Consider the following 288,358-nt stretch of genomic DNA (forward strand, 5'->3'; position numbering starts at 1 on the left):
TTTTCAATTTGGGTTTTGCTTATATCACTTGCTTCATTACCCGTCTTTTGGCCCCTATTCTTGCATGCCATTTTTGCCATACCTATGCTTGCTGTTTGGCCATGTTTATAACTGTGAAAGTGCATCTTTTGGGACTGTCTAGCTTCTGTCTTTGCATTGCATGTCCATATTTTGCATGTTTGGCATAGCTATAGGCCATTTGGGGTGCCTAAATTCGCCTTTCGGGACAATTCCATGCATTTCATGTCATTTCGCCTCATTTCGGGACTGTTTTCCCCCATATTTTACTGCTGAAATTCCATTAGAATGATTGCTATCCATTCCATGTCATTTCATCGCATTCCGTCATTGCCTCGGTTTGCGTGCCCGTGTGCACGCATTTCGAGGCACTTCATTTTCATCAACCAGCATCTTATGTGAGTGCGGCTGAGGCTCTCTCATGTTAGTATAAGTCCATACTTCATTTTCCATGTCATTTGCATTGCGTATGCATTACCTCGGTTTGCGTGCCCGTGTGCACGCATTTCGAGGCACTTCATTTTCTGCCATCGGCATCCTATGTGAGTGCGGCTGAGGCTCTCTCATGTTAGTATAAGTCCATACTTCATTTTCCATGTCATTTGCATTGCGTATGCATTACCTCAGTTTGCGTGCCCGTGTGCACGCATTTCGAGGCACTTCATTTTCTGCCATCGGCATCTTATGTGAGTGCGGCTGAGGCTCTCTCATGTTAGTATAAGTCCATACTTCATTTTCCATGTCATTTGCATTGCGTATGCATTACCTCGGTTTGCGTGCCCATGTGCACGCATTTCGAGGCACTTCATTTTCTGCCATCGGCATCTTATGTGAGTGCGGCTGAGGCTCTCTCATGTTAGTATAAGTCCATACTTCATTTTCCATATCATTTGCATTATGCATTACCTCGGTTTGCGTGCCCGTGTGCACGCATTTCGAGGCACTTCATTTTCTGCCATCGGCATCTTATGTGAGTGCGGCTGAGGCTCTCTCATGTTAGTATAAGTCCATACTTCATTTTCCATGTCATTTGCATTGCGTATGCATTACCTCGGTTTGCGTGCCCGTGTGCACGCATTTCGAGGCACTTCATTTTCTGCCATCGACATCTTATGTGAGTGCGGCTGAGGCTCTCTCATGTTAGTATAAGTCCATACTTCATTTTCCATATCATTTGCATTATGCATTACCTCGGTTTGCGTGCCCGTGTGCACGCATTTCGAGGCACTTCATTTTCTGCCATCGGCATCTTATGTGAGTGCGGCTGAGGCTCTCTCATGTTAGTATAAGTCCATACTTCATTTTCCATGTCATTTGCATTGCGTATGCCATCGCCTCGGTTTGCGTGCCCGTGTGCACGCATTTCGAGGCACTTCATTTTCATCAACCAGCTTCTTATGTGAGTGTGGCTGAGGCTCTCTCATGTTAGCATAAGTCCATGTTACATTTTCCATGCCATTTTAGCTATATTGCATTGCATTTTACTATTGCCTCGGTTTGCGTGCCCGTGTGCACGCAATTCGAGGCATCTCATTTTCATTGCATTTTATCATCGCCTCGATTTGCGTGCCCGTGTGCACGCAATTCGAGGCATCTCATTTTCATTGCATTCTATCATCGCCTCGATTTGCGTGCCCGTGTGCACGCAATTCGAGGCATCTCATTTTCATTGCATTCTACTATTGCCTCAGTTTGCGTGCCCGCGTGCACGTATTTCGAGACACATATCATCACCTCGGTTTGCGTGCCCGCATGCACGTATTTCGAGACACATATCATCGCCTCGGTTTGCGTGCCCGCGTGCACGTATTTCGAGACGCATATCATCGTCTCGGTTTGCGTGTCCGCGTGCATGTATTTCGAGACACATATCATTTTCTCGGTTCGCATGCCCGTGTGCACGCATTTCGAGGCATCTCATTTTCGTTACATCATATCTTGCCATTGCCTCGGTTCGCGTGCCCGCGTGCACGCATTTCGAGGCATCTCATTTTCATAGCATTGTGTATGTTAGGATTGCATCTTAGTTGCATTTCATGCATATCATGCATATTGCATCGTGTCCGGAATAGGAGTTAGCCCGGGCACGGGAAACGAGGTACATTTCGTACTCCGAGTGACGGAATGTGTCTCAATTTCTAGTCACCGACACTCCGGATTATCCATGATGGAGTTAGGTTTTAGCTGTAGTTTCACGTGCATTCATCCTATATTGAGTTGTGCATTTCGACTTCTCGGCCATCATGCCTCGGTATGCGTGATTGGTGGCACGAGGATTGAGACATGCATATATCTGTGCAAATACATTGCTATGCCCCTTTCCTGCTCTCTGTTGCAGCAAAACGAAGAATCAGCAACCTTTTGGGGCTTGGCACGCATTTCAAGAACAGGTGTAAACAGAGGCTAATTGGGGCATTCCGGTGGATTTCTGCGCAAGACAACCCGGACATGCATCATCCATCAGAAGCAAGACAGTCCCTGGCTTGCACGCCAGTTTTATTTGCTTTCTTAATTAATTCATTAATTAATTAGGGTTTTGTAATATTTCGGACTGTAATATTCTTTTATTCGGGACTGTAATATTTGGACTGTATATTTATTCGGACCCTCTGAGTGAGGGCACAACTGTAATAAGTGTGGGTGAGTGTGATGTATGTCTTCCAACCCCACGTCTTTCTTCCCTTTTATTTATCCGCTTATGATGGTTAGATTAGGGCATATTTAATTTAGCATATAGTATGACAGCATGTTTGCATCATTTATCTGTATTGCATGCACCGGGCTCGGCGCATCATACTAACTGCATTGTACTTTCAATTTCAAAGTTGAATACATGATAGTTGTAACATCTCATATGCCATCCTAGAATAGCCGAGCCTGTTAAAATTGCATTTTGCATGTGTTGCATTAGACATTTCTGTATACTTAGGATTCATGCATGATTTCTAACAAGTGTCTATTTTTTTGGCTGGGAGTACTCGGTAAGTTTTTTTTTATGCTTTAGCATCCTTGCATGCGTGTGAGTGTTGCCATGATAGCATGCTGACCATGAGGCTATGTGCTTATGTGATATAACTGCCTGAATGCCTGTGGGTGAAGGTTGGGTTATTTGAATTGGAATAATTCATCAAATGTGTGTTTTAAGCCCACTAGATAGTGGCGAAATCATATTTTTCTAAGCCCACCTGAGGGTGGCAAATCCACGTCTTAGCCTGCTTGCGGGTAGCACCATCAAACCACTTTCAAATAAACAAGCATGAAATGTTTTGTTCCAATTCGGACGACCCAGTCTATATTTATATGCTGCGAGCATCACATAGTAACCTAGGCTAATAACCGGAATAAGAACATACAATGTTTTCAAAAATTGATATCATGGTTAGTAGAGGCCGGTCTATGACCGGGCGAGCGGGGGTGCTCACGAAGTGACCTTCCCCAATCGTACCCAAGTTCCCGAGCCGAGGCAACTTTGGTGATGACGGACACGTGGCCTTTTGGCACCGAGTCAGGGTTTCCTAAATTTCCCAAAATAAAATATTTAGGTGGCGACTCTGTATCTGGCAAAGCAGCCCATGTTTGGCACTTCTTTCAAAAATCTGTTTTCTCAAAACGATTTGCCGGATTTGGACTCTTTGGTTCAGACTTAGAACCGTGACTGCGAAAGTCGAGTCCGAGCTGTAGCGAGGTCCCTCGCGGGCTTGTTACAACGACATCCTTATCTATTCCCCTTCAGAGGAGGAGCACGAGGGACACTTGAGAGTGGTGCTTGAGTTGCTTAGAACCCATAGGCTGTATGCCAAGTTTGGGAAGTGTGAGTTCTGGCTGAGGGAAGTTAAATTCTTAGGCCACGTGGTATCCGGGGAAGGGGTGTCTGTTGATACATCCAAGGTTGAGGCAGTGCAAGATTGGGCACAGCCTAAGAGCGTGTTCGAGATCCGCAGTTTTCTGGGATTAGCTGGGTATTACCGTCGGTTTGTGAAAGAGTTCTCCAGGCTAGTGTCACCGTTGACTAGACTGACTCGGAAGGGAGTTAAGTTTGTGTGGAGTGAGACTTGTGAAAAGTCGTTCCAAGAGCTGAAAGTTAGATTGACCACCGCTCCGGTGTTGATTATTCCGGAGAGAGGGTTGGGTTATGCGGTTTATTGTGATGCCTCACGAGAGGGTTTCGGTTGTGTGTTGATGCAAGAGGGGAAAGTGGTAGCTTATGGCTCACGTCAGTTGAAAATACACGAAAAGAATTACCCCACACACGACCTAGAGTTAGCAGCCGTAATCTTTGCCTTGAAAATCTGGAGGCACTACCTTTATGGTGAGAAGTTCGAGGTGTTCTCGGACCATAAGAGTTTGAACTATCTGTTTACACAGAAAGACTTGAATCTGAGGTAGAGGAGATGGATGGAGTTCATCGAAGATTATGATTTTGAGTTGCATTATCATCCGGGAAAGGCCAATGTTGTGGCCGATGCCCTTAGTAGGAAATCCATTAGTGGTGTAGCTAGTATAGCCATCCGGGAATGGGAGATGTTGGGAGCACTTGGTGAGTTTGATTTGCTACTGGGCGAATCTGTTGAGGCTGCGGCCTTGTTTTCTGTTGTTGCACAGCCTACGCTTGTGATTAGAGTGTTAGAGGCACAAAGAGGTGACCTTGAGGTAGGATCCCTCCGAGAGAAGATCTCCAGTGGGAAGGGTGAAAAGGGTTTGTCGGTGTATCCTGACCTGAGTGTGAGATACCGAGACCGTTTGTTTGTACCGGAGTCTTGCCGAGAGGAGGTACTCCGAGAGTTTCACCATTCGCGCCTTGCAGTGCATCCGGGAGGTACTGAAATGTATTAGGATTTGGTTCGCCAGTTTTGGTGGCGGGGTATGAAGAGTGATGTGGCGGTTTTCGTATCGAAGTGCCTTACTTGCCAGCAGGTGAAGGCCGAGCATCAGAGGCCAGCGGGTTTGTTGCAACCCTTGCCTATTGCCGAGTGGAAGTGGGAGCATATCACTATGGACTTCGTTGTGGGTCTTCCGAGGACGCACCGGGGTAGTGATGCTATTTGGGTGGTTGTAGACCGGTTGACAAAGTCGGCGCATTTCATTCCTATGCGCGTGAGAGATTCGGTGGATCATCTTGCCGAATTATATGTTCGGGACGTAGTGAGATTGCACGGGGTCCCAGTGACGATTGTGTCAGATAGAGATCCTCGTTTTACTGCTAGGTTGTGGCAGAGTTTGCAGAGTGCCTTGGGCACTAAGTTGACCTTTAGTACGGCTTATCATCCTCAGACTGATGGGCAGTCCGAGCGTACTATTCAGATCCTCGAGGATATGCTTCGGGGTTGTGTCCTGGACTTCAGTGGGACGTGGGAGAGGCACTTACCCTTGGTAGAGTTTGCCTACAACAACAGTTTTCAGTCTAGCATCGGTATGGCACCGTTTGAGGCCTTGTATGGCCGACCGTGTAGGTCTCCAGTTTGTTGGGCCGAGGTGGGTGATGCACCTTTGTTGGGTCCGGAGTTGGTAAGGGAGACGACGGAGAAAGTTGAGCTTATCCGTAGGAGGCTTGTTACAGCCCAGAGTCGGCAGAAATCTTATGCTGACCGTAAGAGGAGGCCTTTGGCGTTTGAGGTAGGTGATCATGTCTTTCTGAAGATATCACCTAGGCGAGGTTTGATGAGATTTGGGAAGAGTGAGAAGTTATCCCCTCGGTTTATTGGTCCTTTTGAAATCCTTGAGAGGATTGGTGAGGTTGCTTATCGGTTAGCCTTACCGCCGCAATTGTCCGGGGTGCATGACGTGTTTCATGTGAGTATGCTTTGGAAGTATGAGCCAAATCCATCACATGTGTTGGATTGGACAGATTTAGAGGTAGATGAGGATGCCTCATATGAGGAGAGACCGGTTCGGGTCTTGGACAGGCGGGATCAGGTCCTGCGTGGCAAGACCATTCCTTTGGTGAAAGTCTTGTGGAAACATCACGGAGTGGAGGAAGCCACTTGGGAACGTGAGTTGGAAGTTCGAGAGAAATATCCGAACTTGTTTGTTGATATGTGATCTTGTATTTAAATTTTGCATTTTGTTGAACTTAAGAGCTTTTATATATGTCTTAAGTTGTGAAACATTAAAAATGTTTGGTTTATTGGAAGTATGTTTTGGGAACTTGCCTCATATGGAAGTTGATTGTAACATGGTATATGTTGAATATATTGTTGAAATTGGGGATATAATGCATAATGTGGATGCATGTTGAAAGTACATATGTTGTTTACATATTGTGAAATGTCTCTTGTTGAAGGGATGGGGTAACCGGTAATGGGTCGAATTGTTGAATGTTAAAATGTAACATTGTTTAAAACGAAGGAAAAACTTGTTTTGGAAACTTGTGCTTAATTTCGGGGACGAAATTCTTTAAGGGGGGGAGGTTATAGCGATCCCGGGTTTACCCTTGTTGTACCATGATCCGGACATGTGTCCGTGGATGTTGGTAGTTGTTTATTATCTTGTTTGCATCCTCTTTACTTCATACTTGAGTTATGAGATGTGTTGGGCGGGTTTGTTTCAGGTTGGTTGAGTTTAGAAGCCAAAACTAGTTGCCCAGATTTTTTTGGCCTGTCCGCTCGAGCGGAGGTGTTGGCGCTCGAGCGGGGAATACACCCATCCAGTATTTGTTGTGCAGTGTTGTACGCTCGAGCGTAGGGTTGGGAGCTCGAGCGGAGGTCTGGTTCTGCAAAAGTGCTGAGCGAGTGCATTCTGCGCTCGAGCGGGAGGTTGGCCGCTCGAGCGTAAGTCTGTGAGTGGCCGGTCGAGCGGGGTGTTTTACGCTCGAGCGTATACCTGGGTTAAAGTCCCGAATTTGTGCCTTTTCAAATCACTTTTTGCTTTCTCTTCTCTCTCTTACTTTTCCAAAATCACCATTGTTGAGCCTCTCACTCTAGACTCTACCTTCTCTCTAGGTTTTGATCTAGTAGGAGTGATTTGCTCATCTTTGGCCTTTACAAAAAAGTTGTTGATCGTCGAGGGCTTCCTTTTGATTTGAAAATTTCGAGATTTGGAGCATTTTGGTTTTGGTCTTCATCTCCTTTGAGGCTCCGGGTTTGAGGTAGGAATATCCTACTCCTCTCTATGGATTTTGTCTTTATATTTTGGTATTTTGAGATGTTGGGGTTGGTTTGGTTATTTTGTGAAAGTTTGGGGCTTTTGTGCAATTTTACAAAAGTTGGGGTTTTACTAATAATAAACCTAGATGCATGTTTGGCATGAAGAAATGGGATGAATGTTGAATTATTGATGAAAATGGGACCTAAGGGTTGAGATGTTAATTATGGGAATTGACCTAATTACATTGTTTAATTAATTGGGATAATTAATTGTGAGAAGTGAGGAAATGAAATGTTGATTGAATATCCATTTGTGCATTTATTTTCTGTTTAGAAATAACTGCTTTGGGCTATCGGTGGAGGATAGTCGTGATTGTTGTAGACAATGCATGATGATTAGGCAAATTGAAACTAATCAGAGAAGTGTGTCATGGAACTTGACGGTTGATAGAATACATTAACTACATGTATTGAGTGATTGTATATAGAACCAATGTGTTTGTATACGTTATGTGTAGAGGAGGAGATGGGGGATGTACTCCGCGGTTTAGGGGAAGATAGAGGATGTACCTCTAAACCGGATAGTGTTGGGAGAAGATAGGGGATGAACTCCGTAGATACAGCTCATATGCTTGTCTAGAGAAGTGAAGATAGAGCTCATATGCTTATCTTTGTGAAGTGTGGATATAGCTTATATGCATATCTGTGGATATTGTTGTTATACATATCTGTTGTAGAATGTGGATATAGCTTATATGCATATCTGTGGATATTGTTCTTATACATATCTGTTGTAGAATGTGGATATAGCTTATATGCTTATCTGAATGTGGGACATAGTTTTTATACATATCTGTGGAAATGATGATAGAACTAGCATGCTTGTCTATTGAAAAAGGGAAAATGAAAAGTGACTTGGACTCATTAGTCGGTTGACATAAATGTGTGATTTATGTGAATGCATCAGTGTTGACCATCTATCAATTGCTAATATTTTAGTCATTGTTCATGGTTGGTTTAGTGTATTTCTACTGGGCTGTGGCTCACCCTATATGGGAATATCATTTTCAGGTGCAGGAAGCATGCCATCTCCAAGGACATAGCTTGGGAGGCTTGAGGCGGACATAATGATGTCGTTTTACTTTTTGATGTATTATATGTAAATACAAGCCAAGGGCTTAATGTGTATGAGTTAGTACTCTTTTGTTGTAACCAAGTGTTAACTTGGAAAGCTGTAAGCCCGTAGGGCATTTTGCTTTTATTGTTAACATGTAATACTTTTGGTAGTGAAACACTGATGAATGGAAGAATGTGGTTATTTCATATGTTAATGAATGTGTTATTTGATGGGTTTATTGTTATTATTTTGAGGGCGTTACAATGGTTCACAAGAGACGCCGAAAAGATATGTTCAACATGTTCCATTACATAACTTCAATGTTTATACAAAAGTAATCTCACATGCAATTATACATTCATTGAAAACTAGTACATGAATCTATAGCATGTAAAATCATTTAACCAAAATGAATAAAGGCCCTCAAGGGCTTACAAGTTCCAAGGCATAGCCCGGTTACACAAAATGGTCCCTCGGACCCATACATGTTTAGCCCTTGGCTTTACAAAAATTTACAACCTCAACAAAGAGCCTTGTGCTCTCAAAACACATTCCCACGCCCTAATTTGGCGGGTTCACCACGTCCTTTCTGCACCAAAACCCATAGGGGTGAGCATAAAGCCCAGTAGAGAACCCTTAACAAAGTATATACATTTATGCAAGATTTCCAATATTAAATGCAAATGCAAATGCAAATGCCATGCAATGCCATTTTAAAGAAAAATTTCATTTCATACTCTTCTTGAAAATCACCATGTTTCAACAACAGTTTGCAATCTCAACAAATTTCAAAACTTCCAATTTTAAACAATAGGGGCGGTAAATACGAACAGGTAATCCCTAGGTTGGTGCCTGCAAGTAGGCTCAACGAGCACTACCAATAACCCCACTTTACCGGTTGCTAATCGAGAGGGAAGTGGTACCTCCTCCGCGCGTGTTTTCGGTCTTTCACCCCAGACACTCAGGCCAACTTATCAAATTCATCTACACCTCCTAACCAGACTTACCAACGTATTTACCCCATAACATTTCCATAATTTCAATCACAATGATTCATTCTCAATGAAAATTCCATTTCTCAAACCAATTTTTCATGACATGCAAGGTTAGAAATGCCAATGCAACAATTATCCATACAACTTTGTGTTTCTTTATGTTGATCATAACTACAACAAATTTTCCACAAAGGTTCAAAATCTTCGTTTTCTCCTTTCCATGCTATTCCATCAAATAGCCAAAAGTTACCATCATTTCCCATTTATAACAATGTAACCATAACTCATACACTTTCAACATTTTAATCATTTCAAAGCTATAGCATTATGTTGATATCAACTTCCAATCTCAATGATTTTCATATGTTAATAAATTCTCCATCAACGTATATACAAAACATTTGTATAAAACAAAACATTTCCCGTTCTCTTTACCTACCATGGCACACAACAATATACAGATATAAAAAGAAAAACTATATATATGTATACACACATGTAATCATCAAACATGTGCCCTCATCTTTCCCCCCCACCCCATTTTTTGTAGGGAAAATCCCCAAATTCTAGGTTTTTTCACAAATCCTAACATCTCCTCATTTTCTTTTCAACCCCTCACTTTATACCTCAATCTCAACCCATATGGCTCAACAATTCAAGAAAAGTCTTTAAAAGAAACAAGGATAAATCCCTTCTACAAAACCAATAATTTTTTGAGCCATAAAACCCATTTTTTCGAAATAGACAAAGATGAGCTCAGAAAATCAATCAAAACTCGCAAATATATATATATAACTCAAAGGAAACCCTACCTCAAGTTCTTTGTTGAAGAGGTGAGATCAAAACTCTAGAGTCAAAGGTGAGAAATTTTTGATCTTCACCACACAATGGGATGTTCTAGCTTAGATCTCCAAGGCTTGAGATAAATGATGGATCTAGACCCAATGGATTGCAAGAATCAAAGATTTTTAGTGTGTGATGAGGGTTTTTAGAGAGAAGGGGGAGTAAAAGTGTTTTTAGAGAGAGAGGGATGTAAGAAAAATGAGATACATTCAGCCCCAAAAGGAAAAAAAAAAAAAAAAAACAGAGCTCTCGGACTACTCAGATTGCCGCACGTGCAGCGCTCCCCTCCCGCACTTGAGGAGCACCTCCCCCGCACATGCGGCGTGCCTTCCCCGCACGTGCAGCCTTCACCCCCGTACGTGCGGCTTTCACCCCTGTACGTGCGATGGTCCTCTCCTGCCCTTCACTCTGCACTTGCCTTTTAGGCAGTGTGCAGCCCTCTGAACTCAACCCTCCTCGCACGTACGGCCGCATCCCCCGCACGTGCGGCCCTGACCCAGCAGCCCATAATTTTCTAGTTTGACCCTCGGGCAATCCGGACCTGACCTTGCACTCTCCGAAACAAGTGGAAATCAATCACCGAAGAAACAAGGATAGGAATTCATTAGAGAGGTACCCCCGGACACCACAAACCCAGACAATTAACAAACTCTAAACTAACCCGACACCTCGGCAAGATCACCCAGGATTAAACTAAGGAGAAACGAAACTAATGCCACACCTGGTCATCACAACCTCCCCACCATTAGAAATTTCGTCCGTGAAATTTAAACAAACCAACCAAACAAAAGGGCTTCAATTTGGACACAAGAACGACCTAAAACGGAGTCCGGATGGGAGAGTTATAACCGTTTGAAGTTTTAGTATCTGTGTTGGAAGCTACTATGATCGACCGGGAAAAGAGACGCTCGAGCAGACTGCGCGAATTCAACAACTTAAAAAGTGATTTTCTAGAACATTATCTCCACTTTTCTGTTCTCTCTTCCTTCCCCTCATCCTAGGTCCGAAAAACCCCGGATTTTTTACCCAAATACCTTCCATTCCCCAAAGTTTTGGCTAAGATCTCTTACCAAAAAGTGAAGAATGCTTTGAGTCATATATGGCCGATCAGTCCTCTGGATGAAGGAAACATATGAGTAATAACTAACCTCCATTGGTTCTATACTGTTATTTTAATTGGTTCATTAGAATTAAGTGGAATGGACTGATTATTCCATCAAAATACTCATTGCAACGTTTGGTTCACTAAATAAAATGATAGGAAATGCATAGCAAATGAAATCATCATTCACCATTATAAGGGAATGATCATTTCATACAAAAGCTTAAGGAATGAGAATTCCATTCCATTATCACCTACTGACAAGTCTATCTCCATATTGACAAGATCCATATCAGCAGTACCAGTGTGCACAATGGCACACACCAATACACTATCGCAAGAACCCACATCAACACAACTATACTTCCATGGTTCATCTAATAGACAAAAAATTTCATCAACAACATCATAAACAGAACATACAACTAAACCCTGAAAGTTTTTAATACTTCAAACCCATGCAAAATATAGAGATCATCACAGCTTATTGCATAAGAGACATTGATCTTGTTGACAAACAAAATTTTTGAAGATGTGAACGGAGTTAATTAAATAGTTGGTCTCTCATTATTAAGAAATGTAACAATAGTAATATCAATTTTCATATCAATCCACACAGAACTAGCAACATGGATTTGTTTGTATCTCAACCTCCAAATTACATAGCCCCCTTCCAATTTACCAGTTGGAAAATAAAGTTTTTCTCAGTTGTCAAGTGATACATCCAGAAGATACTTTCCAAACTACATAATAAACCATTAAATAATTTGCATTCGATTTTTTGGAGAATAATTTAGAAATATTTCATGGTTTTATTATGTAGCTTGGAAAGTTTCTTAGATTCACTGTTAGCATGAACCAATCAAGCAACCTGTTGCTGACCTTAAAGCATGTGATAAAGGAATTGGTTAACAAATTTGTTATGGTTTGAAGATTGAAGGACATGAAACTAAGCATAAAATGTTTCTGTGTTTCATTGGTTTCCTTTCTGATGAAATGAGCAAAAGAATTTGTATTGATTGTTAGCAAGACATAGATGCTTCCATTAAATTCATAATGGCCCAACACACATTCTCTATCTTAAAGGTTTAAGATTTTTGTATTCAATTAAGTGTTTGTGTCATCCAGATTGAAGAACAATTGTATCAAATGGTTGGCAGGAGATAGAAAAAAAAAAAAAAAAAAAAAAAAAACTTCAAAAGGCCTTGTAGTAGTAATGATAAGGTGTTCCAAGCAATATATTTTTTTTATAGTATAACTTGTAAAAGTAAAGTTAATTACAAGTAATATCAAAATGTACATTTCTCATTCTATGATTTTGATAATGACACTAAAATTTTATTCAAGGATAGAATAAGTAAAAAAAGAATATAACGAAGGACAAGAAATCCACAGAAAACAAAAATAAAAAATAACATATCACACACGGTTTGCCAATCTCTATAAATAAAAAACAAATGGATCCCTGTAAAAGGAGATGATATTAAAGCCCAAAAAGAAGACACTAAAAAAATTTATCCCATAGTTCTTCTAAACCTTTAGATTTATCCTAAAAATTCCTAACATTTCTTTCCGACCAAATTACATACGCACCCCTTCCCCCCCCCCTCAAAAAAAAAAAAAAAAAAAAAAAAAAAAAAAAAAAACCCACATCCCAAATCGCTTGTGCTTTCTTCCTCAAACCAAAACCTCTATAATCAATCAAAATCATTTGATTACAAGTATATGGTGCTATCCAATCAATATCCACTAGCTACAGTAGCCTATACTATATAAACATAGCCATAGCCATAGGACACAGGGCCGGCCCTAGGGCCCCCAAAAATAGGGCCCCCAAATTTAGTAAAATGTTCTAGGCCCAAATTAATTTTTTTTTTTTTTTTTTTTGGTTTTAGGATCAATTTAAAGGGTTCCAAAATATTTTATTGGGCCCATGTATGGTTTAGCCCATATTTATTTATAAGTGTAGTTTGGCCCATATTTATTAAAATAGAAATATATATTAAAAAAAAGTGTTGGGTCCAAGAAGAACAATACATACAATATATGGGCCATATATATATATTTTTACCTTCTTTATCTATTAGATTTTAGTGGAATAAATAATTTTGCCCGAATTTTTTTAACTAGGTCTTTATTAGTTTTACTTGAATAATTTTTTCATAATTTTTTTGCTCTTATTTTGTTTCATTAAATTGTTTTGTTTACAATTTTAATGATTATATGTGCGAGTAAATTTTTTTATGACTACAAACAAATAAAAAAGTTGTAACTTATTGTTTTATCCATGATTTTTTTTTTTTCAATATAAGAGGAGCCTTCATTTCCGAAATTTGCCTTAGGCCCCTTAAATCTCAGGGCCAAAATATTTTATTTCGTCCATGTATGGTTTAGCCCATATTTATTTATAAGTGTAGTTTGGCTCATATTTATTAAAATGAAAATATATATTAAAAAAAAAGTGTTTGGGCCCAAGAAAAACAATACATACAATATATGGGCCCTAATTTTTATTTTTATTTTTTAACCTTCTTTATCTATTACATTTTAGTGGAATAAATAATTTTGCCCGAATTTTTTTACCTAGGTCTTTATCAATTTTAATTGAATAATTTTTTCCTAATTTTTTTGCTCTAATTTTGTTTCATTAAATTGTTTTGTTTATAATTTTAATGACTATATGTGCAAGTAAATTTTTTTGTGATTACAAACAAATAAAAAAGTTGTAACCTATCGTTTTATCCATGACTTCTTCTTTTTTTTTTTCAACGTAAGAGGGGCCTCCATTTCCAAAATTCGCCTTAGGCCCCCCTAAATCTCAGGGCCAGCCTTGATAGGACAATGCTAAAACAAATTACCTATGCTCTCCTCCTCTCTCCTACCCATAATACACCACTATGGAAGTAAATGACAATGATATCCCCTTTTTTGAAATGAAACATTAATATTGAGTTTCTTATGAGCCATAAACCATACAAATCTTTTACTTTTAAGAGGCACAATTGCATTCCAAATCATCTTTTGAAAAACAAAAAGTGATACATTAGGATTGTTAATAATCCTACAAAAGAAATAATAGCCAACAATCTTTTATCAATAACATTGGGCGTCAAAGGAACATCCTCAAGAATAGACAATAAAGAAGATAATTCAATAGCTTTCCAATTGTTAAGGTTTCTAAATAAATTAAAATTTCAAGAATTCATAGCTAAATAAAAAGAAGCCATAAGGAGTAATAGAAGAGTAATGAGAGCAAGAGAGACGATACAAACAAGGAAACAAAAGATCAAATGAGATTTCTCTTTTCCAAACATCCTCCCAAAGCTGGCTCATTTCCCCATTAGCCACAAATAACCAGGAAATCAAGACGAAAAAGAAAGACCTTGAGAAACGGACTGTAATAACCTGACCCTCGTACATGATTCTGGTATCTTTTCAATCCTCTATTCTGTGTTTTTGAATGCTTATTGTGAAATTCTATGTGAAACTACATTGAATTAAATGAAACTTGGAAATATGGATTCCTATCTGTTGAATAAGAAAATTATCAGTTGCACTTAAACTGTTTGAATCCGGAATTGGAAGCCTTAGAGACTTAATTTTCTAAAATTGATTTGACATTTGAAATTTGCATGATTTTTAAGCTATAATGGGATTTTCTACGGAATTTCAATTTGGGATGCTTAAACGATTGAATTTTTGTCTTATTCACCCTTATAGAAATATCTCTATATATCAAAGTTCTTGGATCATTTTGACTTAGAAGCTTATTGAAATATCTCCTGGAGGAAGAACTTAGTTGAGAGAAGGGTTGTGAGGAGTAGCTCATCAAAGAAGGTAGAGGCTTGTGAGATTGAAGGGAGATCTAGCTAGTGAAGTTCAAGGTAAGTCTAAGTTTCCCAAATTCAACCCTTTCTTTTTAATTTGGAGAAGGAATTGCTTGTTATGGTGTACCCTAGAGTTGTAATGAGGGTTTTGGATGTATTGATTTATTGGTAAGATGATTCTACTACTTGCTTGTGTCAACTTAATTTTGTTTCTTAAATTACCATGTTGGAACCCATATGTGTATATATATAGCTATATATGTATATATGTGTATGTAAGAGACATAGGTTGTGGTGATGATTAATTGATCTTCCATGATTCAAATGGTGGTGTGTTTGTACCCTTAATTACATGATCTTTGCACCATATTTTAGCATTTAAAGCATCTAATTTGGGCCTTGTTGTTGATCACCAAACATGGGGTTTTGTATGATTTTCGGACTGCCAAATAGGGGCCAGACCGCACGTGCGGAGGTCGTGGCCGCACGTGCGGAGAAGACAAAAAAAAATGGGAGAGCATACTGTTTTTGGCCGCTCGAGCGGTGGAGAGGGACCGCACGTGCGGTCCATGTCCGCACGTGCGGAGGGGTTGGCCGCACGTGCGGCCCAGGTCAAAAATCCCGTTCGCTCCGTTTTACATGCTTAACCCTTAGCTCTTTTCGGAATTTGTGTTTGATACTTTTTGATGATTGTACATGTAATTGAAATGTAATAATGCAAGAAATGGTTTAAAAGGAGAAAGAAACTAATGTGTTATCTACGTGTGTAGGACACACCACAAGAGGAACCACCGCTCCGCAACAATACTGTGAGTAACAGTACACCGAATGTACATTTATTTACTGTTAATATCTGCGATTAAGGTTCTATTTTCCGACAATTACGACATTAACATATGTGTTGATTGGAACTCAATGGAAATGTAATGTTAAAAGGATTATGTACATTTCTGTACATGTCTGGGCCGAAAGGCTGTTCAGTATATTTCTGGGCCGAAAGGCTGTTCTGTATACTTTTGGGCCAAAAGGCTGTTCTGTATTTCTGGGCCAGTAGGCCATTCTGTTATGACTAGGCCCAAGGCCGTTCTGGAAAATAAAACAACATCAGACTAACTACTTGGAATCCATTTTTGTGTATGCACTGTTCCATATTATGATTTAAATTGAATATTAAAGTGTTTACGTACTGTTATTCACTAAGCTTGTCTCACTCTGTAATTTTGTCTGATTCTGTAGGTAATCAACTTGAAGGTCAGTCCTAGCATCGATATCATCTATCTTTTGTCAACCTAAGGACAACCAGGCACTTGGAGAAGCCCTTTGTATGCTAGTGCAGTTTTGCTATACCTTGTCATTTTGTACAAATATTTTGTTGGCCAAAGTTAATTGTATCTAATGTTTTGTACGTGTCCAATTTCTGGGCTGAACTTGTAAACGTATGCGTATGTATGTACCTTATTTTAGATGTATGTTCCCTATACGTCTATTTGTGAGTCGTGATCCTGGCATATTTGTAGTGGCTCAATGGATGTGTTTGCATGTTATTCTATTATATTAACGCTTCCGTTAAGGCCCCGGATATTATATATAGCAGGGTAAGTGTCTGTTTCTGAGTAGGTCATGCCCGAAATTTTAGGGGCAAGTTTGGGGCGTGTCAAGTGGTATCAGAGCACGAGTTTCTATCTCACACACGGATCCATTGAGCTTTAGGATGTCTAGAAAGATGTAGGCATCATGTAGTAAAGGAAGAGTGATAGCAATGTTAAATGTTTTCTGCTAACGCTAATGATGATGATCAATGTCTATTGTAGTCTTTTGTGTATGTTGTAATTGGTTATTTTGTAGACTATGGTGATAACAAGGACCGAAGACCAGGAAGATGCTACCTCAGCACGGTTGGACAGGATGGAAAGAATGATTATGGAAATGGCAAAAACTCTACGACGACAACAACAACAACAACAGCCACAGCCGCCACCACCACCACCAGTACCCCCACCTGTAGTGCAAGATATTCACGCTGAGGACCGTACTATTACACTTACAAAGGAGTTTAAAAAGATGAAACCACCATCGTTTAAAGGAGGAATCGAACCAATGAAGGCTGAGGCATGGGTGTTAGGGATAGAAAAATTGTTCAAAGTTTTCCTTTGTACTGAAGTTCAAAAGGTGCAACTTGCTGCTTTCACTCTTGAAGATGAAGCACGGAGGTGGTGGATGCTTATAAGAACAATGCACCAGGGGTTGACATGGGACAGGTTCTTGGCGCTGTTTTATGATAAATATCTTCCCCAGAGTATACGAGACAAGAAGGTGACCGAATTCGAAACATTGAGACAAGGAAACAAAACTGTTGCCGAATATGAAGCTCAATTCGCAGAGCTAGCCTGGTTTGCACCTCACATGGTAGATACGGAATATAAGAAGGCGTGGAAATTCGAAGGAGGATTGCGGGGTACTATTCTGGACCGAGTTAATGTGTTGAAGTTTCCTACCTACGTTGATGTGTTAGAAAGGGCTGTTATAGCTGAAGGGAATATTGCTGCTCAGACTCGGATTTCTGAATGGAAACGAAAGAGGCAGAACAACCAATGGTTCAAGGGGTCAACTACTCCACCAAACAAGAAGCAAAATTCAGGGACCTCCAGCACCACTACTTCTCCTCAAAATTCAGCTCCTGTGTGTCCAGAATGTGGATGGAGGCATCGTGGGATTTGTCACCGATTGTCTGGTGCGTGCTTTCGATGTGGCAAAACGGGTCATTTGATAAAAGACTGTCCGCAAAAGAACCAACAAACTGGTAATAAGGCCGCCACAAGTTTAGCAGGGTCTACACCGGCTTCTAATGCTAAGTCAGCTGCTAAGCCTGCTAACAATAAGGACACTACGAGGAAAGGCAGGGTATTTGCGTTGGTTCCGGGAGATGTACAGAATGCAACAACAGTGGTGTCAGGTACATTTATTGTTCATGGTCATTCTGCTTACGTCTTATTTGATTATGGCTCTACCTGTTCCTTTGTGTCAAAATTATTTGCGAAAAAATTTGATAAACCTGGAGAAGAATTGACTTATGTGTTGTGTGTATCTTCACCTATGGGAAATTCCATGATCTGTACTTCTGTCTATTCTGCTTGTGAACTTCTCATTGGGGATATCCGTGTATATGCTAATCTATTACCACTTGATATGACTTCTTTTGATATTATTCTGGGAATGGATTGGTTGGGTGAATATAGTGCCACTATAGACTATTTGACAAAGCAAATCAAATTCCACCCTCCGGGGCAATCAGAATCTACTTTTCAAGGGCAGGGAGTAACTTCTCCACCGTATGTGATTTCTGCAGCAAGGGCTTGTAAATTAATTCAGAAAGGGTGTCAGGGGTACTTATGTAGTGTTTTGGAAGGGCCAATAATGAATGAGAATACTGATGCGATCCCAGTTGTCTGTGACTTTCCGGACATCTTTTCGAAAGAATTGCCAGGAGAATTAGTGGACCGTGAAATCGAGTTCACGATTGAAGTGCTACCGGGAATCCAACCCATTTCTAAAACCCCGTATCGAATGGCACTAGCTGAAATGAGGGAATTGAAGATTCAGTTGCAAGACCTACTGGATAAGGGGTTTATCCGCCCGAGTGTTTCTCCGTGGGGTGCACCAGTCCTGTTTGTGAAAAAGAAAGACGGAACATTCCGATTATGCATAGACTATCGGGAGCTTAATAAAGTAACAATCAAGAATAAGTACCCATTACCGCGGATCGACGATTTATTTGATCAATTACAAGGGGTATAGGTCTTTTCCAAAATTGATTTACGGTCCGGATACCACCAATTGAAAGTTAAAGCTGATGATGTTGAGAAGACAGCTTTCTAAACCCGATACGGTCATTATGAATTTCTAGTTATGCCCTTTGGAGTTAATAACGCACCAACAGCATTTATGGATCTGATGAACCGTGTCTTCAAACCTTATCTAGATGAGTTTGTAGCGGTCTTTATTGACGATATCCTCATTTACTCAGAGAATGCAGAAGCTCACGAGAATCATCTTCGTTCAATTCTTCAAACCCTCCGAGAAAAGAAGTTGTACGCAAAGCTAAAGAAGTGTGAATTTTGGCTACGTGAAGTGGCATTTTTGGGGCATATTATAACTAAGGAAGGAGTCTCTGTTGATACAAACAAAATTGAGGCGATTGTGAACTGGCCGACTCCGACTAATGTGACTGAAGTGCGTAGTTTTATGGGGTTAGCCGGATATTATAGGAGATTTGTTCAAGATTTTTCCAAAATTGCTGTACCACTCACACGGTTGACTAAAAAGGGAGTTGCATTTGAATGGTTAGAACCACGGGAATCTGCTTTCCAAGAATTAAAAATGAAGTTAACTACAGCTCCGGTCCTTGCACTACCATCTGGTAATGAGGGATTTGTGATTTACAGTGATGCTTCACATAAGGGACTTGGTTGTGTGCTTATGCAAAACGGAAGAGTTATCGCTTATGCCTCTCGACAGCTTAAACCTCATGAGAAGAATTATCCCACGCATGACCTTGAGCTAGCCGCAGTAGTTTTTGCTTTAAAGATTTGGCGGCATTATCTGTATGGGACTACTTGCGACATTTATACCGACCATAAAAGTCTCAAATACCTTTTTACCCAAAAAGAGTTAAATATGCGCCAGCGGCGGTGGTTGGGGCTTATTAAGGATTATGATTTGCAAATCCACTATCATCCTGGTAAAGCCAACACGGTGACAGACGCACTTAGTTGGAAAAATGTGGGAAATTTGGCAAATCTATTGACAGAAAAAAAGGAGTTGGTAAGTGAGCTGAATAAGATGGGAGTCGACTTGATGATACATGGTCAAGAAGCAACAGTGGCAACAATGATGGCCCAACCGACATTACTTGAAGAGATTAAATTACGCCAAATGGAAGATGGAGCTCTAAAGAAGATACGTGATGAAATGGAGACAAAACCGAAACTGGAGTTCACTTTGACGGATTCTGTGCTTAAATTTCAAAACCGAGTATGCGTCCCTAATGTGTTAGAACTTAAATGGAAATTGATGGAAGAAGCACATGCCTCAAGAGTTTCAATGCATCCAGGAAGTACTAAAATGTACCGAGATTTGAAGCAAAATTTTTGGTGGCCAAGTATGAAAAAAGAAATCGCAAAGTTTGTTTCTAAGTGTTTGCAATGTCAGCAGGTAAAAGCAGAGCATCAGAAACCCGCAGGATTATTACAACCCCTTCCAATCTCGGAGTGGAAATGGGAACATCTGACCATGGATTTTGTTGTAGGCTTACCACAGATACCACGAGGTATGAATTCTATATGGGTCATTGTCGACCGATTGACTAAGTCTGCCTACTTTTTGCCTGTGAAGACCCAGTATAATGCAGATAAACTTGTTGTGATCTATGCGAATGAAATTGTAAGGCTTCACAGTGTTCCGGTCTCAATTGTGTCAGATAGAGATCCAAAGTTTGTTTCAAGGTTCTGGCAAAGTCTACAGGATGCAATAGATACAGAATTAAAGTTTAGCACAGCCTTCCACCCTCAAACAGATGGACAATCCAAGAGGACGATTCAGACGCTAGAGGATATGCTTCGAATGTGTGTTCTGGATTTTCAGGAAAGTTGGGAAACTCATCTGCCGTTGGTCGAGTTTGCATATAATAACAGTTACCATTCGAGTATTGACATGGCACCCTATGAAGCTCTGTATGGAAGACCGTGTCGTTCTCCAGTGTGTTGGGCTGAGGTTGGAGATAGGCCATTGTTAGGGCCAGAGATTGTCCATTTGACAACTGAAAAAGTTAGAATTATTCGAGAAAGATTGAAAACTGCCCAAAGTAGACAGAAGAGTTATGCAGATAGCCGGCAAAGGAATTTGGAGTTTGACGTGGATAGTCATGTTTTTGTGAAAGTTACCCCAATCAAAGGACATCCAAGATTCGGAAAAAGGGGTAAGCTAACACCCCGATATGTTGGTCCCTTTCAGATCTTAGAAAAAGTGGGTCCAGTAGCCTACGAGTTGCCCTTCCACCACATATGAGTCAGATTCATAACGTGTTCCATGTTTCTATGCTTCGAGGATACCTTCCAGATTCGTCACATGTTATTGATTATCACCAAATTGTGTTGACTGACAAGTTAACGTACGAGGAAAAACCAATTCGAATTCTGGACCATCAAGTAAAATAGTTACGGAACCGAGAAATTCTAATGGTAAAAGTGGAATGGCAAGAGCACTATGGAACCGAGGCAACTTGGGAAAAGGAAGATGAAATGCAACACCAATATCCGCATCTATTTCCGTCCTAAGGTAAAACAAGTTTGGAGGACCAAACTTATTTAATGGGGGGAGAGTGTAATAACCCGACCCTCGTACATGATTCTGGTATCTTTTCAGTCCTCTATTCTGTGTTTTTGAATGCTTATTATGAAATTCTATGTGAAACTACATTGAATTAAATGAAACTTGGAAATATGGATTCCTATCTGTTGAATAAGAAAATTATCTGTCGCACTTAAACTGTTTGAATCCGGAATTGGAAGCCTTAGAGACTTAATTTTCTGAAATTGATTTGACATTTGAAATCTGCATGATTTTTAAGCTATAATGGGATTTTCTGTGGAATTTCAATTTAGGATGCTTAAACGATTGAATTTTTGTCTTATTTACCCTTATAGAAATATCTCTATATATCAAAGTTCTTGGATCATTTTGACTTAGAAGCTTATTGAAATATCTCCTGGAGGAAGGACTTAGTTGAGAGAAGGATTGGGATGAGTAGCTCATCAAAGAAGGTAGAGGCTTGTGAGATTGAAGGGAGATCTAGCTAGTGAAGTTCAAGGTAAGTCTAAGTTTCCCAAATTCAACCCTTTCTTTTTAATTTGGAGAAGGAATTGCTTGTTATGGTGTACCCTAGAGTTGTAATGAGGGTTTTGGATGTATTGATTTATTGGTAAGATGATTCTACTACTTGCTTGTGTCAACTTAATTTTGTTTCTTGAATTACCATGTTGGAACCCATATGTATATACATATAGCTATATATGTATATATGTGTATGTAAGAGACACAGGTTGTGGTGATGATTAATTGATCTTCCATGATTCAAATGGTGGTGTGTTTGTACCCTTAATTACATGATCTTTGCACCATATTTTAGCATTTAAAGCATCTAATTTGGGCCTTCTTGTTGATCACCAAACATAGGGTTTTGTATGATTTTCAGACTGCCAAATAGGGGCCAAACCGCACGTGCAGAGGTCGTGGTCGCACGTGCGGAGGTCGTGGCCACACGTGCAGAGGTCGTGGCCGCACGTGCAGAGCAGAGGAAAAAAAATGGGAGAGCATACTGTTTTTGGCTGCTCGAGCGGTGGAGAGGGACCGCACGTGTGGTCCATGTCCGCACGTGCGGAGGGGGTGGCCGCACGTGTGACCCAGGTCGAAAATCCCGTTCGCTCTGTTTTACGTGCTTAACCCTTAGCTCTTTTTGGAATTTCTGTTTGATACTTTTTGATGATTGTACATGTAATTGAAATGTAATAATGCAAGAAATGGTTTAAAAGGAGAAAGAAACTAATGCGTTATCTATGTGTGTAGGACACACCACAGGAGGAACCACCGCTCCGCAACAATACTTTGAGTAACAGTACACCGAATGTACATTTATTTACTGTTAATATCTGCGATTAAGGTTCTATTTTCCGACAGTTATGACATTAACATATGTGTTGATTGGAACTCGATGGAAATGTAATGTTAAAAGGATTATGTACATTTTTGTACATGTTTGGGCCAAAAGGCTGTTCAGTATATTTCTGGGCCGAAAGGCTGTTCTGTATTTCTGGGCCAGTAGGCCATTCTGTTATGACTAGGCCCAAGGCCGTTCTGGAAAATAAAACAGCATCAGACTAACTACTTGGAATCCATTTTTGTGTATGCACTGTTCCATATTATGATTTAAATTGAATATTAAACTGTTTACGTACTGTTATTCACTGAGCTTGTCTCACTCTGTAATTTTGTCTGATTCTGTAGGTAATCAACTTGAAGGTCAGTCCTAGCATCGATATCATCTATCTTTTGTCAACCTAAGGACAACCAGGCACTTGGAGCAGCCCTTTGCATGCTAGTGCAGTTTTGCTAGACCTTGTCATTTTGTACTAATATTTTGTTGGCCAAAGTTGATTGTATCTAATGTTTTGTATGTGCCCAATTTCTGGGCTGAACTTGTAAACGTATACATATGTATGTACCTTATTTCAGATGTATGTTCCCTATACGTCTATTTGTGAGTCGTGATCCTGGCATATTTGTAGTGGCTCAATGGATGTGTCTGCATGTTATTCTATTATATTAACGCTTCCGTTAGGGCCCCGGATATTATATATAGCAGGGTAAGTGTCTGTTTCTGAGTAAGTCATGCCCGAAATTTTAGGGGCAAGTTTGGGGCGTGACATGGACTTCCGTGGAGATCGCAAATTTCCCCAGTTAACTACATAAGAATCCCAATAATTAGCTTCAACCCCATTACTTCTTCTTAGTGACAGATTGCCATAAAAAACCACACTCCATAGAAATCTCTATAACAATTTTCTAATTCTATAATAACTAGTAGAATGAGCCATCATAATTTCTTGGGTACCCTCAGTAACTGACAATCAGAATTTAGTAACTTAGAAAAAATAAATAATTTAGTAGTAGTAATAGTAGTGGTGGTGTTGAACTAGTGATATTATCACCACCAGTCAAAAAGTCACCATAGTCTTCTCTTCATCACAAACACAGACCCAGAATTGAAGTGTTCAATCCGCCTCGGCTTCTTCGGGACCGGAGGGTAGCTTAGGCCTCGTTTGGGAACCCTCATTTTTAGCCAAAAAACCAAAAAGTTACTAAATTAGCCAAAAAGCCAACAACCCATACCAAAAAGTCAAAGATTCTCCTTTCTCTCTACTTTTTGCACATCTTTTCGTAAAAAGTCAAAAAGTTATTCCAAACATACTAGTTTTTTTTAACTCATATTTTAGCCAAATAGCCAAAAAGTTACTAAATTAGCCTGTTCCCAAACGAGGCCTTAGTATCACTGGAATCTTGTGCTCTGGAGATGTCGGGGTGCGGCATTCATCATCGGCGCAGTCGCTATTGCTGCCACTCTTCGGTGTCTGAATTGTGGGAGTTTCGTTGGTGGAGGGTTTGATTCTGATGGTGGGTAGTTGGAGTTGGGGCAAGCCTTGTTGGAATTCTGACATCTTGTAAATTGAGGTTGGTTTTTTGTTTTTTTTTTTTTTTTGGAGGGAGAGGAAGAGGTTGGGGAGGAGGACAAAAAATGAAGGAGAGGTGTGTGTATATATAGAATTAGAGAGAGAGAGAGAGAGAGAGAGAGAGAGAGAGAGAGAGAGAGAGTGTGTGTGTGTGTGTGTGTGTTTTGAAAATATCCCTTATTTTGAACCGTTTTGATACGAAGAATTAAAGTGATTTCAGTTTTGATACGGGAATCAAAGAAATCTCCGCATTGATTAAGCTCTCCCATAGTTTCTTCTGTGTTGAAGAAGAAGAACACTGAAACGTATGTTATGAATACCAATTATGAATGAATACTTCACGTATGTTAAACGTATACCAATTAGGAATGAATCTTAATTTTTGCATAGCAAATGAATCTTTGCTGCTGTTATCTTCGCTCTCTTAGTTGCCTTCACGTGGCTTTCCATATTAGAACAAACTCTCCTAAGCAATAGACCATATCTGACCATATCAGACAACAGCAACATTTTGAATATTAAATTATTTATTTTGTTTCATTTAACTAAACAATAAGCATTTTCTTGCATTTTTTGTCCTATTTTTTTTTTTAAAAAAAATTCAGACAAATTATTATTATTTTTTTGGATATAAATTTTTGAATATTTTAAAATTCACATAAATAAAATAATGGGACTGTTTGGTGTAATATTTAAAAATTCACATAAATAAAGCAATATGTCAAAAACTAAAATAATGACATAAATAAAATATATAAAATAAATAATGACAAATAATATTGAGATATTTTCAAAATAAAAATTATGTGTGTTTGGTCATAAATAATATTTAATTATGTGAATTTTTAAATATTTATGTCATTATATTTATGTCAATAATATCTATGTCATTATTTTACGTGAAGTATACATTTACTTTGGTAGGTATTTTTAACTAAACCCAAAATACCTTAAGAGAGCGAAGATAACAGCAGCAAAGATTCATTCATAATTGGTATACGTTTAACATACGTGAAGTATTCATTCATAATTGGTATTCATAGCATACATTAAGTGTTCTTCAACACAGAAGAAGTTATGGGAGAGCTTAATCAATGCGGAGATTTCTTTGATTCCTATCAAAACTGTCAAAAGCACTTTAATTCCATGTATCAAAACTGTTCAAAATCAAGGATATTTTCAAAACTCTCTCTCTCTATAGTTCTATATATACACACACAAACCCAATAACAAGAAGAAGATGAAGAAGGAAAGATCAGAAAAACAGAGAGAGATGTGATTGGTTGCAAAAGATTTTGTGAAGTGCTTTAATTTTTTAGATTTCAAAAAAGGTATATATCTAGGAGTTTTGGGACATGAACATTTTTTTAATTTGTAAATGTATGCATAGGAGCAGAGCTGTGGACCATTATATTGATTCAATCCATCCAAGGGCTAGAAATGATTGGTTGTGAAAATTTATTTGTTTGCATTGTAGAGTCATCATTTTTCCGTGTTGTAGAATCATAAAATTGGTAAATTTATAAATTGTGTGCATTGTAGAATCATAAAATGGGTAAATTTATAAATTTTCTTCGCAGGAATTGGAAATAATATTAAAATAAAATAAATTTCTTTGCAAAAAGGAAACTTCTATATAAGTGTGCATCGTAGAGTCATAATTTGTGCGTCATAGAATCATAGAATTTGTAAATTTTCTTTGCAGGGATTGGAAATAAAATTAAAATAAAATAAATTTCTTTGCAAACAGTAAACTTCTATATAGGTGTGCATCGTGGAGTCATAATTTGTGTGTCGTAGAATCATAGAATTTTTAAATTTTCTTTGCAGGGATTGGAAATAAAATTAAAATAAAATACCTTTACAAATTTACAAATACCTTTACAAATTTACAAATTTTCTTTGCAGGGATTGGAAATAAAATTAAAATAAAATAAATTTGTATAGAAGTTTCATTTTTGCAAAGAAATTTCTCCAACCAATCATTTCTACGACGCACAAATTATGACTCGACGATGCACACTTATATAGAAGTTTCCTTTTTGCAAAGAAATTTATTTTATTTTATTTTATTTTAATTTTATTTACAATCCTTGCAAAGAAAATTTACAAATTTACAAATTCTATGATTCTACGAACGCACAAAGTATGACTCTACGATGTACACTTATATAGAAGTTTCCTTTTTGTAAAGAAATTTATTTTATTTTAATTGTATTTCCGATCCTTGCAAAGAAAATTTACAAATTTACAAATTCTATGATTCTACGACGCACAAATTATGACTCTACGATGCACACTTATATAGAAGTTTCATTTTTGCAAAGAAATTTGTTTTATTTTAATTGCATTTCCAATCCCTGCAAAGAAAATTTACAAATTCTATGATTCTACGACGCACAAATTATGACTCTACGATGCACACTTATATAGAAGTTTCCTTTTTGCAAAGAAATTTATTTTATTTTTATTTTATTTCCAATTCTTGCAAAGAAAATTTATAAATTTACCCATTTTATGATTCTACAACGCACACAATTTATAAATTTACCAATTTTATGATTCTACAACATGCAAAAATGATGACTCTACGATGCAAACGAAGAAATTTTCACAACCAATCATTTCTAGCCCTTGGATGGATTGAATCAATATAATGGCCCACAGCTCTGCTCCTATGCATACATTTACAAATTAAAAAAATGTTCATGTGCCAAAACTCCTATATATATATATATACACCTTGTTTGAAATCTAAAAACTTAAAGCCCTTCCCAAAATCTTTTGCAACCAATCACATCTCTCTCTCTCTCTCTGTTTTTTTGATCTTTCCTTCTTCATCTTCTTCTTGTTTTTGGGTTTGTGTGTGTATATATAGAATTATAGGGAAAGAGTTTTGAAAATATCCCTGATTTTGAACAGTTTTGATACGAGGAATTAAAGTGATTTTGACAGTTTTGATAGGAATCAAAGAAATCTCCGCATTGATTAAGCTCTCCCATAACTTCTTCTGTGTTAAAGAAGAACACTTAAATGTATGTTATGAATACCAATTATGAATGAATACTTCACGTATGTTAAACGTATACCAATTATGAATGAATCTTTGTCGCTGTTATCTTCGCTCTCTTAAGGTATTTTGGGTTTAGTTAAAAATACCTACCAAAGTAAACGTATACTTCACATAAAATAATGACATAAATATTATTGACATAAAATAATGACATAAATATTTAAAAATTCACATAAATAAATATTATTTATGACCAAACACACATAATTTTTATTTTGAAAATATGTCAATATTATTTGTCATTATTTATTTTAAATATCTTATTTATGTCATTATTTTAGTTTTTGACATACTGCTTTATTTATGTGAAATTTTAAATATTCAAAACTTTACAAAAAAAAAAATTTGACTGAAAATTAAAAAAAAAAAAATAGGACAAAAAATGCAAGAAAATGCTTATTGTCTAGTTAAATGAAACAAAATAAATAATTTAATATTCTAAATGCTGCTATTGTCTGATATGGTCTGTTGCTGAGGAGAGTTTGTTCTTATTTGGAAAGGCAAATATGGAAAGCCATGTGAAGGCAACTAAGAGAGCGAAGATAACAGTAGCAAATATTCATTTGCTATGCAAAGATTAAGATTCATTCCTAATTGGTATACATTTAACATACGTGAAGTATTCATTCATAATTGGTATTGATAACATACGTTTTATTGTTCTTTTTCAACACAGAAGAAGCTATGGGAGAGCGCAATCAATGCGGAGATTTCTTTGTTTCCCGTATCAAAACTGAAATCACATTAATTCTTTGTATCAAAACAGTTCAAAATAAGGGATATTTTCAGAACACACACACACTCTCTCTCTCTCTCTCTCTCTCTCTCTCGTTCTCTCTATAATTCTATATATACACACACCTCTCCTTCATTTTTTCTCCTCCTCAACCTCTTCCTCTCCCTTAAAAAAAAAAAAAAAAAACCAACCTCAATTTACAAGATGTCAGAATTCCAACAAGGCTTGCCCCAACTCCGACTACCCACCATCAGCCAGCAAAAATGGAAAAACGGATGGTTTTCAAAAATGTTTTGGATGCCCACATCCTGTCGTAAAATAGCCGACAAATGTGGGGGATGGTTTTTAAAAAATTGAAAATGGTTTTTGGAAAAAGATATGATTTTTGAGAAAATAATTTTTGAGAGTTCACTTCCCGCCGTATAATAGCCGGCAAAAGGTGGAATGTGCTATGAATTAGGTGCCCGTTATCCCGCCGTATCAAGCCGGCAAAAGGTGGAATGTGTTGTGAAGTGTGTTGAGGTCAGTGATGATATATGTGATATATGTGACTTGTGATGAACTTGTGAAATTACCATGTGATGTGTAAATTGGTATGGAATGGAAATACACATAGAAATTATTTGAAAAGAATGGATAATGAAATGGTAATTGGATAACGGATTGGTGATAAAGAACTCACCGGGTTGTTTGTATCTATAAGGAAAAATTAAGAGTTTTGTTTTGTGATTAATTGAGAAATAGAATTAAAACGATTTATTATCCTTGGGATATGTTGAATTATGATTGATAACACACATGTGGATATGATGTAGTTGTGATATGTTGAATTATAGTTGATAATGCAAGTGTAGATGTGATGTAGTTGTTAGATAAGTAAGAGTTGAGTGTAGGATAACAATTATTAACTATAAAAGAGATTTGAATTTTTACATTGAGGAGTTATAGAAAATATGAATAGATTGGTGGGAATAGCATGTATGTGGGATGTTTTGGATTATAAAGGGAACTTGAACTTGAGGTTATGACGTTATAATAAATGTAACTAGAAAAATGAGAGAACATGAATAAAAAAGAGGAATGTTAAGATGAAATTAAATGAGGAATATTTTGGAATGGGGTAATAAATTTAAAATGATGTTGTTCCTTAAATATATTTGTTTTCAAAAAAGATTTTATGATTTTTTGATAAAAAGGGATAGTTTTGATAGTTGATGGTTTTCTTTACAATGTTCAAATAAACTTTGAGAAAACGGTACTCTACGTATAATATTTTGAAATTACAAAACATTAGTTTACTATATGGTATCACCCTGCATGCATGATCATTTCTATCAATAGGATGGTTATTGCTTTAGAACTATGAGATTCCTACTGGGTAATTGTGCTCACCCCTTGTTGTTTCCTTTTTTTTACAGGAAGAGAATTCGGATTGATTTGTTGAAGGATTAGGAAGTTCATGTAGATCCTGTGTGCAATCTCTTTGTACTTTGATGTTTGTAATTATTTATTTGTAACTCCGTAGCGAGAGCTTGGCATGTATTATTATTATTGTTGTTGTATTCATAATGAGAGAGAACATGTACTATCATGTTTCTATTACTCAAGGGTAATAGTTTTTTTTTTTTTTAAATGGACCTAAATTTCTGGTTCATGGTAATGTTTTCGAGTAAATAAAATTCGGGGTGTGACAATTTTGGTAGTGCTAGTTGAGCCTACTTGCAGACACCAACCTAGGGATTACCTGAGTCGTATTTGCCGCCCCTTATTGAACAAAATTGTAAGTTTCGGAATTGTTGATATTTCAATTGATGTTGAACATGGTGATTTTCAAGAAGAGCGTGTAAATGAAATTTTCATTAAATTGGCATTGCATAGCACTTGCATTCAATATTGGAAAATTTTGCATAACTGTATATACTTTGTAAGGATTCTCTATTGGGCTTCATGCTCACCCCTATGGGATTTTGGTGCAGGTAAAGATGTGGTGATCCTGCCGAGTTGAGGGTGTGGACATATTTTTGTGAAGAGTAGATGACTCTATTTGGTGTGAATTTAATTGTTAGCCAAGGGCTTTAAATGTATGGGTTCGTGAAACCATTTTTGTGTAACCGGGCTCAAGCCTTGGAAGATGTAAGCCCTAAAGGGCGTTTTATTTATTTTGGGATTGATGCTCTGCATGCTATAGATTCACGTGTTTTCATACCGTTGAATGCATAATTCGCATGTGGAACTTTTTGTATAAACCTTGTTGATTAATAATGTAAAGGTTGGAGAATCACTATTATTATTTAGTGGATGTTGGTAGATGTATTTAATTTATCTTGGATTATTTTGGGGCGTTACATTATTTGATACTACAACAAGAAGATGAGAGCATACGAGAGAAACGAAAATGGCAGAATCACTAGTCAAGATTTGGTGTGATTAATTAATTACTTGTTTGGTTTTGATTTTCAGAAAATATTTTTTAGAAAATTCTATTTTTTTTATTCACCGAATTTTTTTTCTCAACGAATTTTTTTAATATTTTAAGAATTTTTTTTTTTAATTTTTAGACACACCTAACATAAATACACTTAAAAATTATAATATTTGTGAATTTTTTTTTAAACAATTCATTAAATACTAAAAATACAAATATATATATATATATAAGCTCAATCCATTTTTTTTAATTTTTTTGTATTTATTAATTTTTTAAAATATTTTTTGACAAATATTTTAGTATTTACATACATCTAAGTAAGGTGAATCTAAAAAAGTAAAAAAAAAAAATTGTTTAAAATTTTAAAAATATTCATTAAAAACAAATAAATACAAAAAAAAATATTAATTTTTAATAAACTGAATTTAAAAAACTAAAATCAAATATAGTGATTATTATGATTTCTTTTTATATTAGTTTTTATTCACTCTATCCCATCATGATACATGATTATTATTGCATGTCAGTTTTATTGCATCCCACTTCCCTGTTCCTCAGTGCCTGCTTTTGCTTCACTACAAGAAGCAATAAGACTAGATATGATTAGATCAAAACCAAAGATGTGGGGTGTAGTTTGGGTAGTAAGACTACAAAATATTTTATTAATTCCAAATCCCACTAAATAAAATTTCATTTTCAAATGACAATTCCATCTGATCCCACTATTCCAAATATGTTACCATCACGTTTGTTTTGGTTTATTTTTATTTTTCCCTAAAATATTATATCATACTGCAAATTAATAACAATCACAATTCCAATAACAAAATTTCAATCAAACAAACTCAAGAAACTCTAACGTTGTGTAAAGATTGTTGCCAGTAACTAATGAAAGTGCAAGTGTGTGTTAATTTAATAGTGAATTTAGTGAATTTTTAAAAGATTTTTTTCACAAAAATTATAATTTTTAGATGTATTTATGTTAAGTGTGTCTAAAAATTAAAAAATTACATAAAATATTAAAAAAAATTAGTAAATAATAAAAAAATACGAAAAATAATAAAATAAAATTTTCTGAAAAATATTTTTGGAAAACTGAAAACGACGCGTCACATACATTCACTTATTGACTTTTGTTCCACAATCAAATCAACCAAATTCTGACACGTGGCCATTCATCTTTTTTCCACCTGGCTGATTATTTATTTCTACTAGAAATTACTTCTTCTTTTTTTAATTATTATTATTCTAAACGAAAAGAAAAAAAAAATCATTTTCTATTTAATTCGATCACACGTTCCTCACTAGCTATAAATTCTCTAAAGCTCTAATCTCGACACCAGCTTGACATACATACACACATATATACACATATTATCTACTACTATATATGCACAAACATAAATAATTGCATATTTATAGATTTTGAGATAGGAGGAGGGAGGGAGCAAGTGAGAGAGAGAGAGGCGTTGAAAAATAGAGATACTTTCGGCGAATAGCTCACCGGAAACAAAGAAACGTTGGGGGATTTTCGGTGAAAATGAAATGGAGAGGCTAGAACAGCGAAAAGCTCGGTGGTAATGGCGAAGAGAAGAGAGCTGGCCGAGTTGACTGGGGGCAAAACATGAAACAGGGATTCGAGAGGCGATTGGTGAAGTACTAGAGCTTGCCTGTGTACTTGAAGGACAACGAGTTCATATTGGACTATAACCCATGCTGAAGGAGACGCTGTTCAACATCTTCGCTTGGCACAACGAAACCCTAAACATCTGGACATCAGTCATTCGTGGTTGTTCGAATTGAATCAACTCAATCTCATGAATGAATTGTAAATCGAAATTGAAATCAATTTCTTTTTGAGTTTGAATTTGAATTTGAATTTTCACAGGCACTTAGGGGATTTTATTATATTTTTTGCGTTGACCGTGTTGAGGTCGTTGGAGAAGACCAATATTGAAAGCATGATCATAAGTTTCTTCATGTATCGTAATTTTTTAATGTTCTATTTCGTCCATTGAAAAATCATTTCTTAAGCTTATGTTTGGACATACACTAGACCTACGGTTCAAACACCGTGGATAATGATGATGATGGTGATGACAACAAAGACAGGAGCCAATGGCTCAGATTCTTTTTTTCCCGGTGAGTTTTCTTCCCTCTCTCCATTCTTCCTCCCTTCACACAATAAGACATGAAACGGGAAAATATATGGCAGTGTTGGGGCATAAATCAATAGATGTTAATTTAATTTTTCTTTTTATCAAGATTATCAAATATTAATTTATTAAAAAAATTAAATTACAACTTAAAGAGGTCGCCTTTCTGTCAACTTGACTACCTAACCTTTCGTTTAGTGACAGAACTTGAAAAATGGACAAACAGTCCGCTTTCTCTTCCGAATCTGACTCAATGTGATTTAGCATTACGTGCAAATCAGAGTGGGTTGAGTTGTTGGAGTGAATAGAAACACTCACAAATATAAGACCACTCCATTGATTTAAGGCCCATTTGTTTTCCTCTATCACAGTCCATTTCACAGTCTATTTCGGACTGTAACTCCCTCAAAATAAAGTATAAGACAACCATTCATATAATCCATAAACAAAGAAGAAATATCATACTTTCATTCATCAAAGTCTTCTTTACAAACGATTGTACATGTTAGCAACAAAATGAATGCCCTATGGGCTTACAGTTTCCCAAGAGATAACTTGGTTACAATAAAAGAGAGTTCTAACTCTATACATAGAAAGCCCTCGGCTTGGATTTACATTTACCATCAAAACAAAATATCAAAATGGAGTCTTCAACTCCAAAACCTCCCAAGCTAAGACCTTGGAGGCGGCATATCACTTGTACCTGAAAAATGGTGTCCCAAGTAGGGTGAGCCAAAGCCGAGTAGAGATATGCTAAACAGTATATGAGAATTAACTGAAACATTAGCATTCGATACATGTTTAACACTTACAGGCCATCTTACACCTTTTCCATAATCAATCAACATTGATTCCCCATCTATCCATTCACTTCCAATTATTTATCCAAGTTAATTCATTGACATAGTTCATTATCATTTTAACAATTCAAAATGAGACTACAACTCATTTATCAACACTTCAATTTTGACATCAATCCTACACTCCCATACATTTTCCATTTTACGGAACTGCGTCCGAGGGAACTGGCACCCATGTATATATATGCACAAGATTTCAAGAGTTGCCATTTTACGGAGTTTTCATTCGAGGGAACCGGCACCCATATATGCAAAGTTTCAAGAGTTGCCATTTTACGGAGTTTTCATCCGAGGGAACCGGCACCCATATATGGAAAGTTTCAAGAGTTGCCAAATTACGGAATTTTCATCCGAGGGAACTGGCACCCATATATGCAAAGTTTCGAGTCTTTCACCCTGGACACTCCAGCCAACTTAATTATAAATGGAGTCCATCCCCTATCTTCTCCCAAACAATGATACATATACAATGTATTCAAAAGCATGCCATATGCAATGACCAATTCAATCACATATACAATGTTTACATCCAACCATCATATTCAATGACATATTCCAATTGATTAGTTTTAATTTACCTAATCATCATGCATTTTCTACAACAATCATGGCTATCCTCCACCGATAGCCCAAAACAGTTATCTCTAAACAGATAAACAAATCTATCAAATAGATAAATTACCACATTTTCCATTAGTGAGTGATTCATCAATCTAACTACACCATTTAACTACAATTTCCTCCAATTTCATGATTCCCAAACCAATTTCATCTTCCCACCATGATCTCACCATTTAAATGAATAATTTGTATAACACAAATTAGGGCATTCTCCCCATTTTCTCAAACATTGCACCCAAGGCAAAATTTCACCCACTATAACCAAATATTCCCATTTTCAAGGTCTCACATACAAATAGAACCCCAAAATAAGAAACCCCTCTTTCAAATATGAAAACCCTAGCGTCAACTTTACCCTAAATCTTTCTCTCAAACCCATCATTTATACAAGATGACTAATACTTATATTAAAACTCATATAGGATAGTAGAATATCCCTACCTCAAGAAGAGAAGATGAGCCAAGCAAGAGATGAACTCCAAAGATGCCGAAACCCCACTCTATTTGGTTCAAAAGGTAGATCTTGAGATGCTCCTACTTTTTAATGAAGACACAAGGGTGTAAAGATCACTTGATCTAGGCCAAAGAGTAAAGAGAGAGAGAGTATTTTAGAGAGAGAGAGACTCTCAACCTAGGGTTTTGGAAAGTTTTTGAGAGAGAAATGACAGAAAAAGTGATTTAAAAAGTCACTTTCGCGATCTGATATATGCACAGTCCGCTCGAGCGGAGAGTTTGATGCTCGAGCGTTAAACACAAAAATTAGACCCGCTCGAGCACAATAAAGGCCGCTCGAGTGCCAAGACACAACAGCAAGGCACTACCCGCTTGAGCATAGAATACTCACGTCCAGTATTTTACTAACTTCAGACAACCGCTTGAGCGCCAGAGGGACCGCTCGAGCTCAAACCCACTCGAGCGACCGATCCAGTGTGAAAAGCACTTCCCCAGTATTATTTTTTTCTTTTTGCAGACACACAATTACTGAATGATTGCAAACCCCACTCGAGCGCAAGAAGGCTCGCTCGAGCGGAAGACCAAAATTCTGGGCGAAAAGGTTCTAGACCAAGAACCAACCAACTTGTTCTGAACACGCCCAAGACATTCCAAAACTCAAATTCAAAGGAAATAAGAGGGAAAGACATAAACAACAACCTTAAACCACAAGACCCGAGTCCGAAACACCATAAAGGTCGAGTTAGAAACCGGGATCGCTATACGGACTGTGAATGATGAATAGTGAAATGTCTCATATTTGTTTTGGTTTTGGAGTTTCGGATTTGTAGTCTCCTTCGGACTACGATAGGCCTTGACGAGGGTATTGTTAGTTTGGGTGAGGAGGTGGTATTACTGATTGTCCGGCTGATCAACCAATAAACTGCAATTTTTTATTTATTTATTTTTTTACATGTTGGACATTTTTTTTTTGAATATTAATGTTTAGATACCGTTTGGTAAATTTTACGTTTTTTAGTTTATGTTTATGAAAAAATTATAAACTAGTTTTTGTTTATTTTTGAAAAAATAAAAACAAAATATTTAAAAAAAAAATTAAAAACAAAAACTCAAAACATGTTTGTTAATTTTAATGCATGAAATTTTTATTTTGTTTTTTTAATTATTTATGACAACGAAAATCATTCAAATCATAAAATTATAATAAATATCCAAAATAATAATGTTATACATAAATACAAACCACAATTATATGCAGAGCAAATTGTTAATGATGGAGAACTGTTGATGAAGGAGAGAGAGGAAGAGAGAGAGGGCTGTGTTTTTTTACTGTTGTGAAAGATGATATTACACGTTGAATATGTGGTACCAAAATGTGTCTCCCTAGTTTTGAACACCAAACCATCTCTTGAGTACATCTTTTTTTTTTTTTTTTTTTTTTTCTTTCGTGTATTACACGTTGGGTATGTGGATGTTTGCGAAGTTACTATTTTAGTAAGCTATTTTAGTTTTTGACTATTTTAGGAGTCTAAAATTTTTGTGTTTGGAAAGATAGTTGGATTTTTTTGTAATTGGATGTGATGTTTGTGAGAAAAAAAAATGAAATGATTATGAGTTTGATGTGACATTTTGTTGTAACAATTAAAAAAACATAAAATCCCTAACCAAAATGTTAGTGAGAGAACCGTTTTTGTAGTGGTTGGTGGAGGAGATCGATTTGAATCGCTGAGAGATGAGAATCTACAAAAATGAGAGATACAGTTAAGAAGTATGAGACATTATTTTCTACTACGAACGAGGCACATAACAAAGAAAAAACATGAAATCTCTCACCGAAATGGTAGCGAGAGAGCAGCTTCTGAAGTGGTTGGTAGAGGTGATCAATCCGAACCACAGGAGACTTGTGACCCAACTAGCTACACTTGAAGCAAGTCATATCTCCCTGACCACCTCTCTTAGAACTCGAACTAAGCATTGGAAAAGTAGACCTCGAATGAACTCCCTAGCACTGTTGAGTGTTAGAACCCCTCTGCCTCTCACCATCCCCCTGACTGTCCTGACTCCTCCTAGAGCCCCTGTAGACACCCCATTTTTGACCGTCCTCAAGACTTGGACGTCACCGTTTGAACACTCGGTGATCATCCATGTTTGTGTTCGTTCGGAGTTCCCGGAAGCCTCGGCTCGCACGCCCTGCCTCAGGATCTCCGAACTTGACCGTTTGGTGTCTAGTTTTGCACCGAACACTTGTGTTTTGCCTTGGAGGGGCAGGGAATGCCTTATGAGACATCCCCACACACCACCGGCAGTGGCTGGAGGCCACCGGCTGGTCTTTTTCTGCCATCGACACTTTTGTTTGCCGGTCGGCACACTTTATTGCCGGTCGGCACTGTTTTTTGTCGAAATGACATTTTTGGACAGCCGACCACTGTTCATCCACTTTATGGAGATATTTTGTGCCAGCTGTGATAGCTGGCACCAACTCTTCCCCCCTCCATACACGTGTATGGAGGGATCTCCCTCTAAGCAAGCTTGTTGGATAAGCTTTGCAAGAAGGAGTCTTATAAGAGGAGGGCCTTCCTCTTTGATCTAGGTTAGACTCTTGCAACCAAAAACCAGACCTTAGAGATATAGATACATATTATCTCTATACCTCCCTCTCTCTCCTCCTTTGTGTGTGTTTCTTAGCTCAAAAGGTGTTTTTAACCTTACTTTTGCACCATTACACACACTATTACACCTTACTCCGAGATTGAGGGACTTGGGGGGTTGTTTCTTGAGTTTTTGGACTGGTTTTGATCAAAAGAAGGAGGCTAGACCATTTGTTCTTCAAAGGTTCTTCAAGGGTGAGCATCTTGATTTATATTCCCCAAACTTGCAATAGTTTTTTACCTATCTTTCTTGCTGTTTTAGCTCTTGTGTATAACATAAAAAGGGCTTGTATTTTCCTGCTTTAGCACTTTCATTAAGGTCATTTTGTGGTTTGAGTGCAAACTCACCCTTCTAGGCCTTGTTTGGTCCATTTTGGTGCCTCTTTGATAAGGCTTTGTTCACTTCAGCATTTTGATCTTTTCACCACTAAAAACCAGTTCATTTTTGGTGTTTAAAAAGATGGTTTGAAGTCTTGCATAGGGTAGGGACACCCCTCTCCCTTCTTGGTTTTATTTCCTTGCTTTTTGGGCTCAAAAGGGTAGCATGTGTGCTTGATGATTCTTGGCCTCATTTCAGAAGTTTTTTAGGTGTTTTAGGTCATATGTAACCTCTGTTTTTGGCTGGATTTGTGCCTCCTTGTATGCTTGTAGTACTTGCTTTGTATTGCTTCATTTTGCTTAGAAGTGCATCTCATGATTAAACCATGATCCTTGCGTGTGTTGGCTTAGTTCCATGAAGCTTTTAGTGTTGTTTTTCCATGCTTAAAGTCTGTTGGCTATCCGTTTGGTCATGCTTGACATGTTTGTTAGGGTTGCTTTGCATTTTGGCTTAAAAGCTTTGAGCATGTTGACCTCTAGCATGCATGGTTGTAATCATCCTCATGATTTGACATCATCTAGGATCACATTTTAGTCCAAGAATCATGTTTGTATGTGTGCATGCATGGCCTCTTTTATGCCTTGAGGGTGTACCCCCCTTATGCTTAGGAATGAGCCTTAGTGCATATGCCTCTTGGGAGTCGTCTTTAGCTGCCATACTAGGAGGTTTTTGAGGTCCCATTTTGCATAAAAAAATCTATCCTTACTTGTCTTAATCATGCCATAGCTTGGTCTTGTTGTTGGAAGTAAAGTGGCCCTTTTGGCGCCTTAGCCTCGGGTCTATTAGCTTGCATGTTGGCATGAGTTGTTTGTCCATCATTTTGAGCACTCTTGGTGCTGTTTTGAGGTGAATAAAGGTCTGCACCTTTATCACTTTGAGGCTCCCTTTGCATGCTTATCTCATGTTGGTTGCATGATTGTCCCATTAATGTGCTATTCCATGCTAACTTTATGGCCAAATTGGTCCATGTTTGCATCATATTTGTACCTAGTATGCTTGGCATTACACATTTGTCATGTTGATTGCATAGTGCTTCTTGTGCTTTACATCTTGGTATCATGTTGCATTCGAGCCTTATGAGCATAACATGCATTGCACTTACTTGGTTTGGGGTGTCAAACCAAGTGTGGGAATCAAGGACCATTCATACTTCAAGTGATGTAATGTGCCTCGATTCCCGGTCACCGGGGCCTTTGACTTCGACATGATAAGGTTTCGGATTTCATTGTGTTTGTTGCATGCATCCTTACATTAAGTGGCGAATTTGATCCCTTGAGTCATCATACACCATTGATGGCTCAAGGATCGAAGGTCATGCTTCTTTGAGTTCAAAACATGATAAGAAGCACAACCATGTCCACATGTACCTGAAAACCCCATGCCATGCACTGTCTGTTCTCTGTTTGCTGTCAAATTGTCTTCTGCAGGAAGTTTCTGCCGACCGGCAATCTCTGGAGTGCCGATGAATCCAATAAAATGCCGATGGAAATTGTGAAATGCCGGTGGGAATTCTGTCCGGCCGGTGGTGCTCTGCAAGATGTAAGGAACTTGCTCCAGTACTTTGGCAATTTTCAGAAAGACAAGGCAGTACAAACAGAGGCTGCAGGAGTACAATTCGGGTTTTCCGGGCGAGACGGATTCGAGCATGCATCATTCGCGCATCCCGAGGCAGAGGCTGCGGCTACCCTCTTCTTTCCTTTGCCTTTTTTTCTTTTAAATTAAATTAGAAATTTTGTAATAATTTTATTTGTTTATTATTTTGGGACTGTAATATTCATTTGGACCCTCTGAGTGAGGGTAAATATGTAATAAGTGTGGGTGAGTGTGTGTATGTCGTCCAATCCCCATTTCTTTCTTCCCTTTTATTTACCTGCTTATGATGGTAGATTAGGGCATTTTTTGAAATTAGCATACCTTATGCTGTGCATGCGTGCATTCATTAGTATTACATGCATTAGGCTCGGTACATCATGCTAACTGCATTCGTATTTTCAAAATTCCAAAATTGAATACATGGATTAATTGATCGCATTACACATGCCATGCTTAAGTTAATCGAGCCTATCTAAATTGCATCTTGTATGTGTTGCATTAGGCAAATTAACATGAACCAGGACATGCATATTCGCTAACTAGTTTACTGTTTTGGCACGGAGTACAATGTAAGTAGTTATGCTTTAGCATCCAGCATGCGTGTGAGTGTTGCCATGATAGTATGCTTGCCATGTGGCTAAGTTCTTATATGAGATAAACTGCTTGAATGCCTATGGAAGGAGGTCAAATTGCTTAAATTGGGATAATGCATTAAAACTATGAATTTTAAGCCCACTAGATAGTGGCAAAATCATCTTTTCCAAAAGCCCACTTGAGGGTGGCAAAACCTGCATTTTAGCCTACTTGCGAGTAGCAAACCATTTTCAAAACAAACATAAAATGCTTTGTTCCAATTTGGGCGGTTTGGTCTATACTTGTTTGCTGCGCGCTTAACATAGTAATTCTAGGTTAACAATTGGTTTAAGAACACATAAAGTTTTCAAAAACGGATATCACGGTTAGTAGAGGCCGGTCTTTGGACCGGGCGAAAGGGGGTGCTCATAGCTGACCTTCCCCGATCGTACCCAAGCTCCCGAGCCGAGACAACTCCGGTGATGACGGACATGTGGCCTTCGGCACCGAGTCAGGGTTTCCTAAATTCTCCCATAAAAAAATATTTAGGTGGCGACTCTGTATCTGGCAAAGCAGTCCATGTTTGGCACTACTTTTTCAAAAATCTGTTTCTCAAAACGATTTGCCAGATTTGGACTCTTTGGTTCAGATTAAGAACCGTGACACAAATCGAGTCCGAACTGTAGCATGAGGCCCACGGGCGCGTCTACAGTTTCTGGCGACTCTGCTGGGGACTTTTAGAGAGCTTGACTCAAACTCGTGATATCCCATTTTGATTTCATTTATGTGTCTCTTTGCATTGCATGTGCATTGGTGCGCCTAGGAACACAGTGTTTGCCATCTGCCATTTCTGAACGGTTTGCCGGAGGCTTGTCTTGTCAAAGCATGTCCATAAGGCTAACCGGTTATGGGCTTTGACAGCATGGGAACACAAACCCCGGTTTACCGGGGCACCCTTTTCGACCATTCGACCTAGTGCATATTCGGATCCATAGTGACCATTCCAAACTAAGACAGGTTGCTTACCCGATGTTAGGTTGTTTGAGAACTGCTGCGTGCATAGTGAAACCCTAGCTCCTGACAAAATAGGACAGGGAAACCCTGCCCCAATATAGGGGTGTTTTTGGCTCTCTTTACTTGCTATGTGCTTTTAGAGTGTTACTCTATAGGAAAGTACATATCAGTCTGCAAGTTTGAATATCAGGCCTGAGGGTATCAGTATCAGTTTAAGAGAATCAGTTATCTGCGGGTATCAGGGTTCAGTTTCGGGAACAGAGATTTTGGGGAACAGTGATCAGTGTCAAGAAATAGTGTGTTCGGCTTATCGATTATGTATTACGCATATCCAACTGTGTATTGTATGTTTATTTTATGCCGTTATGCTGTCCGGTTGTTAGTTTATTTACTGCTTTATTTATCTTTTTGCTAGGTAGTTTAGCATCATTGCTTCCAACCCGATAGACATTCCCCAAGCACTCTGGATCAGAGCTCGTCGGCTCCATCGATCTGAGTATCTGATAGAAGGACAACCGGTGTACCATTCTCTACCCCCGGTTACTAAACAGAAGGCAACTAGGCAGAGGACATCGGTTCAACAGTCGGCACAGAGGGCCTCATCTACCCCACCTGTGTACAGTAGGGATCAGGATCCTGTTTCACCCGCAGAAAGGGAACATACACCGACAACTCAGTCAGAACAGAGCAGCATGGCTAACTTAGAAGAGATGGTGCGCCAACTTCAAGAAAGCATGAAAATGATGCAGCAAGATGCTGTCCGACAGGCAGAATTCGCCAGACAACAAGCCACAGTTATGAGTGAGCAAGCAAAGTTAATCGGGAGACTGCAACAGCAAACTGGGGCATCACCTTCACAGCAAATCCCTCCGCCATTAAGGGTTCCAATACCCGAAGAGACGCCAAACGCCCGGAATGTCCAAGAAGATACGGACATCCCAACAGGGCCGGCTCCACCCCCGATTCCACCTCAACAATCCAAGGCACCCACCCCCATCAATCTATCGGATTCTCCCTTTGAGTCCGAGGTAGACCCCATGACGTTAAAAATGCACAAGCTTGAAAAGCTGTTCAAGAAATCTCAAGGTACGAAGTCCATTCCGGACATTGGAGACGGATATATCGACATAGCTGTGACGCTGCCAGATCGGTTTAAGATGCCACAAATTGATCGTTTTGACGGATCTGAGGATCCCATGGTGCACTTCCGACTATTCTCAGACGTCCTAAGGCCAATGGGCCTCACCAGATTGTAGAAGTTATCTTTGTTTGGTCGGACCCTGTCGGGTGTAGCAGCCGCATGGTATGCCAAGTTGGAGGACGACGTCAAGAGAAGTTGGGACAAAATGGCTGAGGCCTTCATCCTGCAGTACTCATATAACACACAAATCGAGATCACGACCCGGGATCTCGAGACAACGAGGCAAGAACCCAAGGAGAGCTTCTCAGAGTTTGTAACCAGATAGCGGGCTAAGGCTTCGATGATGACCTTAAGACCCACGGACAAAGACCAGATTCGGATGATTGTGCGCAATCTCCAGCCGAAGCTAATGCAAAAGATGATTGTAGTCCCCTTTCCTACCTTTGCTGATCTGCATGAAATGGGGGTACAGATCGAGGACGCCTTAAGACAAGGGTGGATTGATAATGACCGGGAGCAACCCCGCAGAAATTTCAATCGTAATACTAATGCAGGCCCGAGCGGCGCTACGATTACCAGGACCTCCGAAGTGAGTATGGTCACCACTAACCCTTCCCCAAAAAATGCGGCAGCCACACCATTCTCCGGTGCGTCCGGAAGCAACCCACAAACAACCAAATACCCTCCCAGAAATACCAGAACCTTCGCTCCACTTTATATGCCCCTGTCCAAAGCTTTGGGGGTTTTGATCAGAAAAGGGCATCTGAAGCCCCTAGAGCCGCGGCCCTTACCGGAAAGACTCCCCGCTGCCCACAATCCAGCCAAGTATTGTGCGTTCCATCAGCAACACGGTCACGATACCGACCTGTGTTTTCGATTGCGTCATGAGATCCAAGATCTCATTGATAATGGGGTGATTTTACCCCCTGAGAAACCCAATGTTACTACAAATCCTCTTCCCACACACAACCCAGTTCCACCACCCAAAAGAATCAATTTCATCCACACTGGGGCCGCATCCTACGACCCTAGTATCTATATCACACCCTCTTACCTGCCCAAGCCGGAAGTTTTCCTTCCTGATTGCACCGATTTGTGCATGATGGACATCGCTATAACCCAACCCAAGCCAGTGGTGGTGACCATCGAGAACAGGAAAGAGGTTGTCAAACCAGAGTCTGCGGAGTCTGGGAGTGATGTTGGGAACGCTTACAGTCCGAGTGACTACATTTCGCCAGTGGGCCAGAATAGACTAAACGTCGAATTTCCAGTCAGGGGAGAGCTGTGTGTAATCCGAGGGGACATACCAGAACAGGGAACGGATGATTTGGCAGTCGTAGAAGAAGGTCTCGCCCAGTTCCAATTTTATGATAACCAAGATCCAGAAGACTCGGCCATCAACTAGTTCGATTATGAAGAATCGGCGGAGGCCACGGGATGGTTGGACGATCAGCCAGATGTAGTAGGGGAGTTTCAGTCAGAACAAGGCCCGGCAGGGGCGGGAATGTCCACAATGGCCGGGAGTGCCGAAGAACAGAATATATCGCCGGAGAGCGCCGGTGTCGAGAGTTTCGCTCGGGAATGGAGCATTTTGAGTACAGGGATCAGTGAGCAATCTACTACGTGGACACAGTCAGAACAGGAGAGGTTCAAAGATTCTGAGAGGATCAGGAAAGCAAAAGGCCACGTGGGGGTCGAAACTGCCACAAGTACGGAAATGGAAAATGCTGCGAGCATAGGGATGAAAGGGACCGCAAATATCGGGACAGTTATAACAGAACCAGATAGATGCCTGTCAGCTGCAGATGGTATGTGGTGGGAAGACGACGATTTGTGTCTTGCCCACACGGACGAGGATTGGGAAGGTAACCAACCAGATGATACCTGGTATATTGGCGAAGTCGATCACATGACTAGGAGTGGACGGTATTTCAAGCCTCCACACCTAGATTAACCAGAGGCGTCTGGAAAAGATAATGAAGCAGAGAAACAAAAGGAGAAGCAACTCGAAGATGAGGCCGTGTTGAAACAATTGAAAAAGATACAAGCAGACATCTCCATCTGGGGACTGCTTATGGCTTCTCGAGTACGTAGGCAGGCTGTCCTTTCAGCCATGGACAAAGCCAAACTTTCCATAGACACCACGCCCGAGCAGCTGGTGGGCTTAGTCTTTTCGGGAGGAAGTTCCCCGGCTTTGAGTTTTTCTCACAAAGAACTGCCACCTGAGGGTGCGAACCATAACAAGCCGCTCTACATCTCTGTCGAGTGCAGAGATAAATGGATATCCGTGGTGCTTGTTGACACGGGGTCCGCCATCAACGTTTGTCCGGCAAGAACAGCTTATGCGATTGGTTTGAAAGTCGCTGATTTTGCGCTAACGGCCCAGGTGATTCGGGCATATGACAACACCAGCCGGGAAGTAATGGGGACAGTTAGGATTCAAACAAAGGTCGGGCCGGGACAGCACGAGATAGATTTCCACGTCTTGGAGGTTCCTGCAACGTTCAACCTGCTTTTGGGGCGGCCGTGGCTGCATCAGGTAAAGGCGGTCTCCTCTACCCTACATCAAGTGGTGAAATACCCCTATGGGAAGGGAGTAGCCATTGTTTTTGGAAACTCGTCAATTCATCCGCCACCGGAAGTGTCTACGCCCGTTCTAGAAATCGAACACGGTGCGGAAGATGTGTTCATATCGGGTTTTACCTTGGCTGAGGCTCGGGTCGTACAGAACATCATGGCAGCTAATGAAGGGATATATGTCAGTGCCCAAGCAATCTATCTCATGAACAAACTCCAGCACATCCCCGGGATGGGATTGGGCAAGAGCGGTCGGAAAGGCACCGCAGTATTGGCCGAAGTGCCACATAACCCACATACCTTTGGTTTGGGCTACCTACCCACCAAAGAGGATTGGATAAGGAAAGGAAAGGAAATGGCCGGAAGGGCCAGGGCAAAACAAATGGGGAAGCCCTTTGACTTAATGCACCAGCCCATTTGGGGTACCCTAAACGGACGCTTCGTCCGGGAAGGGGAGGACTTTCTGTTCTGTGGCTTCCCAGAGCCGTAGCTAAACGCGGAGAAGAAGCGCGTGCCAGGATTTGAGATCTTCTTTGATTTACAGTTACCCGAGGATGACATTGCCGAAGGGCATGCAAATCTATCGGCTGAGGCTGAGCAGAATAAGGAAGTACAGTCTGAGGACGCTGAAGATGAAATGGGGGCAGCGTTGGCGTGTCTGCTTTCAGATCCTCCGATCGAACAGAAGTGCTTGGGGGATGGCTCCTCGGTATGTGTGATTGGGAATGAAGCGGCTGCGGGCCAACCATCAGCTATTTTGGACGTGTCCATCGCACCTTCTCTCATCTGGCAATATGAAGAAGGCTTTTTATCTAGCAGCACCGGGTCAGGTAGTGAGCCGGAATCTGATCCTACTGAATCTTGTACGTCGGAATCAGATTCCAGCTCGACTGAGTCTGAGTCCGGTATTCCCGGGGGTGATAACCTGGATGCCACAGTCCTGTCTAGGTCATCTTTTTCATTTTCTTTTGAGTCTGTTGTAACAGAGGAATCCGACGGCTCGGAAGTATTTAATGAGAACGACGTGGATGTGGTTTCAGAGTATTTTTCCATGCCTTTGATTTATTGCTTAAATCAGGATTTTCAAAATTTTGATGAAAACGACGAGGAAGAAATTCCTCCGGTTTTGCAATGATTAATTGATCAAGAGCAAGAAAGGTTTGTTAAACCCTTAATGGATGAAATCACTACTGTGAATGTTGGTACTGAGAAGGACCCACGGCTAGTCCAGATCGGGTCGACGTTGTCTTCTGAGGAACGCGAGCGCTTAGTCGCTTTATTAAAAGATTTCAAAGATGTTTTCGCGTGGTCCTACGAAGACATGCCTGGAATTGATCCTGAGATTGTACAGCACCGGATCCCTCTCGATCCCGAGGCCCGACCTGTCAAGCAGAAGCTCAGAAGGATCCGCCCTGATTGGGCCATTAAGATCAAGGAAGAGGTAACCAAGCAGATCGACGCAGGCTTCCTGCTGGTATCTGAGTACCCGACCTGGTTGGCTAACATTGTTCCGGTGTCGAAGAAAGACGGCAGAATTCGGGTCTGTGTAGACTTCAGGGATTTGAACAGGGCCACTCCGAAGGACGACTTTCCCTTGCCGCACATTGATGAATTGATAGACTTCACGGCAGGACACGCCTTGCTTTCGTTTATGGATGGCTTTTCAGGCTATAATCAGATAGTAATGGCACCCGAAGACCGGGAGAAGACTGCGTTCACTACCCCGTGGGGTACATATTGTTATAGAGTGATGCCATTTGGGCTGAAAAATGCGGGAGCTACTTATCAACGAGCAACAACTACAATATTGCATGATATGATCCATAAAGAGGTCGAGGTGTATGTGGACGACATGATTGTCAAGTCCAAAGAAAGAGAGGGCCACTACACCGCCTTACAAAAATTCTTTCAGAGAATCAGAGAGTTCCGGCTGCGGCTGAATCCCCAGAAGTGTACTTTTGGTGTTACAGCAGGAAAGATGCTAGGGTTTCTGATTACGCAAAGGGGCATCGAGGTTGACCCTTCCAAAATCAAGGCCATCTTAGAAATGCCACCACCAAGGACTGAAAAGGAGGTGCGACGCTTTCTAGGTAAAGTGCAATTCATAAGACGGTTTATCTCTAAATTAACCTTGACTTGTGAACCACTTTTTGGTCTCCTGAAGAAAGGAAAGAAATTCCAATGGGACGCCCGATGTCAAGCAGCTTTTGAACAGATCAAAGGATATCTACAGAACCCGCCCGTGTTGTCACCACCAGAGCCGGGGACACCGTTGATATTGTATCTTTCGGTAACTAAGACTACCATGGGCTGCATGCTCGCACAGGAGTCAGAAGACAAAGTGGAAAGGGCTATCTACTATCTGAGCAAGAAGATGCTAGATTACGAGACCCGTTACACTCCGTTGGAGAAGGCTTGTTTGGCCTTAGTATGGGCTACCAGGAAGCTGCGGCACTACATGTTAGCTCACTCTGTAATGTTGGTTTCACGTTTGGATCCCATTAAATATCTTTTCGAGAAACCAGCACTTACGGGTAGGCTGGCTCGTTGGTTGCTATTGCTTTCCGAATTTGACTTGAAGTATGTAACACGCAAGTCGGTGAAAGGGAGAGCGGTAGCAGAGTTCCTTGCCGACCACCCGGTTGAGGGGGATGAAGCGGTTGAGTACCTATTCCCAGATGAAGCCATTCTGCACATCGAAGATGAAACTTGGACGATGTACTTTGACGGAGCGTCAAACCAGTATGGGTATGGGATAGGGGTGTTGCTGATAGCGCCCGACGATTCCCGTATCCCCTTAGCATTCAAGCTCCAGTTCAGAGTCTCGAACAATGAAGCAGAGTATGAGGCATGTATTGCTGGTCTGGAAGCAGCCCTGGAACTAGGGGTAAGACGATTGGACGTCATTGGGGACTCGAATCTTGTTGTGTCTCAAGCAAAAGGAGACTGGAAGGTCAAGGTGGAAAGGATGATAATTTACCACCAAACCTTGGATTTGTTAATTCCTCGGTTCGAGAAGCTAAATTTCACCCACCTCGTAAGAGAGAACAACAGGTTTGCAGATTCACTAGCAACTCTATCGTCCATGATAGACATCCCGTTCGGAGTCCGGATGCGTCCTGTCATCATTGATTAGAAGTTTGCACCAGCATACGAGTCGATTTCCGCCATAGATGAGGCTCAAGACGACAACCCCTGGTACTACGACATTTGGAACTTCTTGGAAAAGGAGACATATCCGCTAGGGGCAAATGCCAAGAATAAGAGGGCCATCAGAAGAATGGCTGTTCAGTTTATCATCTGCGGGGGTAAGCTGTACAAAAGGGGTCATTTGGGAATGCATAAGCTCTGTGTAGGAGATGAAGAGTCGAAGCGCCTGATGGAGGCCATCTACGGAGGGGAGTGCGGCGCACACGTGAATGGAGTAATGCTGGCCAGAAAGATCCTCAGATAGGGCTACTACTGGTCAACCATGGAGGAGGATTGTATCGGCTTTGTTCGGCGATGTCACAAATGCCAGATCCATGCAAACCGTATGAACATCCCACCGTCCAAACTGTACAACATGACTTCCCCATGGCCATTTTCCGTTTGGGGGATTGATGTGATCGGAGCTGTTACCCCGAAGGGGTCAAACGGACATGAGTATATCCTGGTAGCGATAGATTATTTCACAAAGTGGGTCGAGGCCCAATCATACGCGGTGTTGAAGGCGTCGCACGTCGCCAAGTTCATCAGAAACAACATCATTTGTCGCTACGGGGTGCCAAATGAGATCATCTCGGATAATGGATCCCACTTTAAGAAAGAAGTGGTCGACTTGTTGGAAAAGTATAACGTGGCTTTTCATAAGTCATCTACATACCGGCCGCAAACCAATGGAGCAGTTGAGGCCGCCAACAAGAACATCAAGCACATATTGTGGAAAATGGTGGAGACCTACCGAGATTGGCCAGATAAGTTGCCGTTTGCTCTGTGGGGCTACAGGACTTCAATTAGAACTTCTACCGGGGTGACTCCGTATTCTTTGGTCTATGGAATGGAGGCCGTTCTACCCATCGAAATTGAGGTTCCGTCCTTACGGGTATTGGTCGAGTGTCAGATAGCTAAGGCAGATTGGTAGCAGAGCAGGTTCGAGGAACTTATGCTCTTTGACGAGAGAAGGCTGAAAGCACTGTATCACGTTCAGAGTTATCAGCGCAGGATTGCTCGGGCTTTTAACAAGAAGGTTAAGTCCAGAAATCTGAAGGAATGGGATTTGGTGCGCAAAGATAACCGAGCTCCCATCCACGACCCGAGGGGCAAGTTCAGACCTAATTGGACTGGTCTCTACATCATCAAAGCTATTTGGTCAGGCGGAGCTGTGGTTCTGATGGACCTAGATGGCTTAGAATTCTCTCAACCGATCAACATGGACAAGTTGAAGAAATACTATCCTTGAGAGGCTCGCTAGGCCGAAAAACCCGAAAGGGCGACCTAGGCAAAAGTTAGAGCACAAAAAATTAGAAAATATAAAAACTGAGCTCGCAAGGTTGAAAACCCGCAAAGGGCGGCCTTGGCAAAAGTTAGAGCGCAAAAGGAGAGTGAAAATACTCGAGCGAACCTGAGCCGGAACTACGTGAGGCTTGATTCCCATGTTTGGGATACGTAGGCAGCTTCATCCTGAAGTTCAGCTATAACACTTCCCCGATCAACTTTGTCCATTTGATCATCTCAATCATCTTTGTCCATCAGCATCCGTTGGAATCTCCAGTGCAGTGCCACTCAGACTAGGGGCAACTTTCCGTTGCTATGCAGTGCTGCGGCGCTCTTCAGACTAGGGGCAACTTTCCAGTTGCAGGGATCTGGGGTTGTGCATCTTAGTGACAGATCTCAGGCGTGTCCAGTTCTGATCCATATCGAAAATATCTTTGAAAAGTTTTAATAAAAGCTGACTTTGTTCAAATAATCTTTTTACAACTTTGACCATTTTTGGACCAAAGCGGAAAATTTTCAGTACCACAACTTTCAATTTCATTGATTTGCAAACATAGTGCTCCTGCTCTTGTATACAATCGAAGTTGCTTTTTTTTTTTATTACATTCATAAAGAAAACTTGAAAAGTACTAATAAAGCAATAAATCTGGGGCATAGTCAAGTCAGGTGTTCCTGCGCCCCCTCCTAGAGCTGGTCGAAGCCTCTGATGCCAAGCTGGGCCTGATCTGTGCTTCTTCATTGAGCCAATCTATGCACTCGTCAGACAAAGTGCAACTGAAAGTAGGAGCGGGGGCCAGGAGTTCTCTCATCCTCCATGCGGTGGCCTGCCAAGCAAGCTGTGTGCCTCGGGCTGGGAATGCAGCAGGATACTCTATCCTCTCTGGCGGGTAGGTCTGATCATGGCCAAATTGGCGTCGAATCCGAAATGGGAAGTAGAATACACAGTGAGTAAGACCAACCAGTTGAATCCCAGTCTGCCGGGGCATGTTGTAACTCATCGCCGGAAGGTTCAGCCAAGGGCACCGCCAAGCAATACGGTCTGCGGACAAGCGACACATCCAAGTGAACCACCATTCCTCATCCAAGGCATTGACTAGACGATGCCGGAAGAAGTAGCCACGAGTTGAATATGCTAGACAGGAGTCCACTACCTGTAGTTTGTCCATCAACCATACCTGGGGAGGGATTGAAAAATGAGAGAGTAAAGAATAGAGAGATGTACGAGGAGAGAAAAGTGAGAATGGGGTTTTGTGAGAAAAAGATCGAGCTTGAGGGCCGAGTGATGTGAGCAATACATGAGTGCGAGGTTGGGTGGGAAACATTACCTGTAGTAGTAGTGGATTCCCCGTTAATCTAGTCGTCTCATGACGATAAAAGGCGTCTAAGCCCATTAGCGTCTCAGCCAGAGTCATGGCAATACAGCTCTTGCCCTCCTTCAAACCTTGGGCAACTTCAATAAGCCAGACGCTAGCCCCTCCAGAGCCTGAGACGAACAGAAAATGGGACAACATGCACAAGCAGAGGGCATGTCGCCGGAAGCCTTGCCAGTGATGGTTGTTGCGATCACCAGCATCAGAAAATCGATTGGCCAAACTCGGAATATCCAGCATCCCATCACAAATTAGGGACCGGGCATCGCGCATGCTGAGTCCACACATGCGCCCTAAGGATTGGGCATGGCCAAAATTAAGTTGGGGTAGGAGCTCCTCATCGCGCTCGGACTCCATTAAGGCTCGGAAATCTTCAAAAGTAGGACATATCTCTTGCCCAACGAAGCTGAAGACATGTGTCACCGAATTCCAAAATCTTGCCGTAGCATGAAGAAACGGGAGGTGCAACGGGGTACGACCCAAAGTGAATAGTGCATTTATGCCGAAACCCCGGAAATTCACTTTTTTCGAGCCATCCAAGCTAGCAATCCAAGCTGTGAGATTTTGAGCAAGAAACTCTTCCATTGGTGCAAATCAATGTGAAAATGAGGAAAACTACGAAGCTGGGATCTTTTGTAGGAGATAAGGTTGAGTGGGGGACAGGTGTCAACATTCTGCTGATCCCCTCATTTAGTGCCGACCGGCCAAACTTTGTGCCGACCGGCCATAATAGTTTGCCGACAAATAGATTTCATGGCCGGTATCCATTTCTTGCAGCCGGTGGTCTCTACTCCAAGCCGGTGGGCTTCCTTCTGGTTTCCTGAGCTGTTTTTGCTAAGAATTGGGGAACTCCACCACCTCCAACCCCTCCCTGGCGATCGGTTCTTGCGGTGCCATGCCTGTCTGCTTGTCGAGTTTTTGAACATTTGCTTATCGAGTTGTACTCCGCTCTCTTTGAGCTCTTGATTTGTTTATCGAGTTGTATTCACACTTGTTTGGTTACATCGTGTCCTTATTTTGCTTATCGAGTTGTAAGTCGATTCACTACCTGATTATTACGATGGCAAAATTCCAAAATGAGTTCAATTTCGTTCACATTGTGGTGTGACACCTTGCGATGCGATGCATAGGAAGTTTTCAAATACGGCATCTCTTTCGAATAAAATGATTTGTTTCATTCCCATCACGTGTTTTGCAAAATATGTAATTTTGAGAAGAAAATAACCTGTTTGAGGCAGTGCAATGTGCTTAAACTACTAGTAAAAAGGAAAATAAAACGTAGAATGGCAGGGTAGCCAAGTATCAGAATTGATACCAGCAAAACTCCCCTTGCGGTTAACGCACCTTCCGCACCTCCGTTCGGGTCAGCCACGTCATTGGACACCTTCACAATACGGGAAAGCACACCTTTGAAACGTGAACCTTCGAGTTGACCTCAGGCTACAACTTCTGCGAGCAATGCTCGATGCGTGCGAAGAATGTCCCGCCCCGTTTTTTTTTTTATGCTTTGTGAACTCCACAAATTGTTTCAATGGTACATCCTTACATTATCTGCGTAGACCGCATGTTTGTAATCCTTTCTTTACTTGCGTAGACCGCATGTTTGTAATCCTTTCTTTACCTGCGTAGACCGCATGTTTCGATTGCGTAGACCGCATGATTTAATTTCAACACCTGCGTAGACCGCATGTTTCGATTGCGTAGACCGCATGATTTAATTTCAATACCTGCGTAGACCGCATGTTTCGATTGCGTAGACCGCATGATTTATCAATTTCATTACCTGCGTAGACCGCATGTTTTGATTGCGTAGACCGCATATTCAATTTCATTACCTGCGTAGACCGCATGTTTCGATTGCGTAGACCGCATGATTCAATTTCATTACCTGCGTAGACCGCATGTTTTGCTTGCGTAGACCGCATGTTAATTTCATTACCTGCGTAGACCGCATGTTTCGATTGCGTAGACCGCATGATTTAATTTCAATACCTGCGTAGACTGCATGTTTTGATTGCGTAGACCGCATGATTCAATTTCATTACCTGCGTAGACCGCATGTTTTGCTTGCGTAAACCGCATGTTAATTTCATTACCTGCGTAGACCGCATGTTTCGATTGCATAGACCGCATGATTTAATTTCAATACCTGCGTAGACCGCATGTTTTGATTGCGTAGACCGCATGATTTAATTTCATTACCTGCGTAGACCGCATGTTTTGATTGCGTAGACCGCATGATTTAATTTCATTACCTGCGTAGACCGCATGTTTTGATTGCGTAGACCGCATATTCAATTTCATTACCTGCGTAGACCGCATGTTTTGATTGCGTAGACCGCATGTTAATTTCACTACCTGCGTAGACCGCATGTTTTGATTGCGTAGACCGCATATTTAATTTCATTACCTGCGTAGACCGCATGTTTTGATTGCGTAGACCGCATGATTTATCAATTTCATTACCTGCGTAGACCGCATGTTTTACTTGCGTAGACCGCATGTTAATTTCATTACCTGCGTAGACCGCATGTTTTGATTGCGTAGACCGCATGATTTAATTTCATTACCTGCGTAGACCGCATGTTTTGATTGCGTAGACCGCATATTCAATTTCATTACCTGCGTAGACCGCATGTTTTGATTGCGTAGACCGCATGTTAATTTCATTACCTGCGTAGACCGCATGTTTTGATTGCGTAGACTGCATATTTAATTTCATTACCTGCGTAGACCGCATGTTTTGATTGCGTAGACCGCATGATTTCTCAATTTCATTACCTGCGTAGACCGCATGTTTTGGTTGCGTAGACCGCATGTTAATTTCATTACCTGCGTAGACCGCATGTTTTTGATTGCGTAGATCGCATGCTAATTTCAATACCTGCGTAGACCGCATGTTTTGATTGCGTAGACCGCTTGTTAATTTCATTAACTGCGTAGACCGCATACTTATGATCAATTTCGTTGCCTGCGTAGACCGCTTACTCCACTTACCTGTTTGTATTTCCACAGCATTGTTATGCTCCCCACTTGCTTTGCGCTGTCAGGCATTTCGAGTATACTACTATGCATGTTGCTAACAATATTGTACCTGTTAAGTTTGTTTTCTTTTCGGGCGCGATATTGTATGTACGGTTCGTTTGAGGTTGGTGTAACCAAACGAGCCGCACAGGTATTGTATCCTCTGAGTGAGACGTATTGAGAATTACATAATTCTCTTACATCCTTTCTACATTGTAGTGTGGTTTGGTGTTTGCCATGCTTAAAACCGTCGCATGTATGCTTCGTTACAGCTTCCTTTGCATGATCATAAGTTATGTCCGGCTTTGTGCATTGTCTTACATTTTGCCCCTGCCTCCGGGCACATAATCTTATTTGTCTTGCATGCTTGTCTGAGTCTTCGGCCTTGTCAAAAATGGGTCGTCTCTAGGCTTTGACATTCACTCCCGTCATTGTTATGACTTTCGAGTTCTGTCAAAGAGGGGCAACTGTAGACACCCCATTTTTGACCGTCCTCAAGACTTGGACGTCACCGTTTGAACACTCGGTGATCATCCATGTTTGTGTTCGTTTGGAGTTCCCGGAAGCCTCGGCTCGCGCGCCCTGCCTCAGGATCTCTGAACTTGACCGTTTGGTGTCTAGTTTTGCACCGAACACTTGTGTTTTGCCTTGGAGGGGCAGGGAATGCCTTGTGAGACATCCCCACACACCACCGGCAGTGGCTGGAGGCCACCGGCTGGTCTTTTTCTGCCATCGGCACTTTTGTTTGCTGGTCGGCACACTTTATTGCCGGTCGGCATGCTTTGTTGCCGGTCGGCACTGTTTTTTGTCGAAATGACATTTTTGGGCAGCCGACCACTGTTCATCCACTTTATGGAGATATTTTGTGCCAGCTGTGATAGCTGGCACCAACTCTTCCCCCCTCCATACACGTGTATGGAGGGATCTCCCTCTAAGCAAGCTTGTTGTATAAGCTTTGCAAGAGGGAGTCTTATAAGAGGAGGGCCTTCCTCTTTGATCTAGGTTAGACTCTTGCAACCAAAAACCAGACCTTATAGATATAGATACATATTATCTCTATACCTCCCTCTCTCTCCTCCTTTGTGTGTGTTTCTTATCTCAAAAGGTGTTTTTTACCTTACTTTTGCACCATTACACACACTATTACACCTTACTCCGAGATTGAGGGACTTGGGGGGTTGTTTCTTGAGTTTTTGGACTGGTTTTGATCAAAAGAAGGAGGCTAGACCATTTGTTCTTCAAAGGTTCTTCAAGGGTGAGCATCTTGATTTATATTTCCCAAACTTGCAATAGTTTTTTACCTATCTTTCTTGCTGTTTTAGCTCTTGTGTATAACATAAAAAGGGCTTGTATTTTCCTGCTTTAGCACTTTCATTAAGGTCATTTTGTGGTTTGAGTGCAAACTCACCCTTCTAGGCCTTGTTTGGTCCATTTTGGTGCCTCTTTGATAAGGCTTTGTTCACTTCAGCATTTTGATCTTTTCACCACTAAAAACCGGTTCATTTTTGGTGTTTAAAAAGATGGTTTGAAGTCTTGCATAGGGGAGGGACACCCCTCTCCCTTCTTGGTTTTGTTTCCTTGCTTTTTGGGCTCAAAAGGGTAGCATGTGTGCTTGATGATTCTTGGCCTCATTTCAGAAGTTTTTTAGGTGTTTTAGGTCATATGTAACCTCTGTTTTTGGCTGGATTTGTGCCTCCTTGTATGCTTGTAGTACTTGCTTTGTATTGCTTCATTTTGCTTAGAAGTGCATCTCATGATTAGGCCATGATCCTTGTGTGTGTTGGCTTAGTTCCATGAAGCTTTTAGTGTTGTTTTTCCATGCTTAAAGTCTGTTGGCTATCCATTTGGTCATGCTTGACATGTTTGTTAGGGTTGCTTTGCATTTTGGCTTAAAAGCTTTGAGCATGTTGACCTCTAGTATGCATGGTTGTAATCATCCTCATGATTTGACATCATCTAGGATCACATTTTAGTCCAAGAATCATGTTTGTATGTGTGCATGCATGGCCTCTTTTATGCCTTGAGGGTGTACCCCCTCTTTTATGCCAAGGTCACTCTTAAACTCCTATCTTTGATGCCAAGCATCTCAAACGTCTTCACCATCTGTTCCAGCCACGAATCTGCTTTCAGTGGCTCCTTTGGGTCACCCAAAAACTCATCCGAATTCGACCGAAAGAACTTCCTCTTCAGAAAGGAAGGCCCTGCTTCAGCTACTAGGGCCTGGACTTGATTCTCAGCCCTGAGAATGTCCATCGATTCCCTCAATGCTCTGGTCATTTCGCGGGCTAAGGCGCCCATGGCCTGTTAACCTACCGGCTCTGCTACGTTGGCCTGACCAATTCCCTCCTCTGGTGCTAGAATGTCATCCGGTATAGGCATCTCGTGCCTACCACGTCTACCATGTCTACCATGTCTACCACCACCACATCCACGTCCTGACATCCTAATAAAGGTAACAAAAGAGATTAGCTCATTTACAATTGTGCCGACGCTAACTCACTCGTGTCCTAATACATTGGACAACAATAATTCACTCCGCATAAGCACATAATCACATAAACACATACGAATTTCATCTCCAGATAATGACCGTCCCGCGGCGTTGCTAGAGTTCAAATTAGAAACAGCAGTGATCAATTGCCTTTCTAACAAGACTCCTAGAAACCCGTAGACCCAGCCAATATCCAAGAAATTAAATCCCATACCCAAATAATCACATAAACATGTTGTCATATAAGCACATGCTATCTATACTTAAGTCTCTAGCAAGCGAGACGAACCCATTTTGGTACTAACCACTTCCCACATACTCAAAGTATTCAAACCCAGTACGCTCTGATACCAAGTTGGAACACCGCCAAAATACACAATAGATATAACCCAAAAGCATACATTGGTAATCGCATACATTAGGGTGAAAAGTCCTTTCATTACACGAAGTTAAAGATACAAAAGAGTTTAATATAAATAAATGCCCTATTGGCTTACACCTTTCCAAGTCTTAGCTTGGCTAGAACAAAAGTGAGCTTCGCTCTTTGTATATATAGCCTTAGGCTATACAAAATGAACAAAACATGAAGCTCTTGCTTCCCAAAGATCCTTCCAATGTTATTGCCTTGGTGGAGGCATACCATCATTACCTGAAAAGTTATTCCCAAGTAGGGTGAGCCACAACCCAGTAGAAATCATCTAACACAGTATATGAAATTTAGGAAAGATATAAGTACTAGTGCATAAACAATGCATGTGATGAAACGTTTCACAACTATAAATATATACTCATAAGACATCGATCTCAAGTTTTAATCCACTTCCTTTCAATTCACATTTCGTTCACTTACCTGTTCTCTATTCATGTGTCAATATCGTTATTTCACAAAAACCGAATTGGGGCTACAACTCAATAAATTTCACATTACAAAGCACGTATGCGTAAACACTTCAAATTTCTATTTCACGAAAATTTCGTCCGCGGGCAGCCATCAAATGGGACGCATGTAAACGTAGACTTTACAAGCACTACAATTGCCATTTTACGGATATTTCGTCTGCAGGCTAGGCACCCATGTATAATTTCGAGACTTTCACCCTAGACACTCCGGCCAACTTAATTATAATGGAGTCCACCATTTTCTCCTCCCAAACAAATATCCATATATATGCAATGTATTTAAACAGATAATCAAATGTGAAACACATCCCCTTTCCATTTCCAAACAAACATACATATATAATGTATATAACTACGGTCATATACAATGACAACCATCAAAAGATTAGTTTCAATTTACCTAATCCACATGCAATTTCTACAACAATCAAAGTTGTCCTCCACCGATAGCCCAATACAACTGTAAATAGATATTCAATCTCAGCAGATAGTTTTTTCAAAACTTCCAAAAGAATGAGTTAATACATAACCAATTCCACCATTTGTATCAATACCCTCTCAATTTCACATTTCCAATGCCAATCCCAATTTTTGTACAAAATAACAGTTTGACCCAATTTGGGCAATTTCTCAATTTTCCCAAATATGAGTCAAGTGCCAAAATCATCAAATTAGACATAACACATCATCATTTTCAAACCCCACAAACATTAATTTCATCTACACTCAAAACCCCTCTTTCATTTTTATGGCCATACCCTAGGTTTGTTTAAAACATCTCCAAGTTGCACCATTGTTACACAAGAGACAATAGCTAAGCTAAATAGCATATCAAGGTGTAGAAAAGATTCCTACCTCAAAGGAAGAAGATGAGTCCAACGAGAAAGAAACTCCAAGAACGACGAAACTCACTTTCAATTGGATTAAAACGAAGATCTTGACGAGCTTTACCTTTTTCTCAAAGGCACTAGGGTGGAAATCCCAATGGATCTAGATGAAATCAAAGAGAGAAGGTGAAATGTAGAGAGAGAAGCTCAAGAACAAGCTTTTTGGAAAGTTTTAGAGAGAGAGAGAATAAAAAGTGGTTCAAAATGTCATTTTTTCAGATTGAAATACACGCAATCTGCTCGAGTGTGGAAAGCCCCACTCGAGCGTGGAATGCACAATTCCAGAAGTTTTGCAGACGAAGGCCCCCACTCGAGCGTGGGACTGGACGCTCGAGCATCCAATGCACTTTTCAAAAATACTGAGAGTCGACAATTCCCGCTCAAGCGTAAAAATGCCTGCTCGAGCGGAGGAGCAAAATTTGTGAAGCCCGCTCGAGCGTGATAATGCCCGCTCAAGTGGAAAGGCAAAAATCTGGGCAACACATGTTTTGAAATACAAGCAACCAACCTGTTCCAAATGCACAATTGCAACCCGATAACCAAAATAAAGGGAAGACGAGGAAAATGAGATATGAATAACTATCCAAAGCCATACCAACCCAAGTCCGGAATACAATAAGTAATGGGTCAAAGCTAGAATCGCTATAATCTCCCTCCTTTAAAGAATTTCATCCCCGAAATTACAGATCAAGTTTCAAAAAAAATCGAGTTATACCATTCACAACAACGTTATTCCCACAAATTTAATACCGTGACCCATCCTTCGGTCATCCATTCTCACCGACTCAATGCACAAGTCCCACATTAAATGAAATTTACAAATTTCCAAAACATTTACAAGGTTAACCAATTCCACATTTTCAAAATTTATCTAGCACGTACAATGCCTCCAAAAGTGATACAACACTCAATATTTCATATTCTCACAACGTATGCAATGTTTATATAGAATCCATGTTTCCAAAATGCTCACATCATAAATCATGTTCTCATAATTTAAAACATATGCAATGTTTATACTTTTCATCATCATGATCAAAATCTCAACACAAACTCAAACATCGACAAATAAGTCCAGATATTTCTCTTGAACTTCCAATTCATGTTCCCAAGTCGCTTCCTCGACCCCATGATGCTTCCACAATACTTTTACTAAGGGAATTGTCTTGCCTCACAAAACTTGATCCCGTCTGTCCAAAACTCTCACCGGTCTCTCCTCATACGAGGCATGCTCATCTGCCTCTAAGTCAGTCCAATCCAACACCTACGATGGATCCGGCTCATACTTCGGAAGCATACTGTGGACGCGTGCCCGTGGGGCCTCGCCACTACAGTTCGGACCCGATTTGTGTCACGGTTCTTAATCTGAACCAAAGAGTCTAAATCTGGCAAATCGTTTTGAGAAAATAGATTTTTAGAAAAAGAAGTGCCAAACATGGACTGCTTTTCCAGATACAGAGTCACCACCGAAATATTTTATTTTGGGGGAATTTAGGAAACCCTGACTCGGTGCCAAAGGCCACGTGTCCGTCATCACCAAAGTTGTCTCGGCTCGGGAACTTGGGTACGATTGGGGAAGGTCAGCTATGGGCACCCCCTCTCGCCCGATCCGGAGATCGGCCTCTACTAACCGTGATATCCGCTTTTGAAAACGTTATGTGTTCTTATTCCCGTTATTAGCCTAGAATTACTATGTTATGCGCACAGCAAACAAGTATAGACTAGATTGCCTAATTTGGAAATAAGCATTGCATATCCGTTTGTTTTGGAAAAATGTTTTGGAATTTGCAACCCGCATGTAGGCTAAAACACGGATTTCAACGAGTTTTTCTAACTCAGACAATCCAACCTTCACCCACAGGCATTCAAGCAGTTTGTATCACCTAAGCAGCTAGCCTTATGGTAATCATGCTATCATGGCAACACTCATACGCATGCAAGGATGCTAAAGCATAAATACTTACATCGTACTCCGTGCCAAAACAATAAACTAGTTAGCCAACATGCATGGTCCTAGCTCATGCCAAATTGACTAATGCAACACATACAGGATGCAATTAGAGTAGGCTCGGCTAACCTAAACATGGCATGTGAAATGCAATCAATTGATGCACGTATTCAATCTGGAATTGAAGTACAAATGCAGTTAGCATGATGTACCGAGCCCGGTGCGTGCGAGACAAATGCATGGATGCACGCATGCGCAACATAAGGTATGCTAAATTAAACATGTCCTACTACTAACCATCAAAGCAGGTAAGTAAAAGGGAAGAAAGAAGTGGGGGTTAGAAGACATGCACACACACGCACCCACACTTATTACAGATTCACCCTCGCCCGGAGGGACCAAATAAATATTACAGATAATTAACCTACAAGCTAATTAAATATTACGGGCCATTTGATTAACTAAGCAAATTAACTAATCTAGGAAAAACAGATAAATTGCCTCGGGAAAAGAGCCCAATGCAATGCATGCTCGGTCCTGCTCGGAAGTACACTGCCATACATAAGCTGCCTCTGTTTTCCCTGCTATACTCCTCTGAAGACTGCCAAAGTCTCAGAATTGCTTCCCTGGACATTGAGAGACACCACCGGCTGAGTAGAATGGACACCGGCAGTATTGTGTGATCATCGGCTGTTATCGGCCACCAATGGATTGCCGGTTGGCACTGAACACTGCCGGTCGGCAAAGAGTGTCTATAGAATCTGCAATTGACAGCAGCAGAGGGCAAGGCATAGCATGGCAATGCAATTCAAGCAATGTATGCACCAATCCAATCCCTTATCATGTGTATGACTCAAAGGGACATGGTCCTTGGTTCTCGGACCATCAAGCGCGCATTTCAATGCGTGATGGCCCAAAGAAGCAAGTGTGCATTTTTGATATGGAATGCAATGCATATGAACAAACCAATGGGACTCAACCTCTATCACAAGCATTTCAAGAGGCCAAGCATGCGTGCAAATAGAATGCAATCCTAGGCATGTGAACTAAGGATGCGACATGTCAATGCAATGCATTCATGAATTATGCAAGCAAATAGGTGAGGCAAACATGCAAGCAAGCAAAGGGTGGACCTAAGCATGGTTTAGGCAGCCCTTACTAAGCCCAAAAACAGTGGCCAAAGTGCCCAAAATGAAGGACTAATGGCATGCAAGCATGCACGCAAATGATCTCCAACACTTCAAACATTAAAGGGCAATTCTCAAGCACACTTAAGAGGATGCAAACATGGACATATAGCATGTAAATTAAGCCTTGAAAATCATGCTATAGGAGGTGCCAAACCAACTTAAACAAGACAAACATAGCATGCAAACAAAGCCAAAAGCCCAAGACAAGCCAAGAGGCTTAAACCAAGCCTCACAAGGCTAAGAGGACTTAAAATAGGTCTAAGGCAGGCCTAGACAACACCCAAGGGACACCTAGATGGCATCTAAGTGGCTCAAATTCAAAAGCATGCACAATGACCAAAACATGGAGCATGCAAGACAAGCTTTCAAAGCTTCAAAGAGGCATCCAAGGCAAGCATACAAACATGTTAAAGGGACTGAAATAACATGGCAAATGGTCACAACCCACTAAATTAAGGCAAGGATGCATGCTATACATTCACACACTTAAGGCCAACAAACCAAAAATGCAAAGGGGCTATACTAAGCATGCCAAGGTCGACCCAAACAACCTAGGACAGACCTCAAACATGGCAAAATAAGCACAAAAGCTTCACAAAGCAAGGCCTAAAACATGCTAGAACAATGGCTTACAACCTAAGGCATGTTAAGTCCTAAACATGGCATTACAAGGTAGGTACGCTAAGCATGCATGGTGTACCAAAACCAACTAAAAAAAGAGGCATATTATGACATAATAAGCACAAAAAACAGCCAAGGCATGGTCAACAAGAAGCTTAGCTAGGTGCTCCCTCAAGAGGCCAAAAATGGTCCATTTCAAGGACAACAAGGAGATGGGGTGGCCCTCTCCTCCCTAGGACCTCAAGGCACCATCCTCACCTCTGAAATCCCTCAAGATTTTAGTGGTGAGGAGGCCCAAACACCAAGGTCCCGGAGCTCACTCAAAATAGCACAAAATGGAGCCTCTCAAGGCTTAGGAGGGGTCAAACACCTCCAAACCACAAAACACTCTAAACAAACTATTTAGAGGGCCTAAAAAAAGAACTTTTTTATATTATACACTAAGCTCAAAAACAGTTCTAAGATAGGTAAAAATAGTATGCAAAAATGAGGAATAAAGGTGTAAGATTGTTACCCTTGAAGACCCTCTTCACAAATGAAGCTCCAGCAGCTTCTTTGGGTTCAAAACAGCTCCCAAGCTTCAAGAACAAACCTCTGGCCCTTCAAGAATCAAGAAAAGGTGTAACACTACGTGTTTGTGTGCAATAGTAAGACACAAACACACTTATACACACACAAAGGCCAAATGAGAGAGAGGTATAGAGATAGAATATATATAAGCTCTAACCCTAGAACCAGAGCCTCTAACATTGTTTTTCTCTCTAAAGTGTCCATCCTAAAGCCAAGAGGGGAGGGCTCCTCTTATAGAGGAGCCAATCTTGTAAAGCTTACAAGTTAAGCTAACAAGAAGGCCATCCCTCCATACATGGAGGGGAACAAAATGCCATACAGCTGTATTAAAATATCTGCAAAAGCAGATGAACAGTAGTCGACTGCTCAAATTTGCCATTTTGACAAAATGTACTGCCGACCGGCAACAAAGAATGCCGACCGGCAATATACATTGCCGATGGCAACAAAACACTAGCCGGTGGCCTCTGGCCATGGCCGGTGATGTGTGGGGATGCCTCACATGGCATTCCCTGCCCCTCCAAGGCAAAACACAAGTTTTTGGTGCAAAACCAGACACTAAACAGTCGAGTTCGGAGATCCTGAGGCAAGGCGCGTAGCCGAGACCTCCGGGAACTCCGAACGAATACAAACATGGATAATCACCAAGTGTTCCAATGGTGACGTCCAAGTCTTGAGGACGTTCAAAAATGGGGTGTCTACAATTGCCCATCTTTGACAGAACTCGAAAGTCATAACAATGACGGGAGTGAATGTCAAGGCCCAGAGACAACCCATTTTTGACAAGGCCGAAGACTCAGACAAACATGCAAGACAGACAAGATATGCGACCGAAGGCAGGGGCAAAATGCAAGACAATGCACAGAGCCGGACATAACTTATGATCATGCAAAGAAAGCTATAACGAAGCATAACATGCGACAGTTTTAAGCTAGCATACACCAAACTACACTAAAATGCAGAAAGGATGTAAGAGAATTATGTAATTCTCAATACGTCTCACTCAGAGGATACAATACCTGTGCGGCTCGTCTGGTTGCACCAGCCTCAAATGAACCGTATATACAATATCGTGCCTGAAAAGAAAGCAAACTTAACAGGTACGATGTTATTAGCAACATGCATGACAATGCAAAAATGGATGCGAAATGATATGCAATATATACAAAACAATGTATAAATAATGCAAAAAAAAGATGCAATGTAATTGAAACAATGCAAACTATATGCAAAGCAATTGAATCATGATCCAATCATGAGCGGTTCGAAACCACACCTATGTCAAATAGATTGATGGAAGCAACAAGTCCGTCTACCATAGAACGGTCTACTGAACTATGAGTAATGTAGACAAACACGAGAACAAGTATTGGGGGGAAATGACATAAGTGGGGAAACGACCCGCTGGGGAAAGGACTACGATCCTAATGCTGGATGCAAAAATTACACTACAATACAATATATATATGGATATGCTGGGGAGATGGCAATGGACATGGCACACGGGCCAAACCAAATCTTACCTAGGCAAGGCATGTACGCATACAAGCCATGTTTAACATAGAACAGTCTACTGAACTATGCTCCGACATGAAAAGTATGGGCACATACCAAACCAAGCTCAACAGGGAAAGGCGCATGCCATAGATGGAAGGTGATGCAGTGAATGCATGCAAATAACAATGCAGTGGATATGGCACGCGGGCCAAACCAAATCTTGCCTAGGAAGGGCATGTACACGTACAAGCCGCGTCTAACATAGAACGGCCTACTGAACTATGCTTCGACGTGAAAAGCATGGGCACATACCAGACCAAGCTCAATCATGGAAAGGCACGAGCCATAGACGGAAGGTGATGCAGTGAATGCATGCGATCTACAATGCAGTGGATATGGCACGCGGGCCAAACCAAATCTTGCCTAGGAAAGGCATGTACACAAACAAGCTGCGGCTAACACAGAACGGTCTACTGAACTATGCTTTGACACGAGAAGTATGGGCACATACCAGACCAAGCTCAACAGGGAAAGGCGCAAGCCATAGATGGAAGGTGATGCAGTGAATGCATGCGATCTACAATGCAATATGCACTATGTTCTAATGATGCATGACAATGCAACTATTTACGATGATGCATGACAATGCATGTTTTTTTTTTGAAATGCAAATGATGTATAAAATGCATGTTGCATGGAATGCGCGACAACACGCAGCTTTTGAGACGCACGTGAACTTGAATATGTGACGACACGAGTCGCTTGAAATACATGTATAATGCAACTTATCGAAAGTCGTTCGGGCACGACAAACACCGAAGGACTTGCACCTTCCGAGGATTTAGGGTCTCCTAGACCGTCAAGCACGACAAACGTCGAAGGACTTGCACCTTCTGAGGATTTAGGGTCTCCTAGACCGTGAAATACCTGTGCGGCTCGTCTGGTTGAACCAGCCTTAAATGAATCATACATACAATATCGTGCCTGCAAAGAAAACAACTTAACAGGTACAATGTGATTAACAACATACATATTAATGTACCTGAAAATACGTGACAACGCAAAGCAAGTGGGAAGCATAACAATGCTCTGAAGGTACAGACATGCAAGTGGAGCACGCGGTCTGCGCAGGCAACGAATTTGATCATAAGCATGCAGTCTACGCAAGCAATGAAATTGGACATAAGAATGCGATCTCCGCAAGTAATGAAGTTGGTTTCAAGCATGCGGTCTACGCAAGCGAAATATGTGGTCTACGCAAGGAAAACATGCGGTCTACGCAAGTAAAACATGCGGTCTACGCAAGTAACAAACATGCGGTCTACACAAGCAAAACATGCGGTCTACGCAAGTAATGAAATGATTACGAACATGCAGTCTACGTAAGCAAAACATGCGGTCCACGCAGGTAATGAAATGATCACGAACATGCGGTCTACGCAAGCAAAACATGCGGTCTACGCAAGTAATGAAATTTGAACAAACATGCGGTCTACGCAAGCAAAACATGCGGTCTACGCAGGTAATGAAATTTGAACAAACATGCGGTCTACGCAAGCAAAACATGCGGTCTACGCAAGTAATGAAATTTGAACAAACATGCGGTCTATGCAAGCAAAACATGCGGTCTACGCAGGTGATGAAATTTGAACAAACATACGGTCTACGCAAGCAAAACATGCGGTCTACGCAAGTAACAAACATGCGGTCTACGCAAGCAAAACATGCAGTCTACGCAAGTAATGAAATGATTATGAACATGCGGTCTACGTAAGCAAAACATGCGGTCCACGCAGGTAATGAAATGATCACGAACATGCGGTCTACGCAAGCAAAACATGCGGTCTACGCAAGTAATGAAATTTGAACAAACATGCGGTCTACGCAAGTAATGAAATTTGAACAAACATGCGGTCTACGCAAGTAAAGAAATTTGAACAAACATGCGGTCTACGCAAGCAAAACATACGGTCTACGCAAGTAACGAAATTTGAACAAACATGCGGTCTACGCAAGCAGTGTAATTAACATGCGGTCTACGCAAGTAATGAATTTGAATGAATGCATGCAAAATGCAATGAGATGCGCAAAACTGCGTGATGCGTTCTAGACAACGCGAGCGCACAAGACAGTACGATTGATAGGCGATACGCATGGGGAAACTTTTGAGTTTTGTAAAAGCCAAAAGGATACGAAAAGGATACGCCTTGCATGAATTCGAGTGCCGCGCACAGAAGACACGACCCGAGGTCACAACGGTGGCCGGCTGAGCATCGGAGATGCACTGTTTTGCACTGTTTTGAGCAATGAAGGCCCTCAACCACAGATATAACCCAAACAAGGATGTAGGAGGATCAAAAACCATTGTAGGAGGCCATCGGATGCCCACCGGCCATCAGAATGCATCACCGACCGTCCATCGGCCTTCATAAAATTCTATCAGCACAATATGTTGCCAACCGGCAAAGATTGTGGTCGACCGGCAAAAACTCCCTGTTCAGGGCAGTTTTGACATTTCGGCCGTGGGTCTTTAAATATAGGGCCTCTAGCCCTATACTTCTCACATCCTCTTGCTCGAAAATTGCCTCTCTCTCTCTCTGGAGTGTTTTCGTCCTTCGATCTCCTCGTTTTCTTGCGTTCTAGCCTCGATTTCGTTGTTTGATTCGCATATATCTTCGCGTTTCGAACATTTTGAACCGAACGAAACTTTGTTTCGGTGTTTGTTTTTTGATTTCCGCCACTCGGGGCTTATTTCCCTCGAGTTTTCCTCGATACCTGTACCTTTTCCATACTCCGACTTTTCCGGCCTTTTTCGACCCTCTCGGGGTTTGACTTTTTGTTGACTTTTTGCCTTCTTGCCCGGTTTTTTGTCTTCCGGCCATTTTCACATTCTCTTCGAGATGGTGGACGATCTTCCACAGGGCGGGGCTCCTCCAGAGCTTGAGATGGATCCCGAGGCCGAGCCCTTGCCACTTCATATCCAGCCGTTCGATCCGGAGACCTATATGCCTACAGTTCATGTGATGCTCCCCGACGGACTACGCCAGTTTAGGAGCTTCGAGAGGCACGTGCCACCCGAGCTACTACTGCGTGAGCCTACCTCCCACCTGTCCTTCGGCACTTTCGAGGTAACTTTCTTTCTCTGCTTTACTTTCTGCAATGTAGGATACAAAACTGCCGTAGCTGGTTGTGCTCTTTAACTGCTTTAGCTCAGACACCTTGACGTATTGTAGTTGATTGTAAACAAACTTACAACTAATATCTGTTTAGGATTGACACATGCACACATACTGCACTGACCCCGAATCACCCGAACACATGGCGCGCATTGTATTTCACTACATACACACTAGTACCCGGTATCTGCTTGAGTCTGAAAGCATGCACGCATGCTACATTTGCACTGAACCATTCGAACACACTGACGCATCACACGTTGTAGTTCACTGTAAGCACACCGGCACCCGGTATTTGTTTGAATCTGTTAAAACTTGCACGCATGCTACATCTGCCATGAACCACCCGAACACGCTGACACACCACACGCTGTAGTTCACTGTATGCTTCTTAGAACTGCACTTTGAATATTGCCTCGCGATTGTTGTTTTTGATTATAGGGGAATTCCCATACCATCCGCGGGTATGGGAACACCGTTGCTCGGGACTGGTACGTAGAACTACCAGACGCGGTTCGTGACATCGTCGACGAGGCCGGTTTTGGCATCTTCTGCAGGGGGCTCTCTCGACTGACTACCTGCAGGCCCTTGCTTGCTACTCTAGCGGAGAGAGGTGGGATACCACCAACTCCTTCCACTTCTCCGTCGCAGGGGACATGACGATGACCGCTTACGACTTCTCAATGCTTACTGGCATTGGGGTAAGGGGTGATCTGATCCCCGTCGACACGGATATGGATGAGTGGGATGCTGCCCAACTGTACCTGCTTGGCACTCAGCCTCCCCTCGCTCGAGCGGGGTTCGTTAGGTACTCATGGTTTGAGAGCCACTTCCGGATCCAGCTGGCCTTGGCAGAGGAGGTGCAGATGTCCCCTGAGGAGGTGGACCAGTACGCGCAGGGCTTCATTATGTTTCTTTTCGGGACGACCCTTTTCGCCGATCGGGCGAACACCGTGCCCTTATGCCTGTTGAGCGCGCTGGTGGACGTCAGGCGGATCCGCCGCTACGACTGGGGTGGCGCAGGCCTGGCCACATTGTATGGTTATATGAGCTCTTCTTCCCGCCTCAGCGGACAGCTCCTTGGTGGCTACTGGCGAGCTGGGGAGGTACGTCTTCTTCCCATTTTACATTCCTGCCTTCTGCTTTCTGTATACTATACACTGCCCCACACTGACTGTACACTGCACACCCGGCACACATATACTCTGCCTTACACTGACTGTACACTGCACACACTGCATACTCTGCACAATACACTGCACAACACACGGTTATTCCATTTCTGCTTTATTCTGTATTTTGCCTTATTTGATAGTCATACTGATATCTATTTTGCAGTTGTGGTTGTATGCCTACTTTCCTAGGCTTGCCCCAGTACCCGATGAGGAGATCCCACTCGGCGTCCCCTTCTCTCATCGCTTAGATGTGCGATGCGTGCGGAGACCACGGGAGTCTCTTACTTTCTTCCGCCGATACTTCGACACCATCACCGCCGCGGAGGTATGTTCAACTTTAGAGTTTATTTTTTTTGGCTTTGCTTTGCTTAGCACTGTATGTTTTCAATAACGGTAGATAATAAACTGTATTTCACTTTCAGATCACCTGGCAGCCCTGGGCTCTGTTACCGACCGTGGTGAGGGATCACTATGAGGGTGCAGGGGAGACTGCCCGTTGTCGGATTCTGTTGGCGGGCCCGGTCTGTCGGGCTTGGTACCTGGGCGAGCGTTTCTAGCGTCAGACCCTGGGTTTACTAGAGCAGATAGTGCCGGGTCCACCTCCTGCCCATATGAGAGATACCGAGAGGTTCGCCGCCCAGGAGATGAGGGATCACACCGTTGGCTGGGGAGCAGAGCATCACAGAGGTGAGGGCGACTATGTGGAGTACGTTCGGACCTACATTATGCGACCCTTGAGCGATGGTCGCCGAGCTGAGGGGGAGAGGCCAGCGGCGCCGGCAGCTGGAGCGGGAGCGGGGGCTAGAGCAGGAGCGTAGAGGAGAGCTTGAGTGCATGGTAGGAGCGGAGCTCGGGGGGGGACGGGGGACTGGCTGGCCTGCCCTGCCCACTGTACTGTCATATAGAGGGTAAGATGGGGCGACTTACCAGATCCCCTTTGCTCCTCCCCCAGCTGATCATGAGTTAGCCGGTATCCCCGACTTGCCTCTGGTATGTATTACTTTATTTTGCATCTTGCATTGACATTTCATTTCAGTTTATTTGATATTCCGCGGAATACTGATATATCTTATACTCTTGCAGGCATCCTCCGAGTACACCCGACAGTCCGTGGAATTGAATGCCTCCATGATGGGGATGCTGCAGCGGACCTTCGACCTTCTGGCCCTCTATAGTATTCCGGTATGTTCTTCTGACAATGGCCTCAAACCATTCATAAGTTGATTCGCATAATCTGATGCATGACACCACACCTGACGCACTGATCTCACAGCATCTGATACACTGCATACATTGCATTCTGCACATGACAAACTGCTCACGGCGTTCACACACTGTACTCATATACTGCATTCTGCACTGATAAACTGCTCACGGCGTTCACACTGTACCCATACACTGCATTCTGCACTGACACACTACTCACATTATTCTGATGTATTTGCCCTTTGTGATTTTTCAGCCTCCCTTCCAGATCCCTCCGGTGAGTGGTGCTCCGGCTGGGCCCTCTATTCCTGCTCGAGGAGGGTGTGGAGACGCTGTACGTCCCCGTACCAGGGGGGCGTGTTCATGTCAGGAGTAGCTCTCGAACGCCGACCCCTGACGATGACGATGATGATGATGACGAGTCTGAGGCAGAGGCAGTGGGCGGGTCATCTGAGGAGGCTGGAGACGACTCAGACTCAGGCTAAGATGGCGACGCTGATGACGATGCCCCTGGTCCTTCGTCCAGGAAGAGGGTGAGGACAGATCCCCAGGCCCGAGACTACTGATGATGATCTAGATTGCTGCTTTTCTTCTTTTTGTACTTTTTTTTCTTTCTTTTTCTTTTCTTTTCTTTCTCTTTGTTGGTAGTCAGATTACCTTGTACTGCCGCAGGCAGATTTTTATTTTCAAAGCTATGTACTTGAAAAAGATAATGAAATGAACAAATTTTTTGCTTAAAAAGTGTTACATTTACATATCTCATGTATTGCACCGCATCACATCATGTTACACCTCAATGTGAACGGAAATGACCTGTTGTCTGAAAATTGAACACTTGCACTGTAATAATCAGATAACTAAACAGCCAACAACAAAAATAACCCAAGCAACCCCTTGCCTGATTCTGGACACGCAGCCCTTACTCTACTGGGGATTAATCTGTATACAGCCCGTAACACAACATTTGGTTTCATTTTGCACACAACAAATTCCGAACAAACAGCCCAATCTGACAAGATGGACTACGGAGGTGAAACCAGCTGGAGTTGAAACACAATCAAATATAGAGAATGGCACAGCATTCTGAGTATAAACGATTTTTGAAATTAAATAGATTTTCAACCGGAGTATCGAGCCTACAACTGAACACAGCGGGAAGGACTCAAACAAAAGGGGACACGACCTAAATACATCGAGTATCACTTGGAAAAGACTCAAAACAAAGGTTGAGGTAAACAAAACAAAAGACACGACATACAGACGCGTTAACGAAGACGGGGGACCTCAGATCACGAGGAGCCAGTTTCTCTGGGTATTGTTTCCCACCCTTTCCTCCTTTGTGATTCTCACATCACTCTGGCACTCAAGCTCGGTTTTTCCCTCAAAACCCTTTGGTTCGCTTTTTCTCTCAACTTACACCTCTCTATTCTTTATTCTCTCATTTTCCATCCCTCCCCAGGGTAATTGATGGGTGAATAGGAAGTTGCGGGTTCATGCCCGATGCCGTTAGCTCACAACTATTTCTTCTGGTAGGTAGAGTGCCCTCCTGGCAAGTATGTTGATGACGGGGGAAAGACAGAACACCTGACTCAACTGTGCCCCTAGTTCATCATTTTGACCATTTTTTCGTTTTGGTTTTCTACTAAAACAGTTTTGATCGAGATGAGAGTCGGATTAACGTACTTGTTTGACTTTTGATTTGAAAGCCATGCAAGTCAGGCTGTAAGCACTGAAAATTTTCCTTTTTTTTTGGGTGCGAGAAATAGTCCAGTTTTGGAAAACGAAATAGTTTTCGAGAAAATAGTCAACCTCAGTAAAAATTGTCAAAAACTATTTTTGCAAACGGCTAATGCTCAACGAGCATGGAACTTACTCTTTGAAATACGCAACCTCGGATCAGAGGCAATGGAAAATTGCCCCTGGCTTGAAAGGGGTGGACGGCAACGGAAAGTTGCCCCTGGTTTGAATGGCGTCTCGCGACGACTCGTGGCAACGGAAAGTTGCCCCTTGTTTGGATGGTGCCGTAGTAGTCCGCAAACAGTCTTCATTGGTGGTGGTTGAACTCTTGGACACGGAGATGACGAAGACGGCTATAACAACTATATGGACACAGTCACCTTGGAAGCGTTGGCGACTGGACTTTGGGATGAAATCGAAACCATTGTATGAACTGAGACACTATGAAAGCGTTAGGGGCTAGACTTCATGATGAAGTTGCCTACGTATCCCAAACATGGGAATCAAGCCTTACGTAGTTCCGGTTAAGGTACACTCAGGTATTTTAACCTTCACTTTTCAGGCTCTAACTTTGGCCAAGGCGCCCGATGCGGGTTTTCGACCTTGCGAGCTTCATTTCATTTCTCTTTTTTTTTGATTTTTTTCTTGTATCTTTTTTTGTATCTTTTCATTCTCTTTTTTCTTTCTTTTTTTTTCATTATTATTTTTTTTTGCTCTTTTTTTTGCATTTTTTTTGTATTTTTCTCTTGCTCTAACTTTTGCCTAGGTCGCCCTTCTGGGTTTTCGGCCCAGCGAGCCTCTCAAAGGGTAAAAGTGTAACAAGTCCATGCCAAATGGTTTTTGAAGTCGAGGCCTCTCTGTGTCTAGGAGAACGGCTGTTGCAATGATTTGCAGAAGAATTCATCATGGTTGCTCCACGAGTTTCTTCTGGTGAGATCTAATCTTTTGATTCGGCTTTGGTGCCTCTTGTTCGAGGGCTACTTCAAAACTGGCCACACGGGCCTCCTCTAATAGTTGTCCATTGAATGTTCCGAATGAGTTCGAGGTTCAAAACGAACAGGTCGAATCTTGAGGCTGAGAGCGATCCTAGGCTGCACAATCTTAAAAGCGATCCCACACAGGTCTTCACAGGGCTGCGTAAAACATTTGTTTTTTGAAAGTTTTTAAGAAAGCGACAAATCGCTCGCGCCGAAGATAGTGTGGAACCAATCTGGATCAAGTCAGGGTCCTTCCCAGTACTCACGCTGACAAACATGATTTCATTCGTTAAGGGCTTAGCATGCTTCTCCTTTTCTCAAATTGATCAAAGTTTTGCAAAACCAGAGGAATTCCTTCCTCTTCGTTTTTATCACAATGTTTCGAAAAAAAGTTTTGAAAAACTTAGGTCATTACAATGACTTCAAAGGCATAGAAAAGGCAGGCAAAGAGCACTGTCATCTCATTCAAACTTCTGGCACAACTAGCACACGGCAGAAGCAAACACAAGAGTGTGAAAATCACTGCTGTTCCATTCAAATCTGTTGGCATAATAGGCTCCAAGGCAGAAACAGACTCAAAAGAAAGCAAAAAGACAAACGCAAAACAAGCAAGTGATATCCAAGGTAACACCCTCAAAATCACTTGACTCTAACAAAACAAGACTGACTCGATACAATAAGACAGACCCGACTGACTTAGTATGAAAAGACTGACTCAATACAGAATGACAAGACTGACCCAATACCCAAGTCAGAAAAGTACAAAACTAACATTCGCAAATGCTCAAAACAGTGCGGGTCAAACGCCACATCTTGGAATAAACTGAACGCTGCCCGCAGGTGGTTCATCCCTCGATCACATCACATTATCCCCCACAAGTTCACCGATCAAGTGCCAATAGACTTTACAGGACCTGGTGCGGGGATGACCTTGCTGTCAATCAGATTTTGTATCTCGTGGTGAAGACGGACACAACTGTCGGTGTCATGACCGGTTTGTTGATGAAAAGCACAGTACTTGGTCGGGTCATGCTTTGGAGGGAGAGGATCGGGTAGAGGCCGTTGTTCCAACGGTTTCAGACGTCCTTTCCTGAGTAGGACCCCCAGGGCTTTAGACAAAGGCATAAAGAGTGGGGTGAAAACCCTCTTGCCTCGGGGTAGATAGTCCGAAGTTCGGGGGTTTGGATTGGATGCACCAACAAAAGGGGTGGCTGTTCTTGGTGTCGTGATGGCGACCATGCCCGCTTCAGAAGATCTTGCAGCTGCGTCACCGCTGGTGGTCGCATTCGAACTGTGGGTAAACACCCTCCTGGGCTGCTCCTTCTCCTGATCAATAAGGCCCTGCTTCATAGCATCCTCGATCTGTATCCCCATCTCATGCAGATCCGAAAAGGTAGGGAAGGGGAGCACGATCATTTTCTGCATTAGTTTGGGTTGGAGGTTGCGCATAACCATCCTTATCTGGTCTTTGTCGGAAGGCCTTGTAGCCATCATCGAGGCCTTTGCTCTCCGCCTCGCCACAAACTCTGAAAAACCCTCCTTTAGCTCTTGGCGGGTGACTTCAAGATCACGAGTTGTGACCTCAATCTGTGTGTTGTAGGAGTATTGATCACTGAAGGCCTCAGCCATCTCTTCCTAATGTTGTTTCACAGAGTTCTCCAATTTCGCATACCAGATTGCGGCTATCCCGGATAGGGTCCGGCCAAACAATGATAGCTTCTGTAATCTGGTGAGGCCCATCGGCCTTAGAATGTCTGAAAACAGCCGCAAGTGCACCATGGGATCCCCAGACCCATCGAAACGGTCAATATGTGGCATCTTGAATCTGTCTGGTAGCGTCATAGCTGCATCGGTATACCCATCCTCGATGTCCGGGATGGATTTCATGCCTTGAGCCTTCTTGAACAACCTTTCAAGCTTGCTCATCTTTAGCGCCGTTGGATCCGTCTCTAACTCAAAAGGGGAGTCCAGTAGGTTGATGGGTGTTTTAGATAGCTGGGGTAAAACCGGGGGAGGAGCTGGCCCTGTCGGAATGTCCATATCCTCCTGGACATTAGCTGTCTCCCCGAGTGTTGGAACTCTTGGTGTAGAAGGAGCCTGGTGTGAAGTAGATACTCCAATTTGCTGCTCCAACCTGGCAATTGTCTCTGCCTGTTGGGCTATGACCACAGCCTGTTGCTTGGCGAATTCTGCTTGATGGACAGCGTCTTGCTGCATGGCTTTCATACTATCCTGGAGTTAGTGCACCATCTCTTCCAGACTCGACATATTGTTCTGATCTAACAGAGCAACCAGTATACCTCCCTGAGGTAAAACAGATATCTCAACCCAACTGCACACAGGTGAGATGGATAATGACCGCTGATTCGAAGACTGATGATCTGTGCCTAACTGGCCTTTTTACCCTGCCTCTGGCAAAGGAGCACTGATTGCCCTTGAACTGAATCTCTGACCTGACAAAGTCTATCAGCACAAGTCCGATGAACCTCGGGGGATATCGGAGCCTTCTGAAGCTATGGTTCCAGGACTACCTTGCAAAAGAGAAAACAGACAGCACCTCAGCCTGATTTCACCAAAACAGATATGAGCACTAGGATGACTATGCCCTCTACTGAATTCTGCACCAAAATTCTGCCTGCAAACTGATACCCTCGGGTAAAACTGATTCTCAAAATACTGATAGTGATGCCCGCAGGCCTGTTACTCAGACTTGCAAACTGTTATGCGCATACCCTGCAGAGATACACTCTAAAAGCACATAGCAAACAAATGAGAGCCAAGACACCCCTATATTGGGGTAGGGTTTCCCTGTCCTATTTTGTCAGGAGCTAGGGTTTCACTATGCACGTAGCAGTTTCAAACAACTTAGCATCGGGTAAGCAACATGTCCTAGTTTGGAATGGTCACTATGGATTCTGAATATGCACTAGGTCGAATGGTCAAAAAGGGTGCCCTGGTAAAAATCGGGGTTTGTGTTCCCATACTGTCAAAGCCCATAACCGGTCAGCCTTATGGTCATGCCTTGACAAGACAAGCCTCCAGCAAACCGTTCAGGAATGGCAGATGGCAAACACTGTGTCCTAGACGCACCAATGCACATGCAATGCAAAGAGACACATAAATGGAATCAAAATAGGATATCACGAGTTCGAGTCAAGCTCTCTAAAATCCCCAGCAGAGTCGCCAGAAACTGTAGACGCGCGCCCGTGGGGCCTCGCCACTATAGTTTGGACTCGATTTGTGTCACGGTTCTTAATATGAACCAAAGAGTCCAAATCTGGCAAATCATTTTGAGAAAACAGATTTTTAGAAAAAGAAGTGTCAAACATGGACTGCTTTGCCAGATACAGAGTCGCCACCTAAATATTTTATTTTGGGGGAATTTAGGAAACCCTGACTCGGTGCCAAAGGCAACGTGTCCGTCATCACCAAAGTGGCCTCGGCTCGGGAACTTGGGTACGATTGGGGAAGGTCAGCTATGAGCACCCCTTCTCGCCCAATCCGGAGATTAGCCTCTACTAACCGTGATATCCGTTTTTGAAAACGTTATGTGTTCTTATTCCGGTTATTAGCCTAGAATTACTATGTTATGCGCACAGCAAACAAGTATAGACTAGATTGCCTAATTTGGAAATGAGCATTGCATATCCGTTTGTTTTGGAAAAATGTTTTGGAATTTGCTACCCGCAAGTACGCTAAAACACGGATTTCAACGAGTTTTTCCAACTCAGACAATCCAACCTTCACCCACAGGCATTCAAGCAATTTATATCACCTAAGCAGCTAGCCTCATGTTAATCATGCTATCATGGCAACACTCACACGCATGCAAGGATGCTAAAGCATAAATACTTACATCGTACTCCGTGCCAAAACAATAAACTAGTTAGCCAACATGCATGGTCCTAGCTCATGTCAAATTGACTAATGCAACACATACAGGATGCAATTAGAGTAGGCTTGGCTAACCTAAACATAGCATGTGAAATGCAATCAATTGATGCACGTATTCAATTTGGAATTGAAGTACAAATGCAGTTAGAATGATGTACCGAGCCTGGTGCGTGTGAGACAAATGCATAGATGCACGCATGCGCAGCATAAGGTATGCGAAATTAAACATGTCCTATTACTAACCATCAAAGCAGGTAAGTAAAAGGGAAGAAAGAAGTGGGGGTTGGAAGACATGCACACACACGCACCCACACTTATTACAGATTCACCCTCGCCCGGAGAGACCAAATAAATATTACAGATAATTAACCTACAAGCTAATTAAATATTACAGGCCATCTGATTAGCTAAGAAAATTAACTAATCTAGGAAAAACAGATAAACCGCCTCGGGAAAAGAGCCCAATGCAATGCATGCTCGGTCCTGCTCGGAAGTACACTGCCATACATAAGCTGCCTCTGTTTTCCCTGCTATACTCCTTTGAAGACTGCCAAAGTCTCAGAATTGCTTCCCTGGACATTGGGAGACACCACCGGCTGAGTAGAATGGACACCGGCAGTATTGTGTGATCATCGGCTGTTGGTGAAGCTATCGGCCACCAATGGATTGCCGGTCAGCACTGAACACTGCCGGTCGGCAAAGAGTGTCTGCAGAATCTGCAATTGACAGCAGCAGAGGGCAAGGCATAGCATGGCAATGCAATTCAAGCAATGTATGCACCAATCCAATCCCTTATCATGTGTATGACTCAAAGGGACATGGTCCTTGGTTCTCAGACCATCAAGCGCGTATTTCAATGCGTGATGGCCCAAAGAAGCAAGTGTGCATTTTTGATATGGAATGCAATGCATATGAACAAACCAATGGGACTCAACCTCTATCACAAGCATTTCAAGAGGCCAAGCATGCGTGCAAATAGAATGCAATCCTAGGCATGTGAGCTAAGGATGTGACATGGCAATGCAATGCATTCATGAATTATGCAAGCAAATATGTGAGGCAAACATGCAAGCAAGCAAAGGGTGGACCTAAGCATGGTTTAGACAGCCCTTACTAAGCCCAAAAACAGTGGCCAAAGTGCCCAAAATGAAGGACTAATGGCATGCAAGCATGCACGCAAATGATCTCCAACACTTCAAACATTAAAGGGCAATTCTCAAGCACACTTAAGAGGATGCAAACATGGACATATAGCATGTAAATTAGGCCTTGAAAATCATGCTATAGGAGGTGCCAAACCAACTTAAACAAGACAAACATAGCATGCAAACAAAGCCAAAAACCCAAGACAAGCCAAGAGGCTTAAACCAAGACTAAGTCAACCAAGCCTCACAATGCTAAGAGGACTTAAAATAGGTCTAAGGCAGGCCTAGACAACACCCAAAGGACACCTAAATGGCATCTAAGTGGCTCAAATTCAAAGGCATGCACAGTGACCAAAACATGGAGCATGCAAGACAAGCTTTCAAAGGTTCAAAGAGGCATCCAAGGCAAGCATACAAACATGTTAAAGAGACTGAAATAACATGGCAAATGGTCCCAAACCACTAAATTAAGGCAAGGATGCATGCTATACATTCACACACTTAAGGCCAACAAACCAAAAATGCAAAGGGGCTATACTAAGCATGCCAAGGTCGACCCAAACAACCTAGGACAGACCTCAAACATGGAAAAATAAGCCCAAAAGCTTCACAAAGCTAGGCCTAAAACATGCTAGAACAATGGCTTACAACCTAAGGCATGTTAAGGCCTAAACATGACATTACAAGGTAGGTACGCTAAGCATGCATGGTGTACCAAAACCAACTAAAAACAGAGGCATATTATGACATAATAAGCACAAAAAATAGCCAAGGCATGGTCAACAAGAAGCTTAGCTAGGTGCTCCCTCAAGAGGCCAAAAATGGTCCATTTCAAGGACAACAAGGAGATGGGGTGGCCCTCTCCTCCCTAGGACCTCAAGGCACCATCCTCACCTCTGAAATCCCTCAAGATTTTAGTGGTGAGGAGGCCCAAACACCAAGGTCCCGGAGCTCACTCAAAATAGCACAAAATGGAGCCTCTCAAGGCTTAGGAAGGGTCAAACACCTCCAAACCACAAAACACTCTAAACAAACTATTTAGAGGGCCTAAAAATAGAACTTTTTTATATTATACACTAAGCTCAAAAATAGTTCTAAGATAGGAAAAAATAGTATGCAAAAATGGAGAATAAAGGAGTAAGATTGTTACCCTTGAAGACCCTCTTCACAAATGAAGCTCCAGCAGCTTCTTTGGGTTCAAAACAGCTCCCAAGCTTCAAGAACAAACCTCTGGCCCTTCAAGAATCAAGAAAAGGTGTAATACTATGTGTTTGTGTGCAATAGTAAGGCACAAACACACTTATACACACACAAAGGCCAAATGAGAGAGAGGTATAGAGATAGAATATATATAAGCTCTAACCCTAGAACCAGAGCCTCTAACAATGTTTTTCTCTCTAAAGTGTCCAACCTAAGGCCAAGAGGGGAGGGATCCTCTTATAGAGGAGCCAATCTTGTAAAGCTTACAAGGTAAGCTAACAAGAAGGTCATCCCTCCATACACGTGTATGAAGGGGAACAAAATGCCATACAGCTGTATTAAAATATCTGCAAAAGCAGATGAACAGTAGTCGGCTGCTCAAAATTGCCATTTTGACAAAATGTACTGCCGACCGGCAACAAAGAATGCCGACCGGAAATATACATTGCTGATGGCAACAAAACACCAGCCAGTGGTCTTCGGCCATGGCCGGTGATGTGTGGGGATGCCTCACAAGGCATTCCTTGTCCCTCCAAGGCAAAACACAAGTGTTTGGTGCAAAACCAGAGACTAAACAGTCGAGTTCGGAGATCCTGAGGCGAGGCGCGTAGCCGAGACCTCCGAGAACTCCGAACGAACACAAACATGGATAATCACCAAGTGTTCCAATGGTGACGTCCAAGTCTTGAGGACGGTCAAAAATGGGGTGTCTACACATACTAATATGAAACATGTTATGCACTCCGGAAAGTTGTGGTGGCAACACCAACCGATAAGCAACCTCCCCAATTAGCTCAAAGATTTCAAAAGGACCAATAAATCGAGGGGACAACTTCCCACTCTTCCCAAATCTCATCAAACCCTGCCTAGGTGATATTTTTAGGAACACATGGTCTCCCACCTCAAAACACAAGGGTCTCCTCCTACGGTCGACATAACTTTTATGGTGACTCTGAGCTGTAATAAATCTCTTACGAACGAGTGCCACTTTCTCTGTTGTTTCCCGCACCAACTCTAGGCCCAACCAAGGTGCATCACCCACCTCGTCCCAACACACTGGAGATCTACAAGGTCAACCATATAAGGCCTCAAACGGTGCCATAAAATACTCGATTGAAAATTGTTATTATAGGCAAACTCTACTAAGGGCAGGTGCCTCTCCCACGACCCCTTGAAGTCAAGGACATAACCTCGAAGCATATCCTCGAGGATCTGGATAGTACGCTCAGACTGCCCGTCTGTCTGAGGATGATACGCAGTACTAAAGGTCAGTCTAGTGCCCAAGGCACTCTACAAACTCTGCCATAATCGGGCTGTGAAACGCGGGTCTCTATCCGAAACGATCGTCATAGGGACTCTGTGCAATCTCACAATGTCCCTGATATATAAGTCGGCAAGATGGTCTACCAAATCACTCACACGCATAGGTATAAAGTGCGCAGACTTGTTCAGTAGGTCAACTACCACCCAAATGGCATCACTACCCCGTTAAGTCCTCGAAAGGCCCACAACAAAATCCATTGTGACATGTTCCCACTTCCACTTGGCTATAGGAAAGGGTTGCAACAAACTCGCTGGTCTCTAATGCTCGGCCTTCACTTGCTGAGAAGTAAGGCATTTCGATACAAATACGGCTACATCCTTCTTCATTCCTCTCCACCAAAACTAGTGACTCAGATCATGATACATCTTTGTGCCTCCCGGATGCACCGCAAGGTGAGAATAATAAAACTCTTAGAGCACTTCCGCTCGGCAAGACTCCTATACGAACAAACAGTCATGGTATCTCACACTCTGGTCAGGATACACATTCAAGCCCTTCTCCACCTTCCCACTGGGAATTTTCTCCCTAAGGGTCTCCATCTCAAGATCAACCCTCTACGCTTCTAACACTCGGTTCATAAGTGTAGGTTGTGCGAATATTGAAAGCAAGGCCACAGATTTAACGAACTCGCTAAGATGCAAGTAAAACTCCCTAAGAGCACCCAACATCTTCCATTCTCGGATGGCGATACAAGCCACACTGCTAATAGACTTCCTACTCAAAGCATCGGCCACTACATTGGCCTTCCTGGGATGATAATGCAACTCGAAGTCATAGTCCTCTATGAACTCCATCCACCTTCACTACCTCAAATTTAAGTCTTTCTGTATAAACAGGTACTTCAGACTCTTGTGGTCGGAAGACACTTCAGAAAACACTTCAAACTTCTCACCATATAGATAATGCCTCCAAATCTTCAAGGCAAAAATCACTGCTGCTAACTCATCATGAGTAGGGTAGTTCCTCTCGTGTGTTTTCAACTGTCACGAGCCATAGGCTACTACTTTCCCATCTTGCATCAAAACGCAACCCAAACCTTCCCGAGAGGCATCACAATAAACCGAGTAACCTAAACCCCTCTCCGGAATAATCAAGACTGGAGCAGTGGTAAGTCTAACTTTAAGTTCCTGGAATGACTTCTCACAAGTCTCATGCCACACAAATTTAATTCCCTTCCTAGTTAGCTTAGTCAAAGGCGAAGCTAGCGTAGAGAAATCCTTCACAAATCTACAACAATACCTGGCCAATCCTAAAAAACTACGGATCTCAAAGGCATTCTTATTCTGTGTCAAATCTTGCACTGCCTCTATCTTGGATGAATCTACAGTCACCCCTTCCCCGGATACTATATGGCCTAAGAATCTAACCTCTTTCAGCCATAACTCACACTTTCTGAATTTAGCATATAGCTTATGGACTCTAAGCAATTCAAGCACTACTCGTAAATGCTCCTCATGTTCCTTCTCAGAGAACGAGTAAATCAGAATGTCGTCTACAAAGACAACAACAAATCGATCCAGGAATTCACGGAAGATTCGGTTCATTAAGTCCATAAATACAGCTGGGGCATTGGTTAGCCTGAAAGGCATCACTAGAAACTTATAATGGCCATACCGCGTACATAATGCCGTCTTCAAGATATCCTCCTCCCTTAACTGATGGTAACTCGACCTCAGGTCTATCTTGGAGAAACAGCAAGACCCTTTCAACTGATCAAACAGATCATCTATACGAGGCATTGGGTACTTATTCTTGACAGTCACTCGGTTCAACTTTTGGAAATCGATACAAAGTCACAAGGCTCCATCTTTCTTTTTAGCAAAGAGGGTCTGTGCTCCCCAAGGAGAAGTACTATGGCGGATGAAACCCTTATCTAACAACTCTTGAAGTTGAACCTTCAACTCACTCAACTCGGCGGGTGTAAACTGATACGGTGCCATAGAAATCGGCGTCGTGCCAGACACTAAGTCAATAGAGAACTCAATCTCTCAGTGAGGTGGTAAACTGGTAAGATTCTCGGGAAAGACATCGGGGTATTCACAAACCACCCTTGGCAACTCAACCCGGACTTCATCACACTCACTACTCTAAAGGCTAGCAAGCAAACAGCTAAGTTCAATCCGCCCATGTGGGTCATATACCGGTGATAAGACTCTATCCACCCGATCTCCCAAGAAATAAAAGCAATCCCTGATCAAGGTACATATAGTAACCTTCTGACGGTAGCAATCTATAATGACCCGGTATGACGATCACCAGTCCATACCAAAAATAACATCATAACTAGTCATGTCAAGCAAAATAAATGTAAATGGAAGTCGATGACTAGCGACCTCTATATCATAACCCCGACACCCTTGTCTCAAGATAACTTCACCACCAATAGGGGACTCTACACAAATAGGAGATGCTAACTGTGCCAACTCCAATCCCAAAACCAATGCAAATGTAGACGAGATAAAAGAATGGGATGCACCCGTATCAATCAACACACTAGTACCACAATTGCAAACAAAAAGGTACCTCTCACAATAGATGGAGCCGGTACAACATTTGGCGCGGTAACAGTATACACACGCCCTATTGGCCTCTGATCTACCTGCTCATCCCTCAGAGTGTAAGCCTACTGCACTGACTGAGCTGAAAAAGCTCCTTGTGCCGACTGTGCCGACTGTGCCAACTGGTGACTCTGTGTCTGTCTCGAACCAGACGCACCAGACGTGCCACCCCACTGTGGGCAAGATCTCTTCAGGTGCCCCGCCTGGCCACACTGATAACAAGTGAGAGACTGACCTCTACTTTGACTATGGCTCTGAGAATGAGCCGAAGATGAAGCTGTTCGCTGCCCTCCTCCCCTCTGCGGGCAAGCTAGAGACTTGTGACCCAACTAGCTACACTTGAAGCAAGTCATATCTCCCTGACCACCTATCCCAGAACTCCAGCTAGGCATTGGAAAGGTAGACCTCGAATGAACTCCCTGGGACTATTGAGTGTTAGAACTCCTCTACCGCTCACCATCCCATAACTGTCCTGACTCCTCCTTGAGCCCCTTATCCTCTCCTCCTTGGCCTGCATAATGGTCTCAAGATGGGCTGCAGCCTCCACAAGGTGCCCGTAATCCCTAATCGTAGACCCGGCCACTCGAAATATAAGTCCGATCCTCAACCTCTTCTCGAAGTCTAGACAACAGCGCTTCTCAGTCGCCACCAGCTCAGGTGCAAACCTAGACAAGCTAGTAAAGATGGCCTCAAACTCTGCCACAAGTGTGTTCAACTGCACCAGCTTGGAAAACTAGTCCATCAACTTCTCCCTAACAGTGGGAGGAAAATACTTATCCTGGAAGGCGTCGACAAAAGCCTCCCAAGTTCGTCCAATGCGTCCCCGTGCATATTTCCACCATTGAACCGCGTCTCCCTTCAACTGGAAGGACACCAAGGTCACTCTCAAACCCCTATCTTTAATGCCAAGCATCTTAAACGTCATCACCATCTGTTCTAGCCACTCATCTACTTTTAGTGGCTCCTTTGGGTCACCCAAAAACTCATCCGGATTCGACCGGAAAAACTCCCTCTTTAGAAAGGAAGGCCCTGCTTCAGCTACTAGGGCCTAGACTTGATTTTCAGCCCTGAGAAAGTCCATCGATTCCCTCAATGCTCTGGCCATTTCGCGGGCTAAGGCGTCCATGGCCTGTTAACCTACTGGCTCGGCTACGTTGGCCTGACCAATTCCCTCCTCTTGCGCCGGAATGTCATCCGGTATAGGCATCTCGTGCCTACCACACATACTACGTCTACCACCACCACGTCCAAGTCCTGACATCCTAATAAAGGTATCCTAATAAAGGTAACAAAATAGATTAGCTCATTTACAAATGTGCCGACGCTAACTCACTCGTGTCCTAATACATTGGACAATAATAATTCACTCCACATAAGCACATAATCACGTAAATACATACGAATTTCATCTCCGGATAATGATCGTCCCGCAGCGTTGCTAGAGTTCCAATTTGAAACAGCAGTGATCAAGTGCCTTTCTAACAAGACTCCTAGAAACCTGTAGACCCAGTCAACATCCAAGAAATTCAATCCCATACCCAAATAATCACATAAACATGCTGTCAGATAAGCAAAAAACTGTCTATACTTAAGTCTCTAGCAAGCGAGATAAACCCATTGTGGTACTAACCACTTCCCATGTATCCAAAGTATTCAAACCCGGTATGCTTTGATACCAAGTTGGAACACCGCCAAAATACACAATAGATATAACCCAAAAGCATACATTGGTAATCGCATACATTAGGGGAAAAAGTCCTTTCATGAAGTTAGAGATACAAAAGGGTTTAACATAAAAAAAATGCCCTATTGGCTTCCACCTTCCCAAGTCTTAACTTGGTTACAACAAAAGTGAGCTTCGCTCTTTACATATTTAGCCCTAAGCTATACAAAATAAAATAAAAAAAATAGGAAGCTCTTGCTTCCGAAAGATCCTTCCAATGCTATTGCCTTGGTGGAGGCATACCATCATTACCTGAAAAGTTATTCCTAAGTAGGGTGAGCCACAACCCAGTAAAAATCATCTAACACAGTATATGAAATTTAGCAAAGATATAAGTACCAGTGCACAAACAATGCATGTGATGAAACGTTTAACAACTATAAATATATACTCATAAGGCATCAATTTCAAGTTTAAATACACTTCCTTTCAATTCACATTCCGGTCACTTACCTATTCTCCATTCATGATTCAATATCATTATTTCTGAACAATCGAATTAGGGCTACAACTCAATAAATTTCACATTACAAAGCACGTATGCATAAACACTTCAAATTTCTATTTCACGGAAATTCCATCTGCGAGCAGCCGTCAAACGGGACCCATGTAAACGTAGGCTATACAAGCACTACAATTGCCATTTTATGGATATTTCGTCCGCAGGCTAGGCACTCATGTATAATTTCGAGACTTTCACCCACGACATTCCGACTAACATAATTATAATGGAGTCCATCCCCTTTCTCCTCCCAAACAAATATTCATACATATGCAATGTATTTAAATAGATAATTAAACGTGAAGCACATCCCCTTTCCACTTCCAAACAAACATACATATGCAATGTATATAACTATGGTCATATACAATGAAAACCATCAAAAGATTAGTTTCAATTTACCTAATCCACATGCAATTTCTACAACAATCAAAGTTATCCTCCACCGATAGCTCAATATAGTTATCTTTAAACAAATATTCAATCTCAACAGATAGTTTATTCAAAACTTCCAAAAGAATAAGTTAATACATAACCAATTCCACCATTTGTATCAATACCCTCTCAATTTCACATTTCCAATGCCAATTCCAATTTTTGTACAAAATAATAGTTTGACCCAACTAGGGCAATTTCTCCATTTCCCAAAATATTAGTCAAGTGCCAAAATCATCAAATTATATATAGCACATCATCATTTTCAAACTAGATTCCGTGTGGCACAATCCTAATAGAACTCCATCTCTCCTTAGGAGAATCCTCCTATGAATCGCATTCCTAAGGATAATGCTTATCCTTAGAACAACCGTCTCACTACCAAGCAGGTGGGATAGTTCAAACTTTTTAGCTCGACAGTCGCTACGATCAACCGAGCTATCTCGACTCTGTGCTCCCCTTGGCAGAGCCGTGATAACCCTAGCTATAGGGTAGCACCCTACCGAGCTACACATAGCTCGACCCTCTTTATTGACAACATCTTGGTGCGCTGAAGGATTACCTTCAGATTGCTAGGTCCAAGCCCTAGCAACATATCTCTGACCGGCCTAATGTCTACTTGGCCTAAGACCAAGCTACACAAGCTCTTATCTCGGCCCATTGCGCGGCCCAACTTCCAAAAAGGATTTTACCTACCTCAACCCAATTTGACTACACAAATTATGTAACACCCTCAAATTAAAGCATATGACAATCATGCATAAGATCCATAAACATGATAGAAAAGTTACATTTCATTTATCAGAGTTTCCTTTACAAAAGATATCACTTGCATTACATTTTCATTGATGTTTATCCTGAAACTATAGCACGTAATTTTAACTCCAAATAACAAAGTAAATGCCCTAAGGGCTTACATCTTTTCCAAGCTATCACTTGGTTACAACAAAAGAAGAGTTCTAACTCTTTTACATATAAAGCCCTCGGCTTGAGTTCACATTTAACATCAAAAATAAATCATCAAAATGGATCCTTCAACTCCTAAACCTCCCAAGCTAAGATCTTGGAGGCGACATCTCACCTGTACCTGAAAAATGGTGTCCCAAGTAGGGTGAGCCAAAGCCTAATAGAGATATGCTAAACCAAATATGAGAAGTAACTAAAACATTAGCATTTGATAAATGGTCAACACTTATAAACCAACTTATACCATTTCCATAACCAATCAACACTTACATCATATTCAATTCAATCAATTCAATGATATAGCTCAATATTATCGAAACATTTTAAAAATGAGACTACAACTCATATATCAGCACTTCAATAACAAACATCATTCAACACTTCATTTCCTTGCCATTTTATGGAACTACGTCCGAGGGAACCGACACCCAAATATATATACGATTTCGGAACTTCCACTCAGGACACTTCGGCCAACTTAATTCTCAATGGAGTCCATCCCCTATCTACTCCCAAACAATGGAGTACATCCCATATCTCCTCCCAAACAATATACATATGCAATGTATTTCACACATCGTCATATACAATGACCAGTTAAATCACATATTCAATGTTAATATCCAACCGTCATATTCAATGACATATTCAAATTGATTAGTTTCAATTCACCTAATCATCATGCAATTTCTACAACAATCATGGCTATCCTCCACCAATAGCCCAAAATAGATATTTCTAAACAGATAATTAAATTTATCAAACATATAAATTATCACATTTTCCATAAGTGAGTGATTCATCGATCCAACTACACCATTTAATCACAATCTCCTCCAATTTCATGATTCTCAATCCAATTTCACATTTCCACATTTATTTTACTATTTATACAAAATAGTCATTAAATTCAAATTAGGGCATTTTTCCCCTTTACTCAAATATCAACCCTAAGGCTCAATTTCATCAATTATACACAATTAACCCCATTTCAAGACCTTGCATACACAATGGAGCCCAAATAATAGAAAACACCTCTTTCAAACATTTCACATTTCAAACCCTAGCTTCCTAAAATTTCCAAATTTCACCATTTACACAAAATAACTAATATTTATGTTAAAGCTCATAGAAAGGAGTAGATTATCCCTACCTCAAAGGTAGGAGCTGAAAGGAGAAGAAGAGTGCAACCGAAGATGCTCCAAATCCCACCTTTTTTGGATCACAAGGAAGCCGATGTGACATTCTACCCTTCTTACAAAGGAAATAGGGTAGAAGAACTCTAGATCAAGCGTATTTGTAGAGAAAATGGGTATTTTAGAGAGAGAGACAACCGGATTTAGGGTTTGGAATGAAAAGGAGATGAAAAAGTGATGTAAAATCACATTGTTGCGATCTGATATATACAGGGCTCGCTCGAGCGAAGGACTTGTCGCTCAAGCGACCAGATACAACAAAGACCTCGCCAGAGCGCAAGAAGCGTCGCTCGAGTGAACAATGCGAAGCTTCAGGTCTGCCACTCACACAGACGCACGCTCGAGCGCAAGAGTTCTCGCTGGAGCAAAGGAACACAAAACACAGGGCTCGCTCGAGCGTAAAAAGGCTCGCTCGAGTGAAGAATACCAACCTTCAGGTCTTCACCGAGACGTAGACGCACACTCGAACGCAAGAGTGCTCGCTCGAGTGAACAGAAACACCTCACAAAGCACGCTCGAGCGCAAGAAGCAAATATCCAAGGCTTGCTCGAGCGCAAACAGCCTCGCTCGAGCAAAGAAGCCAAATCCTAGGCAGCAACCATTTGTTCTGCCTCACAACCAACTTGTTCCAAACTTACCCAACACATCCCAAAACTCAAATACAAGGAATTAGAGGATGGAAATAGGATATAGACAACAACAAACAACCACAGAACCTGAGTCCAGAACACAACAAAGGTCGGGGTAAAACCTGGATCGCTATAAATTACCCTCTCAGTGGTGATCACATGAGCTCCTACCTATTAAAAATTTGAATAAGAGTCCAGACAGCCTAACAATACGGGACCACACACGAGGATCCACAACCAACTTATTAATGCATGAGCAAATCTAAGTGAATAGAGATATATTGGATGATTTTGGTAAGAAGCAAGGTGAAGCTACTCTAATTATGTGTGATAACAAGTCTACTATTACTATGACAAAAAAGCTCGTCTATCATTCTCGTACCAAACACATTGTTATCAAACATCATTTCATTAGAGAAGCTGTGCAAGATGATGAGATTCAAATCAAGTATTGCAAGACTGAAGATCAAGTTGAGGACATCTTCACCAAAGCTCTACCAAGGGACAAGTTTGAATATTTTAGAGAAATGTTGGGTGTCACACAATATGGCATTAAGGGGGAGTGTTAAAATTACAGCCATATTTAAATTGCATACATTAGATACATTAGATACATTGGATTCATGCATTTTTTGTATTCATGTATTTTTATATTCATGTGTTTTATATTTATTAGTTTCATTGTCTAAATTATATTCATGTACCTAATTTGTTGTAAGGTTGTTCGTTGAATTTATGTATAAACAAAGAGAGAGGAGGAGGTGATCTGAGGAAATATTCTAGTGGTTTGTTAATTTTTAGAGAGAGAGAAAAGTGAGTTACGGTGTAATTGCTTGCGTAAGATATCAAGTGACTTTGAATATTATGAAGAATTTTAATCACTACAACAAAAAGAAAAAAAGAAAAAAAAAAGAGAGAGAGTATATTACCCTGAATAAGGGTAAATTACATTATTCGTTATTGCTTTTTGTAATTTTTATTTTATTAATTTACCTCTCACGTTTTTAATTTGGTTTTAATATGCTTTTTCAACCATTGTCATTAGTATTTTGAAAGGAAATACAAAACGTACAAAATTAGAAGAACTAAATTAGAATTTGTAAGAAATTACTGAGATTATTGATATAATTTATTCATTTTCCTCACGTTTTCAATTTTGTTTTAATATGATTTTTCAACAATTGTCATTAATATTTTGAAAGGAAATATAAAATGTGCGAAATTAGAAGAACTAATCTAGGATTCCTAAGAAGTTATTGAGATTATTGATATAACTTATTCATTTCTCTCACATTTTCAATTTGGTGTTAATATGGTTTTTTAATAATTGTCGTTAATATTTTGGAAGGAAATATAAAATGTGCAAAATTAGAAGAACTAAACTAGAATTCGTAAGAAATTATTGACATTATTGATATAATTTACTCAATAAGAAAATATTTTTTAAAATGTGTATTTATTAATTTTTTAAAATATTTTTTGAAAAATATTTTACTATTTACATACATCTAAGTAAGGTGCATCTAAAAAAGTAAAAAAAAAAAAAATTGTTTAAAATTTTAAAAAATTTCATTAAAAACAAAATATTACAAAAAAATAAAAAATTTAATTTTTAAAAAACTGAATTTAAAAAACCAAAATCAAATATAGTGATTATTATTATTATTATTATTATTATTATTATTATTATTATTATTATTATTTCTTTTTGTATCAATTTTTATTCACTCTATCCCATCATGATACGTGATTATTATTGCATGTCAGTTTTATTGCATCCCACTTCCCTATTCCTCAGTGCCTGCTTTTGCTTCACTACAAGAAGCAATAAGACTAGATAAGATTAGATCAAAACCAAAGATGGGGAGTGTAATTTGGATAATAAGACTAGGTAAGATTTTATTAATTCCAAATCCCACCAAATCAAATTCCATTTTCAAATGCCAATTCCATCTAATCCCACTATTCCAAATATGTTACCATTTGAGTTCTAATATGGATATGATAATAGTGTTTATAGAAGGAGAAATCTTGAAGACCATTATTAGATTGCACTACCTTTCTGGTTATACCATTTTGGGTTCACATTGGAACAACGGCCATACCCCTATGGCCTTCATATCTTAGTTTTTCCCTATTAGGAGAGGTTTGTGTTCATGATGATTTAGGTTCAATGCCACACAATGGAAAGGATTTTCTCCTGGGTTCATAGAATTTGATATTGAAGCCATTTCCCCAAGCCTACGGACAAAGAAATCAAATAAGTGGAAAATTCAAGATCAATACAAGTTAAATTCAATACAAAATAATAGTTCAATCTAGAGAGAGTTTTATCAAAAGCTAACAATTTGCTATTGCGAACGAAGAACATAACAATTAAAAAAACATTAAATCCCTCACCAAAATGGTAGCGAGAGAACCGTTCTAAAGTGGTTGGTGGAGGAGATCAATTCGAACAGTTGAGAGATGAGAATCTGCAAAATGAGAGATAGAGTTAAGAAGTATGAGATATTATTTTCTACTAGAAACGAGGCACATAACAAAAAAAAAAAAACGTGAAATCCCTCACCGAAATGGTAGCGAGAGAGCAACTTCTGAAATGGTTGGTGGAGGAGATCAATCCGAACTGCTGAGAGATGAGAATCTGAAAGATGCGAGATCAAGAAGTTATTGAGATTGTTGATATAATTTATTCATTTCTTTCACGTTTTCAATTTGGTGTTAATATGGTTTTTCAATAATTGTCATTAATATTTTGAAAGGAAATATAAAACGTGCAAAATTAGAAGAACTAAACTAGGATTCCTAAGAAGTTATTGAGATTATTGATATAATTTATTCATTTCTCTCACGTTTTGAATTTAGTGTTAATATGGTTTTTCAATAGTTGTCATTAATATTTTGGAAAGAAATATAAAACGTGCAAAATTAGAAGAACTAAACTAGAATTCGTAAGAAATTATTGACATTATTGATATAATTTATTCAATAAGCAAATGAGAGATCAAAGAGTCTCATAGATAGAGTTAAGAAGTAAGTATGAGACATTATCTTATACCACAAATGACACACATAAAAACGAAACATATAACAAAAAAAAAAAAAATGTAATGCCCAGAAAATTGGGTAGGGTATATCTATTTATACAGCAAACTCACCTGATAGACAAACACATAAATATAGCTAACTATTCCATACATCCATTTCCATTTAATCCCAAATGCCAAATTGATGCTGTTCACATCTCAATGCCCCAGTTCCAATCCCAAGCATGCATTTTACAACAAGTATGAAATGGAAGCCAAACAGGCTTACAAATTTATCCAAGAACATTCTTGGTTACACAAAATGGAGTTTCAACTCAACCCAAATACAGCCCTGGGCTTACATTTAATAAATAACCATAAATAAAAAATGGAGCCTCAGCTCCGAGTCCTCCCAAGTCAGTGCCTTGGCGGAGGCATATCACCTGTACTTGAAATGGTTTCCCTTATAGGGTGAGCCACAACCCAGTAGAGATACACTACACAACATATGGACCATGAAAAAACTAAAGAGGAGTATGCTCATGTCATGCTCATGATAAAATAGTTTATCTCTCTTTTTATAAAGCATGTAATGCTGTAACACCCTCAAAATATGTGATAAACCAACTATGCACAAGATCCATAAATGTAGTAGAAAGGTTATATTTTCATTAATCAAAGTCCACATTACAAAAGATATTACATGCATTACACCTTCATAAATGTTCATTCCTGAAACTATGGCATGTAACTCTAATTGATAAGAACACAATAAATGCCCTACAGGCTTACATCTTTCCAAGAGATAACTTGGTTACAACAAAAGAGAGTCATAAGCTCTTTACAATTTAAGTCCTCGGCTTGAAAGAAAACACATAAACATAAAGATAAACAAAAGCAGAGCCTTCAGCCTTGTCCTCCCAAGCTATGTCCTTGGAGGCGGCGTATCGCTTGTACTTGAAAATGGTTTCCCAAGTAGGGTGAGCCAAAGCCCAGTAGAGATATGCTAACATGATATATGAAGTTTAACTAAGATATATGCATCAGTTAAATGTTCAACCTTTACAAATAATTCACATACTTTCCATGATCATGCGGTATTGATATTGACATTTCAATCTGTTTCCATTGATTCACTTCCAATCAATTCATGAGTATAGATCATTTTTATCTAATCAAACCAAATTGAGACTACAACTCAATGATTCACCATTAAACATGCATTCATCACTTCAACATGTATATCTTTGCCATTTTACGGAATTCTCATCCAAGGGAACCGACGCCCATATACACAAGATTTCGGGACTTTTACCCTGGACACTCCGGCCAACTTAATTTTAAATGGAGTCTATCCCCTATCTCCTCCCAAAACAGTGGAGTGCATCCCCTATCTCCTCCCAACAAGATACATATACAATGCATTTAAAGACGTTGCCATATGCAATGACTAGCCAAATAACATAGTTAATGGTTTAATCAATCGTCATATTCAATAACATAAATTCATAATTAGTTTCAATTTACCTAATACTCATGCAGTTTCCACAACAATCACAGCTATCCTCCATCGATAGCCCAAAACAAATATTTCTAAACGGATATACTATTTATTAACAGATAAATTATCAAATTTTTCCATAGGTGTGTAATTTATCAAATCAAACTACACCATTCAATCACAAATCGTTCCAATTTCATAATTCTCATATCAATTTCATTATTCACACAAAATAATTAATTCAACCCAACTTAGGGAAAATTTCCCCCTATCCCAAAATACCAATCCATATGTCTAAATTTCACCATTTTAACATGTGAGAACATCATACACAAACCCCCAAAGTTATTTTATAAATCAACATGAAAACCCCTCTTTCAGTTTAGAGCCCAAGCCTTAAGTTTTCCCAAATCACTCCCAAATCCCTCCATATATTCAAAATGACAAATACCTAGCTAAAAGAACATAACAAGGTGTAGAATATCTCTACCTCAACGTTAGGAGACCAAAGGAGATGATAAAGAGCTTCAAGAATGCCCCAAATTCAGTTTTGCTCGGATCAGAGGAAAGCCCTTGAGATGCTCCAACACTTTAACAAAAGGACTAGGTTTGAGAGATGCTTGGATCTAGGATTATTCCTAGAGAGAGGGAGTATTTTAGAGAGAGATGGAGTTGTGCTAGGGTTTTGAGTGAAAAGGAACCAAAAGTGATACAAGATATTGCTGCTGCGAATTGATATATGCGACCTTCGCTCGAGCGAAGGAGTTGTCGCTCGAACGACCAGACACAACAGTGACCTCGCTTGAGCGTAGAATGCAAAGCTTCAGGTCTGCCATAGACGCAGATGCACGCTCGAGCGCAAGGAATCTTGCTCAAGTGAAGAAACAATTCCACAAGGCTCGCTCGAGTGTAAAAAGTCTCGCTCGAGCGAAGAACTTACATCTTCCCAGAAAAGCTGCGTCTAGGAAAGAAACCTGAAGACCCTCAATTCTCACTCAAGCGCAAGAAACCTCGCTCGAGCGAAGAGACAAGTTACATAAGGCTCTCTCGAGTGCAAGAAGCTTCGCTCGAGCGCAGAGGCTAAAATCTAGGCAATAACTATTTGAACCAACTAATAACCAACTTGTTCCAAACTCCCCTAACAAGTCCCAAAACTCAAATTCAAATAATTAAAGGAAGGAAACAAGATGTAGACAACAACATACAATCACGTAGCCTGAGTCCGGAATATAATAAAGGTCGGGCTAAAACCGGGATCGCTATAAATGCTAGGATGCAACAACAGATATAAAACCATTTCCATTTTAAACCATATATGTTACATGAATACAAGCTCTGTGAATCTCTAGGTGAGTGTTTGCAAGTAGGCCCTAATGCACTACCACTGTCATTTTTACTAGTAAACTGGAAGGCTCGACACCTAACCGCGTAGTTCTACACCCCCTACCCAGATTCACAAAGTATTCATCTTTTCGCAAACAGATACATTTCCAAACATTTCTAAAAAACAGATACATTTCTAATGAAATGAATATAATGCAATGTCCAATGCAACAAATGTGGTTCAATTTACCCAAGTCTCATGCATTTCTACAACAATCATGGCTACCCTTCACCGATAGCCCAAAACTTATATTTCTAAACAGATATTTAAACAATTAAATTTCAAAAATTCTGATAAATACAATCTATTCCACATCTCATCAAATATGAACAACTACACCAGTTTTCATATCACAATCACGTCCGGTAACCTCTCAAGGTCCATTTCTAACTGTTTTGGCTTTATTCCAACAGATACATTAAGAAAAACAATACCGTTAATGCCCAAGAAAACATCATTTTCTTTCCAAACTCTTTTTCCAAGAATTATTCAACTATGACATCCTATTTTGATCAAAAGCCCCAAAAGTTAAACATAGTTCCTTTGTTTTCTTAAGAATGCTCTTTTGGTCGCAAACAGGTAAAAATTTCAAAACCGATCGAATCGGAGTTCGTTTTTGTTCAAGTTTAAAACATAGCTCTTTCATAACCTTACCAACATATTCCAAGTTTACACTTTCGCAATTTGGGCATCAACTCTTTATTTTTCTCAAAATTTCTTTTTTAAGCAAATAAATCACAAAATTTCTAAAAATTTTAATTAAATTATATACAACTCTGAGCTTCATATAATCAAGTAAAGTGCATAAAGAAGTGTAGGAAAAATCCCTACCTCAAGCCAAGAAGCTTTCAAATTTTTTGGCAACAAAAATTAAATCTGTTCGAAGCCAAACGACGCCTTTTCCACCCTCCACGTTTTGATCCAAAGCACTAGGGGTCAAAAATAACTTACACTATATCAAACCCATGAAAAACCAACATTGGAACCCTTTTTCTTTTCTTTCTCACGGCAAGAACCCAATGGTTGAAAGAAAAATCCTATTTGGTCACTTATATATATATAAAGTATAAACAAATATCTAACCAAATGTCTAACCATATATATATATATATACACCTATATATGTATATATATATATATCAATTTAAAAATAAATTTCAACATCTTTAATGACAAAAGTAAGTATAATATTTTCTCACCACAAAATATATTTCGTTTTAATGGTACACACCATAAATATTCACAACTCTTTTATGGTAATAAAATAATAATAATAAAACCACAACAATATTTCATGGTTACTAACGGGTCACGATTCAATCAATTGGGTCCAAAATGAATGGAGTTTAATAATTTAATAGAAATCCCCAACTAAGATTAAAGTATAAATTCAATTTGATTCAACTCGTTACAAAAAAAAAAAAAAAAAAACATGAAAGATCAACCCAAACCGCCGAGAGATGAGAGTGAGTGATCAATGAATCCGATAAGTGGAGATCAATGAGTCTTTGAGAAAGAGAGAGAGTTAAGGAGTAATATGAAACATTATTTGATACTACAATAAGAAGATGAGAGCATGTGAGAGAAACAAAAATGGCAGAATCACTGGTCAACATTTGGTGTGATTAATTACTTTCTTATTTGGTTTTGATTTTCAGAAAATATTTTTTTTTAAATTCTATTTTTTTTATTCTCCGTATTTTTTTTTCTTTTCAATGAATTTTTTTTTTAATATTTTAAGCATTTTTTTTTTAATTTTTAGACACACCTAACATAAATACACTTAAATAGTATAATATTTGTGAAAAAATCTTTAAACAATTCATTAAATACTAAAATACAATATATATATATATATATATATATATGAAAATTCAATACATTTTTCGTATTTTTGTGTATTTATTAATTTTTTAAAATATTTTTTGACAAATATTTTACTATTTACATACATCTAAGTAAGGTGCATCTAAAAAAGTAATAAAATTGTTTAAAATTTTAAAAATATTCATTAAAAACAAATAAATACAAAAAAAAAATTAATTGTTAAAAAACTGAATTTAAAAAACTAAAACCAAATATAGTGATTATTATTATGATTTCTTTTCATGTCAATTTTTATTCACTCTATCCCATCATGATATGTGATTATTATTGCATGTCTATTTTATTACATCCCACTTTCCTGTTCCTCAGTGCCACTTTTGCTTCACTACAAGAAGCAATAAGACAAGATAAGATTAGATCAAAACCAAAGATGTAACGCCCCCAAAATAATACAATAAAGGTAACTCATACGCGGAATAAATATGAGAAATAACATAATTTCATATATCAGAGTTCACTGTTTGACAACCAGTTAAATGCCATGTAGGCTTACATGTTTCCAAGTCATTGCTTGGTTACACAAATTGAGTCTCGCTCATTACATCTTAAGTCCTTGGCTTTACAAATAACAAACATACACACCTAAGGCATAATTAAGAAGGTCTTGCTTCCCGAAGTCCATCCACGCTATTGCCTTGGAGGAAACATTTCACCTGCACCTGAAAATCATATTCCCGTATAGGGTGAGCCAACAGTCCAGTAGAGATAATCTAACACAATATATGAGGTTTAGCAAAGGTATAAATACTACGTACATAAACAATACCGACATGGAAGCATCCACAAAAGGCCGCATATTCATATGCCACTAAGACCAACCTTATTCCATTTTCCTTCAATTCACTTCCAGTTCATATATATGCTACTCAATTCATGAGTTAAATTCATTATCTTTCAACAACCAAAATGAGACTACAGCTCAATTGTTTGCCATTTATGCAAAAACACACATAAACACTTCAAACTTGCCCTTTTACGGATATTTCGTCCGCAAGAATCAGCACCCATTTTATATATAAAATTTTGGGTCTTTCACCCGGGACACTCCGGCCAACTTACTTTAAATGGAGCCCATCCTTTTTCTCGTCCCAAGCAAATATGCATATGCAATGTATTTATAAGCATAATCATATATGGAGTACATCCCCTATCTCCTCCTAATAAACATACATATACAATGTATTTATAAACATAATCACATATGGAGTACATCCCCTATCTCCTCCCAATAAACATACCTATACAATGTATTTATAGCACGGTCATATTCAATGACAACCAATCAATATATTAGCATTAAATCGCCTAATCCTCATACAATTTCTACAACAATCATGACTATCCTCCACCGATAGCCCAATATATTTATCTGTAGACATATATTAAATCTCAAGATAAATAATTATTTAAAACTTCCAAAGGTGTGAGATAATACATATCCAATTTCACCACCTATATAAATAACCATCCAATTTAACATATTCAATGTTAATTCCAATTATTTATACAAAATAATCATTTTAACAAATTAGGGCAAAAATCCCCATTTTTCCAATATTGACCCAAACACCAAAAATCGACTATTTTGGTACACCAAGATCTTATATTCAAACCCCATACTCCTTTACCTCATATTCATCAAAAACCCCTCTTTTCATTTCACACCCAAACCTTAGATTTGTCCAAACTACAACCAAATCTCATCATCTATACACAATAGCAAATAACTAAGCTAAAAGCCATATTAGAGTGTAGAAAATCCCTACCTCAAATTTGAAGAAGAAACGAGTTGAAATCCAAATTTTCGATTTTGCCGGATTTTGATCTCCACCGATCAAAATGTTGCTCTCACCAAACTCTCCACTTTGATCTTAAGAACTATGGTCTAAAACCTTGGGTTCAAAATTGAGTTGAGTTTGATGCCACCTTCTTCCCCTACCTTCTTAACAAGCATTAGCAATCTCATTGAGGTTTCCTTTCATTCTTTCCATTTCAAAATTCCGTGTGTCAAACCCACTCATCCTCATTAATGTCAAAATTCCTCCTAGCTTAAACTCCTAAAATAGTTACCGCTTGATCCTGAGTTTTCTGAAAGCCAATGCACTATATTGCAGCACTATCAGCTAAACCATCATGTACAAGGTAGTCTACTGGTCTTAAAACCATGGATGCACCACCAGTAAAATTAAAAGCAACTGAAGGAAATAACTCAGTTAGACTGATGGGTACTCGATAACACCGGTTTCCTTTTGAAGTGATGGGTGTTGCAAATTGTGAATAGCGGCAGTTATAGTATTGACGAAAGGATCATAAGCTTCTTCCACTAGGTATGCCAAATTTGTTCCAGAATCAACAATGGTTCCTTGGTTGTTTGATGTTGCAAACACTGTTGGATCAATAGGCAACAATTGACCATTGACAACAATGTTCTGGAGATCCAAATTATAATGAGACTGTGATGGGACAAGGGGACTATAGATAATGTTTGGATCCAGAATCTTATCAAGAACTAATAATTCGCCACCAATGCCCTACTAGATTTGAAGCCAGCAAGATCTTGCTCAAGAGTTTTCATAAGTATTTCACCATAGTAACCATTGTTTTGATTGAGTATATTCTCAAACTCTCAGCAACTTGACAAAGGATCCGCATACATGTATTTATAATGGCCATATAGTCGAACAAGAACTTCACCCACTGATCTGCTTATGGGTTTATCTCTCTGACTCACAATATTATCATCAACAACTTGTGCAGGCCACCACTAAGAGCCATGGAGCCTAACCCATATTAGATCCCCCAAGACAAACTCATTTAATTGGGCAACTGCAGCTTCATCCCCATGCCCCTAGTCAGCATTAGATCGATTACTAAAACTCATAGCTTATCTTTGCACTTTGAATAATGTTTTAGAACCAGAAGAAGAAGCACGGTTTCAGCTAGAGAGAAAGAAAATCCACTCCACAATCCAGACTCCCCTCTCTCTAAAAAGTATCTCTCTCTTTAATAAATCATTCTCCACCATCTTGTTTTTTTTTCTGACCATGCCTCCTCCGTCCTATCATTCTCTGTTTGTTTTATAGTCCACCGAAAGAGTAAAATAGACACCCCATGTGTGTCTTCTTTAGCTTTAACAAATAATGTCCACCCACACACATCATCATAATCTATATTCCATCTTTTATTTATTTTATTTCCACCACCGAAACATCATCATGCATATATTCCCTTCATTTACTTATTTATTTTGAGTCATCACAAAAGATGTGGGGTGTAGATTGGGTAATAAGACTAGAAAAGATTTTATTAATGCCAAATCCCACCAAATCAAATTCCTTTTTCAAATGCCAATTCCATCTAATCCCACTATTCCAAATATGTTACCATCACGTTTGTTTTGGTTTATTTATTTTTTCCTAAAATATTATATCATATTGCAAATTAATAACAATGACAATTCCAATAACAAAATTTGAATCAAACAAACTCAAGAAACTCTAACCTTGTGTAAAGATTGTTGCCAGTAACTAATGAAAGAGCAAGTGTGTGTTAATATAATAGTGAATTTTTAAAATATTTTTTTTCACAAAAATTATACTTTTTTATATGTATTTATGTTAAGTGTGCCTAAAAATTTTAAAAATTAATTAAAATATTAAAAAAATTCAACAAAATTAAAAAAAAAATTATGAAAAATAATAAAATAAAATTTTCTGAAAAATATTTTTGGAAAACCAAAAATGACGCGTCACATACATTCACTTATTGACTTTTGTTCCACAGTCAAATCAACCAAATTCTGACACGTGGCCATTCATCATTTGCCACCTAGCTGATTATTTATTTCTACTAGTAATTGCTTCTTCTTCTTTTTTAAATTATTATTATTTTAAACAAAAACGAAAAAAAATAATTTTCTATTTAATTCAATATCACATTCCTCGCTACCTATAAATTCTTTGAAGCTCCAATCTCAGCACCAGCTTGATGGACATACACATATATACATATATTATTGTAGACACCCCATTTTTGACCGTCCTCAAGACTTGGACGTCACCGTTTGAACACTCGGTGATTATCCATGTTTGTGTTCGTTTGGAGTTCCCGGAGGTCTTGGCTCGCGCTCCTTGCCTCAGGATCTTCGAACTCGACCGTTTAGTGTCTGGTTTCACACCAAACACTTGTGTTTTGCCTTGGAGGGGCAGGGAATGCCTTGTGAGACATCCCCACACACCACCGGCAGTGGCTAGAGGCCACCGGCTGGTTTTTGCTTCCACCGGCAATGTGTATTGCCGGCCGACACTATTTGTTGCCGGTCAGCACTATTTTCTGCCGGTCGGCACTCTTTTTGGCCAAAATGACATTTTTGGCCGGCCGATTACTGTGCATCTGCTTTTGTAGATATTTTAAGATAGCTGTCTTGCTTTTGCTCCCCTCCATACACGTGTATGGAGGGATCTCCCTCTTATGAAACTTGTCTTGTAAGCTTTACAAGACAATAAGCTTCTATATAGAGAAAGCCTTCTCTCTTGTGGCTAGGGTAGACACTTGTTAGAGACTTAGGATATTTTATAGAGCTTAGACAGCCATTGTTAGGGTTTGAGTTCTAGGGTTAGGGTTTGATACACATTATCTCTCTCTTTTTCCCTCTTGTGTGTGTAAAAGTGTGTTTAGTCCATACTATTGCACACAAACATCTAGTGTTTCACCTTCCTCTAGCTACTGAGGTTCTAAGGGACTGATTTTGAAGTTTTGGTGTTGGATTCAAGCCAAGGAAGGCCATTGGAGCACCATTGTTGAAGAGGTCTTCAAGGGTAACGATCTTACCCCTTTTTACCCCATTTTTGCATTGTATTTTTACCTACCTTAAATTCGTTTTTGTGCTTAGTGTATAATACAAAAAAGTTCTGTTTTTTAGCTCTCTTGATTGTTTATTAAGGGTGTTTTGTGGTTTGAGGGTGCTTGACCCCTCTTAGGCCTTGAAAGGCCTCATTTTGTGCTATTTTGTGCTAGTTTCGGGACTTTGGTGTTTGGGCCTCTTCACCATTGAAATCTTGAGGGATTTCAGTGGTGGAGATGGTGCCTTGAAGTCTCCAAAAGGAGAGGGCCATCCCCTCTCCTTGTTGTCCTTGAAAAGGGCATGTTTTGGCCTCTAAAGGGAGCCTATGTTTGAGTGTGTATTTGAGCATGTGTAGACTATTTTTCATGCTTATATTTCCATAATATAACATGATTTTGAATTGGTTTTGGTACTCCATGCATGCTTAGCATAGTTGCCATGTAATGCCTTGTGATCCCTTAACATGTCTTAGGTTGTGTGCCTTTGTTTCTAGCATGTTTTAGGCTTACATTTGTGAAGATTTTGTGCTTATCTTGACATGTTTTAGGTCTTCCCATAAGTGTTTTGGTTGATTTTAGCATGCTTAGTATAGCCCCTTTGCATTCCGGCTTGTTAGCCTTAAGTATGTGCATGTATAGCATGACATCTTTGCATTGATTTGGTGATTTGGGACCACCCTACATGTTATTTCAGTCCCATTTTCATGCTTGCGTGACTGCCTTGCATGCCTCTTTAATGCTTTGGAAGCATGTGTTGCATGCTCCATGTTTTGACCATTGTGCATGCCTCTGAGTTTTGAGTCACTTAGATGCCATCTAAGTAGTCCTTTAGCCTCGTTTTAACATGCTAAAAATCTGTTTTTAGTTGTTTAATGCATGCCATGATTGTTGTGCTAAATGTGTTTCAAAGCTTTATGACTTGCCTCAAGTGTTTGGACCATGCTTGCATGCATTTGCTTATCTTGTTTAACATGATTTGGCGTCATTTTATAGCATGATTTTAGAGCTCATGTTGCATACTAATTGTCCATGAAATCTCTTTTCGAGTGTGCTTGAATGTTGCTAGCTTAATGCTTAAGACTTAGACCATAACATGTGCATGTGTGCATGCGTGTTTAGCCTCCATGTTTGGGCATTTTGGCTACTGTTTTGGGCCTTATTAGAGCTGCCCAAATCTTGCATAAGTCCATCTTTGCATCCATTTGCATGACCCCATGTTTGCTTGTATGCTTGCATTGATTTGTTGCCATGTCATGTTGCATCCTTAGCTTGCATGCCTAGGTTGCATTGCATCTTGCATGCATGCCTTGTTCCTTGACTTGATGATAGGAATTGGGCCTTAGTATGTTTGCTTGGTTTGCATTTCATTTGACATGAAAATTGCATACTTGACTCTTTGGGCCATCATGCATGGAAATACGTGATTGGTGGTCCAAGAATCGAGACACATGCCCCTTTGAGTCACAAACATGATAAGGGACATGAATGGTGCATATATGCCTTGAATTGTGCTGCCATGCTTTGCCTTGCCCTCTGTTGCTGTCAATTGCAGGTTCTGCAGGCATTCTTTGCCGACCGACAGTATATATTGCCGACCGGCAGTAAACAAGCAGCCGATGGATTCATCTTGTGCCGGTGACTACACCACACTGCCGGTGGCAATTCTACTCAGCCGGTGGTACTCCTCAATGTCCAGGGAAGCAGTCCTGAGGTTTTGACAGCCTCCAGAGGAGTGAAGGAAGGAAAACAAAGGCAGCCCATGCATGGTGGCGCATTTCCCGGGTGCCGGTGTGCTTACAGTGAACTACAGCATGTGATGTGTCAGCGTGTTTTGGTGGTTCAGTACAGATGTAGCATGCGTGCAAGTTTGACAGATTTTGACAAGTACCGGGTGCCGGTGTGCTTACAGTGAACTACAGCGTGTGATGTGTCAGCGTGTTTTGGTGGTTCAGTACACATGTAGCATGCGTGCAAGTTTGACAGATTTTGACAAGTACCGGGTGCCGGTGTGCTTACAGTGAACTACAGTGTGTGATGCGTCAACATGTTTGGGGAGTTCAAAACAAATATAGCATGCGTGCAAATTTAACAGATTTTGACAAATACCGGGTACCGGTGTGTTTGCAGTGAAAAATAGTGTGCGCCGTTTGTTTAAATGATTCGGGGTTAGTGCAGTGTGTGTGCATGTGCCAATCTCAAACAGATGTCAGTTGTATGTATGTTTACAGTCAACTACAGTCCACGGTATATCAGATTTCAGCAGTTAAAGAATACAACTAGCTACGGCAGTTTTGTATCCTACATTGCGGAAAGTAAAGCAGAAGACAAAGAGTTACCTCGGAAGTGCTGAAGGACAGGTGGGAGGTAGGCTCGCGCAGCAATAGCTCGGGCGCCACGTGCCTCTCGAAGCTCCGGAACTGGCGCAGACTGTCGGGGGGCAGAACATGGATCGCCGGTCGGTAGGTCGCCGGGTCGAACGGGCGCTCGCTCAAAGGTGGGAGCTCGATCCCGGGATCCATCTCGTGGTCCGGGGAAGTCCCACCACGTGGAATGTCATCCGCCATGTAGAGAATGATGAGAAAATAGCCGGAGGAAGGAAAACTGGGCCGGAATACGAAGAGTCAACCGGAAAGTCAACTCCCGAGAGGGTCGGAAATGGCCGGGAAGGCCGGAATGTGAAAAGGCACGGAAATCAAGAGGGAAGTAAGGGGAACAAACCCCGAAAAGGCGGGAATGCCAAACAAGGCACCGAAACAAAGTTTTGTTCGGGTTGAAAATGTCCGAAACGTGAAGGAAATCGCGAATCCGACAACGAAACGGGTGTAGAACGCGAAGAAACGGAGAAACGGGGAGAGGAAAACGCTCTAGAGAGAGAGAGAGTGAGAGATTTCGGCGGAGGGGAAGTGAGGAATTAGGGTTTGAAACCCTATTTTAAAACACCCAGGGTGAAAAGTCGAATCTACCCCGACTCAGCAACTGTTTGCCGGTCGGCAATATTTTGTGCCGGCCGGCAATATATTGTGCCGATGGAGTTTTTCTGCAGCCGGTGGATAGCCGGTGGCCTCCCCTTCCGGCCAGTGGTGTTCTCACAGCCTTGTTTAGGCCATATGAGTGGTTTGTGGTCTTCATAGCTCAAGAAAGTGCAAGAAAGTGCATCCCCGACGCTCAACCGGCCTCCGTTTTGACCGCGGGTCGTGTCTCCTGTGCGTGGCACTCAAATTCGTGCAGGGTGTATCCTTTTAAAATCAAAAGTTGCCCCATGTGCGTTGCACGCATTCATCACACTACTTCGGTACATTACATCGCGCTGTCATGCGCCTCACATTCGCATTGTTATGCACATACTACATGCGTTGTAACACGCACCCCTTGCATCGTCATGCACATCTCTCATGCATTGTCATTGCATTTTTTTATTTCGTGCATTGTCATGCATTTCAGAACACGTGCGTTGTTACGCATTTTAGTCCATTTACCTTTCGGTGTGGCATGCGTGTCACACTTAGCATCGTTTACATTCCGTGTGGCATACGTGTCGCACTGAGCATCATTTTTGCATCTTATGAGGCATACGTGTCTCATTTGTTTCATTTTACATTCCGTATGGCATACGTGTCACACTTGCATCATTTTTGCATCTTATGAGGCACGCGTGTCTCATTTGTCTCATTTTGCATCTCGTGTGGCATACGTGTCACACTTGTACCATTTTTGCATCTTATGAGGCACGCGTGTCTCATTTGCTTCATTTTGCATCTTGTGAGGCATACGTGCCTCGTTTGTATCATTTGGCATCCTATGCGGCATGCGTGCCTCATCCTCATTTGCATTGTCTCACTTCTCTTGTTTTGATTGCGTAGACCGCATAATTGTTCAATTTCATTACCTGCGTAGACCGCATGTTTTGATTGCGTAGACCGCATAATTGTTCAATTTCATTATCTGCGTAGACTGCATGTATTGCTTGCGTAGACCGCATAATTGTTCAATTTCATTACCTGCGTAGACCGTATGTTTTGATTGCGTAGACCGCAATATATTAATTTCATTACCTGCGTAGACCGCATGTTTTGATTGCGTAGACCGCATATTAATTTCATTACCTGCGTAGACCGCATGTTTTGATTGCGTAGACCGCATATTTAATTTCATTACCTGCGTAGACCGCATGTTTTGATTGCGTAGACCGCATTATATTAATTTCATTACCTGTATAGACCGCATGTTTTGATTGCGTAGACCGCATATTAATTTCATTACCTGCGTAGACCGCATGTTTTGATTGCGTAGACCGCATATTTAATTTCATTACCTGCGTAGACCGTATGTTTTGATTGCGTAGACCGCATGTTAATTACATTACCTGCGTAGACCGCATGTTTGTAATCATTTCAATACCTGCGTAGACCGCTTGTTTTGATTGCGTAGACCGCATTATTGTTCAATTTCTTTACCTGCGTAGACCGAATGTTTTGATTGCGTAGACCGCATTATTGTTCAATTTCTTTACCTGCGTAGACCGCATGTATTGCTTGCGTAGACCGCATAATTGTTCAATTTCATTACCTGCGTAGACCGCATGTATTGCTTGCGTAGACCGCATAATTGTTCAATTTCATTACCTGCGTAGACCGCATGTTTTGATTGCGTAGACCGCATTATTATTTTCATTACCTGCGTAGACCGCATTATTTCTTTACCTGCGTAGACCGCATGTTTTGATTGCGTAGACCGCATCATTGTTCAATTTCATTACTTGCGTAGACCGCATGTTTTGCTTGCATAGACCGCATGATTGTTTAATATCATTACCTGCGTAGACCGCATGTTTTGTTTGGGTAGACCCCATATTAATTTCATTGCTTGCGTAGACCGCATGTTTGTTAATTTCATTATCTGCATAGACCGCATGTTTATGACCAATTTCGTTGCCCGCGTAGACCGCGTGCTCCGCTCACATCACTGTGCCTTCACAACATTGTTATGTTTCCCACTTGCTTTGCGTTGTCACGCATTTTCAAATACATTAATATACATCGTACCTGTTGAGTTGTTTTCTTTGCAGGCATGATATTGTATGTACGATTCATTTAAGGCTGGAGCAACCAGACGAGCCGCACAGGTATATCCGCGGTCTAGGAGACCTTAAATCCTTGGAAGGTGTAAGACCTTTAGTGTTCGCATTGTCGTACATCTCGAAAGCCGCGTGTTGTCGCGCATTTCATGTAACATGCATTTTATACATTATTTGCATTTCAAAAACAAAAAAAAACATGCATTGTCACGCATCATCATAAATAGTTGCATTGTCATGCATCATTGTAATATAGTGTACATTGCATTGTAGATCGCATGCATTCACTGCATCACCTTCCATTTATGGCTTGCGCCTTTCCATGTTGAGCTTGGTCTGGTATGTGCCCATACTTTTCACGTCGAAACATAGTTCAGTGGACCGTTCTATGTTAGACGCGGCTTGTACGCGTATATGCCTTTCCTAGGCAAGATTTGGTTTGGCCTGCGTGGCTTATCCATTGTATCCATTCCATTGCATATTTGTAGATATTGCATCGTGATTTGCATGCATTCATTGCATCACCTCCCCCTATGGCTTGCGCCTTTCCATGTTGAGCTTGGTCTGGTATGTGCCCATACTTTTCACGTCGAAACATAGTTCAGTAGACCGTTCTATGTTAGACGCGGCTTGTACGCGCACATGCCTTTCCTAGGCAAGATTTGGTTTGGCCCGCGTGCCATATCCATTACATCTATTTCCATTGCATCGTAGTTTGCATGCATTCATCGCATCACCTTCCATCTATGGTTTGCGCCTTTCCATGTTGAGCTTCGTCTGGTATGTGCCCATACTTCTCGTGTCGAAGCATAGTTCAGTAGACCGTTCTATGTTAGACGTGGCTTGTATGCGTACATGCCCTACCTAGGCAAGATTTGGTTTGGCCCGCGTGCCATATTCATTTCCATTACATTGTAGTATAATTTTTGCATCCGGCATTAGGATCATTGTCCTTTCTCCAGCGGGTTGTTTCCCCACTTATGTCAATTCCCCCCAATACTCGTTCTTGTGTCTGTCTACAATGCTCATAGTTCAGTTGACCGTTCTATGGTAGACAGACTTGTTACCTCCATCAATCTATCTGACATAGGTGTGGTCTCGAACCACTCGTGATTGGATCGTGATTCAATTGCTTTGCATATAATTTGCATTGTTTCAATTACATTGCATCTTCATTTGCATTGTTTATACATTGTTTTGTATATATTGCATATCATTTTGCATCCATTTCTGCATTGTCATGCATGTTGCTAACAATATTGTACCTGTTAAGTTTGTTTCCTTTTCAGGCACGATATTGTATGTACGGTTCATTCGAGGTTGGTGCAACCAGACGAGCCGCACAGGTATTGTATCCTCCGAGTAAGACGTATCGAGAATTGCATAATTCTCTTACATCCTTTCTGCATTGTAGTGTAGTCTGGTGCATGCTGGCTTAAAATCGTCGCATGTGTGCTTCGTTACCGCTTTCTTTGCATGATCATAAGTTATGTCCGGCTTCGTGCATTGTCTTGCATTTTGCCCCTGCCTTCGGGCGCATACCTTATTAGTCTTGCATGTTTGTCTGAGTCTTCGGCCTTGTCAAAAATGGGTCGTCTCTGGGCTTTGACATTCACTGCCGTCATTGTTATGACTTTCGAGTTCTGTCAAAGAGGGGCAACTGTAGACACCCCATTTTTGACCGTCTTCAAGACTTGGACGTCACCGTTTGAACACTCGGTGATTATCCATGTTTGTGTTCGTTTGGAGTTCCCGGAGGTCTTGGCTCGCGCGCCTTGCCTCAGGATCTCCGAACTCGAACGTATAGTGTCTGGTTTCACACCAAACACTTGTGTTTTGCCTTGGAGGGGCAGGGAATGCCTTGTGAGACATCCCCACACACCACCGGCAGTGGCTAGAGGCCACCAGCTGGTTTTTGCTTCTACCGGCAATGTATATTGCCGGCCGGCACTATTTGTTGCCGGTCAGCACTATTTTCTGCCGGTCGGCACTCTTTTTGGCCAAAATGACATTTTTGGCCGGCCGATTACTGTGCATCTGCTTTTGCAGATATTTTAAGACAGCTGTCTTGCTTTTGCTCCCCTCCATACACGTGTATGGAGGGATCTCCCTCTTATGAAGCTTGTCTTGTAAGCTTTACAAGACAATAAGCTTCTATATAGAGAAAGCCTTCTCTCTTGTGGCTAGGGTAGACACTTGTTAGAGACTTAGGATATTTTATAGAGCTTAGACAGCCATTGTTAGGGTTTGAGTTCTAGGGTTAGGGTTTGATACACATTATCTCTCTCTTTTTCCCTCTTGTGTGTGTAAAAGTGTGTTTAGTCCATACTATTGCACACAAACATCTAGTGTTTCACCTTCCTCTAGCTACTGAGGTTCTAAGGGACTGATTTTGAAGTTTTGGTGTTGGATTCAAGCCAAGGAAGGCCATTGGAGCACCATTGTTGAAGAGGTCTTCAAGGGTAACGATCTTACCCCTTTTTACCCCATTTTTGCATTGTATTTTTACCTACCTTAAATTCGTTTTTGTGCTTAGTGTATAATACAAAAAAGTTCTGTTTTTTAGCTCTCTTGATTGTTTATTAAGGGTGTTTTGTGGTTTGAGGGTGCTTGACCCCTCTTAGGCCTTGAAAGGCCTCATTTTGTGCTATTTTGTGCTAGTTTCGGGACTTTGGTGTTTGGGCCTCTTCACCATTGAAATCTTGAGGGATTTCAGTGGTGGAGATGGTGCCTTGAAGTCTCCAAAAGGAGAGGGCCATCCCCTTTCCTTGTTGTCCTTGAAAAGGGCATGTTTTGGCCTCTAAAGGGAGCCTATGTTTGAGTGTGTATTTGAGCATGTGTAGACTGTTTTTCATGCTTATATTTCCATAATATAACATGATTTTGAATTGGTTTTGGTACTCCATGCATGCTTAGCATAGTTTCCATGTAATGCCATGTGATCCCTTAACATGTCTTAGGCTGTGTGCCTTTGTTTCTAGCATGTTTTAGGCTTACATTTGTGAAGATTTTGTGCTTATCTTGACATGTTTTAGGTCTGCCCATAAGTGTTTGGGTTGATTTTAGCATGCTTAGTATAGCCCCTTTGCATTCCGGCTTGTTGGCCTTAAGTATGTGCATGTATAGCATGACATCTTTGCATTGATTTGGTGATTTGGGACCACCCTACATGTTATTTCAGTCCCATTTTCATGCTTGCGTGACTGCCTTGCATGCCTCTTTAATGCTTTGGAAGCATGTGTTGCGTGCACCATGTTTTGACCATTGTGCATGTCTCTGAGTTTTGAGTCACTTAGATGCAATCTAAGTAGTCCTTTAGCCTTGTTTTAACATGCTAAAAATCTGTTTTTAGTTGTTTAATGCATGCCATGATTGTTGTGCTAAATGTGTTTCAAAGCTTTATGACTTGCCTCAAGTGTTTGGACCATGCTTGCATGCATTTGCTTATCTTGTTTAACATGATTTGGCATCATTTTATAGCATGATTTTAGAGCTCATGTTGCATACTAATTGTCCATGAAATCTCTTTTCGAGTGTGCTTGAATGTTGCTAGCTTAATGCTTAAGACTTAGACCATAACATGTGCATGTGTGCATGCGTGTTTAGCCTCCATGTTTGGGCATTTTGGCTACTGTTTTGGGCCTTATTAGAGCTACCCAAATCTTGTATAAGTCTATCTTTGCATCCATTTGCATGGCCCCATGTTTGCTTGTATGCTTGCATAGGTTTGTTGCCATGTCATGTTGCATCCTTAGCTTGCATGCCTAGGTTGCATTGCATCTTGCATGCATGCCTTGTTCCTTGACTTGATGATAGGAATTGGGCCTTAGTATGTTTGTTTGGTTTGCATTTCATTTGACATGAAAATTGCATACTTGACTCTTTGGGCCATCATGCATGGAAATGCGTGATTGGTGGTCCGAGAATCGAAACACATGCCCCTTTGAGTCACAAACATGATAAGGGACATGAATGGTGCATATATGCCTTGAATTGTGCTGCCATGCTTTGCCTTGCCCTCTGTTGCTGTCAATTGCAGGTTCTGCAGGCATTCCTTGCCGACCGGCAGTAAACAAGTAGCCGATGGATTCATCTTGTGCCGGTGACTACACCACACTGCCGGTGGCAATTCTACTCAGCCGGTGGTACTCCCCAATGTCCAGGGAAGCAGTCTTGAGGTTTTGACAGCCTCCAGAGGAGCGAAGGAAGAAAAACAGAGGCAGCCCATGCATGGTGGCGCATTTCCCGAGGCGATTTACTGTTTTCTTAGCTTAAGTTAATTTGCTTAGCTGATTAGGCAATTTGTAATATTTAATTAGCTTGCGTAGTTAATTAATTTGTAATATTTATTCGGTCCCTCCGAGCGAGGGCAAATATGTAATAAGTGTGTGTGGGTGGTGTGTATGTCTTCCAACCCCATTTCTTTCTTCCCTTTTACTTACCTACTTTGATGGTTAGTATTAGGGCACGTTTAAATAAGCACACCTTATGCTATGCATGCGTGCATTCATACATCTGTGTTGCATGCATTAGGCTCGGTACATCATGCTAACTGCATCTGTATTTCAATTCAAAAATTGAATATGTGATAGTTGATCGCATTTCACATGCCATGTTTAGGATAAGCCGAGCCTATCTAATTGCATCCTGTATGTGTTGCATTAGTCATTCTTAACATGAACTAAGACATGCATGTTTGCTAACTAGTTCATTGTTTTGGCACGGAGTACGATGTAAGTATTTATGCTTTAGCATCTCGCATGCGTGTGAATGTTGCCATGACAGTATGCTTGCCATGCGGCTAAATGCTTATGTGTTATCATTGTTTGAATACCTGTGGGTGAAGGTTGGATTGTTTGAGTTGGAAAAACTCGTTGAAATCCGTATTTTAGCCTACTTGCGAGTAGCAATTTCCGAAGCGCTTTTCAAAACAAACGGATATGCAATGCTTGTTTCCAAATTAGGCAATTTGGTCTACACTTGTTTGCTGTGTGCATAACATAGTAATTCTAGGCTAATAACCGGAATAAGAACACATAACGTTTTCAAAATCGGATATCATGGTTAGTAGAGGCCGGTCTTCGGACCGGGCGAGAGGGGGTGCTCATAGCTGACCTTCCCCGATCGTACCCAAGCTCCCGAGCCGAGACAACTCCGGTAATGACGGACATGTGGCATTCGGCACCGAGTCAGGGTTTCCTAAATTCCCCTATAAAGAATATTTAGGTGGCGACTCTATATCTGGCAAAGCAGTCCATGTTTGGTACTTCTTTTCAAAAATCTATTTCTCAAAACGATTTGCCGGATTTGGACTCTTTGGTTCAGATTAAGAACCACAAACAAAATCGAGTCCGAACTGTAGTAGCGAAGGCCCTTCCTCGCGGGGCGCGTCTACAATTATCCACTACTATATATGCACAAACATAAATAATTGCATATTTATAGATTTTGAGATACGAGGAGCGAGCGAGCGAGAGAGAGAGAGGCGTCGGAAAATAGAGATATTTCCGACAAATAGCTCACCGGAAATAGAGAAACGTTGGGGGATTTTTCGGTGAAGATGAAACGGAGAGGCGGGAATAGCGCAAAGCTTGGTGGTAATGGCGAAGAGGAGAGAGCTGGCCGAGTTGACTCAGGCCAAAATATGAAGCAGGGATTCGAGAGGCGATTGGTGAACTACCAGAGCTTGCCTATGTAGTTGAAGCACAACGAGTTCATATTGGACTATTACCGGTGTAAATGGCCGTTGAAGGAGACGTTGTTCAGTGTCTTCGCATGGCACAACAAAACCCTAAACATTTGGACGTGAGTCATTCGTTGTTTTTCGAATCGAATTGACTCAATCTCATGAATGAATATAGCGATCCCGGTTTTACAGGACCTTTATTGTGTTCCGGACTCGGGTTCTGTGATCGTGTGTTGATTTCTATGTCTTGTTTCCTCCCTTTAATTCTTTGAAATTGAGTTTTAGGACTTGTAGGTTCAGTTTGGAATAGGTTGGTTGTCAGTTGGTACAAATGGTTGTTGCCCAGATTTTGGTCTCTTCGCTCGAGCGAGGTTTCTTGCGCTCGAGCGAGAAATGAAGGTCTTCAGGTTTTTCTCCCAGACGCAGCTTTTCTGGGAAGGTGAAAGTGCATCACTCGAGCAAGGCTTCTTGCGCTCGAGCGAGCCTTGTGAAATTGTTTCTTCGCTTGAGTGAGACTTCTTGCGCACGAGCGTGCGTATGCGTTGGTACAGGCCTGAAGCTTTGCATTCTACGCTCGGGCGACGCTTCTTACGCTCGAGCAACGACTCTTTCGCTTGAGCGAGGACTGCGTATATCAGTTCGCAGCAGCGTGATTTTATATCAGTTTTTGGTCTCTTTTTGACTCAAAACCCAATCCAACTGTCTCTCTCTCTAAAACACACTCTCTCTCTGCAAATACTCCTTGATCTTGGGTCTCTCTACCCTACTCCCTTTGTTAAAAAGATAGAATTTTGCATGGGCTTCTTTTTGATCCGAAAAAGTTTGAGTTTTGGGCATCTTAAAGTTTCTCCTTCTTCCTCTTTGAGCTCTTCATTTAAGGTATGGATATTCTACTCTTTAATATGAGTTTTAACCTAGATATTTGTCATTTTGTATAAATTGTGGGATTTGGGAGTGATTTGGGTAATGTTAAGATTTGGGCTCTAAACTAAAGGGGGGTTTTCTTGTTGATTTTCAAAATAACCTTGGGGGTTTGTGTATGAGGTTCTTTATTGTTGAAATTGTGAGATTTAGACCTATGGGTTGATGTTTTCGTAAAGGGGGAAATTTGCCCTAAGTTGAGTTGAATCAACTATTTGTGTAAATTATGAAATTGGTTTGGAAATTATGAAATTGGGGGAAAATGTGATTGAATGGTGTAGTTTGGTTTGATAAATCACACACCTATGAGAAAGTTGATAAATTATCTGTTGATAGATTTATTTATCTGTTTAGAAATATCTGTTTTGGGCTATCGGTAGAGGATAGCTGTGATTGTTGTAGAAATAGCATGAGGACCAGGTAAATTGAAACTGGTCATATGAATTATGTCATAGAATATGACGGTGTGATTAAATCATTGAATTTGTGTTTCGATTAGCCATTGTATATGACAACGTGCTTAAATATATTGAATATGTATCATTGTTTGAGAGGAGATAGGGGATGTACTCCATTGTGTGGGAGGAGATAGGGAAGGGACTCCATTGATAATTAAGTTAGCCGGAGTGTCTAGGGTGAAACTCCCAAAATCTTATATATTTATGGGTGTCGGTTCCCTTGAATGTGGTTCCGTCGGTTCCCTCGAATGTGGTTCCGTAAAATGGCAAGAAATAGAAGTGTTGGATTTGATAAATGTATTGAAGTGTGAACCATTGAGTTGTAATCTCATATTGGTTGCCTGATAATAATGAATTTGGTTAATTGATTTACCCGAAATGGTAGAATGGAAATGAATTGAGATGTTGGCTATCCATATTGAATGACCTTGAAAAGAATATGTGTTGGTGAAGAATGTTGCACATTTATCTGATGCTCATATTTTAGTTAATTCTCATATATGGTTTAGCATATCTCTATTGGGCTTTGGCTCATTCTACTTGGGAAACCATTTTCAGGTACAGGTGACATGCCACCTTCAAAGAAATAGCTTGAGAGGCTTAGGGGCTAAAGACTCAACTGTTGTGATTTCATTTTGTGTTTATATGTTTTCTTTTAAGTCGAGGGCTTTAATTGTAAAGAGCTTCTGACTCTCTTTTGTTCTAACCAAGTGATCATTTGGAAAGATGTAAGCCCTTAGGGCATTTATTTTGTTGTTCTAAACTAGAGTTACATGCTATAGTTTCAAGATGAATATTTATGAAAGTGTAATACATGTGATATCTTTTATAATATTAACTTTGATGAATGAAACTATTACATTTTTATTATGTCTATAATTCTTATGAATGGTTGATTTATATAATATTTTGAGGGTGTTACAACTTGGTATCAGAGCATACCGGGTTTGAATACTTTGGGTATGTGGGAAGTGCTTAGTACTACAATGGGTTTGTCTCGCTTGTTAAAGACTTAAATATGATATTATGTGCTTATATGATAACATGTTTACGTGACTATATGGGTATGGGATTTAGTTCCTAGGATGTTGATCGGGTCTATGGGTTTTTGGGAGTCCCATTGGAAAGGCACTTGATCACTGCCGTTTCTAACTGGAACTCTAGCAATGCCATGGGACGGTCATTATCTGGAAACGAAATTCGTATGTGTTTATGTGATTATATGCTTTCGTGGAGTGAATTACAGTTGTCCATTTTAGTAGGACACGAATGAGATAGCTTCAGAACATTTGTTAATGTGCTAATATCTTTGTTACCTTTATTAGGATGTTACGACAAGCTTGTGGTGGTAGGCGTGGTAGGCATGGTAGGCCTAGGAGGCATGAGATGCCTATACCGGATGAGATTTCGGCACAGGAGGAAAGAGTGGGTCAGGCCAACGTGGCCGAGCCTGTAGGTCAATAGGCCATGGGTGTCTTAGCCCGTGAAATGGTAGGAGCATTGAGGGAATCTATGGACATTCTTAGGGCTGAGAATCAAGTCTAGGCCCAAGTAGCTGAGGTAGGGCCGTCTTTTCTAAAAAGGGAGTTCTTCCGATCGAATCTGAATAAGTTTTTGGGTGACCCTAAGAAGCCACTAAAGGCTGATGAGTGGTTGGAACAGATGGCAAAGACGTTTGAGATGCTCGGCATCGAAGACGGTGGTTTGAGGGTAACCTTAGCGTCCTTCCAGCTTAAAGGAGATGCGGGTCAGTGGTGGAAATATGCACAGGGATGCATTGGAGGGACTTGGGGGGCCTTTGTTGAAGCTTTCCAAGACAAGTACTTACCTGCTACGGTGAGGGAGAAGTTGAGGGATCAGTTCTCCAAGTTGGTGCAGTTGAATATGCCAATGGCCGAGTTTGAGGCTACATTCACCAGTTTATCGAGGTTTGCACCAGAGTTGGTGGCGACCGAGGAGCATAGGTGTTTGGAGTTTGAGAAGAGGTTGCGGACCAGACTCATGTTCCGAGTAGCTGGGTCCGTGATTAGGGAATATGGGCGCCTTGTAGAGGCTACAGCCCATCTTGAGACTATTATGCATGCAGAGGAGGAGAGGATGAGGGGCTCCAGGAGGAGTCAAGATGGTCTGGGAGACAGTAAGAGGCAGAGGGGTTCTAATCCTCAGCAGTCCGAGGAAGCGCATTCGAGATCTACCTTTCCAGTACCGAGTTCGGGTTCAGGGAGAGGCGGTCAGGGAGACATCACCTGTTACAAATGTGGTCCGTTAGGCCACAAGTCTCCAGCTTGCCCACAGAGAGGAGGAGGGCAACGAGCAGCTTCGTCTTCGGCCCGTTCTTAGGGCCAGAGTCAAGGTAGAGGCCAGCGGCTCACTTGTTATCAATGTGGGCAGGCGGGGCACCTGAAGAGGTTTTGCCTACAATTGGGTGGCACACCTGGTATGTCTTGTTCGAGGCAGACACAGAGTCACCAGCCAGCGCAGCCAGCACAGACCTCGAAGGCCAATCATGGAGCCTCTTCGACTCAGTCAGTGCGGCAGTCTTATGCTCCGAGAGGTGAGCAGGTAGATTATAGACCTTCAGGGCGCGTGTATGCTGTTATAGCACCAGATCTTGTACCAGCTCCGTCTATTGTGAGAGGTACCTTTTTGTTTTGCGACTCGGTTACTAATGTGTTAATTGATATGAGTGCATCCCATTCCTTTATATCTTCTGCATTTGCATCAGTTTTGGGGTTGGAGTTGGCACAATTAGCATCTCCTTTATGTGTTGTATCACCTGTTGGGGGTGAGATGATTTTGAAATAGGGGTGTCGGGGCTGTGATATTGAGGTCGCTGATCGTTGGCTTCCTTTTTCTTTTGTATTGATGGATATGACTGGTTTTGATGCTATTTTGGATATGGACTGGTTATCGTCATACCGGGCTATTATAGATTGCTACCGTCAGAAGGATACTGTATGTACCTTGAGCGGCGATTGTTTTCATTTCTTGGGGGATCAGGTTGGTAGAGTTTTACAACTGGTGTATGATCCGTGAGGGCAGAGTGAACTTAGTTGTCTTCTCATTAGCTTTATGAGTAGTGAGCGTGATGAGGCCCAGGTTGAGTTGCCAATAGTGGTTTGTGAGTACTTGGATGTCTTTCCTGAGGATCTTATATGTTTACCACCTCACCGAGAGATCGAGTTCTCTATTGATTTAGTGCCTGGCATGACACCGATTTCCATGGCACTGTATCATTTTGCTCCAACTGAGTTGAGTGAGTTGAAGGTTCAGCTCCATGAACAGTGAAATGTCTGATGTTTGTTTTAGTTTTGGAGTTTCAGATTCGTAGTTTCCTTCGGACTATGGTAGGCCTTGAGGAGGGTATTATTAGTCTGGGCGAGGAGGTGGCATTAGAAAATTGTCCGTTCGGCTTAGGGTGTTTCCAGTCGTCTGCCTGGTCAACCAGCAAACTGTAATTTTTTTTTCTTTCTTTTTTTTTTTACATGTTGGACATTTTTTTTTTTGAATATTAATGTTTAGATACCGTTCGGTAAAGTTTACGTTTTTTTGTTTATGTTTATGAAAAAATTATAAACTAGTTTTTGTTTATTTTTGAAAAAATAAAAACAAAATATTTTGAAAAAAAATTTAAAACAAAAACTCAAAAACATGTTTGTTAATTTTAATGCATAAAATTTTTATTTTGTTTTTTTAATTATTTATGACAATGAAAATCATGCAAATCATAAAATTATAATAAATATCCAAAATAATAATGTTATACATAAATACAAACCACAATTATATGTAGAGCAAATTCTTGACGAGAGAGAGAGAGAGAGAGAGAGAGAGAGAGAGAGAGAGTTGTGTTTTTTTACCGTTGCGGAAGACTATATTACGCGTTGAATATGTGGTACCAAAATGTGTCTCCCTAGTTTTGAACACCAAACCATCTCTTGAGTCAATCTTTTTTTTTTTTTTTTTCTTCTGTGTATTATACGTTGGATATGTGGATGTTTGGGAAGTTACTATTTTAGTAAGCTATTTTAGTTTTTGACTATTTTAGGAGTCTAAATTTTTTGTGTTTGGTAAGATAGTTGGATTTTTTTTAATTGGATGTGATGTTTGTGAGAAAAAAAAAAGAAAATAAATGATTATGGGTTTGATGCGACATTTTGTTGTAACATTTAAAAAAACATTAAATCCCTTACCAAAATGATAGTGAGAGAACCACTTCTGAAGTGGTTGGTGGAGGTGATCGATTTGAATCGCTGAGAGAAAGAGAATCTGCAAAATGAGAGATAGAGTTAAGAAGTATGAGACATTATTTTCTACTACAAATGAGGCACATAACAAACAAAAAAACATGAAATCCCTCAGCGAAATGGTAGCGAGAGAGCAGCTTCAGAAGTGGTTGGTGGAGGAGATCAATTAGAACCGCCAAGAGATGAGAATTTGAAAAATGAGAGATCAATAAGTTGTTGAGATTATTGATATAATTTATTCATTTCTCTCACGTTTTCAATTTGGTATTAATATGGTTTTTCAATAATTGTCATTAATATTTTGAAAGGAAATATAAAACGTTCGAAATTAGAAGAACTAAACTAGGATTCCTAAGAAGTTATTGAGATTATTGATATAATTTATTCATTTCTCTCACGTTTTCAATTTGGTGTTAATATGGTTTTTCAATAATTGTCATTAATATTTTGGAAGGAAATACAAAACGTGCAAAATTAGAAGAACTAAACTAGAATTCGAAAGAAATTATTGACATTATTGATATAATTTATTCATTTTCCTCACGTTTTCAATTTGGTTTTGATATGGTTTTTCAACAATTGTCATTAATATTTTGAAAGGAAATATAAAACATGTGAAATTAGAAGAACTAAACTACGATTCCTAAGAAGTTATGGAGATTATTGATATAATTTATTCATTTCTCTCACCTTTTCAATTTGGTGTTAATATGGTTTTTCAATAATTGTCATTAATATTTTGGAAGGAAATATAAAACGTGCAAAATTAGGTGAACTATGTCTATGTACTAGACTAGAAGAAGATACCCAACTAGAGAAGAGAGTTTTGAATTTCATTTGTATAATGTACTCTATTTATAAGCTGAATATTGAACGTCTATGCATATACTAAAGTCATTCTGAAACATTGTTTGCCTTGCAAGATTCAGATCTTGGACACATCACGCGTGCATTATCGGCAGCGGCGGCATTAGATATGGATGATGCTTCTAATAAGGCAATTCCTAGATGGCCTTGGTTTGTATTTCTAGCTGGGGCTATGGGCTGTTTAATTTGCAGCTCCCTCTCCCACCTCTTTGCATGCCATTCTAAACGCTGGAATGTGTTTTTCTGGCGCCTAGACTATGCTGCCATCTCCTTAATGATAGTCTACTCCTTCTTTTCTCTCATCTATTATGCTTTCTCCTGCAATCCAAATTCACGATTCCTTTATCTGACCTCTTGCACATTTTGTAGGCAATGATAACGGTGAAATTAAGGGTTTTTCTAGGGTTTGTGGTAGGCTTCTTCCTTCGAAGTTGTGGCTTGTTAGTTTTGATTTATTCTCATTCTATATTGAGTACGTATCTATAGTTGATCTGGTTTTGTAGCTCAGAATACATTGTCTTTTTTTTATTTTTACAGTATAATCATACACTTTTTTTATTCAATTCCAATGTTTTGCTTGCTTAATTTTGGTTGATTTGTTTGTTCACAATTGCGTTTGATCTGGTTTTGTGGATCACAGTTCTTTGGTTTTGGTTTATTGTAATTAAATTAATTTCTTTGAATTCAATATTTGCTAGTAAAAAGAGTTTTGGATCTTAATCTTACGATTACAATTATTCGTAATTGTATTTCCAAGTTTTATTAAAGTCATATTTCATGGTAAAGTCAACTTTGCTCATATCTCATATCTCCTTCAATCTGCGAAATGTAGAACTTAAAACATACGTGTGCTTAGGGCCCACAGAGCTGGATTGGTTTCCAATTTCTGAGAAAGCATAATTTTGTGCTCATCTGGGAGGTTCTCTCCTCCAACTCTGAAAATCCATTTTAGGTATTCATGCTTCCCAGTAGTTGCCCATGTTTCTTGCTTATTTGAATTTCGTGTTAAACGAAGTGCCCTCCATTTTTTCCATATATATATTTAGAACATATATTTTTATTGCACCATGCTTATTGAACAATTGGTTGTTCTCATTATGGTTATCCAAGAGATATTCAAAGTGACCATTTTTGTTATCACACCTTGGTTGCTCATAAGTAGGTTATTGGGATGGATGGTGAAAGTTTAATTAAGATTGGATAAGTGTAGTGGATGGATCCTTGAGTGTAATTTTTCAACACATATGATGTAGAACAAGTGGGGATAACCTTTACCACTCAATAGGGGTTCTCAGGGGCTGAATTTAATAAGTTGATGTGGCTGAAATTTTGGTAAAGTTATGAGGTTTTTAGGTTTTGTATGCGGGTAGCAAAAGGATAGGGTTTTGGAGCTTTAACTAGGCATGGAAGATGATGATTTATGATCCCAGCCTCTTCAGGAGCTTGTTGAGGTGCTTTTGAATCATTAACTGTAATTTATGCACTCTTAATAATGTAGTTGTTCACAACATTGGGTTGATTTTTTATTGTCTTCCGGTAATCATAACTCGTTCTAATTTTAATGTTTTTAATATTTTAAAACAATGCCACCTGGGCAAAAAATGATTAGATGGTAAGAATTTCTGTGTATGTAAGAATTTTCCACAAGGAAGCAGCAAGGTCTCCACTTAAAATTGAAATGCAGTGATGTGTAGAGAAAAAAGGCAGCTACAATGTGCATCGATTTTCCTAGATCTATTCCTCAACAGGACACAAATTACATAAGGGCTAAGCAAGGTAAATTTTGATAAATCCTAATAAAAGGGCATCTTTAGAACTGATTAGTCAAAGGCATCATATTACAATACATATCACAAACTTATGAAGATCTTTTTTGATATATATATATATATATATATATTAATTTCAAATGGAATCCTATATGGGGCTCATGAGATGTTTATCATGCTCTTTTTCAAATTATTTTTAGAGGAGGTTTCTCTTTGATATTGTCACAGCCCCAAAATATAATAGAAATAATCCATTACATAAGATCTATAAACACAATAAAATGATACACTTCATTCATCGGAGTTTCTATTACAAAAAGATATTACATGCGTTATACATTCATAAACATTCATTCTGAATCTACAACATGTAATACGAGGAGATAATAACAAAATAAATGCCCTACGGGCTTACATCTTTCCAAGATATCACTTGGTTACAATGAAAGAAGGAGTCCTAAACTCTATACATGTAAAGCCCTCGGCTTGAATGATCACTTAAGCACAAATAAAATAAAAATAGAGCCTTCAGCCCTCAGTCCTCCCAAGCTATGTCCTTGGAGGTGGCATGTCACCAGTACCTGAAAATGGTTTCCCAAGTCGGGTGAGCCAAAGCCCATTAGAGATAAACTAACACAGTATATGAGGTTTAACTAAGACATAAGTGTCAGATAAATGTTCAATATTCATAACCAACTTACATTCTTTCCATGACCATTCAATGTAGATAACATATCTCAATTCGTTTCCATTCATTCATTTCGGGTTAATCCATTAACCAAGTTCATTATTATCTAATCAACCAAAATGAGACTACAACTCAATGGTTCAGAATTCAATACATTCATCACTCCAATACTTCTATTTTGCCATTTTACGGAATTATCATCCGAGGGAATCGGCACCCATATATATATATACAAGATTTCGGGACTTTCACCCTAGACACTCTAGCCAACTTGATTTTAAATGGAGTCCATACCCTATCTCTCCTCAAACAATGGAGTACATCCCCTTTCTCCTCCAAAACAATTATATATATATAATGTATTAAAAACATCGTCATATACAATGACTATCCATAACACATATTCAATGTCTCAATCATACCGTCATATTCAATGACATAATTTAAATGACAGGTTTCAATTCACCTAGTCCTCATGCAATTTCTACAACAATCATAGCTATCCTCCACCGATAGCCCAAAACAGATATTTCTAGACAGATAGAAAATCTTTACAACAGATAATTAATCAAATTTCCACAGATGAGTGATTTAACAAATCCAACTACACCACTCATTCATACTTCCTCTCAATTTCACATTTCCCATATTAATTTCATTATTTATACAAAATAATTATTTAACTCATTTTAGGGCGAATTTTCCCCTTTTTCAAATACCAACCCAAAGGCTAAATTTTCACCATTCTAACACTAAAGAATCTCAAAGATAAGCCTCATAGTCATTTTGTAAAACCAACATCGAAAACCCCTTTTTCAATTTTGAACCCAAATCCTAACTTTACTCAAATCCTCCCAAATTCTGCCATTTATACATAACAACAAATGCCTAGGTTAAAAACCATATTAAGGTGTAGAATATCCCTACCTCAAAGATAAAAGATGAGCCAAGCAAGAGAGAAACCCAAAAAGTGCCGAAATCCAACTTTACTCGGTTCAAAAAGGAGATCTTGAGAAGCTCTAACTTTTCATCAAAGGATGTAGGGTGAAGAGATCACTTGATCTAGGCCAAAATGTAGAGAGGAGAGAGAGAGAGAGAGAGAGAGAGTATTTTAGAGAGAGAGGTTCTCAACTTTAGGGTTTTGGCTGAAAAGATATGAAAAAGTGATGTAAAAAGTGTTTTTCGCGATCTGATATACACACAGTCCGCTTGTGCAGAGAGTTTGATGCTCGAGTGTCAGACACAAACTTTTGTTCTGCTCGAGCCCAAGAGAGGACCCGCTCAAGCGTGGAATACACACTTCCAATATTTTTGCAGACGATAGACCAACCGCTTGAGCTCAAGGAAGGACGCTCAAGCGCCCACCCGCTCGAGCGTAGGAAACGCCACTCGAGCATGAAAGACACTCCTCCAGCACTTTTGCAGACGTGCAAAGTACTAAAGGTTTGCAACTTCCGCTCGAGCAGAGGATTAAAAAAAATATAGGCAACACAAGGTTTGAAAACTAAGTAACCCACCTGTTCCAAACACACCCACAACCACCCAAAGACCAATTTCAAAGGTATACAAGGGAAGAAGGAGGTACACAACAATACAAAGGCACTAAACCCGAGTTCGGAGCATCACAAGAGTCGGGTCAAAATCAGGATCACTATAGATATATATCTTTTACTCTCTTTTGGTTACCTTACCTTCTTTGTTAATGTTTTTCATTTTCTTTATCATATGTTTGTATGCAGTACCATGTTTGGTCTAGATATGTGTGGCTACAACACTAAGAAAGTGCATGCTATTCTTTATCATATGTGTTTTTTACTGTTTTTATTATTATTTTTCTTTTTTAAATTTTTGATAATGACCAAACTGCTTATTGATGATGCTTGAAGATTGGGATGACAAAATTCTTTCCTGATCCTGAAGATAAGAAACTAGAGGTAGTGAACATTTAGTTAATAATTCATTTTATTTTTCCCTAAATTTATTTGACAACTGAGAATATGGGGCCGATTGTTCGGTTGAACATTTTCTTGTTTTGACAGGGTTATGATGATATCCCAAAGGAGATACCAGATCCTGATGCCAAAAAGGTATTCATTTAAAATTATGTTCAGTATCATATACTCATGTTTTGAAATTCTTGCTGGAAGTAATGTAGTCACTCAGTAAGATGGTTTTCAAAGAGAAAATAAGGTATGTAAAATGAATTTTGTGTATTGTAGCATTTGTATGGTCTATTATCACTATTATTTACTATGCACATAAATATGTGCCTGCTTTGGCTTTAAATGTCTACATGCCATTAGTATAACTTAATTTTTATTCAAACAAACATCTACTAATGATTATTTTTGTTTTTGGTAACACTAAAATTTTATGGACTTGGCTTGGGGGATGTTACTACCACAAAGAACAACTTTGGATGTAATCAAAATGAGCAAGGGTTTTACTTTACACACATGGGTAAATGTTCTATGGCATTATTAATTACCTTCATTTTGTCTTTAATTTGTTAGTTTATTTTATGTTTGCTTTCATGATAGTTACATAATGAGAATGAAACTAGGAATAGTGGATCTAATTTGAACAATGCCAAATGCAGATTGTTGAATTAGGATGGGGCAAAGGTGGTGGTTGTGGAAAGCACAATTGCATTAACAGATTTCAAACAATTGAAACAACCCTTTACCCAACCCATGAAGAATATATATATATATATATATAGATGAGCCAATATGCCCAGAATACCCATTACTTTTTCATAGTTACACTGATCTTGAAATCTTTGACAAATTGAAACAAACCAAAATGAAAGAGAAAAGTATATCCATTTCTACCTCTACTTTCTTCTTCTTTTTCCCTTTCTTCATTCTTTTGTTGAGAGCTTCAATGAAGCAGAAGACATCAAAAGATCACAATTCCCAGATGGTTTCTTTTTTGGAGCATCCACTTCTTCATACCAAGTATGTCTCTTCTTCTTCTTCTTACCTTCTAAATTGTGTCGTCTCTCTATTCTTTAGGCTTTTTCCATAATGTCGTCACAAATTTAAGGAGCAATTCTTGAAGATGGTAAGAGTCTCAGCAACTGGGTTGTTTTCACTTGCATTCAAGGTATGCAAAGTGTTTTTGTCTTTGCAAAGCTTGGAATTAGTGTATCATACGTAGAAGTAAATACCCATAATAATCATGTTAAGACCCAACCAAAGCCATTTGACCATGCCCTATTACCAATGTTAACTTACCATATACTAAAAGTGAACAACAAACAACTTTGCTCTGCGATACTAGCAACAACAAGTCATGAATGTGAGGGGGCAAAAAATTCCATATAAATTAATAAATTTTAATATTTGAAACAAGCTAGTTATAGTAAAAAAATTATTTAATATATGACAGTTTTCTCCAATCAAACATGATGGCAGGCAAAGCACCTATACAAATAAATTTAGTTTTTATTTTACAAATTAATATTTCATTGAGTTATTCCAATCATTTAACTCTATTACATTTGATTTTAAATTTAAATTTGATTTTGTAAGAAAAAAAGTTTCATTGTATGAGACTCTTTGTGCGAGCCATACATCAACTTGGCTTCCCAAAATCTCAGTCTGATGGCTGATACTTCCTCCAAGCAAGGGACTAAAATGTCTCGCTTGGGATAGATTTTGTTGATGTTTTAAAATTTCTTGATCATTTCTTGATAGCTCAAGAAATATTTTTGTCCCTAAGTCGTTGGTTTTTGTACTTATATGAAGTTTCCTTTGTCATGCAGACAAGAAATGCAACAGGTTTAGTTGCTCCAGCTATTGTCGTGGGTTTAGGTGCCTTAACGCATACATTGGGCACCCTCGTCCCTGTGATAGGAGCAAGTGGATTTGCTACAGCTGCAGCTGCAACTGCTATAGGAACTATTGTCGGTAGTTTTAGATAATCTCTTAAAAGTTGTCGATATGTTTAGAAAGTCAGATATACATAGTTTTGGATGGTTTAAACTTTTTGTACAGTTTAGAACTTAAGGATATAGTTTTTGAATGTTTGGAATGTATAGACAATTGTTGAATGTTTATAATTTATGGATATAGTTTCTTTTTGATGTTTCAAACAATATTTTGGTGGTTGATTGATTTTTTGTGATTCTTTTTTGTAATAATTGTTAGATTGTACAAAATTGATCAAATAGAACCTGTTGAATTTAAAAAAAAAAAATAAAAAACTGCATATTCTACGGCAAGCATAATAAGTCATTGTATTACATATTTTACGGCACACAATCAGCATCGATATTGGCCTCACCAATTAATGGCGTGCAAAAGTAGTCGTAGAAAAAGTAACAACGACGCACAAAATCTGCCATTAAATAGTTTTTAACGGCGTACTATAGCATGTCGTAGAAAAAGTAACAATGGTGCACAAAATTTATCGTTAAATAGTTTTTAACGGCATACGAAGCATATCGTTGAAAGTAAATGACTTTCCATGACTGGTCATAATATGACGTGCGTTGCACGTCATAGAAGGGTTTTTACGGCGTGTATTACGCGCCGTCAAAACCCTTTTTTGTTGTGAATAGGCCAAACACTAAAAATAGTTTCACTTTTAAAAATTACTTGTCAATTAACTATTTCAATTTTAGATCAACGGTGATAACAAATCACATAAATATAATGCTGTAAATAGAACAACGTGATTTTATATGAAAATCTTATGAAATAGAACATTTTGGAAAATTTAATATGAAAATAGAACAAAGTGATTTAATAAGAAAATCTAATGCAAAAAGATTACAATCAGTGCATTTTGGAAAATATAGTGTCCTACAAAACATTTTGGAAAAATTATAAAAGAAAATTTTCAAGGTTTGACTCTTGTAAAAATATAAATACTAAAATTTTAATTTTATTAAATTAAATCCTAATCTTTTATAGTAGTTTATTTTCATTCTTAATCGGTTACTTATTCTTGTTAAGTAAAACTGACAAAAAAGTAATATTTTAGTTATTAAACTTAATATAAAAAAAAAGTATTTTATACATTTTATTTACACTTACATTAATTTAACAAATATTTTTTTTCAACTCTTGTGTAGCACACGTGCCCTGCTGGTATTAATAAATAAAAATTACTTTTGAAAGAGAATCAATTTCACATCCACCATCTACCTATGGGAACATTCAAAGGAGCAAAAACTACAAATCAACTAGAATTTTGATTTGCCATCTCAAAAATTATGATAGCAACCAAAGGCACTAAAAAAGAAATGCAAATCCATTATATTAAATTTTGAATTTTCACAATTTCATACCTATATCAAAAGATGGAGGATTTTATGGGAATTGAAGCAGCAAGAATTTTGCATTGCTCTCACTATAAATAAGCTAATGTCCCCAATCATTTTGTTCATAATTTCATAATCTCATTGCTAAGACAATAATGGCTTCAACAAAGCTTTAATTCGCTTCTATTCTTATTCTTTTTCTTGTCCTCATCGCTTAATCCATTTGTAACACCTCTCTCTCTCTCTCTCTCTCTCTCTCTCTCTCACATTTCTAGTTTTATTATCAAAAGAGTAATATTGAGAAAATTTGAAAGCTTCTTGGCATGAGGCAGGGATTTTTCCTATACTCTTTATGCACTTTTACTTGATTATATAGAGCTTAGAGTTGTATATAATTTAATTAGAATTTTTGAAAAATTTGTGATTTATGTGTTTAAAAGAGAAATTTTGAGAAAAATAAAGAGTTGATGCCAAATTGCGAAAGTGTAAACTTGGAATATGTTTGTAATATGAAAGAGCTGTGTTTTAAATTTGAACAAAAATAGACTTCGACTCGATCGGTTTTGAAATTTTTACTGGTTTGCGACCAAAAAGACATTTTTAAAGAAACAAAGGAAATATGTTTAACTTTTGGGGCTTTTGATCAAAATAGGATGACATAGTTGAATAATGCTTGGAGAATGAGTTTGGAAAGAAAATGATGTTTTCTTGGGCATTAACGGTATTATTTTGCTTAATGTATCTGTTGGAATAAAACTGAAACGGTTAGAAATGGACCTTGAGAGGTTATCAGACGTGATTGTGATATGAAAGCTAGTATAGTTGTTCATATTTGATGAGATGTGGAATAGATTGTATTTATCGGAATTTTTAGAATTTAATGGTTTAAATATCTATTTTGAAATATCTGTTTTAGGCTATCGGTGGAGGATAGCTGTAACGCCCTCAAAAAAAATACAAATAAACCCAACATTCATGATATTCATAGACAAGAGAATGAGACATATTTCCATTCATCAGAGTATTCTTACAAAAAGTAATACATGTTAGCTACAAAAGTAAATGCCCTGTATGCTTACAACTTTCCAATTCAACACTTACAAAAGGAGAGTTCTAACTCTTTTTAGCATTTGACAAATGTTTAACTCATATAAACAAACATACATCCCTTTCCATTTCATTATCCAAACCAATTCATAGATATGGTTCCCTATTCAGCCAGACAGTTCATAATGAGACTATAACTCATATCAACAATACTTCAACAATTCAATTTCAAATGAGATTACAACTCATATTATGATCATTTCAATACTTCAATTCATCTACGATATGCAAACGCAATTAGGATTTTGGGACTTTCACCCTAGACACTCTGGCCAACTTAGTTATCACTGGAGTCCATCCCCTATCTCCTCCCACATCTGGTTTAGGAGTACATCCCCAATCTCCTCCCAAACCATGGAGTACATCCCCTATCTCCTCCCAAATTACATATATATACAATGTATTCAAACACTTATCATATACAATGATCAATCAATACACATATTTGATGTATTATTCCAACCGTCATATTCAATGACATATTCCATGTGATTAGTTTTAGTTTTCCCTAATCAACATGCAGTGTCTACAACAATCAAGACTATCCTCCACCGATAGCCCAAAGCAATTATCTCTAAACTGATAATAAATTTATCAAACAAATAAAATATCAACAAATTCAAAGGTGAGTGATTAATCAATCCAACTCCACCATTAAATCTCATAATTACCCAATTTCATTATTTCCAACTCAATTTCATATTTTCATTACTTTCCCAAATTAATTACACAAATTAATTTATCGCAATAAAATAGGGCTTTTCTCCCCCTTTACTCAACATTGACCCAAAGGTCCAAATATCATCTTTTACATCAATAACCTTATTTTAAGACCCAAAATACACATGTATGGGTCAAAAGAACAAAACCCCCCTCTTTCAACATTTTAAAACCCTAGCACCCAAAATTTTCCAACTTCAACATTAAATCAAAATGGCCACAAGTTTATGTCAAAGGCCATAAATATGAGTAGTTATCCCTACCTCAAGAGAATAGACCCAATGGAGAAGATGAAGAAAACTCGAGATGCTCCAAACCCAAAGATTTTCAGATCAAAACGAAGGCCACGCCAAGCTCCATACTTTTTACAAACGGAGTAGGGTAGAAGATCACTAGGGCTAGATGATTTCGTAGAGAGAAGGTGTATTCTAGAGAGAGAAGCTCTCAAATCAGGGTTTTGAAAAGTTAGAGAGAGAAAGAGTCGAAAAGTGATTTAAAATGACATAGCCGCGATCTGAGATACGTATAGTCCGCTTGAGCGGAGAGTAATACGCTCGAGCGTAAGACACAAAAAACTATACCCGCTCGAGCGCCAAGGCACAACATCAAAACACCACCCGCTCGAGCTCAAGGAGGCCCGCTCGAGCGTAGAATACACTCCTCCAGTAGCTTTACAAACTCCAGACACCCGCTCAATCATAAAGATACCCGCTCGAGCTCAGACCCGCTCGAGCGTAAGGAACTCCGCTCGAGCGTGAAAAACACCTCTGCAGTATATCTGCAGACGCACAAAATGCTGAAAGGATGCAAACTCTACTCGAGCGGATCATCAAAAATCTGGGCAACAAGATTAGAGACCAAAACTCAACCAACCTGTTCAAAACACGCCCAAGACATCTTAAAACTCATACACCAAGAATTAAAGGATGGAAATACAACATATACAACAATAAACATCTACGGAACCGAGTCCAGAATAAAATAACCAATAGAGGGAAAACCAGGATCGCTATAACCTCCCCCCCTTAAAGAATTTCGTCCTTGAAATTAGTTACAAGTTTCAAAAACATGATTTCTCAATTCTTAACAATTTTACAATTCAATATTCAACATCCTGACCCATTACCGATCACCCCATCTCTTTTCAAGAGGCAATTTACAATATGATACAACATGCATTATCAACATGCATTCCTTTGAATTTCAACAAGTCTCAATACCATATTTCACAATTCCATAACATATTCAATGTTAATGATATATTTGCATTTCTACAACACATTCAACATATACAATGTTAAATTAAACTTCCATTTTCAAGGCATATTCAATAATACTTCCATAAACCGAAACATATACAATGTTTTACAACTTAAGACATATTCAATGTTCTTAAAGTTCATCAATACAACAAAATATTCTGCATATGGTCAAACATCCACAAATAGATCCGGATACTTCTCTCGGACCTCCAATTCACATTCCCAAGTGGCTTCCTCCAACCCATGATGTTTCCACAAGACTTTTACCAAGGGTATCGTCTTGCCTCGCAAGACTTGTTCCCGTCTATCCAAGACCCTTACCTGTCTCTCCTCATACGAGGCATCCTCATCAACCTCTAAGTTGGTCCAATCCAATACATGTGACGGATCCGGCTCGTACTTCCGAAGCATACTAACATGAAACACGTCATGGACCTTGGACAACTGTGGCGGTAAAGCTAGACGGTAGGCAACCTCGCCAATCCTCTCAAGGATCTCGAAAGGGCCAATAAACCGAGGGGACAGCTTCCCACTTTTCCCAAACCTCATCAAACCCCGCCTAGGTGATATTTTCAGAAAGAGATGATCACCCACCTCAAATACCAAAGGCCTCCTTCTACGGTCGGCATAACTCTTTTGGCGACTCTGGGCTGTAACAAGCCTCTTACGGATAAGCTCAACTTTCTCCGTCGTTTCTCACACCAACTCCGGGCCCAACAAAGGTGCATCACCCACCTCGGCCCAACACACTGGAGATCTACACAGTCGGCCATACAAGGCCATACCAATACTCGATTGGAAACTGTTGTTATAGGCAAACTCCACCAAGGGCAAGTGCCCCTCCCACGAACCACTAAAGTCAAGGACACAACCTCGAAGCATATCCTCAAGGATTTGAACAGTACGCTTGGACTGCCCGTCAGTCTGAGGATGATAAGCTGTGCTAAAGGTCAACTTAGTGCCCAAGGCACTCTGCAAACTCTGCCACAACCTAGTAGTAAAACGTGGATCTTTATCTGACACGATCGACACTAGGACACCGTGCAACCTCACTATGTCTCGAATATACAAGTCGGCAAGATGATCTACCGAATCTCTCACGCGCATAGGAATAAAGTGCGTCGACTTAGTTAACCAGTCTACTACTACCCAAATAGCATCACTACCCCGTTGAGTCCTCGGAAGACCTACAATGAAGTCCATCGTGACATACTCCCACTTCCACTCGGCTATAGGCAAGGGTTGTAACAAACTCGCTGGCCTCTGATACTCAGCCTTCACTTGCTGACAAGTAAGGCACTTAGATACAAAAACTGCCACATCTTTCTGCATACCCCACCACCAAAACTGGCGACTCAAATCACGATACATCTTGGTGCCTCCCGGATGCACCGCAAGGCATGAATGGTGAAACTCTTGGAGTACTTCCTCTCGGCAAGACTCCGGCACAAACAAGCGGTCTCGGTACCTCACACTCAGGTTGGGATACACAATCAAACCCTTCTCAACCTTCCCACTGGAGATCTTCTCCCGGAGGGATTCTACCTCACGGTCACTCCTCTGTGCCTCTAACACTCGATTCACAAGTGTAGGTTGCGTAACTACAGAAAACAAGGCCGCACACTCAACAGATTCACCCAAAAGCAAATCAAATTCGCCAAGTACACCCAACATCTCCCATTCCCGGATGGCTATACAAGCTATATCGCTAATGGATTTTCTACTAAGGGCATTGGCCACAACATTGGCCTTCCCCAGATGACAGTGCAACTTAAAGTCGTAATCCTCAATAAACTTCATCCACCTCCTCTGCCTCAAATTCGAGTCTTTCTGTGTAAACAGATACTTCAGACTCTTATGATCCGAGAACAGCTCGAATCTCTCACCATAAAGGTAATGCCTCCAAATCTTCAAGGCAAAGATCACAGCTACTAACTCTAGGTCATGTGTAGGGTAATTTCTCTCATGTGTTTTCAACTGCCGCGAGCCATAGGCTACCACTTTTCCCTCTTGCATCAACACACAACCCAAACCCTCTCGTGAAGCATCACAATACACTGCATAACCCAAACCCCTCTCCAGAATAACCAAAATTGGAGCGGTGGTAAGTCTAGCTTTAAGCTCTTGGAACGACTTTTCACAAGTCTCACTCCATACAAATTTGACCCCGTTCCACGTCAATCTAGTCAACAGGGAAGCTAGCCAGGAGAAATCCTTCACAAATCGACGGTAATACCCAGTTAATCCCAGAAAACTGTGAATTTCAAATACACTCTTAGGCTGTACCCAATCCTGCACTGCCTCAATCTTGGATGTATCAACGGACACCCCTTCCCCAGAAACTACATGGCCTAAGAATTTTTCCTCTCTTAGCCAGAACTCATAGTTCCCAAGCTTGGCATACAGCTTATGCGCTCTAAGCAACTCAAGCACCACTCTTAAGTGCTCCTCGTGCTCCTCTTCAAAAGGTGAATAAATCAGAATGTCGTCCACAAAAACGACCACAAAGCGATCTAAGAATTCCTGGAAGATCCGGTTCATCAAATCCATAAACACTACCGGTGCATTGCTGAGCCCAAAAGGCATCACCAAAGACTCATAATGGCCATACCGCGTACGGAATACCGTCTTTGGGATATCCCCCTCCCTGACCCTCAACTGATGGTAACTTGATCTCAAGTCTATCTTAGAGAAACAACGGGACCCTTTCAACCGGTCAAACAGATCATCTATACGGGGCATAGGGTACTTGTTCTTAACCGTAGCCCGATTCAATTTTCGGTAATCGATACAAAGTCTTAAGGCACCACCTTTCTTTTTAGCAAAGAGGGCCAGTGCTTTCCATGGCGAAGTACTAAGGCAGACAAAGCACTTATCTAGCAACTCCTGGAGTTGAATCTTCAGCTCACTCAACTCGGCTAGGGCAAAAGAATACGGTGCCATGGAAATCAATGTCGTGCCAGGCACTAAGTCAATAGAGAACTCAATCTCACGATGGGGTGGCAAACTAACAAGATCCTCGGGAAAGACGTCCGAGACTCACAAACCACTCTTGGCAACTCGGCCTGGGTCTCATCACACTCACTACACATACAGCTAGCGAGAAGACAACTAAGCTCACCCCGCCCTCGCGGATCATACACTGGTGGCAAAACGCTACCAACCCGATCCCCTAAGAAATGAAAATAATCCCCGCTCATGGTACATACAATAACCCTCTGGCGGTAGCAATCAATAACAGCTCGGTATGACGATAACCAGTCCATACCCAAAATTACATCAAAACCAGACATAGCCATTATTACAAAAGAAAATGAAAGCCGGCGGTCAGTGACCTCTATATCACAACCTCTACATCCCGGTTTCAAAATCAACTCACCCCCAATAGGTGATACAACAAAAATAGGAGAAGCTAACTGTGCCAACTCCAACCCCAAAACAGATGCAAATGCAGCAGATATAAAGGAATGGGATGCCCCCGTATCAATCAACACATTAGCAACCGAGTTGAAAAATAGAAAGGTACCTCTCACAATAGATGGAGCCGGTACAAGATCCTGCGCGATAACAACATAGACACGCCCTGTAGGCCCTTGATCTACCTGCTCACCTCTCGGAGCAAAAGACTGATGCACAGACTGAGCTGATGAGGCTACCGGATTGGCCCTCGAGGCCTGAACTGACTGAGCTGGGTGAAAACTGTACCTCGACCCAGATGCACCAGATGTGCCACTCAACTGTGGGCAAAACCTCTTCAGGTGCCCCGCCTGACCACACTGGTAACAAGAGAGCGGCTGGTCTCTGCCCTGACTCTAGCTCTGAGGACGAGTTGAAGATGAAGCTGCTCTCTGACCTCCTCCCCTCTATGGGCAAGCTGGCGACTTGTGGCCCAGCTGACCACACTTGTAACAGGTAAAGCCTCCCTGATTGCCTTTCCCAGAGCCTGAACTCGGCACTGGAAAGGTAAATCTCGCAAATGCACCATGGGACTGCTAAGGGTTAGAACCCCTCTGCCTCCTACTACCCCCCTGGCCATCCTGACTCCTCTTGGAGCCCCTCATCCTATCTTCCTCCTCATGCATAATAATCTCAAGATAGGCAACAACATCCACAAGGCACCCATACTCCCGAGTCATGGACCCTACAACTCTAAGCTTAAGCCCGGGTCTTAACTTCTTTTCAAACTCAAGACAACGACGCTTCTTATACGCCACCAATTTAGGTGCAAACCTCGATAAGTTGGTAAATGCGGCCTCAAACTCGGCCGCTAGTGTGTTCAGCTGCTTGAGCTAACAGAACTGATCCCTCAACTTCTCCCTAACAGCGGGAGGCAAAAACTTCTCCTGGAAGGCATCAACGAAAGCCTCCCAAGTCCCACCAATACAGCCCCGAACAAACTTCCATCACTGACCCACGTCTCCCTTCAGCTGGAAGGACGCCAAGGTCACCCTAAAGGCTCCGTCTTCGATGCCTAGCATCTCAAACGTCTTCATCATCTGCTCAAGCCAATCTTCAGCCTTAAGTGGCTCTTTAGGATCCCCTAGAAACTCATCCAGATTAGACCGGAAAAACTCTCTCTTCAAAAAAGAAGGCCCTACCTTAGCAACATGGGCCTGGGCATGATTCTCAGTCCTGAGAATGCCCATAGATTCCCTCAATGCTCCTGCTATCTTGCGGGCTAAGGCACCCATGGCCTGCTGACCTACTAGCTCGGCCACATTGGCCTGACCAATACCCTCCTGCTGCGCTGGAATCTTATCCGGTATAGGCATCTCCTGCCTCATAGGCCTACCACACCTACCAACACGTCCTTGTCCTGACATACTAATAAAGGTAACGAAGACATTAGCACATTCTCAAATGTGCTGAAGCTATTTCACTCACGTCCTAATGCATTGGACAACTGTAATTCACTCCACGTAATCACATAATCACATAAGCACTTACGAATTTCATTTTCGGATAATGACCGTCCCATGACGTTGTTAGAGTTCTAGTTAGAAACAACATTGATCAAGTGCTTTTCCAACAAGACTCCCAGAAACCCAGGGATCCAATCAACATCCTAGAAACTAAATTCCATACCCATTTAGTCACATAAGCATGTTATCAAACAAACACATAACATCATACATAAGTCTCTAACAAGCGAGACAAACCCATTGTGGTACTAACCGCTTCTCACGTGCCCAAAGCATTCAAACCCGGTATGCTTTGATACCAAGTTGTAACGCCCTCAAAAAAAAAAAATACAAATAAACCCAACATTCATGATATTCATAGAGAAGAGAATAAGACATATTTCCATTCATCAGAGTATTCTTACAAAAAGTAATGCATATTGACCACAAAAGTAAATGCCCTGTAGGCTTACAACTTTCCAAGTCAACACTTGGGCACAACAAAAGGAGAGTTCTAACTCTTTATACAAAATACGCCCTTGGCTTGATTTACATGTAATACAAAAATAACAAGACAATCAAAAGAGCCTTCAACTCCCAAGACCTCCCAAGCTACATCCTTGGAGATGGCATAACACTTGAATCTGAAAATGATGTCCCATATAGGGTGAGCCAATGCCCAGTAGAGATATGCTAAACATACTATGAACGATAACTAAAACATTAGCATTTGACAAATGTTTAACTCATATAAACAAACATACATCCCTTTCCATTTCATTATCCAAACCAATTCATAGATATGGTTCCCTATTCAGCCAGACAGTTCATAATGAGACTACAACTCATATCAATAATACTTCAACAATTCAATTTCAAATGAGATTACAACTCATATTATGATCATTTCAATACTTCAATCATCTACGATATGCAAACGCAATTAGGATTTTGGGACTTTCACCCTGGACACTCCGGCCAACTTAGTTATCACTGGAGTCCATCCCCTATCTCCTTCCACATCCGGTTTAGGAGTACATCCCCTATCTCCTCCCAAATTACATACATATACAATGTATTCAAACACTTATCATATACAATGATCAATCAATATACATATTTGATGTATTATTCCAATCGTCATTTTCAATGACATATTCCAGGTGATTAGTTTCAGTTTTCCCTAATCAACATATAGTGTCTACAACAATCAAGACTATCCTCCACCGATAGCCCAAAGCAATTATCTCTAAACAGATAATAAATTTATCAAACAAATAAAATATCGACAAATTCAAAGGTGAGTGATTAATCAATCCAACTCCACCATTAAATCTCATAATTACCCAATTTCATTATTTCCAACTCAATTTCATATTTTCATAACTTTCCCAAATTAATTGCACAAATTAATTTATCGCAATAAATTAGGGCTTTTCTCCCCCTTTTCTCAACATTGACCCAAAGGTCCAAATATCATCTTTTACATCAATAACCTCATTTTAAGACCCAAAATACACATGTATGGGTCAAAAGAACAACCCCCCCTTATACATTTTAAAACCCTAACACCCAAAATTTCCTAACTTCAACAATAAATCAAAATGGCCACAAGTTTATGTCAAAGGCCATAAATATGAGTAGTTATCCCTACCTCAAGAGAAGAGACCCAACGGAGAAGATGAAGAAAACTCGAGATGCTCCAAACCCAAAGATTTTTGGATCAAAACGAAGGTCACACCAAGCTCCACACTTTTTACAAAGGGAGTAGGGTAGAAGATCACTAGGGCTAGATGATTTCATAGAGAGAAGGTGTATTCTAGAGAGAGGAGCTCTCAAATGAGGGTTTTGAAAAGTTAGAGAGAGAGAGAGTCGAAAAAGTGATTTAAAATGACAAAGCCGCGATCTGATATACGTATAGTCTGCTCGAGTAGAGAGTAATACGCTCGAGCGTAAGACACAAAAAACTATACCCGCTCGAGTGCCAAGGCACAACATCAAAACACCACCCGCTTGAGCGCAAGGAGACTCGCTCGAGCGTAGAATACACTCCTCTAGTACTTTTACAGACTCTAGACACCCGCTCGAGCGTAAAGATACCCGCTCGAGCATAAGGAACTCCGCTCGATCGTGAAAAAAACCTCTGCAGTAAATCTGCAGACGCACAAAATGCTGAAAGGATGCAAACTCCGCTTGAGCACAAGAAGACCCGCTCGAGCGGATCATCAAAAATCTAGGCAACAAGATTAGAGACCAAAACTCAACTAACCTGCTCAAAACATGACCAAGACATCTTAAAACTCATATACCAAGAATTAAAGAATGGAAATACAACATATACAACGATAAACATCCACGAAACCGAGTCCGGAATACAATAGCCAACAGAGGAAAAACTAGGATCGCTATAATAGCCATGATTGTTGAAGAAATGCATGAGACTTAGGTAAATTGAACCACATTCCTCATTTGTTGCATTGGACATTACATTACATTTCATTGGAAATGTATCTATTTATGAGAAACGTTTGGAAATGTATCGATTTGCGAAAAGATGAATACTTGGTGAATCTGGGTAGGGGGTGTAGAACCGCACGGTTAGGTGTCGAGCCTTCTAGTTTACTGGTAATGACAGTAGTAGTGCATTTGGGCCTACTTGTAGACACTCACCTAGAGATTCACAGAGCTTGTATTCATGTAACAGATATGGTTTAAAATGAAAATGATTTTATATCTGTTGTTGCATCTTAGCATTTCATACTTTATAAAAAGAGAGATACACTGTTTTATCATGAGCATGGAAAGAGCATACTACTCTTTAGTCTTGTCATGGTCTATATGTTGTGTAGTATATTTCTACTCGGCTGTAGCTCACCCTATAAGGGAAACCATTTCAGGTACAGGTACTATGCCTCTACCAAGGCACTGACTTGGAAGGACTTAGAGCTGTGGCAGAGCCTATAGAGTGCCTTGGGCACTAAGTTGACTTTTAGCACCGCCTATCATCCTCAGACTGACGGGCAATCAGAGTGTACTATTCAGATCCTAGAGGATATGCTTCGGGATTGTGTTCTTGTTTTCAAGGGGTCTTGGGAGAAACAATTGCCTTTAGTGGAGTTTGCCTACAACAACAGTTTCTAGTCGAGTATTGGCATGGCACCATTTGAGGCCTTATATGGCCGACCGTGTAGATCCCCTGTGTGTTAGGTCGAGATGGGTGATGCACCTATGATAGGCCCAGAGTTGGTTCGGGAAACGATGAGAAGATTGCTCTTATCCGTAAGAGATTGGTTACGTCTTAGAGTCGTCAGAAGAGCTACGCCGACCGTAGGAGGAGGCCGTTATCTTTTGAGGTTGGGGATCATGTATTTCTTAAGATCTCACCTACACGGGGTTTGATGAGGTTTGGGAAGATGGGAGGAAGTTGTCTCCGCGCTTTATTGGGCCTTTTGAGATTTTGGAGCGTATTGGGGAAGTGGTATATCGGTTAGCTTTGCTGCCACCACTATCTGGAGTTCACGGTGTTTTTCATATTTCTATGCTTCGGAAATACAATCCTGATCCATCACACATGTTGGATTGGACTGAGTTCGTCACGCCCCAAGTTTTATTACTCGAAAATATAACCAAAACCTTCCATACAAGTCCATTTTATTAATTACAATTATAATTACAACTACTCATTACACAGAGTAACAATAATATTATTCCTTCTCAAATAAATACAACAATAATACAAGTCAAGGTTCCCATTGAATTACACAAGAATCTCTCATTACAACAAACATCTCTCATTTATGCTATGACAAAAAAGAGAGAATAAACTCTTTAATCTCAATCCGACATTCCAAACGTTGTTCCTAAAAAATGGTTAAAATAATTGGGATGAACACGAAGTCCAGAGGAATCTTCCCTGATTCTAAACAATAAGGTCCCTAGATACATGTGATCATGAAATGCTAAAGAGTGATATAAACATAAATTCGTTGTGTTCTTTTCATACGCAAATTACAATACATATAGGTAATACCATTTCCATAACGAAATTCATGAAAACTTTTCAAAGAAAAATCCTTTTATTTGTTTCTGTATCAGTTAAATATATTTTTCAAAAAAATTCTTTCAAGAATCCCTTGTTAACTTTACCTAAAAGTATAAACATATCCATGAGTCATTTTCCTACATATCACAACACATCACAACCCATTATAATCCACATAAAAAGAACCCATGCAATTCCATATATTCGACTTTACCCAAACAAGGTTATTCATTTTCCATTATCTCAAACACAAGTACAAATCTTGTTATGATCATTCCATACAATCCAAATTGGACACCGGCTCTATTACCAAGCCTTAACATCATACCACACGCTTTACCGGTCGCAAGCTAGAAAGAATACGAAACCTCACGCTTTACCAGTCACAAACCGGAAGGAACGCGGAACCTTTACACATTTCATCAGCCTACACACTTTACCGGGCGCTACTCCGGAAGGAAGGCGAAACCTTTATTAAGCGCCACGCTTTGCCGGATCAAATACGGTAGGAAACAGACCCCAAGGCAACATTACAATCCATCAATTTCTTAAGTCATTGCTCATTATGGATTGTGGGCAAAGCCAAGACATTTATTCATCATTTCCATTACTTATTGGCTCAAGAACACGTACTCATTATTTTCTACCATTCTCTAGTATTCATCAAGTCATTCGTGGTTACAATCCCAACAAAACCTATAATAATATTCATTATTTTTATCACAAAATTCATCCAATAACACATCCACTAAGAGCATTTGGCGCATTTTTAGAAGCATTCTAAATTCTTATATTTCAACGGTCTTTTAACTTTTCCACAAAATTATCAAATCTTCATACTCAATTTCATAACACAATAATCATCATAAATTATCCCTTATTAATTAATTTAATTACTCATCTTAATTTCTTCAAAATAACCTTTCTGTACAATAGTTATTTTCCAACCATTATTCATCATTATCTACGCTATCTACGCTCATCTCTACAAAACATAAACTTAATTTCATAAATCAAATGTCAATTGAAGCTTTCTTCATTCCCAATACAGATTTCATAACTAGGGTTAAACATAAATTAGGGCTTTTTACTATTTGACACAAAACCACATTCTCATAACCCAAACATTTTATATTTCACTTAAATCATCAATTCAACTTCCATAAATTAAAAACCCTAGCTTCTTTCACATGTCTTTTATAGAAATCTCCTCAAAATGAGGGTTTTATGCAATAAAAATTATCACACATCTATCCATAAGATATTATTGAAGAGAAGCAAGGAAAATCCCTACCTTAAGCAAGGAGATAGGGAAACTCAAAGTTTCAACTTCAACGAAAACACGATCCGCTTGGATGGATTGAAAGCCCTTGGTGCGCTCTACAACCTTCCTCAAGGGACCTAGGTGAGAAGATGCTTCTAGATGAGTAGATCAAGCAATCTAAGTGGGAAAAAGTGGGGTTTAGAGAGAGATAAGAGAGGCTCACGGTTTGAGAGGAAAAGAGAGGGGAAAATCATGAGAGAGAAGAGTGTTGGGTCTATTTATAGTAGTAGAAAAGTAGCCCTAAGGTCAATGCATAGAATAATTCCAAAACCCCCAAAAGTGAGGCCCATTGGGACCCAAAAATTCTGGAAATAACACGCAGGGGTCGACCCTTCGGGTAGGGGGGTCGACCCTTTAGGTAGAAAATACAATCTGGCACAAGCAAGGGGGGGTCGAACCTTAGACAAGGGGGGGTCGAACCTTAGACAAGAGGGGGTCGACCCTATTTTCCAACAACCAACACACAAATTCTACAACATAAGAGGGTCAACCCTTCCCAAATTGGTGTCGACCCTATAGAAAACCAGCAGAGGCACTAAGAATTCAAATAGGCATAACTCTCTCGTTCAGACTCCGTTTTAGGTCGTTCTTGTTCCGAATCGAAGCCCCGGAAACAAGATTTCCAATGGTTCTAGTCACACATCCAAATTCAAAGTATGTAAATAGAAAAGGGCAAAAGGGTGAAGGCTGGTCAAAAGTAAAAACTCAAATTTGGGGCTTTTGATCTAATCTTGCCTAAACACTTTGTTAAGGCTTCAATCAAAGTTCCAAACATCACCCAAGAATCCTCAATTATAAGATTTAAAGTTCACTTGCCAACCCATCAATACCAATCTGATATGAATTAGAATCCGAGTCATTACAGAGTTAAAAGTGGACGAGGATGTCTCTTATGAGGAGAGACCAGTGAGGATCTTAGGCACTCGGGATCAGGTCTTGCGTGACAAGACAATTCTCTTGGTGAAAGTGTTGTGGAGACACCACGAGGTTGAGGAGATGACTTGGGAACGTGAGGCTAAAGTCCGTGAGAAGTATCTGGACCTTTTTATCGATGTTTGAGAGTTGTAATAGAAATGTTATTTTGATATTAGGATGTACATTGTATATGTTATGGAATATGGTGAATTTCTTATGTTTAATTGGGAGGTTGTGTTATCATGCCATGATTACGTTTCTACGGTTGTAATTGATTTTGATTCAGCGAGGTTATCTAGTTTAAATTTCGGGGACGAAATTAATTAAGGGGGGAAAGTTGTAACGAGTTGAATCAAATTGAATTTATACTTTAATCTCAGTTGGGGGATTTATTTTAAATTATTAAACTCCATTCATTTTGGACCCAATTGATTGAATCGTGACCCGTTAGTAACCATGTAGTATTGTTGTGGTTTTATTATTATTATTTGATTTCCATAAAAGAGTTGTGAATATTTATGGTGTGTACCATTAAACGAAATATATTTTGTGGTGAGAAAATATTATATTTACTTTTGTCATTAAAGATGTTGAAATGTATTTTTAATTGATATATATATATATATATTGGTGTATATAGATATATAGGGTTAGATATTTGTTGCGGTTAGATATTTTTAAATTGATATATATATATATATATATATATATATATATATATATTTGTTTAGTTAGATATTTGTTTAGACTTTTTCTTCACCTTTTGGAGTTCTTGCCGTGAGAAAAGAAGAAAAAGGGGTTCCAAGTTGGTTTTTCTTGGGTTTGATCTAGTGCAAGTCATTTTTGACTCCTAGTGCTTTGGATCAAAATGTAGATGGTGGAAAAGGCATCGTTTAGCTCCGAACAAATTTAATTTTTCTTGCAAAAAAAATTTGAAAGCTTCTTGGCTTGAGGTAGGGATTTTTCCTACACTTCTTTATGAACTTTTGCTTGATTATATAGAGCTTAGAGTTGTATATAATTTAATCAGAATTTTTTAAAATTTTGTGATTTATTTGTTTAAAAGAGAAATTTTGAGAAAAATAAAGTGTTGATGCCCAAATTGTGAAAGTGTAAACTTGGAATATGTTTGTAAGGTTATGAAAGATCTATGTTTTAAAGTTGAACAAAAACAGACTTCGACTCGATTGGTTTGGAAATTTTTATCGGTTTGCGACCAAAAGAACATTTTTAAAGAAAACAAAGGAATTATATTTAACTTTTGGGCCTTTTGATCAAAATAGGATGTCATAGTTGAATAATTCTTGGAGAATGAGTTTGGAAAGAAAATGATGTTTTCTTGGGCATTAACGGTATTATTTTGCTTAATGTATCTGTTGAAATAAAACCGATATAGCTAGAAACGGACCTTGAGAGATTACCAGATGTGATTGTGATATCAAAACTAGTGTAGTTGTTCATATTTGATGAGATGTGGAATAGATTGCATTTATCAAAATTTTTGGAATTTAATGGTTTGAATATCTACTTAGAAATATTTGTTTTGGGCAATCGGTGGAGGATAGCCATGATTATTGTAGAAATGCATGAGAATTAGGTAAATTGAACCACATTTCTCATTTGTTGCATTGGACATTGCATTACATTTCATTGGAAATGTATCTGTTTTTGAGAAATGTTTGGAAATGTATCGGTTGGAGAAAAGATGAATACTTGGTAAATATTGGCAGGGGGTGTAGAACTGCACGGTTAGGTGTGGAGCCTTCCAGTTTATTGGTAAAAATGACAGTGGCAGTGCATTTGGGCCTACTTGAAGACAATCACCTAGAGATTCACAGAGCCTGTATTCTTGTAACATATATGGTTTAAAATGGAAATGGTTTTATATATGTTGTTGCATCTCAGCATTGCAAGCTTTATAAAAAGACAGATAAACTATTTTATCATGAGCATGGTATGAGCATACTCCTCTTTAGTCTTGTCGTGGTCCATATGCTATGTAGTATATCTCTACTGGGTTGTGGCTCACCCTATAAGGGAAACCATTTCAGGTACAGGTGCTATGCCTCCACCAAAGCACTGACTTGGGAGGACTCGGAGCTGAGGTTCCATTTTTGTTTTATGGTTATTTATTGAATGTAAGCCCGGGGTTGTGTTTGCGTTGAGTTGAAACTCCATTTTGTATAACCTAGAATGTTCTTTGATAAATTTGTAAGCCTATAGAGCACTTATTATCAGTTTGGCTTCCATTTCATACTTCTTGTAAAATGCATGCTGGGGATTGGAACTGTGGCATTGAGATGTGAACAACATGTATTTGGTATTTGGGATTAAATGGAAATGGATGAATGGAATAGTTAGCTATAAATATGTATTTGTCTATCAAGTGGGTTTGTTGTATAGATAGATATACCCTGCCCAAATTTTTAGTGTGTTACACACACACACACACACACTCTCTCTCTCTCTCTCTCTCTCACACACACACACACATTTCTAGTTTTATTATCAAAAGAGTAATATTAGACATCATGAAAAAAAAAAATCATGAAAAACTTTATGAAAATTCTCTACCTTTTAGATTCCATGCACTGATCAAATGATTGAAAATTTTCATGAAATATTTTTCATGATACTTAATATTATTTCTATTAAAAGAGTAAAGTTTTCACAAGTTTAAAGATCACACAATACGATTGTGAGAGCTTATGTGATTCTGGGGTTGATTTTGTAATTTTTAGTTACTAGTATTTTAGGTTTTTAATGAGTTGTTACAATTTTTTTCATTTTTGGGTGTTGGAAACTATAGATGGAGAGAGTGGTGATTGTGGTTTTCCCGAAAGCAATTGGAAGACGAATGTGGACTATGTCAAACCATGCCTTAATCAAATCCTGTGTCTCCAGTTGAATCTCTGTGCGTTTCTACTACACTTAGTGGGACTCATTGTTGCTGTATTGGCGCTCATTGAAGTGTACACTAAATGTAACCAAAAAAACCCATATGAATTATAGCGACCCTGGTCTTTTCTCATTTGTTTATTGTATCCGGACTTAGGTTCCGTAGCTACTGCTATTGTATTATGATTGTTACCGTCCTTTAATTTCCTATTTCTGAGTTAGGGGATGCATTGGGCAGGTTTGTAGCAGGTTGGTTGAGCTTGGGAGAAAAGGGTTGCTGCCCAGAATTTTGACCTTTCGCTCGAGCGAGCAGTTCTTCGCTCGATCGAGCTCTTTGTTTTGGTCCGTCGCTCGAGCCAGGGTTTATTCGCTCTAGCAAGGATTGCGTTTTGTTGTAAGACCTGATAGTAATGGTTTTTGGCTCGAGCGAGCTTTTCTTCGCTCGAGCGAGCTAGTTTGTTCTTCGCTCGAGCGAGAGTTCCTTCGCTCAAGCGTGTGTCTGGTTACAGACCTGAGGGTTTGAGTTCTTCGATCAAGCGAGATTTCCTTGGCTCGAGCGTAGCTTTTCTGTGTCTGGTCGCTCGAGCGACCAAGTCTTCGCTCGAGCGAGCCTGTTCAGTTTATATACGCAGCAGCGGGTTTTGATCAGTCTTTTTCATATTCTTTTTGATTCCAAACCCTAGGTCCGACATCTCTCTCTACCTACTCACCTTCTCTCTTAGGTTTGATCTATTTAGAGTGTGTTTCTACCTTAGATCCTTTATTAAAAAGATAGAGTGAGTCGAGGGCTTCCATTTAATCTAAACATTTGGCGATTTGGAGCACATTGGTTTTGGGTATTCATCTCTGTCTTCTCTATTTGAGTTATTTTCTTCGAGGTAGGGATTTCCTACTCCATTTTATAAGTTTTGTTCTAAGTTTTGGTATGTTGATATGTTGGGGTTACTTTGATAATTTTGGGAAAAACCCTAGTGGTATTAATTAATTAATTTGTATAATTAATTTAAGGGAATTGGGGAAATTGGTTAAATTCACGAAATTGGGGAATTTATTGATTAAATGGTGTAGTTGGATAATTTAAATCACTCGCCTATTGAATTGTTGATATATTTATTTCCAAGTCTAGAAATAACTATTTTGGGCTATCGGTGGAGGATAGTCGTGATTGTTGTAGACACTGCATGTGGATTAGGGATAACTGAAACTAATCATTGATTAAGTCATCAATTTTGACTGTTGAATTAATACAGACATTATGTGTATTGATTGTGTGTTGTATATGTTATGTGTTTACATACATTGTTTTGTGTGGGAGGAGATAGGGGATGTACTCCACGGTTTAGGGGAAGATAGGGGATGGACCTCTAAACCGGATTTTGTTTGGGAGGAGATAGGGGATGGACTCCATTAGCATCACTTTTATGTGTGCTTATTTATATTGAAGTGTTTTTATTGATACAGCACTAAAATGTGTATCAAACTGGAAGTATGAAGTGTTTTGATTTGAGCCTGAGTCTCATTTGTTTGTTGGCATTGGAAGAGTGTGAATATGATATATATTGTTCACTGTTGTAAGTTTGGCCAGGTTCTGAGCCATATTAATATTGTTGGAAAGTAAAACGTGTTTTAGACAATAGTGTCTTGAGACTGTATAATGACGTAATTGATTATCTTGATTAACCATCTATTGAATGCTATTGCTTTATTCAATGCTTATATGTGGTTTAGTATATTTCTACTGGGCTGTGGCTCACCCTATATGGGAACATCATTTTCAGGTTCAGGTGATAAGCTACCTCCAAGAACTTAGCTTGGAAGGACTTGGACTTTGAAGACTATTTTCAGTAATTTGTTTTTCATTGTTAGTACATGTAAACACTCAAGCCTAGGGCTTTATTTGTATTTGAGTTAGAACTCATACTTTTGTGTCCAAGTGTTGGCCTGGAAAGATGTAAGCCTGCAGGGCATTTAATTTGATATTACATGTAATGTTTTTATTTGGCAATACTCTGATGAATGAACTAATTAAGTGTTTTCTTTAAATAATGCATGTCAATGATATATATATAATGGGTTAATTTTGAGGGCGTGACAACTTGGTATCAGAGCATACTGGGTTTGAATACTTTGGGTACATGGGAAGTGATTAGTATCACAATGGGTTCGTCTCGTTTGATAGAGACTTAGTGTAATGTTATATGCTTATGTGATAACATGTTTATGTGATTATGTAGGTATGGAATGTAGTTTCTAGGATGTTGATTGGACCCTTGAGTTTCTAGTAGTCTTGTTGGAAAGGCACTTGATCACTGCTGCTTCCAACCGGAACTATAGTAACGTATTGGGACTATCATTATCCGGGAATGAAATTCGTAGGTGCTTATGTGATTATGTGCTTACGTGGAATGAATTATTGTTGTCCAATGCATTAGGACGTGAGTGTTTAGCTTCGGCACATTTATTAATGTGCTAACGTCTTTGTTTCCTTCATTAGGATGTCAGGACGAGGACGAGGGCGCGGTAGGCGTGGTAGGCTGGGTAGGCAGGAGGTGCCTGTACCAGAGGAGATTCCAGCAGTTCAGGAGGGTATTGGCCAGGCCAATGTGGCCGAGCCAGTATGCCAGTAGGCTATGGGCGCTCTAGCCCAAGAGATAGCAGGGGCATTCAGGGAGTCAATAGGCATTCTCAGAGCTGAGAATCAAGCTCAGGTTATTGTTGCGGATGCAGGACCTTCCTTTCTGAAGAGGGAGTTCTTCCGGTCTAATCCGGATGAATTTGTGGGTGATCCTAAAGAGCCGCTTAAGGCAGATGAATGGCTCGAACAGACAACGAAGACATTTGAGATGCTTGGCATCGAAGACGAGGGGTTGAAAGTGACCTTGCCATCTTTCCAGCTGAAGGGGGATACGGGTCAGTCGTGGAAGTTCACTAAGGGTCGTATAGGAGGTACATGGGAGGCATTTGTGAATGCTTTCCAAGAAAAGTTTTTATTTCCAGCAGTCAGGGAGAAGCTGAGAGACCAGTTTTGTCAGCTTAAGCAGGCGAGTTCTTCTGTGGCTGAGTTTGAGGCTACATTCACTAGTTTGTCCAGAGTTGCACTTGAGTTGGTGGCGTCTGAGGAACGCCGTTGCATTGAGTTTGAGAAGAAGTTGAGGCGTGGCCTCAAGCTGAGAGTTAGGGGAACTATGATTCGGGATTATGGGCATTTGGTTGATGCTGCAGCCCACATGGAAATCATGATGCAGGAGGAGGAGGAAGGACAGAAGGGCTCCAAGAGGAGTCAGGATGGTCAGAGTGATGGTAGGAGACAGAAGGGTTTTAATCCTCAACAGTCTCAGGGTAGCTTTTCTAGATCGACTTTTCCTGTGCCGAGTGCTAGTTCGGGGAAAGACAGTCAGGGAGACATTACCTGTTTCAAGTGTGGCCAGCTGGGTCACAAGTCTCCAGTTTGTCCTCAGAGGGGAGGAGTGCAGAGAGCAGCATCATCTTCGGCTCGATCACAGAGCCAGAGTCAGGGTAGAGGCCAGCCACTCTCATGTTATCAGTGTGGTCAGCCAGGGCATATGAAGAGGTATTGCCCGCAGTTGGGTGGCACACCTGGTACATCTGGTTTGAGGCAGATTCAGGGTCAGCAGCCAGCTCAGTCGGGTCAGGCCTCGAGGGCCAATCAGGGGGCTTCATCGTCCCAGTCGGTGCAGCAGTCTTATGCTCCTCGGGGTGAGCAGGTTGATCAGAGGTCGTCTGGGCGCGTGTATGCTGTTACCGCGCAGGATCTTGTGCCGGCACCATCAGTTGTGAGAGGTACCTTCTTGTTTTGCAACTCGGTTGCTAATGTTTTGACTGATACGGGTGCATCTCATTCCTTTGTGTCTGCTGCATTTGCATCTGTTTTGGAGTTGGAGTTAGCACAGTTAGCATCTCCTATTTGTGTAGTGTCACCTCTTGGGGGTGAATTGATCTTGAAACAAGGTGTTAGGGGTTGTGATATAGAGGTTGATTATCATAGAATCCCATTTTCCTTTGTAGTTATGCCTATGAGGGATTTCGATGTTATTTTGGGTATGGACTGGTTAGCGTCATACCGGGCAATTATTGATTGCTATCGCCAGAGGGTCACTTGTTGTACCGTGAGCGGAGAGTATTTTCATTTTCTGGGCGACCGGGTTGGTGATGTGTTGCCACCGGGGTATGTTCCGCGAGGACGGAGTGAGCTTAGTGGTCTACTTGCTAACCTTTCGATTAGTGAGGATGATGAGACTCAGATTGTGTTGCCACGGGTGGTTTGTGAGTACTCGGACGTCTTTCCCGAGGATCTTGTTGGTTTGCCACCGCAGCGGGAGATTGAATTCTCTATTGACCTAGTGCCCGGCACGGCGCCGATTTCTATGGCACCTTATCGTTTTGCCCCAGCCGAGTTAGTTGAGTTGAAGATTCAGCTCCAAGAGTTACTAGACAAGGGCTATATACGTCCTAGTGTTTCACCGTGGGGAGCGCCGGCCCTCTTTGTTAAAAAGAAAGGTGGTGCTTTGAGACTTTGTATAGATTACCGGAAATTGAATTGGGCTACGGCTAAGAATAAGTACCCTATGCCTCGTATAGATGATCTGTTCGATCAGTTGAAAGGTTCCCGTTGTTTTTCGAAGATAGACTTGAGATCGGGTTATCATCAGTTAAGAGTCAGGGAGGAGGATATTCCAAAGACGGCATTCCGTACACGGTATGGCCACTATGAGTTTCTGGTGATGCCGTTTGGGCTCACCAATGCACCGGCAGTTTTTATGGATTTGATGAACCGGATATTCCGGGAATTCTTAGATCGTTTTGTAGTCGTCTTCGTGGACGACATCCTTATCTATTCACCTTCTGAGGAGAAGCACAAGGAACACTTGAGAGTGGTGCTTGAATTACTTAGAGCCCATAAGCTTTACGCTAAGTTTGGGAAGTGTGAATTCTGGCTAGAAGAGGTCAAGTTCTTAGGCCATGTAGTTTCTGGGGAAGGAGTGTCGGTTGATACATCCAAGACTGAGGCAGTGCAAGATTGGGCACAGCCTAAGAGTGTGTTTGAGATCCGCAGTTTTCTGGGGTTAGCTGGGTATTATTGCCGGTTTGTGAAAGATTTCTCCAGATTAGCTTCGCCTTTAACTAGGTTGACTCGGAAGGGAGTCAAATTTGTATGGAGTGAGACTTGTGAAAAGTCGTTTCAGGAGTTGAAAGTTAGACTGACCACCGCTCCAGTATTGATTATTCCAGAGAGAGGGTTGGGTTATACAGTCTATTGTGACGCCTCACGAGAGGGTTTGGGTTGTGTGTTGATGCAAGAAGGGAAAGTAGTTGCCTATGGCTCACGTCAATTGAAAATTCACGAGCAGAATTACCCTACGCATGATCTAGAGTTAGCAGCTGTGATATTTTCCTTGAAGATTTGGAGGCATTATCTTTATGGTGAGAAATTCGAGGTATTCTCGGATCATAAGAGTCTGAAATATTTGTTTACACAGAAAGATTTGAACTTGAGGCAGAGGAGGTGGATGGAGTTCATAGAGGATTATGACTTTGAGTTACATTTTCATCCGGGAAAGGCCAATGTGGTGGCCGATGCCCTTAGCAGGAAACCTGTTAGTGACATAGCTAGTATAGCCATCCGAGAATGGGAGATGTTGGGTGCACTTGGGGAGTTTGATTTACTTCTGGGCGAATCCGTTGAGCCTGCGGCTTTGTTTTCTGTTGTTGCACAGCCTACACTTGTGACTCGAGTGTTAGAGTCTCAGAGAGGTGACCTTGAGGTAGAATCTCTCCGTGAGAAGATTTCTGGTGGGAAGGTTGAGAAGGGTTTGACGGTATATTCCGACCTGAGTGTGAGATACCGACACCGTCTGTTTGTGCCGGAGTCTTGCCGAGAGGAGGTACTCCGAGAGTTTCATCATTCACGCCTTGCGGTGCATCCGGGAGGCACTAAGATGTATCGAGATTTGGGTCGCCAGTTCTGGTGGCGGGGTATGAAGAGAGATGTGGCAGCTTTCGTATCTAAGTGCCTTATTTGTCAGCAAGTGAAGGCCGAACATCAGAGGCCAGCGGGTTTGTTGCAACCCTTGCCTATTGCCGAGTGGAAGTGGGAACACGTCACTATGGACTTCGTTGTGGGTCTTCCGAGGACTCAGCGGGGTAGTGATGCTATTTGGGTGGTTGTAGACCGGTTGACTAAGTCGGCGCACTTTATTCCTATGCGCATGAGAGATTCGGTAGATCATCTTGCCGACTTGTACATTCGGGACATAGTGAGGTTGCATGGGGTCCTAGTGACGATCGTCTCAGATAGAGATCCTCGTTTTACTGCCATGTTGTGGCAGAGTTTGCAGAGTGCCTTAGGCACTAAGTTGACCTTTAGCACGGCATATCATCCACAGACTAACGGGCAGTCCGAGCGTACTATTCAGATCCTTGAGGATATGCTTCGGGGTTGTGTTCTAGACTTTAGTGGGTCGTGGGAGAGGCACTTGCCGTTGGTGGAGTTTGCCTACAACAACAGTTTCCAGTCTAGTATCGGTATGGCACCGTTTGAGGCCTTGTATGGCCGACCGTGTAGATCTCCTGTTTGTTGGGCTGAGGTGGGTGATGCACCTCTGTTGGGTCCGGAGTTGGTGAGGGAAACGACGGAGAAAGTTGAGCTTATCCGTAAGAGGCTTGTTACAGCACAGAGTCGTCAGAAATCTTATGCCGACCGTAAGAGGAGACCTTTGGTGTTTGAGGTGAGTGATCATGTCTTTCTGAAGATATCACCTAGACGGGGATTGATGAGGTTTGGGAAGAGCGGGAAGTTGTCCCCTCGGTTCATTGGTCCTTTTGAGATCCTTGAGAGAATTGACGAGGCTACCTATCGTTTAGCTTTGCCACCACAGTTGTCCGGAGTACATGACGTGTTTCATGTGAGTATGCTTCGGAAGTATGAGCCGGATCCATCACATGTGTTGGATTGGACCGATTTAGTGGTTGATGAGGATGTCTCATATGAGGAGAGACCAATTCGAGTCTTGGATAGGCGGGATCAAGTTTTGCGGGGCAAAACCATCCCTTTGGTCAAAGTTTTGTGGAAACATCACGGAGTGGAGGAAGCCACTTGGGAACGTGAATTGGAAGTCTGCGAGAAATATCCGGACATATTTGTTGATTTGTAATCTTATAATTAGATTATATTATATTGTTGAACTAAAGAGCTTTACATATGTCTTAAGTTGTAAAACATTGAGTTTGTTTTGGTAAAAGGATGTATCTTGAAACTTACTTCATTATAGAAGTTTAGTGTTACATTGTATATGTTGATTACATTGTTGAATGTGTTGTATATATCATGCAATTGAATATGATATGGGAATTGTTAGCATTGAAAGGAATAATGCATAATAGTGATGCAGGTTGAAATATATGTTGTTTTATATATATTGTGAGTTGCCTCTTGATAAAGAGATGAAATGACCAGTATTGGGTCAAGTTGTTTATTATTGTTATATAATATCTTTGGGAGTTGTGAAAAACTTTTTTTTTACAAACTTATGCTTAATTTCGGGGACGAAATTCTTTTAAGGGGGGGAGGTTATAGCGACCCTGGTCTTTTCTCATTTGTTTATTGTATCCGGACTTAGGTTCCGTAGCTACTGCTATTGTATTATGATTGTTACCGTCCTTTAATTTCCTATTTCTGAGTTAGGGGATGCATTGGGCAGGTTTGTAGCAGGTTGGTTGAGCTTGGGAGCAAAGGGTTGCTGCCCAGAATTTTGACCTTTCGCTCGAGCGAGCAGTTCTTCACTCGATCGAGCTCTTTGTTTTGGTCCGTCGCTCGAGCTAGGGTTTATTCGCTCTAGCGAGGATTGCGTTTTGTTGTAAGACCTGATAGTAGTGGTTTTTGGCTCGAGCGAGCTTTTCTTCGCTCGAGCGAGCTAGTTTGTTCTTCGCTCGAGCGAGAGTTCCTTCGCTCGAGCGTGTGTCTGGTTACAGACCTGAGGATTTGAGTTCTTCGATCGAGCGAGATTTCCTTGGCTCGAGCGTAGCTTTTCTGTGTCTGGTCGCTCGAGCGACCAAGTCTTCGCTCGAGCGAGCCTGTTCAGTTTATATACGCAGCAGCGGGTTTTGATCAGTCTTTTTCATATTCTTTTTGATTCCAAACCCTAGGTCCGACATCTCTCTCTCCCTACTCACCTTCTCTCTTAGGTTTGATCTATTTAGAGTGTGTTTCTATTTTAGATCCTTTATTAAAAAGATAGAGTGAGTCGAGGGCTTCCATTTAATCTGAACATTTGGCGATTTGGAGCACATTGGTTTTGGGTATTCATCTCTGTCTTCTCTATTTGAGTTATTTTCTTCGAAGTAGGGATTTCCTACTCCATTTTATAAGTTTTGTTCTAAGTTTTGGTATGTTGATATGTTGGGGTTACTTTGATAATTTTGGGAAAAACCCTAGTTGTATTAATTAATTAATTTGTATAATTAATTTAAGGGAATTGGGGAAATTGGTTAAATTCACGAAATTGGGGAATTTATTGATTAAATGGTGTAGTTGGATAATTTAAATCACTCGCCTATTGAATTGTTGATATATTTATTTCCAAGTCTAGAAATAACTATTTTGGGCTATCGGTGGAGGATAGTCGTGATTGTTGTAGACACTGCATGTGGATTAGGGATAACTGAAACTAATCATTGATTAAGTCATCAATTTTGACTGTTGAATTAATACAGACATTATGTATATTGATTGTGTTTTGTATATGTTATGTGTTTACATACATTGTTTTGTGTGGGAGGAGATAGGGGATGTACTCCACGGTTTAGGGGAAGATAGGGGATGGACCTCTAAACCGGATTTTGTTTGGGAGGAGATAGGGGATGGACTCCATTAGCATCACTTTTATGTGTGCTTATTTATATTGAAGTGTTTTTATTGATACAGAACTAAAATGTGTATCAAACTGGAAGTATGAAGTGTTTTGATTTGAGCCTGAGTCTCATTTGTTTGTTGGCATTGGAAGAGTGTGAATATGATATATATTGTTCACTGTTGTAAGTTTGGCCAGGTTCTGAGCCATATTAATATTGTTGGAAAGTAAAACGTGTTTTAGACAATAGTGTCTTGAGACTGTATAATGACGTAATTGATTATCTTGATTAACCATCTATTGAATGCTATTGCTTTATTCAATGCTTATATGTGGTTTAGTATATTTCTACTGGGCTGTGGCTCACCCTATATGGGAACATCATTTTCAGGTTCAGGTGATAAGCTACCTCCAAGAACTTAGCTTGGAAGGACTTGGACTTTGAAGACTATTTTCAGTAATTTGTTTTTCATTGTTAGTACATGTAAACACTCAAGCCTAGGGCTTTATTTGTATTTGAGTTAGAACTCATACTTTTGTGTCCAAGTGTTGGCCTGGAAAGATGTAAGCCTGCAGGGCATTTAATTTGATATTACATGTAATGTTTTTATTTGGCAATACTCTGATGAATGAACTAATTAAGTGTTTTCTTTAAATAATGCATGTCAATGATATATATATAATGGGTTAATTTTGAGGGCGTGACATGAATTGAGAGTGTACTACATTTTGGTCTCTTCAGCAACGGATCTCATGGCCATCATTATTTATTATGGTCGCTTTTGTGCTTGAAAAATTATTTTGAGGTTTGTTCTGGAATTACATAACTCAATAATAAAAACAGAGTTAATAAATAGTAGAGGTACGAATAATGTTATTCAAAAACTAATTTTTCACTAATTTTTTATTATTACAAGAGTCTATATTAAAAAATAAATATGCGATATATGTCTTTGTATCCAATGATAAGAAGATGAAGTTAAAAAACCAATTTATGTATAGAAATTTTTAAGGATATGTATATATATATCTACAGAATCAATCAACCTAATTTTTTCTTTTGTTTTTACTTAGATTAGGCAGATGAAATGAATTAGGAAGATGAAAATAGAGATAATATCATTTAGGTATTGTCAGAGATACCTTTTAAGATTTTTAATATATTTTGCCCATTTGATCCGAATCCTAACATCAATTTCTTTACAATTAATGTCATATACCAATAAAAAATAAAAATAAAATCAATGTTATCAAATACTATATCTTTTACGATTAAGAGCAAATTATGTTGATAGTCCTTGTATTTTGGTCCTTGTATCATTTTAGTTCCTGCAATTTTAATTTGCTCAATTTTGATCATGAATTTATAATTTTATTTTAATTTAGTCCAATTTATTACAATTATTAACATTTTTAATGAAAAATATGCACATAAGTGACAAATGTTGTAATTTTAAGGGTAATATTATAAACTTGCTCAAATTATAAACACAACCATAAGCTAGCCGGTGGGTATGTGTCGGAAACCCCTCCGATGCCTGAGTCAGCAAATAGACAATAGACACAAAAGCTCTGTGTATTCGGGAGTATGAATTGCAATACCTGTGCATAGGTTCTTTCATGAGCTCTTATAGATTCTGCGTGGCACAATCCTAGTAAAACACCATCTCTCCTTAGCAGAATCCTCCTATGAATCACATTCCTAAGGATAATGCTTATCCTTAGAACTTTTTTAGGTGAATAGCTTATCCTTAGAACACCCGTCTCACTACCAAGCATGTGAGATGGTTTAAACTCTTTATCTCAGCAGTCGTTGTGATCAACTGAGCTATCCCGGCTCTGTGCTCCCCTTGGCAGAGCCATGATAACCCTAACTATAGGGTAGCACCCTGCTGAGCTACACATAGCTTGACCCTCTTTATTGACAACATCTTGGTGCGCTAAAGAACTACCTTCAGATAGCTAGGTCCAAGCCCTAGTAACATATCTCTGACCGGCCTAGTGTCTGTTTAGCCCAAGACCGAGCTACACAAGCTCTTATCTCAGCCCATTGCGCGGCCCAGCTTCCAAAGAGGATTTTACCAAGCTTGGCCCAATTTGACTACACAAATTACCCTCTCAGTGGTGATCACATGAGCTCTTACCTATTAAAAATTTGAATAAGAGTCTAGACGGACAATACGTGTAATAACCCACATTCATGTCTTAGTCATGTTCATGTGCATTTGCATGATTTTGTCTTGTTAATCTTGCATTTGTAGACTTAGACTTGTTTTGCCTAGGTAAAAGTCCCTGTCTTGTTTTGTGCTTATGTGATTTGCCTAAGTGTTGTATGCATGCTTTGTTCCTTCCTTGCTGTCCTAAGCCTAGGTCATGCCAAGCCTAGGTTATGTCAAGCCTAGGTCATGTCAAGCCTAGGTCACACCTTTGAACCTCTTACACCTAGGACCATCTTGGAACGACTTTGGTTGACCTCCACCTTCACCCTGGCATATTGGCCGAGATGTAATCATCTAGGCCGAGGTGTGCACCACCTAGGCCGAGATGTTATCATCTAGGCATCGTAGATCCTTGATCCTTGCACCTAGTGATCTTGTTCCGGGACTGGTATGACCTAGACCGAGGTGTGGCACATCTAGGCCGAAGTGTGGCACAGCTAGGTCAAGTGTTATCCTTCCTAGCCGAGATCATTGAGACTTTACTTGCTGAAGCCTATGTCCTAATCCGAGATCATTACATGCCAGAGTGCCCATGTCACCTTACTTGTTGTACACCCTTTGTCATGCTCTTGTCTTGTCAGTCAGTCACCTTTTTGAGGAGAGCCAACCAGCCGTTGCCACATGTCCTAGTAGAGGGTTAAGTCAGCCGGCAGAGAGAGAAAACATATCATTTTGTCATATCTTTGTTCTAAGAAGAGAGAGAAGCTTTAGGAAGTTCTTGAGAGAGAAGTAGATTTCCAACCTTGATCCTTAGAGTTTAAACCGTTTGATCCGTGTTTTGAGGTTAGATTCTTGATCTACTCTTGTTGTTCTTTATGTTGATCCGATCGCATTGCATGATCTAGCATGATTCATGAGCCATGCATTGATTTAAAGTTTGGTTTTAGAAAGAGGAAATGATGTTCTTGTGTTCTTGAAGAAAAACCATGTTTTGATCCGAAAGTTTGTATCAAGATCCACGTTTTTGTGTTTGTTTTCATAAGATCTTCAAGTATGGGTACCCTGGTCCATGTTTTCAAACTCATCTCATGAAATCTCAGATTTTGAATAAAGAAGCTATGATTTCAACATTCATGTTCTTCATGTTCTTCAAGGAGAGAAACCCAGATTTCCAGACTTCATTTCCCTAGGTGTGATCACCGAGACCACTCTTGCCTAGATCTCACACCTAGGCCAAGCATCGTATCTCACCTTAGCCAACCTTACATGATCACTTGCACCTTAGTCTATCTTGCATGCACACCTAGGCTAACCACTGCACACCTAGGCCGACCATGGTACACCCTTGCCGACACCTTGTAACACCTCGGCAGACAGCTGCACACCGAAGCCTAGGTTACCACACTTCGGCCAAGAGGTGTGGGACCTCGGCCAAGACCTCCCGAGTTCACCCAGCTAAGTCATTTTTGCCTAGATCATTTCTGTGCATCCATTCCAAGACCTGGTTAGTACCTAGCATGTTTTCCCTAGATGAAAAACAGTGATTTAACTCCCAGCATGTTTTACTTTGTCTTGACTTGGTTTTGGAAAGAAATGCCGGGATCATTTTCATTCATGTAAAGATTGTTTTAACGATGCATTGCACAACCATCTTTGAGCATTCCTTCTTGTCTTCTTGAAGTGCATTCAGTAGACTTTATTATGTATTTGTAGGTCTTGGATCCTTGCCTTAATCCCTACACCCGAAGAGCTATGTGAGTGGTATTTTTAATAAAGCTATGTTACGGAGGTTTGATAAAGCTTTGCGTCGTTTGGAAAAGTATTTGTTCAAGTATGAATGATTATCCCTAGTTTTGTATCAAGTATTATCTTATTTTGATGACATTCTTGGAAAGTCCTTTCATGCTAGGGGACTATAAGCCCATGTGGCACCATGTTTGAGAGATCTCTGCCATCGACGATCTTGTACGGATGGCCCCACTGACGGCCTTGTGCAGGTGGATTTGTCTAATCGATTCCGGGTCGATTATTCCCTTGTTTTGTCCGGAATGTCATCTCCCATATATTATGTAGATGTTATTAAACATCCCATGAAGAATTGAAAGATTTGATTGATGAACTTGATTCATTCCATGTTTTGTTACAAGCTATGATATGTATTATTTTGATAAAGATCTCGGATATCATTCATTCAAGCTTTTATTGATTATATCATTCACTGAGAGTATCGAAGCTCACCCTCCCTTTTATATATATGTAGGTGGTGAGCAAGAAGGCGGTGACGCCTAAGATGTTATGTGCAAGATGTTTTGATTCATGTTTTGTATCATCTTGAAGATTATGTTTCTTAGCATTAATTCACTTCTTTTGTATATGTCGGCTTGAGAAGCCTTTTGATCAAGATGTAATATGTACTTTATTTTATTTGTATCCAAGTTGTAAAACCATGTTAAGATGTATGTCATTTCATTTGATCTATGCACAGCTTCTATGGACTACTTAGATTTAAATTTATTGCTTCCGCACATGTAAACCCCATATGTATACTCTGATTGTGTGTGAATCTTTGTAAGTTGGCCTTTGGTAATCTCGGATTACTGGCCATCATGGCACCATTCTACTAGGGGCGGAATGGGGTCGTGACAATACGGGACCACATACGAGGATCCACAACCAACTTATTAATGCACGAGTAAATCTAAGTGAATCGAGATATATTGGATGATTTTGGTGAGAAGCAAGGTGAAGCTACTCCAATTATGTGTGATAAAAAGTCTACTATTACTATGACAAAGAATCCCATCTATCATTCTTGTACCAAACACATTGCTATCAAACATCATTTCATTAAAGAAGCTGTGGAAGATAATGAGATTCAAATCAAGTATTGCAAGACTGAAGATCAAGTTGCGAACATCTTTACCAAAGCACTATTAAGGGACATGTCATGCCCCAAACTTGCCCCACAGAAACGGACGCATAACCTGGTATGCATATCATATGGGGCCTACGGAAGCATTTACCAATATAAATTAACATAAATAAAAGAACTGCATCCATTGAGCGACCACTATCATGCCAAGATCACAGACAGAACATAAGGCAAATAAACATACAGTGGCGTGCATCAGAGAATTAGCTATGTACATATATTTATATATATACAGACCCAGCCCTTAGAATTGGGCGCAAAACAACATGGACAGGCAAAAGAATTATATATACATCAACCTTAAGCAGACAATCAGGGTGCAAAATTAAAAGCTTAGCAAAATGAGCTGCCTTCACTTAAGTGCCTGGACACTCTGAGGTTGACAAAAGAGGCACGGATGCCATGGGTTAAAACTGACCTCCATGTGGAATGCCTACAGAAACAAATATAACACAAAGTGAGTAAAGCTCAGTGAACAGTAGTACATAAACAATTTAAAGCTTAACTTAACTTACTTACAATGTACATATTCATTTAATTACATAAGTAAATGCAAAAATCCTGTGGTTAGTTTGATTCTATACACATTTCAGAACGGCCTTGTCGGTTCATAACTTCACAGATTGTCCCTTGGCCTGATGGGTTCACACATTCACAAATTAGCCCTTGGCTTAACTTAGATGCACAACTTCACAAATTGGCTCTCGGCCTCATACTTCACAAGTTGGCCCTCCGCCTCATAATTTCATAATTCACAAGTTGGCCCTCGGCCTCATAATTTCATAATTCACAAGTTGGCCCTCAGCCTCGTAATTTCATATTATATCTTTCATAATTTCACAAATTGTGTCTTTCGTAACTTCACAAATTATATCTTTCACAGAACGGCCATAGGCCTCATAACTTTCACATCGGCTTTAAGCCCAGTTCACATATGTATGGAATCAAGAGATGGCTCGTATGGATTCTAGAGGTGACTCGCATTGCAGCACTTAGTTCCGTACAGCACTTTGTTCCATACCAGAAGGTTCATAAAAGTGCTATCACCCAATAGTGTACACAAATCTCTTCATAGATTATTCCAAGCTAAAATAATCGTCTTACATATATCGGAATCGTAGTAATACTTATTGATAGAAGACACATGCATCATTATTCCATTTGTTCATCATGAATCAATAAAGTGAACTTCCAGATAACAAGACATTAATAACACCTACTAACGGTAAACAAAACATACCAGTTTAGGACTATCCACAGTCCTATTTGATCATCCAATTTTGATGGTTCATTATGGAATGTCCAAACCGTCATGTTCCCAAAAAGGGAGGTTCACATTTTCCATTCCTTCCTGTTAACCAATTCCATAGTATTAACTCCCGATTACAGAAGTACAGTAAAATCATTCCCTTAACACACACAGATTCTTTTCCATAACATGGGTTGCTTTTTATCCTAATGGACTCGACTTCAATAGTTCCATGAGATAATTTACAGATTCTAGCACATTAATGATAGCCCTTACTCGTAACCGGAATGTAGAGTAGTTTCCAAGTCATACTAACATACACAAAATCTTCCAACCAACATAACATTAGTATAATCACTTGCAAGAAACGGAATGTTGACAATAAAGATCAGTAATGATGATTAAATGTATGACCACAGTACTACTACTCACAGTGCTACAACGGAGTGCTTGTCCCTCCTGGAGTGTGCCCTGTACACAAACATAACTTAGTCATTAGGTCTTTTCCTTTCTTAATTCATTTCTTGCTTCATTTTACTTCGAACGAATTGTATGGACATCTTCTACATTTTTCCAAAAATCCCTGAATGTCTAGGGTTTTCACCAAAAACCAAACATTACCCATCCCCATAAAGAAACCCCATTAAATCATTCTCTTGATTTTAATAACTAAGCAAGCCCACGAATATTTAGTAAAATGATTTGGGATTAAACCCATTTTTGAAAACTCCACATTTTGGGTCACAAAAATCAAAATCAACATAGTCAATACCATCTCACATAATCACCACAATTCAACATAAGCAACCTGATTCAACTCAACATCATTAAATATAATTCAACATAATTCAAGAGGAATTCTTAGAATCCATTTCAGCATTCCATAACCGAGTTTATGCCATCTATATCATTAATAAATCATTTCCCCCAATTTCCTTCTCATTATAATATGATTTACATTGCTCATAACAAAATTCATTCGCAAATTTTAAACATAATTTTCAAACATAACCAAATTCCAATTAAACTTGTACATATATAATTCAACCTACCAATTTCATGATTCAACTTTCAATTTGGGCCAAATCATTGGTTATCATCAAAAATCAACCTAGAGTTTCAAGAAAAACCTGAAAATTTCAAGAAAAATCCGAATTTCTTAACCCATTATTTTTTTGTTCCAATCTTCCCATTTGTTATACACTCTAGGTCCATAATCCATAAACCATAATCTAAACCCCATAATAGAACCTCAGCATCGCAAACCCTAACCCCAAAATTTCAAGATTTACACTATATGCTCACAATGTAGATTTTGCATTTATATACTCCAAAATACCACAAATCTATCTATTAATGTAAGCATTGAAGGAGAACTAGGACCCCTACCTCAAGATTCAAGAAAGAAAAGCAAGCTTTGATGAGGTTTCTCCAAAATTTCGAAATCCCAATCGGTAGAAAATGTTGATCTTCTCTTGTTCTCCATCCTTGATGCAAGATCCATGGTTGATTTGTTGATAAAAGTGGGGAAAATCAAGGTTTTGGGAGCTATGGTTTCAGACATGGAGGAGGGAAGAAGAAGAGAGGAAAAGAAAATGTAAGAAATGGTCCAAAAATCACGTTTTTGAGCTCCTGTCCCACACGGCCCGCACATGCGGCGCTATTCCCCGCACATGCGGCTCTGCTTCCAGCACAGATGTAAAAACTTCAAACGGGTATAACTCTCTCATCGGGACTCCATTCTAGGCCGTTCTTGTGTCCAAATTGAAGCCCCAAAAATAAGCTTTCCAATGGTTCCAACCTTACATTCAAATTCTAAGTATGGAAGGAGAAAAGGGCAAAAGAGTGACGGCTGGTCAAAAATTTAAACTCAAATTTGGGACTTTTTATCTAATCTTATCTATATATCTTATTAAGGCTTCAATCAAGGTTTGAAACATCATCCAAGGGTCCTCAATTATAATATTTAAAGTTCCCTTGCCAACCTATCAATATCAAGAGTCCAACAACCATACAAGTTTTAAGGTGACAGGCACCACTACACATCAATCCAATGTGAATTTAAAATCCGAGTCGTTATAGGACAAGTTTGAATATTTTAGAAAAATGTTGGGGGTCACACAATATGCCATTAAGGGGGAGTGTTAAAATTAATGCCACATTTAAATTGCATGCATTAGATACATTGGATACATTGGATTCATGCATTCTTGTCTTCACATATTTTTATGTTCATGTGTTTTACATTTATTAGGTTCATTGTCTAAATTATATTCATGTACCAAATTAGTTGTAAGGTTGTTCATTGAATTTATGTTCAAGCAAAGAGAGAGGAGGAGGTGATCCGAGGGAATATTCTAGTGGTTGGTTAATTTTTAGAGAGAGAGAAAAACGAGTTACGGTGTTATTGCTGGCGTAAGATCTCAAGTGACTTTGAATATTAGGAAGAATTTTAAGAAGAAGAAAGAAGAGAGAGTATATTACCCTGAATAAGGGTAAATTACATTATCGGCTATTGCTTTTTATAATTTTTATTTTATTAATTTACCTTATAACGAGTTGAATGAAATTGAATTTATACTTTAATCTCAGTTGGGGATTTATATTAAATTATTAAACTCCATTCATTTTGGACTCAATTGATTGAATCGTGACCCGTTAGTAACCATGAAATATTGTTGTGATTTTATTATTATTATTTGATTACCATAAAAGAGTTGTGAATATTTATGGTGTGTACCATTAAACGATATATGTTTTGTGGTGAGAAAATATTATATTTACTTTTGTCATTAAAGATGCTGAAATTTATTTTTAAATTGATACATATAAATATATATGTAGGTGTATATATATGGTTAGATATTTGGTTAGATATTTTTTATACTATATATATATATATATATATAAGTGACCAGATAGAATTTTTCTTTCAACCTTTGGTTCTTGCCCTGAGAAAGAAAACAAAAAGCGTTCGAATGTTGGTTTTTCAAGGGTTTGATCTAGTGTAAGTCATTTTTTACCCCTAGTGCTTTGGATCAAAACGTAGAGGGCGGAAAAGGCGTCGTTTGGCTCCAAACAGACTTAATTTCTGTTGCCAAAAAATTTGAATGTTTCTTGGCTTGAGGTAGGGATATTTCCTACACTTCTTTATGCACTTTTACTTGATTATGTGAAGCTTAGAGTTCTATATAATTTAATTAGTATTTTTGGAAAATTTGTGATTTATTTGCTTAAAAGAGAAATTTTGAGAAAAATTAAGAGTTGATGCCCAAATTGAGAAACTGTAAACATGGAATATGTTGGTAAGGTTATGAAAGAGCTATGTTTTAAATTTGAACAAAAACGAACTTCGATTCGATCGGTTTTGAAATTTTTACCAGTTTGCGACCAAAAGAGCATTTTTAAAGAAAACAAAGGAATTATGTTTAACTTTTGGGGCTTTTGATTAAAATAGGATGTCATAGTTGAATAATGCTTGGAGAATGAGTTCAAAAAGAAAATGATGTTTTCTTGGGCATTAATGGTATTATTTTGCTTAATGTATCTGTTGGAATAAAACCGACACGGTTAGAAATGGACCTTGAGAGGTTACCGGACATGATTTTAATATGAAAACTAGTGTACTTGTTTATATTTGATGAGATGTGGAATAGATTGTATTTATCGGAATTTTTGAAATTTAATTGTTTAAATATCTGTTTAGAAATATCTGTTTTAGGTTATCGACGAAGGATAGCCATGATTGTTGTAGAAATGCATGAGACTTAGGTAAACTGAACCACATTCCTCATATTTTGCATTGGGCATTGCATTACATTCATTTCATTAGAAATGTATCTGTTTTTGAGAAATGTTTAGAAACGTATTTGTTTGCGAAAAGATGAATACTTGGTGAATCAGGGTGGGGGGTGTAAAACCGCGTGGTTAGGTGTTGAGCTTTCTAGTTTACTGGTAAAAATGACAGTTGTAGTGCATTTGGGCCTACTTGCAGACACTCACCTAGAGATTCACGAAGCCAGTATTCATGTAACATATATGGTTTAAAATTGAAATGGTTTTATATCTGTTATTGCATCTCAGCATTGCATGCTTTATAAAAAGAGAGATAAATTGTTTTATCATGAGCATGGCATGAGAGTACTCCTCTTTAGTCTTGTCATGGTCCATATGCTGTGTACTATATCTCTACTGGGTTGTGGCTCACCCTATAAGGGAAACCATTTCAGGTACAGGTGATATGCCTCTACCAAGGCACTGACTTGGGAGGACTCAGAGCTGGGGCTTCATTTTTATTTTATTGTTATTTATTGAATGTAAGCCCAGGGCTGTATTTGCGTTGAGTTGAAACTCCATTTTGTGTAACCAAGAATGTTCTTGGATAAATTTGTAAGCTTGTAGGGAACTTATTATCTATTTGGCTTCCATTTCATACTTGTTGTAAAATGCGTGCTGGGGATATGAACTGGGGCATTGAGATGTGAACAACATGTATTTGGTATTTGGGATTAAATAGAAATGGATGTATGGAATAGTTATCTATATATATGTGTTTGTCTATCAGGTGGGTTTGTTGTATAAGTAGATATACCCTGCCCAATTTTCGGGGCGTTACAACTTGGTATCAGAGTATACCAGGTTCGAATACTTTGGGTACGTGGGAGGTGGTTAGTACCATAGTGGGTTTATCTCGCTTGATAGAGATATCTGTATGATGAGGTGCTATGTGATAACATGATTATGTGATTATATGGGTATAGGTTTTGATTTTTGAGATGTTGATTGGGTCTATGCATTCCTAGAAGTCCATTCAAAATAGCACTTGATCACTGCTATTTCAGATTGAAACTCTAGCAACGTCATGGGACAATCATTATCTAGAAGGAAAATTTGTATGTGCTTATGTGACTATGTGCTTCTGTGGAATGAATTAACTGTTGTCCATTGCCTTAGGACGTAAGTGAGTTAGCTTCGGCACAATTGTGACTGTGCCAATCTTGAGTGTTACCTTTATTAGGATGTCAGAATGCGGATGGGGCAGTGGTAGGCATGGTAGGCCCAGGAGGCCTGAGATGCCAATACCGGATGAGATTCCAGCGTAGGAGGATGGGATAGGGTAAGCAAATGTGGCTGAGCCAGTTGAGCAACAGACCATGAGTGCTTTGACACGAGAGATAGCAGGAGCACTGAACATACTAAGGGTTGAGAACCTAGTACAAGCCCCAACTGCCCTAGTTACAGAGACAGGACCACTTCTGCTAAAAAGGGAGTTCATCCGAACCAATCCGGATATTTTTGTGAGAGATCCTAAGGAGCCACTAAAGGCTAATGAGTGGCTAGAGCAAACGGTTAACACGTTCGAGATGCTAGACATTGAGGACGACGCACTGAGAGTGACTGTAGACACCCCATTTTTGACCGACCTTAAGACTTAGATGTCACCAATTGAGCGCTCGGTGATACTACATATTATGCTCGTTTAGAAGTCTCAGAGTCGCGGCCGTGAGCCCTGCCTCCGGATTTCTGAACCCTCTTCTGTGCCTTGCCTCGGTTTGCAAACCAGACTCAGTTTTCTCTGTTTTCTTTTCCTGAGGGGAGGGAGAGGTCCCGTAGACCATCTCTCAGTGGCCGTAGGCTACGTTTCGTGGTCGTAGGACATTTTGCCCATTTGGAGTCCGATTTTCGATTTTTCAGAGCCGTTGGCCGTGTGCCTCGGTTCGGGACCGCTTAACCATCTCCGTTTGCTCCAATATTTGGCATGCATCTTATTTACTCCCTTTTGAGGGACACTGAGGTCTGAGAGACCCATTTCGTAGTTGAACACCACTCCCGGTGCCTAATAGTCAGTTTTTTGGGGCCTCGGGCTGCGCGTTTCGGCCCTCGAACCTTCATTTTGAATCGGTTTGGGCTCATTTTTGGTGGAGACCTTATTTTCACTGTTAGAAAGCTTGTAGGAGGGTGGGAGGCCAGTAATTTAGCTGAAAAGCCAACTTCTTTTTGGTCAAAAGTGGTTCAGCATGAATCCGGGAAGGAGAAAAATCTGCGTGGCTTCACCGAAACGGGCGTAACTCTTTGTACAAGAGGAATTAAGATATGAGGCCACCACCATTTGAAAGCTTACTTCCGAGGCTTCATTTTTCACTCAAGAATCTCCCAAGTCCAAGTTCGGGGGGGGGGGAGATGTGGTTGGTTGAAGTCTGGTTGGACCGAATCTGCGCGGCTTCACGGAAAAGGGCATAACTTTTTCTACAGGAGGAATTTTAATGCAAGGTTTGCGCCATTGGAAAGATAACTTCTGGGGCTTCATCTTAAGGGGTGGCCGGGCACTTTTTTCCCTTTGACCTAGCCGGCCGACCACTTTTTCTGGCCGGCCAGCCAGTTACCTGGTGGATGACTTTTTTTTCTCCCTTTTAAACTGGTCGGCCATTTTTGCCCCTGTGAGTGCATTCCAACTATGTATTTGTTTTTACACTACACCCATGTCCGAGGGTTTGGCCATTTTGGGGGGAAACTTGATTTGTTTTCCCCCCATTTTTTTCCCCCTCTTTTCCACCCCTTTTGCTTATATATATACAGCCCCTCCCCTTCAGATTTTAGGGTTGCAAAATTGCTTAGAGGCTCTTGCATGCATATCTCCCTCCATCTCTCTCATTTCCTTCAAAAAACACCCAAGCCCTACACCATTTTACACTACAACCCATAGCCCCACCATCACCACTCCATTCCAGCAGCAAAGGAAGGGATTCCAGCAGCTTTGAGTCATCAAATCTGGTCCAAGAAGCAACAAAAGTATTGGTCTTCAAGGGTAAGTAGACTTTCCCCCTTTTGTAGCTCATTTTTGCGCCAATTTCTTAGCCAATTTGCTTATTGTTTTGGGCTCCGACCTTAACTGAAACTAGGTCTATTTTTATCTATTCTACATGTTTGTTGAAGGGCTCAACCCTCTTTGAGAACCCTATCTCACACTTGTTTCAATATCTCTTTGTATGTCAATATTCTTGCATGCTTCACTAACCTATCATTTTTCTATTTTTGGACCATGATCAGAACTGAAAGTGGCCTTATTTTGACCTTCTTAACATGTTTTATTAAGGGTCTTTGCTTGTTTGGTGAATGCTTTGTATACCTCATGTTATAGCCACTTTTGAGCCTCATTTTGCATTGTATTTCTAGCATGTTTGTATACTGATTTTGGGGCTTCCATAAAACGTAAATGTGCATATTTTTGGTCCCTCTTCAGTGTTATAGAAGACTCTTTTTCTGTTTGGGCTTTGCATCTACGACTTGCTTCTTTGTCCATTTTTCGGTCCAATTCTTGCATAAGAGCTTAGCCATACCTATGTTTGTTTTTGGGGTTTTTACAGTTCTGTAAAGTGGCTTATTTTGGGCCCCTCTTCAATGTTGTTGAAGGGCCCTAACCTGTTTGGGGTCAGCAGCCGTGAGTTGCTTCATAACCTCATATTTAGGGCCATTTTTGCATACTAGTTTTGCCCTATTTATGTTTGTTGTTTGGCCATTCTTTGAACTGGAAAAATGCTTATTTTGGGGCTTCCTTGCTACTGTCTATTCATTGCATGTCCATATTGTGCATGTTTGGTATAGCTATAGGCCATTTCGGGTGCCAAAATTCATGTTTCGGGACTATTCCATGCATCGGGTGTACTTTCGCCTCATTTCGGGGCTTTTTTCCCCCACATTTCAGTGTTGAAATTCCATTAGCATGTTTGCATATCATTTTCCATGCCATTGCATTGCATATGCCATTGCCTCGGTTTGTGTGCCCGTGTGCACGCATTTCGAGGCGCTTCATTTTCATCCATCGGCCTCTTATGTGAGTGTGGCTGAGGCTCTCTCATGTTAGTATAAGTCCATGTTGCATTCTATATGTCATTTTAGCCATATTGCATTGCATACGCCATTGTCTCGATTTGCGTGCCCGTGTGCACGCATTTCGAGGCATCTCATTTTCACAACATAGTGCATACTAGGCTGTATCTTAGTTGCATTCATGCATGTGATGCATATTGCATTGCGTTCGGAATAGGAGTTAGCCCGGGCGCGGGAAACGAGGTGCGTTTCGTACTCCGAGTGACGGAACGCGTCTCAATTCCCCAGTCACCGACACTCCAGATTATCCATGATGGAGTTAGGTTTTGTTTTGTTTTTCATGTGCATTCATTCCATATATTGAGTTGCACAATTCGACCCCTCGGCCATCATGCATCGAGATGCGTGATTGGTGACACGAGGATCGAGGCATGCATACATTTTGTGAAAATACATTGCTATGCCCCTTTCCTGCTCTCTGTTGCAGCAAATCAAGAATCAGCGGTCTTCCGAGGCTTGGCGCGCTTTCCAAGAATAATTGCAAAACAGAGGCTAATTGGGGCATCCCAGTGGATTTCGGCGCAAGGCAGCCCGGACATGCATCATTCATCAGAGTCAAGGCAGTCCCTGGCTTGCATGCCAGTTTATAGCTTTCTTAGTTAATTTGTAAATTAATTAGGAATTTGTACATTATTTGGACTGTAATATTCTTTTATTCGGGACTGTATATTTATTTGGACCCTCTACGCGAGGGCAATACTGTAATAAGTGTGCGTGTGTGTGTTGCATGTCTTCCAACCCCACATCTTTCTCCCTTTTATTTACCTGCTTATGATGGTTAGATTAGGGCATGTTTCAATTAGCATACAGTATGATAGCATGTTTGCATTCATTCATCTGTATTGCATGCACCGGGCTCGGCGCATCATACTAACTGCATTGTATTTTCAATTCCAAATTGAATACTTGTTAGCTGTTGCATCTCATGTGCCATGTTTAGAATAGCCGAGCCTGCTATAGTTGCATTTTGCATGTGTTGCATTAGGCATTTCTGTATACTTAGGATCATGCATGATTTCTAATGTAGTTTCTGTTTTGGTTTGGAGTACTCGGTGAGTTTTATGCTTTAGCATCCTTGCATGCGTGTGAGTGACTGCCATGAATAGCATGCTTACCACGAGGCTAAATGCTTATGTGATATATCTGCCTGAATGCCTGTGGGTGAAGGTTGGGTTACTTGGATTGGAATAAATCATCAACTGTTTGTTTTAAGCCCACTAGATAGTGGAAAAACCATCTTTTCTAAGCCCACCTGTGGGTGGCAAAATCTGCATTTTAAGCCTACTTGCGAGTAGCAAACCATCTTTCAAAAAAACAAACATGACGTGTTTTGTTCCAAATCAGGCGACCCAGTCTATATTTGTATGTTGTGCGCATCACATAGTAAACTAGGCTAATAACCGGAATAAGAAAACACAATGTTTTCAAAAATTGATATCATGGTTAGTAGAGGCCGATCTTTGATCGGGCGAGCGGGGGTGTTCACGAAGTGACCTTCCCCAATCGTACCCAAGTTCCCGAGCCGAGGCAACTTTGGTGATGACGGACATGTGGCCTTTGGCACCGAGTCAGGGTTTCCTAAATTTCCCATTAAAAAAACATTTAGGTGGCAACTCTGTATCTGGCAAAGCAGTCCATGTTTGGCACTTCTTTCAAAATCTGTTTTCTCAAAACGATTTGCCGGATTTGGACTCTTTGGTTCAGACTTAGAACCGTGACAATTTTAGAGTCCTGAGCTGTAGTGACCCCAAATGAACAGAACGGGAGCTCGTTCCTCCCGGGGCGTTCGGGGACGTCTACAGTTTCTGGCGACTCTGCTGGGGATTTAGAGAACTTGACTCGAACTCGTGATATCTGGTTTTGACTACACTTGTGTGTTTCTTTGCATTGCATTTGCATTGGTGCGCCTAGGACACCGTGTTTGCCATCTGCTATTCCTGAACGGTTTGCTGGAGGCTTGTCTTGTCAAGGCATGACCATAAGGCTGACCGGTTGTGGGCTCTGCCAGTATGGGAACACAAACCCCGATTTTACCGGAGCACCCTCTTTGACCATTCGACCTAGTGCATATTCGGATCCATAGTGACCATTCCAAACTAGGACAGGTTGCTTACCCGTTTATAGGTTGTTTGAAACCGCTGCGTGCGTAGTGAAACCCTAGCTCCTGACAAAATAGGACAGGGAAACCCTACCCCAACATAGAGGTGTTTTGGCTCTCACTTATCTGTTATGTGCTTTTAGAGTGCGTCTCTACAAGAATGCATGTATCAGTTTGCAAGTTTGGGCATCAGGCCCGCGGGCACCAGTTCAGTATTTTGGGATTCAGTTTACCCGAGGGTAACGGTTTACAGGCCGAATTTTGGGATAGAATTCAGTAGAGAGCACACTCATTCAAATAGGCTTATATCTGTTCAGGTGAAATCAGGCTGAGATGCTGCATGTTTCCCCTTTTGCTAGATAGTCTTGGAACTATAGCTTCAGAAGGCTCCGATATCCCCCGGGTACATTGGATCCGTGTCGATAGACTTTGTCAGGTCAGAAATTCAGTTCAAGGGCAAATCAGTGTTCCTTCACTAAGGTAAGGCAAAGGAGGGCCAGATAGGGTTCATTTTGTTCATCTGATCCGACAGTCACCAGTCACATCATCAGCAGACCCGTGATGGCACAGGGTTTGGAAGAATTTGTGGCCGTGATAGCAGCGCTAAATCAGGGAACTGCGATGCAGGACAAGACCAGTGCTGAAACGCAATGCCCATCTGGGGTATCTGTTTCGTATCCAGCTTCGGGACCCCAGCCGAACTTTGACCCACTTCTACCAGCTGAAGATTTGCAGGGTCCAGATCCCTGAGAAAGGTTGACTCAAGCTCGCGTTTCCACAACCCCGGTGCAGCCTACTGAGAGGCTTCCTCTTTCTGATGTTAATGAATTCAATCCGACTGCAGTGAAAATTGTGAACCTTGAGAAGCAATTCAAAAGGGCACAGGGCTTGAACTCCATTCACGACATTGAGGATTGGTCCACCGAGGTTGCCGTAAGGCTCCCAGCCGAGAGTACCAATGCTGGTGGTAGCACTATTTCCAAACCTGCTAAAGTCAACACAGTCGCCATAGCCGACCCTTTTGCCAAGGCCAGCCTACAAATAGCCAGCTCAGCCCGAGCTCAGGGTAGATTTTTCACCCCTCTCCATATGAGCCTAACCAGGGCATTCAAAGTTCTGATGGAAAGAGGGCACCTCAAACCCCTTAATCCTCAACCTTCGCCAAATCCACTCCCTGCCAGACATAACCCCAGCAAATACTGTGTATATCATCAACAGCGCGGCCATGGCACCGATGGTTGCTACCGCCTTCGTCATGAGATCCAGAATCTCATTGACAACCGGACAATAGTTCCACCTCAAAACCCCAAGAACCAAGTACCTCATCCACATCTCAACCTCAGCCAAACACTGCCACCCACCTACAACCCCAGTATATACACCCCGACCCATATATTCAAACCCGAGATGTTTATCCCGGAAAGCATGGGCTTAAGCACGATGGATGCACTTGAACCCCAATCATCTCAAACCCATGAGCCCACGACTTCTGAGCTGAAGAGAATGATCGAAGATCTTCAGAGAACTGTGATAGGTTTGGCCTCCGGGACATCGGCTCCGTCATCAACCACATCACATGCCAGGGAGTTTATGTCAAAAGGCTCCCCAATTTCAGAACGGGCTATATTTGAGGAATGCCAATCCCTTGGCAAAGTGGAGGCGAGTGGAAGGAATGAGGTAGGGGTGGACATGGATCCTCATGAACATCTTCTATTGGCTGTTGAGGCTTTGAAAGCCGAGGGACTGAACAAAGAGCAAGTGTTCGCAGTCGTTGCAAAAACTGTGGACGACATTTTTGCCACTCAAGTTGGAGGCAGTTTGAATGAAAGGGCAAGCCGGGAGAAGGGTCGTTGTATTAGAAACGTTCCTTTCGGCTATAATCCTGCACTCGAAAAAGATCAGCAAACCAGGCCAGCACCTGCTAATCCCCCTACTGGTGCATCCAACAAAAATCCACAAACCTTGAAGTACCAACCCCGAGGTCGGAGGGTCTTCCATGCGACGGGCGCCTTGGCAAAAGTTAAAGCCTAAAAAGGAGAGGTTAAATACCCGAGTGTACCTGAACCCCGAACTGTGTAAGGCTTGATTCCCATGTTTGGGATACGTAGGCATCTTCATTCTGAAGTCTAGCCATAAACACTTCCAATTCGATTGTGTCCATGCGATGGTTCTAGTCATCTTTGTCTTCTCTATATCTGAGGATTTGGTTGTGTTCGTCGCTCTGAGGACTGCCTACAATGCGCTGCGGTGCCATCCAAAGAAGGGTCAACTTTCCGTTGCCATTCGATGCGCTGCGGGGCCATTCAGACAAGGGGCAACTTTCCGTCGCCATTCAATGCGCCGTGGCGCCATTCAAACAAGGGGCAACTTTCCGTTACCATTCAATGCATCGTGGTGCCGTTCAAACAAGGGGCAACTTTCCGTTGCCATGCAGTTCCCCTCAAGCAAGGGGCAATTTTCCTTCGAATCCGAGGTTGTGCATCTCGAGAGTAGGTTCCATGCTCGTTGAGCAGTGGTCGTTTGCAAAAATAGTTTTTGAGAATTTTTACTGAGGTTGACTAATCTTTTCGAAAAGTATTCCATTTTCAAAACTGGACCATTTCTTGGACCCAAAGGAGAAAAATTTTCAGTGCTCATGGCCTGACTTGCATGATTTTAAATCAGAAAATCGAACAAGCGCGTTAATCTAACTCTCATGTTGGTCAAAACTATTTTAGTAGAAAGTAAAAACAAAAAATGGTCAAAATGATGAACTAGGGACACAGTTGAGTCGGGTTTTCTGTCTTTTCCCCTTTGTCAAAATACTTGCCGGAAAGGGCACTCTACTTGTCGGAAAGGGCACCGTATTCACCAGAAAATGGCACAACAAAGGGCAGAAAGCTCTCACATCCTCCAACCAACGAGGTATCAAGCCAAGTATGAAGCACGAACTAGAATGGGGCAAGATATTCCACTCCATCGTCTGGACAGATCTTATCACGTCCAAACTCCCCGACAGAGCATCATCAACCGATGTTAGCTGCAGATTTGCTACACATCCTGTTGTAGCACAACCCCTCTGAGAGAGGAACTCACTAGCTGCGCGCAGGAAAAGAAGAATCTAGCAAAATGCTAAGGGCACGAGCCCACAATTTGTTGTTCATCCATCAACCACCCGGGGGAGGGATGAAAAATGAGAGATTGAAGAATAGAGAGATGTGCGATGAGAGAAAAAGTGAGAAAAGGGCTTTTTCAGAAAAATAGAGCTTGAGGGCCGAGTGATGTGAGGATCACAAATGAGAGAGGGTGGGGAACAACACCCGGTGAAACAGGCTCCCTGTGCACGTCTGTGTGTCGTGTCTTTTGTTTTGTTTGTCTCGATTCTTGCTTTGAGTCGTTCCGAGCGTGTCTCGATGTGTTTAGGTTGTTTTACTTTGTTTTTCCTTTGTTGAGTGGTGTTTAGGTTGTGTGCCTTTTGTTTCCGTGTTGAGTTGTCTTGCTGTGTTCAGTCGTAGGCTCGATACCCGGTCAAGAGCTCATTTATCAATTCCAAAATAAAATCGTTTTGTGCTCTGAGTGCCGTGCCGTTCTCCACATCTGTGCAAAACGAGATTCGTTCTTTCGAAAACTGCAGGGTTTAACCCAGGTCATGTGAGAACCGTGAAACTAGGACCTATCTGAAGCCATATGGGTTCCAGACTACAAAGCAAAAGAAAAAGAGGAAATGTCGGGTATCTGAGTTTGTTTCAACTTCAGTAAATTCCGAGACTACATTCCATGTGTACCCCTTCAAGTCTTGCCAAATGCTCCGAAGTATGAGTGCGCCTCTACCTCAAGCTCAAACTCAAGCCTACTTCAGTGCCAGAATGGTAATCAAAGTGCTCCCTCAGAAAACCAGCCCCTGCCAGATGCATCTTGGCTGTGTTTACCATGAGTTCCTAGGAGACCAACTGCGACGGTGGAAACTAGAGTTCGGACGGCTATTGCCTAGAACGCAAAGGTTCGGAATTTCCGAGACTAAAGTCTGGTTTAAATACCCAGGGGTCTATCCTCGGCTTGAAATCTGTATGGCAGCCCCATAGATTGAGATAGCATGTGAATGCGCCTCGATTCTAGATACTGAATCAACCTAGTCTGTCACCCCGTTAGAGAATAGGGAAAGTTGTGAACATGGCCAGGAAGGAAAGGTTGTAACCGCGGTTTAGGAGTACAATCAAGAAAGTGCAAGAAGAACCCACTCTTTTCAGCTCAAAAGGTTTCTGCGGAATTTTCAACTCATGTCTTCGATGTGTAGCTCATCGTCGGTCGGCATGCACGAGGTGTATCCTTTTTGGAATGTATCGTGACCCCTCCGAGAGGTAAATCGGAGGTTGCATTTGGAAATTGGTCTACTTAAGGCTTGTATTCCCTTATTCGGCATTTTATTTCAAATATGCGTTGTCACGCACGTTCCACTTGCATTGTTATGCATCCTTCCACCCGCATTGTTATGCACTTCTCATGCTTGCATTGTAATGCACGTTCCAATTGCATTGTTTTGCACCCACTTCACTAGCATTGTTATACCCATTCATTGCATTGATTATGCACATCTATCTCGCATTGTTATGCTCAATTACTTGCATTTTTATGCACCAATTCACTTACAATTATCATTCTTTCTCCTCGCGCGTGCGACGGGTTAGACCCTCTTCGGTTAAAAGCATTCGGAATACGTTCCAATGCTCACACCATCCTGAAACGCCGGGATACGTCCCTATGTTTCTCCCTCTTTGGTTAAAAGCATTTGGAATACGTTCCAATGCTCACACCATTCCGAAACGCTGGGATACGTCCCTATGTTTCTCCCTCTTCGGTTAAAAGCATTTGGAATACGTTCCAATGCTCACACCATTCTGAAATGCCGGGATACGTCCCTATGTTTCTCCCTCTTCGGTTAAAAGCGTTCGGAATACGTTCCAATGCTTACGCCGGGATACGTCCCTATGTTTCTCCCTCTTCGGTTAAAAGCGTTCGGAATACGTTCCAATGCTTACACCATTCTGAAACGCCGGGATACGTCCCTATGTTTCTCCCTCTTCGGTTAGAAGCGTTCGGAATACGTTCCAATGCTTACACCATTCTGAAATGCCGGGATATGTCCCTATGTTTCTCCCTCTTCGGTTAGAAGCGTTCGGAATACGTTCCAATGCTTACACCATTCTGAAACGCCGGGATACGTCCCTATGTTTCTCCCGCTTCGGTTAAAAGCGTTCGGAATACGTTCCAATGCTCACACCATCCTGAAACGCCGGGATACGTCCCTATGTTTCTCCCGCTTCGGTTAAAAGCGTTCGGAATACGTTCCAATGCTCACACCATCCTGAAACGCCGGGATACGTCCCTATGTTTCTCCCTCTTCGGTTAAAAGTGTTTGGAATACGTTCCATTGCTCAGACCATTCTGAAACACCGGGATGCGTCCCTATGTTTCTCCCTCTTCGGTTAAAAGCGTTCGGAATACGTTCCAATGCTCACACCATTCTGAAATACCGGGATGCGTCCCTATGTTTCTCTCGCTTCGGTTAAAAGTGTTCGGAATATGTTCCAATGCTCACGCCATTCTGAAACGCCGGGATACATCCCTATGTTTCTCATTCCTTGCAGAACACCAGGATACGTCCCTATATTTCACATTCCTTGCGGAACACCGGGATACGTCCCTATGTTTCTCATTTTTTTCTAACCTTGGGATACATCCCTAAATCTTGGGATACGTCCCTAAACCGGGATACGTCCCTAAACACCGAGATACGTCTCCATGTTTCTTTGCATGATCATTGAGTTATGTTCGGCTCTGTGCATATCGCTTTGCATTTTGCCCCCTTGCCTGCGGGCACGTCTCTGTTTATCTTGTATGTTTGTCTAAGTCTTCGGCCTTGTCAACAATGGGTCGTCTCTAGGCTTTGACATTCACTCCCGTCACTTATGACTTTCGAGTTCTGCCAAAGAGGGACAACTGTAGAAACTCCATTTTTGACCGACCATAAGACTTAGATGTCACCAGTTGAGCGCTCGGTGATACTACATATTATGCTCGTTTAGAAGTCTCTGAGTCGCGGCCGTGAGCCCTGCCTCCGGATTTCTGAACACTCTTCTGTGCCTTGCCTCGGTTTGCGAACCGGACTTGGTTTTCTCTGTTTTCTTTTCCTGAGGGGAGGGAGAGGTCCCGTAGACCATCTCTCAGTGGCCGTAGGCTACGTTTCGTGGTCGTAGCCCATTTTGCCCATTTGGAGTCCGGTTTTCGATTTTTCGGAGCCGTTGGCCGTGTGCCTCAGTTCGGGACCGCTTAACCATCTCTGTTTGCTCCAGTCTTTGGCATGTATCTTATTTACTCCCTTTTGAGGGACACTGAGGTCTAAGAGACCCATTTCGTGGTCGAACACCACTCTCGGTGCCTAACAGCCAGTTTTCGGGGCCTCGGGCTACGCGTTTCGGCCCTCGAGCCTTCATTTTGCATCAGTTTGGGCTCATTTTTGGTGGAGACCTTATTTTCACTGTTAGAAAGCTTGTAGGAGGGTGGGTGGCCAGCAATTTTTCTGAAAAGCCAACTTGTTTTTGGTCAAAAGTGGTTCAGCATGAATCCGGGAAGGAGAAAAATCTGCGTGGCTTCACCGAAACGGGCGTAACTCTTTGCACAAGAGGAATTAAGATATGAGGCCACCACCATTGGAAAGCTTACTTCCGGGGCCTCATTTTTCACTCTAGAATTTCCCAAGTCCAAGTCCGGGGTGGGGGAGATGTGGTTGGTTGAAGTCAGGTTGGACCGAATCTGCACGGCTTCACGGAAAAGGGCATAACTTTTTCTACAGGAGGAATTTTAATGCAAGGTTTGCGCCATTGGAAAGCTAACTTCTGGGGCTTCATCCTAAGCAATGGCTGGCCACTTTTTTCCCTTTGACCTAGCCAGCCGGCCACTTTTTCTGGCCGGCCGGCCACTTACCTAGTGGATGACTTTTTTTTCTCCCTTTTAAACTGGTCGGCCATTTTTGCCCCTGTGAGTGCATTCCAGCCATGTATTTGTTTTTACACTACACCCATGTCCGAGGGTTTGGCCATTTTGGGGGGAAACTTGATTTGTTTTCCCCCCCCTTTTTTCCCCCTCTTTTCCACCCCTTTTGCTTATATATATACAGCCCCTCCCCTTCAGATTTTAGGGTTACAAAATTGCTTAGAGGCTCTTGCATGCATATCTCCCTCCATCTCTCTCATTTCCTTCAAAAAAACACCCAAGCCCTACACCATTTTACACTACAACCCATAGCCCCACCATCACCACTCCATTCCAGCAGTGAAGGAAGGGATTCCAGCAGCTTAGAGTCATCAAATCTGGTCCAAGAAGCAACAAAAGTGTTGGTCTTCAAGGGTAAGTAGACTTTCCCCCTTTTGTAGCTCATTTTTGCGCCAATTTCTTAGCCAATTTGCTTATTGTTTTGGGCTCCGACCTTAACTGAAACTAGGTCTATTTTTAGCTATTCTACATGTTTGTTGAAGGGCTCAACCCTCTTTGAGAACCCTATCTCACACTTGTTTCAATATCTCTTTGTATGTCAATATTCTTGCATGCTTCACTAACCTATCATTTTTCTATTTTTGGACCATGATCAGAACTGAAAGTGGCCTTATTTTCACCTTCTTAACATGTTTTATTAAGGGTCTTTGCTTGTTTGGTGAATTCTTTGTATACCTCATGTTATAGCCACTTTTGAGCCTCATTTTGCATTGCATTTCTAGCATGTTTGTATACTGATTTTGGGGCTTCCATAACCTGTAAATGTGCATATTTTTGGCCCCTCTTCAGTGTTATAGAAGACTCTTTTTCTTTTTGGGCTTTGCATCTACCACTTGCTTCTTTGTCCATTTTTCAGTCCAATTCTTGCACAAGAGCTTAGCCATACCTATGTTTGTTTTGGGGGTTTTTACATTTCTGTAAAGTGGCTTATTTTGGGCCCCTCTTCAATGTTTTTGAAGGGCCCTAACCTGTTTGGGGTCAGCAGCCGTGAGTTGCTTCATAACCTCATATTTAGGGCCATTTTTGCATACTAGTTTTGCCCTATTTATGTTTGCTGTTTGGCCATGATTTGAACTGGAAAAATGCTTATTTTGGGGCTGCCTTGCAACTGTCTATTCATTTCATGTCCATATTGTGCATGTTTGGTATAGCTATAGGCCATTTCAGGTGCCAAAATTCATGTTTCGGGACTATTCCATGCATCCGGTGTACTTTTGCCTCATTTCGGGGCTGTTTTCCCCTACATTTCAGTGCTGAAATTCCATTAGCATGTTTGCATATCATTTTCCATGCCATTGCATTGCATATGCCATTGCCTCGGTTTGCGTGCCCATGTGCACGCATTTCGAGGCGCTTCATTTTCATCCATCGGCCTCCTAGGTGAGTGTGGCTGAGGCTCTCTCATGTTAGTATAAGTCCATGTTGCATTCTATATGCCATTTTAGCCATATTGCATTGCATACGCCATTGCCTCGGTTTGCGTGCCCGTGTGCACGCATTTCGAGGCATCTCATTTTCACAACATAGTGCATACTAGGCTATATCTTAGTTGCATTCATGCATGTGATGCATATTGCATTGCGTTCGGAATAGGAGTTAGCCCGGGCGCGGGAAACGAGGTGCGTTTCGTACTCCGAGTGACGGAACGCGTCTCAATTCCCCAGTCACCGACACTCCGGATTATCCATGATGGAGTTAGGTTTTGTTTTGTTTTTCATGCGCATTCATTCTATATATTGAGTTGCACAATTCGACCCCTCGGCCATCATGCATCAAGATGCGTGATTGGTGGCACGAGGATCGAGGCATGCATACATTTTGTGAAAATACATTGCTATGCCCCTTTCCTGCTCTCTGTTGCAGCAAATTAAGAATCAGCGGTCTTCCGAGGCTTGGCACGCTTTCCAAGAATAATTGCAAAACAGAGGCTAATTGGGGCATCCCAGTGGATTTCGGCGCAAGGCAGCCCGGACATGCATCATTCATCAGAGTCAAGGCAGTCCCTGGCTTGCATGCCAGTTTATAGCTTTCTTAGTTAATTTGTAAATTAATTAGGAATTTGTACATTATTTGGACTGTATTATTTGGACTGTAATATTCTTTTATTCGGGACTGTATATTTATTTGGACCCTCTGCGCGAGGGCAATACTGTAATAAGTGTGCGTGTGTGTGATGCATGTCTTCCAACCCCACGTCTTTCTCCCTTTTATTTACCTGCTTATGATGGTTAGATTAGGGCATGTTTCAATTAGCGTACAGTATGATAGCATGTTTGCATTCATTCATCTGTATTCCATGCACCGGGCTCGGCGCATCATACTAACTGCATTGTATTTTCAATTCCAAATTGAATACTTGTTAGCTGTTGCATCTCATGTGCCATGTTTAGAATAGCCAAGCCTGCTATAGTTGCATTTTGCATGTGTTGCATTAGGCATTTCTGTATACTTAGGATCATGCATGATTTCTAATGTAGTTTCTGTTTTGGCTTGGAGTACTCGGTGAGTTTTATGCTTTAGCATCCTTGCATGCGTGTGAGTGACTGCCATGAATAGCATGCTTACAATGAGGCTAAATGCTTATGTGATATATCTGCCTGAATGCCTGTGGGTGAAGGTTGGGTTACTTGGATTGGAATAAATCATCAACTGTTTGTTTTAAGCCCACTAGATAGTGGCAAAACCATCTTTTCTAAGCCCACCTGTGGGTGGCAAAATCTGCATTTTAAGCCTACTTGCGAGTAGCAAACCATCTTTAAAAAAAACAAACATGACGTGTTTTGTTCCAAATCAGGCGATCCAGTCTATATTTGTATGTTGTGCGCATCACATAGTAAACTAGGCTAATAACCGGAATAAGAACACACAATGTTTTCAAAAATTGATATCATGGTTAGTAGAGGCCGATCTTTGATCGGGCGAGCGGGGGTGCTCACGAAGTGACCTTCCCCAATCGTACCCAAGTTCCCGAGCCGAGGCAACTTTGGTGATGCCGGACATGTGGCCTTTGGCACCGAGTCAGGGTTTCCTAAATTTCCCATTAAAAAAACATTTAGGTGGCGACTCTGTATCTGGCAAAGCAGTCCATGTTTGGCACTTCTTTCAAAATCTATTTTCTCAAAACGATTTGCCGGATTTGGACTCTTTGGTTCAGACTTAGAACCGTGACAATTTTAGAGTCTTGAGCTGTAGTGACCCCAAATGAACAGAACGGGAGCTCGTTCCTCCCGGGGCGTTTGGGGACGTCTACAGTGACCCTGGCATCCTTTCACCTGAAGGGAGAAGCAGGTCAGTGGTGGACATACGCGCGATGACATATTAGAGTGACCTGGGAGGCCTTTGTCAATGCTTTCAGGAGAAGTATTTGCCTACTATTATCAGAGAGAGGTTGAGAGAACAGTTCAAGAACCATAAACAACAGCTTGGCACACTAGTGGTAGAGTTCGAGGCCACTTTCGCTACTTTGTCTAGATGTGCTCCTGAGCTTGTGGCGGTAGAGGAGCGCCATTGTATCGAGTTCGAGACTCGACTGAGAGATGAGCTTGCCTACCGTGTGGGCGGGTCTATGACAAGGGAGTACAATCGTCTTGTTGAGGCAGTGGCACATATGGAAACCTGGTTAGAAGCTGGAGAGAGTGAGATGAGGGGATTCAGGCAGAGAGGCCAGGAGATGCAGGGTAAGGCCCAAGACAACAAGAGGCAGAGGGGTTTTACACCACAACAGTCTCATGGGGCACAGTCTGGGTACACTTTTCCAGTGCCGAATTCAGGGGGGATAGAGGTGGCCAGGGAGGATTTTCATGTTTCAAGCGTGGCCAGTTAAGTCAAGTCTTTCTTTTTCCCATGGAAGGGGGGAGAACAGCGGTCTGCTCCGTCTTCAATCTGCCCACTGAGCCAAAGTTAGGGGATGGGGCAGTCTTTGACTTGCTTTTAGTGTAGACAGGCATGACAGATGAAGAGGTAATGTCCACAGTTGGGTGGCACACCTGGTGTAGACACCCCATTTTTGACCGACCTCAAGGCTTTGACGCCATCAATTGTGCACTCGATGATTGCGCATGTTTGTGCTTGTTTTGAGTGCTCGAAGGCCTTGGCTGAGTGCCTTGTCTTTGAGCCCCTTAATACTCTGTGTTTTAGCCTTGTTTTTGGGCCAAACCTTGTGCCTTTTGCCTGGGGGAGACGAAGGCCTTGCCGGCCACTTGTGGCACTTCCTGGCCACTTTTCTCTCTTGTAGGCCACTTGAAGTGGTTGGCCGACTAAGTGAAGTGGCCGGCCGGCCACCTTAACTGACCGGCAGCCTATTTTCTCATTTTTTAGATATTTTCAGATATTTTGAGCCAGTTGTTACTCACTGACTATGGAGGGATGGAGCAAGCTTCTTGCTTGCTTGCTCTATATAAGGGGAGGTTCCTCTCCTTTTAGAGGGGTTCACAAAATTTCAGAGTTGAAATTTTTCTCTCTCTAGAATTCCCACTCTCTCTCTCTCTCTCTATATATATATATATTGTGTTATATTGAGCTTAAAAGTGTGTTTTCTTCACATATTTGCACTAAGACATCTAGTCAAACACCTTCACTTTGGAGCTGAGGTCCATTGAAGCTCGATTTGAGGTCATAGACTTTGTTTTGGCTCAAAATTGTTGCTGTCTTGCTGCTGTTCTTCAAGGGTAAGCTTCTTCCCTTTTTAAGCTTGTTTTTGTACACTAGTTTGGGCCACCTTTGCATGCTGTTTTGGCCTAGTTGTTAACTACAAAAACCTCTATTTTTAAGTGTTAAAAATGTTGGTTTGAGTCCTTGTTGGAATTAGGGGTGGTCCACCCTCTTTCATTGTTTATTTGCTAAGCTTGGTGCCATTCTTTAAAGCTTTTGAAACAATCTCTTTTTGGCCCTTTAACCACTGAATTCTAGAGGAATTTCAGTGGTGGAAAGGTGGTCTTGAGGTCCAAAATGGGAGGGGGTGGTCTCCCCTCCTCATGTCTTGTTTGCATATATTGGTGGCCTACCAAGTGAGCATGTGTTTCTCCCTTTTTGAAGCTTAGTTCAAGCATGTTTTTGTGACTTTTTGGACCTGCTCTAACTCTGTTTTTGGCTGGTTTGGCCACTTGTTGCTTATATCTTACACTTGTAGTACAATCTTGCTTAATAGCCTTCAATGCCTAATTAGTTAGTCCATCATTCTAGCATGTGTTAGCTTGACTCCAGCACATTCTCACTAATGTTTTAGCATGCTTTTAACTCTGTTTTAAGTGGTCATGGCCCTTTGAGGCTTGCTTTGCATGGTTGTAGTGCAAATGGCCTTGACTAGCTTTGAGTCTTGAGGCCTTTAACACGTTGTGTATGTGATGATTACATATTTTGGCATCATTTAGCATGTAATTTCAATGTATATAGTGTAGTCACACTCTCACATATTTCACACTTTCATAGCTTTTGAGAGTTGTGGTTTATGCCTTGTTTATGAGCCAATACATGAGCATGATTTTCTTACTTTTCATGCTATCATCTCAGCACATTTTAGCCTCTGTTTTGTCATGTTTGAGGTCTGTCCAGAGTTGGTTTGGTCCTTTGAGTTTGATATTGCATGCTTCTAGAGTGATGCTCTTTACTAGGTTAAGGTATTTGGCTTTTGAGCATGCATTACATGAGTTGTTTGCATTGTTTTTAAGTCACTTAGCATGCTATTTCAGTGCTGAAATATGTGTCATTGCACTCTATTGTTTCAATCTTTCATTCACCTTGAAAGTGGCCTTAAGCCCCTTGTTGGCTTGAGCATGAACTTGAGGCATTCATGCCTATTGGTTTTAATCCTCCCTTGAGGATTTCTACTAACCAATAGCATGATACTTCCTTCATGCTCAAAGCACCCGAAGCTTAGGTCATCTTGCAAATTAGAGGACTTTTCACAATTGAACTTAACCAGTTAGTGGACTAATTGGTAAGTTAAAATCAGTAAACAAGAATTAAATCAAGTAAAACATGCCAAGATAACATATGTGTGTTGCATTGCATTTGTTTGGATCGGACGTTAATCCAAACACCAGAAATGTGAGACATTTCATACTCAAAGTGATGAAACGTGTCGCATTCCTTGGTCGTTGTCACCCTTGAGCATGCATGATAGGTTGACGACACTTTGAGTCTTTTGTGCACATTCACTAAGCTTGTACAAGCTTGGTTCTTGAGCCATCATGCATTGAGATGCTTGATTGGTGGCTTGAGAGCCAAGTACCACACTCCTTTGAGCTTGAGACATGATGAGGAGGGTGGTAGTACACACATTTCTAGCCAAATACATTGCCTTGACTCTGTTGCTCTCTGTTGCAGCAAAGGCAGAATTCTAGAAAGAAAAGTGGCTGGTCGGCCACTTGCACTAGCATGCCGACCACTTGTACTAGCCGGCCGGCCAGTTGAAGTAGCCTATCGACAAGTTGAGGTGGCCGGCCGGCCACCTGCAGAAGAAATTGTCCAAAATGTTCCTGTGTTGGGGCAGATGCAACCTAGAAGTTTATATGAGGTTCTGAGATCACCGCGAGTGCAAATAGAGGCAACTTACGGCAAGGCAATGCGTTTTCGGGCGAAGCAGACCGAGCATGCATGTCTCCCTTCCCTCGAGGCCATTTTACTGCTTTTCTTAGCTAGTTAATTTGGCGTTTTTTTAATTAATTAGCTAATGTGTTTAGCTAATCTAATTCGTCTTTGTAATATTCTAATTTGCTTAGCGTAGCTAGCTTCAATTCGGTTTGTAATTAATTAGCTAAGTTAGTTAATTAGCTGGTTTGTAATAGTTAGCTTAGCTTAGCATAGCTAGTTAGCTTATTTATTCGGACCCTCCTTCGAGAGGGCGCAATGTTGTAATAAGCATGTGTGTGTGTGTGCATGTCTTCCAGCCCCACTTCTTTCTCCCTTTTACTTTATCATCGTTTGATGGTTAGCTTAGGGCACGTTTTGATTAGCATCCTTCTACTTGCATGCATGCATCATTCATTTGTCTTGCATGCATTGGGCTCTTTGCATCATTCAAACTGCATTATATTTCAATACACTTATTTGAATACGTGTTTCAAAGCATGTTATCAAGTGCTGCATTCATATGCCACCTTAGATAGCCGAGCCTATTTAGTTGCATTATTGCATGTGTTGCATTAGGCATTCTATATAGTTAGGATCATGCATTGATTTCTAACTAGCTTCTGTTTTGGCTGGAGTACACTGTAAGTGTTTACGCTTTAGCATCCTTGCATGAGTGTGAGTGTTATCATGATAGCATGCTTGCCATGAGGCTATTTTCTTAAATGCTTAACTGCATGAATGCCTATGGGTAGAGGCTTGATTGCCTGAATTGGGACAATTCATCAAATACGAGATTTAAGCCCACTTTTCTAAGTGGCAAAATCTTGATTTCAAGCCCACTTGAGAGTGGCAAATCCGTGCTTTAGCCTACTTGCGAGTAGCAGTTTCAAACCATTTTCGAAAACAAACATGAGTTGTTTTGTTCCAATTCTCGTGATTGAGTTTATAGTTGTATGTTGTGCGCATCACATAATAAGTTAGATAATAACTAGAATAAGAACACATGTGTTTATAAAAATGACATATCATGGTAGTAGAGGCCGATCCTTTGATCGGGCGAGCAAGGGTGCTCATTTCATGACCTTCCCCTCTCGTACCCAAGTTCCCGAGCGAGACAATTTTGGTTATGACGGACACGTAGCCTTTGGCACGAGTCAGGGTTTCCTAAATTTCCCAAAACAAAATATTTAGGCGGCGACTTTGTAATCTAGCAAAGTAGTCCATGTTTGGCCTTTTTTCATTCAAAATTGATTTTCCAAAACCAATTGTTGGATTTGGACTCTTTGGTGTTTATCAGCCTCACATTGCACTTTATGAGATTAGATTCAGAACCGTGACAAGAGTCCGAAATGTAGTAAGACCAATTCGCGCCCTCTCCGAAAGGGGGGACGCGCGAAGAATGTCAGGTCTACACCTGGTGCATCTGAATCGAGGCAGGCTCAGAGTCACTAGCCAGTACAGTCGGCACAGGCCTCGAGGGCCACTCCAGGAGCCTCTTCATCTCAGTCTGTACATCCGGCTTATGCTCCGAGAGGGGAGCAAGTGGATCAGAGACCTACTGGGCGTATGTATGTTGTTACCATGCCAGAGTTAGTGCTAGCACCTTCGGTTGTGAGAGGTACCTTCTTGTTCTGCAATTCTATTGCCAATATACTAATTGACACAAGTGCATCACATTCCTTTATCTCTACTGCATTTGCATCGGCATTAGGGTTAGAGTTGGCTCAGTTAGCATTGCGACTTTGCTTAGAGTCACCGGTTGGGGGTGAGATTGTGTTAGAACAGGGATGTCGAGGTTGTGATATAGAGGTTGCCGGTCATCGACTTCCATTTTCTTTTTCTTTGCTTGATATGTTCAGTTTTGATGTTATACTGGGTATGGATTGGTTGTCTACATATCGGGCTGTTATCAACTGTTCCCGTCAGAGGGTTATCGTGTGTACCTCAAGCGGTGGCTGCTTTTATTTCTTGGGAGATCAAGTTGATAGGGCTTTGTTGCCGGTTTGTGACCCGCGCGGTCGGGGCGAGCTTAGCCTCTTTCTTGCTGCATTCTTAGGGGTAGAGTGTGATATAATCCAGGTTGAGCTGCCGAGGGTAGTCTGTGAGTTCCCAGATGTCTTTCTTGAGGATCTTTCTAGTTTACCACCTCACCGAGAGATTGAGTTCTCTACTGACCTAGTGTTGGGCACGACACCGATTTCCATGGCTCCGTATAGGTTTGCACCTGCTGAGTTGAGTGAGTTAAAGATTCAGCTCTAGGAATTGCTAGACAAGGGTTTTATCCACCCTAGTACTTTATCGTGGGGAGCACCGGCCCTTTTTGCTAAAAAGAAGGATGGTACATTATGGCTTTGTATTGATTACCGAAAACTGGACCAGGTGACTGTTAAGAACAAGTACCTATTGCTCCGTATAGATGATCTGTTTGATTAGTTGAAGGGGTCTTCTTGCTTTTCAAAGATAGACTTGAGATCGGGTTATCACTAGTTGAGGGTGAGGGAGGAGGACATCCCGAAGATGACATTCCGTACGCAGTATGGCCACTATGAGTTCCTAGTCATGCCTTTCGGGTTGACTAATGGACCGGCCTTGTTTATGGACCTGATGAATTGTGTTTTTTGTGAGTATCTTGATCGCTTGTCTTTGTTGACGAAATTCTGATTTATTCACTCTCTGAAGAGGAGCAAGAGGAACACTTGCGGGTTGTGTTGGAGTTGCTTAGAGTCCATCAGTTATATGCTAAGTTCGGGAAGTGTGAGTTTTGGCTGAAAGAGGTGAAGTTCTTAGGCCATGTGGTATCTGGAGAAGGGGTGGCTGTGGATTTTTGTAAGATAGAGGTAGTGCAAGATTGGTGGCAACCCAAGAACGCCTTTGAGATCCGAAGTTTCTTGAGGTTGGCCGAGTATTATCGCCGTTTTGTGGAAGACTTTTCTAGTCTGGCCGCTCCATTGACCAGACTGATGAGGAAGGGAATCATATTTGTGTGGAGTGAGACTTGTGAGAAGTCATTTCAGGATTTAAAAATTAGACTCACTATTGCTCCAGTTTTGATTATCCCGAAGAGGGGTCGGGTTATGTTGTATATTGTGACGCATCTCGAGAATGTTTAGGCTGTGTCATGAAGCAGGAAGGGAAGGTAGTTGCTTATGGTTCACGACAGTTAAAGATTCACAAGAGGAACTACCCTACTCATAATCTAGAGTTAACAGCAGTGATCTTTTCCTTGAAGACTTGGAGGCATTATTTATATGGCGAGATATTTGTGGTGTTCTCAGATCATAAGAGTCTGAAGTACTTGTTTTCTCAGAAGGATCTGAATCTGAGATAGAGGAGGTGGATGAAGTTCATGGAGGACTATGACTTCGAGTTACATTATTATCCCGGGAAGGCCAATGTTGTCACCGATGCTTTGAGTTGGAAATCCTCTGGCAGGGCAACTTGTATTGTTGTCCGGGAATGGGAGATGTTGGGTGCTATCGGCGAGTTTGACTTGCATCTTGGTGAGTCTACTGAGTTGGCTTCCTTGTTTACTGTAGTTGCACAACCTACACTAGTGAGTCAAGTTATTGAGGCTATAGCGACCCCGGTCTTTTCCCATTTGATTATTGTATCCGGACTTAGGTTCCGTAGATTCTGTCATTTTATAATTGTTGTTGTTGTTCCTTATTTTCTCATTTGGAGTTATAGGATGTGTTGGGCAGGTTTGTTTCAGGTTGGTTGGGTTTAGAAACCAAGTGTTGCTGTCCAAAATTTTGGATCTTCGCTCGAGCGAGGAGTGTGTCACTCGAGCGAGCTGTTGTTTTTGGTTCTTCGCTCGAGCCGGGGTTTGGTAGCTCGAGCGAGAGTTTGCATCTGGTTTGGACCTGTAGCTTTGCATTCTTGGCTCGAGCGAGCTTTTCTTCGCTCGAGCGAGTTAGTTCGTTCTTCGCTCGAGCAATAGTTCCTTCGCTCGAGCGTGTGTCTGGTTACAGACCTGAGGGTTTGAGCTCTTCGCTCGATCGAGTTTTCTTTCGCTCGAGCGAGCTTTTGTATTGTTGGCTCGAGCAAGGCTTCCTTGGCTCAAGCGTAGTTTCTCTGTGTCTGGTCGCTCGAGCGACCAAGTCTTCGCTCGAGCGAGCCTGTCCAGTTTATATACGCAGCAGCGGGTTTTGATCAGTCTTTTTCATCTTCTTTTTGATTCCAAACCCTAGGTTCGAATTCTCTCTCTCCCTACTCACCTTCTTTCTTAGGTTTGATCCATTTAGAGTGTGTTTCTACCCTAGTTGCTTTATTAAAAAGATAGAGGGAGTCGAGGGCTTTCATTTAATCTGAACATTTGGCGATTTGGAGCACATTGGTATTTGGCCACTCATCTCTGTCTTCACCATTTGGGTTGTTTTCTTCGAGGTAGGGATTTCCTACTCCATTTTATAGGTTTTGTTCTAAGTTCTAGTATTTTGATATGTTGGGGATACTTTGGTAAATTTTGGGAAAACCCTAGTTGTATTATTAAATTAATTCGTATAATTAATTCATGGAATTGGGGAAATATGGTTAAATTCATGGAATTGAGGAATTCATTGATTAAGAGGTGTAGTTGGGTAATTTAAATCACACACCCATTGAATTGTTGATATATTTATTTACAGTCTAGAAATAACTGTTCTGGGCTATCGGTGGAGGATAGTTGTGATTGTTGTAGACACTGCATGTGGATTAGGGATAACTGAAACTAATCATTGATTAAGTCATCAATTTTGACTGTTGAATTAATACAGACATTATGTTTATTGATTGTGTGCTGTATATGTTATGTGTTTACATAAATTGTTTTGCGTGGGAGGAGATAGGGGATGTACTCCACGGTTTAGGGGAAGATAGGGGATGGACCTCTAAACCGGATTTTGTTTGGGAGGAGATAGGGGATGGACTCCATTAGCATCACTTTTATGTGTGCTTATTTATATAGAAGTGTTTTTATTGATACAACACTAAAATGTGTATCAATCTGGAAGTATGAAGTGTTTTGATTTGAGCTTGAGTCTCATTTGTTTGTTGACATTGGAAGAATGTGAATATGATTTATATGATTCGCTGTTGTAAGTTTGGCCAGGTTCTGAGCCATATTGATAAAGTTGGAAAGTAAAACGTGTCTTAGACAATAGTGTCATGAGACTGTAAAATGAAGTAATTGATTATCTTGGTTAATCATCTGTTGAATGCTATTGCTTTATTCATTGCTTATATGTGGTTTAGTATATTTCTACTGGGCTGTGGCTCACCCTTTATGGGAACATCATTTTCAGGTTCAGGTGATAAGCTACCTCCACGGACTTAGCTTGGAAGGACTTGGATTCTGAAGACTATTTTTAGTTGTTTGCTTTTATTTGTTAGTACATGTAAACACTCAAGCCTAGGGCTTTATTTGTAATTGAGTTAGAACTCATACTTTTGTGTCCAAGTGTTGGCTTGGAAAGATGTAAGCCGGTAGGGCATTTACTTTGATGTTACATGTAATGCTTTTGTTTAGTAAGACTCTGATGGTTATTATAATGAATTATTAAAGTGTTTTCTTTAAATAATGCATGTCAATGATATATATATAATGGATTAATTCTGAGGGCGTTACAATTTGGTATCAGAGCGTACCGGGTTTGAATTCTTTGGGTACGTGGGAAGTGATTAGTATCACATTGGGTTCGTCTCGTTTGATAGAGACTTAGTGTAATGTTATATGCTTATGTGATAACATGCTTATGTGACTATGTGGGTATGGAATGTAGTTTCTAGGATGTTGATTGGACCCTTGACTTTCTAGTAGTCTTGTTGGAAAGGCACTTGATCACTGCTGCTTCCAACCGGAACTATAGTAACGCATTGGGACTATCATTATCCGGGAATGAAATTCGTAGGTGCTTATGTGATTATGTGCTTACGTGGAATGAATTATTGTTGTCCAATACATTAGGACGCGAGTGTTTAGCTTCGGCACATTTATTAATGTGCTAACGTCTTTGTTTCCTTCATTAGGATGTCAGGACGAGGACGAGGACGCGGTAGGCGTGGTAGGCCGGGTAGGCAGGAGGTGCCTGTGACAGAGGAGATTCCGGCAGTTTAGGAGGGAATTGGCCAGGCCAATGTGGCCGAGCCAGTAGTCCAGCAGGCTATGGGCGCTCTAGCCCGAGAGATAACAGGGGCATTCAGGGAGTCAGTAGGCATTCTCAGAGCTGAGAATCAAGCTCAGGATGTTACTGCAGATGCAGGACCTTCCTTTCTGAAGAGGGAGTTCTTCCGGTCTAATCCGGATGAATTTGTGGGTGATCCCAAAGAGCCGCTTAAGGCAGATGAATGGCTTGAACAGACAACGAAGACGTTTGAGATGCTTGGCATCGAAGATGAGGGGTTGAAAGTGACCTTGGCATCTTTCCAGTTGAAGGGGGATGCGGGTCAATGGTGGAAGTTTACTAAGGGTCGTATAGGAGGTACATGGGAGGCTTTTGTGAATGCTTTCCAGGAGAAATTCTTATCTCCAGCAGTCAGGGAGAAGCTGCGAGACTAGTTTTGTCAGCTTAAGCAGTCGAGTTCTTCAGTGGCCGAGTTTGAGGCTGCATTTACTAGCTTGTCCAGGTTTGCACCTGAGTTGGTGGCGTCTGAGGAACGCCGTTGTATCGAGTTTGAGAAGAAGTTGAGGCGTGGCCTCAAGCTGAGAGTTGGGGGAACTATGATTCAGGATTATGGGCGTATGGTTGATGCTGCAGCCCACATGGAAATTATGATGCATGAGGAGGAGGAAGGACAGAAGGGCTTCAAGAGGAGTCAGGATGGTCAGAGTGATGGTAGGAGACAGAAGGGCTTCAAGAGGAGTCAGGATGGTCAGCAGTCTCAGGGTAGCTTTTCTAGATCGACTTTTCCTGTGCCGAGTGCTAGTTCGGGGAAAGGCAGTCAGGGAGACATTACCTGTTTTAAGTGTGGCCAGCTAGGCCACAAGTCTCCAGTTTGTCCTCAGAGGGGAGGAGTGCAGAGAGCATCATCATCTCGTGTTATCAGTGTGGTCAGCCAGGGCATATGAAGAGGTATTGCCCGCAGTTGGGTGGCACACCTAGTGCATCTGGTTTGAGGCAGAATCAGGGTCAGCAGCCAGCTCAGTCGGGTCAGGCCTCGAGGGCCAATCAGGGGGCTTCATCGTCCCAGTCGGTGCAGCAATCTTATGCTCCTAGGGTTGAGCAAGTTGATCAGAGGTCGTCTGGGCGCGTGTATGCTGTTACCGCGCAGGATCTTGTGCCGGCACCATCTGTTGTGAGAGGTACCTTCTTGTTTTGCAACTCGGTTGCTAATATTTTGATTGATACGGGTGCATCTCATTCCTTTGTGCCTGCTGCATTTGCATCTGTTTTGGAGTTGGAGTTAGCTCAGTTAGCATCTCCTATCTGTGTAGTGTCACCTCTTGGGGGTGAATTGATTTTGAAACAAGGTGTTAGGGATTGTGATATAGAGGTTGATTATCATAGAATCCCATTTTCCTTTGTAGTTATGCCTATGAGGGGTTTCGATGTTATTTTGGGTATGGACTGGTTATCGTCATACCGGGCAGTTATTGATTGCTACCGCCAGAGGGTCACTTGTTGTACCGTGAGCGGAGAGTACTTTCATTTTCTGGGGGACCGGGTTGGTAATGTGTTGCCACCGGGGTATGTTCTGCGAGGACGAAGTGAGCTTAGTGGTCTACTTGCTAATCTTTTGATTAGTGAGGGTGATGAGACTTAGATTGTGTTGCCAAGGGTGGCTTGTGAGTATTCGGATGTCTTTCCCGAGGATCTTGTTGGTTTGCCACCGCATCGAGAGATTGAATTCTCTATTGACCTAGTGCCCGGCACGGCGCCGATTTCTATGTCACCTTATCGTTTTGCCCCAGCCGAGTTAGTTGAGTTAAAGATTCAGCTCCAGGAGTTGCTAGATAAGGGCTTTATACGTCCTAGTGTTTCACCGTGGGGAGCACCGGCTCTCTTTGTTAAAAAGAAAGGTGGTTCTTTGAGACTTTGTATAGATTATCGGAAGTTAAATCGGGCTACGGTTAAGAATAAGTACCCTATGCCTCGTATAGATGATCTGTTCGATCAGTTGAAGGGTTCCCGTTGTTTCTCGAAGATAGATTTGAGATCGGGTTATCATCAGTTAAGAGTCAGGGAGGAGGATATTCCAAAGACGGCATTCCGTACGCGGTATGGCCACTATGAGTTTCTGGTGATGCCATTTGGGCTCACCAATGCACCGGCAGTTTTTATGGATTTGATGAACCGGATATTCCGGGAATTTTTAGATCGTTTTGTAGTCGTATTCGTGGACGACATCCTTATCTATTCACCTTCTGAGGAGAAGCACAAGGAACACTTGAGAGTGGTGCTTGAGTTACTTAGAGCCCATAAACTTTATGCTAAGTTTGGAAAGTGTGAGTTCTGGCTAGAAGAGGTCAAGTTCTTAGGCCATGTAGTGTCTGGGGAAGGAGTGTCTGTTGATACATCCAAGATTGAGGCAGTGCAAGATTGGGCACAGCCTAAGAGTGTGTTTGAGATCCGCAGTTTTCTGGGGTTAGCTGGGTATTATCGTCGGTTTGTGAAAGATTTCTCCAGATTAGCTTCGCCTTTGACTAGATTGACTCGGAAGGGAGTCAAATTTGTATGGAGTGAGACTTGTGAAAAGTCATTTCAGGAGTTAAAAGTTAGACTGGCCACCGCTCCAGTCCTGATTATTCCAGAGAGAGGGTTGGGTTATGTAGTCTATTGTGACGCCTCACGAGAGGGTTTGGGTTGTGTGTTGATGCAGGAGGGGAAAGTAATTGCCTATGGCTCACGTCAGTTGAAAATTCACGAGCAGAATTACCCTACGCATGACCTAGAGTTAGCAGCTGTGATATTTGCCTTGAAGATTTGGAGGCATTATCTTTATGGTGAGAGATTCGAGGTATTCTCGGATCATAAGAGTCTGAAATATTTGTTTACACAGAAAGACTTGAACTTGAGGCAGAGGAGGTGGATGGAGTTCATAGAGGATTATGACTTTGAGTTGCATTACCATCCGGGAAAGGCCAATGTGGTGGCCGATGCCCTTAGCAGGAAACCTGTTGGTGACATAGCTAGTATAGCCATCCGAGAATGGGAGATGTTGGGTGCACTTGGGGAGTTTAATTTCCTTCTGGGCGAATCTGTTGAGGCTACGGCCTTGTTTTCTGTTGTTGCACAGCCTACACTTGTGACTCGAGTGTTAGAGGCTCAGGGGGGTGACCTTGAGGTAGAATCCCTCCGTGAGAAGATTTCCAGTGGGAAGGTTGAGAAAGGTCTGACGGTGTATTCCGACCTCAGTGTGAGATACCGAGACCGTCTGTTTGTGCCGGAGTCTTGCCGAGAGGAGGTACTCCGAGAGTTCCATCATTCACGCCTTGCGGTGCATCTGGGAGGCACTAAGATGTATCGGGATTTGGGTCGCCAGTTCTGGTGGCGGGGTATGAAGAGAGATGTGGCAGCTTTCGTATCTAAGTGCCTTACTTGTCAACAAGTGAAGGCCGAACACCAGAGGCCAGCGGGTTTGTTGCAACCCTTGCCTATTGCCGAGTGGAAGTGGGAACATGTTACTATGGACTTCGTTGTGGGCCTTCCGAGGACTCAGCGGGGTAGTGATGCTATTTGGGTAGTTGTGGACCGGTTGACTAAGTCGGCGCACTTCATTCCTATGCGCGTGAGAGATTCGGTAGATCATCTTGCCGACTTGTACATTCGGGACATAGTGAGGTTACACGGGGTTCCAGTGACGATCGTCTCAGATAGAGATCCTCGTTTTACGGCCAGGTTGTGGCAGAGTTTGCAGAGTGCCTTAGGCACTAAGTTGACCTTTAGCACGGCTTATCATCGTTAGACTGACGGGCAGTCCGAGCGTACTATTCAGATCCTCGAGGATATGCTTCGGGGTTGTGTTCTAGACTTTAGTGGGTCATGGGAGAGGCACTTGCCATTGGTGGAGTTTGCCTACAACAACAGTTTCCAGTCTAGTATCGGTATGGCACCATTTGAGGCCTTGTATGGCCGACCGTGTAGATCTCCTGTTTGTTGGGCCGAGGTGGGTGATGCACCTCTGTTGGGTCCGGAGTTGGTGAGGGAAACGACGGAGAAAGTTGAGCTTATCCGTAAGAGGCTTGTTACAGCACAGAGTCGTCAGAAATCTTATGCCGACCGTAGGAGGAGACCTTTGGTGTTTAAGGTGGGTGATCATGTCTTTCTGAAGATATCACCTAGACGGGGTTTGATGAGGTTTGGGAAGAGCGGGAAGTTGTCCCCTCGGTTCATTGGTCCGTTTGAGATCCTTGAGAGGATTGGCGAGGTTGCCTATCGTTTAGCTTTGCCACCGCAGTTGTCCGGAGTACAGGACGTGTTTCATGTGAGTATGCTTCGGAAGTATGAGCCGGATCCATCACATGTGTTGGATTGGACCGATTTAGTGGTTGATGAGGATGTCTCGTATGAGGAGAGACCGGTTCGGGTATTGGATAGCCGGGATCAAGTTTTGCGAGGCAAAACCATCCCTTTGGTGAAAGTTTTGTGGAAACATCACGGAGTGGAGGAAGCCACTTGGGAACGTGAGTTGGAAGTTCGTGAAAAATACCCAGATATGTTCATCGATTTGTAATCTTGTATTTAGATTTTGTAATATTGTTGAACTTAAGAGCCTCACATATGTCTTAAGTTGTACAACATTGAGTATGTTTTGGTAAATGGGTGTATCTTGAAACTTGCTTCATTATAGAAGTTTAGTGTAACATTGCATATGTGATTACATTGTTGAATGAGTTGTATATATCATGCAATTGAATATGATATGGGAATTGCTAACATTGAAAGGAATAATGCATAATAGTGATGCAGGCTGAAATATATGTTGTTTTATGTATATTGTGAGATACCCCTTGATAAAGAGATGAGGTGACTAGTATTGGGTCAAGATGTGTATTGTTGTTATATAATGTCTTTGTGAATTGAAAAAAAAAAAAAAAAACTTGTTTTTGTTTACAAACTTATGCTTAATTTCGGGGACGAAATTCTTTTAAGGGGGGGGAGGTTATAGCGACCCCGGTCTTTTCCCATTTGATTATTGTATCCGGACTTAAGTTCCGTAGATTCTGTCATTTTATAATTGTTGTTGTTGTCCCTTATTTTCCCATTTGGAGTTATAGGATGTGTTGGGCAGGTTTGTTTTAGGTTGGTTAGGTTTAGAAACCAAGTGTTGCTGTCCAGAATTTTGGATCTTTGCTCGAGCGAGGAGTGTGTCGCTCGAGCGAGCTGTTGTTTTTGGTTCTTCGCTCGAGCCGGGGTTTGGTAGCTCGAGCGAGAGTTTGCGTCTGGTTTGGACCTGTTGCTTTGCATTCTTGGCTCGAGCGAGCTTTTCTTCGCTCGAGCGAGTTAGTTCGTTCTTCGCTCGAGCAATAGTTCCTTCGCTCGAGCGTGTGTCTGGTTACAGACCTGAGGGTTTGAGTTCTTCGCTCGATCGAGTTTTCTTTCGCTCAAGCGAGCTTTTGGGTTGTTGGCTCGAGCAAGGCTTCCTTGGCTCAAGTGTAGTTTCTCTGTGTCTGGTCACTCGAGCGACCAAGTCTTCGCTCGAGCGAGCCTGTCCAGTTTATATACGCAGCAGCGGGTTTTGATCAGTCTTTTTCATCTTCTTTTTGATTCCAAACCCTAGGTTCGACTTCTCTCTCTCCCTACTCACCTTCTTTCTTAGGTTTGATCTATTTAGAGTGTGTTTCTACCCTAGTTGCTTTATTAAAAAGATAGAGGAAGTCGAGGGCTTTCATTTAATCTGAACATTTGGCGATTTGGAGCACATTGGTAGTTGGGCACTCATCTCTGTCTTCACCATTTGGGTTGTTTTCTTCGAGGTAGGGATTTCCTACTCCATTTTATAGGTTTTGTTCTAGGTTCTAGTATTTTGATATGTTGGGGATACTTTGGTAAATTTTGGGAAAACCCTAGTTGTATTATTAAATTAATTCGTATAATTAATTCATGGAATTGGGGAGATACGGTTAAATTCATGGAATTGAGGAATTCATTGATTAAGAGGTGTAGTTGGGTAATTTAAATCACACACCCATTGAATTATTGATATATTTATTTACAGTCTAGAAATAACTGTTCTGGGCTATCGGTGGAGGATAGCTGTGATTGTTGTAGACACTGCATGTGGATTAGGGATAACTGAAACTAATCATTGATTAAGTCATCAATTTTTACTGTTGAATTAATACAGACATTATGTGTATTGATTGTGTGATGTATATGTTATGTGTTTACATACATTGTTTTGTGTGGGAGGAGATAGGGGATGTACTCCACGGTTTAGGGGAAGATAGGGGATGGACCTCTAAACCGGATTTTGTTTGGGAGGAGATAGGGGATGGACTCCATTAGCATCACTTTTATGTGTGCTTATTTATATAGAAGTGTTTTTATTGATACAGCACTAAAATGTGTATCAATCTGGAAGTATGAAGTGTTTTGATTTGAGCTTGAGTCTCATTTGTTTGTTGACATTGGAAGAATGTGAATATGATTTATATGATTCACTGTTGTAAGTTTGGCCAGGTTCTGAGCCATATTGATAAAGTTGGAAAGTAAAACGTGTCTTAGACAATAGTGTCATGAGACTGTAAAATGAAGTAATTGATTATCTTGGTTAACCATCTGTTGAATGCTATTGCTTTATTCATTGCTTATATGTGGTTTAGTATATTTCTACTGGGCTGTGGCTCACCCTTTATGGGAACATCATTTTCAGGTTCAGGTGATAAGCTACCTCCAAGGACTTGGATTCTGAAGACTATTTTCAGTTGTTTGCTTTATTTGTTAGTACATGTAAACACTCAAGCCTAGGGCTTTATTTGTAATTGAGTTAGAACTCATACTTTTGTGTCCAAGTGTTGGCTTGGAAAGATGTAAGCCGGTAGGGCATTTACTTTGATGTTACATGTAATGCTTTTGTTTACTAAGACTCTGATGGTTATTATAATGAATTATTAAAATGTTTTCTTTAAATAGTGCATGTCAATGATATATATATAATGGATTAATTCTGAGGGCGTTACAGAGGCACAGATGGTTGATCCGGAGGTTGAGACCATCCAGGAGAAGATTGCTAGTGGTAAGGTGGAGAGGGGTCTTGGAAGAAACACTTGCCTTTAGTGGAGTTTTCCTACAACAACAGTTTCCAATTGAGTATTGGCATGGCACCATTTGAGGCCTTGTATGGTGGACCATGTAGATCCCCAGGGTGTTGGCTGAGGTGATGCACCTATGATAGGCCCAGAGTTAGTTTGGGAAACGACAGAGAAGATTGCTCTTATCCGTAAGAGATTGGTTACAGCTTAGAGTCGTCAGAAGAGCTACGTCGACCATAGGAGGAGGCCGTTATCTTTTGAGGTTGGGGATCATGTATTTCTTAAGATCTCACCTAAGCGGAGTTTGATGAGGTTTGGGAAGAAGGAGAAGTTGTCTCCGCGCTTCGTTGGGCCTTTTCAGATTTTGGAGCGTATTGGGGAAGTGGCATATTGGTTAGCCTTGCCGCCACCACTATTTGGAGTTCACGATTTCATATTTCTATGCTTCGGAAATACGAGCCCGATCCATCACATGTGTTAGATTGGACCAAGTTAGAGGTGGACAAGGATGTCTCTTATGAGGAGAGACCAGTGAGGATCTTAGACACTAGGGATCAAGTCTTGCGTGGTAAGACAATTACCTTGGTGAAAGTGTTATGGAGACACCACGGGGTTGAGGAGGCGACTTGGGAACGTGAGGCTGAAGCCTGTGAGAAGAATCCAGACCTTTTTATCGATGTTAGAGAGTTGTAATAGAAATGTTATTTTGATATTAGGATGTACACTGCATATGTTACGGAATAGGGTGAATTTCTTATGTTTAATTGGGAGGTTGTTGTGTTATCATGCCATGATTGCATTTCTACAGTTGTAGTTGATTTTGATTCAGCGAGGTTATCTAGTTTAAATTTCGGGGACAAAATTCTTTAAGAGGGAAAGGTTGTAACGAGTTGAATGAAATTAAATTTATACTTTAATCTTAGTTGGGGATTTATTGTCACGACCCCATTCTGCCCCTAGTAGAATGGTGCCATGATGGCCAGTAATCCGAGATTACCAAAGGCCAACTTGCAAGTCACACACAATTAGAGTACACATATGGGGCTTACATGTGCAGAAGCAATAAATTTAAATCTAAATAGTCCACAAGAGCTGTGCATAGATAAAATGAAATGTCATATGTAACGTGGTTTTACAACTTGAGTACAAATAAAACAAATGCATATTACATCTTGATCAAAAGGCTTCTCAAGCCGACATATACAAAACGAACTACAATGGCCAAGCCAAGAAGCATAATCTTCAAGATGCTACAAAATATGAGTCCAAACAACTTGCAAATAATCATCTAGGCAAGAAGAGATGCTCAAAGATGGATATGAAATACATTCCTAAAACAAGCTTTGCTTGAGTGTAAATGATCTCGGCATTTCTTTCAAAACTAAGTCAAGACCAAGCAAAACATATGCTGGGAGTTAAAACACTGTTTCTCATCTCAGGAAAACATGCTGGGCACCAACCAGGTCTTGGCCGAGGTGTGGTCCCGATGACCATATTCGGAGAAATGAAGTTGGGAAAATTTGGGTTTCCCTTCGAGGAACAGGAAGAACATGAACATGAAGAACATAAAGAACATAAATGCTAAAATCTTAACTTGTTATTACAAAATCTGAGACTTCATGAGATGAGTTCGAAAACATGGACCTGGGTACCCATACTTGGAGGTTTCATGAGAACAAACACGAAAACATGGATCTCGATACAAACTTTCGGATCAAAACATGGTTTTATTTCAAGAATACAAGAACATCATTTTCTCTTTCTAAAACAAGCTTTACATCAATGCATAGCTCATGAATAATGTTAGATCATGCAATGTGATTAGATGAACATGGAGAACAACAAGAGCATATCAAGATTCTAACCTTAAAATGCGGGTCTAACGGCTCAAGGTGTGAAGATCAAGCTTCGAAATCTATTCTCACTCGAAGAACTCTTCTTCCACTCTTCCTAGAGCTTCTCTCTCTTCTAGGACAAGGATACGACAAATGATATGTTTTCTCTACTACCGGCTGACTTAACCCTCTGCTGGGACACGTGGCAACGGCTGGTTGGCTCTCCTCAAAAGGTGACTGACTGACAAGATAAGAGTATGACATAGTGTATACAACAAGTAAGGTGACATGGGCACTCCAACAGGTAATGATCTTGGGTTAGGACAAAGGCTTCGGCAAGTAAGATCTCAATGATCTCGGCTAGGAAGGATAACACTTGGCCCAGCTGTGCCACACCTTGGTCTAGGTCATTCCAGTTCCAGTACAAGGTCACTAGGTGCAAGGTTCAAGGATGTCGGATGCCTAGATGATAGCATCTCGGCCTAGATGATGACATCTCGGCCAAGACGCCAGGGTGAAGATGAAGGTTAACCAAAATGGTTCCAAGATGGTCCTAGGTGTAAGAGGTTCAACGGTGTGAGCTAGGCTTAAGATGACCTCGGCTTAACACACACCAAGCGAGAAACAAAACATGCAAGCAACACTCAGACAAAACAAATTAAGGTCTGTAAATGCAACTTAACAAAACAAATTCATGTGTATGCATGTGAGCACGACCAAGATGAAGCGAGGGTTATTACATCCTACCCCCCTTAAGGAAGTTTGTCCCCAAACTTAAGTTACCTCGTCCCACAAAGAACTCTGGATGTAGGATTTTCATTTCTTCTTCCATTTCCCAAGTAGCATCCTTGCCATAATGCTCTTTCTATTCAACCTTCACCATCGGTATCGACTTGTTCCTCAACTGTTTCACTTGCCTATCAAGAATCCGTATCGGTCTCTCCTCATAACCCAAATCTTCATTAATCACAATCCTGAAATGATCAATCACCTTTTTGAAGAATTCATCTTCCCTCTGTCTGGTCTTCACTTCCTCAAAAATCGTCGGCTCCACTAAAATCGTTGCTAAACATGTCAAACTCCCAACAAATTTTCTGCTCAAAGCATCGGTGTAGACGTCCTCGAACGTCCCAGAAAAAATCCCGTTTTGTTCATTGGGCTTACTACAGTTCGGACTCAATGTCACGGTCCTATATCTAATCTCGCGGAGTGTGCAATGCAAGACCGATAAATCACCAAAGATCCAAATCCGGCAAATCGTTTTGAAAAACTGATTTTTAGAAAGAAGTGCCAAACATGGACTGCTTTGCCAGATACAAAGTCGCCACCTAAATATTTTATTTTGAGAGAATTTAGGAAACCATGACTCATGCCTAAGGCCACGTGTCCGTCATCACCAAAGTTGCTTCGGCTTGGGAACTTGGGTACGATTGGGGAAGGTCATCTATGAGCACCCCCGCTGGCCCGATCAAAGATCAACCTGTACTAAACATGATATCTTGCTTTTTGAAAACACATGCGTTCTTATTCCGGTTAATTAGATAGAATTACTATGTGATGCGCACAACACACAAGTATAGACTAAATCGCCTAATTTGGAACAAAGCATCGCATATCTGTTTGTTTAGAAAATGGTTTGAGGTTTGCTACTCGCAAGTAGGCTAAAACACAGATTTCAATGAATTGGTCCAGTATGAGTAATCCAACTTTCACTAACAGGCATTCAGGCAGTTATATCACATAAGCAAATAGCCTCATGGCAAGCATGCTATCATGTTAACATTCACATACATGCAAGATGCTAAAGCATAAACACTCACAGTGTACTCCGAGCCAAAACAAGAAACTAGTTAGTAATCATGCATGATCCAAGTTCATGTTAGCAATGGCTAATGCAATGCATGCAAAATACAACTAAGATAGGATCGGCTGCCCTAAGAATGGCATGTGCAATGCGACAACTCGATACACGTATTCAACTTGGAATTGAAATACTATGTAATTAGTATGATGTGCCGAGCCCGATGCGTGCAATACGAATGAATGTATGCAAACATGCTATCATAAGTATGCTAATTGAAATGTACCCTAAGACTAACCATTGAAAGCAGGTAAGTAAAAGGGAGAAAGACATGCGGTTGGAAGACATGCATCACACACACGCATGCTTATTACAAAATTCGCCCTCTCTCGGAGGGGCCAAAAGAATAATACAAACCAAATAAATAATTAACTACTCTAGCTAATTAAATATTACAAAACCTTAATTAATTAACAAATTAATTAAGCAATTAAAGCAGCAAAGCTACCTCGGGAAGAGGGTCAAATGCAAGCATGCTCGATTTGCCTCACTCGGAAACCCATTGCCATGCCACATGTTGCCTCTATTTGCACTGTTCTGCACCTCTGAGAACTGTGAAAATCCTTGAGATGCCTCTGAATTACTCCCTGAGCATTGTGGGATGTCACCGGCCAAAAGATAGGACCACTGGCCATTAGGAAGTGGTTACCGACCAAAAGTGGGGCCATCGGCTGGACTTTGGTAGCCGGCCGGCACTGAAGAGGGCCGACCGGCCATCTGTTCCTGCAGAACTCTATTTTTGCTGCAACAGAGGACAGACAGTGCATGGCAAGGAATTTACAAGACAATGTATGCACGACCACCCTCCCTATCATGCTATGAACTCAAGGGGGGTTTGGTTCTCGACCCTCGGGCCACCAATCACACATTTCAATGCATGATGGACAAAGGCGCCAAGTGTGCAATTTGATATAAAATGAAATGCACAAAAACACATAAGGGCCCCAACCTCTATCATGATTGATTCAAGAGGCAAGGGATGCGCACACAATGCTATGCAACCTAAGCATGCAAGCAAACTAATGCAACATGAGCATGCAAGCAACAATGCTATACAAGGCAACTAGCATATAACAATATGCAAAGACAAGCATGCAAACAAGCATGTAACTTAACAAGTATGCAAGATGGATGAACATGCAACAACATGTCAATAGGCTAACATTTAATAACATGCAAAGGCAAGTATACTTAGACCAATGTAATACATGCATGATGAACTTAACAAAGCAACACAAGCATGCAATAGGCAATAGGCAATAGGCATACAACCAAACCATGTGAACATGTATAGCATGCAACAACATGCAAAATGAAACAAGCATGCAACAACATGGTGACATGGACTTACACCAACATGGGTAGCTCTCAAGCATGCCAAAATCAGTGGCCAAATGGACTAAAATGATGGCTTGACATGCACCAAAATGAAGCTCATGCAATGGCTCACAAATGGGGTATAAAAGCACAACTCTCAAACACATTGAAGGCATGATAAACATGAGAATATGGCACACCTATGAACTCTAAAATATCATATTCAATGATGCCAAAACACTAAAATGCCTCAAGCAACACCTGCAAGGGACACCAAAACTCAAAGGTAAGCAAGGCTATTACACTACAACCATGCATGGCAAGCACCAATCGGCGAAGAGGCCTAAAAACAGAGCTAAGGCAGCCCAAAATATGAACAAAACATGTTTGGAGCGTGGCCAAAAGGTGCTAGAAGAGGGGGCCAAAACAGCATGCAATGTGAGCTAGTAAGCATGATTTACACTACAAGCCTATGAAGCATGTGAGGGGCCGCCAAACCAGCCAAAAACAGAATCATGGTATGCCAAAATATGACAAAAAACCCACTGAAACATGGTCAATACATGCAAGAATGGTGCGCTACTTTGATAAACTATGAAAGGGATTACTCTACACATGCAAGAGGAAAACAAAAGGGGACCAAGCTAGCCATGGACAGAGGCTAGGCAGGTCCCAAAAGTCACCAAAAAGTGCTTGAAATAGGCCTCCAAATGATATAAATATATGCTCCTTTGATAGGCCAAATATGCTAGTAAACAAGACAACAAAGGAGAGGGCCATCCCCTCTCCTTCTTAGAACCTCAAAACACCATCTCCACCACTGAAATCCCTCTGGATTTTAGTGGTGATAAGGCCAATATAAGGTGGTCCCGAAGCTCACAAAAAAGGCACAAAAATGAGGCCAAACAAGGCCTAAAGGGGGTAAACAAACCCAAATACAAAAGTGATCTTAAACAAAGATTAAAAGCATGAAGAAAAATAACTTTTATCAGTTATACACTAAGCTTAAAACAGCATGCAAGATAGGCTAAAATCTTGTGCAAAAATGGGGAATAAAGAGGGAAAAGGAGTTACCCTTGTAGCTCAGCTAAACCAACAGGTTCTTGGACCAAAAACCAGCTCTTTAACCTCTGAAAATACCCTCCAAGAACCTTAGATGAATGGTGGAGGTGTGTGGTTGTGAGGTGGTGTGCAAAGGGGCCAAGAATCTCACTCTTTTGAAACCAAAATATAGAGATATAGAGAGAGATATATCTCTTGTGCCTTAGAAAATTTTTTCAACCTCTCTAAAGGAGAGCGAGGCCCTCTCTTATAGAGAAACAAGAGGGTTCAAGCTTCTTGGAGAAGCTAGAACAAGGGTTCAACAGATTCAAGCTTCCTCAAGAAGCTAAAACAAAGGTTCAAAAGGTTCAAGCTTCCTCAAGAAGCTAAAACAAAGGTTCAAAATCCTCCATACACGTGTATGGAGGATAGGGTCTATGCCAGTTGGCACAAAATATCTGCATAAAGCAGATGAATAGGGTTCGGCCAGCAAAAAATGGCGATCAACCAACACCATGGCCGGCCGACTAAATAAAGTGCCGATCGGCCAATACACTTGGCTGGTGGCAAGAAAGCAAGGCCGGTGGCCTCAGGCCATGGCCGGTGGGGTAAGGGGGGTGGCCAACAAGCCACTTCCTACCCTCAGATGCAAAAACCACAAGTCCTTGGTCCAGCCAAGCACAAAACAGTCAAGTTGAGATATCCTAAGGCAAGGCACGCAACCGAGCCCTCCGGGAACTCAAAACGAACACAAACATGGATGATCATCGAGTGTTCAAACGATGACGTCCAAGTCTTGAGGACGGTCAAAAATGGGGTGTCTACCGTCGGCCACTGAGTTTACCTTAACTGGATAATACTGAATCTGCATGTCGTAGTCCTTCAATAACTCAAGCCATCTTCTCTGCCTCATAGTCAATTCCTTTTGAGTGAACAAGTACTTTAGGCTCTTGTGATCTGTGAAAACTTGGCAAGAGGCTCCATACAAGTAATGACGCCAGTTTTTCAAGGCGAATACTACGGCTGCTAGTTCTAAATCATGGGTGGGATAATTCTTTTCGTGGGACTTTAACTGGCGAGATGCATATGCTATAACCTTACCCCCTTGCATTAATACACAACCCAAACCCTTATGTGAAGCATCACTATAAATCTGAAATTCCTCATTGCCTGATGGTAGTACAAGAACTGGTACTGTAACTAACCTTGTCTTGAGCTCCTGGAAGGCTGATTTTCTAACCTCAGTCCATTCATATGTCACTCCCTTCCGAGTCAACTGTGTCAATGGTACTGCGATCTTCGAGAAATCCTTCACAAATTTTCTGTAATAACCTGCCAAACCCAGAAAACTACGAACCTCGGACACATTAGTCGGTGTCGGCCAATTCACAATGGCTTCAATTTTGCTAGGATCAACCAAAATACCTTCTTCATTAATCACATGTCCTAAAAATGAAATGCTGGAAAGCCAAAACTCACACTTGCTAAACTTGGCATACAACTTTCTGTCTCTCAAAATCTGTAAGGCAAGTTTCAGATGCTTCTCATGCTCAACTTCACTCTTGGAATAAATTAATATATTGTCGATGAAAACAACCATAAACTCATCTAGGTATGGCTTAAAGACTCTATTCATCAAATCCATGAATGCTGCAGGAGCATTAGTCACCCCAAAAGGCATTACCAAAAATTCGTAGTGGCCATATCTTGTCCGAAAAGCAGTATTCTCGATGTCCTCGACTTTAACCTTGAGCTGATGGTAGCCCGATCTAAGATCCATTTTTGAAAAGTCTGGTGCTCCTTATAGTTGATCAAGTAAATCATCGATCCTCGGCAATGGGTACTTATTCTAAATGGTCACCTTGTTTAGTTCTCGGTAATCAATACAAAGATGAAGTGTGCCATCCTTTTTCTTCACAAATAGAACTGGTGCTCCCCAAGGTGAAGTGCTCGGCCTAATAAATCCCTTATCCAACAATTCTTTTAATTGTAGTTTCAATTCCTTAAGCTCGGCTGGGGCCATTCTATAGGGTGTTTTGGAGATAGGCTAGGTTCCCGACATGACGTCAACAGTAAACTCTATTTCTATATCGACTAAGCAGCCAGGCAAGTCATTTGGAAAGATGTCGGGGAATTCCTTAACAACTGGGATGTCGGCCAATTCAATGTTTCCACTCAGATTGCTTAATATTCTACACAAATAACCTTGACACCCTTTCTAAATCAACTTATAGGCCTTCATAGATGAGATCAAGTGAGGTGGAGATACTACTCCTTTACCCTGAAACGTAACCTCGGCTTGGTTTGGGGGTTTCAATGTGACACTTTTGGAAACATAGTTAATGGATGCATGATTTCCTACTAACCAATCCATTCCCAATATGACATCAAAGTGAGTTATGTTCAACGGCATCAAATCAACTAATAATTCTACATCCTCAATCACAATAACACACGCCCTATAAATGAATGCAACAGTCATAGTTCTCCCAGATGGAGTAGACACAGACAACACATAACCAAGGGGTTCTAGTTCCCTATTCAACTTCTCGGCAAATTTAGCAGATACAAATGAATGTGTAGAACCCGAATCAATCAATATGTATGCATCTTGAGAGCAAATTGGAAGGGTACCTGACACTACTGTCTCGGCACTCTGGCTGTCTCCTGGTACTAATGCAAAAACTCTGCCCTACCTCGTCTGCGTCCTTCCAACATTATTTTTCTGTGCAGAGCCCAAAGTGTTCCCATTCTTCTTACCATCGTCAGCCTTTGTCTTCGGACAGTCCTTCGCACGATGGCCTATCTCGCCACATTCAAAGCAAGCTCCTGACGCCCAATGACAGACCCCAAAATGTGGCTTCCCACAACTTGCACACGTCGACTTAGTATCACCTTCCTGATTTGAGTTGCTGGAACTGCCCATATTCGCCTTCTTCATGGCATTAAACGGTACTCGGCGATTCTCATAGTTTTGTCTCTTCCTCTGGCTCTCTGCTGAACTCTGGTATCGGTTCAAGTTAGCTCCTGCTAGGATGGCCTTGTCTAACACTCCGGTGTAAGTGAGCATGTTGAGCATGTTAACTAGATCCTGTATCGGTCCACGCAACCCACTTTCATACTTCCTAGCTTTTCTATATTCGTTATCGACCATGGGAGGTGCATATCTCCCCAACTCGGTAAAAGCACGGTTGTATTCTACCACTGTCTTGTTGCCTTGTGTCAGAGTCTGGAACTCTGTGGTCTTGCGATCTCGAACACTAAGGGGAAAATTCTTGTCATAAAATAACTCCAAAAATCTGGCCCAAGTCAAACCCGGATTACCTTCTCGGACCATCATCCACCATCTACGAGCGTCGTCATCCAATGTGAATGCTACCAACAACACTTTCTAAGAATCGGTGCTTAGAAAAATCTCGAACAACTTCTCTATTTCTAGAACCCACGCTTTGGCTTTCAACGACTCTATACCCCCTTGGAATCTCGGTGGGTTCATCTTCTTGAACTCTTTGATCAAAGTTATCGTGCTGTCCCCATATAAAGTTGGTTGTGGAGGCACTTGCAGCACTGGAGGAGGTGGATGTGGAACTGCATTTCGGCCGTTTGTCTGCTCGGCCTGAGTAGAGGTGGTACTAGTGTCTTGTGGCCCAGGTTGTCTCAACTCATGGACCAAACCTTCGACCAACCTTTATAGTTTGTCCAATCTGTCCTCGGAATGATCTCGGCCAACTGGAGGTCTACCCCTTCTCATGACGCTAAGAGTATGTAGACTATGACTTTAAAACAAAATGAACAAATAGACATGCATACAAGCAACAAATATTCATGCCGAGATAATACACAACTTGTCAAGTAGCAAGGAATATGATGGAATCCTAATATCATTCTAAGGGAAATCCTAAGCTCTTTAGGACTCAAATTGTGTGAAAAACGTACTATAAAGAACCGGTGTTCTGATACCAATCTGTCACGACCCCATTCCGCCCCTAGTAGAATGGTGTCATGATGGCCAGTAATCCGAGATTACCAAAGGCCAACTTACAAGTCACACACAATCAAAGTATACATATGGGGCTCACATGTGCGGAAGCAATAAATTTAAATCTAAATAGTCCACAAGAGCTGTGCATAGATCAAATGAAATGTCATATGTAACATGGTTTTACAACTTGAGTACAAATAAAAAAAATTCATATTACATCTTGATCAAAAGGCTTCTCAAGCCGACATATACAAAACAAACTACAATGGCCAAGCCAAGAAGCATAATCTTCAAGATGCTACAAAATATGAATCCAAACAACTTGCAAATAATCATCTAGGCGTTACCACCTTCTTGCTCGTCACCTACATATGTATATGGAGAGGGTGAGCTTGAATACTCAGTGAATGATATTAGTAATAGATGTTTAAATGAATGACATTCGAGATCTTTATCAAACAATACATATCATAATTGTGCAAAATCAAGGGATGAACCAAGTTTATCTATCAAATCTTTCAAAGCTTCAAGGGATGCTTACTAGCATCAATATAATGCAAGGGATGACATTCCGGACATACCCACGCGGTAAACCGTCGGTGGCAAGACAAGAGAGATATCTTAAACAAGGGTTCTAGTTGCATTATAGTCCCCTAGCACTAAGGACTTTCCAAGAATGTCATCAAAATAAATGTAATACTTGATACAAAACTTGGGATAGTCATTCCTGCTTGATCAAACACTTTTCCAAAGCAAAGCAAAGCTTTATCAAAACTTTATAACATAGCTTTATTAAAAATACCACTCATATAGCTCTTCGGGTGTGGGGATTACAAGAAAGGATCCAAGGCCTACAAGCACATAATAAATCCCATTGAATGCATTTCAAGAAGGCAAGAAGAGATGCTCAAAGATGGATATGAAATGCATTCCTAAAACAAGCTTTGCATGAGTGTAAATGATCTCAGCATTTCTTTCAAAACTAAGTCAAGATCAAGCAAAACATGTGCTGGGAGTTAAAACACTGTTTCTCATCTCAGGAAAAGATGCTGGGCACCAACGAGGTCTTGGCCGAGGTCCTACACCTCTTGGCCGAGGTGTGGTCTCGATGACCATATTCGGGGAAATGAAGTCGGGAAAATCTGGGTTTCCCTTCGAGGAATAGGAAGAACATGAACATGAAGAACGTAAAGAACATAAATGCTAAAATCTTAACTTGTTATTACAAAATCTGAGACTTCATGAGATGAGTTCGAAAACATGGACCTAGGTACCCATACTTGGAGGTTTCATGAGAACAAACACGAAAACATGGATCTTGATACAAACTTTCGGATCAAAACATGGTTTTATTTCAAGAACACAAGAACATCATTTTCTCTTTCTAAAACAAGCTTTACATCAATGCATGGCTCATGAATAATGCTAGATCATGCAATGTGATTAGATGAACATGGAGAACAACAAGAGCATATCAAGATTCTAACCTCAAAACGCCGGTCCAACGGCTCAAGGTGTGAAGATCAAGCTTGGAAATCTATTCTCACTCAAAAAACTCTTCTTCCACTCTTCCTAGAGCTTTTCTCTCTTGTAGGACAAGGATACAACAAATGATATGTTTTCTTTACTACCGGCTGACTTAACCCTCTGCTGGGACACGTGGTAACGGCTGGTTGGCTCTCCTCAAAAGGTGACTAACTGACATGACAAGAGCATGACAAAGTGTATACAACAAGCAAGGTGACATGGGCACTCCGGCAGGTAATGATCTCGGGTTAGGACAAAGGCTTCAGCAAGTAAGGTCTCAATGATCTCAGTTAGGAAGGATAACACTTGGCCCAGCTGTGCCACACCTCGGTCTAGGTCATTCCAGTCCCAGTACAAGGTCACTAGGTGCAAGGTTCAAGGATGTCAGGTGCCTAGATGATAGCATCTCGGCCTAGATGATGACATCTCGGCCAAGACGCCAGGGTGAAGATGGAAGTCAACCAAAGTGGTTCCAAGATGGTCCTTAGTGTAAGAGGTTCGATGGTGTGACCTAGGCTTAAGATGACCTCGGCTTAACACACACCAAGCGAGAAACAAAACATGCAAGCAACACTCAGACAAAACAAATTAAGGTCTGTAAATGCAACTCAACAAAACAAATTCATGTGTATGCATGTGAACACGACCAAGATGATGCGAGGGTTGTTACATTTATATTAAATTATTAAACTCCATTCATTTTGGACCCAATTAATTGAATAGTGACCCGTTAGTAACCATGAAATATTGTTGTGATTTTATTATTATTATTTGATTACCATAAAAGAGTTGTGAATATTTATGGTGTGTACCATTAAACGATATATGTTTTGTGGTGAGAAAATATTATATTTACTTTTGTCATTAAAGATGTTGAAATTTATTTTTAAATTGATATATATATATAGGTGTATATATATATATATATATGGTTAGATATTTGTTTATACTATATATATATAAGTGACCAAATAGGATTTTTCTTTCAACCTTTGGGTTCTTGCCCTGAGAAAGAAAAGAAAAAGCGTTCGAATGTTGGTCTTTCAAGGGTTTGATCTAGTGTAAGTCATTTTGACCCCTAGTGCTTTGGATCAAAACGTAGAGGGCAGAAAAGGCGTCGTTTGGCTCCAAACAGATTTAATTTTTGTTGCCAAAAAATTTGAAAGTTTCTTGGCATGAGGTAGGAATTTTTCTTACACTTCTTTATGCACTTTTACTTGATTATATGGAGCTTAGAGTTGTATATAATTTAATTAGAATTTTTGGAAAATTTGTGATTTATTTGCTTAAAAGAGAAATTTTAAGAAAAATTAAGAGTTGATGCCCAAATTGCAAAACTGTGAACTTGGAATATGTTGGTAAGGTTATGAAAGAGCTATGTTTTTAATTTGAACAAAAACGAATTTCGTTTCGATCAGTTTTGAAATTTTTACCAATTTGCGACCAAAAAAGCATTTTTAAAGAAAACAAAGGAATTATGTTTAACTTTTGGGGCTTTTGATCAAAATAGGATGTCATAGTTGAATAATTCTTGGAGAATGAGTTCGAAAAGAAAATGATGTTTTCTTGGGCATTAACAGTATTATTTTGCTTAATGTATCTGTTGGAATAAAATCGACACGGTTAGAAATGGACCTTGAGAGGTTACCAGATGTGATTGTGATATGAAAATTAGTGTAGTTGTTCATATTTGATAAGATGTGGAATACATTGTATTTATCGGAATTTTTGGAATTTAATTGTTTAAATATCTGTTTAGAAATATTTATTTTGGGCTATCGGTGGACGATAGCCATGATTGTTGTAGAAATGCCTGAGACTTAGGTAAATTGAACCAAATTCTTCATTTGTTGCATTGGGCATTGCATTACATTCATTTCATTAGAAATGTATCTGTTTTTGAGAAATGTTTGGAATTGTATCTGTTTGCGAAAAGATGATACTTGGTGAATCTAGGTAGGAGGTGTAGAACCACGCGGTTTGGTGTCGAGCCTTCCAATTTACTGGTAAAAATGACAGTGGTAGTGTATTAGGGCCTACTTGTAGACACTCACCTAGAGATTCACAGAGTCTGTATTCATGTAACATATATGATTTAAAATGGAAATGGTTTTATATCTGTGGTTGCATCTCAGCATTGCATGCTTTATAAAAAGAGAGATAAACTATTTTATCATGAGCATGGCATGAGCATACTCCTCTTTAGTCTTGGCATGGTCCATATGTTTTGTAGTATATCTCTGCTGGGCTGTGGCTCACCTTATAAGGGAAACCATTTCAGGTACAGGTGATATGCCTCCGCCAAGGCATTGACTTGAGAGAACTCGGAGCTGAGGCTTCATTTTTGTTTTATTCTTATTTATTGAATGTAGGCCCAGGGCTATATTTGCGTTGAGTTGAAACTCCATTTTGTGTAACCAAGAATGTTCTTGGATAAATTTGTAAGCCTATAGTGCACTCATTATCTGTTTGGCTTCCATTTCATACTTGTTGTAAAATGCATGCTGGGGATTGGAACTGGGGCATTGAGATGTGAACAACATGTATTTGGCATTTGGGATTAAATAGAAAATGATGTATTGAATAGTTAGCTATATATATGTGTTTGTCTATCAAGTGAGTTTGTTGTATAAATAGATATACCCTGCCCAATTTTCGGGGCATTACATACCTCTCATGTTTTTAATTTCGTTTTAATATGGTTTTTCAACCATTGTCATTAGTATTTTGAAAGGAAATACAAAACAAACAAAATTAGAAGAACCAAATTAGAATTTGTAAGAAATTACTAAGATTATTGATATAATTTATTCATTTTTCTCACGTTTTTAATTTGGTTTTAATATGGTTTTTGAACAATTGTCATTAATATTTTGAAATGAAATATAAAATGTGCGAAATTAGAAGAACTGGTCTAGGATTCCTAAGAAGTTATTGAGATTATTGATACAATTTATTCATTTCTCTCACGTTTTCAATTTGGTATTAATATGGTTTTTCAATAATTGTCATTAATATTTTGGAAAGAAATATAAAACATGCAAAATTAGAACTAAACTAGAATTCAAAAGAAATTATTGACATTACTGATATAATTTATTCAATAAGAAAATGAGAGATCAAAGAGTCTCATAGATAGCATTGAGAAGTAAGTATGAGACATTATTTTATTCCACAAATTAAACACATAAAAACGAAACACATAACCAAAAAAAAAGAAGAAAAAGCATGAAAGATCAACCCGAACCGCCAAGAGATGAGAGCGAGTGATCAATGAATCCGAAAAAGTGGAGATCATCGAGTCTTAGACAAAGAGAGAGAGAGTTAAGGAGTAATATGAAACATTATTTGATACTAGAACAAGAAGATGAGAGAATGGGAGAGAAACGAAAATGACAGAATCACTAGTCAAGATTTGGTGTGATTAATTACGTGCTTGTTTGGTTTTGATTTTCACAAAATATTTTTTTGAAAATTCTATTTTTTTTTATTCTTCGTATTTTTTTTTCTTTTCAATGAATTTTTTTTTAATATTTTCAGCAATTTTTTTAATTTTTAGACACACCTAACATAAATATACTTAAAAAGTATAATATTTGTGAAAAAATCTTTAAACAATTCATTAAATACTAAAAATACAAAAAAAAAGAAAAGAAAATTCAATACATTTTTTGTATTTTTGTGTATTTATTAATTTTTTAAATTATTTTTTAACAAATATTTTACTATTTACATACATCTAAGTAAGGTGCATCTAACAAAAGTTTAAAAAAAAATTGTTTAAAATTTTAAAAATATTCATTAAAAACAAATAAATACAAAAAAAAATTAATTTTTAAAAAATTGAATTTTAAAAACTAAAATCAAATATAGTGATTATTATTATTATTATTATTATTATTATTATTATTATTATTATTATTATTATTATTATTATTATTATTATTTATTTTTATGTCAGTTTTTTATTCACTACATCCCATCATGATACATGATTATTATTGAATGTCAGTTTCATTGCATCCCACTTCTCTATTCCTCAGTGCCTGCTTTTGCTTCACTACAAGAAGCAATAAGACTGGATAAGATTAGATCAAAACCAAAGATGTGGGGTGTAGTTTGGGTAATAAGACTAGAAAATATTTTATTAATTCAAAATCCCATCAAATCAAATTCCATTTTCTAATGCCAATTCCATCTAATCCCATTATTCCAAATATGTTACCATCACATTTGTTTTGGTTTATTTTTTTTTTTCCTAAAATATTATATCATACTGCAAATTAATAACAATCACAATTCCAATAACAAAATTTCAATAAGACAAACTCAAGAAACTCTAACCTTGTGCAAAGATTGTTGCCAGTAACTAATAAAAGAGCAAGTGTGTGTTAATTTAATAGTGAATTTAGTGAATATTTAAAAGATTTTTCAGAAAAAATATACTTTTTATATGTATTTATGTTAAGTGTGTCTAAAAATTAAAAAAATTACTTAAAATATTAAAACAATTCAGTAAAAATAAAAAAATACGAAAAATTATAAAATAAAATTTTCTAAAAAATATTTTTGGAAAACCAAAAACAACGCATCACATACATTCACTTATTGACTTTTGTTCCATAGTCAAATCAACCAAATTCTGACACATGGCCATTCATCCTTTTTTCACCTGGCTGATTGTTTATTTCTTCTAGTAATTGCTTCTTCTTCTTTTTTTAATTTTTATTATTTTAAACAAAAAGAAAAAAAAACATTTTCTGTTTAATTCGATCACACGTTTCTCACTAGTTATAAATTCTCTGAAGCTTCAATCTCGGCACCAGCTTGACATACATACACACATATACACATATATTATCTACTACTATATATGTACAAACATAAATAATTGCATATTTATAGATTTTGAGATAGGTAGAGGGAGCGAGCGAGAGAAAGAGAGAGAGAGAGAGAGGTGTCGGAAAATAAAGATATTTCCGGCGAATAGGTCACCGGAAATAGAAAAACGTTGGGGGATTTTCCGATGAAGATGAAACGGAGAGGCGGGAATAGCGCAAAGCTCGGTGGTAATGGCGAAGAGGAGAGGGTTGGCCGAGTTGACTCAAAACCCATGACTCGTGCCAAAGACCACATGTCTATCATCACCAAAGTCGTCTCGGCTTGGAAACTTAGGTACGAGAGGGGAAGGTCATGAACTGAGCACCCCCACTCGCCCGATCAAAGATCGACCTCTACTAATCATGATATGATTTTTTATAAACACTATGTGGTCTTGTTCCAGTTATTAGACTAGCTTTACTATGTGATGTGCACAAGCAAGTATAGACTAGTTTGCTTAATTTGGAACAATTCAACTCATGTTTGTTTGCAAAAATGGTTTGAATTTGCCACTCAAGTGGGCTTAAAGTTAGAGGATTTGCCACCAAACTTAGTGGGCTTAAAACATGATTTGCCATTCAACAAAGTGCGCTTAAGACATGCATTCGTTGAATCGTTCCAATTCAAACAACAAGCCTTCATCCACAGGCATTCATGTAGTTTATCAAATAAGCATTTAGCCCCATGGAAAGCATGCTAATCATGGCAACATTCACACTCATACAAGTATGCTATAGCATCAAAACTCACCTAGTACTCCAAGCTAAGAAAACATGAGTTAGAAAACTATGCATGGTTTCTAACTATACAAGATGCCTAATGCAACACATGCAATATGCAATTAATAGGCTCGGCTACTAATATGGTATATGAATCGATTTGATAACATGCGGTCTAAGCACGTATTCATCGAAGTATTGAAACGACAATGCAGTTAGAATGATGTGTCGAGCCTTGGTGCATGCAATGCGAATGAATGGATGCAAGCATAAGGTATGCTAATTGAAACATGTCCCTAATCTAACCATCAAAAGCAATTAAATAAAATAGAGAAAGACGTGGGTTTGGAAGACATACACATACGCACGCACACTTATTACAACATTACGCCCTCGCGAAGGAGAGTTCGAATGAAACTAGCTAAGCTACACTGCTTAACTAATTATTACAACACTTTAAATGAATTAACTAGCTATTCCAAGCTAATTAAGTAAAACAATTAAATAATTAACTATCTAAGTTAATTAAATATTACAAAGCAAACAAACTTATTAGCTAAATACTTAACAAATTAATTACAAAGTGACTAAGATAATTAATTACAACTAATTAACTAAGCAAATTAACCAAAATGGCCTCGAGGGATGCATGCGTGCTTGGTTTCCACCTGAAGAACATCCGCTGTCTACCCTTGAAAGCCTTTGTTTGCACAACCTTTGCACTATTTCCTTCTCCAGATCAACTCTGCCATGCTTCATAAGCACACCGCTCAACATTCATTGGTGGCCGACCGGCCACCCACCACTGAGGGGTTGCCGTCCAATACTGATGGCCTGTCGGCCAGTAACAATGGTCGGCTGGCCACTGGTGATGCATAATCCCGAGCTGCAATAGAGAGCAAACGGGGCAAAGAAAGGGTATTCTCACAGGTTGTATGTACTGTGTACCTCTCCTTATCATCAAAAAAAGTTCAAAGGAGTGATACACTTGGCCCTTAAACCATCAATCAGGCAATTTCCATGCATGATGGCTAAGGGACCAATTTTGTACAAGTTCAATGAATGAAAAAACAAGACTCAAATGCCATCACCCCATCATACATGATCAAGGGCAACGAAGACCTAGAAAATGGGCACATTTCATCACTTTTGAGTATGAAATGTCCCATTTCCCTTGTGTTCAAACTAACGCTCGATTTGAACACATGCAATGCAACACAAAGAAGTTCTTATCTTGTCACTTTTACTTGCCAATTCTCTTTACACATTTTAGTTACCAAAATCATTCTTTAATCAATTTGTCCATTTGGTAAGTGTCTTCTAAGATGAAAGAAGTGTAACCCAAGGAATAATGTAAGGCAAGAGAGAGATCATGCCATTGGTAATGAACCCTCAAAGAGGATTAAACCATTAAGCATGACCTCAATCTCAAGCTTAAAAGATCCCAAGCTTGAAACAACCCTCAAAAGGAAATAAAAGAGTGAAGCAAAGAGGGAGGTTGTAGAGTTTATAGTGCTAAAATGGAATGAAAAATAACACCAAAAGATGCTATCAACTCAAACAAGAGATATCTAAGACCCTAAAACACCAACTTGTGAGGACTATTACACTACAACCATGCAAAGCAAGACTCAAATGAACTAACTAGCCCAAAACAGAGCAAAAATAGGCTACCCCTCCAAATTTGGACTTCAAAATGAGTTTTTTACCACTGAAAATACTCTGAAATTTAGTGGTTAAAAGACCCAAAAAATTTGGTTTGAAAGTGGTGAACAAAGGTACAAAAGCTATATAAGCAAAGAAGTAAGAATGGTAAACCTCCCCCTGACTAAAAATGGCCTCAAACCACCACCTTTAGGCTATAAAAATAGAGTTTTTTATAGTTCAAAATCAGCCCAAAAACAGTTGAAAGAGATGGGAAAACAAGTATGTAAAACAAGTGTAAAAAGAGGAACATTATACCTCTTGAAGGGAAGACACAAATGAGGCAATAAATCAAGCCAAGGCCACCTTCTAGAGCTCAAAGAGGGTCCCAAGTAACCTCATGCCAAAGATAAGCAACTTTGGTTAAGGGTTGATAGGAAAACTTGAAGTGTATCTACACTTGTATGCACAAAAGTTCAAGAGAGAGAGAGAGAGAGAAATGTAGAAAGAGAGAGAGAGAGAGAATTTTGCTCCAAAATTTTCTAACCTCTACAATGGGGGAGAAGGTCCCATATTTTTAGAAAAACAAGCTTTTGACTAAGTTATATCAGTCCATACACGTGTATGGTGATCAAGCACATTGTGCCAATAGCTGCAACAACTGTCAAGAAAATATCTGGAAAAAGACATCAATGGCCGACAAGCCACTAATGTGGCCAGCCGTCCACCAGTGATGCCCAACAACCTCAATTTGTGACTGGCAGCCTCAATTGGTGGCCGGTAGCCACCAAGGGCTGCAGGCTTGAAGATGTTGGTCCAAAACAGGACACATAATGGATAGGGGTTTCAAAGCTCAAAGACAGGGCATTCCGCCGAGGACTTCGGGCACCAAAACGGGCACAAATAGTCATAATCATCAAGTGCACAAACGATGATGTCCAAGTCTTGAGGACGGTCAAAAATGGGGTGTCTACAGGGCCAAAACATGAAGCATGGATTCGAGAGGCGATTGGTGAAGTACGAGAGCTTGCCTGAGTACTTGAAGGACAACGAGTTCATATTGGACTATTATTGGTGTAAATGGCCGTTGAAGGAGACACTGTTCAACGTCTTCGCTTCACACAATGAAACCCTAAACATCTGGACATGAGTCATTCGTTGTTCGAATCAAATCGACTCAATCTTATGAACGAATCGTAAATCGAATTTGAAATCAGTTTCTTTTTGAGTTTGAGTTTGAATTTGAATTTTCGTAGGCATTTGGGGGGGTTATTATATTTGTTGTGCTGAGTGTGTTGAGCTCATTGGAGAAGACCAATATCGAAAGCTTGATCGTTAGTTTCTTCAGATATTGTAATTTTTTAATGTTCTTTTTCGTCCATTGAAAAATCATTTCTTAAGCTTGTGTTGGGACATACACAAGACCTACGCTTCAAAAACCGTCGATGATGATGATGATGGGGATGACAATGAAGACAGACGCCAACGGCTCAGATTGTTTTTTCCCTGTGAGTTTTCTTCCCTCCCTCCCTCCCTCCCTCCCTCCCTCCACACAATAAGACATGAAATGAGAAAATATATGGCAGTGTTTGGGCATAAATCAATAGATGTTAACTTATTTATTTTTTCTCAAGATTATCAAATATTAATTTATTAATAAAATTAAATTACAACTTAAAAAGGTCGCCTTTCTATCAACTCAACTGCCTAACCTTTCGCTTAGTGACAAAACATGAAAAATGGATAAACAGTCTACATTCTCTTCTGAATCTGACTCAACGTGATTTAGTAATAGGTGCAAATCAGAGTGGGTTGAGTTGTTGGAGTGAATAGCAACACTCACAAATATAAGACCACTCCATTAATTTAAGGCCCATTTGTTTTCCTCTATCACAGTCTATTTTAAACTGTGAATGATGAAAAGTGAAATGTCTCATGTTTGTTCTGGTTTTGGAATTTCGGATTTGTAGTCTCCTTCGGACTGCGATAGGCCTTGACGAGGGTATTGTTAGTCTGGGAGAGGTAGTGGTATTAGAAAATAGTCTGTTCGGCTTAGAGTGTTACCAGTCATCCGCCGGGTCAACCAGTAAATTGCAATTTTTCTTTTTTACATGTTGGACATTTTTTTTTTATTATTAATGTTTAGATACCGCTTGGTAAAGTTTACGTTTTTTTGTTTATGTTTATGAAAAAATTATAAGCTAGATTTTGTTTATTTTTGAAAAATTAAAAACAAAAACTCAAAAACATGTTTGTTAATTTTAATGCATAAAATGTTTATTTTGTTTTTTTAATTATTTATGACAATGAAAATCATGCAAATCATAAAATTATAATAAATATCGAAAATAATAATGTTATACATAAATACAAACCACAATTATATGCAGAGCAAACTGTTGACGGTGGAGAACTATTGACAATGGGGAGAGAGAGAGAAAGAGAGAGAGAGAGAGAGAGAGAGAGAGAGAGAGAGAGAGAGAGAGAGAGAGATGTGTTTTTTTACCGTTGCGGAAGACAATATCACGCGTTGAATATATGGTACCAAAATGTGTCTCCCTAGTTTTGAACACCAAACCATCTCTTGAATCAATTTGTTTTTTATTTTTTTTTCCGTGTATTACGCGTTGGATATGTGGATGTTTGGGAAGTTACAATTTCAGTAAGCTATTTTAGTTTTTAACTATTTTAGGAGTCTAAAATTTTTGTGCTTGGAAAGATAGTTAGATTTTTTTGTAATTGGATGTGATGTTTGTGAGAAAAAAAAATGAAATGATTATGGGTTTGATGTGACATTTTGTCGTAACAATTAAAAAAACATTAAATCCCTCACCAAAATGACAGCGAGAGAACCCCTTCTGAAGTGGTGGGTGGAGGAGATCGATTCAAATTGCTGAGAGATGAGAATCTGCAAAATGAGAGATAGAGTTAAGAAGTATGAGACATTATTTTCTACTACAAAAGAGGCACATAACCAAGAAAAAAAACATGAAATCCCTCACCGAAATGGTAGCGAGAGAGCAGCTTATGAAGTGGTTGGTGGAGGAGATCAATCAGAACCGCCAAGAGATGAGAATTTGAAAAATGAGAGATCAAGAAGTTATTGAGATTACTGATATAATTTATTCATTTCTCTCACGTTTTCAATTTGGTGTTAATATGGTTTTTCAATAATTGTCATTAATATTTTGAAAGGAAATATAAAACGTGCAAAATTAGAAGAACTAAACTAGGATTCCTAAGAAGCTATTGAGATTATTGATATAATTTATTCATTTCTCTCATGTTTTCAATTTAGTGTTAATATGGTTTTTCAATAATTGTCAATAATATTTTGGAAGGAAATATAAAAACGTGCAAAATTAGAAGAACTAAACTAGAATTCAAAAAAAATTATTGACATTATTGATATAATTTATTCATTTTCCTCACGTTTTCAATTTGGTTTTGATATGGTTTTTCAACAATTGTCATTAATATTTTGAAAGGAAATATAAAACGTGCGAAACTAGAAGAACTAAACTACGATTCCTAAGAAGTTATGGATATTATTGATATAATTTATTCATTTCTTTCACATTTTCAATTTGGTGTTAATATGGTTTTCCAATAATTGTCATTAATATTTTGGAAGGAAATATAAAACGTGCAAAATTAGGTGAACTATATCTATGTACTGGACTGGAAGAAGATACCCAACTAGAGAAGAGAGTTTTGAATATCATTTGTATAATGTACTCTACTTATAAGCTGAATATTGAACGTCTATGCATATACTAAAGTCATTCTGAAATATGGTTTGCCTAGAAGGATTCAGATCTAGGACATATCACACGTGCATTATCAGCAACGGCGATGTTAGATATGGATGATGCTTCTAATAAGGCAATTCCTAGATGGCCTTGGTTTGTATTTCTAGCTGGGGCTATGGGCTGTTTAATTTGCAGCTCCCTCTCCCACCTCTTTGCTTACCATTCCAAACGTTGGAATGTGTTTTTATGGCGCTTAGACTATGCTGGCATCTCCTTAATGATAGTCTGCTCCTTCTTTGCTCCTATCGACTATGCTTTCTTCTGCAATCCATATTCACCATTCCTTTATCTGACCTCCTGCAAATTTTGTAGGCAGTGATAATGGTGAAATTAAGGGTTTTTCAAGGGATTGTGTTAGGCTTCTTCCTTCGAAGTTATGGCTTGTTAGTTTTGATTTATTCTCATTCTATATTGACTTCATTTCTGTAGTTGATCTAGTTTTCTAGCTCAGAATACATTTTTTTTTTTTTACATATAATCATACACTTTTTTTTTATTCAATTCCAATGTTTTGCTGCTCAATTTTTGTTGATTTGATTGTTCACAATTGCGTTTGATCTGGTTTTGTGAATCACAGTTCTTTGGTTTTGGTTTATTGTAATTAAATTAATTTCTTCGGATTCAATATTTGCTAGTCAAAAGAGTTTTGGATCTTAATCTTATGATTACAATTATTTGTAATTGTATTTCCAAGTTTTATTAAAGTCGTGTTTCATGGTAAAGTTAACTTTGTTCATATCTCATATCTCCTTCAATCTGCGAAATGTAGAACTTAAAATAGACGTGTGCTTAGGGACCACAGAGCTGGATTGGTTTCCAATTTCTAAGAAAGAACAGTCTTGTGCTCATCTGAGAGATTCTCTCCTCCAACTTCGGGAATCCATTTCAGGTATTCATGCTTCCCAGTAGTTGCCCATGTCGCTTGCTTATTTGAATTTTGTGTTAAAGGAAGTGCCTTCCATTTTGTCCATATATATATTTAGAACATATATTTTTTGTTGCACCATGCTAATTGAACAATTGGTTGTTCTCATTATGTGTAACGCCCTCAAAATAATAAGTAAACCCAACATCCAACAGTTCTATATAAATGGTAGATAGATCACATTTCCAAACTTACATCAGAGTTAATATTACAAAGTGGGTCTTTCATATAAATTACAAATGTTTACAAACCATAGAAAATGCCCTGCGGGCTTACACCTTTCCAAGTTGTTACTTGGTTACACAAAAGAAGAGTTCTAACTCTATTACAAGTAAAGCCCTCGGCTTGTATATACATGTGATCAATAAAACAAATGACAAAGCAGAGTCTTCAACTCCGAACACCCCCGAAGCAAAGATCTGCAACATAACATGCCTCATGTACCTAAAAATGGTATCCCAAGTAGGGTGAGCAAAGCCCAGTAGAGATACACTAAACCCCATATGAGGAATAACTAAAACATTAACATTCGACAAATGAATAACCCATGTACACCAATTAACGTCCTTCTCATAATCCGACAACAATTACAGCCGTGCAACCACCCACTTCTCTTAGTTAGCCAATTCAATTTCTAAATATGGTTCATTATCTAACCAAATAATTTAAGTGAGACAGCGCTCAACCTACTAATACATCCGTTATCCTTAATTCAACATGAGACTACGACTCATGTAACTAATACTCCACTTGACAACTTTGTTCATGCATCTCAATTCATAAGGTTTCAGAACTCTCACCCCGGACACTCTGGCCCGCTTAATTATCTATGGAGCCCATCCCCAACCTCTTCCCAAACAAGGGTACATAAACAATGTGCTAAAGTAAATGAACACATATGGAGTACATCCCCTATCTCCTCTCAAACAAAGATGCATAAATAATGTGTTAAAGTATATGAACACATACGGAGTACATCCCCTATCTCCTCCCAAACAAAGATACATAAATAATGTGTTAAAGTATATGAACACATATGGAGTATATCCACTATCTCCTTCCAAACAAAGATACATAAATAATTTCTTAAAGTATACGAACACATATGGAGTACATCCGCCGTCTCCTCCCAAACAAAGATACATAAATAATGTGTTAAAGTATATGAACACATATGTGTGTGGAGTACATCCCCTATCTCCTCCAACACACTGGAGTACATCCTCTATCTCCTCCGAAATGAATATACATATATAATGTATTTACGCACTTCATCTCATACAATGATCAATTAATACACATATTTGCTGTATTATTCAAACTGTCACATTCAATGACATAACACTTTCGATTAGTTTCAGTTTTCCCTAATCAACATACAGTGTCTACAACAATCAAGACTACCCTCCACCGATTGCCCAGAACAGTTGTCTCTAAACAGATAATAAATTTATTAATAGATAAAATATCGACATTTTCATAGGTGAGTGATTAGATTATCCAACTACACCATTTACTCCCACAATTTCCCAATTTCACTATTCTCAACTCAATCTCACTTTTCCCCAAATTAATTATTCAAATTAATTGTTCAACATAATTAGGGCATTTTTCCCTCTTTCTAAATATCAACCCTAAGGTTCAATTTCATCAATTTGACAACAATAATTCCATTTTCCAAAGTCTCTCATACACATGGAGTTTAACATTTGAAAACCCCTTTTTCTTTTAACCACCAAACAAACCCTAACTTTCCCAATAGTACCCAACAACATCAACTAATCAAAATGACTAATATTTATGTCAAAACCCATAAGATGGAGTAGAATATCCCTACCTCAAGAGATGAGACCCAATGGAGAAGATGAAAAACTCGCATGTGCTCCAAACTCAATGATTTTTGGATCCAAATGAAGATCAAGCAAGGCTCTACGCTTTTTACAAAGACACTAGGGTGGAAGATCACTCAAACTAGATCAAACCTTAGAGAGAAGTTGAACTTTTAGAGTGAGGTGCTCTCCAATGGAGGTTTTGAAAAGTAAGAGAGAGAAAGAAAGTGTGAAAAGTGATTTAAAATCACCCACCTGCCATCTGATATACGACTAGTCCGCTCGAGCGGAGAATAGGACGCTCGAGCGTCAAGCACAAAAATTGGACCCTCTCGAGCACAAGAATACCCGCTCGAGCTCCAAGACACAACTGCAAAACACACCTACTCGAGCGCAAAGGGACACCCGCTCGAGCGTAGATTACCCTCTTCCAATATTTTTTATAGACATTGAACACCCGGTCGAGCGCTAAAATGCCCGCTCAAGCGCTACCCGCTCAAACGTAAGGAACTTCGCTCGAGCATGTAAAACACACCTGCAGTAGTTTTACAGATGCACAAAATGCTAAAAGGACGCAAACTCCACTCGAGCGCGAGAAGACCCGCTCGAGCGGATCACCAAAATCTTGGGCAACACGAATGGGGACCAAAGCTCAACCAACCTGTTTCAAACTTGCCCAACACATCCTAAAACTCAAATAGCAAGAGTAAAGGATGGGAATAAGAATACGACAACAACATAATCACGGAACCAAGTCCGGAATACAATAAACAAATATAAGGAAAACCAGGATCGCTATAACCTCCCCCCTTAAAGAATTTCGTCCCCGAAATTAGATACAAGTTTTCTCTATTCTCAACAGTATTACAACTCAATATTCAACAGCCAGACCCATTACCGGTCGTTCCATCCCTTCTCAAGGGGCAAATTACAACATATTCCACAATTTAGTTATATTTTCAATGCCAATCAATATATTTGCATTCCTAAAACAAAATTAATATATGCAATGTTAAAATAAACTTCCATTTCAAGGCAAGTTCCAAAATACTTCCATAAACCGAAACATATACAATATTTTACAACTTAAGACATATTCAATGCTCTTAAAGTTTATCAATATAGAAAAATATACAACATATACTCAAGCACCCACAAATAGGTTCGGATATTTCTCTCGGACCTCCCATTCACGTTCCCACGTGGTTTCCTCAACCCCGTTACGTTTCCACAACATCTTATTTAATGGAAAAGTCCTGTTCCACAAGACTCGATAACAATACTAACAGTATGACACATCCAATCACTACAGTGTTCTGAGACACCCGCCACGTCTCGACTACCGACAATACTCAAACCAGTATTCAGTACTTAATACCCCAACATGGGAAACACGAAAACATTCGTACACAAGGCTTCCAGTCAACTTTCACAAAACAAGAATGCAAGACGAAGCACGGGTAGAGAACAATATTATGGCTCATAATATCCCAAAATTTCGAGTTCTTGTCAAAGACACACACATGGAACCAGCAACTCAGGCTAGGTCAAATCTAACTTCCCATAAGATATTCCACTCAGGTTAAAGAAATTGTTTTATTTAATCCATTCATTTCAAAGCACTCGGTTTTCCAAAAGTATTCAGACTTATATCATCACCACTTAAACACGTCATTTATAACTGGCCACGGCCGAACTCAAAGACTCTCCTCAAATTATTTTCCCGAAAATAAGGATCGCAACCTCACGTTTCGATTCAAAATCATTTTAATGTATGAAGAGTATCCAATGTCCCTCTCGTGCATCACAACATAACCATCCCATAAAACCCGTCATACTCATGGTGATGACGCAACACTCAAAAACAAAACTCTCATGATAGGGACCCCTGAAAATTTGAAATTCCCAACAATGCAACAACACAAAGGATAACATTGCATACCCCCATGCCTTACACCACACAAACAAGGGCCAAACAAGTCGAAATGACTTTAACAGACTTACTACCTCACTTGTGTTACCATCATCCAAACTCGACGTCAGACACTTATACCGAAGTGACCCAGCTTTACCAAACATCGAGCTACTCGATTCCATCAGTAACCACACTATCGCCTCACCAAGGCCTTCTCCTGGGATTCCCTAAGATTGTTCCCCTTCTACACATCATCTAATAACAACATACGGACCACACACTATCACGCACCGTACTAAGCAAAACCTCCACATTTAATGCAAGCTATCTTACACCCATACTGAATCCCTCATTCAGAGCTTTCACTCGCCACCTCGGCTGAACTCATAATAACAAGATTTGCATACTCATTCCCTCGTACCGAATTAGCTGACAAGGGTTCACCACCCCATGACACTTATCACTGCTACGTATCTGTTCGTACCGAACACAAGTGAACTCAGTACCTTCATCCCTCAGTGAACTATAGGATCCACTCTTTATTCCACACCCTACTTGTCACTCGCCCCGAGAGTACAACCAAGACATTAAGCCTCCATGCCAAACCACCAGCCATTGTTACTGCTGAACAACCATCTCAGACCAAACTCCGGCACAATCACATGTCGCCGACAAGGCTTTTAAAGACTCATCATCGTAATTCCCCAGCGGAGTAAAAATTCTCACCCTCCGGACTGTTATCCCAAACCTCACCCGTAAACACCATACCACTGTGACTCTACTCACGGATCACACCCTAACCATGGGTTATACACTCAACCAATCCTACCGACAACATCTCCTGACCTAACCAGTACTAAGGTACAAACCTATTGCATTCGACCATAATAAAAGGGTCCGGAAACTTAGGAAGCTCCCATTATCCTACTGCTTGAGATATAACACCAGCTGCTCACAATACAACAGTCCCCAATGCCAACAACCACAATCTTATATAGGGACTAACACTCCCTCAATTAAAACAACCAATCGGTACATATGCAATTTGGCAACGTTACCTACCATGAAGGTATAAGTCTATTCCTAACGAAATTATGCACTATGCCTCCGTAAAACATCATGTTAAATATACAAAACCCAGTATTAATCGTACACGTTGCACCCTCTCGAGGAGTTCTCACAGCAAAAGACCAAAATCTCTACCACTTACATAAGATCAGAAAGATAACACCTATGAAATTCCATACATCCGGCAAGTATAACTATTCTCGCACCATAGTAGCCCTGACAAAGATACGCATCCCTCAACAATTCTTCCAGATTTGAAATCATGGTTACTAGCCCTTGCTTCTTTAAACCAAATCACACGCATATAAATGCATTTACACAAAAATTTTACGGTTTCACAACAACTTATTACATTAATAGAACTTTAGAGCCATAACATGCTCCAATCTGCCCATTCTATGGAAATTAACAAGCAAAAGCATATATATATATATAAACAAGTAGTTTTGATGTTTCAACATTCCCAAAACACATTGGTTACACACAGAACCCAATGATTACAAAATGATAATTCACCGATTACAAAACGGATTAGTCAAAACAAAACCACCCCATCAGTATTACCACTGCCACCGTCCCTCGCTGGACCACTAAAGTTGGTCATTCTCAAACCCAAGACATCTTACGAGCTTACAAGCCACAGACAAGAACTACAAATGTGCCCCAACTGGCCACACTTGGAACAACTGCAAATTTTCCCAACTGGGGCTTAGGAACTCGACTCTCCTGAGGCCCTCGAAATCTGGCCTGTTTGTCCCCCAAAACGGTATTGCCCCTCTCCAGTCAAATAAGGCTAGACCCGACTAGGTTGCAAAACTCCCAAAGAAACTCATGGCTGAGTATAGAAACGTTTGATATGACCTGGCTAATTACACATCCAACAAGTAAGTGGCTCCCAAGCGTGAGACTGGTTCAAAGGCTGAGCTGATGGAGACCTCAACAACTGCTTCCCCAATGAGCATTCGATCGACCCAAAACCTGGCTGGTTAGATGATTCTGGTGGGGCAGTTACTGGTCGAACTGCCAACCCTGCCCTCTTCCTCTGTGGGGAAACCGAAGACTTGTGGCCCAGCTGACCACATCTGAAACAACCAGCAAACCCCCTATTCTGAGACTGGCCTGAAACCTGAACCTCTCTGGACCTCCCAACAGAAGAGTCTGAAATCCCTGGCGAAGAAAAGGACTTAGTCTGGGACTGAGCATACTTTCATCTCCACCTCTTACTGGGCCTAGAGTACCTATAAACTGTAGGAGTTACTAAGATGGCCTCCTCCCTAACCCGACCAACACTCATAACTATGGCTCCTTCCCTATTTTGTCCCATAGCTAGCACCGCTGCCTCCACATGAGCTGCCGTCTTAACGAGCACACTGTAGCTCCTATGCCAAGACCCAACAATCCTCTCTCGGATGTCACCGCACAGCCTACTCTCAAACTCTGAACAACGCAATTCCTCTGTCTCCACCAATTCTAGGGCAAACCTTGGCAGGTTAGCAAACCATGCTTCAAACTGTGCTAGAGGTGTAGTACCTTGGCGTAACTCCACAAACTGCTTCCGCAACTCTTCCCTCGTGGAAGGAGGGAAATCAAAACTTCCTCGTCTAGGCATCCTAGTAAAAGTAACAAAGGTATTAGTACATTTTCAAATGTACCGAAGCTATTTCACTCGCGTCCTAAAGCATTGGACAACTGTAATTCATTCCACGTAAGCACATAATCCCATAAGCACTTACGAATTTTATTTTCGAATAATGATAGTCACGAGGCGTTGCTAGTGTTCCGGTTAGAAACAACATTGATCAAGTGCTTTTCCAACAGGACTCCCAGAAATCCAAGGATCCAATCAACATTCTAGAAACTAAACCCCATACCCATATAGTCACATAAATATGTTATCAAATAAACACATAATATCATGCATAAGTCTCTAACAAGCGAGACAAACCCATTGTGATACTAATCACTTCCCACGTACCCAAGGTATTCGAACCCGGTACGCTCTGATACCAAGTTGTAACGCCCTGAAAATAATAAGTAAACCCGACATCCAATAGTTCTATATAAATGGTAGATAGATCACATTTCCAAACTTACATCAGAGTTAATATTACAAAGTGGGTCTTTCATATATATTACAAATGTTTACAAACCAAAGAAAATGCCCGGCGGGCTTACACCTTTCCAAGTTGTTACTTGGTTACACAAAAGAAGAGTTCTAACTCTATTACAAGTAAAGCCCTCGGCTTGTATATACATGTGATCAATAAAACAAATGACAAAGCAGAGTCTCAAACTCCGAAGACCCTCGAAGCAAAGATTTGGAACATAACACGCCTCATGTACCTAAAAATGGTGTCCCAAGTTGGGTGAGCCAAAGCCCAGTAAAGATATACTAAACCTCATATAGGGAATAACTAAAACATTAACATTCGACAAATGAATAACCCATGTACACCAATTAACGTCCTTCCCATAATCTGACAACAATTACAGCCATGCTACCACCCACTTCTCTTAGTTAGCCAATTCAATTTCTAAATATGGTTCATTATCTAACCAAATAATTTAAGTGAGACAGCGCTCAACCTACTATTACATCCGTTATCCTTAATTCAACATGAGACTACGACTCATGTAACTAATACTCCACTTGACAACTTTGTTCATGCATCTCAATTCATAAGGTTTCAGAACTCTCACCCCGGACACTCCGGCCCACTTAATTATCTAAGGAGCCCATCCCCAACCTCTTCCCAAACAAAGATACATAAATAATGTGTTAAAGTATATGAACACATATGGAGTACATCCCCTATCTCCTCCCAAACAAAGATACATAAATAATGTGTTAAAGTATATGAACACATATGGAGTACATCCCATATCCCCTCCCAAACAAAGATACATAAATAATGTGTTAAAGTATATGAACACATGTGTGTGGAGTACATCCCCTTTCTCCTCCAACACACTGGAGTACATGCTCTATCTCCTCCCAAATGAATATACATATATAATGTATTTCAGCACTTCATCTCATACAATGATCAATCAATACACATATTTGCTGTTTTATTGAAACCGTCAAATTCAATGACATAACACTTTCGATTAGTTTCAGTTTTCCCCAATTAACATACAGTGTCTACAACAATCAAGACAACCCTCCACCGATAGCCTAGAATAGTTGTCTCTAAACAGATAATAAATTTATCAACAGATAAACTATCGACATTTTCATAGGTGAGTGATTAGATTATCCAACTACACCATTTACTCCCACAATTTCCCAATTTCACTATTCTCAACTCAATCTCACTTTTCCCCAAATTAATTATTCAAATTAATTGTTCAACATAATTAGGGCATTTTTCCCTCTTTCTCAATATCAACCCTAAGGTTCAATTTCATCAATTTGACAACAATAATTCCATTTTCCAAAGTCTCACATACACATGGAGTTTAACATTTGAAAACCCCTTTTTCTTTTAACTACCAAACAAACCCTAACTTTCCCAATAGTACCCAACAACATCAACTAATCAAAATGACTAATATTTATGTCAAAACCCATAAGATGGAGTAGAATATCCCTATCTCAAGAGATGAGACCCAATGGAGAAGATGAGAAACTCGCATGTGCTCCAAACTCAATGATTTCCGGATCCAAATGAAGATCAAGCAAGGCTCTACGCTTTTTACAAAGACACTAGGGTGGAAGATCACTCAAACTAGATCAAACCTTAGAGAGAAGTTGAACTTTTAGAGTGAGGTGCTCTCCAATGGAGGTTTTGAAAAGTAAGAGAGAGAAATAAAGTGTGAAAAGTGATTTAAAATCACCCACCTGCCATCTGATATACGACTAGTCCGCTCGAGCGGAGACTAGGACGCTCGAGCGTCAAGCACAAAAACTGGACCTGCTCGAGCGCAAGAATACCCGCTCGAGCTCCAAGACACAACTGCAAAACGCAGCTACTGGAGCACAAAGGGAAACCCGCTCGAGCGTAGATTACCCTCTTCCAATATTTTTTACAGACATTGAACACCCGGTCGAGCGCTAAAATGCCCGATCAAGCGCTACCCGCTCGAGCGTATGGAACTTCGCTTGAGCATGAAAAACACACTTGCAGTATTTTTACAGATGCACAAAATGCTGAAAGGACGTAAACTCCACTCGAGCGCGAGAAGACCTGCTCAAGCAGATCACCAAAAACCTGGGCAACACGAATGGGGACCAAAGCTCAACCAACCTGTTTCAAACTTGCCCAACACAACCTAAAACTCAAATACCAAGAGTAAAGGATAGGAATAAGAATGCGACAACAACACAATCACGGAACCAAGTCCGGAATACAATAAACAAAGATAGGGAAAATCGGGATCGCTATATTATGGTTATCCAAGAGATATTCAGAGTGACCATTTTTATTATCACACCTTGGTTGCTCATAAGTAGGTTATTGGGTTGGATGGTGAACGTTTAATTAAGATTGGATAAGTGTAGTGGATGGATGGATCCTTGAGTGTAATTTTTCAACACATATGATGTAGAACAAGTGGGGATAACCTTTACCATTCAATAGAGGTTCCTAGGGGCTGAATTTAATAAGTTGATGTGGCTAAAATTTTGGTAAAGTTATGTGGTTTTTAGGTTTTGTATGCGGGTGGCAAAAGGATAGGGTTTTGGAGCTTTAATTAGGCGTGGAAGATGATGGTTTATGATCCCAACCTCTTCAGGGGCTTGTTGAGGTGCTTTTGAATCACAAACTATAATTTATGCACTCTTAATAATGTAGTTGTTCACAAATTTGGGCTGATTTTTTATTGTCTTCCAGTAATCATAACTCATTCTAATTTTAATGTTTTTAATATTTTAAAACAATGCCACTTTGGCAAAAAATGATTAGATGGTAAGAATTTCTGTGTATGTACGAATTTTCCACGAGGAAGCAGCAAGGTCTCCACTAAATATTGACATGCAGTGTTGTGTTGAGAAAAAGGGCAGCTACATTGTGCATCGATTTTCCAAGATCTATTCGTCAATAGGACACAAATTACTCAGCGGCTACACAATCCTAATAAAAGGGCATATTTAGAGCTGATTAGTCAAAGGCATCATATTACAATACATATCACAAACTTATGAAGATCTTTTTTGATATATATGTGTATATATATATATTTTTTAATTTCAAACGGAATCCTATATGGGGCTCATGAGATGTTTATCATCCTCTTTTTTATGTTGCAGATTATTTTTTAAGGAGGTTTCTCTTTGATGTATATCTTTTACTCTCTTTTGGTTACCTTACCTTCTTTGTTGATGTTTTTCATTTTCTTTATTGTAACGCCCTCAAAATAATAACATTAAACCCATCAAATAAGGCATGCATTGACATATAAACTAACCACATTCTTTTATTCATTAGTGTTCTATTACATATGCATTACATGTTAACATCAAAACAAAATGCCCTATGGGCTTATAGCTTTCCAAATTAACACTTGGTTACAACAATGAGTACTAACTCGTTTACACATTAAGCCCTTGGCTTGAAGTTACATGTAATACATCAAACATAAACCGACAAAACCATGTCCGCCTCTAGCCTCCCAACCTATGTCCTTGGAGGTGGCATGCTTCCTGTACCTGAAAATGATATTCCCATATAGGGTGAGCCACAGCCCAGTAGAAATACACTAAACCAACCATGGACAATGACTAAAACATTAGCAATTGATAGATGGCCAACACTGATACATTCACATAAATTACATATTTATGTCATACAACTTATGAGTCTAAGTTACCTTTCATTTTCCCTTTTTCAACAGATAAGCATGTCAGCTCTATCATCATTTCAACAGATAAGTATAGAAACTATATCCCACATTCAGATAAGCATATAAGCTATATCCACATCCTCAACAGACATGTATAACAACAATATCCCACATTCACAGATAAGCCTATGTGCTGTATCCACACTTTACCAAGATAAGCATATAAGCTCTATCTTCACTTCTCTAGACAAGCATATGAGCTGTATCTACGGAGTTCATCCCCTATCTTCTCCCAACACTATCCGGTTTAGAGGTACATCCCCTATCTTCCCCTAAACCGCGGAGTACATCCCCTATCTCCTCCTCTACACATGACGTATACAAACACATTGGTTCTATATACAATTACCCAATACATACAATTAATGTATTTTATCAATCCGTCAAATTCCATGACACATTCCATTGATTAGTTTCAGTTTGCCTAATCATCATGCATTGTCTACAACAATCACGACTATCCTCCACCGATAGCCCGAAGCAGTTATTTCTAAATAGAAAATAATTGCACAAATGGATATTCAATCAACATTTCATTTCCTCATTTCTCCCAATTAATTATCCCAAATTAATTAAACAATGTAATTAGGCCATTTTCCATAATTACCATTTCAACCCTTAGGTCCCATTTTCATCAATAATTCAACAATAAGTCCATTTCTATATTCCACACATGCATTCAGGTTTATTATGAATAAAACCCCAACTTTTGTAAAATTACACAAAAGCCCCAAACTTTCACAAAATTACCAAACCAACCCCAACATCTCAAAATGCCAAAATTTAAAGACAAAACCCATAGAGAGGAGTAGGGTATCCCTACCTTGAAGTTTTAGCCAAAAAGGAGATGAAGACTCGAAGATCAACTTGCTCCAAATCCAAACTTTTTCAGATTAAATCGAAGCTCTCAACACCCTCTATCTTTTTAACAAAGGCTCTAGGCTAGATTCACACCCTAGAGAGATCAAATCTTAGAGAGAGTGTAAGTTTAGAGTGAGAGGGTCTCGGATTTAGGTTTAGAATGAAGAAAAGAAGTGAAAAAGTGATGTTTCAAACGCTGCTGTCCGCTGATATAAAACACGCTTGCTCGAGTGAAGCCTTCGTCGCTCGAGCGACCAGACACAGAAAACTCTCGCTCGAGCCAAGATGTTCTCGATCAAGCGAAGAAAAACCCAGACCGCTCGAGCGAAAGAAGCCCGCTCGAGCCAAGAATGGCAACTCTCAGGTCCAGAACCAGACACAGATTCAACTCTCGCTCGAGCGACCACTCCTCGCTCGAGCGAAGACCCAAAATTCTGGGCAGCAACACTAGGCTCCCAAACACAACCAACCTGTAACAAACCTGCCCAACACATCCTATAACTCAATATACAAAGTAAAAGGATGCAAACGAGATAATAAACAACCACCAACATCCACGGACACATGTCCGGATCACTGTACAACAAGGGTGAAACCCGGGATCGCTATAACCTCCCCCCCTTAAAGAATTTCGTCCCCGAAATTAAGCACAAGTTTTCAAAAACAGGTTTTCCTCCATTTTAGACAATGTTACAATTCTAACATTCAACAATTCGACCCATTACCGGTCATCTCATCCCTTTAACAAGAGACATTTCACAATATGTAAACAACATATGTACTTTCAACATGCATCAATCATTATGCACTATCTTTCCAATTTCAACAATATATTTAACACATATAATGTTATATTCAACTTCCATATGAGGCAAGTTCCAAAACATACTTCCAATAACCAAAACATTTTCAATGTTTCACAACTTAAGACATATATAAAAGCTCTTAAGTTCAACAAAATTTCAAAATTTAACTACAAGATTACAAATCAACAAACAAGTCCGGATATTTTTCACGGACTTCCAACTCACGTTCCCAAGTGGCTTCCTCCACTCCGTGATGTTTCCACAAGACTTTCACCAAAGGAATAGTTTTACCACGCAGGACCTGATCCCGCCTATCCAAGACCCGAACCGGTCTATCCTCATACGAGGCATCCTCATCTACCTCTAAATCAGTCCAATCCAACACATGTGATTGATCTGGCTCATACTTCCGAAGCATACTCACATGAAACACGTCATGCACTCCGGACAACTGCGGCGGTACGGCTAACCGATAGGCAACCTCGCCAATCCTCTCAAGGATCTCAAAAGGACCAATGAACCGAGGGGATAACTTCCCACTCTTCCCAAACCTCATCAAACCACGCCTAGGTGATATCTTCAGAAAGACATGATCACCTACCTCAAACGCCAAAGGCCTCCTCCTACGGTCGGCATAACTCTTTTGGCGACTCTGGGCTGTAACAAGCCTCCTACGGATAAGCTCAACTTTCTCCGTCGTCTCCCTAACCAACTCCGGACCCAACAAAGGTGCATCACCCACCTCGGCCCAACAAACTGGAGACCTACACGGTCGGCCATACAAGGCCTCAAACGGTGCCATACCGATACTAGACTGAAAGCTGTTGTTGTAGGCAAACTCTACCAATGGCAAGTGCCTCTCCCACGTCCCACTGTAGTCCAGGACACAACCCCGAAGCATATCCTCAAGGATCTGAATAGTACGCTCGGACTGCCCGTCAGTTTGAGGATGATAAGCCGTACTAAAGGTCAACTTAGTGCCCAAGGCACTCTGCAAACTCTGCCACAACCTAGCAGTAAAACGTGGATCTCTATCTGAGACGATCGTCACTGGGACCCCGTGCAATCTCACTATGTCCCAAATATACAAGTCGGCAAGATGATCTACCGAATCTCTCACGCGCATAGGAATAAAGTGCGCCGACTTAGTCAACCGGTCTACAACCACCCAAATAGCATCACTACCCCGTTGAGTCCTCGAAAGACCCACAACGAAGTCCATAGTGACATGCTCCCACTTCCACTCGGCAATAGGCCAGGGTTGCAGCAAACCCGCTGGCCTCTGATGCTCGGCCTTCACTTGCTGGCAAGTAAGGCACTTCGATACGAAAACAGCCACATCTCTTTTCATACCCCGCCACCAAAACTGGCGACCCAAATCCTGATACATCTTAGTACCTCCCGGATGCACCGCAAGGCGCGAATGATGAAACTCTCGGAGTACCTCCTCTCGGCAAGACTCCGGTACAAATAGACGGTCTCGGTATCTCACACTCAGGTCGGGATACACCGTCCAACCCTTTTCAACTTTCCCACTGGAGATCTTCTCTCGGAGGGATTCTACCTCAAGGTCACCTCTCTGCGCCTCTATCACTCTAATCACAAGCGTAGGCTGTGCAACAACAGAAAACACGGCCGCAGCCTCAACAGATTCGCCCAGTAGCAAATCAAACTCACCAAGTGCTCCCAACATCTCCCATTCCCGGATGGCTATACTAGCTACATCACTAATGGATTTCCTACTAAGGGCATCGGCCACAACATTGGCCTTTCCCGGATGATAATGCAACTCAAAATCATAATCCTCGATGAACTCCATCCATCTCCTCTGCCTCAGATTCAAGTCTCTCTGTGTAAATAGGTACTTCAAACTCTTGTGGTCCGAGAATACCTCGAACTTCTCACCATAAAGATAGTGCCTCCAGATTTTCAAGGCAAAGATCACAGCTGCTAACTCTAGGTCGTGTGTGGGGTAATTCTTCTCGTGTATTTTCAACTGACGTGAGCCATAAGCTACCACTTTTCCCCCGTGCATCAACACACAACCCAAACCCTCTCGTGAAGCATCACAATAAACCGCATAACCCAACCCTCTCTCCGGAATAATCAACACCGGAGCGGTAGTCAATCTAACTTTCAGCTCTTGGAACGACTTTTCACAAGTCTCACTCCACACAAACTTGACTCCCTTCCGAGTCAGTCTAGTCAACGGTGACGCTAACCTGGAGAAATCTTTCACAAACCGACGGTAATACCCAGCCAATCCCAGAAAACTGCGGATCTCAAACACACTCTTAGGCTGTGCCCAATCTTGCACTGCCTTAACCTTGGATGTATCAACTGACACCCCTTCACCGGATACCACGTGGCCTAAGAATTTGACTTCCCTCAGCCAAAACTCACACTTCCCAAACTTGGCATACAGCCTATGGGCTCTAAGTAACTCAAGCACCAATCTCAAGTGTGCCTCATGCTCCTCCTCAGAAGACGAATAGATAAGGATGTCGTCCACGAAGACAACCACAAATCGGTCTAAGAACTCCCGGAAAATCCGGTTCATCAAGTCCATAAAGACTGCCGGTGCATTGGTAAGCCCGAATGGCATCACCAGAAACTCGTAATGGCCATACCGCGTACGGAATGCCGTCTTAGGAATATCCTCCTCCCTGACCCTCAACTGGTGGTAACCCGATCTCAAGTCTATCTTAGAGAAACAACGGGAACCCTTCAACTGGTCAAACAAATCATCTATACGGGGCATAGGGTACTTATTCTTAACCGTAGCCCGATTCAACTTCCGGTAGTCAATACACAATCTTAAGGCACCATCTTTCTTTTTAACAAAGAGGGCCGGTGCTCCCCACGGTGAAACACTAGGGCGAACGAAGCCCTTATCTAGCAATTCCTGGAGCTGAACTTTCAACTCAACCAACTCTACTGGAGCAAAACGGTAAGGTGCCATAGAAGTCGGCGCCGTGCCGGGCACTAGATCAATAGAGAACTCTATCTCTCGGTGAGGTGGCAAACTAACAAGATCTTCGGGAAAGGCATCCGAATACTCACAAACCACCCTCGGCAACACAATCTGGGTCTCACTATACTCACCACTCTCAAAGCTAGCAAGTAGACCACTAAGCTCACTTCGCCCTCGCGAATCATACCCCGGTGGCAAAACACTACCAACCCGGTGTCCCAAGAAATGGAACCACTCCCCGCTCAAGGTACATAATGTGACCCTCTGGCGGTAGCAATCAATAACAGCCGGGTATGACGATAGCCAGTCCATACCCAAAATAACATCAAAACCCTTCATGGGCATGACAACAAACGGAAAAGGAAGCCTATAGTCGGCGACCTCTATATCACAACCTCTTACACCCTGTTTTAGAACCAACTCACCACCCAAAGGCGATACCACACAAATAGGAGATGCTAACTGTGCTAACTCCAATTCCAAAACAGATGCAAATGCAGCAAATACAAAAGAATGAGATGCACCCGTGTCTATCAACACATTAGCAACCGAGTTGTAAAACAGAAAAGTACCTCTCACTACTGATGGAGCCGGTACCAAATCCTGCGCGGTAACAGCATACACGCGCCCCGTAGGTCCCTGGTCTACCTACTCACCTCTCGGAGCAAAAGTCTGCTGCACAGACTGGGATGACGAAACTCCCGGATTGGCCCTCGAGGCCTGCACAGACTGAGCTGGCTGAAAACCCTGCGTCCGCCTAGAACCAGACGCTCCCGAAGTGGCACTCAACTGCGGGCAAAACCTTTTCAGGTGCCCAGGCTGTCCACACTGATAACAAGACAAGGGCTGTCCCCTGCCCAAACTCTGACTCTGCGGTTTAGCTGAAGAAGAAACAACTTTCTGACCCCCACCCTTCTGCGGGCAAACTGAAACCTTGTGACTCAGCTGGCCACACTTATAACAAGTAAACTCTCCCTGACTGCCTCTCCCCGAGCCTGCACTCGGCACTGGAAAGGTCGATCTAGAGATTGCACCCTGAGACTGCTGAGGGTTATAACCCCTCTGTCTCCTGCCATCACTCTGACTCCTCTTGGAGCCCCTCTGCTCTTCCTCCTCTTCCTGCATCATAATTTCCATATGAGCAGCAGCATCTACCAAGTGCCTATACTCTCGGATATAAGACCCACCAACTCTCAACTTGAGGCCTCGCCTCAACTTCCGCTCAAACTCATAGCAACGACGTTCCTCAGACGCCACCAGTTCCGGTGCAAACCTGGACAAACTGGTAAAAGTAGCCTCAAACTCGGCCACTGACAAGCCCTGCTGCTTAAGCCGGCTGAACTGATCCCTCAGCTTCTCCCTAGCTGCTGCAGACAAAAACCTCTCCTGAAAAGCATTCACAAACGCCTCCCAGGTACCACCAACACGAGCCTTCTCATACTTCCACCATTGACCCGCATCTCCCTTCAGCTGGAAGGATGCCAAGGTCACTTTCAGTGCTCCGTCCTCGATGCCAAGCATCTCGAACGTCTTACTCATTTGCTCTAGCCACTCATCAGCCTTCAGTGGCTCCTTCGGATCCCCGACAAACTCATCCGGATTAGACCGGAAAAACTCCCTCTTCAAGAAAGAAGGCCCTGTCTCAGCTGCCTGATTCCCAGCTTTAAGAATACCCAAAGCTCCGGCTATCTCTCTAGCCAAGGCACCCATAGCCTGCTGACCCACTGGCTCGGCCACATTGGCCTGCCCAACTCCCTCCTGCACTGCCGGAACTTCCTCCGGTAACGGTACCTCCTGCCTCGCAGGTCTACCACGCCTAGCTCCTCTTCCTCGTCCTGACATCCTAATAAAGGCAACACAGAACGTTAGCACATTCATAAATGTGCCGAAACTAAACACTCACGTCCTAATGCATGGACAACAGTAATTCACTCCACATAAGCACATAAACACATAAGCACCTACGAATTTCATTTCCAGATAATGATAGTCCCGAGACGTTACTAGAATTCCGGTTAGAAACAGCATTGATCAAGTGCTTTTCCAACAAGACTCCCAGCAACTCAAGGATCCAATCAATATCCTAGAAATTAAATCCCATACTCACATAGTTACATAAGCATGTTATCAATTAAGCACATAGCATGCGATACTACATCCAAGTCTCTATCAAGCGAGACAAACCCATTGTGATACTAATCACTTCCCACGTACCCAAAGTATTCGAACTCGGTACGCTCTGATACCATGTTGTAACGCCCTCAAAATAATAACATTAAACCCATCAAATAAGACATGCATTGACATATAAACTAACCACATTCTTTTATTCATTAGTGTTCTATTACATATGCATTACATGTTAACATCAAAACAAAATGCCCTACGGGCTTACAGCTTTCCAAATTAACACTTGGTTACAACAAAGAGTACTAACTCGTTTACACATTAAGCCCTTGGCTTGAAGTTACATGTAATACATCAAACATAAACCGACAAAACCATGTCCGCCTCTAGCCTCCCAACCTATGTCCTTGGAGGTGGCATGCTTCCTGTACCTGAAAATGATATTCCCATATAGGGTGAGCCACAGCCCAGTAGAAATACACTAAACCAACCATGGACAATGACTAAAACATTAGCAATTGATAGATGGCCAACACTGATACATTCACATAAATTACATATTTATGTCATACAACTTATGAGTCTAAGTTACCTTTCATTTTCCCTTTTTCAACAGATAAGCATGTCAGCTCTATCATCATTTCAACAGATAAGTATAGAAACTATATCCCACATTCAGATAAGCATATAAGCTATATCTACATCCTCAACAGACATGTATAACAACAATATCCCACATTCACAGATAAGCCTATGAGCTGTATCCACACTTTACCAAGATAAGCATATAAGCTCTATCTTCACTTCTCTAGACAAGCATATGAGCTGTATCTACGGAGTTCATCCCCTATCTTCTCCCAACACTATCCGGTTTAGAGGTACATCCCCTATCTTCCCCTAAACCGCGGAGTACATCCCCTATCTCCTCCTCTACACATGACGTATACAAACACATTGGTTCTATATACAATTACCCAATACATACAATTAATGTATTTTATCAATCCATCAAATTCCATGACACATTCCATTGATTAGTTTCAGTTTGCCTAATCATCATGCATTGTCTACAACAATCACGACTATCCTCCACCGATAGCCCAAAGCAGTTATTTCTAAACAGAAAATAATTGCACAAATGGATATTCAATCAACATTTCATTTCCTCATTTCTCTCAATTAATTATCCCAAATTAATTAAACAATGTTAATAGGCCATTTTCCATAATTACCATTTCAACCCTTAGGTCCCATTTTCATCAATAATTCAACAATAAGTCCATTTCTCTATTCCACACATGCATTCAGGTTTATTATGAATAAAACCCCAACTTTTGTAAAATTACACAAAAGCCCCAAACTTTCACAAAATTACCAAACCAACCCCAACATCTCAAAATGCCAAAATTTAAAGACAAAACCCATAGAGAGGAGTAGGGTATCCCTACCTTGAAGTTTTAGCCAAAAAGGAGATGAAGACTTGAAGATCAACTTGCTCCAAATCCAAACTTTTTCAGATTAAATCGAAGCTCTCAACACCCTCTATCTTTTTAACAAAGGCTCTAGGCTAGATTCACACCCTAGAGAGATCAAATCTTAGAGAGAGTGTAAGTTTAGAGTGAGAGGGTCTCGAATTTAGGTTTAGAATGAAGAAAAGAAGTGAAAAAGTGATGTTTCAAACGCTGCTGTCCGCTGATATAAAACACGCTCGCTCGAGCGAAGCCTTCGTCGCTCGAGCGACCAGACACAGAAAACTCTCGCTCGAGCCAAGATGTTCTCGATCAAGCGAAGAAAAACCCAGACCGCTCGAGCGAAGGAAGCTCGCTCGAGCCAAGAATGGCAACTCTCAGGTCCAGAACCAGACACAGATTCAACTCTCGCTCGAGCGACCACTCCTCGCTCGAGCGAAGACCCAAAATTCTGGGCAGCAACACTAGGCTCCCAAACACAACCAACCTGTAACAAACCTGCCCAACACATCCTATAACTCAATATACAAAGTAAAAGGATGCAAACGAGATAATAAACAACCACCAACATCCACGGACACATGTCCGGATCACTATACAACAAGGGTGAAACCCGGGATCGCTATAACCTCCCCCCCTTAAAGAATTTCGTCCCCGAAATTAAGCACAAGTTTTCAAAAACAGGTTTTCCTCCATTTTAGACAATGTTACAATTCTAACATTCAACAATTCGACCCATTACCGGTCATCTCATCCCTTTAACAAGAGACATTTCACAATATGTAAACAACATATGTACTTTCAACATGCATCAATCATTATGCACTATCTTTCCAATTTCAACAATATATTTAACACATATAATGTTATATTCAACTTCCATATGAGGCAAGTTCCAAAACATACTTCCAATAACCAAAACATTTTCAATGTTTCACAACTTAAGACATATATAAAAGCTCTTAAGTTCAACAAAATTTCAAAATTTAACTACAAGATTACAAATCAACAAACAAGTCTGGATATTTTTCACGGACTTCCAACTCACGTTCCCAAGTGGCTTCCTCCACTCCGTGATGTTTCCACAAGACTTTCACCAAAGGAATAGTTTTGCCACGCAGGACCTGATCCCGCCTATCCAAGACCCGAACCGGTCTATCCTCATACGAGGCATCCTCATCTACCTCTAAATCAGTCCAATCCAACACATGTGATGGATCTGGCTCATACTTCCGAAGCATACTCACATGAAACACGTCATGCACTCCGGACAACTGCAGCGGTACGGCTAACCGATAGGCAACCTCGCCAATCCTCTCAAGGATCTCAAAAGGACCAATGAACCGAGGGGATAACTTCCCACTCTTCCCAAACCTCATCAAACCTCGCCTAGGTGATATGTTCAGAAAGACATGATCACCTACCTCAAACGCCAAAGGCCTCCTCCTACGGTCGGCATAACTCTTTTGGCGACTCTGGGCTGTAACAAGCCTCCTACGGATAAGCTCAACTTTCTCCGTCGTCTCCCTAACCAACTCCGGACCCAACAAAGGTGCATCACCCACCTCGGCCCAACAAACTGGAGACCTACACGGTCGGCCATACAAGGCCTCAAACGGTGCCATACCGATACTAGACTGAAAGCTGTTGTTGTAGGCAAACTCTACCAATGGCAAGTGCCTCTCCCACGTCCCACTGAAGTCCAGGACACAACCCCGAAACATATCCTCAAGGATCTGAATAGTACGCTCGGACTGCCCGTCAGTTAGAGGATGATAAGCCGTACTAAAGGTCAACTTAGTGCCCAAGGCACTCTGCAAACTCTGCCACAACCTAGTAGTAAAACGAGGATCTCTATCTGAGATGATCGTCACTGGGACCCCGTGCAATCTCACTATGTCCCAAATATACAAGTCGGCAAGATGATCTACCGAATCTCTCACGCGCATAGGAATAAAGTGCGCCGACTTAGTCAACCGGTCTACAACCACCCAAATAGCATCACTACCCCGTTGAGTCCTCGAAAGACCCACAACGAAGTCCATAGTGACATGCTCCCACTTCCACTCGGCAATAGGCAAGGGTTGCAGCAAACCCGCTGGCCTCTGATGCTCGGCCTTCACTTGCTGGCAAGTAAGGCACTTCGATACGAAAACAGCCACATCTCTTTTCATACCCCGCCACCAAAACTGGCGACCCAAATCCTGATACATCTTAGTACCTCCCGGATGCACCGCAAGGCGCGAATGATGAAACTCTCGGAGTACCTCCTCTCGGCAAGACTCCGGTATAAACAGACGGTCTCGGTATCTCACACTCAGGTCGGGATACACCGTCAAACCCTTTTCAACTTTCCCACTGGAGATCTTCTCTCGGAGGGATTCTACCTTAAGGTCACCTCTCTGTGCCTCTATCACTCTAATCACAAGCGTAGGCTGTGCAACAACAGAAAACAAGGCCGCAGCCTCAACAGATTCGCCCAGTAGCAAATCAAACTCACCATGTGCTCCCAACATCTCCCATTCCCGGATGGCTATACTAGCTACATCACTAATGGATTTCCTACTAAGGGCATCGGCCACAACATTGGCCTTTCCCGGATGATAATGCAACTCAAAATCATAATCCTCGATGAACTCCATCCATCTCCTCTGCCTCAGATTCAAGTCTCTCTGTGTAAATAGGTACTTCAAACTCTTGTGGTCCGAGAATACCTCGAACTTCTCACCATAAAGATAGTGCCTCCAGATTTTCAAGGCAAAGATCACAGCTGCTAACTCTAGGTCGTGTGTGGGGTAATTCTTCTCGTGTATTTTCAACTGACGTGAGCCATAAGCTACCACTTTTCCCCCTTGCATCAACACACAACCCAAACCCTCTCGTGAAGCATCACAATAAACCGCATAACCCAACCCTCTCTCCGGAATAATCAACACCGGAGCGGTGGTCAATCTAACTTTCAGCTCTTGGAACGACTTTTCACAAGTCTCACTCCACACAAACTTGACTCCCTTCCGAGTCAGTCTAGTCAACGGTGACGCTAACCTGGAGAAATCTTTCACAAACCGACGGTAATACCCAGCCAATCCCAGAAAACTGCGGATCTCAAACACACTCTTAGGCTGTGCCCAATCTTGCACTGCCTTAACCTTGGATGTATCAACTGACACCGCTTCACCGGATACCACGTGGCCTAAGAATTTGACTTCCCTCAGCCAAAACTCACACTTCCCAAACTTGGCATACAGGCTATGGGCTCTAAGTAACTCAAGCACCACTCTCAAGTGTGCCTCATGCTCCTCCTCAGAAGACGAATAGATAAGGATGTCGTCCACGAAGACAACCACAAATCGGTCTAAGAACTCCCGGAAAATCCGGTTCATCAAGTCCATAAAGACTGCCGGTGCATTGGTAAGCCCGAATGGCATCACCAGAAACTCGTAATGGCCATACCGCGTACGGAATGCCGTCTTAGGAATATCCTCCTCCCTGACCCTCAACTGGTGGTAACCCGATCTCAAGTCTATCTTAGAGAAACAACGGGAACCCTTCAACTGGTCAAACAAATCATCTATACGGGGCATAGGGTACTTATTCTTAACCGTAGCCCGATTCAACTTCCAGTAGTCAATACACAATCTTAAGGCACCATCTTTCTTTTTAACAAAGAGGGCCGGTGCTCCCCACAGTGAAACACTAGGGCGAACGAAGCCCTTATCTAGCAATTCCTGGAGCTGAACTTTCAACTCAACCAACTCTGCTGGAGCAAAACGGTAAGGTGCCATAGAAATCGGCGTCGTGCCGGGCACTAGATCAATAGAGAACTCTATCTCTCGGTGAGGTGGCAAACTAACAAGATCTTCGGGAAAGACATCCGAATACTCACAAACCACCCTCGGCAACACAATCTGGGTCTCACTATACTCACCACTCTCAAAGCTAGCAAGTAGACCACTAAGCTCACTTCGCCCTCGCAAATCATACCCCGGTGGCAAAACACTACCAACCCGCTCTCTCAAGAAATGGAACCACTCCCCGCTCAAGGTACATAATGTGACCCTCTGGCGGTAGCAATCAATAACAGCCCAGTATGACGATAGCCAGTCCATACCCAAAATAACATCAAAACCCTTCATGGGCATGACAACAAACGGAAAAGGAAGCCTATAGTCGGCGACCTCTATATCACAACCTCTTACACCCTGTTTCAGAACCAACTCACCACCCAAAGGCGATACCACACAAATAGGAGATGCTAACTGTGCTAACTCCAATTCCAAAACAGATGCAAATGCAGCAGATACAAAAGAATGAGATGCACCCGTGTCTATCAACACATTAGCAACCGAGTTGCAAAACAGAAAAGTACCTCTCACTACTGATGGAGCCGGTACCAAATCCTGCGCGGTAACAGCATACACACGCCCCGTAGGTCCCTAGTCTACCTGCTCACCTCTCGGAGCAAAAGACTGCTGCACAGACTGGGATGACGAAACTCCCAGATTGGCCCTCGAGGCCTGCACAGACTGAGCTGGCTGAAAACCATGCGTCCGCCTAGAACCAGACGCTCCCGAAGTGGCACTCAACTACGGGCAAAACCTTTTCAGGTGCCCAGGCTGTCCACACTGATAACAAGACAATGGCTGTCCCCTGCCCAAACTCTGACTCTGCGGTTTAGCTGAAGAAGAAACAACTTTCTGACCCCCACCCTTCTGCGGGCAAACTGAAACCTTGTGACCCAGCTGGCCACACTTATAACAAGTAAACTCTCCCTGACTGCCTCTCCCCGAGCCTGCACTCGGCACGGGAAAGGTCGATCTAGAGATTGCACCCTGAGACTGCTGAGGGTTATAACCCCTCTGTCTCCTGCCATCACTCTGACTATCCTGACTCCTCTTGGAGCCCCTCTGCTCTTCCTCCTCTTCCTGCATCATAATTTCCATATGAGCAGCAGCATCTACCAAGTGCCTATACTCTCGGATATAAGACCCACCAACTCTCAACTTGAGGCCCCGCCTCAACTTCCGCTCAAACTCATAGCAACGACGTTCCTCAGACGCCACCAGTTCCGGTGCAAACCTGGACAAACTGGTAAAAGTAGCCTCAAACTCGGCCACTGACAAGCCCTGCTGCTTAAGCCGGCTGAACTGATCCCTCAGCTTCTCCCTAGCTGCTGCAAACAAAAACCTCTCCTGAAAAGCATTCACAAACGCCTCCCAGGTACCACCAACACGAGCCTTCTCATACTTCCACCATTGACCCGCATCTCCCTTCAGTTGGAAGGATGCCAAGGTCACTTTCAGTGCTCCATCCTCGATGCCAAGCATCTCAAACGTCTTACTCATTTGCTCTAGCCACTCATCAGCCTTCAGTGGCTCCTTCGGATCCCCGACAAACTCATCCGGATTAGACCGGAAAAACTCCCTCTTCAAGAAAGAAGGCCCTGTCTCAGCTGCCTGATTCCCAGCTCTAAGAATACCCAAAGCTCCTGCTATCTCTCTAGCCAAGGCACCCATAGCCTGCTGACCCACTGGCTCAGCCACATTGGCCTGCCCAACTCCCTCCTGCACTGCCGGAACTTCCTCCGGTAACGGTACCTCCTGCCTCGCAGGTCTACCACGCCTAGCTCCTCTTCCTCGTCCTGACATCCTAATAAAGGCAACTCAGAACGTTAGCACATTCATAAATGTGCCGAAACTAAACACTCACGTCCTAATGCATGGACAACAGTAATTCACTCCACATAAGCACATAAACACATAAGCACCTACGAATTTCATTTCCAGATAATGATAGTCCCGAGACGTTACTAGAGTTCCGGTTAGAAACAGCATTGATCAAGTGCTTTTCCAACAAGACTCCCAGCAACTCAAGGATCCAATCAACATCCTAGAAATTAAATCCCATACTCACATAGTTACATAAGCATGTTATCAATTAAGCACATAGCATGCGATACTACATCCAAGTCTCTATCAAGCGAGACAAACCCATTGTGATACTAATCACTTCCCACGTACCCAAAGTATTCGAACCCGGTACGCTCTGATACCAAGTTGTAACGCCCTCAAAATAATAACATTAAACCCATCAAATAAGACATGCATTGACATATAAACTAACCACATTCTTTTATTCATTAGTGTTCTATTACATATGCATCACATGTTAACATCAAAACAAAATGCCCTACGGGCTTACAGCTTTCCAAATTAACACTTGGTTACAACAAAGAGTACTAACTCGTTTACACATTAAGCCCTTGGCTTGAAGTTACATGTAATACATCAAACATAAACCGACAAAACCATGTCCGCCTCTAGCCTCCCAAGCTATGTCCTTGGTGGTGGCATGCTTCCTGTACCTGAAAATGATATTCCCATATAGGGTGAGCCACAGCCCAGTAGAAATACACTAAACCAACCATGGACAATGACTAAAACATTAGCAATTGATAGATGGCCAACACTGATACATTCACATAAATTACATATTTATGTCATACAACTTATGAGTCTAAGTTACCTTTCATTTTCCCTTTTTCAACAGATAAGCATGTCATCTCTATCATCATTTCAACAGATAAGTATAGAAACTATATCCCACATTCAGATAAGCATATAAGCTATATCCACATCCTCAACAGACATGTATAACAACAATATCCCACATTCACAGATAAGCCTATGAGCTGTATCCACACTTTACCAAGATAAGCATATAAGCTCTATCTTCACTTCTCTAGACAAGCATATGAGCTGTATCTACGGAGTTCATCCCCTATCTTCTCCCAACACTATCCGGTTTAGAGGTACATCCCCTATCTTCCCCTAAACCGCGGAGTACATCCCCTATCTCCTCCTCTACACATGACGTATACAAACACATTGGTTCTATATACAATTACCCAATACATACAATTAATGTATTTTATCAATCCGTCAAATTCCATGACACATTCCATTGATTAGTTTCAGTTTGCCTAATCATCATGCATTGTCTACAACAATCACGACTATCCTCCACCGATAGCCCAAAGCAGTTATTTCTAAACAGAAAATAATTGCACAAATGGATATTCAATCAACATTTCATTTCCTCATTTCTCCCAATTAATTATCCCAAATTAATTAAACAATGTAATTAGGCCATTTTCCATAATTACCATTTCAACCCTTAGGTCCCATTTTCATCAATAATTCAACAATATGTCCATTTCTCTATTCCACACATGCATTCAGGTTTATTATGAATAAAACCCTAACTTTTGTAAAATTACACAAAAGCCCCAAACTTTCACAAAATTACCAAACCAACCCCAACATCTCAAAATGCCAAAATTTAAAGACAAAACCCATAGAGAGGAGTAGGGTATCCCTACCTTGAAGTTTTAGCCAAAAAGGAGATGAAGACTCGAAGATCAACTTGCTCCAAATCCAAACTTTTTCAGATTAAATCGAAGCTCTCAACACCCTCTATCTTTTTAACAAAGGCTCTAGGCTAGATTCACACCCTAGAGAGATCAAATCTTAGAGAGAGTGTAAGTTTAGAGTGAGAGGGTCTCAGATTTAGGTTTAGAATGAAGAAAAGAAGTGAAAAAGTGATGTTTCAAACGCTGCTGTCCGCTGATATAAAACACGCTCGCTCGAGCGAAGCCTTCGTCGCTCGAGCGACCAGACACAGAAATCTCTCGCTCGAGCCAAGATGTTCTCGATCGAGCGAAGAAAAACCCAGACCGCTCGAGCGAAGGAAGCTCGCTCGAGCCAAGAATGGCAACTCTCAGGTCCAGAACCAGACACTGATTCAACTCTCGCTCGAGCGACCACTCCTCGCTCGAGCGAAGACCCAAAATTCTGGACAGCAAGACTAAGCTCCCAAACACAACCAACCTGTAACAAACCTGCCCAACACATCCTATAACTCAATATACAAAGTAAAAGGATGCAAACGAGATAATAAACAACCACCAACATCCACGGACACATGTCCGGATCACTGTACAACAAGGGTGAAACCCGGGATCGCTATATTTATCATATGTTTGTATGCAGTATCATGTTTGGTCCAAATATGTGTGGCTACAGCACCAAGAAAGTCTATGCTATTCGTTATCATGTGTTTTTTAGTGTTTTTATTATTTTTTTTCTTTTTTAAATTTTTGTAATGACCAAACTGCTTATTGATGAAGCTTGAAGATTGGGTTGAAAAAATTCTTTCCTGATCCTAAAGATAAGAAACTAGAGGTAATGAACATTTAGTTAATAATTCATTTTATTTTTCCCTAAATTTATTTGGCAACTGAGAATATGGGGCCGATAGTTCGGAACATTTTCTTATTTTGACAGGGTTATGATGATATCCCAAAGGACATACCAGATCCTGATGCCAAAAGGTATTCATTTAAAATTTTGTTCAGTATCATATACTCATGTTTTGAAATTCTTGTTGGATGTAATGTAGTCACTGAATAAGATGGTTTTCAAAAAGAAAATATGGTATGTAAAATGAATTTGGTGTATTGAAGCATTTGTATGGTCTATTATCACTATTATTTACTATGCACATAAACATGTGCTTGCTTTGGCTTTAAATGTCTACATGCCATTAGTATAAGTTAATTTTCATTGAAACAAACATCTACTAATGATTATTTTTGTTTTTGGTAACACTAAAATTTTATGGACTTGGCTTGGGGGATGCTGCTGCCACAAAGAACAGCTTTGGATGTAATCAAAATGAGCAAGGTTTTTACTTTACACACATGGGAAAATTTTCTATGGCATTATTAATTACCTTAATTTTGTCTTTAATTTATTAGCTTATTTTATGTTTGTTTTCATGATAGTTACATAATTAGAATGAAACTAGGAATAGTGGATCTAACTTGAACAATGCCAAATGTAGATTGTTGAATTGAGATGGGGCAAAGGTGGTGGTTACGGAAATCACAATTGCAACAACAGATTCTAAACAATTGAAACAACCCTTTGCCAACCCCATGAAGAAAAAAAATATATATATATATATATAGATGAGCCAATATGCCCATAATACCCATTACTTTTTCATAGTTACACTGATCTTGAAATCTTTGACAAATTGAAACAAACCAAAATGAAAGACAAAAGTACATCCATTTCTACCTCTACTTTCTTCTCCTTTTTTCCTTTGTTCATTCTTTTGTTGAGAGCTTCAATGAAGCAGAAGACATCAGAAGATCACAATTCCCAGATGGTTTCTTCTTTGGAATAGCCACTTCTTCATACCAAGTATGTCTCTTCTTGTTCTTGCCTTCTAAGTTGTGCCGTCTCTCTCTTCTTTACACTTTTTTCATATTGTCGTCACAAATTGAAGGAGTAATTCTTGAAGATGGTAAGAGTCTCAGCAACTGGGATGTTTTCACTCGCATTCAAGGTATGTAAAGTGTTTTTGTCTTTGCAAAGCTTGGAATTAGTGTATCATACGAAGAAGTAAATACCCATAATAATCATGTTAAGACCTAACCAAAGCCATTTGACCATGCCCTATTACCAACATTAACTTACCATATACTAAAAGTGAACATGTAACACCCGCATCCTTTAATCCATTGGAGAATGTATTTAATTCCCTTATTTTCATTTTTGGGAGTCTTTGGAGTTGTTGAATGTTGGTTTTGGAGGAGTATAATCGGATTTAAACTCGTTGGGTTTGTTTATTTGCGCTTGTTCTTGTCAAAAAGTTGTTTGGGAACTTAGAAATTCTATTCTAGGGTCGACACCAGCCTTCCTAAGGGTCGACCCTTATCTATTGGTGAAGTTTCTGGAAGTGTTGCTGGAATATAGGGTTGACACCAACCTTGGTGATGTCGATACCTGCCTCTTGTTGCTGTCCACAAGGGTTGACACCAGTCTGGAAAGGGTCGACCCTTGTATGTTGCAAAATCTGTGTGTTGGTTGCTGGAAAATAGGGTCGACCTTTCCTGTCTAAGGGTCGACACCTTGCATGTTGCATAGATTGCTTTTCTTCCTGGAGGGTCGACACCTCTACCCGAAGGGTCGACCCCTGTGTGTAATTTTCAGCTTTTTGGGTTAGTTTGGGTCCTACTTTTGAGGGGTTTTGGGCCTATTATTTTATTGACCTTAGGGCTACTTCTCTACTACTATAAATAGGCTCCAAACATATTTCATTTCACTTTTTCTTCTCTTTCCTCTCTCTTAAACCGTGAGTTCTCTTCTCTCTCTCTAAAACTCAAACTTTTTCACTTAAATCTCTAGATTTACTCACATGGAGTAATCTTTTCACCATGGTCCTTTGAGAAAGAGTGTAGATCTCGTCGAAGGTTTCCTTTTGGTCCGATTGGTTCGTGGTTTCATCGCCATTGATTTTTAGGTCGTCATCTCTTGGCTTCAAGAGGTAGGGGTTTCTAGTTTTCTTTCAATACCCTCATTTACGGATAGAATTGTGGTATTTTCTTTATATAAACACAAAATTTTATATTTTTATGCATATTGTGATGAATCATGAGATTGGGGGTTAGGGTTTGAAGGGAGTTGGGTTAACTTGTTTGGTTAAGATCTTGGGTCATGAGTTTGGGTGTAAAAGTAATAGAAGGGTTGGAATAAAATGTGTTTTGTGAAAAGTTTTAACTTTCTTAAAAACTCTAGTTTGGGTCATGAAGATGGTTAATGGTTTTGCTTCAATTGATAGTAGAATCATGAAATTGAAGTGTTAAATTACACATGTACAAGTTTAATTGAAATTTTAAAGAGTTTGCAAATTTATGTAAAAGTTGCGATTGAATCCTCAATGTTGATGTGTTAAATTATGTTATAATGTGAACCAAACTTGGGGGAAAAGAAATTACTAATGGTATGGGTGATATGAGCTTTGTGTTGAAATGGTTGTGTTGAATCTTGTTATGTGTTATGTGAACTGTATTGGGTTATGTGGTGTTAAGTTGGTTGAGTTGTGTTGTGTGTAATTGAGTTGTGTTGTAGTTTGTACCCGTGCGGGGAGTTGAAAAAAATGGTTTTTCGGTGCCTACGACCGTCCGTATCATAGCCGGTAAATGTGGGGGATTGTTTTAAAAAAAATTTAAAAATGGTTTTTCGGTGCTCACAATCGTCCGTATAATAGTCGATAAATGTGGGGGTAGTTTGAATTCAAGGTGCCCAATTGCCCTGTCTAGGCTTATCACTGGACGAATGCAGGAAAAGTGTTTTTGGGTGTGCACACAGTCCTGCCGTATTGTAGCCGGCGAAAGTGGAAAAATGATTTTTGGGTGTCCACACAGCCCTGCCATTTTGTAGCTAGAAAAAGTGGAAAAACAGATGGTTTTCGAAAATGTTTTGGGTGCCCATGTCCTGCCGTATAATAGCCGGCAAATGTAGGGGATGGTTTTAAGAAGTTGAAAATGGTTTTTGGAAAAAGATATGGTTTTTGAGAAAATAATTTTTGGGAGTTCACTTCCCGCTATATAAGAGCCGGCAAAAGGTGGAATGTGCTATGAATTGGGTGCCCGCTATCCCACTGTATCAAGCCGGCAAAATGTGGAATGTGTTGAGGTCAATGACGATATATGTGACTTGTGATGAACTTGTGAAATTACCATTTGATGTGTAAATTGGTATGGAATGGAAATGTATATAGAAATTATTTGAAAAGAATGGATAATGAAATGGTAATTGGATAAGGGATTTGTGATAAAGAACCCACCGGGTTGTTTGTATCTATAAGGAAAACTTAAATGTTTTGTTTTATGATTAATTGAGAAATTGAATTAAAAGGATCTATTATCCTTGGGATATGTTGAATTATGATTGAAAATGCACATGTGGATATAATGTAGTTGTGATATGTTGAATTATAGTTGATAATACAAGTGTGGATGTGATGTAGTTGTTAGATAAGTAGGAGTTGTGTATAGGATAATAATTATTGACTATAAAAGAGATTTGGAGTTTTGTATTGAGGAGTTACAGCAAATATGAATAGATTGGTGGGAATAGCACATATGTGGGATGTTTTGAAGTATTAAGGAAACTTGACCTTGAGGTTGTGACATTATAATAAATGTAACTAGAAAATGGGAGAATGGGAATAAAAAGAGAAATATTTTGGAATGTGTTAATAAATATAAAATGATGTAGTTCCTTAAACATGTATGTTTCCAAAAATGATTTTTGGTTTTCTAATAAAAAGGATAGTTTTTTATGGTTAAAGGTTTTGCTTAAATGTTCAAATAAATTTTGAGAAAAAGGTACTCTACGTATGATATTTTGAAATTACAAAACGTCACCGACTATATGGTATCACCCTGCATGCATGATCATTTCTATCTATAGGATGGTTATTGTTTTAGAACTATGAGATTCCTACTGGACAATTATGCTCATCCCTTGTTGTTTTATTTTTCTTACAGGAAAAGATTTTGGATTGATTGGTTGAAGGATTAGAAAGTTCATGTATCTCTTATGTGTAATCTCATTGTGATGTGATGTTTGTAACCATTTATTTGTAACCTCGTATCGAGAGCTTGGCATGTATTATCATTATTGTTGTACTTATCATGGGAAAGAACATGTACTATTATGTTTCTATTACTCAAGGGTAATAGATATTTTCAATTAAAAAAATAATGGACCTAAATTTCAGGCTCTTGGTAATGTTTTCGAGTAATTAAAATTTGGGGCGTGACAGAACAGCAAGCAACTTTGCTCTGCTATACTAGCAATAGCAAGTCACGAAAGTGAGGAGGCAAAATATGCCATATAAAGTAATAAATTTTAATATCTAAAACAAGCTAATTATAGTAAAAAATTATTTAATATATGACAGTTTTTTCCAATCAAACATGATGGCAGGCAAAGCACCTATACAAATATATTTATTTTTTATTTAACAAATTAATATTTCATTGAGTTATTCCAATCATTTAACTCTATCAGATTTGATTTTAAATTTAAATTTGATTTTATAAGAAAAAAGCTTCCTTGTATGAGACCCTTTGTGCCAGCCATACATCAGCTTGGCTTCCCAAAATCTTAGTATGACGGCTGACATTTCCTCCAAGCAAGGGACTAAAATGTCACATTTGGGATAGATTTTGTTGATGTTTTAAAATTTCTTGATCATTTCTTAATACCTCAAGAAATATTTTTTTCCCTGAGTCGTTGGTTTTATACTTATGTGAAGTTTCCTTTGTCATGTAGACAAGAAATGCAACATGTTTAGTTGCTCCAGCTATTGCCATGGGTTTACGTGCCTTAACACATACATTGGGCACCCTCGTCCCTGTGATAGAAGAAAGGGGATTTGCTACAGCTGTAGCTGCAACTGCTATAGGAACTATTGTCGATAGCTTTAGATAATCTCTTAACAGTTGTTGATATGTTTAGAAAGTTAGATATGCACAGTTTTGGATGGTTTAAAATTTTTGTGTAGTTTAGAACTTAAGTATATAGTTTTCAAATGTTTGGAATGTATAGACAATTGTTGAATGTTTATAATTTATGGATATAGTTTCTTTTTGATGTTTCAAACAATATTTTGGTGGTTGATTGATGTTTTGTGATGCTTGTTTGTAATATTTTTTAGATTGTACAAAATTGGTCAAATAGAACCTGCTGAATTTAAAAATAAAAAATAAAATACTGCATATTCTACGGCAGGCATAATAAGTCATTGTATTACATATTTTACAGCGCACAATCAACATCGATATTGGTCTCACCAATTAACGGTGTGCAAAAGTAGTCGTAGAAAAAGTAACAACGATGCACAAAATCTACTGTTAAATAGTTTTTAATGGCATACTATAGCATGTCGTAGAAAAGGTAACAATGGCGCACAAAATCTGCCGTTAAATAGTTTTTAACGGCGTACGAAGCATGTCGTTGAAAGTAAATGACTTTCCATGACTGGTCATAATATGATGTGCGCTGCATCTCATAGAAGGGTTTTTTACGGCGCGCATTATGCACCTTAAAAACCCTTTTTTGTTGTGAATAGGCCAAACACTATAATTTCACTTTTAAAAATTACTTGTCAATTAACTATTTCAATTTTAGATCAACGATGATAACAAATCACATAAATATAATGCTATAAATAGAACAAAGTGATTTAATATGAAAATCTGATGAAATAGAACATTTTGGAAAATTTAATATGAAAATCTAATGCAAAAAGATTACAATCAGTGCATTTTGGAAAATATAGTGTCCTACAAAACAATTTGGAAAAATTATAAAAGAAAATTTTCAAGGTTTGACTCTTGTAAAAATATAAATACTAAAATTTTAATTTTATTAATTTAAATCTTAATCTTTTACAGTAGTTTATTTTCAGTCTAAATCGATTACTTATTCTTGTTAAGTAAAACTGACGAAAAAGTAATATTTTAGTTATTAAACTTAATTAAAAAAAAGTATTTTATACATTTTATTTACACTTACATTAGTTTAATAATTTATTTTTTTTCAACTTGTGTGTAGCACACGTGCCCTGCTAGTATTAATAAATAAAAATTACTTTTGAAAGAGAATCAATTTCACATCCATCATCTACCTATGGGAACATTCAAATGGGCAAAAACTGCAAATTAACTAGAATTTTGATTTGCCATCTCAAAATTATGATAGCAACCAAAGGCACTAAAAAAGAAATGCAAATCCATTATATTAAATTTTGAAATTTCGTAATTTCATACCTATATCAAAAGATGGAGGATTTTATGGGAATTGGAGCAGCAAAATTTTTGCATTGCTCTCACTATAAATAAGCTAATGTCCCCAATCATTTTGTTCATAATTTCATAATCTCATTGCTAAGACAATAATGGCTTCAACAAAGCTTTAATTGGCTTCTATTCTCATTATCTATAGCGATCCCGGTTATCCCTTTACTGTTCTGTTGTATTCCGGACTCGGTTCCGTGAAGTTGGTAGTTGTATCTATCTTGTTGTCATCCTTTAATTCTGCTTGATGGAGTTTTAGGATGTATTGGGCAGAGCTGTTACATGTTGGTTAGGCTTTGGTTTCAATTCTTTGTTGCCCAGTTTTCTGGAGGTCCGCTCGAGCGGGTCTTCTTGCGCTCGAGCGCAGATTGCACACTCCCAGTATTTTGGTGCTCTGCAAAACTTCTGCAAGCATGTTTTTCACGCTCGAGCGAGTTTCTTTACGCTTGAGCGGTGGCGCTCGAGCGGGTAGTACTTTTTGGTGTAAGTTCTAGGAGAGGGGAAATCAACGCTCGAGTGGATTGGTTTTCGCGCTCGAGCGGATGTGCTTTATTCTTGTGTCCTGGCGCTCGAGCGGGTCTTATTGCGCTCGAGCGTACCTAGTTTTTTGTTCTTGATGCTCGAGCGTTGTGTTCTCCGCTCGAGCGGGAATGTCGTATATTAGTTGGTAGCTAGGCATTTTAAATTCACTTTTTTCATTCTCTCTCTCTCTCTTACTTTCTAAAAAGACATTTTGAGAGTTCCTCTCTCTAGAAACTGCCTTCTCTCTAGGGTTTGATCTAGTTAGAGTGTTTCCTTTTCCTTTGGCCTTTGTAAAGTTGGGTTGATCGTCGAGGGCTATACATTGATCCGAGAATATTGAGTTTTGGAGCACGTTGAGTTTCTTCACCTTCTTTCCTTGAGCTTCAAATTTGAGGTAGGGATTCCTACTCACTTTTACGGTTTTTGACATAGATTTTTGGTTGTTTTGATAAAGTGTTGAAGTTGGGTAAATTTTGGGAATTAGGGTTTCAAAATGTTAAAAGAGGATTTGTTATTTTGAGTCTAAAATGTGTATTGTGGGTTCAAAATAATGATATCGTTATTGGTTGTTGATATTTAGACCATTGGGTCAATATTTGGAAATCGGATGGAAAACCCTAATTTTGGGAAAATTGTGACTTTATGGAATTGAGTTGGAAATAATGAAATTGGTTCATTATATGGTTGAATAGTGGAGTTAGATTTATTAATCGCTCACTTTTGAAAACATTGTTATTTTATCTGTTGGAGCTTTTATTATCTGTTTAGAAATAATTGCTTGGGCTACCTGTGGAGGGTAGTTTTGATTGTTGTAGACAATGCATGATGATTAGGCAAACTAAAACTAATCAATTGGATATGTCGTAGAGTATGACGGTTGATAGAATACATTAACGTTATGTATTGATTGATTGTGTATATGACCTTTGTGTATATACGTTGTGTGTGTGGGAGGAGATAGGGGATGTACTCCACGGTTTAGGGGAAGATAGGGGATGGACCTCTAAACCGGATGTTGTTTGGGAGGAGATAGGGGATGGACTCCGCTGATACAGCTCATATGCTTGTCAGATAATGTGTTGATATAGCTCATATGCTTATCTTTGGAAGTGTTGATACATCTCATATGCTTATCATTGGAAGTGTTGATATAGCTAATATGCATATCTGTTGAAATGTGGATACAGCTTGTATGCTTATCTGTTGAGATGTTGATACAACTAGTATGTTTATCTATTGTAAAATGGGAAATGTTTAATATGAGTCACTGTCTCATATAAGTGGTTGGCCAGGTTCTGAGCCGTTGATGTAGATTGTGAAATTGGTAAGAAATAGAAATTGAAATGAAACATGAATATAGTGGTCATGAAATGGAAATGGGTTATGAATTGGTTTATGGAAATTGAACATTTATCAATTGCTAATGTCTTAGTCATTGCTCATACTGTGTTTAGCATATCTCTACTGGGCATTGGCACACCCTTTATGGAACATTATTTTCAGGTACAGGTAGTATGCCACCTCCAAGGACATAGCTTGGATGATGATGAGAGTTGAAGACTCTTTTTTTTTGTTTTTTTTGTTTGTATTACATGTGTATCAAGCCAAGGGCTATTTTGTATAGAGTTAGTACTCTTCTTTTGTGTAACCAGGTGCTGACTTGGAAAGCTGTAAGCCCATAGGGCATTTGCTTTTGTTGTTAACATGCAATACAGTTGTAAGAATTACTCTGATGAATAGAAATGGTTGGTTTCTTTTATATCAATGCATGTCTAAAGTGATGGGTTTGATGTATTATTTTGAGGGCGTTACAACTTGGTATCAGAGCGTACCTGGTTCGAATACTTTGGGTACGTGGGAAGTGATTAGGATCACAATGGTTTTGGCTCGCTTGATAGAGACTTAGATGTAGTGTCATATGCTATGTGCTTAATTGATAACTTGCTTATGTGACTATGTGGGTATGGAATGTAGTTTCTAGTATGTTGATTGGATCCTTGGGTTTCTAGGAGTCTTGTTGGAAAAGCACTTGATCAATGCTGTTTCTAACTGGAACTCTAGTAATGCCTCGGGACTATCATTATCCGGAAACGAGATTCGTAAGTGCTTATGTGTTTATGTGCTTACGTGGAGTGAATTACAGTTGTCCATGTATTAGGACGCGAGTGTTTAGTTTTGGCACATTTATGAATGTGCTAACGTTCTTTGTTACCTTTATTAGGATGTCAGGACGAGGATGTGGTAGACGAGGCAGATGTGGTAGGCAGGAGATGCCGTTACCGGATGATATTCCGGCACAGCAGGAGGGGGTTGGCCAGGCCAATGTGGCCGAGCCAGCAGGTCAGGAGGCTATGGACGCTTTAGCCCGAGGGATAGCCGATGCTTTGAAGGAGTCTGTGGGTATTTTCTGAGCTGAGAATCTAGTTCAGACTCCAGTTCGGGCCCAGGTTGTTGAGGCAGGGCCTTCCTTCTTGAAGAGGGAATTCTTCCAGTCCAATCCGGACGAGTTTGTTGGGGATCCGAAGGAGCCCCTTAAGGCTGACGAGTGGTTGGAACAGATGGAGAAGACGTTCGAGATGCTTGGCATCGAGGACGGGGCTTTAAAGGTGACCTTGGCATCCTTCCAGCTGAAGGGAGATGCGGATCAATGGTGGAAGTACGAGAAGGGCAGTGTTGGTGGTGCATGGGAGACGTTTGTGAATGCTTTCCAGGAGAAGTTTTTACCTTCAGCTGCTAGGGAGAAGCTAAGAGAGCAGTTTTGCCAGCTTAGACAGCAGGGCTTGTCAGTGGCCAAGTTTGAGGCTACTTTTACTAGTCTGTCCAGGTTTGCACCTGAACTAGTGGCATCCGAGGAACGCCGTTGTTTTGAGTTTGAGCGGAAGTTGAGGCGTGGACTCAAGTTGAGGGTTAGAGGGCCCTTTATCCGAGAGTAGAGACGTTTGGTTGATGCTACTGCTCATATGGAGATTATGATGCAGGAGGAAGACGAGGGGCAGAGAGGCTCCAAGAGGAGCCAAGATGGTCAGGGTGACGGCAGGAGACAGAGGGGTTCTAACCCTCAGCAGTCTCAGGGAGGTTTGGCTAGATCGACCTTTCCAGTGCTGAGTGCGGGCTCTGGGAGAGGTAGTCAGGGAGGCTTGACTTGTTTTGCGTGTGGCCAACTGGGTCACAAGTCTTCGGTTTGCCCGCAGAAGGGAGAGGGTCAGCGAGCTGTTTCTTCTTCAGCTAGACCTCAGGGCCAGAGTTAGGGCAGGGGCCAGCCTTTGTCGTGCTATCAGTGTGGTCAGCCTGGGCACCTGAAGAGGTTTTGCCCACAGTTGAGTGCCACTTCAGGAGCGTTTGGTTCTAGGCAGACGCAGAGTTATTAGCCAGCTCAGTCTGTGCAGGCCTCGAGGGCCAATCCGGGAGCTTCGTCATCCCAATCAGTGCAGCAGTCTTTTGCTCCTAGAGGTGAGCAGGTAGATCAGGGGCCTACAGGGCACGTGTATGCTGTTACCGCGCAGGATCTTGTACCTGCTCCGTCAGTTGTGAGAGGTACCTTCTTGTTTTGCAACTTGGTTGCTAATGTATTGATTGATACGGGTGCATCTCATTCTTTTGTGTCTGCTACATTTGCATCTGTTTTGGAATTGTAGTTGGCACAGTTAGCATCTCCTATATGTGTAGTATCGCCTGTTGGTGGTGAGTTGATCTTGAAACAAGGTGTTAGAGGTTGTGATATAGAGGTCGCCGACCATAGGGTCCTTTTTCCTTTTGTTGTCATGCCCATGAAGGGTTTTGATGTTATTTTGGGTACAGACTGGCTATCGTCATACCGGGCTGTTATTGATTGCTACCGCTAGAGGGTCACGGTTTGTACCTTGAGCGGGGAGTGTTTCCATTTCTTGGGGGATCGGGTTGGTAGTGTGTTGCCACCGATGTATGAACCGCGAGGGCGGAATAAGCTTAGTGGTCTACTTGCTAGCTTTATGAGTGGTGAGTGTGATGAGACTCAGATTGTATTGCCAAGGGTGGTTTGTGAGTATTCGGATGTTTTTCCCGAGGATCTCGTTAGTTTACCACCTCACTGAGAGATAGAGTTCTCTATTGATTTAGTGCCCGGCACAGCGCCGATTTCTATGGCACCTTATCGTTTTGCCCCAGCCGAGTTGAGTGAGTTGAAGATTCAGCTCCAGGAATTGCTAGATAAGGGTTCTGTTCACCCTAGTGTTTCGCCGTGGGGAGCACCAGCCCTCTTTACTAAAAAGAAAGATGGTGCCTTGAGATTGTGTATAGACTACCAGAAGTTGAATCAGGCTACGATCAAGAATAAGTACCCTATGCCCCGTATAGATGATCTGTTTGACCAGTTGAAGGGTTCCCGTTGTTTCTCTAAGATAGACTTGAGATCGGGTTACCACCAGTTGATGGTCAGGAGGAGGATATTCCTAAGACAGCATTCTGTATGCGGTATGGCCATTATGAGTTTTTGGTGATGCCATTCGGGCTTACCAATGCACCGGCAGTCTTTATGGACTTGATGAACCGGATCTTCCTGGAATTCTTAGATCGATTTGTAGTCGTTTTCGTGGACAACATTCTTATTTATTCGCCTTCTGAGAAGGAGCACGAGGAACACTTGAGAGTGGTGCTCGAGTTGCTTAGAGCCCATATGCTGTATGCCAAGTTTGGGAACTGTGAGTTCTGGCTAGGAGAGGTCAAATTCTTAGGCCATGTGGTATCCGAGGAAGGGGTGTCTATTGATACATCCAAAGTAGAGGCAGTGCAAGATTGGGCACAGCCTAAGAGTGTGTTTGAAATCCGCAGTTTTCTAGGATTAGCTGGGTACTACCGTCGGTTTATGAAAGATTTCTCCAGGCTAGCTTCCCCGTTGACTAGATTGACGCGAAAAGGGGTCAAGTTTGTGTGGAGTGAGACTTGCGAAAAGTCGTTCCAAGAGCTGAAGGTTAGATTGACCACTGCTCTGGTTTTGATTATTCCGGAGAGAGGGTTGGGTTATACGGTTTATTGTGATGCCTCACGAGAGGGTTTGGGTTGTGTGTTGATGCAAGAGGGAAAAGTGGTAGCTTATGGCTTACGTCAGTTGAAAATACACGAGAAGAATTACCCTACACACGACCTAGAGTTAGCAGCAGTGATCTTTGCCTTGAAGATTTTGAGGCACTACCTTTATGGTGAGAGGTTTGAGGTGTTCTCAGACCACAAGAGTTTGAAGTACCTGTTTACACAGAAAGACTTGAATTTGAGGCAGAGGAGATGGATGGAGTTCATTGAGGACTATGATTTTGAGTTGCACTATCACCCGGGAAAGGCCAATGTTGTGGCCAATGCCCTTAGTAGGAAATCCATTAGTGATGTAGCTTGTATAGCCATCCGGGAATGGGAGATGTTGGGTGCACTTGGCGAGTTTGACTTGCTTCTGAGTGAATCAGTTGAGGCTGCGACCTTGTTTTCTGTTGTTGCGTAGCCTACACTTGTGACCCGAGTGTTAGAGGCACAGAGAGGTGACCTTGAGGTAGAATCCTTCCGAGAGAAGATCTCAAATGGGAAGGTTGAGAAGGGTTTGACGGTGTATCCCGACCTGAGTGTCAGATACCGAGACCGTTTGTTTGTGCCGGAGTGCTGCCGAGAGGAAGTACTCCGAGAGTTCCATCATTCATGTCTTGCGGTGCATCCGGGAGGCACTAAGATGTATCGGGATTTGGGTTGCCAGTTTTGGTGGCGGGGTATGAAGAGAGATGTGGCTGTTTTCGTATCGAAGTGCCTTACATGCCAGCAAGTGAAGGCCGAGCATCAGAGGCCGGTGGGTTTGTTGCAACCCTTGCCTATTGCCGAGTGGAAGTGGGAGCATGTCATTATGGACTTCGTTGTAGGTCTTCCGAGGACTCAGCGGGGTAGTGATGCCATTTGGGTGGTTGTAGAGTGGTTGACTAACTCGGCGCACTTCATTCCTATGCGCGTGAGAGATTCGGTAGATCATCTCGCCGACTTGTATATTCGGGACATAGTGAGATTGCACGGGGTCCCAGTGACGATCGTCTCAGATAGAGATCCTCGTTTTACTGCTAGGTTATGGCAGAGTTTGCAGAGTGCCTTGGGCACTAAGTTGACCTTTAGTACAGCTTATCATCCTCAGACTGACGGGCAGTCTGAGCGTACTATTCAGATCCTTGAGGATATGCTTCGAGGTTGTGTCCTTGACTTTAGTGGGACGTGGGAGAGGCACTTGCCCTTGGTGGAGTTTGCCTACAACAACAGTTTTCAATCTAGCATCGGTATGGCACCGTTGGAGGCCTTGTATGGCCGACCGTGTAGGTCTCCAGTGTGTTGGGCCGAGGTGGGTGATGCACCTTTGTTGGGTCCAGAGTTGGTTAGGGAGACAACGGAGAAAGTTGAGCTTATCCGTAGGAGGCTTGTTACAGCCCAGAGTCGCCAAAAGAGTTATGCTGACCGTAGGAGGAGGCCTTTGGCGTTTGAGGTAGGTGATCATGTCTTCTTGAAAATATCACCTAGGCGAGGTTTGATGAGGTTCGGGAAGAGTGGGAAGTTATCCCCTCGGTTTATTGGTCCCTTTGAGATCCTTGAGAGGGTTGGCAAGGTTGCTTATCGTTTAGCTTTACCGCCGCAGTTGTCCGGAGTGCATGACGTGTTTCATGTGAGTATGCTTCGGAAGTATGAGCCGGATCCGTCCCATGTGTTAGATTGCACCGACTTGGAGGTAGATGAGGATGCCTCGTATGAGGAGAGACCGGTTTGGGTCTTGGATAGGCGGGATCAAGTCTTGCGTGGCAAGACCATTCCTTTGGTGAAGGTTTTGTGGAAACATCACGGAGTGGAGGAAGCCACTTGGGAGCGTGAGTTGGAAGTCCGCGAGAAATATCTGGACTTGTTTGTTGATGTGTAACCATGTATTGGTAATTTTGTAATATCGTTGAACTTTAAGAACATTATATGTGTCTTAAGTTGTAAAACATTGTGAATGTTTTGGTTAATGGAAATTTGTTATAACATTACATATGTTCAATGTATTGTGGAAATGCAGGCATGATGTTAATGTTGCATGTATTATGGAATTGTGGAAAATGAGTTGAAATTGGTAAATTTCAAAGGAATGTATGTTGATAATGCAGGTTGTTATGTGTAATGTGAAATGCCTCTTGAAAAAGAGGGGAATGACCGGTAATGGGTCAGATTGTTTAATATTATGTTGTAGCATTGTTGAGAATGGACAAAACCTGTTTTTGAAAAACTTGTGTTTAATTTCGGGGACGAAATTCTTTAAGGGGGGGAGGTTATAGCGATCCCGGTTATCCCTTTACTGTTCTGTTGTATTCCGAACTCGGTAAATCAATGCTATGACAAAGCGTATCTAACAAGCTACTCGAAATAGCACTCCGGCAAGTGGTGACATCGGCTAACAACAAGACTTCGACAACTAAGGTGACAATGACCTCGGCTAGGAAGGAAAACACTTGACTAAGTTGTGCCACACCTTGGCCTAGATGTGCCACACCTCGGTCTAGGTCATACCACTCCAGGACAAGATCACTCGGGTGCAAAGGTAACATCTTGGCCTAGATGATACACATCTCGGCCTTGGTGATTCACACCTCGGCCTAGATAATGACATCTCGGCCAATATGTCAGGGCAAAGGTGGTGGTCAAACAAAGGGGTTCCAAGATACTTCTAGACTGAAGATGACCTCGGCTTGGAATGATCTAGGCGTAACGTAACCTAGGCTTGGTATAACTTCGACTTAACATAACTTAGGCTTAACATCAAGGAAGGAGCAAAGCATGCAAGCAACGCTTAGGTAAATCACATAAACACAAAGCAAGACAAGATTCTTGGATGCAAACCTAACAAGACAATCTATGTAAATGAACTTGAATATGACTATGACATGAATATGGGTTGTTACAACGACTTAACATGGCAAAACATGTAAATGCATGCAAACATGACTAGGCAAAAAATGTGGGTTGTTACATTAGGTCTATTTATAGTAGCAGAAAAGTTACCCTAAGGTCATTGCAAAGAATAAGCCCAAAACCCTCCAAAGTAGGGCGCATTCGAACCCAAAAATTCTGAAAATAACATGCAGGGGTCGACCCTTCGGGTAGAGATGTCGACCCTTTAGGTAGAAAAGACAATTTGGCACAAGTAGGGTCAACCCTTAAACAGGAGGGGGTCGACCCTAATTTCCAGCAACTAGCACAGAAATTGTGCAATATAAGAGGGTCGACCCTATAGAAAACCAACAGAGGTACCAAGAATTCAAACAAGTATAACTCTCTTGTTTGGACTCCGTTTTAGGTCGTTCTTGTGTCCAAATCGAATCCCTGGAAAAAATCTTTCCAATCGTTCTAACCTCACATTCAAATTCAAAGCATCGAAGGAGAAAAGGGATAAAGACTAAAGGTTGGTCACAGACGAAAACTGAAATTTGGGGCTTTTGATCTAATCTTGCCTAAATACTTTGTCAAGGCTTCAATCAAGGTTCCAAACATCCCCCAAGGATCGTCAATTATAATATTTAGAGTTCACTTTCCAACCCATCAATGCCACGAGTCTGACAACCATACAAGTTTTAAGGTGACGGCTACTAATTTACACCATTCCAATACGAATTAGAATTCGAGTCATTACAAAATCTGCTGTTAAATAGTTTTTAACGGTGTATTATAGCATGTCGTAGAAAAAGTAACAATGGCACACAAAATCTGCCATTAAATAGTTTTTAACGGCGTACGAAGCATGTCGTTGAAAGTAAATGACTTTTCATGATTGGTCATAATATGACGTGCGCTGCGCGTCGTATATGGGTTTTTACGGCGCGCATTACGCACCGTAAAAACCCTTTTTTGTTGTGAATAGGACAAACACTAAAAATAATTTTACTTTTAAAAATTACTTGTCAATTAACTATTTCAATTTTAGATCAACGGTGATAACAAATCACATAAATATCATGCTATAAATAGAACAAACTGATTTAATATGAAAATCTGATGAAATAGAACATTTTGGAAAATTTAATATGAAAATAGAACAAATGGATTTAATATGAAAATCTAATGCAAAAATATTACAATCGGTGCATTTTGGAAAATATAGTGTCCTACAAAACATTCTGGAAAAATTATAAAAGAAAATTTCAAGGTTTGACTCTTGTAAAAAAATAAATACTAAAATTTAATTTTATTAATTAAATCTTAATCTTTTACAGTAGTGTATTTTTAGCCTAAATAGGTTACTTATTCTTATTAAGTAAAACTGACGAGAAAGTAATATTTTAGTTATTAAACTCAATAAAAAAAATATTTTATACATTTTATTTACACTTACATTAATTTAATAAATATTTTTTTTTCAACTCTTGTGTAGCACACGTGCCCTGCTAGTATTAATAAATAAAAATAACTTTTGAAATAGAATCAATTTCACATCCACCATCTACCCATGGGAACATTCAAAGGAGCAAAAACTGCAAATCAACTAAAATTTTGATTTGCCATCTCAAAATTATGATAGCAACCAAAGGCACTAAAAAAAGAAATGCAAATCCATTATATTAAATTCTAAATTTTCATAATTTCATGCCTATATCAAAAGATGGAGGATTTTATGGGAATTGAAGCAGCAAAAATTTTGCATTGCTCTCACTATAAATAAGCTAATGTCCCCAATCATTTTGTTCATAATTTCATAATCTCATTGCTAAGACAATAGTGGCTTCAACAAAACTTTAATTGGCTTCTATTCTCATTCTCTCTCTTGTCCTCTTCGCTCAATCCATTTGCAACACCTCGCTCTCTCTCTCTCTCTCTCTCTCTCTCTCTCTCTCTCTCATTTCTAGTTTTATTATCAAAAGAGTAATATTAGACATCATGAAAAAAAAAATCATGAAAAATTTTATGAAAATTCTCCACCTTTTAGATAGCATGCATTGATCAAATGATTGAAAATTTTCATGTAATATTTCATGAAATAATGATACTTAATATTATTTCTATTAAAAGAGTAAAGTTCTCACAAGTTTAAAGATCACAAAATATGATTGTGAGAGCTTATGTGGTTCTGGGTTGATTTTGTACTTTTTAGTTACTAATATTTTAGGTTTCTAATGACATTTTTGGGTGTTGGAAACTATAGATGGATAGAGCAGTGATTGTGGTTTTGCTGAAAGCAGTTGCAAGACGAATGTGGACTGTGTCAAACCATGCTATAATCAAATCTCGTGTCTCCAGTTGAATCTCTGTGTGTCTCCAATACACTTGGTGGGACTCATTGTTGTTGTATTGGTGCTCATTCAAGTGTACACTAAATGCAACAAAAAAAACACATATGAAATGAGGGTGTACTACATTTTGCTTCTTTTTTGAATAATTTATGAGCAATGGCAGAATCACTAGTCAAGATTTGGTGTGATTAACTATTTGCTTGTTTGGTTTTGATTTTCAAAAAATATCTTTTAGAAAATTCTATTTTTTTTATTCTCCGATTTTTTTTTTCTTTTCAATGAATTTTTTTTAATATTTTAAGCAATTTTTTTTAATTTTTAGACACACCTAACATAAATACACTTAAAAAGTATAATATTTGCGAAAAAAATCTTTAAACAATTCATTAAATACTAAAAATACAAAAAAAAAAAATGAAAACTCAATACTTTTTTGTATTTTTGTGTATTTATTAAATTTTTAAAATATTTTTTGACAAATATTTTACTATTTACATACATCTAAGTAAGGTGCATTTGAAAAAAGTTAAAAAATTGTTTAAAATTTGAGAAATATTCATTAAAAACAAATAAATACAAAAAAATAAAATTAATAAACTGAATTTAAAAAACTAAAATAAAAAATAGAGATTATTATTATGATTTCTTTTTATATTAGTTTTTATTCACTCTATCCCATCATGATACGTGATTATTATTGCATGTCAGTTTTATTGCATCCCACTTCCCTGTTCCTCAGTGCCTGCTTTTGCTTCACTACAAGAAGCAATAAGACTAGATAAGATTAGATCAAAACCAAAGATGTGGGGTGTAGTTTGGGTAATAAGACAAGAAAAGATTTTATTAATTCCTAATCCCATCAAATCAAATTCCATTTTCAAATGCCAATTCCATCTAATCCCACTATTCCAAATATGTTACCATTTGAGTTCTAATATGGATACGATAATAGTGTTTATAGAAGGAGAAATCTTGAAGACCATTATTAGGTTGCACTGCCTTTCTGGTTATACCATTTTGGGTTCATATTGAAACAACAGCCATACCCCTATGGCCTTCAAATCTTAGTTTTTCCCTATTAGGAGAGGTTTGTGTTCAAGATGATTTAGGTTCAATGCTATAACACTTGGGTGTTTTAATCTATTGGAAGGTGTGTTTAGTATCTTTATTTTTGTTTGGGAGTCTTTGGAGTTATTGTATATTGGTTTTGAAGGAGTACAATTCGATTTAAACTCGTTGGGTTTGTTTGGTCGCGTTTGTTCTTGTCAAAAGTTCCTTGGAAACTTAGAAATTTTGCCTTAGGGCCGACACTAGCCTTCCTAAGGGCGGCCCTTGCATGTCGTAGTGTTTCTGGAAGTGTTGCTAGAAAATAGGGTAGACACCAGCCTCCCTAAGGGTCGACCCTTACCTGTTGGTGAAGTTCCTGGAGGTGTTGCTGGAAAATAGGGTAGACACTAGTCTGGGGAGGCTCGACCGTCTTATGTTGCAAAGTTTGTGTGTTACGTGCTGGAAAATAGGGTTGACCCTTTCCTGTCAAAGGGTCGACCCCCTTACTTGTTGCCAGATTCTCTTTCTACTTAAAGGGTCGACCCCTGCGTGTTTTTTTTCAGAATTTTGGGCTTCGAATGGGCCCTATTTTTGGGGGTTTTTGGACTTATCTTTTTCATTGACCTTAGGGCTATCATCTAATACTATAAATAGACGCAAACCCCACCTCTCTCATAATTTTCTCCTCTTTTTCTTCTCAAAACCGAGAGTCTCTCTCTCTCTTTCTCTCAAAAGCTCACTTTTTCCACTTCAATCCTTAGATCTACACTTTTAAAGGTGTCTTCTCACCTTGATCCTTTGAGATAACTTGAAGATCTTGTCAAGGGCTCTCTATTGGTCCGAGAAGTTCGTGGCTTCGTTAACCTTGAGTGTTTCGGGTTTTCTTCCACATGACTTAAGGTAGGGACACTTTTACCTTAGTATTTCTTTGTTTTGAAGGGGTTTCATGGTATGGTTGTGATTTTTGAATTAATTGGAGAGCATTGTTGGATCAATCTCATGTTTTACATAAATAAACCATTTTACTTGACTCTTGCTGGAGATTTCTTTAATCCCTCTTTTCAAAACATGTATATAAATGTTATTACAAGCCATATCTATAATAGAGGAGAAAACCCCCCAAATTTGGTAAAAACCCTAGATTCTCCACTTGAGTTAAAAACACCACATTAAATGGGAAATTTCCTTGATTCATGAAATATTGTGAAATAAAATAGATGAAGGATGTGGATGTTGATATAGTAAATGAATTGTGGCTTGAATGGTATTTATTTTCTTTAAATCTTGTGTTGTATTTAACTCTTGGGTAATGTTGGATGGTTGTTGATGGAATAAAATATGAATGAATTGTTAATTGTGCATGAGTCGGGTAAGAGTCGGTTTTCCAAGTGTGGTGTTGTGTTGGTAGCCGCGCAAGGAGTTTAAAAAGGTGCCCAAATGCCCTGTCTAGCCTTATTGCTGGACGAATGTGGGAAAAATGTTTTTGGGTGTGTAGACCGCCCGAACTCCGCTCCGCAAGTGAGGGCACGAATTGTAGTTCTAGCTACTACAGCTCGGACTCCTATCACGATTCTGAATCTAATCTCACAAAGTGCAATGTAAGACTGATAAATCACCAAAGAGTTCAAATCCGGCAAATCGTTTTGGAAAATCGATTTTAATCAAAAAAGTGCCAAACATGGACTGCTTTGCCAGATTTCAGAGTCGCCACTTAAATATTTTATTTTGGAGAAATTTAGGAAATCCTGACTTGTGTCTAAGGCCACGTGTCCGTCATCACCAAAGTTGCCCCGGCTCGGGAACTTGGGTACGAGAGGGAAAGGTCCTGAAATGAGCACCATCGCTCGCCCGATCAAAGATCGCCCTCTACTAACATGATATGTTGTTTTTGAAAACACATGTGTTCTTATTCCGGTTATTAATCTAACCTTACTATGTGATGTGCACAGCATACAAGTATAGACTAAATCGATCAAGTTGGAACAATACATCTCATGTTTGTTTTTCGAAAATGGTTTGAAGTTGCTACCCTCAAGTAAGCTAAGTCGCGGATTTGCCACTCTCAAGTGGGCTTAGAAAAACAACATGATTTGCCACCTCAAGTGGGCTTAAAACTCAGATTTTGATGAATTGTTCCAATTCAAGCAATGAAGTCTTCATCCACAGACATTCACGCAGTTAATCAATTAAGCACATAGCCTCATGGCAAGCATGCTATCATGGCAGTCACTCACACACATGCAAGGATGCTAAAGCATAAACACTCACAGTGTACTCCGAGCCAAAAAAGAAGCCAGTTAGTAATCAATGCGTGATCCTAGCTATGTTAACGATGCCTAATGCAACACATGCAAAAATGCAACTAAGGTAGGCTCGGCTATTCTAAGATGGCATATGAATGCAATTTGATAACATGCTTTGAAACACGTATTCAAATATGTATTGAAATACAATGCAGTTTGAATGATACGCCGAGCCCGGTGCATGCAAGACAAAATGAATGATGCACGCATGCAAGCATAAGGATGCTAATTGAAATATGCCCTAAACTAACCATCGAAAGCTGATAAGTAAAAGGGAGAAAGACGTGGGGTTGGAAGACATGCATCACACACACGCATGTTTATTACAACATTGTGCCCTCTCGATGGAGGGTCTGAATGAATTAACTAACTAGCTACGCTAAGCTAATTAATTACAAACTGAATTGAAACTAGCTATACTAAGCTAATTAGAATATTACAAAGATGAAATAAATTAGCTAAATACATTAACTAATTAATTACAAAAATCAGCAAATTAAGTAGCTAAACAAAGCAATTAAAATGGCCTCGGGGGGAGGGAGATATGCATGCACGATTGGCTTCGCTCGGAAATCCACTACCATGCCTCATGATGCCTCTGTTTGCACACTTTTGCACTTCTGAAAATTATACCAACTTCCCAAAAGTTTCTGACCCACCTTAGGAACATGTGGAGGGATGGTCGGCGAAGAGGGATGGCCAACGGCCAATTCTGATAGTCGATCGGCAGCCTTGGTGGCCAGTCGGCCACTACTTCCTACAATTTCTCCTTTTGCTGCAACAGAGCACAAACAGGGGCATGTCAGTGTATTTGCAAGGAAATGTGTGTGCAACTACACTCCTTATCATGTCTCAAGCTCAAAGGAGTGTAGTGCTCAGCTCTCGAGCCACCAATCACGCATCTCAATGCATGATGGCCAAAGAGTCAAGCTTGCACAATCTTGATGAATGGACAAACAACACATAAGGGCCTTAAGAGGCCTCCCCTCTATCATGCACAATCAAGGGGGACGACGACAAAGAAATGAGGCACGTTTCATCACTTCAAGTATGAAACGTCCCTCGTTTCTCGTGTCTGGATTAACGTCTGATCCAAACACATGCAATGCGGCATGTTTTACTTGGTCTCATTTTGTTTACTCATTTTAACTTACCAATTAATCCTTTAATTGATTTGTCCAAATGTGATTGTCCTCTAATGGGAAAGATAGTTTAAATCACAAGCACCTTGAGCATGAAAGAAGTCTCATGCTTTTGGTTAGTAGAAACCCTCAAGGGAAGGCTAAAACCATTAGGCATGAGAACCTCAATTTCATGCTCAAGCCAACAAGGGGCTCAAGACCACTTCCAAAGTGATAGAACAAATGAAAGATGGCATGCAATGGTATCCATTTCAGCACTGAAATGGGATGCTAAAGACCCTAAGGCATGCAAACAATGCAAGCATAACATGTTAAAGGCCTCAAAATCCAAAGCTAGGCAAGGCCCTTTACACTACAACCATACTAAGCAATGCTCAAGTGACCCTAACCATTCAAAAAAGATCTAAGGTAGGTCAAAATAGTGGCAAAAACATGCTAGACTCGCAGCATAGATGGCAAGAAAGATATGCTCATGTATTAGCTCACAAATAAGGCATAATGGCACAACTCTTAAACACAATTAAAGAGTGATAAACATGAGAGTATTGAAAAGACATAAGCTCTGAAATACCATGCCAAATGATGCCAAGGCATGCAAACATCACAAGTATAGCATGGTAGTGGCCTCAAACTCAAGACTAGTGAAGCCATTTACACTATAGCTATACAAAGCAAACCCCAAAAGGCCAAGAACACCCAAAACAGTCCAAAGCATGTCAAAATAGTACCAAAACATGCATGGAGTATAGCCAAGACAAGCTAGAATGAAAGGCCAAAACACCAAGTACACTAGGTTAAGGAGCATGATTGCACTACAAGTGCAAGAACCAAGAAAGAGGTGATCCAACCAACTAAAATCAGAGTTGAAACATGTTAAATAATGGCCAAAAACATGCTGGAGTGGAGCCAATACATGCTAAAATTAAAGGCTAAGACATGAAGCCTGTTAGGCTAGTGAGTAGGATTACAATACAAGTGTATGAAGCATGCAAGCAACAACCAAACCAGCCAAAAACAGAGTTAGAGCAGGCCCAAAAAGTCACAAAAACATGCCCAAACTAAGCCTCAAGAAGGGAGAAATAAATGATCATTTGATAGGCCAACAACACATACTAACAAGACAAGAGAAGGGGGGGCCACCCCCTCCTATTTTGAGCCTCAAAACAAGTTTTTCACCACTGAAATTCCTCCAGAATTTAGTGGTTTTAAGGCCAAAAAGAGATTTTTTGAAAAGCTTGGAAGATAGCTCAAAAGGCTTTACAAGCCAAGGAGCAAAAGGGAGAGACAACCCCCTAGCCAAACAAGGCTCAAATCATCACTTTTAGGACTGAAAAATAGAGGAACAAAAAAGGTTTTTGTAGTTCAACACCACCCCAAAAATAACCCCAAAGTAGTTGAAAACTATGGAAAAAGAATAGTGCACAAAGAGCTTAAAAGGGATAAGAAGTTACCTTTGAAGCACAACAGCAAATCAGCCTCTTTTCTGAGCGGAATAACCTTCCAATAGCCTAAAAATAGGTTCCAAGGGGCCTCAGCCCAATGGTGATCAACTTTGATGAAGGAAGTGTATGCAAATATGTAAGGAATTCTCACTTTCAAGCCTAAAACAAGAGGAGCGAGGGAGAATTCTAGAGAGAGGGGAGAATTTGCTCACAAAGCTTCTAGAGAGAGAGGATTCTAGAGTGAGAAGCTCTCAAATTTTCTCTAAACCATCAAAATGTTCTAACCTCTTGAATATGAGATATAAGGCTCTCATATATAGAAAAATATCAGGCTTGGCCGAAAATATCTCAATTGGAAATATCTGGAGCAGTGTACAACAGTTGGAGGAGAAATATCTGCTAATTCTGGGCTTTCTGGACCTTTCTGGCCGACTGGCCACCATTTGTGGCCGATTAAGTTCACTCTTGGCTGACCTATGGCCGATGAGCTCCAATTGTCGCCGATGCACTCCCATAGAGGTCGACGGAAAAAACTAACCCCAGTCCCCGACTTCCACCAGGCATAAATCCTTCATCTGGACTCCTTTTCAAGTCATTCTTGTGTCTAAAATGAAGCCCTGGAAGTAAACTTTCCAATGGCGCATCCGTGCGTCAAAATTCCAAGTGCGCTAAGAGATATCTCTCTTTTAGTGAAGGCTGCTCAGTTTCGGTCCAACTAGAATGATGCCCAACTTCAACCAATCATATCTCCCCCATCTGGACTCGGCATTAGGAGATTCTTGAGTATAAAATGAAGCCCCGAAAGTCTTCTTTCCAACGGTGGTGGCCTCATATCCGAAATCCAAGTATTCAAAAGGATAGGCTTGATTTAGCGAGGGCTGCTCGACTCTCTCTCAACGATTCATGCCCATCTTCTTCTCCAACTTGGTTTCTTCTCTCCTCTACTCTTTTCTTCAAATCCAAAACCCCTAAACAAGGTGCTTTGAAAGATTTTTTAGAGATTTCATCTCTCTTTCATTCATTTCCACTTTGTCCTTGCTCAGTTTACCGAAAAGCGCAGCATTTAACAAAATGCGAGCGTCGGAACATCGTAAGAACTTTATTTCAACAACATTTTGAAAGAGAGGGCCTTAAGGTCTAAAAACCATTCAAAATAGTTTTGGTCCAAAAAAGGGGTGTGAGGTTTGGATTTGACGCTCTCCTTGCCAAAGAAATCGACCCTTTTGCATAGCTTAGCCTACATCACTAAGTAAGCAATCAGTAGTGCCCAAGTCTTAAGGGCGGTCAAAAATGGGGTGTCTACAGTTGCCTCTCTTTGATAGGGCTAGAAAGTCATGAAACGACATGAGTGAATGTCAAAGCCCAGAGACGACCCATTTTGACAAGGCCGAAGACTTGGACAAACAAACAAAATACAGATAAATAAATGGTTGCGCCGGCTGGCTGCCTACGTATCCCTTTGCAAGGAATCAAACCAGCGTAGTTTAGGGGAAAGATGCAAAATGATATGCAATATAACAAAACAGAGTAAATGATATACAATGTAATTGAAATAATGCAAATGACATGCAATGTAATTCAATCATCAGACCACAAGCAGTGCAAAACCACACAAATACCATAAATGGATGAAGATGCAGCATCAAACTACATTTAGCATAGAAAAGAAGTGGGCACGAGCCAAACGACGCCTAACACAGGCTAAGTGCCTACATCCTCAGTACTGGCCTCAACACAGCATGGATGCTTACACATAACAGAGCCGTGTTTCAACATGAAAGGGGTGCGAGCACATGCAAAACTATGTGCTTCGTAGAGAGACCACAAAATACAAGTAATTGGGTGGCATGATATAAGTGAGGAATGATCTGCTGAGGAAAGATTGTAATCCTAAATGCTGAATGCAACAAAGCAAACTACAATGCAATGGATGCAATGGATGAAGTGAATAAGGTGCGCAGCCAAACCACATCTTGCCTAGAAAAGGCATAGACACAAAACAGACCACGTCTAACATAGAAAAGATGTCAACACCCTCAGACCACAATTCTTTTAGTGGAATAGGCGTGTACACATGCAAAGCTATGTTGTAACATGAAAAGTATGGGCACATGCCAAACTAAGCTTAACATGAAAAGGATGCATGATAACATGGATATGATGTAATAGATGTATACGATAGATGCTATATGCAATGCGATAGATGTTATGCAACACTTATGATAGATACGATGATGCAGCTAGGAAGCGATGCTCTCAAAAGTACCTTACAGGGGCAATCGGCGATGAGTCACCTTATGCTGCTGGGGATCTTCCTCTTCTGCATCTTGCATTTCCGAACCACAGGTACTACTTTTCTCCCTAGCTATGGTCACAGCTTTCCCTATTCTCCAACAGGGTGACAGACTAGGTTGGTTCAGTATCCAGAATTGAGGCGCATACCGCTACCTTAACCTATGGGGCTGCCATACAGATTTCAAGCCGGGGATACAGCCCTGAGTATTTAAACCAGACTTTATTCTTGGAAATCCCGAACCTTTGCGTTCTAGGCATCGGCCATTCGAACTCTAGCTTCCATCGTCTCAGTTGATCTCCTAGGAACTCACTGCTAACACAGGCAGGTGGCTATACCAGACCATCGAAAGTCGTTCAGGCATGATAAATACCAAAGGAATTGCACCTTTAGAGGATTTAAGGTCTCCTAGACTAGAGAGTGCACAAGACAGTGCGAATGGAGATGCAGGATTTAAGATCTCCTAGACCAGAGGATTTAAGGTCTCCCAGACCAGAGAGTGCACAAGAGAGTGTGAGTGATACAAAAATGCAATGTGCCCAAGACAGTGCGATGCAGAGTGAATGCACAAAACAGTGCTAAGAAGATGCACAAAACAGTGCGATACAGGTTGAAATGCACAAGACAGTACGATGCAATGCACTAACAAGTACAGGTAAGGTGTGCAAGATAGCGCGATGCAATGCACTAACAGGTACAAGAAAGGTATGCAAAACAGCGCGAGCAATGCACTAACAAGTGCGGGTAAGGTGCGCAAGATAGCGCGATGTAATGCACTAACAAGTGCAGATAAGGTGCGCAAGATAGCGCGGTGCAATGCATTAACAAGTGCGGGTAAGGTATGCAAGATAGTGCGATGCAATGCACTAATAGAAGCAAGAAAGGTGCACGAAACGGCATGAGCAATGCACTAACAAGTGCAGGTAAGGTGCACAAGATAGCGCGATGTAATGCACTAACAAGTGCAGATAAGGTGTGCAAGACAGCGCGATGCAATGCACTAACAAGTGCGGGTAAGGTGCGCAAGATAGCGCGATGCAATGCACTAACAAGTGCGGGTAAGGTGCGCAAGATAGCGCGACACAATGCACTAACAAGTGCTACAAACATTTTCTATGCAAGATGAGAGCATGTAATGAAATGCACAAGATAGTGCGAGTGTAAACGTAGGATTTTAAGGTCTCCTAGACCAAAGAATGCACATGACAGTGCGATGCGCAAGAAAGTGCGAGTGTAAACTGCACAAAATAGTGCGATGCGCAAGAAAGCGCGAGTGTAAAGCTGCACAAGACAGTGCGATGCAATGCACTAACAAGTACAGGTAAGGTGCGCAAGATAGCGTGAGCAATGCACTAACAGGTGCAAGAAAGATGCGCAAAATAGCGCGAGCAATGCACTAATAGGTGCAAGAAAGGTGCGCAAAATAGCGCGAGCAATGCACTAACAGGTGAAAGAAAGGTGCATAACATTGCTTGGGAGACGTGCATAACAATGCAGGTGAAACGGTGCATAACAATGCAAGTAGAACGGTGCATAACAATGCGAGTGAAATGTGCATAACAATGCGAGTGAAGTGTGCATAACAATGCGACTGGAACGGTGCATAACAATGTAAGTAGCGTACATGACAATGCAAGTAAAACGTGCGTGACAACGCAAGTAGCGTGCATGACAATGCAAGTAAAACGTGCGTGACAACGCAAGTGGAGTGCATAACAATGCAAGTGAGAAGTGCATAACAATGCAACTAGAACATGCGTGACAACACAAGTGAAGTATGTATAACAATGCAACTGAAGTGTGCAAAATAATGCAACTGCAACGTGCGTGACAACACAAGTGACGTGTGCATAACAATGCGACTGAAGTGTGCAAAACAATGCAACTGGAATGTGCATGACAATGCAAGTGAAGTGTGCATAACAATGCGACTGAAGTGTGCAAAACAATGCAACTGGAACGTGCGTGACAACGCAAGTGAAGAGGTGCATAACAATGCAGGTGGAGTGTGCATAACAATGCAAAGAGAACGGTGCATAACAATGCAAGTGGTGTGGGTGCATAACAATGCAACTGAAAGGGTGCATAACAATGCAGGTGGAGTGTGCATAACAATGCAAGTAGAAAGGGTGCATAACAATGCAAGTGAAGTGTGCATAACAATGCAACTTGAAAGAAATATATGCTCCATGCAACATTAAGATACGCATTTGATGCCAGGGTGAGAAGTGCACATTCTATGCAAGCAAGGTTAAAACGTGCTCCATGCAATGTACATACTCTATGCAAAATGATCAACGACGTACATCCAATGTAACGTGTATATTCTATGCGACAACAAGAATAAGTATAGTACAAGATGCATTTTTGCAATATGTGTGATGATATGATACATGTTACAAGCAATGTAGAGCATGATGTCTAGAGAATGCAATAAACAAAGCGACGCTTTAGAAAGCACCTCATGGAGTGAGTGGCGATGAACCGCTCTACTCTGATGGGGATCTCTCCTTATGTTCCTCGAACTCTTACCTTGCGTTCTTCGAACTCTTTCCTTCAACTCACAGTATAAAGGTTCTGATATGCTGACAAGGATTCTTCAGGTAGAACACTTTGGATGTCGCCTTTCTTCCTGACCATATTCACAGCTTTCCCTATTCTCCAACGGGGTGATAGACTAGGTTGGTTCGGTATCCAGAATTGAGGCGCACGCATGTTGTCTCAACCTATGGGGCTTTCATACAGATTTCAAGCCAAGGATACACCCCTGGGTGTTTAAACCAGACTTTAGTATCAGAAATCCTGAATCTTTGCGTTCTAGGCAACAACCATTTGAACTCTGGTTTCCACCATCGCAGTTGGTCTCCTAGGAACTCATTGCAAACACAGCCAAGATGCCTCTGGCAGGGACTAGTACTCAGAGAGAGCACTTCTGATCGCCATTCTGGCTTTGAAGCAGGCTTGAACTTGAGCTTGAGGTAGAGACACACTCATACTTCAGAGCATTGACAAGGCCTGAAGAGGTACATCTAGAGTACAATCACGGAATTTTCTAAAGTTGAAACACACTCAGATGCTCAAAATTTTCCCTCTTTTCTTTTGTTTTGCAGTCCGGAACCTATATAGCTTCAGATAGGTCCTTGTTCTACTGTTCTCACATGACCTGGGTTGAACCCTACAGTTTTTTTGAAAGAACAAATCCTATTTTCCAGAAATGTGGAGAATGGCACAGCACTTTGAGCACAAACAATTTTTTTTGGAAATTGAAATGAGAAAAGGGTTCTCAACTGGGTATTGAGCCTACGACTGACCACAGCCAAAACGACTCAACAACGGAAAACAAAGGTAAAACAACCTAAACACATCTATTGACGCCCAAAATGACTCAAAACAAGAATCGAGACAAACAAAAACACAACAAAACACAAGACTCAAATGTGTTCCAAAGGCGAGAGACCTCTCGGTTGATGGGGAGCCCACAGCTTCTTCGGGTACTATGTCCCACCCTTTCTCATTTGTGATTCTATCATCACTCTGGCACTCAATCTCTATTTTTCTGAAAAACCCTTTTCTCACTTTTTCACTCAGCGCATCTCTCTATTCTTCAGTCTCTCTTCTTTTTTATCCCTCTCCTGGGTGGTTGATGGATAAATAGGAAGTTGCTCGCCCCTAGCATTCCGCTAGATTCTTCTTCTTCTGCTCACAACAGTGAACTTTTCCACAGAGGGGTTGCGCTACAACTGGGTGTGTAGCAAATCTGCAGTTGACATTGGTTGATAACGCCCTTGGCAAGTTCGGATGTGACCAGACCTTTTCGAATAAGGGAGTGGAATATCCTAATCCATTATATTTCGTGCTTCACACTTGGCTTGATACCTCGCTGCATGGAGGATGAGAGAGCTTTTAGCCCTTTGCTGGTTAGATTCAGTTGTGTCCTTTTCGGCAAGTGAGGTGCCCTTTTCTGGAAAATATGGTGCCCTTTCTGGCAAGCATGTTGACAACGGGAAAAAGACAGAAAACCTGACTCAACTGTGCCCCTATAGTTCATCATTTTGACCATTTTTTGTTTTTGCTTTCTACTAAAATAGTTTTGACCAACATGAGAGTTAGATTAACATGCTTGTTCAATTTTCTGATTTGAAATCATGCAAGTCAAGCTATGAGCATTGAAAATTTTCCTTTTTTGGGTCTAAGAAATGGTCTTGTTTTGGCAAATATGGAATACTTTTTGAGAAAATAAGTCAACCTCATTAAAAATTCTCAAAAACTATTTTTGCCAATGGCCATTGCTCGACTGACACAGAATTTACTCTTGAGATGCACAACCTCAGATCCAAAACAATGAAAAATTGCCCCTTGTCTAAATGGCGCTGCACAGCAACGGAAAGTTGCCCCTTGTTTGAATAGCACCGCAGCACACTGTATGCCAACGGAAAGTTGCCCCTTGTTTGAATAACACCGCAGCACATTGTAACCAGTTCTCATAGTGACAATCACCATCGAACACTCAGATATACCGAAGACAAAGATGATCAGAACCATTACATGGACACAGTCGACTTGGAAGTGTTTATGGCTGGACTTCAGAACGAAGTTGCCTACATATCCTAAACATGGGAATCAAGCCTAACGTAGTTCCAAGTTAAGGTACACTCGAGTATTAACCTCTCCTTTTGGCTCTCTAACTTTTGCCAAGGCCGCCTTTCTGGGTTTTCGACCTTGTGAGCTATGTTTTTCTTTTCTTTTCATTTCTTTTTTTCATTTTTTTTTTCAGAATTTTTCATTTCATTTTCTTCATTTTTCTTTTTTTGTTCTTTTTGCTTTTATTTTTCATTTTTCTTGTTTTTCTTGCTCTACTTTTGCCTGGGTCGCCCTTCTGGGTTTTCGGCCTAGCGAGCCTCTCAAGGGTAAAAGTGTAACTTTGTTCATGTTGATTGGTTTGAGATTTGGAAACCATCTGAATCCAAGAGAATGGCTGTTGTTTGCTGATGATGTAGGAGTCCATCCAGTCGGGGTCTAAAGTTGCCCCTAGTGTTGCGGATAGGAACTTGATTGTCCTTCAGCAAAACTTTATTCTTCCAACTGCTGGAATTTGGCTTTCTTGCTAGTCTTCGTTGGTTTGCAAAATGACCCATCTTTTGAATCTTTGAGCACATTTGACATTTTTGCCCCTAGTTCAAGGGCTACTTCTGATCTAGCTTTACAAGCTTCCTTTGATCAATCTGATCTTCTTGATCTGACTTTCTTGCCCTCAGTTCGAGGGCTCCTTCAAATCTGACCATGCAAGCCTCTCTTTGTGGTTGACCGTTGAACATTCTGAACCAACTTCAAGGTTTGAAAGCAAAAGAGGTCGAGTCTCGAGGCCGAGAGCGATCCTATGCTGCACAATCTCGAGAGCGATTCCACACATGTCTTCGCAAGACCACGCAAAATATTTTTTGAAATCTTTTAAGAAAGCGACTAATCGCTCGCGTCGAAGACAATGTAGAACCAATCTGGATCAAGCCAGGATCCTTCTCAGTACTCACATTAACAAGCATGATTTCATTCATTAAGGGCTTAGCACGCCTTTGTTTCTCTCAATTGATCAAATTTTTGCAAATCCCGAGGAATTCCTTCCTCTTTGTTTTCACCACAGTGTTCAAAAAGTTTTGAAAAACTTAGGTCAATGCAATGATTTCAAGGCACAGAAAAGTAGGTGAAAAGCACTGTCATTTCATTCAAATCTTCTGGCACAACTAGTGCAATGGTAGAAGCAGACGCAAAAGGGTGAAAATCACTGCTGTTTCATTCAAATCTTCTAGCACAACTGGCCCCATGACAGAAACAGACTCAAAAGGGTGTAAAAGACAAACACAAAACAAGCAAGTGATGCCCGAGGTAACACGCTCGAAAGCACTTGACTCCGGCACAACAAGACTGACTCGATACAACAAGACAGACTGGACTAACTCAGTATAAGGAGACTGACTCAATACAACATAATAGAACTGACCCAATACCCAAGTCAGAATGTAAAATAGCCAGCATTTGCACAATGAACAAAATAGTGCGTGCCATCCCCAAGTCTACAGTAAACCGAGCGCCATCCGTAGGTGGTTCATCCCCTGATCATATCACATTATCCCCCATATTTATCGATCTAGTGCCGATAGACTTTGCAGGACTTGGTGCGGCGATGACTATGTTATCAATCAAATCTTGTACTTCGTAACGAAGACGAAAGCAACTGTCAGTATCATGACCGGTTTGTTGATGGAAGGCACAATAATTGGTCGGGTTATGGGAAGAAAGAAGTCTGTCTGGTAATGGCCGCGGCTCCAGGGGCTTGAGATGGCCTTGTCCTATAAGGATTTGGAAAGCTTTGGACAAAGTCATGTAGAGGAGATTGAAGACCCTCCGACCTCGAGGTTGGTACTTCGAGGTTTGTGGAGTTTTGCTGGATGCACCAGCAACGGGATTGATGGGCACTGACTGGGTTTGCTGATCTCTTCTGAATGTAGGATTAAAGCTGAAAGGAACGTTTCTGGTACGACGGCCCTTCTCCTGGCTTGCCCCTTGATTCAAACTGCTCTCATTCTGAGTGGTGAAAGTGTCATGCACAGTTTTTGCAACAACTGCAAGCACTTGCTGTTTGTTCAGTCCTTCGGCTTTCAAAGCCTCAATAGCCTACAGAAGGTGTTCATAGGGATCAATGCCTGCCCCCATCTTGTTCTTACCACTTGCCTCTATTTTGCCAAGGGATTGGGTCCTTATATCAGAGCGGAGCCCAGTTGTCGTCAACATGTCATTGCCCAAACTTGGGATGGCTTCAGGTTGGCCAATTTCAATTGCAATTCGCCCCAAGATTGGGGAACCTTTTGGCGTGAAATTTCTGGCATGTGATGTGGTCGACGACATGATGTGACTGGTGACTGACGGATCAGTTGAACCAATGAGCCCTGACTGGCCTTTCTTTGTCTTATCACTGGCAAAGGAAAAATGGTTTCCCTTGAACTCAATCTCTGACCTGACAAAGTCTATCAGCACAAGTCCAATGTACCCGGGGGATATTGGAGCCTTCTGAAGCTATGGTTCCAAGACTACCTAGCAAAAGAGAAAACATGCAGCATCTCAGCCCAATTTCACCAGAACAGATATGAGCATAGTTGAATGACTATGCTCCATACTGACTTCTGCCTCAAAACAGATATTCTCAAACACTAATGTCCTCAGACTGATACCCAGACTTGCAAACTGATACATGCATTCCTGTAGAGACACACTCTAACAGCACATAGCAAGCAAGTGAGAGCCAAAACACCCCTATGGAGGGGTAGGGGTTCCCTCTTCTATCTTGTCAGGAGCGAGGGTTTCACTACGTACACAGCGGTTTCAAACAACCTACAATCGGGTAAGCAACACGTCCTAGTTTGGAATGGTCACTATAGTTTCCGAAATGCAACTAGGTCGAATGGCCAAAAAGGGTGCCTCGGTAACAACCGAGGTTTGTGTTCCCATCGTGGTAGAGCCCGTAATGGGTCAGCCTTATGGCATGCTTTTCCAAGCAAGCCTCCGGCGAACCGTTCAAGAATAGTAGACGACAAAAAATGTGTCCTAGGTGCACCAATGCAAATGCAATGCAAAGAAACACATAAGTGTAAACAAAACAACATATCATGAGTTTAAGTCAAGTTCTCTAAATCCCCAACAGAGTCGCCAGAAACTGTAGACCGCCCGAACTCCACTCCGCGCGCGAGGGCGCGAATTGTAGCTCTAGCTACACTACAGTTCGGACTCCTATCACGGTTCTGAATCTAATCTCCCAAAGTGCAATATAAGACTGATAAATCACCAAAGAGTCTAAATCCGACAAATCGTTTTGGAAAATCAATTTTAATCAAAAAAATGCCAAACATGGACTGTTTTGCCAGATTTCAGGGTCACCACCTAAATATTTTATTTTGGGGAAATTTAGGAAATCCTAACTCGTGTCTAAGGCCACGTGTCCATCATCACCAAAGTTGCCTCGGCTCGGGAACTTGGGTACGAGAGGGGAAGGTCCTGAAATGAGCACCCCCGCTCGTCCGATCAAAGATCGCCCTCTACTAACATGATATGTTGTTTTTGAAAACACATGCGTTCTTATTCCGGTTATTAATCTGACCTTACTATGTGATGCGCACAACATACAAGTATAGACTAAATCACTCAAGTTGGAACAATACATCTCATGTTTGTTTTTCGAAAATGGTTTAAAGTTGCTACCCTCAAGTAGGCTAAGTCGCGGATTTGCCACTCTCAAGTGGGATTAGAAAAACAACATGATTTGCCACCTCAAGTGGGCTTAAAACTCACATTTTGATGAATTGTTTAAATTCAAGCAATGAAGCCTTCATCCATAGGCATTCGTGCAGTTAATCAATTAAGCGCATAGCCTCATCGCAAGCATGCTATCATGGCAGTCACTCACACACATGCAAGGATGCTAAAGCATAAACACTCACAGTGTACTCCGAGCTAAAAAGAAGCTAGTTAGTAATCAATGCGTGATCCTAGCTATGTTAATGATGCCTAATGCAACACATGCAAAAATGCAACTAAGATAGGCTCAGCTATTCTAAGATGGCATATGAATGCAATTTGACAACATGCTTTGAAACACGTATTCAAATATGTATTGAAATACAATGCAGTTTGAATGATGTGCCGAGCCCGGTGCATGCAAGACAAAATGAATGATGCACGCATGCAAGCATAAGGATGCTAATTGAAATATGCCCTAAACTAACCATCGAAAGCTGATAAGTAAAAGGGAGAAAGGCGTGGGGTTGGAAGACATACATCATACACACACACGCTTATTACAACATTGTGCCCTCTCGATGGAGGGTCCGAATGAATTAACTAACTAGCTACGCTAAGCTAATTAATTACAAACCGAATTGAAACTAGCTATACTAAGCTAATTAGAATATTACAAAGATGAAATAAATTAGCTAAATACATTAACTAATTAATTACAGAAATCAGCAAATTAACTAGCTAAACAAAGCAGTTAAAATGGCCTCCGGGGAAGGGAGATATGCATGCTCGATTGGCTTCGCTCGGAAATCCACTACCGTGCCTCATGATGCCTCTGTTTGCACACTTTTGCACTTCTGAAAATTACACCAACTTCCCAAAAGTTTCTGACCCACCTTAGGAACATGTGGAGGGATGGTCGGCGAAGAGGGATGGCCATCGGCCTATTCTGATAGTCGATCGGTAGCCTTGGTGGCCGGTCGGCAGCTTTGATGGCCGGTCGGCCACTACTTCCTACAATTTCTCCTTTTGCTGCAACAGAGCACAAACAGGGTCATGTCAGTGTATTTGTAAGGAAATGTGTGTGCAACTACACTCCTTCTCATGTCTCAAGCTCGAAGGAATGTAGTGCTCGGCTCTCGAGCCACCAATTACGCATCTCAATGCATGATGGCCAAAGAGTCAATCTTGCACAATGTTGATGAAGGCACAAACAACACATAAGGGCCTTAAGAGGCCTCCCCCCTGTCATGCACAATCAAGGGGGACGACGACAAAGAAATGAGGCATGTTTCATCACTTCAAGGATGAAACGTCCCTCGTTTCTCGTGTTTGGATTAACGTCTGATCCAAACACATTCAATGCTGCATGTTTTACTTGGTCTCATTTTGTTTACTCATTTTAACTTACTAATTAATCCTTTAATTGATTTGTCCAAATGCGATTGTCCTCTAATGGGAAAGATGGTTTAAACCACAAGCACCTTGAGCATGAAAGAAGTCTCATGCTTTTGGTTAGTAGAAACCCTCAAGAGAAGGCTAAAACCATTAGGCATCAGAACCTCAATTTCATGCTCAAGCCAACAAGGGGCTCAAGACCACTTCCAAAGTGATAGAACAAATGAAAGATGGCATGCAATGGTATGCATTTCAGCACTGAAATGGGATGCTAAAGACCCTAAGGCATGCAAACAATGCAAGCATAACATGTTAAAGGCCTCAAAACCCAAAGCTAGGCAAGGCCCTTTACACTACAACCATACTAAGCAATGCTCAGGTGACCCTAACTATTCAAAACAGATCTAAGGCAGGTCAAAATAGTTGCAACAACATGCTAGACTCGCAGCATAGATGGCAAGAAAGATATGCTCATGTATTAGCTCACAAACAAGGCATAATGGCACAACTCTTAAACACAATTAAAGAGTGACAAACATGAGAGTATGGAAAAGATATAAGCTCTGAAATACCATGCCAAATGATGCCAAGGCATGCAAACATCACAAGTATAGCATGGTAGTGGCCTCAAAACTGAAGACTAGTGAAGCCATTTACACTATAGCTATACAAAGCAAACCCCAAAAGGCCAAGAACACCAAAAATAGTCCAAAGCATGTCAAAATAGTACCAAAACATGCATGGAGTATAGCCAAGACAGGCTAGAATGAAAGGCCAAAACACCAAGTACACTAGGCTAAGGAGCATGATTGCACTACAAGTGCAAGAACCAAGCAAAAGGTGATCCAACCAACAAAAATCAGAGTTGAAAGATGTTAAATAATGACCAAAAACATGCTGGAGTGGAGCCAATACATGCTAAAATTAAAGGCTAAGACATGAAGCGTGTTAGGCTAGTGAGTAGGATTACACTACAAGTGTGTGAAGCATGCAAGCAACAACCAAACCAAACTAAAATAGAGTTAGTGACGGCCCAAAAAGTCACAAAAACATGCTTAAACTAAGCCTCAAGAAGGGAGAAATACATGCTCATTTGATAGGCCAACAACACATGCTAACAAGACAAGAGGAGGGGGGGCCACCCCCTCCAATTTTGAACCTCAAAACAAGTTTTCCACCAATGAAATTTCCTTGGAATTCAGTGGTTTTAAGGTAAAAAAGAGATTGTTTGAAAAGCTTGGAAGATAGCTCAAAAGGCTTTACAAGCCAAGGAGCAAAAGGGAGAGACAACCCCCTAGCCAAACAAGGCTCAAATCAACACTTTTAGGACTGAAAAATAGAGGAAAAATATAGGTTTTTGTAGTTCAACATCACCCCAAAACAGCCCCAAAGTAGTTGAAAACTATAGCAAAACAATAGTGCACAAAGAGCTTAAAAGGGATAAGAAGTTACCTTTGAAGCACAACAACAAATCAGCCTCTTTTCTAAGCCAAACAACCTTCCAACAACCCAAAAATAGGTTCCAAGGGAGCTCATCCCAATGGTGATCAACTTTGATGAAGGAAGTGTATGCAAATATGTAAGGAATTCTCACTTTCAAGCCTAAAACAAGAGGAGAGAGGGAGAATTCTAGAGAGAGGGGAGAATTTGCTCACAAAGCTTCTAGAGAGAGGGGATCATAGAGTGGGAAGCTCTCAAATTTTCTCTAAGCCATAAAAATGTTCTAACCTCTTGAATATGAGATATAAGGCTCTCATATATAGCAAAATATCAAGCTTGGCCGAAAATATCTCAATTGGAAATATCTGGAGCAGTGTACAACAATTGGAGGAGAAATATCTGCCAATTCTGGGCTTTCTAGAGATTTCTGGCCGACCGGCCACCATTTGTGGCTGATTAGGTTCACTCTTGGCCGACCTATGGCCGATGAGCTCCAATTATCACTGATGCACTCCCATAGAGGCCGACGGCAAAAGCTAACCCCAGTCCCCGACTTGCACCAGGCATAAATCTTTCATCTGGACTCCTTTTCAGGTCATTCTTGTGTCTAAAATGAAGCCCCGGAAGTAATATTTCCAATGGTGGCATCCTTCCATCAAAATTCCAAGTGTGCTTAGGGATATCCCTCTTTTAGTGAAGGCTGCTCAGTTTCGGTCCAACCGGAATGATGCCCAACTTCAACCAATCATATCTCCCCCATCTGGACTCAGCTTTAGGAGATTCTTGAGTGTAAAATGAAGCCTCGTAAGTCTTCTTTCCAAAAGTGGTGGCCTCATAGCTGAAATCCTAGTATTCAAAAGGATAGGCTTGATTTAGCGAGGGCTGCTCGACTTTCTCTCAACGATTCATGCCCATCTTCTTCTCCAACTTCGTTTCTTCTCTCCTCTCCTCTTTTCTTCAACTCCAAACCCCTAAACAAGGTGTTTTGAAATATTTTTCAGAGATTTCAGCTCTCTTTCATTCATTTCCACTTTGTCCTTGCTCGGTTTACCGAAAAGCGCAGCATTTAAGAAAATGTGAGCGTCGGAACATCGTAGGAACTTTATTTCAAAAACATTTTGAAAGAGAGGGCCTTAAGGTCTAAAAACCATTCAAAATAGTTTTGGTCCAAAAAAAGGGTGTGAGTTTTGGATTTGACGCTCTCCTTGCCAAAGAAATCGACCCTTTGCATAGCATAGCCCGCATCACTAAGTAAGCAATCAGTAGTGCCCAAGTCTTAAGGGCACTAAAAAATGGGGTGTCTACAGGGTGTCCACACAGTCCTTCCATATGATAGCCTGCAAAAGTGGAAAAACAGATGGTTTTCTTTGGGGTGCCCACTCCCTATCGTATAATAGCCGGTAAATGTGGGGGTCGGTTCTAAAAACAAAAGTAAAGGGTGTTTCAAATTGGACTCTTATAGGTGGACTCATGGTTTGCGTTCTATGGTTATGAATGTTTGATTGTTGTGCTTGATGACATGAATAGCCACTATTATTATTTGGTTGTCGTGGATCTATATGTTTGTTAAGGATTATATGTAATGATAAATTTCCATGTAATGTTTGGTCGCAAAGATACTATAATTTTATTCAAAGGATTAAATACTTGGGTAAATGCGTTCCTACTGGGCATATAGCTCAACCCTATCTTATTTTTTTTCAGGAAATGATGGAGTTCCACCTCCCTGAAGAAGTGGTCAAGCAATAGTTCATTTTTGGAAAAGTTTATCCATGTGTATTTTTTTGTTTTGAATTGAATTGTATGCCCTAGAGGCTTATATTTTGTAAGGTCACTTGGTACATTGAATTGTAATACGAATTCAAAACATTATGGGAATGTATATGGTGAATTGTAACCTCTTATCTCTTAGTTCAATGAGAAGGTGGACTTTTTTGGTGTATTGTTGTATTTGTTTGGGCATATTCTTGTGGAAAATTTCAGGGCGTTACAAATGCCACACAATGGAAAGGATTTTCTCTTGGGTTCATAGAATTTGATATTGAAGCCATTTCCCCAAGCCTATGGACAAAGAAATCAAATAAGAGGAAAATTCAAGATTAATACAAGTTAAATTCAATACAAAATAATAGTTCAATCTAGAGAGAGTTTTATCAAAAGCTAACAATTTTCTATTGCAAATGGAGCACATAACAATTAAAAAAACATTAAATCCCTCACCAAAATGGTTGCGAGAGAACCGCTTCTGAAGTGGTTGGTGGAGAAGATCGATTCGAACCGCTGAGAGATGAGAATCTGCAAAAAGAGAGATAGAGTTAAAAAGTATGAGCTATTATTTTCTGCTACAAACGAGGCACGTAACAAAGAAAAAAGTGTGAAATCCCTCACCGAAATGGTAGCGAGAGAGTAGCTTCTGAAATGGTTGGTGGAGGAGATCAATTCGAACCGCTGAGAGATGAGAATCTAAAAAATGAGAGATCAAGAAGTTATTGAGATTATTGATATAATTTATTCATTTCTCTCACATTTTCAATTTGGTGTTAATATGGTTTTTCAATAATTGTCATTAATATTTTGAAAGGAAATATAAAACGTGCAAAATTAGAAAAACTAAACTAGGATTCCTAAGAAGTTATTGAGATTATTGATATAATTTATTCATTTCTCTCACGTTTTCAATTTGGTGTTAATATGGTTTTTCAATAATTGTCAATAATATTTTGGAAGGAAATATAAAACGTGCAAAATCAGAAGAACTAAACTAGAATTTGTATGAAATTCTTGACATTACTGATAAAATTTATTCAATAAGCAAATGAGAGATCAAAGAGTCTCGTAAATAGAGTTAAGAAGTAACTATGAGACATTATTTTATATCACAAATGAAACACATAAAAACGAAACATACAACTAAAAAAAAAAAAAGCATGAATGATCAACCCGAACCGCCGAGAGATGAGAGTGAGTGATCAATGAATCTGAAAAGTGGAGATCAACGAGTCTTAGAGAAAGAGAGAGAGTTAAGGAGTAATACGAAATATTATTTATGATGACAAGTTTCATTATATGTCACTTCACTTTTGTTTTCATTGGGTTTGTAGTGTCCGGAAGTTCTTCTCAAATAAGTTCTTGTTCTTGTTTGTTCGGTGTTGATTTTCACTTGTTCCGGAGAGTGCGAGACCAAGTTCGAAATGCCAAGAATTGAGTGGAGAAAAATTCTGGGCTAGAGAACCAGGGCCGCATGTGCGGGGCCTTGGGCTGCACGTGCGGGAGAGGGGACGCACGTGTAGGAGGTGAGGCCGTACGTGCAGAATTCAGGGGATGTTTGGGGCAGCATACTGCAATATATGCAGGTGCTAGAGGAAGTGCGGCTTGGGAAGGCCACACGTGCGGGAGTTATACTCTTCATGTGCGGGGGCACGTGCCGCACATGCGGGACACTAGCAGTCCGAAAACTCTGTTATTTTCTTTCTTTTGGGCTAAATATATATCATTTCTAAACATTTTCGTCTCACTCTAAAAAGTGTTTTACTCGTCTTTCTCTCTAAAAACGCTCCCCAAACTCCAAGAACCTTTGATTTCTTGTAATCCATTGAGTTTTGATCCATCCTCTTTCACAAATCTTGGTGAGCAAAGCAAGGACTACATTGTGTACGGTGGAGATTTGGCTTGGGCATCCTTGATTTTTAGGGTTTCACCTCTTTTTCTTCATCAAACCTTGAGGTAGGACTTCCATGAGTTATATATACGTTTTTTTCAATATTGATGTTGATTTAATGGTTTTTTGAAGTTATTATGTTGATTTTGATTTTGTGACTCAAAATGTAGAGATTTTCAAAAGTGGGTTTTAAAAATCTCAAATTATTCTAAGATAGCATCATTAGAGTTGAAATTATCTTAGGCAAGGAAAATGGTGTGATCTCGAGGGTCCTTTCCAAGTGTTTAGTGTGTGTGTTTTTGTGTTGTTTGTAAAGAAGAAAACTAGAAATTGAGGGTTTTCAAATCAAATGATGAGAACACATGAAGTTTTATTATTAATGCATTATTTTGTCTATCGAAAGAGTTAAAGAAAGGAAAGCTTCTTACTTATAGTTACAAATGATGAACTTTGTATCACTACTTCAACATCTTCAGTTCAATGTCCATTTACAATGGACCCGTCAAAGAGCACCTGCAGGATGTGGTTTTTCCCACGCCCTCTTTATGTACACTAATAAAAAACATAAAAGTTCCAGAATGAATCTTTTTCATGAGCCATTATTAAAATTGTATGATTCAAACAATCACATGACCATGTGGTTTTTAGTCAAATAAGGAACAATTGTTATTGCCATTACAGCTTACATTAGCCAAAAAACAAGGTAATGTATGAAGAATGCCATTACTGTTGAAGGGGGGGTAAGGGGGAAGGGAGGGGAAGAAGGGAAATCAAAGAACCAATGAACACAACCAACCCAATTGAATAATAATACTACCTGTAGAGAAAGAGCAATTGCTTCTTCATGCATGGACATCATGCTGTATATATGAACACAAGCCCGTATCCGCTTTTCCTTAAGGCAAAGGTGCAGGGCATATTTGGGATCATAAAAGTATTCAGGGCCGCTAACCCGTCCTTTGCCAAACTTGCATTGCAGGAAACGAAGAAGGGCACTGTCATCCTCGTAATTGTGACATGGAAGGAAAACTAATATCAGACTGAAATGCATTTTAAGCATTCGTTACTTGTTTTTGTGGAGGGAAAAATCATGCAATAATCTCACTGGTTATATGTAAATAGATGGATCTTCTGAAGAAAAAATGTCTCAAAGAAATTTGTAAGATCAAAGTTCAATGTCATGATGCAATTGTAACTAGAGATTATACGTTCTCCTCAAATCCCATACAACCTACAAATATCTCCAAAAAAATACACAACCAGATGAACTCAGTTTTTTTGGAACATGAGCATCTTAAACAAGTGAAATTCCATGACAACACCCATTTTCCTTAAATGAGAACCATTATGCTAATGAATCTGCAAATCTGCATTTATTAAATTTGGTATTGGGCCACCTCAATTTTCAAACTCACTGACAAGTATAAAATTCCATTTGATGTGTGTCTCCATTCGTAACATGAATATTCCAAACATGTACCAAAAGACCCGAAACATAACAAAGACAATATCAGATATTACAAATGCGACAAAACAAATAGAAAGCATTACTGCATTATTAAGTCAAAATAGAAGCCACCTTGAGTTTGAGGGGGGCAATTACTAAATATAATAGTAAATATATTTTGTATATATATTATATAGTAACATGTATTATTTCCATAATAGGGTAAATAAGATAATCGTGGGGGAAAAAAGAGAATTAAATAAAACTCTAATAATAGAAAAATTGAGAGTAAAATATATATTTTTATTTTAATAATTAGATTTGAATTATTAAAAAAAATTCAAGTTCAAATTTAACGACATATATAAAAACAAGATAATTGTGAGAGAAAAAAATAAATTAAATAAAACTCTAATAATAGAAGAATTGAGAATTAAATATTTCATTTATTTTTTTAATAATTAGATTTGAAGTATTTTAAATTAAAGTTTATCATATCTTTTTGAGTATATATGTATATCCATATCCATTTTATTTCAAATTTTACCTTTTTTCATAAAATATAAATTTTTATTAGAAATTAGAAAAAATGGAAAGGAAGATTTATAAGATTGTCAGTTAAGAAAGATAATAATAGAGGAATTGAGAGTAAAATATTTCGTTTATTTTTTTAATAATTAGATTTGAAATATTTGAAATTAGAATTTATCATATATTTTTGAGTTCTATATGTATATCCATATCTTTTTTGTTTCAAATTTTACTTTTTTTCATAATTTGTTTTTTGTTTTTTATTTTTAAATTAGGATAAATGAAAACGAAGATTTCTAAGACTGTCAAATAGGAAAATAATAATAGAAAAATTGTCACGCCCTGTATTTTATTATTTGGATAACATTACTAATATTCATTAATTAAGTCCATTTACAAATGTCAATTCATCTTTTGATGAAATGATGAATAATTAAATATACATGTTCCCTCTCGTGATACAACAATGTCATTTACATACAAATAAAAGAAATGCCCCGAGGCTTACAATAAATAAGAGTATTGCCCTTTACAAAGCATAGAACTCAACTAAAGAAACAATTTAAAAGCACTACGGCTCATCACTTTATAACTATGCCAAGTTGTTTGATCCTCAAATCCAAAAATATTCCCTGTACACATGTACAGGCAGGGGGTGAGTAACCACTAGCTCACCAAACAATCTCATATTATATAGCGATCCCGGTTGTCCCTCTACTGTTTTGTTGTATTCCGGACTCGGTTCCGTGAGGTTGGTGGTTGTGTACCTTGTTGCTATCCTTTAATTCCACCAGTGTGAGTTTTGGGATGTTTTGGGCAGGTGGATTGCAGGTTGGTTGAACCTCAGTCTCAAATCTAGTTGTCCAGGTTTTTGGTGTTACACTCGAGCGGGTCATTCTGCGCTCGAGCGGAGTTTGGTTTTCGGTTGTCCGCTCGAGCGGGTCTTTTTGCGCTCGAGCGGGGTTTACACACTTCCAGTATTTCGTGACCCTGCAAAACTTCTGCAGGTGTGTTTTCTACGCTTGAGCGGGTTTCTTGCGCTCAAGCGGGTCGAGCTCGAGTGGGATTGTTGGCGCTCGAGCGGGTAGTTCTTTTCCTGAAAAGTTCTGGGAGATGAAAATCTGCGCTCGAGCGGACTTGCTTTTCACCCTCGAGCGGATGTGTTTTGCTTTTGTTTCTTGACGCTCGAGCAGTCATCTATGAGCTCGAGCGGGACCAGATATTTGTGCTTTACGCTCGAGCGCTCTATTCTACGCTCGAGCGGGTCGTGCGTATATGAGTTATCCGCTGGGTGATATTAAATCACTTTTTACTTTTCTTTCTCTCTCCTACTTTTTCTAAAACCCATTTTTGAGAGCCCCT

This window comes from Camellia sinensis, chromosome 10 (genome assembly GCF_055761805.1).
Source record: "Camellia sinensis isolate YWXY chromosome 10, ASM5576180v1, whole genome shotgun sequence".
Taxonomy (NCBI): Eukaryota; Viridiplantae; Streptophyta; class Magnoliopsida; order Ericales; family Theaceae; genus Camellia; species Camellia sinensis.